The 245,562-nt window shown below is 41.4% G+C and overlaps 2 protein-coding genes across 4 annotated transcripts; both read right to left on the bottom strand.

The window, feature by feature from the left end:
- Window positions 1-4,360: 4,360 nt before the first annotated feature.
- LOC144366088 (uncharacterized) lies at window positions 4,361-8,088 on the bottom strand. The gene is made up of 4 exons (XM_078019447.1): window positions 7,111-8,088; window positions 6,733-6,988; window positions 5,332-5,457; window positions 4,361-4,824 (listed from the first exon to the last, which is right to left on the bottom strand). The coding sequence occupies exons 1-4, from the start codon at window positions 7,135-7,137 to the stop codon at window positions 4,724-4,726; spliced, it is 510 nt and encodes a 169-aa protein (XP_077875573.1). The 5' UTR covers window positions 7,138-8,088; the 3' UTR covers window positions 4,361-4,723.
- A 3,133-nt stretch (window positions 8,089-11,221) lies between these two features.
- Window positions 11,222-211,489, bottom strand: Fyn (FYN proto-oncogene, Src family tyrosine kinase). 3 transcript variants are annotated; one of them, XM_005337419.4, is made up of 14 exons: window positions 211,351-211,489; window positions 186,734-186,773; window positions 126,910-126,979; window positions 66,801-67,058; window positions 62,543-62,639; window positions 55,442-55,540; window positions 52,644-52,747; window positions 51,556-51,705; window positions 48,898-49,062; window positions 45,602-45,781; window positions 43,902-43,978; window positions 43,652-43,805; window positions 23,503-23,634; window positions 11,222-12,413 (listed from the first exon to the last, which is right to left on the bottom strand). In XM_005337419.4, the coding sequence occupies exons 4-14, from the start codon at window positions 67,045-67,047 to the stop codon at window positions 12,205-12,207; spliced, it is 1,614 nt and encodes a 537-aa protein (XP_005337476.1). In that variant the 5' UTR covers window positions 67,048-67,058; window positions 126,910-126,979; window positions 186,734-186,773; window positions 211,351-211,489; the 3' UTR covers window positions 11,222-12,204. The 3 variants fall into 3 exon arrangements, with proteins under 3 accessions (XP_005337476.1, XP_040139160.1, XP_040139159.1); XM_040283226.2 differs by lacking the exon at window positions 48,898-49,062 and adding an exon at window positions 48,331-48,486; XM_040283225.2 differs by lacking the exons at window positions 186,734-186,773; window positions 211,351-211,489 and adding an exon at window positions 161,957-161,975.
- Between the last annotated feature and the right edge of the window lie 34,073 nt (window positions 211,490-245,562).

Below are 245,562 nucleotides of genomic sequence, written 5' to 3'. Positions count from 1 at the left end.
ATGTTTAAATTGGGTCTTGAAAGATGGATGAGCTTAAGAAAAGGAGAGAGGTGGGCTCAGTGGCACATGCCTACAATCCCAGCGGCTCGGGAGGCTGAGACTGGAGGATCAAGAGTTCAAAGCCAGCCTCAACAATGGCAAGGCACTAAACTCAGTGAGACCCTGGCTCTAAATAAAATACAAAATAGGGCCAGGGATGTGGCTCAGTGGCTGAGTGCCACTGGGTTCAATCCCTGGTTACTCCCCCCACGCCTCCCTCCACCCCCCCCCCTAAAAAAAAGGACAGAGAGCAAAGGAACGCCAGAAAGACTGGAATAGGGCAGAGCATGTGTGAGCAGCTGTGGGTCATCTGTGGAGCCAGGGTACAGGGAAGGGGTAATGATGGAGGTGACAGGACCATGAGGCTGTCCAGACAGTGGAGGCAGTCTATAGTGGAATGAAACTTCCTTGAATTAGCTCAAGTGAAAGGATGGTGTACTGAAATGGTTCAGGAATCTCCAAGAAATGGTGCTGAGGCAGCATGATTGACCTGCAGATGTGAGAATGGGGAGAGCAGCTGTTTCCAGTCACTCTTTCTGATGGTCCGGGGTCTCAAGCCACTGTTGATCTCTACAGATTGTATCCTCTGCTCCCCCATGGGGCCAGCACTGGCCTTGACTCAATGTAACCTGGAGGCAAGCTTCAATTCCACAATCTCTTTATTCTTGGTTCCTGCTCAAGGGAGAGCTAGTGGCCAATGGAGCTCTTCCCCTGGTTAGGCCTATAGCCTGGGATATCAGCTCTTCTGGTCACAGAGCAGGGAGGTGTTGCATGTAAAATATGCTGGATTCACCCTATATACAGGACATAGAGTTTGGAGGATTGTAAAGAAAGGGGCATGAGCCAGGCAGACCTTCCATGCACAGGTCTCCTTCCGGTGATGGGGGTCAGTGGGAGACATTTCTTTTCTTTTTTTTTTTTTTTGAGGAAGAGAATGACATAATCAAAGAATAATTGTGGAAGATTTTCTCCCATAATGGAAGGTTAAGACTAAAGAGGAAGGGAAAGTTATCAATACATATCCAACTTCTATTGTGTATCAAGCACCATGCTAGGTACCATATGTATGAACATATTTTTTCTGTTTTAGATTTTCACAAGAGCCCATTTTACTTTTGAGGATACTGACTGAGGCTTAGAGGCTTAGAGAGGTGAAGTAAGTTGCCCAAATTCACTCAGCTAGTAAGTGACAGAAATGTGATTTGAACCTAAAAATCCACCTAGAATTGAAGTCCTTCCCTTCTCACCACGTCCACCAGGAAATCAGTGGGGACCCCCTTCTATAGATGTCTGCAGGTGCCTCATATGCCAGGAGCCCATTGGCCTCTATTTTTTCCTTTTCCTGGGTCTTTAAAAAAAAATCTTTATTAATGGTATCAGCATCTACCCAGTCACCTAAGCACAAATCTCTCTAAATCTCCATTTTCTTGTCTGCAAAATTGGCGTAATAATAGTGGGTCCCTGAGGTGGTTGTTGCAATGAATGAGCTGAGAAGATTCTCCTGAAGCCCTTGCCACTGAGCTTCGTGCTTGAACTAGGGTGGTGGCAGAATCTGTAGATCGATCAGATGTGGGGGACCTACAGGACTATGAGTTGGAGTTTGATTTGTCTAAAGGAGGAGTTGGCAAACTTTCTCTCCAAAGGTCCAGGCAGTTAGTATTTTCAGCATTGAGGGGCATACAGTCTACTGCAGTGGTTCAAGTTGGTCAGTGTTGGGCAAAGCCAGCTATGGACAAGATAGAACCTAAGAGGGATGGCTGTGTTCACAGAAAATTTGATACATTAAAACAAGCTGGTGCCAACTGGGCCCTACGGGTGTCTTGGGCTGACTCCTGGTCTTTGTCCTGCCTCTTCCCATGAAGGTGGGGCTGTGTCTGTTTTGTTCATAGATTTTTCTCCAGGTTCCACATAATGCCTATTACACAGTAGATATTCCATAAATATTTGCTGAAAGAATGATTAAATGAGAGGAAACACAAGAGACTGGAAAAGAACAAAGCTTTGGGGATAACCTTAAGGTATCAGTGTAGGAAATAGAAATCACTCTAGGGTTTTTTTTTTAATATTTATTTTTTAGTTGTAGTTGGACACAGTACCTTTATTTTATTTATTTGTTTTTATGTGGTGCTGAGGATCGAACTCAGGGTCTCGAACGTGCTAGGCGAGTGCTCTACCACTGGGCCACAATCCCAGCCCCACACTAGGGTTTTTAAGCAAAAAGGGATTTGTTGTGAATTATGAACTTGTTGGAAGGGCTAGAAGATAGGACTCAATGGGATGGCTCAATAGGCCTCTTGGGATGACCCAAGAAGTGGTAGACCAATCTGTCAGGAAGCTACCACCTCTGCCACAATGAGGTAGGTAGAACCCAGGAAGCTGCCTTTGGAGCTGTTGACCTTAAAGCAAAATAAGTGACTACTTCTCCTCCTGCCACTAAGTTTTGGGATGGTTTGTTATGTGATAAGAGATCACAAGGATATGCAGGTTAGGCAGAATGAGAAACAGGGAGGGGGACTGATTTGACCTTTGTAACTGCAAAATGAGGCCAGAAAGGTCAGAGGGCCAGCAACAGTGTGTGTTGCTGCTACTCTCACATTTGCCACCCTGTTGGAATGTGAAGCTCAGTTACTGTCACCTCGGCAACTGCAACTGCCTCATGACCCCAGGGAAGTAGGAGACAGGATATCACTGGCTCTTGACCTTGCTTCCCAGCAGGAAATAGCCATGAGAGGCAAGAAATTGTCTCACTTCTGCCTTTCATACTTGGTGCAAGTATGTCTAATTGATGTAGCCTAATTCACAATCATGATCCTCATAGTAAAGGCATCTGGGAAATGTAGTTTTTAGCTGAAGTACAGGGAGGCATCTTAGAAAGATAGGGGGATGGACTCATACCACAACTAGCATATATATTCTGGTGATTGGTGGCTGCAAAACAAGCTATCCCAAATCTTAGTGGCTTAAAACCACAATCATTCATTTTGTTGAGAAATTTGAAATTTGGGCAGGGCTTGGTGGGAGCAGCTTGTCTCTGCTTCTTGAGTCAGCTGAGGCTCATCTGTGGGAACAAGCCCCCGCAGCCATGTGGGAACCCATGTGGATCCCACGTTCCTCACCCACAGCCCCAGCTGAGCCCTGCTCAGCAGCCAGCACTGGCTCAGCAGCTACAGGCCCCAGTCATTGAGAGAGCAAATCCCCAGCCACATCTGAGCTGCTTTAGCTGAGGCTGCACAGAGTAGAGGCGAGCTGTCCCCGATGAGCCCTGCCCACATTATGGAGATGGGAGCAAAATAAATGACTGCTTCTCCTCCTGCCACTAAGTTTTGGGGTCGTTTGTTATTTGGTAAGAGATCACAAGAATATGCAGGTTGTGCTGAATGGGAAACAGGGAGGGGGATAAATGGGGCAGCCAACAAGAAAGGAAGCAGCCAGAGAGGGTTAATGGTTGACCTAAATACAGGCCAAGACCTCCCCCACTGCACCCAGACTTAACAGCTTTCTAACTTCGATGCTTCCTGAAAAATCAACCCAGAGTGGTCTTCTGGGCTGTTGGCCCAGAGAGCAAGTCAAACTTGGGCTAGATGCTGGAAGAGTCTTTTATTATTCTAGGTACTGCTGCCTGGGGACTCCATCTTTTCTAGCAACTGCCCCTAAGCAATTTCTAATTATGAGGGAAAGATTTTAATTTTTATATTGCAAACTGTTATAAAAGACTGACTTGTTGTGGCTGTGATTTTTATGTAGGGCTCCAGGATGGTCCAAGTGCTTTCAAACTACAGGGCTGTCACCTATAGGTGTACCAGTTGTGCACTGCACAATTCTAGGGGAGCACTATTCACATTCGAGTCATTATCCCTTTGCATATTTATTATGGCAATTTTCTGGCAGATGGCAGAAAAGTGTCTTGGGGTAGGGTTGCTTTCTCTATTTGCATAAAGGTGATTTATAGCAAGTGGCAGGAGGTAGAGGCACAAAACTATTATCTGATCAATCTTAGACCAATGGCAGGGGTTGGGGGAGACATGGAAGGAATTGCGGAAGGAGCATTAGGATCAGAGAAGGTTTTGTTTTTGTTTTCAAACCCAAGCAGAAGGGGCACTCAGGAGATAAGAATTGTTGAGATTTATGGGGTTCAAAGTTCAGACTTATCAGGCCAGCCAGGTTACAGAGGAGACAGAATTAAAGTAACGAAGGATGACTACTCAGAGAGGCAGATGATCCGCTACAATTTTGCACTGAAAGGTAGAAATCTAAGGACTGGCTTTAATAAATAAATAATGACCCTTTGAGGAGAGATGAGAATGAAGAAAACAAAGGAATATCTAAGTAAAAATTTTATGATTCTAATGGAAATGGGTACAGGGGTGTGGGGGATGGGAAAAGGAGGCGAGGAGGGACACAGACACTGACCAATGGAGGTGTGTCCCGTGGAAGGGAAGGATATGGCTAGACCAGCGAATTCCCCTCCTCCTCTGACCAGTCTGGTTCAGGAAAATCTACATTCGTCATGAGCAAATGTCGTAATTCATAGCCATAGTGCAGCTTCCAACTGTCAAAGAAGATTACATGATGCCTTTTTATTTCAGATGATTGTAGACTGCAAAACCCTTTACAGTTGGACCGAGTTCTCCATTTTGCATTTGATTTTTTGAAACAGAATCCCAGCCACGCACAGCTTTTTGTTTTATCTGTGGATCTTCCAAGGTCTCCCTTGGCTGTGTGCAGGCTGCTTTTGTTCTCCGCTCGCTGTTTTAAATGTAGCTTTGCTGCATTTCCATTTTCCCCCTATTATTCAAAAACAAGTACTTATTTGAATCAGAGCAGAAAAAAAAATACTGAATAGAATGAAGCATTGCTTTCCTCCTCTCAAACACGGTGAAGTCATGGTTTAGTGATAGCAATGGCAATGATTAATGTTTTGCACTTTCACTTAGAGACCTTCAGGAATGTCTAAACAAATGTTTTCTGAAATGCACAGGTAAGAGGAGGGAGGTAAAGTGGCTCACGAAGGATTGCTGATTACAGTCTGATTTCTCTTCCCCTTCCTAATTATCTCAAAAATTATGCTTTGCTGAACAGTCCTGGAGCTGCAAACTTAAATCAAACTACAGTCCACTGAAGTAGGAAAATTATGCATTTTACATAAATGATGTGGGCAAATTATTATTCAATTTTTAACAGGGTTTTTTTTTTCCCCATTCCTTTCCTGTGCACAATGTAATATGGTTAATTTACCAGAAAGCATTGTTATTCATTCCCTAATTCTCTAGGCAACTGCTGTCATTTGCTTACCATTTCCTTGCTCTTTGGGAATTGACAGACCTTCAGCTCCATTTAGGGAGGTTTGGTTGCCCCAGCCATCTCTAGAGGCTTGGCTACCCTCCTGGTATCTTTCAGTGCTCACCCCTTGGGAGGAATCTAAAAAAATGAAAGGATTCACATACTAGGATTTTAGTTTATGAGTGGCTTAAATGAATCCTTTGGTAAACACACATAAAAAAAAAGATAAAATCTCTTGTGATATTTCCCCACAGTATTACGTGTATGCTTTTCATTAAAAACACTATCTGAGTAATACCCACTTCATTCTCTCTTGCTTCCAATTAGCTAACCATTGATTATTACACAGCAAGCACTTGATCATTAACCAAAGGAAAAAAAATATCCTGAGCAAAACAGCCAGAATACCTTACAACTGCTAGCTTGCACCTTCCTTCATGGGTTTACATATTGCATGATGATTCAAGCAAAATAATAATTGACTTATAAATAGGAGAATGACTCTACTAATTGTTATTTTATTTATTGACTTTTTTGGTACCAAGGATTGAACCCCAGGGTGCTTAATCACTGAGCCACATACCCAGTCCTTTATATATATATATTTTATTTAGAGACAGAGTCTCACTAAATTGCTTAGGGCCTCACTAAGTTGCTGAGGCTTGTTTTGAACTCTGGATCCTCCTGCCTCAACCTCCTAAGCCTCTGAGATTACAGGCGTGCGCCACTGTGCCGGGCACTACTAATTGTTATTAAGAGAGGTAGTGAGGGGTTATTCTGAACATTTTATTCCCATATTCTATAAATATATTTCTTCCAGATGGGACATTAGAGCTAACAACTTGTCTAATACTTTTCTATTGTTGAATGTTGTTATCTACAATATCTTCCATTTTTTAGCCCATAAATCAGAATAAATGATGGTCTTGTGTACTCTTTAACTGGAGAGGAGAGGAGAGGAGGAAGGGGGAGAAAGATTTTTTTTTAAGGTATGGTTCTATTTTTCTTCATTTAAGCCCAATTGCTGATTACCTTCAGTATTTAAAACATCAGGTAGCCCCCAACTGTGGGCTGGGGATCAGAAGGTAACATGTTCAAAGACAAGCATCCTTGGACCCCTATTTTTAAGTATTTGTCTTGAAGACTGAATTCAGGTGCCACTTCTCCCAGGAAGTTGCCCCTGCACTCCCTGTGCTGAGCTAAAGGTTACTCTCATGCTAATTCCTGTGCTTCCATCTATAGAAAGCTCACTGCAGCTGATTTTATGCGTCTCCATCCTCACTGAACTGCCAATGCTCATCACCCGTCTTTGGATTTCTAAGAACTTTCTTTGAATTTCTGCACTAAGCACAGTCTAGTCCACAAGAAGCAGACAATGAAAGTTTAGTGAAGGAAGGCGTGATTAGTCCTTACCTGTGCCTGTGATCATTGCCACCTTCATTCCACTGCCTTGAACAGCCCTGGCAAGGGCTCCTCTCTTTCTGGCTGTGGTTTCTTCCTCCCTATCCAATGTCTCTGTCTCTCCTCCTGCTCCTCCTCCTCGCTGTATCTTGGTTGAGGAGGCTGACTGGACTGGACCTTTACTTTCAGGTGGCTCTGGGTGGTTTTCTTCTTTCTTCCCATCAGCAAATCCTCTATCTTCTGCCCCATTCTCAATCAAGGAGTTGTTCTTTGGTGGGTGAAAAAACGAAATTAGGTAAGAGAATTCCCTATTAATGGGGGCCAATATTACCTTTCCCAGGTACCGTGTCAGTGTATCCACAGGAAGTTTTCACGCACTGTGTGGCTCACCTGAGCTGCAGGAGCTCCTGTGGACATGCAGAGGTGTGCCAGGGATCCTACAGGTCACAGGCTGGGTACATTGTACAACAAGATGATCTGGAAAATAAAATAAATATACATCTTTTGTATAAAGATGAAGATGATATCTTCAGAAATGGAATGTCAAGTTCTTTATAAAATTCCTAAGTTAAAATGAGACCTTGGAAGTACTTTAAGACTATGTACCCCTTGGTGCTATTAACTTTATGCTGCCCCTCGTTTCAAGAGGTATAAATTTATTCCCCTTGGTGTTGAGACAAGTTTTGGGGAAAGGCTTGGGTAGCATCAAGGGTATAGATTGGACGTTCATATCATATCTCAAAGACTGGTGACCACACATTGATAATTGGCAGGTTAGTGCTGAGGGCAGCATGCTGTATTCCCCGTGTTCTTAGCAGATTCTTAGGTAAATGGGTCATTTGAAGGTAAACCATTCATCCATTTGATGGTGGGCATCGTGCCTCTAACCATTTTTCCATCCATCCAACATCTGCCATAAACTCAACACTGTTCTACGTCTAGAATAACGATGGGATGGAGTTGGTAGTTTCTGTTCTTGAGGAGTGCACAATCTGGCAGAGAAAACACATTAAAAAAAAGAACAGAGTTATTAAACACACTGGTGGTATTAAAACGTGAGAATAAGTGTTATAAAGTATTTGAGAGAGGAACATAGTGTTCTGACTGTTGTCACTGATTAGTTCCTGCAATATTGGAAAACTACTAATTTTTATTTACTGCCTCAGAATTTTTTCTTTTCTTTTCTCTTTCTTTCTTTTTTTTTTTTGTGGTGCTGGGGATCAAACTCAGGTCCTCACACATGCTAGGCAAGTTTATACCACTAACCTATATTCCCAGACCTTAATTTAAAAAATAAAGGTATACTTGTCCTCTGTCCCAGCTCTGTGAGATTCTGAATATTTTCTAGGAAAGAATGAGGTATGATTTAGGAGTTTATTATGAAAACTTCCAAGGAATGGTATATATAAATTATAAAGGTCCATTTGGTATTTCAAAGATATTGAAGGTACTATCTTTTTATTATATTCTTCTATGGAATTATAAAGTCTTTTTGAGAATAAATAAAATAAACACACATAATTGGTAATGCTTTAAAAACCTATATCCCACAATATTGCTTTGGAATTTGTTTAAGCTTCCTTTATTTTCCCCTCCAAAATCAAAGCCAGTCTTCTACCTTCTTCTCTCACACTCTATCTTCCTTCCAGCAAATATTTGATTGAATTCCAATCTAATTGAATTCCAACAGTATAATATATATGGTAGGAAAGTCAACAAAAGTCATATAAAGCTATTAAAAATACATTTCAGAAACAAATTCACCAGACTCCATTTTACTCGAATACAACTTGTTAGGTAAATGCCTGCCTGGTCCGGTGAGGTTCTCTTGTCCTGAGTCATGACAAGTACACAGATGACAGTCCTTTTGCAGTGGGCTTCAGTATAATTCTCTGCATTCTGCAGAAAACCTTACCTTCTTTCAAGATTCAGGAAGGAACCATTTCAATTAATATAGTAGAAATTGGCAAAGCCCTCTGGGAAATTGCAGATAAAATTTTATAGTAAAAATGTCACTAGAAAAATCCTCTGCTGCCAAGATTTTAGCCACAAGAGGATTCCTGCCTTCCTTAAAGTGGTTAAACATCCTCTGGTGCTTGCAGGAAATCTTTAGTAGTGCGGCTGTGTTTGAGGGGTCCTGTATATCCTTAGGTTTCCTCATGAAAACGCCTGGGTCCCCACACATGGCATCGTTTGCTCAATCTATGCCCTGATGCCCTAGCATGTGGGACCCTGTGTCTACGAGGGGGCTCTCAAGTTCTCACTGCCAGTCAGTGCACCAAGATCACAGCAGCCTCAGAGGAGGAAGCTGCAGGGAGAACAGGGAGAATAGGAATTCTTTTGTCCCAGTTTACAATGGTCTTCTCCAGCAGGTCTATTATTTGATTAAAAAAAAAAAAGTAAAAAGAAATAGTTTATTAGGAAGCTGCCCTGTCCTGCAGAGCAAAGCCAGATGGCAGATCTCCTGAGAGGCAGAGCAAGAAGTAAGCATTCATTACCAGGTTACTCAAGGCAAAACACGTTTTACCACTGCTTGAAACCAGGGTGATAACTTTTCTTTCTGGAGATTCAGTTTCCTCACTCCAAACTTCTACAACTTCTGGTGAGGGAAAGAGTCTCCCTGGGGGGTATTGGGACTCCCTGGAGGTGACCTCTGGAATCTCTTGAAAGCACAGTATCCCCTTGCAAGCAAAACCCTGAAACATCTCTGATTTCTTCACACTTAAAGCTAATTTTATTTTGCTACCCTGATGTTGGCATTTCATAAGAGTGACCTCGAGTGCACCCAAGTCCTTAGTTTGACTCCATATTAGAGAATCCACAATGAACTCAACTGATGAATTAAAGGCTATAGTTTGGCTTGAACGGACTGCTTTTTCTTAAAGAATCGGTTATCTTTCTTTCTTAAAGAATTAGTTTTTTTTTTCTTAAAAATTTTTTTTTGAATGAGTCAGCACATTAACAAAAATCCTCCAGAGAATATTTGCCAACTCTCCATCCAGGTGGGATGTGAAGATTAAAATGAAGTTATCTTTAAAAATATATAGAATGTATTCATGAACTTCCTGATGTGATTAAAATTGTGTGTAACAAGAGCTTGGAAATTTGATCAATTTAGCAATTGTATTGGTAACAAAAACAATGCTATTAAGTTTGGTTGTCCAAAATGATTTCGTTTTCTTCTTCTTTTTTTAACCCAGTGTTGGAAACCCTTTCTAAATGTAAACGTTATTTCAACAATGACAACAACCAACTGCTTACACGATGACACCATTGACCTTAGAATCACAGGCTCTGGGAGCTGTGGGGTCTGAGAGTAAATCTCATCCTGCCCCTTGCTTGCAAGACAGTCTGTAGCGGGGATGCCAGTAGCCATTCAAGGTCTTGCAGCTGAAGGATGACAGAGCCAAGCCAGGACAGTTAGCCTGGGTCTACCCGCTGCCCCTCCTATCATACCAGGCTGTTTCCTTGATTAACAATTTCATTATGGAAGTGGATGGACACTTGGAAATATGTTTACTGACTCCAGGACAAGAAAAACTCTTCTTGGGGCTGGGGATGTGGCTCAAGCGGTAGCGCGCTCGCCTGGCATGCGTGCGGCCCGGGTTCGATCCCCAGCACCACATACCAACAAAGATGTTGTGTCCGCCGAGAACTAAGAAATAAAAAATGTTGGAAATTCTCTCTCTCTCTCCCTCCTCTCCTCTCACTCTCTCTTTAAAAAAAAAAAAAAAAAAAAAAAAAAAGAAAAACTCTTCTTGTAATTGTCTCTTTCTCCTTATAGAGGGACATGGCAAATTTCAGCTAGAGGAATTATCTAATAAATTAAAATGTTAAGGTATGCCTAGTCTTGTTTTACCATCTTCTGAATGAGGTAGCCTCTGGTCGGGGAAGGGATCTCCAGATGTTCTGAATGTTTCCGTCATTTGGAAATCATTGCACAATGGCTAAATTCACCAGGTGACTACTTACCATCTGGTGTGGGACAGATATGTCACAGAACTACTAGAGTACCTTCCGTGATTTAAACAAATGCACAAAAAAATTTTTTTTCAAATGTAAAATGCTCTCTTTTTAATTACTAAATTAAGAAAGTTAAACAATTTAAAAATGTAAACTCACAAATAAATCATAACAAAAAAGGAATTAAGACTTCAGAGTTGCTACTCAGTATTAAAAACTCAATAGAAATAGGATTTTTGATTTGTTGTTAAACATATGTCATTCAAGGTTGGTACAAACAGCAACTAAAAATGTCATACTTTTTTCTTTTTTTTTTTTTTTGTGCATCCCCATGAAATGTAAAGTAGTGCATAGTTATTTCACTGGAGAACTCTCGGACATATAGTCATTCATTAGCAGTACAGGACATTTAAAACACTTATTTTACAACGGGACATGTACAACCCCCCCACCCTCACCTTCCCCATAAATTTTAGTTGCATGAGAAAGTTTAGTAGGTTGCCGTGACTACAATGCTATGGGTTTTAGATCATTTAAATGTGGTTACAAGATTTATTAAATTAAAAACATTTGAAACATTTCGGCATTCATATTTTTATACAAGAAGGTTGTATGGTATCCATCTTCCAGTTCTCTTGGTAGAATTGGCTGTTGGCTTGCTTAAATATGCTCACTTCTAAAGTTTCAAGAACAAATCACTGTAAGTTGGAGCAAATACTGGTAATAAGAACTTTTGAACTCAGCTTGGGGGGTGGTCCTGAAAAGAGTCAAGGTAACAACCATCTACAGGTACAGTCATGAACCAAAAAAATGCAATCCAAATGAAGAAAGAAAGAAAAAAGAATCATGCTTTGCAAAAGCCAAAAATGAGGCCACTGGTTTTCAGAATAACACCAGTGATTTGATGCAGATTTTGTAGTAAAATCCTCACTCTGGGTCCCACAGCTTTGTGGCCCAGGCTGGCCACGGTCTCCACGTTAGCACCCACATGGTATATGTACAGGGACATATATTATATATTCATATTTATAAAAAAGAAAAAAAACCAAACACCTGTCCTGATTGGTTTTTGTTAAAACATGAAAAAAAATTTTATTGTTTTAGACAAAGAGGCCACTTTTGGAAAATAATACTTTTTTTTTTTTTTTAGTTGAATCAGGTGAAGACAGAGTTAAAATCACATAGGATTTGCATTTTAAAAAAAGGAAAGCACTAGGATTGTTGGCACTGGAGTAACTATTTACACTGAACAGAGGTTTGGGCTTTTACATAACATCGATACAATGCATTTTCCAAAGTCTGAGAAATAACAAGGTTCTGTCTCGTTTGCTTCACAGAGGAGGTTCGGATTTGGGGACAAGTGTCATTAATGAGGGCCATGGAAGTTCATCAGCTTCAAAGTCACATGCAATCTGATCCTGGACGGTTCTTGCTGCTTGGGCAGCTGGCTACGGAATTGAAAGCTAATGGGGAGGGGTGGGGAAGCCTCTGGGACAAGGCCTCTCTCTGTAGAGCCGGCTCTCACAGGTTTTCACCAGGTTGATACTGGGGCTCTGTGGCCGTAAAGTAGTCTTCCAGGAAGCCCTGCAAGTATTCAAAAGTGGGACGTTCTTCGGGGTCCTTTTTCCAGCAGTGGATCATGAGCTCATGCAGAGAGATGGGGCAGTCCTGCGGACAGGGCATCCTGTAGCCGCGCTCCACCTGCTCCAGCACCTCCCGGTTGTTCATGCCTGCAAAGACAAGGGCAGTGAGAGCGGGCGCCTCCTGCGCTCAGGCCCTGACCCCGCGGCCAGAGCTCCCCTTTTTTCTTCTTTGAGCCTGCACGTGGTTAAAACATGGGGAGGGCACCCACCCCAACCAGGAGTCAGATCCTGCCTTCAATGGGATATCATACCACGCAGAAACAACAAAGGAACACAGAACTCACATAGGCAAAAACCCAGACGATGAATCTCAAAAGCATCCTAAGTGAAAGAAGCCAGACACAAAGGGCAGCATACTGTATGCTTTCATTTATGTCAAATTCTAGAAAAGGCAGAACCCTACATGGATAGAAAGCAGATCAGTGGTTGTGGGGGTGGGGGGAAGGGGGATGCCTGCAAAGGGTCAGAGGGAACTCTGGGGTGAGCGAGATGCTCTGTATCAGTGGCCATTACACTTTTCCTGTAAAGGGCCAATGGCAAATGATTTTAGCTCTGCAAGCCGCATAGGATCTCTGTCATCTTCGATTTTGCAACCCTTGAAAAAAGCACAAAGCCAAACCAGTCTGGGAGCCAGATTTGGCCCACAGGATGTAGTCTACCAACTCCTATTCTACAGTGTGTATTTGATGATGGGGCTGTTTGTCGAAACTCATTGAAGTGCATTTTTAAAATTGAATTTGTTTTTGGTACGTAAATTATACTTCTGTTGAGTAGACCAAAAAAAAAAAAAAAACCCATGGAATGAAAGCATACTGCCCTTGTTTTTATAGCATCTGTAAGCCTCGTTTATGAATTTCATAAGTTAGTTTATCTATGTCTGGGCAAAATCTGAGTGCTCCACTGTCTGAGATCTGCCATCATGCCAGTATTGCTGGGCACCATCTGGTCTGGTGGCCCCACAGTGCCCTCTATCATTTGAGACCTTTCTTGACCCTCTAAGGGAGCTGCCTAATGTTGAAAAATCAGGATACGCAGCATTAAAATAAGACACTGAGGGAGATCGCTCGTCCTGTAGATAATGCAGCCTCCCCCATGTTGGGCTTCTTGGCAATACAGGAAATGCCACTCTTAGAGTGAGATAAACGCCATGACCCCTTTCCCAACTACTGCCAGATATCATTCTTCAGTTCTCCCCCCGATGTTTTTTTTTTTTTTTGCTATATCACGTTCTCCTCTCTCTCTGCCAAGACTTTGTATATTTTGGCCATGAGCCTGTGATCTGGAATCTTCTCTAACTTCTGACCCAGTTCATTTTCAAAAGCAAGAATCTGATTTCAAGCCACACAGTAGACTTCTCCCCATACCTCTTAGGGCTATCACCAGCAGGAGAACACAACAGAGGCATACAGCTCCCTTTAGTTCTGGGGGAGAAGGGAACCCATGAGCCAGAAACATCGGCTTGGTCAGAGGTGCCGGGTCCAGGGTACAACCCTATCCCACTGGGTAGGGGGGACATTCAGATTTTTGGATTTGTAGTCAATTCCCTTTGTTGTATTGCTACTTTTGGAGCTTGGTGTATCCTGGTTCCTCCTGGCTGTCAATCATGGCCCTGTCAGTCACCTGTTTGTCCAAACCCTTTTAGGATGTTTCTTATACTCAGTCGTTAAACATTTCTTGGGGTGTTAAAACCCAGATACTATTTCTGCTGTGTTGAAGTGGGCCTTTAATATAAGTGTTGTAAAATGGCCCCGCCCTCCTGTCAGGGCAGCCCCTTGCTTTAGGGAGAGAGCTATAGTGCAAGAGTGTGGGACCTGCCTGGCACCACAACTCCCTTCATACTTCACGCGGCTGTTGAGGGAGAGAGGGCAGCCCTGCAGCTAATTAGCTTAAGTCCTCCTCCAACTGCTGAAAACCCAGGATCTGGGGCGAGGAGCTGGAGGAAAGGGGAGGTGCCTGGAGCTGCTGGGATCTTTCCAGCCAGATGGGGTCAGGGACACAGGCCAGCATTTCCTGATCCATGACTCCAAATCCAACTAGCTCTGAAAACCAGAAAGTTTTTGTAACTTACTTGGCAGCAAAACTCATCTGAACTGGCCACAAAACCTGATGCGAGGCACTTGACTGTTTTCATTTCCTCATATGTACTGCTGCCCCAGACTCTCTGAGGGTGTTATATAATGCACAGTCTCTGCACTGCACTGATTTTCTAAAAAAAAATGTCTGATTCCAAAGCAAGTCTGCTCCCAAGGGTTTAGTTGGGAAGCCTTGGCAAGAGTGACGGCAGCTTCCACATCCCAGGCAGCTAGGAGAATAGGTGTTCTCCAAAGCATTTGCTTTGCTGCATATTTTAGCAGAATCCTTAGTGTCATAATGTTTCAGAAGCCACAGAGCCTCGGCCTACAGGAATTCCCTCTGTCTGCACCCCTGCCAGGAGTCTGCAGGAATGGGAGGAAAGACAGGCAGAAGGCCCGAAGCTCAGATGGGTTGACAGGTGATCCTGGAGGTGGCTACAACACCCCAAAATGCCTCCCGAGGCTTTAATCTGGCACTGAGATTCTCCATCCAAAATGCACTACAGAGTTTAATTAATCACCCTCCCATGGCTCTGTGGAGGTTATGTCAGTAAATGCTTCATTTCACTAAAAAACAAACTACTCAAATGGAAACATTCCCTCCCCCCATTTTTTTTTTAACTCTTAATTCAATCTCTGCCAATGGAAAGTTTAATTGGCCACTTGGGTCAAGCCTATTTTTCCAGTGCTCCATCCAAGACTAGGACATAGCAGATGTGGCAACTTGAATCTCGGCATGTAGCATCTCCTGAGGGAGCTTGCTTCCTGGGCAGCTTCAGCCAGGACTGGGGCTGTAGGTACCTGGTCTGTGCAGGAGGCTGGTGGGGTCATGCCATCAGCTCACGCGCACACTCCTTGCTCTCCTCCTCTCCTGGCTACATTCCTCTCCTCCTCCCACTCCTCCTTTCTCTTCTCAAGCCTTCTTCTCCTCAGGCCCCTCCAAGCATGGGGAGCATATGTAAGCAATTCCATGTACCGGGCCAAGTCAAAGCATACCAGTGACAGCATTGCCAGAAAAGTGGGATATTTGACACTGCACTTGGCTGACAATGACAACTGGAGTGGGACTCGCTCTTTCTAACCACCACTCAGAGGCCAAAAGCCACATGGGCTGACCTGCAACAATCAAGATGTGCCTACTCAGCAAAGCCTGGGCTACTTTTTATTTTATCAATGGTACCTCAATTAAATGGATCATTAATATTTTTTTTTAAATAGTATTCTCTAAGAACTTTGAAAGTCTTGTTTATCTTGATAATTTTAGCAAAATAGGTTTTGTCTTCATACTACTATAAAGATGGGTCTATTTCATTTTTCAAAAGATGGCTTCATATTTTTGATAGAAACTGTTATTTCCTGTCTTTTACCTAATACCTAGGAAGCAAAGGGCAATGGATGGGAAGGGGACCAAAGTGAGCCTGGGCCGTGGGACAGTCAGGAGAGAGGTAGGGAAGAGGGTGCTGGGGAATGTCTTTCCTCTTTTTCAATTTTTAGTAGGAAGAAGGCCAGGGAGAAACAGAAGAGACAAACTCTGAAAACCAGTCACTTTAGGGACACTGTCATCAATAGCTTGGGCCTCTGGGTGTCCTATGGTGGGGATGAAATGGAGGCTATTTTTCAACAGGAGGGGCAGTCCCCACCAGCCAGGGATGCCTGACTGTGGGAAACACCATATTTACAGAGTGCCCGGTGCCATTCTGCTTTCCAGCCTCCTGGTCAGAGAAGAGGCTCAGGGCTGGGCAGCCAGCAAGCACAGAGACCACCGTAGGCCTCTGTCCTAATTCCCTCCTCTGTCCTCCAGCCCCAAGGGAGCAGCCTGCCCCACCTCACTGGAGAGTGGGCCATTTCTGAGGGACACTCATAGGATGTAACTCAACAGGTACTCAGTTCACAGAGAACCTCCACAGTCTGCTGTTCAGGGGTCTGTCTTCAAATCCTCCTCCATAGGAGCCTCCTTGGATTTTAGACCTTCAAACATGGTTGTGCTTGCTCTCAGTTGGTTCACCCCAGAGCACTGAGGCCAAGTGGTCGGCATGCACCTGCTGCCGTTATGATGATGTCATCCTTTCTGAACATTTTACTGGCTTCCTCCAGCAAACTCGAGGATAAGTTTCCAACTTGCATTTTTAAACCCTTACTCTGCACGGCTGCCAAAACCATGGTCTCTCACATGCGTGCATGTGTTCTTTCCCCTTATCTCCTTTTCTGTCATTCTTTTTCTTATAAACATCCCGATTCCTCTTCTTTGAGCTATAGAAGCTTGCCTTTCCCCCCCAGTTTCTTTAGAAAAGGAATAAAAATTGCTTTTATTGACAGAGCGCTGAACGCGCTGTCACTTGTTGACTTCAGACTGCATCTCTGTAGGTTACCTGACTTCCCCTGGCCTCTGTTTCTTCATTTGTCAACCAAACAGCTCAACATTCACAGTGTTTCAACTGTTGGAGAAAAATGTCTTCTAGGAAAGAAGAGCTTTTGGGGCTGGGGTTGTGGCTCAGCGGTAAAGTGCTCGCCTAGCACATGCGAGGCGAGGCCCTGGGTTCTATCCTCAGCACCCCATATAAATCAATAAAATAAAGCTATTGTGTCCACTTACAACTGAAAAATAAATATAAAAAAAAAGAAATAAGAGCTTTTGTGTTTTATAGCTTTCCATTTGTATAGCTTCCCAATATGGACCTTGGAGGGGCTACATCTGCATAATCAAGGGTTTCAACCTTTGAATATTAAAAAAAAAAAGAAAGAAGAGCTTTTGTGTTTTATAGCTTTCCATATTGTATAGCTTCCTAATATGGACCTTGGAGGGGCTACATCTACATAATCAAGGGTTTCAACTGTTTTCTATTCATATTTGCATCTGGATTGGACTATAAGCTGCATGAACCTGGGCTTTTGTGTCATGTGAGTAATTAATCCTTTAACAATGGGAATGATATTCAGGTTATTAGACATCGAATTTCTTTTGCAAACTGAGCTTTCTGTTCCAAGGAAATGACATTATATTGAATTTGAGGGGCATCTTGATTCTCTGCATAAATCCGGTAAAAAGCTCCTTCTGTTTACTGGGCTGTTCAGTGATGCTGCTGCGCTGGTGCCAAGAGGAGCGAGGGCTCAGTGGGTGGTGCTTGCTTAGCATGAGCCTGCTTCGCATGTGCTCCTGTTACCAGATGATCACGTGCTCTGGTTATCTCAGGGCAACAGCCAGGAGGCTTTGGGTTCGGTTTTGGTATGGGATCAAAGTAAACATTTTGGGCAGAGAGATGCCGATCAAAGATTGCAGATGAAAATAAAGGGCTGGTCTTTAGAAGGCACATGATTACTAATTTTGTTTCTCTTTGCCCATCTAACCAGAAAACCTCAGGGCAGCCTTTTAAGTCCACTGTGCTCATCTACACAGAAGGGACTGCTGCAGTTACCATAATACACAAAAGCCATTGAAAGTTGATAATACAGTGTCATAGAGACGTCCTCTGTCATGGAAAGAGAGAAGTGAACAGAGGGTGAGGGTGCCCCTGAGCAAGGCTGGGAACCAGCACAGCTGAGAATGAAGAGCAGTGGAATCTGGGGCTCAGAGCAAAAGTCCCTCCCTGGCTGCCCTCTTCCCATGCAGTCTCCTGTCCTCTCTCCTCTCACTAGACAGAGAAACCTTGGGAAAGTGACAGCATGACCTCTGGGCACCCAGACTCAAGTCCCTCTCTGAGGGGCACTATGAGCTGGAGGGCAAAGCCCCAGGGATTGTGGCCAGGCAGGGAGGGCTGGGCACTGTACCATTGGCTAGCGTTAGAGGTTCAGTCTGCTACCCCATTTGCCTCCCACCCAGGGAGTCAGAACCTCAACACACTTTGTAGGAAATCAGCCCCTGACAACAAGTTGAACACAGGATCTAGTCCAGGGTTCAGGGCTCTCAGGCAGAGGGATGAACAGAGTGGGATTTGTACTTCTTCAAGGAAGGTGCTACTAGTTTCACTAATTTCCCTTACCTCTTCAAATCACTATCAAGTGACTAGATGCATTCAAGAAAGTCAAGCAGCTGTCACTCGCTGAAAGATTTGAAAATGCTTCAAACACATGAATCAATGCGATTTGCTTAAGAGAACATTCCTGCTCTGAGAGATCTGCCAAATATGCAAAGCAGGTGTTCAGTGAAGGGCCAGGGCACAGAATGGCCAGGACATTCTGCCTAGGAGGGTGCAGGGTCAATTTCCCAGAACAACTCTGAGGACAGAGGCTTCTTCGTGGTTGGGAAAACATTATGTGTGAAGACGATGGAACAATTAAAAAGGCCTTGTGGGTTATGGGCCAGGTTTGAAAAGCTTGCTTCAGAAACTTCATAGCTTTCCCCACTGTCTCTCTCATTCGTTCATTTGCTTCTAGAGTCGGCTCTGGGGCAGAGACTGTGCTGTGCGCTGGCAATGCATAAAAGGAGTTCCTTTCCCCTCCAGGAAAGGCAGAGCTACTGGGAAATGCAGACACGTAACAGGTGTTCAGCAGAAACACGCCGGTGTCACATAGAGGGCGACCCGCTTGGTCTGGACAGGCTTCACAAAGGCAGTGGTGTTTGGAGAGGCTTTGAAAGACTCTGGGCAGAAGGGAGACCTGCATGTTCAAAAGAGATCTCTTGGTGTGTCCTGGGGAGCCTGTGAGGGCAGGCGAATGACAAGGGTGAGATCATAAGTTAGATCTTGTCACTCTGCTGCTCAGGAGCCCTCACTGCCCACTGCACATCCGTAAAAGCAGAAATCCTAACAACGACCCCCAGGGGACTCTCGCTGTCTGTGCTTAGCCTCCTTGGCCTTCTGAAGTTGGTTCTGCCATCTTTGTGTTCTTCAGGAGCCAGTCTCCCTTCCCTATGACAGTACCTGGCTTGAGGCTCAAGCTTCCTGTCACCCTTTCCTGACATTGTCTCTACCCTTTCCCATTTTATTTTCTCTCTACCCATCACCACTGGCCAACATTCCATATATTTTAGCTTGTTTTTCTTTATTTATTGTTGCTCTTCTTCAAGAAGCAAGTTCATGAGGGCATGGGTTTTCATGTTGGTTGTTGCAATATTCCTGGTGCCTAGAACTGTACCTGGCATATCGTAGCTGTTCAATAAATATCTGTGGAATCAACGAAGGAGAAGACTTCTGAGATACTATGAAAAACGAAGACTTTGAAGTTTATCTGGAGGGCAAAGGGAAGCCCTGGTGTTTTTAACCAGGAGTGTGAGGTAAATGGATCTGTGTTTTCCAGGATAACAATTCTGCTGGTGACACCTGACAGAATGGTGGTGGTGGAAAGGAGGCAGGGAGGAGAGACTGGAGGCAATAAGTCCCATTAGGAGGTCATAACCCGACATGGGCAGTGGTAGTGAAGGCAGAGAGAAAAAGATTTGAGTGAGGTTTTGAAGGTGAATTCTAGGCTAAAATGCATAACTCTGATGGTATGTATCAACCCCAGAAAACGGCTTTTAATTAAATGTTTTCATTTCTCAGGTACAACAGTCCATCTGCATAAAATCAGGTCTAATCTCGATGCAAAGAATGGTTCAAATCCCTGGATTTCAGAAGATTAAGCTGGACTGCAACTGAGAATGCACCTAGGTCAGGCTGCTGGCAGGGACTGGGTCCAATGGAGCTGTCCTTCAGAACAGGGTCCATCTCTGTCACACTGCCCCCTAGGGTGAGGTGCTGTGCCTTGGCTCACCTCCTCCTTGTCAATCCCAGCATCACATTTCTACATTCTTTCTTTGGTTTCAAGGTTCTCAGTTCATTTTGAAACTGTCCTTCTTTCCTTCCTTTTTATCCATTCCTTCTTAAAAATAGGCTGCCTAACCAACCAGTCCAATGCTTTCCTGGCTGCTGGTCCGTTTGCCCTTCATTTGGCCACGCCTCACGAACTCCATTCTAAGCTCCTTGTCTGATGCTCGTTTCACTAATCACTTGTGTGTTGGCCAAAAAGTCTGAGAAGCTTTTACAAATCTCGCTCATATGCCCACCTCCTCCCCCACCACCTTCATTTTAAACACCAAAGTACCTTTCCTGTGTGATGGGGTGACAGAGACCATCCTTGGCTATGGAAGAACTCAGAAAAATGTACCACTACTTATCATTCTTTAAAAAAGACTTACTTAAAAATATATTCTATCCCACTGAGAAATTACTACATCCAAATACAGAATGGAAGTCCCCAATGGACAGGGACTGGGAGTCTGTCATGGGGCACCACCAACAGGCACCAAGACTCAACTCAGGAGCGTTGAGGAGAGGGGACCCCCTCAGCACACACCACTGAAATGGCCACACCAACAACCAGCAAGAACGTGGAGGAAGGTCTTTCCTTTCATGGTGACAGCTAGATGATGCTTAATGAAACTGTTTCTTGGAACTGTTATCCTTCATTAAGGGAATAATCTCATAATTGCAATCCCTCTCTGGAAGATTCTCCCTCATGAAGAGTTTCCTGTCACACTCAGAAGTCCAATTAAATATGATTACAGTTAAGTTTAACAAAAAAACTAGGAAGACCCACAGCCAGCTAGAAGTATCTTTCCTGGGGACACTTTTCAGAGGCGCTTGGTGATGAAGAGCAGTTCACACACTGTTCCCCACCCCCGACACAGCTCCCTGACCACTGCTGCCAAGAGCCAGGACCTTATATCTCCCTGTGGTACTGTACTAGCCCTCTTCTCAGACTCTTCCTGTGGCTCCTGACCTGGCCCTGCCTCCCAGGTCCTGCTGCTCCCAATGTGCCAGGCTTGGGGACTTTCGGCTCCCTGGATGTGAAGAAGCCCGGCCTGCCTTCCAAGTTCTGGTTCACTGTTCACTTGCCTTTTTCACAAAGCCCTCCCCATCTCTTCTCCACCCCCACTTACACACAGAGATGAGGGTCAGTTATCACAGCCCAGAGTGGACCAGCAGCTGCTCGCAGATGTAGCTGTGCACAACACACTGGGTACAGTTCTCACTTCAGACTCCCTCGCCGGCTTTGGGGGGTTCTCAGTGAAAGGCCCTTCTCAGCATCTCTTGTATGGAAGTTCTTGAAGCAGCTACCCCTGGCTCCGTATGAGAATTAAGGCTTAGAGCACTCAGGGGGTGAGCTCAAGGAGTCCACGCCTTGAGGAGGATTTCCTCTAATAATAAATAAGTCACCCCAAGTAAGGCTGATTTCTTCTGGGATCTCTCTCTGGGTGTTGAGCGTAAGCCCCCTGAGTGCAGGGGCTCCCCGTATTTGCTCACTCTTCTCCCTCTAGCACCTAGATCATTGTCTGAGGCAGGTACTGATCAATATCAGCTGAGAAGGAATGTCTTCTTTGCATTATTTCCCTGGTGAAACAAATGCCTGGCACAGTTCACGCTGAGGGAAGTGATCCTGACTGAATGGATCTAGTCTAAGTTGTAAAATGAGGCTATTTTCTTTATGCTAAAAAGCCAACCTGACAAAAGGCTCCCTTAGAAACACACCTGCCTTCCTTCTCTGAGGGCCCCACCTCCACCCCTTTGTCTTGGCTTCTGTGTGCTACCCCCAGAAACAAAAAGCAGCTTTGTATCACTGAAAAGGAAAGGCTTCACAGAAACGCAAAACAACATTAACCTTTTCCCCTGATTGCATTTAACACACAGGGTGACTATAAACCTGGGGGGATCAGGAAGAAATTAGTTCAAAATGCAGACAATAAAAAAAAAAAAGAGGTGCCTTCACATCTTCAAAATCCTGAGACCAGCACATTTTCCCCCTTGAGAAGCAATTCAAAAGCTCCCATGCTGTGCTCCAGCCCCCTCCAGGGCAGCCCTTTCTTCTGAGCTGGTTGGCTATTCCCGGAGTGTCTGCCCACTTGTGCATGCCGGGAGCAGCAGCCACTGCAGCATCAATAAAACTGACTTCCTCCCGCATTTCCCAATGCCTGGTGCTGGCACTTCAGAGATGGGATTTTGTCAATTTCACATCAGTGCCAACCTGGCTCTTCCTAAGGGGTCTCGAGGCGATACCAACCCAGAAAGAGATCCTCTTTATGTGCATTTCTCTGCGTTCTCTGAAGATGACCAGAAACAATCATACGAAATGAACAAAGGGATTACAAATTAATCGCCTCTCTCCAGCTCCTCTGACTGCAAAGATATGATTACAAACCCAGGATTTGCAAGAGACCTACATTCCTCATTAATCTCCACTATCGTTTCTATCAGAGAGAGAGAGAGAGAGAGAGAGAGAGAGAGAGAGAGAGAGAGAGAGAGAGAGAGTGTGTGTGTGTGTGTGTGTGTGCACTGTGTTTTCCTTTTTTCTTAAGCTCCATTTTTAGGCAGGGAATGAGGGAGAGTTATGTTCTTTCTTCGCTCAGCAGTAACTGAAAAATATGTCCTTAACATTTCAAAAAGCAGATCGTCCCTGCGATATAACCACTAAAGCGTGGAGGTGAAATGGCACGAATGTCCTTTATGTCTCCATCTGTCTAAATTAATGAATTTAAGCATGGATAACCTCAACCCATGGTTTCTTTGGAGAGCACGAATCTGATAATCCAAAAAAATTTCCAGGGTCTAAGAATCTCTAGTTCCTTTGCTTTTGTAAAGAATATTTTGACTGTACAGCAGCAGGCAGTGAATGGCCTCTAAATTGCCTTCTGTGTGCCTCTGCTCTCTGGACATCTGCAGCTCAGGCTTGCTGAGGGGAGAGAGCTCAGGCCTGGCACCTTCCTGCCAGGTTTGCTCCATGGGCCAGTGCTATAGAGTGATCAAAAAGCTGTAGGGGCTTTTCTCCTTCTCTTTCCCAGACATGTCTGCAAACTCCATTTGGGTGGAGGCTTTGCCAGTGACATTTCTGCTCAGGGAGACACAGACACATGCTCCTCCAGACAGAGGAGAGGGTCCACAAACCACCGAGACTGAAGCATTCATTCCAGCTGCTAATTACATTAATTCTGGCACAAGGTCACGGTGGCTGCCTGTCTGTATGCCATGGTGGCTTCCAGCTCTGCTTTCCTCTGGCTAACTACCTATTCATATTCTTTAAACTCCTGCTTGCCAGAAAGCTGAGCATGAAGCTTAGAAAGGCAATTGGGTGCAGTCTTCCCAATGATATCAAAAGGGAACACATCAAAGGCTCATTTCTGAGGGTTCTGGGCTTACCTGGGTATGGCACTCTTCCTTTGGTGACCAGCTCTGTGAGTAAGATTCCAAAAGACCATACATCAGACTTGATCGTGAACCTCCCGTACAAGGCTGCTTCAGGGGCTGTCCACTTAATGGGGAACTTTGCACCTGCAGAAAAAAGATCCGGTTATTGATCAGGTGGAGAGCCCACACTTATTGTAGGGAAGGAAGAAAAAGGGTGTAGAACCTCTATTCAGGGGAGCACGTTGTGAGGTCAGGAAGGAGGTGAAGCAGGAATGATTTGGGACTGAAAAGAGATTCCTGTCAACGAGGCAAGATCTCCATGTGTGGTCTGTGTCTGGATCTGTGACCTTAAGTGAGTCTAATTTTAATTTTTCCCATCAAAGTGTTGGACTTCAAAGTCCCTTAGTACCTCAATAAAGCAGATGTGGGGGTACTGGCTTCTTGAACTTGAACCTATGACTACACTGAATGTAGGTTTGGTCTGGAGTAGGTTTCCTGATTGTGATTTAGGAAACTGATTTATATATTGTTTCTTTTGTTTGGAACTAATGCAGGATTTTAATAAACACACACTTACATGCTACACTCATGAATCCTCTGGTATATAAGATCATAGTTTGGTTTTACAAAATGCACAAACCTCATCAAACCACTATGCTTTTCCCAGGGTGGAGACCATTGGTCACAGCCCGTATGTTGTGTTGAAATAGGCTATATTTCCCCAAGGCTTTCCACACCCACAGCAGAGAAATGATTTGGCTTCTGGCGACTTCCCTCTTTATAAGTTCTTTTTTCCCTCCATCTTTTCTCCCTCTAGCAGTCATTTTTACACCTAGATAGCATTTCTTCTGCATTGTACAATCCCTTTCTTTCCTCCCTCCCTTTCTTCTGTCAGTGGGAGAAAGTACAACTGAATGCTTGTTTTTTGTAAGAGAGGTCTTGCCACCTTGACTTAGGAAACACTGACTTCTTCAGACCAAGGAGCAAATTCATGCAGAAATCATAGACTCATGTCTTTCAAATTTCTCTGATCATTAAAAGAATCCTCTCTCCAAACCAAAAAGGAAGGTGGGCTCCACCCTGCTCTTTATAGTACTAGATGCGTGCTCTGGGAATTCAAATGGGCTCAGCAGCCTGTGTTCTTACACACTGGGCTCAGCAATGAGAAAGCAGCTTCAGATATTTCATTGAACAGACTAAGCGGAAAACAAAAGGAATTTTTTTTTAATCAATGATGTAAACACAATTATATGTTTAATGCATGTTAATCATGTGTAGGAGCCCCTAAAATTATAAAAGACTGATGGAATCAGAAATTTTCATAGTATCTTCCAGGAAAAGTCACTGAGCACAAAGTGGCAAATGATTAAAATTTTAAAATTAGCAAGGTTTTAATACCCAGACCTATGATAAATTACAGCAATTAGATTTTTGTTTTAAATACAGTACATGATAACAACTTTAGCAAATCTATCCTGGCATTTTGTGGCAATATAATTTTCTCCTCCATCTTTTCTATGCAAGTGTGAAATGAAATTTAAAAAAAAATTCTACTATTTCATTATGTGGCATTTCACATTAACAGTGCAGCAGAAAAGTTATTCTATAGTTTTCTTTTGCTTTTGTGCATTGGGTTATTTTTAATTAGCTGTATTTCTCAGACATAATTATTTATATCTTTCCTTAACTGGTAATGGTTCCATATAAGACCTTGTATTCTCTGAATAGCCATTTTATTTTAAAGTTTCTTTCCAAAGCATTCTTCTCACATTACCTATTTTTGAGCATTCTGTTCTTGCAGCTTTGGACTCTGAACCACTGGAATTAATGTGATAGATTTTCTTCAGTGTCGACAGCAGACTTTGCCCTGGACCAAACCTCAGCTGGAGTCCCTTACTTCAGAGAATTAAGGGTATATTAAATTCACTCCTATTTAAACCATCTCTCAAGCCAAATGGCTTGGAAATTGCTGTCTCTGAAATACATGGAACATTCTTCTCCAATATTCAGACAAATCTTGCAAATAAAATGACAAGCAAAAAAGAGCCTTTCTCTTCCTTGACATTGGTAAGGATGTTCGGGGTGTGGAAAGAAAGCAAACTATTTCCAATTGGATAATGTAATTTTGTATTTTCTGAGAGAAGATTTCATAATTTCAGGTTTTGAAAAAAGCCCATACATCATCCAGTTGCACTGGTCGGCTTTATTGTTTTTCATTGTATAATCTACAATAAGGATAATAATGTGTAAATTTTGGGAAAAAAAAGTGAAAACAAAGGTCGTATAATATAATGGATCTTTAATAGGACATCATTTGTGGATATATTCTTTGAATTATGAGTATGAGCTGAAATAAATTTGTTTGCATTAGTTTTCTTTCCAATGCAAATGATACTTTTAGGCCAGGCAAAGTACTTGCAGTGTATCTGGAGGGACAAGAAAACAAAGAATGTCTTTGCTCCGACATTTCCCCTCTTAAAACAGTAGCCTCTTTTGACCAAAACTTTTCTCTAAAGATAACGCATATTTTCTTTTTCAAGGAAAACTAAAATTCAAGCAGTGAAAAGCTATTAATGATTAACTGAGGTTTTGCCTGAAAAGAAATCATGGATACCCACTCTTCCACTCATCTCCTGACCTCTGATTCCCCTTGTCTTGGTTTTTCCTACTTTGTGAGGGTACAAAGCTACTGGCCCTAAATGGGGTCATGTTAACCAGTGGTTTTTGCAAAAGGCCATTCAAGTAGCACAATGTAAAACCCTGGTCTGTGAGAACGGTGCTGCTCAGTTTGTCCAGTACTGGGCCAACACAATCCCCCAGGAGGCCCTGCTGGGGGCTGCAATGTGGTCTTTCCTTGGGTGAAGTTAGAAGAGCTCAGACCCTTGGAGGGAAGGAACTCTTTGGATGTAAACATTGTCTTTGCTTGAAAATAAAGTTCTGCCCTGAGAGTTTTCCACAAATTCTGTGGAAGGCACAAAGTCAGGACCAAAGTGGTCTTCTAAGAAGTATGGAGAAAATGTCAGGATGCATTTTGAAAAATGAAAAGTTACATTACTGTTAACCAGGTGTTATGTAACAAGCTGATTTACACTTCTTTCTGTTTGGGAGCAGGATTCAGATGCCAACACAAAATTTCTCTCCTTTATATTGGGTGAAAACCAGCAAACTATTCAGGTAAATGATCATCCATGTCACTGGTATCTGGAGCTTGGGGGACACTGTAATATTCAGTGTATTTGTTGAATGCCGACACGAATTTCTACTGAATTAATTGAATGGTTTAAGATCCATTTAAATCAACACACAAAGGATATAATATCTATGTATGGACTTGGAAGTATTTTTTCCACCCCATTATTTTCCAGGTAGCACTTGTAAATTCTACCAACCTCCCAGGGTAAACTCATTGCTCAAACCCTACACTTGTCACTGGTGGCCAAGTCCGAGAACTAAAAAGAATGTCTTTGTACTTTAGCCCTTGAACTCCTTGAACAGTATACAGGACTAGTTAGCCTTTGGTTGAATCATTTCCTGTGGTGAGTAAATTTGTTAGTGTTTCAAACAATTTCTTATGCACATCTCAATCCTGTGTCTCTGAATTCTGTTGACATGTGAAATGAGCAGTCAGAAGCTGCGAGTAACAACGTGGATCTTATTCACTCCTGTGGCTTCAGTGACCCCTGGACTCCATGATGCTGGTGTTTGTATCATGGGATGGAACCTCTCTCTTGAGCTCCTGAGCTCCTGACTCAGATGAGCACTCTCCTCCCCAACATCTCCACTGGGATGTCTCCTAAAGCCCCTCAAATATAATATCCAACACTTATCCTCCCCACATTTGGCTTTTTTCTTTTTGTTTCTTCAGTCTTTGTTGCCTTTGAAAACGGCCCAGGTGATGAGACCAGAATCCTGAGGATCATCCTGGAATCTGTTCATGTTTCCATCACTGCACGTGCATGTGTAGAAGGAGCTCAGTAAATCTTTGCTTCATGATCTCTGGCCCCTCCTGCACTGTCACTCTCCATGCTGACTACATTGTTAAATCCTGTCTGGTTGCTATTCTTGAATGTGTCCTTTTCATCATTATTGCCGTGGCTGAGGTCCTCACCACCTGCCTGGCCTCCTGTCACAGCTGTCCAACTGGAACCATGAGTATAATTTGGTCTCTACCTACTTCTCCAGCCTCTTCTTATCCTAGAGTTTCTTCCTCCTGCCTCTCTTTTTATCTCCCCACTCCCACTGGACTTCCTTGACTACTTTTCAAATGCCACAGGATGGTCCGTAGTCCCCACCCTACTGCCACCCTGTCACTAACTCCTGCCCTCCTTTTCTCTTGATCTAAGTGTTACTTGCACAGGGGACCTTTACTTGATCATGAAGACTGGAGCAGGTTTCCTAGCTCTATGATGCCAAAGCAACTTCTTCTTTTTTTTGCAACTTGTTCTTTGTAGCTGTTATTTATTTCTGGTACTAGGAATTGAATACATAGTGCTCAGCCACTAACCTTCATTCCTAGCCCTTCAATTTTATTTGGAGGCAGAGTCTTCCTCAATTGCCCAGGTTAGCCTCAAATTTTCAATCCTCCTGTCTCAACCTCCTGAGTAGTTGGGATTACGGTGCCTGGCTATAACCATGACTATTAAAGTGCAATTAGAAAGTGAATTGCGTAAAGCCTGTTTCTCTTGAGATCCTGTCCTGTTCTTAAGGAATGGAATTGTTATTCTGAATGAGCACTGTGTCTTCAGTACTGAGTCTGGTGCCACCACACAGAAGATACTTGATGACCACACATTGAATGAACAAGCAGCAGGAAGCTGAACAGCCCCTGCCCCAGCCTTCCCTTCCATGCTTCCTTATGGGGCTTATTATCGGTCCCTTGCTCTCTGGTGAGTCCTCTCCTTGTCTTTGGTGACAGTATAAGTGTCACTGTCTGTCACCCTCTGGGTCTAATGGCTGCTGACTACAATGAAAAGCACCTGCTAAACACTGAAGAAATTTAAAAACACCTGAAAACCCTGCATTTTTACTGCCAAATGCAGTGTGCTAGATCCCCTTTGCATCTGAGTTGGTCTGAAGGATGTAGAGGGAGGCCCAGACCTTGCTTTGAGAGAAGCTCATGGGGCTGTAGTAAAAGACAAGGTGGCAAGAGGCCTTGGGGTGCTCACAGCAACAGAAAAAGTTTTTTCTTTTTCTTTCTTTCTTTTTTTTTTGGGGAGGCAGGGAGTACTGGGAATTGAACTCAGGGACACTCGACCACTGAGTCACATCCCCAGCCCTATTTTGTATTTTATTATTTTTTGTATAAAAAAACAGGGTCTCACTGAGTTGCTTAGTGACTTGCTTTTGCTGAGGCTGACTTTGAACTAAAGATCCTCCTGCCTTAGCCTCCTGAGCCATGGGATTACAGGCATGCACCACCACACCTGGCTAGGACAAACCTTTTCTTAAACACTGGAGTGAAAGTGATTGGGCATCAATCATTTCTACCTCTGGGGTTCCATTTGAAATAGGGTTAATAATCTTCATATAAGGGGGATTGTATGTTTATCCAATTATCAGTTTGTCAACAAGAATAACAGCAATAAAACCCCACTATGATAAGCTGCTTGACTCTCTTTCTTCCTTCCCTAAGTATCTCTAGAATTTTCCCCATGTGCTTGGATCTGTGCTTGGTTCACAATGGCAAACACAATCTCTGTCTCTCGGAACTCATAGCTCAGTTTGGGAACAAAATAAAATAAAGATGAGGCTGGGGGTATAGCTCAGAGCTTGCCCGGCATGTATGAGGCCCTGGGTTCCACCTCCAGAACCACAAAGAGGAAAATAAAAAAATAATGAAAGAACAGGAATGGCTATTACATGCTGTAAACTATAATGAATAACACTCACCCACCCTAAGTGTGATGGGGACCACCGAGCTTGTGAGCTGAATGTGATAACACCCTGCCTCATTCTTTCTCTTTGTCTTCAAAATGTGAAAAACAGTACATCACTATCTTGAAATTATTTGTGAAGAGACACAATGTGAAAAGTATTTCGACTTTTCAAAACTCCTGAAAAGCCAGCAACATTTCAAGACCCATGGTTGTGTGTGAGCAAAATAGCCAGTGGATAGATTATGCCTCCACTGTCACCATGTTTGTGTAACTCTGGCTCTTATCACATTTTTTACTATTTTAGCACACTTCTCACACTTAAATAATACCAATCATCTCAGGAACAAAGGAGTAAAACTTTGCATAGCACACTCCAACAGCTGGAAGGCGCCAAAATATATCTATGAGAAACAAACTCATTCTTTCTTCTGAGTTTGTTCTTTCCTGACGTCTTCCTTTCTTTCAAAGTATTTCTGTTGCTTTCACTTTAAACTCTTCTTCTTTCTCTCGCTCTCTAAGAACAAATGTCTTTGAGTTATGGATGTTCTAGATGCTCTTCTCTCCCTTGGAGATACGCTGTCTCTCATGACTGACCCTGCCCACCATTGCTGTGTAAAGGGGATGGGGTATACTACTCACGACTCTCATCCGAAGTCTTGGTTCCTTATTTCCAAATATCTAAGGAACGAAGCCTTTAGGGTGTCGTACCTTTACCTCAAATATGGTGACTGAAAATCTGCATTTCATTTGTTTTGACAAATAATCTTATCCTGTGTAAGATTACACAAGCGATTCCTGTACTGGGTGGAAAATTTCACCAAATGACTGACTTATAAAAGTTAATTCTTACTTGGATATCCTAAGATGCAAATGGACCCCCCTGTTTTTCCCCACAATTCCCTTTCTGGGGTCAGATCACCATTCTTCCAGGCTCCAGGGTGAAAGACGTAAAAGCCAGCTGGAACTTCTTCCTGGCCTGAAATCTCCAGGTTTCATCCCTCACCTAGATATCTTGCTTCTTTTTTTGACAAGTCTCTCATATTTGTCCTTTCCTGTTTAAGCTCACTGAAAAAACTTGATTTGGATCAACCCCTCTGCTAAGCCCTACTTTCATGGTACCCTGAATTCAGCTCACTGTCTTTCCAATTAATCACTTTAAATTGCAGTTTATTATCCCTCCCTCCCCAATCCTATAGGGGTTCCTATATAGTATTAAGTTGAAATCTACCACTTGGTTTCCAAGAACCCACATAGCTTTTCAACTTTGGTTTTTTTTTGCATTCCAAACACAGTTAATCTAGCTTAGTTTGCTTTCCTATAACCTGTTCTCTGCACCTGGCATGATCACACTTGCTTCTTTCACATTACCTTGTTGGAAATGCCCTCCCTCCTTCCATCTGCGTGGCTAAATCTACTCAGCTGAAGTCCTCCCTCCGTCACGAAGTCCTCTGTGATCAGTCCAGCCTTTGCTGGTCTATTTTGTGTTAGGGTGTGCTAGGGCCAATGCTTGTGTTAGTTAGCTTTTGTTGCGATGACCTAACTGCCTGACATAAACAACTTAGAAGAGGAAAGATTTATTTTGGCTCATGGTTTCAGTCCATGCCTGGCTGGATCTATTGCTTTGGGCCTGAGGTGAGGCAGAACATGATGGTAGAAGGGTGTGGTGGTGGAAAGTGGCTCAGCTCATGTATCCAGGAAGGAGAGAAAAGAGGAAAAGTGGGGTGCAGGGCAGTGTGAGGGGGTGGGGAGAGAAAACACACATTCAAGTTGAGTACTCACACACACCTGTGCAAGGGGCCAGGACAAGATATACCCTTCTAGGATATGTCCCTGCCCCCTATGACCTACTTCCTCCAATTGGGCCCCATGGCCTACAGTTTCCATCATCCCCAGCAATGCTGTTGGATATGAATCTCTCAATGAATTAATCCATGGGTAAGGTTAGAGCCCATAATCCAGTCACCTCCTTGAAGGCCCCACCTCCAAACACTACTGCATGGGGAACCAAGCTATTGGGGGACAGTCCAGATCCAAACCATAACAATGCTGTACACAACAGTTTAATGCTTATAACTTCAACTACTGGAATAGTTACACAGATACTGGGTACTCACTAAGTGTCAGGCATGGTGCCAAGAGCCTCACACAGAGGTAGACTCCAGTAACAGCTCTGTTTCACAAATGAGAATCCTGAATATAAAGAAGTGCCAAGGCACATGTGTAAATGGTAGAACTGAAATTTGAAAGCCAGAGCCAGGGTGTTTGACTCGATACAGTATTTCTGTCTTGTCTGTGCCTCCTCCAGGGTTCTCTAATAGTTCTTGCATGTGTTATATTTTATCCCCTTAAAGATTGGAGACCATGTTCTGTGCTCACATTGCTCCATAGTATTGCCAAAGGGTGGTTAAACAACAATAGCCTAATAAATGCTTTAACTGAATAAAGGGTCAACTCAGGTAGCAATGTATCCAACACATTGCTGATGGCCAAAGGAATTATCTTCCTTTACACAGACTTTTTCAAACTAAACACAAAGAGTTACAGCACAGTGGTAATAACAAACTAATCATTTTTTCACTCTTGGAGTTATTAGGAACACAATCATCCTCACCATGCTTTAGGCTTGCTCGACTAATGATCTCAGTTTTTAAATCAAAACAGGATAGGCAGCCAAATGCATGATGTTTGTGTGGCACATCCCGACCCCAGGTCACATTCTGGTTAATGGAGGCCCTCTATGTCGAGTGGCCAGGCAATCTGCTTTTCACTTCTGCCTCAGGTAGAAACAGTTCTGATTACTTCTCATACTTCATGCATCTTCATGAACTAAGATGATGAAAGTGGTTTTTCAAATGCTCAAAAGAAGACCCCAGGTACTTCTGCTCCCAAGTTTCCTCTCTGCACCATGTACATGGGTCAGCGGGAGCCAGGGAGTAAAAGCTGTCAGTGACATTGCAACGAGGCCTGACTGTGGGCTGAGCTGGGATTGAGTGGTCCCTTGCAGAAGGGCCAGCATGGTCATTTAGGAAAGGAGCTTCCGAGTCAGGCAGAACTGGGCCTGCATGCTGGATTTGCTGAGTGACCTTTTACCATCTCCCTAAGTCTCAGTAAGTTGGAGATGGACATCAATCTCATAAGGCTGTGGTGAGAATTACCATAGATGTAAGAGGCTCGGCACAGTGTCTGGGGCCTATTAATATCTAAGTAAATGCCAGCTCTTATTACATCTGGACAATCATGCAAAAGCACCGAGTTGCATTGGCAAATGCCACTGGCAAGGCCAAAGCTCTCCACACTCCAGAGGCAGAAAGAGGATGAAGAAAACCTGACTCACTCATCATCCAACCATGGAGGATTTATAGTGTCCATTAAGTTCCCAGCACAGCATGGGCAATTCTTGGGAACCCCCAGGCAGCTGGGAAACAGAGCTCACTACAAACCTGACAGAAAGCTTAACTGTGTGGCACTAGCTTTAGGAATAAGGCAACTCAGAAAAGAGAGGAAAAAAGAAAAGGAACACAGAATGAGGACTCCAGGACACACAGAAATGAAGCAGCAGGACTCATGGCTTTGCCGGAGACAAGGAGGCTCAGTGCAGGGGCCAGGACAGGCCTGGTAGGACCCAGTTCCCGGTACCAGCTCAGCAGAGAGCTGGACTGTGGTCTTTTGTTTTCTGGTGACCAAGCCAATTCACAACTCTGTCTCAGAGAATATGCCCTCTGGCAAAAAAACTGGGCTACAGTGGAGAAGGTAAAGCCAATGCAGAATGACAGAAGCCAGAACCTCCCTGCAGAGAATACAAGTTGTCCCCAACAGCATTTTCAAGGAGGAAAGGCATTAGCGTCAACAATAGACACTGTCTTTCTGAGCCAAAGAGCCACCCAGAGCCCTCTTTAATTATGAAGCCACAAACTCTGCAAATTATTATATTCAATATTAAATAATGTGCAGTACTCTGACTTTAAAGTTACCCTGGGGGATAAAAGAAATCATGAACCATGCCAGTAACAGGAAGCTGATTACATGGTGTGGGGCAGGGGAGGAGGAGGGCGAGGCGGGACTAGGCCAGGATATCCTGTGAAAGAAACAAAATCAAAGCTGACCTGATCTGGAACTTTGTGGTTTACTCAAACACAACAATGATTTCAAACCCAGGGAAACTTGGCAAAGCACAACTCAGAATTTTCACACTCGGCCGAGGGAATGACTTTCAAATTTCCCAAATGCTTCTGAAGTAATACAACTGCGTGTTTCCAGTTATCTCGGGTGACACATTTTGCTGGAAATTTCTACTTTCAGTCCATAAGAGTTTCATACCATGTTTTTAAAATAAAAACAAATAAAAAGCCAATGGGATTGAGATTGTATTCCATCTGGAATTTCACATATGGGTGGGCAGGAGTTCGGGAAGGAAGGAGATAGGTAGTAAGAAGGAGGGCTGTTCCACAGGGAAGTGGCTGGAGGAAGGACAAGTTCCAAGGGCCAAGAAAGTGCCAAGGAAGGCAAGATCCAAGGGCCAGAAGTTGGACCTGAACATACTGCAAAGACAAGGATTGATTAATGAGGCCAAGAGCCAAAGTCAGGTTGGGAGGAGTTCATGGAAGGACTACTCAGGGTCGGGGAGGCCAGCACCCCAGGGGAACCCAGAGTTGAGCACTGAATAGAAAAAGGGAGGAAGGTCCATTAGTGGGTATTAAGAATAACCCAGGACAACTAAAGGACAGAGGGGAGTCAACTCAGCCAGTGGGGAGATGAGGATGAGGCTGGTCTCTTACGCACTGATCCTGGGCTTTTGCAATGAGGCAAGGACAGCAGGAAGGTGATCTGTACACTCCTTACATGGAAGACCATAGCAAGCAGGGTGTCTAGGGGGAGCCAGAAGAGGACAGGAGGATGCTCTGGACCGCCTGTGTTTCCCCACATGCTCCTCACCATTATGACTAGGACAACTCTCACTGGCTCCACAAAAGTAAAGAGTGAAATGAATGGACACCTAAATCATGGGTATTTGGTCCTTTTACTCTTAAAAAAGAACTCTGAGAACCTCCAAGGAGACTTTCCTTGAAGTGCCAACTGAGCCTGGGAGCTTGATTAAGAGGTTGCCCTGGGTGGTCCTGAGGAAAGAGGAACCCTGCATGCGATTCTGGAACTCCAAGACTCTGAATGATTACAGTTATCCTTCCAGCTTTCCAAGAACCAAAGAGGAAACTGATTCATGGCCCTAAAGGATGGGAACTACTTCTGTGATCTTCAACTGAGAACAAAGGCCAAGAAAGCTGCATGCAGATTGCTGTAACTATCTCTACGCTCCTGTTCTGGGAGATGAAAAGAATTCTCTTAAGTAACAAATGGATCTCAACATAGAATTGATTCCAAGAATCCAGCCAACCCAGCAGGGGCAGTGGGGCTGAGTTAGTCTGATTTCAAGCCATGCTGTGTGGACATACAGCATGGACAGCAGTTAGTTTGGAGACACTGCTGGGAATACAATGGTCATGCTGGGGGGTTTGTTGGGAGTTTGGGTTTTATTTTTCAAATTGTCCCCCAACCTTGCAATCTGGCACCATGTCTATGCCTTTGGGACCTCCACCAGGGAGACTGTCATAATGTATGTGCTGAGCACCTTCCTTTGGTTGGAAGAAACAGAGGCTTCAAGTGTGGGCAGTTTTAGTGTGTACTGCCTGCCCCTGATTATCCAGATGATGCAAATGCAGGGTTCCTTCTGCCAGCAAAGCAAGACAAGGAAGCCAAATGACATTTTTGATGTTTGATGGCAGTCTGCAGTTCCTATTTACACACTTTAAAATCACAGAGGGTGACCATCTGCTTCCTTCTTGACGATTACCAAGAAACGTGGGATGCACAGACCCAGGGCTTGCTCCTGACCATTTATAAACAACCACCACCAACCAGCTCTGGCAGAAAGAGACGTTCACTCGGAACACAAAGCGGGACTGCCCGGGTGGCTGCAGATAAACAGGAGAGGTGATAGGGAAGCGGGGCTCTAGGTGACCTGGCTGGCGTCAGGCCCATCTGTATTCCCTGTGCAGATCCTAAAAGCTACCCCAGGGTGAAAGTAGAAGAAATCGGTCTCCTTCCTTCCCTTAAACATTTTTAATCTTAAAAGAGAGACTGGAGTAGGAAAGGGTGATTTGAAGTCTCTTTTCTTTTCATTGTAATCTGGTTTTCAACATGTCCTTCCTAGGAGGGAAATAGGAATGCTTTCTACGATTCATCTCCATTTTCCTGCCAGTCTGACCTGCACCCCTGACTATCAATCTGGGCCTGAAGCTCTGCGGTGGCTCGGCAGATAAACAAAGCAGTCCCTCCCAGAAATGCCCATAGAAGCCCCGCAGCTTGAAGCGGTGGAATACAAATGAAGGCGATTTCTGCCTGGTGATGGAAGTGTACGAACTCAGGCTCTGGGAGGCTTGATTACAAGCAGTGAGGTTCAGGCATGCAGCCCCCAGGCTGTGGGAGCAGGGGTGAGGGCTGCTGGGGGCCCCTGCCTCTCCCAGATGGCCCTGGGATGATAAACTCCCAACTGGGCACAGGGCGTGGCATGGTCATTTCATGGCGGCTTTTCATGGCTGGAGCTGGGAACAAGCAAGTTTCCTGCTCTGTTCTTAAAACAATGGTTTGCATTGGAAAGGGTTTGCTTTTCATCAAAGGATGGTTTGCTTCTCCAGCATGGAAAGAATTAGATTATGCTCAATAATTAAGAGGGTTCCCCCCCCCCTTTCCCTCCCCTGACTTTTGCAGTTCAGGTCACCGCACACTGTGCAGGAATGGCGATGCTGTTGTTGACAGAGAACAAGAAATTCATGTGCTGAGGAGGGCAGAGGGAGGGCATCTCACGGCGAGATCAGCCTTGATCTGCCACCGGATTACAGGGGCCTCAGAGGTGGCTGATTAATAATTCTGCAGGAGCCCTTGAGCGGGAAAGCTGGTGCTCTGAGTCTAATAATCCCCAGCCGTTGTAATACAAAGGAAGGACAGGAATTAAATTCACAGTTCTGAACTGTGAAATCCAGAATTTGAAAGGAATAGGGATCCACTTCTTCCTGACTGTGTTTGTCAACCTAGTTGCCTGCTTGTTTGTGTTAAATGGCTACTGTGCTTTTTGAATCCAAAATCTGATTATATTTAATTAGTACCGGCATCTGGGATTTCTAATACACAAAGAGTTATTAAAGTAACAAATCTTTCTAAAATATGTTCTCCATGAAAGAATGTGTTAATTTATGCAGTAACAATTTTTTAACATGAAATAATTAACATGAAAACTGTAACAATTATGAATTCTTCGTAGTCTAATTTATATGTGAATTTTCCTCCAGACAATAATCTATTCAATTTAAATCCTCAATACAGGGAGCATTTGAACAGACACATTTTTCTTCTCCCGTTTAATACACAAACCAGCAGTCTTATACAAAGTTCCAAACGCCCCTATTTCTTCAGATATTCTAAAGATCAAAGACTACATTGTCTTGACATTTGCTTTCTCGGCAACGATTCTGTTGCTAATTTGGAACTCCAAAACAACCAACCAACCAAAACCACAGGGCAACTCCATGTTCTGTTCTTCATGATGATTCAAAGGAGGACAGAGGCTTGCAGGGTGGTTCCTATGTATGGGAGGGACTATGATGGGAAGGTCAGGAAATCCAATGCAGTACGTGTTTGTGGGCACATGCCTCTGTGTGTGTGTGTGTGTGTGTGTGTGTGTGTGTGTATGTGTATGTGTGTGTGTTCAGGGTTGCCCGTGACATAAATATGGTTATCAGCATACATAAGATTAATATCGATAATATCATTATTACTATTATCACCAACTGCAACTACTTACTACTCCTTACAACTAACTCAACCTTTGCTTTGTACTATATGTTTTTACATCTATTCCCAGGAAAGCCATCTAACAATTCTATGATCCAGATAATAATTATCATACATTTTTTTCAGAGGAGAAAATGAAGGCTCAGAGAGGTTAAGTAATTTGTCCAAGGTTTTATATAGCAAAATAGCAGCAATAACATTCATATCAAGATAATTTGATTTCATGGGTCACACCCCAACCTGATCCAGCCCTGCCTCTTGGGGTTGGGAGTGGAGTAGGTGTGGGAAGAGCAAAGAGGAGTGAATATCAACAGCTTTTGCTCTAATCCTTACAACTAAATTGAAGGTAACGGACATCAACCCTATTTTACGATGAGAAGGATGAGGCTCAGAGAAACCCGACCTTACACTCTAGGGATATGGCAGAGTCAGTATTTGGGCACAGGCTGTCTAGTTTTAAAGCTTCTGTGCTTGCCCCAAAGACAATCTTGCAGTGTGCAGGGGACAGTGAGTGACCTAACAAACACTCCCTTCTGAAGTTTCTTGCAGCCACAATAGCATTTTATTTCTGGGAAGTGCTGTGTACATTGCCCAGAGAGCCAGAGAACAGGTCAAAGAAGAGTTTAGAGAGGGGATAGTGACTGTGGCTGTTTCCACTGCTGTAAACATTAAGCACCTACTATGTGCTCTGTGCCCACATGGGTATTTTGCTGGACTTTAGACCAAATCACCCCTATAAAGAAGCAGTAAGATTTGCTTTGTGGATAATCAGGATGATTGCTGCCACTGTACTCATGCATGCATATGTGTGTGTGTGTGTGTGTGTGTGTTTGTGTGTGTGTATTGATATGGGAAATGCTGAGAATGCCTGCCTGGCACTCAGAATCGACAAGACTGAAAACAACACAAGCAGCATGGAGGTAGGGATAGGGCTCAATAGAAAAGGAAAATGGGGAGAGAGAAGTTCTGCCCAATGACAATAGCTGAGAAGTGACTCAAAGCTGTGGTTCAGGGTGTGTGGGGGGGTCCCTCAGGATGAGTAAATAATATCAAAGTGGTGACTGATCAGATAGAGACCCATGTGATAAAATTACACCCCCCACCCCTCCACCCCCCCACACTTTTTCTCTTAAAAGATTCTTTTCTATTGATTACTAATAACCCTTCTTTAAATCTTTTTTTTTTTTTTTTTTTTTTTTTAGGAAATGAAGACCTTTTTGAAGGAAAACATGTCAATCACAAAATTAAGGTTATAACAATGATTTTTATGTCTCATAGCACTCACAGAACTTTCCATAGAACGTTAATTGTCACAACAATTATACGAGGCAATTATTTTTGTGATCTCCATTTTACAAATGAGAAAAAATATGGCTCAAAAACCTTAAGTGATTTGCCCAGGGAAACCAGGCTCGGAGGCGACAGAACTGGTGCAAACCCACGACTCCTAACTTTCAACCACTGGCTCCTCAGCATTGGGGAGGGAAGCACAACACTGTGAAGTGGCACAGGTACTGTGTGTCCTGAGTCTGTGAGGCTCCCCTCGGCCTATCCTGAGACTCGTGCTTCCACCCCAGGAGCGGACCCCCAGACAGGAGGGAAAGTGCCCACACCCTGTAGCCCTGTTGAGCGTGGCCCTAGAGGGAAAGGGCCCCCGTGGTCATCCACAGCAGGATGGGTGAGCGACGCCATGTCTGTGGGGAAGCGGGAAGAGATGCTGGGCCACAAGGCAACACGGCTGCATCTCCCAACATAAGGGTGGGAAAGAAGCCAAACGAAAGAGGAACGCCACACGATTCGTGCAGATGGAGTTCGTTTACAGCAAAAGGAAATCTATAGTAGTGGAGGGAAAACAGGCTCCCTCTGGGGGTGGCTACTGCTGCCTGTGGGACTGAGGGGCCTGCTGGGGCACGTCTTTCTTTACGGCTGGTTTCAGGTGTACACACAAGTGAAGATGCACCCAGCTGCAAACTTCAGATTTGTTCCTTGTACTGTATGAATGTTGAGGCTCAAAAAGAACATGAAAGTGTCCATAAAAGCAAGTGATTCTTACACACAAGCCAGGTCTACCTGTACTTGTTAGGTTTAAACAGAGACTAGTCCGCACAGAGCTGCAGGAAAGCCCAGGAGGAAAGAGCAATTCTGTGCAGGGCTTGCCACTGCTTCTCAGCTGCCATGGGAAGGAACTGATGGTGGCCTGAAGTCCTGGGGAGAAGCTTGCTGGTGACCCCAGGGAATGGGCGGAGAGTGAGGGCCACAGCAGGCTCCCCTGTGCCCATGGCCCAGTTGGGGGCTTTGGTTAGCTCTGCAAGGGTTCTGGGAGCTGTGGCAGGGAGGAGGCTGTGAGGACACCCTGCTGACCTCTCTGGGCTTGTATGTGCCACCACAGTCACCTCAAACTCAACACACCCCAAACCAAACTCATCCTCTTTCTCTGAAAGTAAGATCTTCTTCCAACTTGCTCATTTCTGTTGTTGGTCATTACCTTCATTTGACTCCCTGGGAATTATCTGGCTCCTTTTTTCTTTTCTAAATAGTGTTTGAGCCTTTCCAATGTATCTACAGTCCATTTGTTTATTTATTCTGCAGTAATCTAGCCTTGTGTAAAACAAAACAGCATAGTAACAAGTAACATTATTTAGCTCTGTCTTTGTGCTGGGCACTGGGTGAAACACTGTGCATGCATTATTTCATTTAATCTTTGCAAAAATCCATAAAGCAGGTAAGATATATTTCCATTTTACACATAAGCAAATGCACTGTGGGAAAGTTAAACCTGTTCTGTCTGACTTTAAGGCTTTGATGAGTTCCTCTACACATTGGCTAGCTTGACCCTGGGTGGTCTTAGGCATCTTTATTTTATTTTTTTGAGATAGGGTCTTGCTCTCTTTGCTCAAGTGATCCTCTTGCATCAGCCTCCCTAGTAGCTGGAACTATAGGTCTATATAAACCGTGCCTGGCTTCAGCTTCTTTATATCAGCAGCTACTAGCACATTCTTTTTATAGACAGCACCCAATAACAAGACTCCAAATGGACAGAATTTAGCAGAGTTTATGGCTAAAGAAGAACTATCTGCTCCAACTGGGTGAGACATCCAGGTAACTGAGAATATATTTCGTGTTGTTTCTACAATGCTGTCAGTGAAGGACCACCCTCACAGGATAGGCCTGGCCTTGACCTCCTCTCTGACATGGGGCTTCTGCTCACAGTCAGGGGCAGGAAGGGGTGACAGGAGGTAAGGAGCACATGAAAGACTGCATAACAGCTTCAAATTCTAACCACAACATACACTGTGCTGTCATACCTTCGCCTGGGGGTGGGGGTGGGGGTGACAGACATTTCAGTGCACCCTGAGATGGAAAACTCACAACTGTTTTGCAAACAATTGTCATTCGTGGTCTTAAAATATCTGAGTTTGGCACATGTTTCTGAACACTGCCTGCACTCCCATAATCAAGATGTGGCGGGGCTGTGGCCTGCGGGTAACATAAAACCCGACTTGCAAATATTATTAGGCACATGGACCAGCTGTCTGGAGAAGCTGATTAATCCCTGGTAAAAGCTTCAGCATGCAGCACACATGCCATCTGCAGAGCACACCAGCAGATACACACAGGCCCTTTCTGCCTCCTGAAGAGGCCGGGGTAGAGCAGACCGTCAGGAGGAAATTGATAAATAACTGGGTTGTCCCAGTACTGAAAAAAGAAAGTCTCTCCAATCCCCACACACACGCACATTAGAAGGAGCCCCTTAAAAACTTTGCCATAAAATAAAGGGGGGAAGGGACTTACGACTAATCCTTTCCATTTCTACTTTCTATTCTTTTAATCACTGTCTTACGCATAGCTTAAGAGGATGAATGCAGTAAGTCGAGCCCTACTGGCTCTGCCATTTTAATTGCTGTGTGACTTTGCACAAAGGACTTAACCCCTCTGAATCTATTTCTGTTGCTCTGCTCCAGGTTCCTCAGCCTTTCCCTTGCAGTCTGGGCATGGAGGTATTCCCTACATGCCCCTGTTCTTCCTTTCCCTCAGCTGCAGGAGAGCATTTCTTTTGTTCTCTGGAAATCCTGGAGCTTCTCTGGCTTTACTTTTGGCCCCCAGTTCAGTTCTCCAGTTCTTTTGGATTCTTTTTACTTATCTCCTTCTAGAATTTGAAGTTGTTTAGGACAGGAATGAAAGAAGGAAAAAAGTGTTCTAAGTGTTCAGGGAAGGATGGAACCTTCCATTTGGAGATTATGTTAAGGGAATGTGGAACAAAGGGGTTGAGGCTGGGCTTTGTGAAGGACTTCAGAGGGCTGTGAGACAGTGGGGCTGAGGAAGGGCGGGAAGGCATGGGGCAGAGACACGGGAGGAAGGCTGTGGAGTCAAGGCTGAGCGCAGGAGCTCTGGGCCCCCTCCAGAGCAGAGCAGCCTGATGGAAAGGAAGTGGTGAGGGGCGCCAATCACCCAGGGCCACATCCTGAGGAACTTCACCTGGTGGAACGACTCTTGAACTAACTACTCAGGCCCTATCCACAGCACTCTGCCAGCATATATGCTTTCCTGGTCCTGAACCTTCTCATTTTTTGATGGTTTGAAAGTGTTAAACACAAACTGTGGAGTCTAAAGTCTGGTTAAAGGGAAGAAACAGCTCTGGCCTTGGGACTCCATTCAGTCCCAGGAGCCTACCCTTTACTAAACCACGTATCCAGGTCCCCCCGTCCTTCCAGCTGAGGGGCTCACTCAGGACCAGCTCTCAGATGATGGTCGCTCCGAGCATCCCTCAGCTCACCTTACCTAAAAAACATGCCCACATTCCTCTCTGCCCTGCCAGTGCCAATCAAGGCTACGGGTGTCTTTGATGAGAGATACGGCGCACCATCTCTGTGACGCTCACTGTGCGGGCATTTGGCTCCAGGACAAGACCTGCTGCGTGCTGGGGAAATTCAAATAGCTGAGCTATCTGACTCACATGTAACTTAGCATTTGGACAGTCTCTGTACCAGCCAGGGTCTTAGTTTAACATTTTCCCTTATCACTTGAGACTGCTGAAAATTTCCATCCTCAGAGTCAAATAAAGAGAGGAGGAAATTGGCATGAAGAATCAAAAGGAAGCAGGGTGCGGTGGTGCACACCTGTAATCCCAACAGCTCATGAGACTGAGGCAGGAGGATTGTGAATTTGAAGCCAGTTTCAGCAATGTAGCAAGGCTCAGTGAGATCTTGTCTCTAAATAACAATAATAATAATAAAAAAATTGCTGGGGATGTGGCTCAGTGGCTAAGTGCCCCTGAGTTCAATCCCCAGGACCAAAAAAAAAAAAAAAAACAGAAGGAGAAGAAGGAAAGGAAGAACTATGAAATTCAGCAGAAAGCATCACCTTAGTATAACATATTCCAGGCATTGCCCAGCCTTGCACAGAATGACCAGGCTTTGGCTAACGATGGCAATGCAAGCTGCCCCTTCCCCAGTTACAAGCATGATCATCTACACAGGAGCCTTCATCTGATTGCAAATTGTCCACTTAATTCCACACATTTTCCTGGTGTGTGCTTAGGTGAAAATTGGGACAACAGAAAATATCCCTGGGATCTCCTTCCTGGCATCTGGTGCTCTAATAGCACCTGAAATGCTGTCCCACTGATGTGGCTGCTGGTTTGGGATGTATTTTGCTTAAAGGTTGATTTCCATGAATTTTTGCAGGGGGCAGGGGAGGCAAATGATGAAAGAAGATGGGGCTTTTTGAGGGACTATGATGTTACCTTCCATAGTCCCTCCAGCCCTCCTTTCTACCCTTGCTCCATAAGGATTCAGGACTAAGCTCCTTTGACCTCTGGCTTCTGCCTGGGCCTGCAGGGGACCTGAAGCTGGTATTAATGCCCTAGTATCCCTGCTACCTCTCTACCAGGAGGCTCTCTCTCTCTGACCTCTGCTGCCACTTCCTGCCTCTTGCCTCTCAGGCCCTGGCTCTGCTGCTGTTACTAGCTCCAAGGCACCTCACCAGACCTTGTTGGTTTTCCTAAATCCTTCCTTTTCCTTTTTAAAAGACACAATTTTATTAAGTTCTCCACTTTGAGTATGCTTCCTGTTTTCTGCTCAGATTTAGATCGGTTGAGGAATGAGCTATAACTTGACTGACCCCTTGGCTTCCCATAGCCCTCTTTCTCAGAAAGCACAGTCTCCTGGGCTTGGATGCTGTGAGGATGGTGGCATGAACCAGGAAGACCAAAGGAGTGGACATCTACTGACTGAAAAGCAATATCTCCTCCATCTACTGATCCCACTGCAATCTCCCACCAGCAGAGCTATCAAATTCCTGCCAGATCAAAGAGAAAAATAATCCAGTTTGAGGATGACCTTTCAAATATGTTCTGCAGGAAAGGATGGTAAAAAGGAAGGGTTGTGCAGGAAGTGAGTGTTTGTAAAGTTGCAATCAGGAGCCACTGTCATCTGAATGCCCACCTTGTCTCGCTGTGTACTCGTTGTCTTCAATCAACCGGGCCAATCCAAAGTCAGCAATCTTGCAAATTAATCCATTCCCTACTAGAATGTTTGCTGACCGCAGATCTCTGTGGATATAATTCATGCGCTCAATGTAAGCCATTCCTGCAGCAACCTGTGGAACCCAGGAGGAGGCACGTGAGTTACACCACAATGCAATGTACTTACACGTCGCTACATCCACCACAAGAACCAAGTCCCCTGGGCCTACCTGTGCTGCCATGTCCACAAGATTTGGTAATTTCAGAGCTCTTCCTTCACCATCTTTTAAGAAATCAAGTAAACTTCCTATGAACAAAACATAAAACCATTTCAGTTTACACTGAAAGACAGAGTTCTTGATGGAGGGCTGTATTTGGTTTTACTGTAAGTAAATGGCAGTTGATTAGAATGATGCCCTCAAGGGAAAAAAAGTTTATATATATAAACTAGGGTGGAAAAAATTCTATGCATTGAGAAGCAGGTTTTACCTTTTAAAAACAAACAGCAATGATTTGATTTCTAAGGCAACAAAAATGTGATAAAGAAGAAAGGGAACTCAATCTCCCTTAATGTCACAAAGAGGGATACATGAGGAACTGTACCCCTGCATGCTTATACTCCAATCAGCTCTGCACAAAAGAGTGATGTGGGGGAAATGCAGTCCAGCTGAGAAGTCTAAAACCATGGTCCTGGGATCAGCAGCAATGGTATCACCAGGAAAACTTGCTAGAAATGCAAATTCTCAGGACCTGTCCCAGATGTAGCAAATCAGAAATTCTGAACTCTGGGCCTAAAAACCTATGCTGAGATTCACTGGCCTATCTTATGTATAGATTTTAAATCCGGAAAAGAATATATGAGGAACATGGGTGGATCAGGTAGCTCCGCCTAGTGAGATCACAGCTGGCCAAGCCTTAAAGCAGACATCTGAAACAAAATAGCTGGCGCTTCAGAGCTGCTATTGTAACCCAGCCTGGGGAAGCCCAGAATTAACACTAAGGAAGAAATAATCATTTGCAGAAGCTAGAACTCATGATGGCCATCAGTGATTTTTTTTAATGCTTTAATCACAAAGTTATTTACAAAATAACCCTGGATACAAAGGACAAACAATCTGCCAGGAAAAAATTCCAATTGTATTTTAAAAGAAACTACGTGGAAGAGAAAAATTACACTGGTGTCCTCTGTTGTACAATGCATAGCCTTTTATGGCTGTTTCTTGTTTGATTCATCTGTTTTTCCAAAACAAAGTGATCTCTGGCCTTATCCCTAGCAATGCTGGTTTGATTATAAAGACACACACACACACACACACACACACACACACACACACACACACAAAATGGGGGGGTTATGGAGAAAGAGGGGGAATAAAATACATGCCATTTCTTCATCTGTTATTTAAGTGGAGAACTGGGGGAAAAAAATATGTTGAAATGGTGGAAATTAAACTTAGCCCAGATAAGATTTCTAGTTTTTGGGGGTGTGTATGATGCTGGGGATCAAATCCAGATCCTTATGCTTGTGAGGCAAGCACTCTACCAATTGAGCTATATCCTCATCCCCAGATAAGATATTTATCGTTTAGACCTACAAAAAGGAAATTTAACAGAAGCTGCTGCATGCAAAATCACTGTAAATTATCATAGTCTCTACATCACTCCTGATATTAAAGTGAATGCTTTAATTATGGAGAAGAACTTCAATTACTGACATGTGCAACACACAAAAGGCACTGCATTTCACAAAGATTTGGGGGCAAACTTAAGGTTAGTCGGTTTTAAAAATATTTTAAGCACACAACTCGTGTTTCCTGGCCAGAATACTAGATCATGCAAAAATCAGGGAAAAAAACAAAAAAAGGCAGATCCATTTTCCTCTCTAAGACAGCCCCTGGAAGTAACTGGGAGCTGGAGAAGTGTTGCCGACCTTTATTCATATACTCGGTGACGATGTAGATGGGTTCTTCAGACACCACGGCGTACAGCTGGACCAACTTGTCATGCTTCAACTTCTTCATGATCTGCGCTTCCTCAAGGAATGATTCGGGGGACATTGTGCCTGGTTTAAGAGTCTTTATGGCTACTTTTGTGTTTCCATTCCAGGTACCTACAAACATCCCACAATATTAAGTCAAATTCAAAATCCTCTTCTGATGGCAAAAAAAAAAAAAACACCAAAAACAGAGTTTTTGACTAATAGCTACATGCATAAAGTTAGATTTTAAGTTTTTAAAAAAACCTCATTGTTTTTGTGATAAAGTCAATTGCAAGGATTCAGTCAAGTATTTTAACAAAGAAATGAGTTTTTTTTTTTTTTTTTTTTTTTAGTGGCGATGGATATATTAAATTATTTATTTATTTATTTTTATTTTGTTGCATAGTATTTACTTTTTTTTTTCACTTGGGCATATGATTACAAATATATACCAAAGCTCTGGACTCTTGTTTACAGTAATAAAAGTCCAGGGTTTAAAACAGTCTAAGCCATCCAATAGCCATCCTTGAGTTCATAGAGAAACATGGAAAAAAATCTGGTTAAGTTCCATTTTATGGGTGCGCCATTAAAAAAATGTGGTAATACACTGAGGGTGCTTGGAAACTGACTTGAGACAGACTTTTGACTGTCTGCAATAGATGAGCTACTTGACTGAGTCCTGGAACTACTGAGCCAAGCATGCACAAAAGCATTGGCAAGGAGCTGAAGTTCTCCTTGCCAATACTTTCTCAGGTAAGACAAATTCCTCAGGTATACTGATGGTCAGCCACAACAAGAGTGATGGTTTCTATCCAGAATACTAGGGAACTTAAACAGCAGCTAACAAGGAACAGAAATACTTAAGCTTCCCATGTTAAAAACTAGCTGATCCAAGGCCTGGTTATGATTGAGATCCGTTACCTCATCTGTAAAACACAAGTATGGTACTGGATTATCTTTTGAGTGTCTTTCAGCTCCCAAATTAAAAAATAAAACAAAATGCTGGGTTTTATGTGTATTCCATTGTTAGTCCTAAGGCTTTGAAGGGTAATTTTATAAAGGGAAAAGAAAAATCTGCTATTTTAGATTGCTATTCTCTATTGGAAAGACAGGTTTATATTAAGATTTATTTTTGTATTTAATCTATGACTTTAGGATCTAAGAATTCTGTAAATTGGGACAATTCTCCTTATCCTGTTATAAACATGGTTCATATAATTATAACATGAGACTTAAAAAATCTCATAAAATATTTACCAGTAAGTATTAATGGAAAACTTGACAATTTGTAAGTGCTCTTTGAGATTTACATGCTAGCACCCCTAAATTTAAGTAAAGTGAGATCTTCCTCTCTAATAACACCTGGGAAACTACAGATGCATCCATTCCAATTATGATGACATGCTGTTTTATGTTTCATGGGCAAGAAAATCTTAGTGGTCTGAGTACTGACTTATTGTTGATAATTATAAAACTTAAAAATAAAATTTCTTATAGGATCCAATTAGGACCCATAACTCCAATTGTGAATTGGGTATATAAGGGAGAAGATCATATAAATTTGTCTTAGAATAGTTGAGATAGAGTCCAGAGAGAGATGGATACAATAATAAGGGTTCCCAGTGACTTGGAAGAGGGATATATGGATGGATAATAGAAACACACATCTGTTTATGTCCGAGCGTATTTCTACTATTCATCTGTCTATCCAAGTATGTATATCTGTATAGTACTTACTATTTGCCAAGTCTTGTTTTATCTACATTAACTTTTTTTTTTTGTTTTTTTTTTTGGCGAGGCGGTAGTCGGGATTGAAGCCAGGGGTGCTCAACTACGAAGCCACATCCTCAGCCCTTTTTTTATCTTCCTGTCTTAGCTTCCCAAGTCACTGGGATGACAGGTGTGTACCACCAAGCCTGGATGCATTGACTTTTAAAATGCAGATTAAAAAGACCTGAATTGCACATAGCCACAGGTATCTATTTATATCATTTTTAACAGATTCTAAGGAAGGAGGAAGAAGGATTCTCTAATCTTTAATCGTGTTTTACCTATAGTCATTTTTGGATGAGGTGTAAGTACATGGATAAGCAAAACTGCAACTGACCCAAAGGAATTATAAAAGCAATTTCTAGGGTCCAGTGCATTTGGCTTAATCAATGGCAACCAAACAGAAGTAGGCATGTCTACTGAACACATACTATCTGCAAGGGATTTTAAACATATTGCTCCAAGTAATACTCCCAACAATCATACACATGTAGTAGATATCACTCTGATTTTACAGATGAGAAAACTTAGGCTCAAAGATGTTAAATAAGCCCCTTGTTTGTTTTAGTCAGCTCGTCAGGAATCAAACTCAGGCCTTGTAAGTAAAAAAAAAAAAAAAAAAAAAAAATTCTTCCTTTATAGCCATATGTATAATCTTACCTTTCCATTTTTTTAGAAAACCACCACATTTACAGTGTGTTGGTTTCCTGTTCTGCAGGTGTTTAACCACAAGAAGTAGAACAGGTGAGAACTGCAAGGTATCATCATCATGTCCTGAAAATCAGGATGGCCTGTGTCCATCTAGTTATTCACGTTGTCACTGTCCCAGTGACTATATATACGTTTTTGTTCAACACTGTCTTTTCAATGGCTTGAGATACAGCCAAAACAAAATGCACCCTCTGCCTTACCAAGCCATACTTCTGCGAAACACCCCTGACCCAGCTTCGTATCCAGAAACAAGGTGTCACGTGCAACTTCCCAAGCATCTTTAGCCAATCCAGAAGTTTGTGGGGCACAACTCGATGAAATCACAGTTAAGTTAAAACACAAACCATCAGCTTTCTCTACAGGAAAGGGAATTAATAAAGAAAACACAGTCCTTATAATCCATAATCATGCATGCACTAGGAAAGATGGAAGGTGACTTGCCCTTTAGGGCGACATTCAACAAATATTTGCAGCTGGAAATGAAGGGCAAGATATTTTATGCAGGCTGGAACATTTCCTCTACTGTTTATTGGTTTATGAAATGAGGTTCATATAAGAGTACCAATTGAGCCATCTGTCAGCCTCGTCCATTTATTGTCTCTTTTCTAGAAATTCCAGAATCTTGAAGTTAAAATAAATAAAAAAAGGATTCCTTATGAAGAGTAATTCTTTCTTGTCATAAAGTCTTTATTCTCACCTTCCATCTTTGCGGTTTGGGATTTCCCAAACGAGGAAGCTAATAAGAGAGTAATTGAATCTCAGCATACCCATCCATACTTCCCCAAACTGCCCATTTCCCAGTCTCTTGATCAACTGCAGGGATTCTCGAGGGATTTCCCAGACATCTTTGGTTTTGACAGACAGATCAGTAAGCCTTGGCATCCCTTTGTGACAAGGAACTACTAGGCGGCAGCAGAGACCTGCGGCTCTCTCTGATGCAGGAGCAGGGGCAGCGGCAGAGTGGGAGAGAAGAGCAGAACACATGTAACAACAACACGCACAGATGCAAACCCACACTTGCTGTCGCCCAGGGGAGCTTGGACAGGGCTGCTCAGCACAGAACGGCACACACCTTGGAGGATCCAAAGCCACACCGTGAAACATTCTCATTGCAGATAGGACAGGGGACATACTAAATTTGAACTATTCCGTGCCCCCAGGTGTGATATAGTCTACATAGAGATAGAGACAAACTGTTTTGGTCTCTGTACTCACAAGTAAGAAAATCACTGTCAGCCTAAAGTGCTCATAACGTGTCTTCTGGGATCCTGAAAATCCTCTCCCTGATTTCAAAGAGGACATTTAGACTAACGAATGTTGGCATGACCATCTCTTTCCCTCACTAGTATCTAGATTACCTAGGGGACTGGAGGGCTCTCTGGTACGAGTACATTTAAAATCTTAACTTCAGTATGAGATCCTCCCATAGAGGATCTAGCAAGGCTGAAGGCTGCCCCTGGCAGAGGAAAGCATGCCACATGTCCAGAGATTTCAGACTCCATTCTACCAGTCAAATATACTTGCACTGCTTCTATGCTGTTGTTTATTTTTAAAAAACTTTTATAACAGTCTTTTCTGTATAAGTTAGGAGTATGGATTGAAAGGAGAAAGAATGGAAAAACTAACATTCACAGAAACTGAATGATGTGAAAGAGGAGGGAAACAGTAACTATATCACTCAGATGTTACTGGGAGCTCTTTCCTCCCTTCTTTCTTTTTAAAAAGGAAAAACCTTTTAGGATCTAGCAATGTTGAGGGGAAACTGACAAAACACCATGTTAAAAATCAGTCAGGTGAGACGAGGCAGCACAGAATAAGAACTTGGGGAAGGACAAGAACTGTACAGAGCCCCTCCCATCCCCCGGAAGCCTCTCAGATCCAGGAAAAGCAAACATGGTGTTGATTTTTCTCTGAAATCTAACTGTAACTTTCTACTCCTTTCTTTTTGATGGAATCAGGTTCTGAGATATTTAGGCAGGAAATTATTTATGTGTCAATATTTCGAAGGCATTTTATGTGTGAAGAGGAAGGAGAAGAAAAGCCAATATAAAAACAAATCTAACTTGAGATGGATTTTTTTTTCCCTGAGATTAAAAAATGTCTATTGTTCTTCATATCCCTTCTCTCCTTCCAGCTTTATGATGTTATTAAGGTGCCCTTTCCAATACAGTATTTTCAAATGATCCAAACCCTAGGGATCCTGCTGATGTTTCGCTGTAATGAAATATATTTCAGCATTTGAAATCCTTACAACATGCAGGCATTTTGAGTATATCACTTAAGCTCAGGGAGATATTCTGCTCCATTTCTCTCAAATATTTCATTAGAATCCACATAAACCAAGTTAGCCGAGGCCTGAATCAACTAGTACTCCAGGTGTTGTGAATTTTTTAAATTGCTCATTAGTGACCAGGATCAATATATAGATATTTCTTACAGTCATTTTCAAAAGATTGTTATTTCATGCTAAGAAATGTACTTTTCAATGAATGTGCATAGAGCAACAGCAGAGGTCAAATCATACTGTTCTGGAATCATGTCATTGTTGTGAAGAACGATACAAAATGCATACATGGGTCACATAAAAAACTCCAGGGCTCAATGAAATGTAGAGAAGTGCACATAGAGATGTGTAGATAGAGATCTGTACATGTATACCTATATCTATATCAGGTGAATGTACAAAATAGTGGGATCACTCACAAACCAAGGGAAGAAAGCATTTTAACAATTGCACATAAAAGCCACATTCTTGAATAAAATGCACAAGCTGCACACCTAAATACACCTAATAATTAAGAAAGAACAATAAATAAGGAAGAACAAAATAATGATGACACTTGGGTATTAGGACAGAGACTAATGTAATTTTGAAAAGTTCAGTGCAGTGGATGTAATAGGTCTAAGAACTGTGGGTCACGTAAGTACAAACCTAGTTACCCCATTAGGAGCACAGAATTTATGTGCAGGTGTCCCACAGCAGTTCTGAGTGTAAAATGACAGCAGGAACCCAATGCTCCCTGCTGTAGTTCCCATAAAAGTACCCTCCCAGCCACCACGCCCTCTTCTTTTCATAGTTCTAAGTTCCATAATAGAGGGAATGGGAAAAGGTAACTTGCAAGAATTTGAAAATGAAGTTGAACACACAGACAACTTTTAAGATTTAACCTACTACTTCTACTTGGGGAATTAGACTATTACAGAATCTACTGACAGGCATACGCAATCATAATAACAGCTCAAGGATGACAACCCCAGAGCCACTCAGAAACCCTCCTGTAAGGGGTTGGGGAGGAAAACTGGCTCTACCAGTGACTTTGTATACGGTTATCATTCCTTTCCCCTCTCCCACTCTCCCTTTGAGCTCTGCACCTCCCGCTCCCTTAGCTCCTGAATGGTTAGTAGGTAGTTAGAATCAAAGTTACCTGAGTAATGTTGTACAAGCTGCTGAAGTGTTTCAAACTGGGCCCGGGTGGTGATGTAATACCCGCCATTGTCAAGTTTGCGAATTTTATAATGTTTGACATGGTCTCCTTTCATATCATCCCAATCACGGATAGAAAGTGAATAGGCACCTGGCAAATGTGCAAAGAGCAGTGCCAATCATTTGTTTTTTACTTGACTATTGCAATTAATAGTTATTAAGGGAACATACACATATATCCATACACATGACATCTCCACTAAGTAACAGGAGAAAGACAACTTTTGGTGTCCTGCAAATGTCAAAAGATACTAACAAATAAAATGATTTTGCCCTGGAGCCTGGAAGCTTCCTGGATACTTTTCTAACATACTCAATTTGGTATGTAGTTTCATACCGAGCAGACCCCTTAGGCAAGATCAAGAGAAGAACAAGGACTCCCAGCCGAGCCTGCATCCCAGGGATCCTCTCCTATGAGGTATGGTAGAAGACAGGGAAAGTCTGCATAAAACAAACTGAAGGGCTATTTCTCTAGAAGTGAGCTTCAAAGTTCTGCTTCACAGCAGTTGACAGGAACAGATAAGCAGTATCCAAAAGACCAAACCTGAAGGCCACTACTTTTTTCCCCCTTGACCTATCTCCTCTTATGGGTTCTAATGAGTTGTTAAATAATAAAAAGGAAGAGAAGTCCTCAGTTATTAAAAAACAAAAACAAAAATAACAAAAATAAAAAGCAAAAAAAAAAAAACCACAAAGAGGTCAAAAACAACTTGTATGACTGGCACCTGAGGAAAAAAAAATCATAATTCTAAAAAACTTCTGAAACCCTGTGATCTGTGGGCCTGGAGCAAGAAAGCTGCCCAGTGCCTGCTTTCAGGAGGAAGTCTTGATTCTGATCCTCTGTAGTTCTTTTGGAGCGGTCTGCAGTTCTAGGGCCTAGAGGAAAAACTGAAAGCAGGACTCCATTCACAAGGCAGGGAGGATCTGTGCCATTTTAAAATCCTTGTACATTAGAGATAAGCCTTTCATCCCCTCTGACTAATCTGCAGATTTGAAGGACAAGCCAACTTCTTCAACTTGTTATCTTACCTTTGGTGGTTTCGCTCTCGCGGATAAGAAAGGTACCTCTTGGGTTTCCAAAGGACAAAAGCTGTCGCTCAGCATCTTTTCGGCCAAGTTTTCCAAAGTACCACCTTTAAGTGAAATCAAAGGAGAGAACATACTTAATGATGGTCATCTACAAGATGGACAGTGTGGTCTTTATTTCCCTATGAAGCCCCTCACCTGCAATTATACCCTTAGCCTTTCCCCATAATATATTTTTCTAGCTTTATGAAGTTCTCTTTTAATCTATTCCTGATTCTATCTCTACTCCATCTCTTTCACTCTCAAAAAGTCAGCTGTGAATTGTGACTTGTTTTCCTTCCTGCCAGGATGACAGGAACTGGCTTGTGTTAAAACTGCCACCTGCGTGCATGGAAAGAGAAATCTAAGACCTTGCTTTGAAATGGCAACTGCAGGAGATGCTTCCCACGCTCAGTTATGAGACCCTTGATTTTGGAGCATAATTACAACTCCTGGGAAATAACAAAACACAGACTTGGTGTATAGAAAGATTGTTAATCAAGCTTGATTTTATTTTATTTTTTAAAGAAAGTCACTTTGAAAGAATAAAGAATAAAAATGTATGATACTTCCAGTAACTTCCTACCTACAGGAACTCTGAAAAAAATTGTTAAGTCTGCCCCTGATTTAAGATGACTGCTGCCCTTGGACACTCATTTTGATTTTCTCTTCCTATAAAGCAGGTGTGAGGACTTGGATAAGTAGAAAGAAGGAGTCCACGGAACATCTGGTCTGTGATCTGCACAGGTCCCCTTTGGCACAGCTGCAGGGACAGTGACTGCACAGGGAGCATGTCCTTAAAGATGACTTGGTGACGTAGACATTTTAATACTCCCTGGGAACCAATTAATGACACTTCTGTGCCACTTTAGGAGGCACCACCTCAAGGCACGTCAGGACCTCAGTTTCTTGTCTTCTCTCTTCTCCCAGGACTCGCAAGCCCTCGAGCTGCCTGGCAATTAGTTCACATGTCAATGCTAGGTGCTGAAATAGCGGCGGGTGCTTCAAGAACCCAAGGGAGAATTCTGGAGCATTCCACGGGAATCCGTGCGTAGGAATAACTTTTCGAATATTTGACTGTGAAAGGACCCAGTTTTTAAAATGAAGTTTCAGCTCATTATACGTGAACACAGCTATTATGTATTCATTGTCAAATTCTTTTGTGAATGAGAGTGCTTCACTGAAGATAAGACACAGCACATGTGAGTTCCTCAGTGACTTCAGAGGTACCAAAGTGGGTGACAATCCTAGCACTAGTTGGTGTGAAGAATATCACACACCAATTATTTTTGAGAAATGTCTTTCTGAGTTTTTATCAATAACCCAATTAAAATGGTGTGTAAAACAGTGGTCAAAAGGGACTTGTTAGAACAATGGATTGCACCCGAACTGTAGTATTTTGAAATAATGCTAATTAATTGCACATGTAAAACCACAGTTTTTTTTGGTCTAAATTTGTTCTTTAAAAACAAAATGTTAAAAAACCTGACCATTAGAAATATACCTTAAATCTTTAGCCAGTAGGTTCCCAGTTAAATCAAAGTAACGCTACCTTTCAGTAGTCCTTTTTATTCTGAAAAAACACAAAGATGTTTGCAAATCTGCCCTAAAATCAAAATTCAATACAAATACCTTTGTTCACTGATGATGAAATACACTCATTAGAAGAAAAAAAAAAAAAAAAAACCAGCTCAGAACCACTGACTATTTGAGAGTGGAAAACAAAACAGATCTTCTTAGTAGAAGAGATACAAGGGAGTTAAAGCCAAGAGAACGATCCAATTGGGGATTTGGCTAGGGTATAGAATTTAATCCTCCTTGCAGTGCTTAAACAAATCCACGGCAAAATTAAATATCAGAGCCAAAGGTTGGGCTCAGTGACTGACTTTCCTCCACTCCCTTTCTGGTGAGGCAAGTCCCCAAGGTGTTGGGGAGGAGGCCGAGTTCCCTGTGTGAGCAATCATGGCCCCACCTCCCTTCCTTCAGATCAGAAGCTATGGTTGTCACACTGCCACTCTGGCAGGTCTCCCCTTCACAACTGCCTGTTCACCTCCACAGGTCAGGAAAGAACAGTAGTCATCCCTCCTTCCACTGACCTTCAGCCTACTGACCATCTTCCTAAACTGCTACCGTTGGACTATTTAAGCCAAAAATTGTCATCATTTACTATCAGTAACTGGTCATTACTATCAGTGAAAACAATTGAGATCCCAGTCAAAGGAAAGAAATATTTTAAATCCATCATCCTCCCAAGCTATGGGACATACTGTATGTGAGATGCATGGAAGGTATATCTTTTCAGCACTCTTTTAATAGTTCTGATTACATTGAGAAGAAAAAAAAAATCTTGGTTTAATCTTTAATAATTCCTTGTGTCTCCCTGTCCCAGGAAGCAGACTATAGGCCAACATATATTACTGGCAATAATATATGCTGTGGCTAGAATTTTGTCCTATTTTTATGGTTATTTAAAAATCTATGAGTTATAGTGGGTTTTCATTTAGGGGACAGACATAAGGTTTCCTTTCAAAATAGACGTAACCTAAAAAGTGGGCAGGCTTAAAGGAAAAAATTAAGTTAATAATAATACAAGTATTAGGTAGCTATGACAAAAACCAGGGCATAAAGTGTTACCATATTCTCTCAAGGCTTAATCCCTGTGGTGAAGTTCTTCTCCATTCTGCACAAAGTCAATGGCATTTTATTCTGGCAACTCTTTAAAGCAAGTAGTTAAGTGAAATAAAACAAAAACCAAAACATACTCTTCTGCCTGGATAGAGTCAACTGGAGCCACATAGTTGCTGGGAATGTACCCCGTCTCTCCAGTTGTCAAGGAACGGGCTTCCCACCAATCTCCTTCCCTGTGAAGAAAAAAGAGGGAAGTGAATATGTTGCCCATTTCAACATTTTGCAGGTAGACCTGATGATGTAAGAAGCCTATCACCTAGTCCTTGTGTCACCCGCTTTCTCCAGCCTCACTCCTTTTCTCTAAACTCCCACATAGCTCCTACCCTTGAAAGTGTGATAGTTTACCATCTCAATCACCTATAGGTGGAAACCTGTGTTCTCCTGCCTTATTTGTGAATTAAGAAAGCAGGGCTCAGGGGTAAGGGTGAAGCTCAGCTTGTCTAGAGTGCACAAGGCCCTAGGGTTAATCCCCAGCACACAGGCACACACACAAATAAATAAAATGAAAAATAAATATAATAAAAATGAATGTAGGATCTAGTCATGAGACGGCTCTTTTGTGTGTGTGTTGGGGGGCACATTTTGCCTGTGAAGAGACACAGCTGGAGAGAGGGAAGGGAACCCAGCCTCAGCCCACTCTAGAAAAGCATTTCAGCTGCGGATGGTCTGGGGAGGGAAGACTATGAGGAGGTCTCGTCTCTGCTCCATGCGTGCTCTGGATACCTGTCTTGCCCACCCTCTAGGAAATGAGGAGATGCATCTTTCTACACGTAGAATGATCAAGACTGCAATAGAACAGGTCTTCCCCAGGCATTTTCAGTTTTAGGTTATTCCATCAAATATTCACGGTCCTGGGTGGGTGAGGGCTGCTGGACGCAGCCGTGGGCACATGCAGGCAAAGTGCAATACTTCTAGGGAGTGAGATTTTTAGTCATATCAGTTTGTTTCTCACCGTTGCGGGGAACAAACTGATATTCTAGGAGCTCTCAGAGGACATTACTATTAGCTTAGAGTCACCGAGTAAATGAAGCAGTTTAAGTTCATATGCTTAAATTCACACAGGTTTACAGGAGACTAAGAACAGGGATGGAGTGTGTGCCTCTTCCCATCAACAGTAGGTGAGCTGGGTGTGGCCACGCCTGTAATCGCAGTAGCTCAGGAGGCTGAGGTAGGACGATCCCAGGTTCGAGGTCAGCCTGGGTGTCTTAGTGATACCCTGTCTCAAAATAAAAAGTAAAAAGGGATGGGCATGTAGCCCAGTGGTAGAGTGGCCCTGGATTCAATCCCTAGTACTGCAAAATGAATAAACAATGCATGGGTGACAGGCCATGTGTGTGGGCTGCATCTCGGACTGGAAGAGTGTCCCCCCACTAGCCTGCAGTCAAGCAGGTGAGGGTAGAAGGGGGACATGACTGCCTGTGAGTACATCAGACCTCTCAGACTGACCATCAGAGGTCCAGCACCTTCTCTTCATCTTTTTTTGATCCTTGAAGACAGCAAGAGAAACCGTAGGTCTTTTTTTTTTTTTTTTTTTAACTTTTGGCTGGGCTTTGTGTCAAAGCTCTCTTAGGAAAGAACGTGTTTTGGCTTTGAGCTGGGGTAAAGATCTTCCCCAGACTGACTTAGGTAGAAACTAACCAGCCTCCATATTAGACCCGAGTCTTCCTTCAGTGTTCTCTAAAGATGAACCCCTAAGCACAAGCCAAGCCAGGTACAGATGTGGGAAAGTGTTTGCATAAATTATAGAACAGCTCGTGGAAAACCAGGGTGCTGCCAAGGATTTCGAAAACGAATCTTTTAATTAGTTTCTCAATCTCTCTTTTTAAACCCTGTTAAACACATAGATGAATCAAAAGAGGGAGATTGTGGTTCTCACATCCAGAAACTCCTTTAAAGTTATAACCAGCTCATGTCCAGATTTTTATTATGAAATTTTTATACATATCAAAGAATATGTGAACTCACTGCCCAACTGAAGAACTGGAGATTATTACCAAGTGTGTGGACTCTACACCACGCAACTTCTCTGTGTGATGTATCCCTGTCTTTGAATGTATACAGTTATAAGCCTATCACCTAAGAACATATGCAGAAATTTGTTTTCTTCTTTCAATATCGGATGGATAAAGAAATGGCTTCTGGAGATAGTCTTCCTTCTAATATAGTGACAACGTATACTGCTCTGAAATTCCACTAGATGGAGACATTTCATCACAAAAAACAAACAACACCCATCATCCCCGCCCCTGCCACCCCCCCCCCCATTCTTCAACCTGGGAAATGCTCCAAAATGGCGAGGAAAAAATTAAGTGCTTGTAGCACAGGCTTATTTTTCAATACACCACAACTTTCATCAGGTTAGTTCTAATAGTATTAAATTAAGGGGGGAAAAAAGCTAGCATCAATATCAGGGTTATGTGGGAATGTCAATGGGTGCAGGAAGCTAATATATTTCACTGCAAATTGGGAGAAGCCCAGTCTTATTCAGGTGATTTGGCAATAATGAAGTAATTTCCAATTCAGATTCAGCATTAACTATCTCATTTTGGTCTAGGCACCTAAATAGTTTAGAATAGATTAGAATCCAACTATTGGCTCATTTGAAAGCCATATATGAAGAGTTTATGACTTCCTTATGTGACCCCATTAATCTCACAAGGGCTTTCAGTTACTCAGAAGAAAGATACCATCTTTGATTTCTCTGTTTCTAGACCATTAGGGTCACTTTCACCACCATGAGGTGACAAGACTCAATGTATGTGAAACGAGCCTCACATTTTTTATTACGTTTGCTTCATGATTATTCACATTGGGCCCAAAGGGTCTGGTACAGATTCAGTAACGTCTATCAGGAGTTATGTGAATAAATACAATTCACCTACAAATAAATAATATACTCCACAAGTTGCATTTGATTTAGGAGAACAGGATCTCTCACACAGTATTTTTATTTCTTTAATTGGGTTATTTTGGGCAACTGGCATTATTAAAGCTGCATTTCTTTAAACTATTTTTACAGTTCAGTTTTTTTTTTCCAATTTATTCACACTTGGTGAGCTATTCTTTAATGGTTATATTGTTTTGATTCAAATGTATTACTTAAACCTGGTGCTGGCTTCTAACTTTTTATAACAACCCACCAGTTCCTCTGGTTTAAGGATTTATTTAAAAAGTCTATTCCCCAATCCCCAAAGATGCTAACAGGACTTGTCCTAGGATCTGGGAGCCCAGGTACCTTGGAGCCCTGATGGAGTCAGGAATCGGTATTTGCCAACACCAGTCAGTGGGATCTGCCCAGCCATTGAGTATTTTTATTACAAATGCTGGATTCTTTCTAAATTTGGTCATTCCCCATCTTGCTTCCAGAGGACATAATAATTTTATCAAATGTTTGGGCGGGGTGGCTCTAAACCAGGATTTCTTCTGATCACTACATAAAACACTGGCAAAGGGGCCCTAGGCAATGACCACTACTTTACTCTGTGTAAAATATTATACATATTTTAAAGAGTCATTGTTTTGAGATATCGCTGGGCATATCACTGGTCATGAAATGTGAAAAAAGGGAATAAAATGGATGCACTTAAGTATTTTGCTAAATAGGTTCAAGTTCAATAATGTCCCGACACACCACACGGAGCTTTAACAACAGGTCAGTAAAGTGCCCCTGCCCATGGTGGGCAGCAGTGCCTCTGCTTCTGGGCACATCTGCACACACCCATCCTATGGTGTCAAACAAACCTGGGCTGGGAGTGTGGCTCAGTGGTAGAACACCTGCCTAGAGTGAGTGAGACCCTGGGTTCGACCCCCAGTATTGCAGAATCCCTAAATGAAAAAACAAAAACAACATTCCAAACTGTGTGGCCTCCAGTCTCTGCCTCTTGACAGGGCTAGGGAGTGGGAGGTATGGCAGCTGTCCAGGGAGCCTCCCGTCCCTCTTCTGTAAGGGAGGGGCCAGAGGCAGGAGGCCTGCAGGGGAGGAGTGCTCTGGCTGCCTCAGTCAGGGCTTTGTTTTTCCTTCTTGATTTTCTCTTCCCTGTTATTACCCTTGACTCAAACCTTATTTTTCTTTTCCATAACCTTGCAAAAGGGCATTTAAATGGCATGTAGGATGAGGAGTTTCACTAGTAAAAGGGAAAAACATTAAGGGGAGAAAAACCTTTGTAATGGTTTCTTCTAGGAGAACAGGGTCACAGACCAATAGGCCTCTGTAAACATCAAAGGCCATGCATGAAAATCACAAAATACAGACTGGACTCCCCCCCACCCCTTAAATGTTTCTCCAAAATTCAGTTTGATGATACAGTAGATCCTTTCTGGATTAACAAAAGAAGAAGTCGTGGGCTGGGGCTGGGGCTCAGTGGTAGAGTATTTGCCTAGCATGCGTGAGGCACTGGGTTCAATCCCCAGCACCACATAAATATAAACAAATAAAATAAAGGTATTTTAAAAAATTTTAACAAAGAAGAAGTCATGAATTTGACTTTGATAGGGACTGACTTTGCAAGTGCCCTTGTAACTTGATGCAGACCCATGAGCACTGTGGAGAACCCCTGGCCAGCAGAGCTGGGTGTAACTTGGTGCTTCCTGCTACTCCTAGTTCTTACCTTTTAAATTTACAAATAGTTTTAAATTTGTAATCAGTCTTGCCATTTAGGGAATATTGTATAAACTGGGGAGGGGAAGTGGTGCATATTTCAGAATTTAAAGTTAATAGATTTTGACAAGAAGCATTCATCTGAGAATCAAACTAACAATAAAAAATCAGAAACCAGAAGAAATTAAGTCCAAATTCCCTCCTCTTCACCTCTCAGCCAACTTTCTAAACCTTCATGAAACTTGGGTGGTTGAGTTGCCTTTGGTGGGGGTATCTGGGTCCTTCCAGGGTCACACCTGACCTTGTACTCAGGATGTGGCCTCCACCTCCCTCCCAGCCTGGGCTTTGCCACCTAGCAGCTTTCTGCATTTGGGCAGTTCCCTAACCTGGGCCTCCTACTCCTCAGATATCTCAGGATGACGATAACACATACCTCAGACAGTTGTTCTGAAGAATAAATGAGAGCATTTGTAGCTCAGCACATGGCCTGCACATAAGGTGCCTTCAATAAATGGCAGCTGTTTACTATTTTAAACAAATTCCTGTGGCTACAGGAGGAGGTCTTCTGCGGGGGAGGAGGGGCAGGTAATATTCCTGACCTGGGAGCTGGTTACACAGGCATGCTCCACTTGCGAAAATTCAGCAAACTGCATCCTTTTAAGAAATGGCAGTGAAATATAAGAAAAAATGTAGGAAACATAAAATATATTCCTTGAACCATTTTAAGTGTAAAATTATGTGCCAGTGAGCACATTCACCCTGTTGTACAACTATTGACAAGTACATTGTCCATCTGTGTACTTTTCTGCATGTATATCATTAAGTAAAAAACAAACAAATGCATCCACACCTTTGTGAATGATGACAATAATAGTAATTTTTAAAAACCCTGTGGTTGGGCTGGGGATGTGGCTCAAGCCGTAGCGCGCTTGCCTGGCATGAGTGCAGCCCAGGTTCGATCCTCAGCACCACATACAAACAAAGATGTTGTGTCCGCCGAAAAGTGAAAAATAAATATTAAAAAAAAAAACCCTGTGGCTACTGGCTATGTAGACAGTGTCTTCTGATGTCCAGACAAGAGCTATTGGCCTCTCATAGAGGGACTCAGTTCTTGCTGTTGAAAGGTGGCATGTTATTAGTGTATAGTCCTGAGAACTGGGGCACATCTAAGGGAGGGGTGAGTTTTCCCAAGGAGGTCTAAAGGGAGTGTCCAGGTCTAAGGGGAGGTGTGGTGTGAGCATGGCTCCCTCTCACCTCCCCATGCTCATCTTTTGGAAAAGCTGAGGAGCCAGGCTTTAAGTCCTTCTACTACCACAAAATCCAGCTTGCTCAGAAAGCAGAGAAGATGCAAAAGTAACCAGACATGGTGGCATGGGATAAGCTCCTGGTGTACCCACCCCTTGGCCCCCAGGTGGCAATCTTTCCTAACCACTGGAGAGAGCTCATGGGAATACTTGGGGAACCTGGCTTACTGATGAGGGACACCACTATATTCTAAGGAGACTGGAATTTTCTGGAGGGCTCTCATCTGTGCACACTGCCTTGAGCTAATAGAGATAAAATTTAAAAACCCTAGGAAAATGGGACCCATATTTACTCTTGCTTATGGAAGTATTAAGGGTCAAATTTAAGAAGTAAGTGTCACTCTTAACTTTCCTCACTCCCTGCTTAACCACTGTTCCTAGGAGCCACATTTTAAAAGCCTGCCTTGTAGTCATTCACTGAGAGGGTGGAATTGTTGCTTCTTTTGCCTCACAAAGATTTTCATTATGGGGGAACGCCTCCATGGGCCCTACCCATTGGACTGTTTTGCAGTTGTGAAAACAGAAGGAACTTGTTGCTGGCCCTAAGTGAGGGCCCTGCTAGTATGACATCCGAAATGTGTAGAAAATCTCATGATAGAGAGTATGTTATGTGGGTGGCCAAGTCATGTGCCAACCATTTGAGAGAGAAGTGCCAGGGACAGTGGAAGGTAATGCTGCTGCTTCTACAACCTTTTTCTTTTTCTTTTTTTTTTTTCCTACCAGGAATTGAATCCAGGGACACTCAGCCACTAAGCCACACCTCCAGACCTTTTTTTGTATTTTATTTAGAGACAGGGTATTGCTGATTTGCTTAGGGTCTTGCTAAATTGCTAAGGCTGGCTTTGAACTTGCCATCCTCCTGTCTCAGTTTCCCAAGCTGCTGGGGTTATAGATGTGCACTGTGGTGCCTGACCTTCAACCTTTAAACTAAAACCCACACCCCAAACCGTGGACTGTGCTACTCTCGCATCTTCTTGAACATACATGGGAGCTGGTTACACAGGCATGCTCCATTTGTGAAAATTTAGCAAACTGCATGCTTTTAAAAAATGGTGGTGAAATATAAGAAAAAATGTAGGAAATATAAACATAGTGCATTATATAGCATTAAACTGTGCCTTCAGCTCTTTTCTCAAATTACATAGCTTTGAACTAGTGAATTTCTCAGTCATTCTTTTTACCTTTTTTGGCACTTGACAAGGCACAGGCTGCACATGAGAGCCCTTTCCCAATCTGAAAGGCATACATGCTTTCCCCTTTCATCCCCAACTTACGAGCTGTTCAATATTTGAAATTTTTCTCCTTTGTGAAAACTCAGGTCATCTTCTGTCCGTGCTTCATAGTCATAAAGAGCCACAAATAGTGTCACTCCTGATAAAAGAAGGAGAGAGATCATTACACAAGGGGACATTAATGCTAAAAAATTAAGTCTTTGCTCAAATCTCATTCTCAAAATCTACCTTTAGTCAGTCCCAATAATGTGATGAAGTGTTATAATTAATGTGAGAAAACCAGAGGCACAGGATCAAATTTATGCCTTGGTTGTTGTAGGGGATCATTATCTGATGTGACAAAAAACTGGAGCTGGAGGACTTCTCTCTGCATACCTTTGAATGAGCCCTGGGGAAGAGACAGATACTAACATCATGTCCAAGGGCAGCAGCAGCATTATGGTTCAGATGAGCAGGACTCTGCAGCAAGGGCTGGCACTGTTTCTCTCATGCACATTCTCCTCTATTTGGGAGCCCAAGTCAAGTCTGGGTAAACTGGGTCACTCTTTACCATGGCATAATAGTCATGGGTAAACTGGGTCACTCTTTACCATGGCATAATAGTCATGTAGAGTGTAACAGAAAACTCTTTCTGTGGCTTAGGTTCTGTAATGCTCACTCCAATGAGGGGTACACTGCCCTTGGCATCTGCAATTGCTTTTGTAGATTTGAGCTGCCTGGCCCCACTGCTGATACTCCCCACTCTCTCCCTGGCCTCCTCCTTCCTTGCACTCTCCTCTCCTCCCACGGTCTTATAGTACTCACCCATTCTATGTCTTCTCATCTAGAGGCTCCCCAAAGAGGCCCATTCTGCCTTGCAGAAGTTTATTAACAACAGCAAAAATTGTCCAGACTCCCACTGGCCCATGACTTACTTTATACCATAGGCAGAGTTCTAAGGTGGCTCTTAATGGCTCCTGCCACTGGTACTCACTGGCTCTCAATGGCTCCTGCCACAGGTACTCATGCCCTCATGCTATCCCTGTCCCTTGAGTGTGGACTGAACCTACGACTTGCTTCTAACCAAGAGAATGCCCAAAGGTGATGGGATGCCCTTTAAATGATGAGGGTTGAGAAGATGGTGACACCATCTTCCTAGAAGACTCTCTTTCTATATCAGCTTAGACACTTTGATGAAGCCAGGTGCCATGTTGGCAAGACCATGTTGACAAAGAACTGGCTAGCAGCCGGAGAACAGAACCTGCCAATAACCACACACATGAATTCAGAAGCAGATCATTTTCAGGTGAACTGTGGGCTGACTACAGCCTGGCCAGCACACTCTGACTGCAGCTGGGGGGATCCTCAGGCAGGGGGCTCTGGTAAATTATTCCTGGATCCTGATCCACAAGAACCGTGAGATAATGAATGCATATTATGATAAGCTACTAAATTTTGTGATAATTTTACTAAAGAATTGATAACTTAAAACATTTCATTTCTCTGAGACCTGTTTTCTCATTTGGATCTCCACACACTTCAAAGTGCCTGCTATGGCCTGATGGCATATTCCTTGCTCTTTTACCAAGCTGCCATGTTGCTGTGTAGGTAGTTCCAAGGGAACAGATGTGTCCATGAGACTTATAAGAGTCAGAGAGAGTGGAAGGACTTATCTTTCCACCCCATCCCAAGTGAGACTAACTGCTGGAGAGTCGGTACTCAGATGGCCTGACCATATAGAGAAGGGCTTACTGGGCAACTGGTTTCTTTGTTCTGATGACTTTAAAAGGTTAGAAAAGAGAATGGCTTGGGGGCTTTGGATGTAGCTCAGTGGTAAAGTGCTTGCCGAGAAAAGAGAGTGGCTTCAAACAAATATGTGGGTGCCTCTAAGTTCATGCTTATTCTTATTTAATACTCTACTAACAGATTCTCTTTAGTATATATTTAAAAACAGAGCCAAGATCATACTACAGTGATACATGAAGACCCATATTTATAGTAGCACAGTACATAACAGCCAAACTATGGAACCAGCCTAGGTGTCTATCAACGGATGAATGGGTAAAAAAAATGTAGTGTATATACCCACTAGAGCAAAATGAAATTATGTCATTTGCAGGAAAATAGATGAAACTAGAGACAATTATGTTAAGCAAAATAAATCAAATTTAGAAGGTCAGGAGACATATGTTTTCTCATATGCAAAAGTTAGAGAGGAAAGAGAAAAAGAAAGATGGGGGTGGATCTCATGGAAATCAAAGGGAGATCAATGGAGGAAAGAGACCAAGGGGTGGGAGGGCAGGAGGAAGGAGGGAAGTGCTGGGGGTAGATATTGGACAAATTATATTGTTATATTGTGTGCATGTATGACTATGTAACAACAGATCCCATGTACAACTATAATGCAGAAATTAAAACACAAAGGGAAAAACAACAACAACAGACCCAAGCCATTCTGCTGTGTGGAAGCCAAAGAAGGCCCATGGAGATGGACCCTCCCACTCTCTCCTTGCATCAGTTGACAAGTTCTTACTGAGGGTTTTTAATATCCTAGGGACTGAGGAGGGAATTGAAGGAGGTTACTGAGAAATGCTGTTCTTGGCCTTAAGGGACTAAAAGTAGCACTGGGAGAAAGGACTGCACAACCAATTAATACAAGGCAGGAAAATCTGCCACGTCTGGGGATAAGAGATCAGATGGCCTCTTAGACTAAGGTCGTCCCTGACTGCAGTGTACACGTACATATGAGAAGCAAGTAACCCTTTCTTGTGCACTTAATGGTACCTGCAGACCAAGGGGTTCATGTCCAGATTCATAAATGAGTGTTCAGGGATGGTGCCTGTGTTGGCAGAATTAAGTCTGTACTGGCAAAGCACTCATGCTTCTTACAGCAGAGGTGTGTTATGTGTCTTTCTGTCTATGTGTCTGTCTGTCGGTCTGTACATGCTGGGTGCAGTTTTGACTCTTCTTTTCTTCTGCATCCTCAAAAGACTTAGGGCTTTAGACTGCCAGTCCACGACTCTTCCCTTCTTTCTAGAGACTTTCTGGGAAGACAGGAGGGATGGGTGAGTGTACCACACAAGGCTTGAAGGAAAGGGAAAGCTAGAGTCACTGCAGTACAGGGGTGAACATAGATGTTTTTCTGTTGGGCAGAGTATCACATGCTAGTGCAAGAGAAGTAGACACTGTCCAAAGGCTTTGGGTCAGTTGCCCTGAAATAACTACACTACCACATATTGGGTGCAGTGGGGTGGGGTGGGAGAGAAGCCCTGCTAATGCTTTGTTAGTGGAAACTCCCCTGATAAAAAAGCACAATGAGTCATCATATAAGGCAAAGACATCTGCTCCCAGATGAGCTGGGAGATGCTGCATTCTTTTAAACTTCTGTAATAAAACAATTTTGGAACAAATAATGTCATGTATCTAGTTACCATAGTTCATATACTGGGAAAAGATCTGGAAGGCTAAGGATGCATGAGATAACTTACAAATATTTTGGAAAACATATGTTTGAGAATGTGAGCCAGATATTTTACAAAGTATTAGCTAAGTCAGCAAGTACACATGGCAGTATCATATAGCTGTGTGATGTGAAAGACAAAGAAACTTAAGAGAGAGAGAGAGGGTGGGGGAGAAAGAGAGAATTGTCTCTTAAGGATACATAAAGCTTGTCTTTAAAACACACACACACAAACCACAGAATAAAAAATACATGGAAAAACTTGAGGATTGATAATCTCAGTCATACAGAAGATAATGGAAATATCATAGAATTGAGATGAATGATCAAATATCATGCTGCCAAATGACCCCCATCTGCCCAGGAAATGACAGGCAAGCTGGAGATCAGGAAGATGAGGAAGAAAGTGCATCCCACCAGAAGCGGTAGAGGGAGGTGGGAGGAAGTGGATTCATTTCTGGAGAATTCAAGATACACACAGACACACTCCTGGAGTTTCTGATTCCCAAGATCTGGGGTGGTGCTTAGGCAACTGTACTATGAAAAAGCTTCCCTGGCTCTTCTGGGCTAGCCAGGGTTGACAGCCCTTGGCTACAGGGCCTAGAATGCCAAAGCTCACTAACTCACTCATGCAGAATCCTACAGAGCAGCAACATGGGATCCCCCGCCCTCCGGTAATCAGGCACTTTGATGTGTACATCAAGCTTTGGTTTTTTAATAACAGCTCTTAATCTTGTAGAGGGTAGGTGGAAACTGACCTGAGTCTTCAGTGTTAGTCCAATGGAGCTGACTGGGACATGTATGTTCAGTTGCCAAAAGAATTAAGGACAGCTGTCCCTCTCCCTCCCAGTAGGTGCTTACCTGTTCCTCCTCTCGTACGCAAGGTCCCAGTGTGAGACGAAGAGTTCACACCCCCAAAGACAGTGAGTCCTTGGCCTCCGGCTGCGTGGAAGTTGTTATAGTTGGGGATGGAGGTCACGCCGAAGCTGGGGTAGTGCTGAGGAGTGGGGTCTGTGCCATAGCGGTACCCGGAGCTCTGGTTCAGGCTGCCATCCCTCTCCTCTGTCAGTTTTGTTGCTTCTTTATCCTTACATTGCACACAGCCCATTATCTAAATTCCTGGAAAAAAAAAAACAGGAAGGAGATGCATGAACTTGGATGCTCCTTCGTTGCTGGGTTGCTTTAATGCCACAGAGGAATAATTTATCAACCTCGTCCTTGGATATTTTAGGCCTATGGAGGACATGAAGAAAAGCAGTAGCTGGGATTGATGGTGAGCGGGAATCTCAGTCCCTAATTCACAATCTCACTTGTTCCCCATGTCCCCTGGAAGACAGGATCAGCACAGGGATGGTGTTCACCATGTAGCAATCTTCCTCAAATGAGGCCTGCACACCTCAAATTCTGTAATATTACACACAAATGATTCTCATTATGCTTTTCTCAGGTTATCTTTAAAATAATGCATGCTCCATAAACAATTCTAGAATAAAAACTTCCATCATGGCAAAGAAAATTGTAAAGAGGGCCTGGGTGTACTGGAAAAGCCAGAATAGGGTCCCTAAAACTCACCAGACCTCTTCACTCACGGGTACCCATTCTTCAAGCACAAAAGGATATCAAGAATCAAAATGAAGAACTAGTTACTGAATGGGAAATAAAATTGCCAGAACCTAAGAGGCCTAAGATAGCCCTCAGTAATACAATCATTTAAAGCTGCTAATTAACTTTTCAAATTTCCATTAGCTTTTGACATTCTTCAAAAATATTAAAAAAAAAAAACTCACTCCTATGTTCTAGAGCTAGTGGTGAATTAAAAACTTGAGTCACTGTCATCCCACCCGCCTCAAACCCACTTCTCCAAGCATCCCCATCCTAGGAAATGGTACTTCCAAAGACCAGCTTGCTCAAGTCAGAATCTGGAGAAGCATCCTTGTTCCTTTTCCTTCCTCCTTGTTTATTTTCGCTCTTCCTGTCTCACATGCTTCTACTCAAACATGACTAATATTTCAGTTCCTCAAAGATTCCATTCTTTCCCCCCACTTACCTTCAGGCCTCAGAACTCGGCCTTGAACACTCTTTCTCCCTCCTCTTGGATATGCAGGGAATCTTTTATTCCCAGTAAATGCATCACTTCCTCTGCATAACCTTCTCTGACCCCCCCCCCTTCCCCCAGGCTAGGATAGTGTTTTTCCTAAGTGCTCCCATGGCGTCTTGATTTCCCTCATCATGGCACCTATAGTGTGATATTAAAATATGGCCTGATCACTTGTTCCATTGCCCAGTGGACTGCCAGTTCCAGGAAAGCAGGGCCCTGTCCATTCCCCTCATTGCTATATTGCCAGTGCCTGGCACACAGTACATGCTCAATGAATCATAACCAAATAAGTAAAGATTCTGTAGCTCATTATATTTCTCTTTCACTTTTTGCCTCAAGGCCAATCCTTCTTACAGTGACTTATCAGCAGTGTGCCCTACATTTTCTAACTTACTGGCATGTATGTGAGAAGTGAAGAAAATTCCAAAAAATAAAGTAAGGTGGTTAAATGGTCCACTTCAAACTGTAGACAGATGGGTAGGTAGAAATTGCAGTGAATGTCCTTGCGAAAACTCCAAGAAGCAGCCCATTTGGGACCACAGAGTCAAATGAGAAATGCATGACATCATGTGTAATAACATGCAGCCACTGGGGAGGGCAGAGCTGGCACAGGACAGGAAAAAATGGGGGGCTATGAAGTTTTTTTATTTTATCTTGCAAACCAATGTGGGGGCTGCCACATAGGACGGGGAGATTCCCAAGGGCACCATTCTGAGCACTACTGTTCTGCTGGAGCGGGTCACAGAAGCAAATGTTAGATCATTCTGAAGCCCTCGCAAAGTACAAGTTTCAATAAATACTTATTAAATCGAGAGTCAGTTCTTGAGAATGGGAATGTTTGCAAATGAGCCGCCTACTGCTGGAGCTGAGGTCACCAAATCTGGAACATATTTCCTAATAAATCATTTGAGATTAACTTATAGTCTACTGTGTCCAACATGCTTTTTAACTTACGGTAAATGAATGATTTTAACAAGTTTTCAACAGGAAATGCAAAATATCTCCAAGGCATGATTTACTGAAGGCCTTCCATCATTTGTTGTTGATATTGCTTCATCGGACTGATAAATATCTTGCTCACTCTATATTAACTCTTTCATGGTGGAAAGTTGCTTTAAGCTTCTACAAAGACCAGACAGAAACCATTCTTATCGAAAATGCTCCCCCACCCCCAGGGATTTCATTGACCTGTAATTAGAGGGTGTAAACCTGAAGTCCACAATCATATCATCTACATCATGGTTCCCCATCAAGGGACATTTAGGCACTGTCTGGAGATATTTTTGGCTGTCATGATACAGGGTGGAAGGGTAGCACTGGCACTCAGTGGGCAGAGGCTAGGCATGCTGCTAAACATCCTACAATACATAGAACAGTTTCTCACAACAAATCATTACCTGTAACAATCCCTGAATGTGAACAGCATTTAAGGTTGAGAAATCCTGATTTACAGAGAGGAAAGAATTTATACCTACATAGTTGAAATAGTATAATAACCACTTCCCTTACATGCATGTGATTAACATGTAACCCAGAAGGCTTTCCTTTGGAAAATGGAGGCAGTCTAAAAAATTGACATGAAAGGCTCTGATTTTTCTCTGGAAGTTTGTTCACCATGATAGAGAAACAGAACCTAAAACTAATAAGACCTCTTATTACAAACTAGTCTTCCAACTCCAGCCAAATAAAACAAACACTACATCGGAAACCCTGCAGAAAATAGGACCTCACATCTGATCAAACTAAGAAGATAATCTTCCAAAATCCACTGAAAAAAAAAGTAATACATTGTAATAAATGACCGACAGCTTACATATAATTTTATGAAATAATAAAGGGGAAAAATCATCAACCCCTTGAAGGCAGAGATTATTTTGTGGTTTTGTTTCACAGATGTATCCTTAGTGCCCAGAATATTACTGGGCACACAGAAGTAATCAATAAATGTTTGTTTAGTGAATTAAAAAAAAAAACAAAACCTCAACCAAAATAATTTTAGAGAAAACAATCCCCTTTTATACTAGGAATAGCATTTCATGCATCCAAAATTTTGAATTAAGTAATGTTTCTACACTGATCTTGCTTAATCTCATCTTTATTGACACACATGAAGAAACATAAATAAGCCAGTAAAGACAAGCTCAAGTCATTAAAAGTTAATCACAATGAAAATATTTGTATAAGAATTTGTGGTCTTCTTCCTCCCACGTGGGGCGGTCAGACTAACCATTTCCTATGGAAGAGTCGGAGGGAAGTGCTGAGTTGTACTCCACGTGATAAGACTCCTTGCCAATGAGGCAAACTCTGGGCTTTGGGGGTTACAGTAAGGCTTCTGTTATTATGTAAATTATGTGCTGTAGCTTTTATGTCCAATGCTGTTAAGTCCGTTGTCAACACAGAATGTACTAATATGCTGGCTCTAGACCTGTCGATTACTGGGAAACACTGAATAATACCAATCTGGAAATGGGGCCCTAGAGTTTCTCTGAGTAGTAAAATATCACCTAATCTCATGGCTGGAGTCGTCTACATGCTGTCATCCTTAGACAAGTCAGTGGAAGAGCATTTCTATGTGCCTGTAGCCAAGGTATCTCGATTATGGCTATGAGGCCTCTATTCTTCAACCCTTTTTCCAACTGAGGGGCCCTGCTTCTACTATGAAAATAAAATATAAAATCTTCCTTAGTTCTGTGGATCTTTTCCAACAGCCTTATGCAACAAGGGAAGAGTTATCTGACTCAGAATTTAAGGATGGCCATATCCTACTCCCATGAGCATGGCAGACGTTATCAACCAATCACAGCACTTGCTGTAGCTATGTCTTGGTTGGCCTCTACACCCTTCCGAAAGCTCTCTAGGGGTCAGGTGAAACTGATCTGGAGGGTTGGATCTATTTGCTACTATAGGAACAGGGTCTTCTGACCCGAGGTCAGTTGTACACATACTCATTCCTATTGAAGGCCTTAGACTGCAGTCTAGTCTGCCAGATGTACATTAAACACGGATAGCGCTCATATTTCCTAATACATGGATCAAGAGTAATGCCTGTATGCTCCAGTTCCCATGTCGCAGGACTTGTGAGGTCTTAGGTGTATACTTGAGTTGGGTACTAAAAAGGGGAAAAGGCCACTGGCAGTCTTTTGCACAAGCAGAACACCTTCTCTTAAGACACATACACATGTAGGCAGAGGAGTAGCAGGAGGAAACGTGAAACTGACAGGTAACTGTGATTTTGGCAGTGTTAAGTGCTTATGCTCAGAAACCAACCAGATGGGTGTGGAAGAGTGACAGTCCTTAGGATAACTCTCCATCCCGCTCCTGACAGCCCAGGGGATAGAGCAGGCTTTGGAGAATGACGGGCAAAGCAACGCATTGCCAATACTCTAAGGTGGCATGCTCCACGTTCTCATCCTCTAATCCTTTGGTTCTGTTCTATCCCTTTACTGGGAAAGTATTAAAAATGAAAATAAAAGAACAAGGAAAGGGAGTAAATTAAGAACCCAGAAACAAACTCAAGGAAGTGAGATGAGCACCACTGAAAGAAGAATTTAAAGCTGTTGTTGATCAACTGCAGTTTCATTGACTTCTCTGGGAGAAAGGCAAAAGCTGGCAGCTTCCTGAGCAAATACCATTTTCAGTCAGCAACAGTGGCAAGAGTAAAGGATAAGATGTGGCAGAGGCACATCAGAAATCAGCTGACTCCAGGACAGAAGGTTCATGGCAGGGCGCTATTGATCCTTATAAAATTGGTGACATCCACAAGAACTGACCTGGAGTATTTTGCTATATTCTTAGTGGAGAAAGTTAATCCCTGAGAGTTTAGGGAATCTTTCCTGAGTTCTTATGATGTAACTTGTTGGGAGCAGGATATTCAGAGATGGCTGGACACCATGCTGATAGCAAGGAGTTGGGCCCCAGGACCTGCCACTTAAATTTCCAGATTTCCTAGCATCTTTCAATCCTTTGCAATGGGACTTTCCTCCTTTGTAGGACATGGGGCCCCTGATCCTGACAGCCTATAAATGAGTTCAGGCAATGCTGCTTTGTGGGGGGCAGCCAGACAGAAGGGCCAGCTGTGCCTGGGGAAGCTAGAAAGAAAGAAGGTCCACTTGATTACTCTTGACAGCATAAGCACTCCCTGAGTCCTTAAGGCAAAAAAAAAAAAAAAAAAAAAGTGAGGGCTGAGCTCCATGTAGAATTGGTGCTGGGTCCAGCCAATGGCTTCAACTCAACTATGGAAAGATGCGTAATGCAGGGCTCTGTGTGGGGAATCCTCTTTTTGCTGTGAGCTGGAGGGAAGGAAGGCTAAGAGAGTGAGGTGGGAGGCAGAATTCTGAGCTGTCTGCCAAGATTCCTGCCCCTGGTGAGCATGTCCTGTATGATCCCTGAGATTTGTGAATGATGGGAAAGTCACTCCCATGATTAGGTTAGGTAATCTGACACAGTTGACTTTAAATGAGGGAGATTATTCCAGGTGGACAGACCTAATCAGAGGAGCCGTTGAAAGGGACGGCTCTTCCTGGGGATGTAGATTCAAAGTGTGAGAGGCATTCAATGTGAGGGATCTTAGAGATGGAGGGATCATGGGTTACTATACATGTGATGGCCCTAGGAGCTAACAGCTCACAGCTGGCAGAAAGCAAGCAAGGGGTTCTTAGTCCTGTAATCATGAAGATCTGAGTTTGGTCAAGAGCCTGAATTGGTCAATGCTTTATGTGGTTCAACTGTCACGTTGTTACATCTGCACAGTGCCTGGAAATGGACTCTTCCCCAGTGAAGCCTCCAGATGACAAAACAGTGAGCTGGTGCCTTGATTTCAGCCTTGCTGAGCAGAGAACACAGTCATGTCATGCAGAACTGTGAAAGTCAGTGGATATTGTTTTAAGCCACCAAGTCTGTGGTGCTTCGTCAGTAGAAAGTGAATACATATTTAGGTGGGATGGGGCACCATGGAGATGAAGGCTCCAATCTCCACAGTGAAGACATCCACGCAGTGGTCCCTGCAGGCCAGGCTCTGAGCTGTGCACTGGAGCATCTTATCTCATTACATTCTCACAACCCTAAAATACAGGTATTCTTATTTTTCTGCATTATACAAGGGAGGAGCATTTTGGATAATGTGTCTACAGCTAAGTCAGGTGGGGATAGGATGTGAAGCTGGATAGTCTAAGTCCATGGTTGGTACAGAGAACCTCTGTACCAGAGTTGCCTCTTGCATCCTGGTCATTCTGTACAAGGTGTGGGGACATAGGTGGGAGGTGTTGAGAGAAAAACCCATAGGGAAGGACCCTGGGTTCCACAGGACTCATCTTCATATGCAGACTAATAGGGGCCCTGATTTCAGGGACTGGGCCTCAGCCTCCTACTCATACCACACCCACTAGACAGGGTCCTGTGGAGGTGCTCAATTGTGCCAGGTGTAGTGAGTCACCTCCTCCTTGGTGTGGTTTGGCATCTTAATGAGTGTTTGAGCCAATGCTGAAGCAGCCTTCAATTTCCTGACCTTTCCTGGTCATGGCAAGGGTGTTTATATACCCCAAAGGAGTCAGCCTTGATTTTCTTGGTATTAAAAAGCTGTCTTTCTTGGAACACTTAAAATATGATTTGCTTTGCAGACAAAATTTTCTGGAACATATTTACTGCACAAATGGAGATATTCATATAAATGTCCCCATCAAGCACAAAATAACAGATTTCTACTCTTGACTCAAGTCCTGTGAGGCAGAACCCCTCCCTGCAAACACAAGCCCTAAGATAAGCAGTCCCTGAGGTGCGAAGACTGAGGCCAGAGTGATAATATGTACAATGCAGACACTGGCCACATTCAGTAATGGGAAAACAGAGCCCATTTAACAATTAAGTCAAAGCTTTGCTTCAGAAATAATAAGAGGTGAAGTTGGACCCATCTGATCAGTTATGCATGATTTTTCAAAGGCCCTCTGGAGGGTGAATCTTGTCCTGTGCAGCACAGCAAGGGCACCGAGCTAATAGAAATCACTCATAAAACATATTACTTTAAGAAAAAGCCACATTCCTGGAACATAGTATAATTTTGTGGCTCCCCACCTCTGGCTTTTCTTGTTCAAATGGCCTCCAGGCTGAGAAGCAGCAGCTCCTGTCCCTATAACGTGTTCTCCTCTCCCTCCGGTATAGCTTTCCTTTCCCCAGTGCCTGGAAATTCAAAAACACTTAATGAAAGAGAGAGGGAAGCATCAGACCCTGATGGGAGACTTAACACTGCCGTCAAGTGAATGCTGGAACCGATTCCAACCCTAAATGGCCAAAGACGTTTTAACACTAAACTGTGGAAAGGCTCCAAAAGGAGAGTGAGAATATTTTCTTTTTACATTCATTTTGCTTTGAATTTCAGGGTGAAGAATGGAATGAAATGGTGATGGAAATAAGTGTGATATGTTTTAACCCTGTGGGTGCCAAAGAGTTCAGAAGGAATGAGGGCACAGGCTGTGAATTTTTTCGGTTTCCATCTTTCTTTTTAATATTTATTTTTTAGTTTTAGGTGGACATAATATCTTTATTTTATTTTTATGTGGTGCTGAGGATCGAACCCAGAGCCTCAGGCATGCTAAACAAGCATTCTACCACTGAGCCACAACCCCAGCCCCAGGTTTCCATCTTTCTGCCCCTGCAACCTTTTGGGTCCATAAAACACCCTGTAGTTAGTATTTTTAATTTTTATTTTTTTTTTCATTTTGAGATCTATTTCACAAACAATAACAGTTACCCTCTTAAAGTATATAGTCCGGTGGTTTTTAGTACATTTACAAAGGAAGCCCATCATCATTAGTTCTACAACATTTTTATCACCCACCAAAGAAACCTATACCTATTATGAAACTTACGGGACAAATACTCCCTTCAGGAATAATCAGAGAAGCAATGTAGACCAGTGAGATATTGTCTTTCACCTTTAAATCCACAAATAATTTTTCAAAAAGTCTACCCAGTAATGATGGAGGTAGGTAAAGCCTGGAGATTTTGGTAAAACAACTTGGTAATTATCAAAAACCTTAAAACTGAGCATGCTCCTGGAATTGTCAATTGTGCTGAAGAGATACCTCAAAAAATGACAAATGAAGTTCTATGAAATGTTATTTACCATTTGAGAAATTAGAAAACTTGCTAATTGTTTAACAAGAGGGTGGCTAAGCAAACTGTAAGGCATTCCCCTGATGGAAAGTTAAGCAGAAATCACAATTTAGATTTATAGAAAAATGATCAGTAATAATAATAAAAAAAGTCCACTTTCTATTAAGAAGGCTCGCATGATTGCAAATATAAAACAAATGCCTAGAAAACAGTTCAGAGGGAAATATACCAAACTACTAGTGATGTATAGCTAATATATAACGTGACACTGTTCTTTCTTGGCCGTTTTCTTTATTTCTCAGATTGTTAACACTGAAGATGCATCGTTTTCAATAATAAGAATAAGTCATCTTTATTTTTTTTCACAAAAAAGTCCCCCTTTAGTATTGGTTCCTGATTGAATTTATGTGTAAGCTGAAACAACCATACATTGATGATGTATACTTTGTGGGCTGAAAAGTTAAGGAAGTGTGATTGATTCCATAACCTGTTAAGGGGGACCTTCTCCTTCTGGAAGGTGTGAGACTTCTAAGTGTGTTTTCTGGATCTCTTCTCAAGTGGGCAGTAGGGGCAGAGCAGGTAGCAGGTTGTGAGCACACACAGATGAACAGTTGAAAAATCTAATTAAGGACAGAGATAAAGCAAAGCCACATACGAAGGACCCTGCAGGTGCTAAGTGCAGAATCAGAATTTGGGATAACAGAACCAGTAGCGGGGGTGGCTGGATTAGTGGGTTTTTGAGAAGCTTTGGGTCTCAAGTCCTAGGGACCTGGGGGGGGGGGAACACACCCCAATGTCACCAAACTCAGAATGGCAGTGTTCATGCAAGTCAACCTGGAAGCTAAGCAAGGCCTCTCTGTGAGCGAGGTCTGAGCTCTAGGCAATGGCCCAGCTCTAGGAAGGTGCAAGGAGGAAGCAAAGCCCTCTTGCTCTTTGGACTCCAGTTCATGGTAGAGGCAGGGGACCTGTTCTCATGCTTGCTGCCTTTGCCCTTTCCTGCTGGAACATTCAGCTTGGCATTTTGATGCTCTGACTTTTGCCCTAAAACTTGGGGCAACGCCAGCAGGCCAGAGGACAACAAGAGAATGGGTTTCCGTGACCTGCAATTCTTCAGGAACCAAAAAGGTTCGATAGAAACATTTCTTCCTAATGTTGATGTTCAGTCAAGACCTTTTCCACCCTCGTTGTCCCCCTGTTCTCTGAAGACAGCCACAGGAAAACAAAACAAAAACGTGGGCTTCTATTCGTGAACCAGCAAAGAGAGAGGAAAGTCAGCATCACATCTGGGTCACAGAGGCAGAGCCTGGCTTTCTGGGCTGCGCTTGTTTCAGGAACAGTTGTGGCAGAACTGGCCGAGGGCCAGGGATCAGAGTGTCACCTGGCACAACCACAAGCAAACACATTAGCAGAAAGCAGCCATCTGAACAGGCTTCGTGGAGGCCCCCTCCCTGGGAATGCAGAGGGGGAAGCCCAGAAGGTTCCCTCTCCAACCCTGCTCTGATCTCTCCAGTCTCCACAGACGTTCCTTGCCAGAGGACCCCGTATTCTTTCAAACAAAGATGAATTCCTTTTCTTTTTCTTTAAGTCATTTCTAGCCAAGAAGATCAACTCCTTAAAAGCGAAAGATGAATTTTGAATAAGGAAATGTGACTTTCCTTTTCTTTTCTCTCTCTCTCTCTCTCTCTCTCTTTTTTGCCATCAAGCAAAAATGGTGTCACAGAATGGTGTCATGGTCTCCGCGGTTTCCCTTTTCACTGATGGGTTACCTGGTTATAAAGTCAGAGCCCAGTCAAAATCTGAGAACTTGTCATGAAGTCATTTGTTTTGGAACTTGAAGCCATTTTGGGGGGGACCATCTTTTCTTTGAAGAATGACACCCCCCCTATCCTCACGCCCGGCCTCTGTGTCTTTACCTTGGTACTTTATGCAACACCAACAGTCCTGGCATTTGCAACCCTCTAGTGATTCAGAATTTCAAAGCTTTTGGAAGGGTGGTTGGGTGGGAATGCTGATAAATCAGGCAGCAGAGAACACACATGGTCCTCTCTAATGCTGTGGCCTCTTCGTGGGACCCAAGAGCAAAGAGGAACTACTGGCCAGGTCAGTGGATGAGAGGGTGTCTGCCTCAGTGAAGGTTTCCCAAGGGATCCACACCTGGGGAAGACAAGTTGTGCCACCAAGACACAGAGGAAATGAAAGGAGGGAGATAAGGGAGAGGAAGAGAATGTGGAGCCACCGGAAGGCCTCAGTGACACTTTCCCCAGCTGCACACGTGAAACAGCATTTGGGATGACAAACTCGTTACTAGTGTGGGATGAACACTGTTACATGGGATACACCACTTGTTGATGACTTACTTAAAACCTGACTAAAACCCAGTCAGGTTTAAAAAAAAATTTTTTTTTAAATTTAATGAATTCAAAAGAGGGAGCAGATGGTTTATGAATAGCATACATTTTGTAAACACTATTGCTTATAAAACTTACAGAAAAAGCACATGAATGATTTTTTTTAAGGGATGTCTTGCATAATATTTAGACTTGAAAGACAGCACAATCTTCTCCCTTCTTCTAGAAGTTTGTAGGACTCTGGCATCAGACAGGGTTGCCCTGGGCCCGAAACATGAGGGGACACAGCCTTGACAACCTTGAGACCCGAATCCGTATCACTGAAAATAAACTGTGGAGGATGCAGTAGTGAGGAGTGTGGCAGATTGCTTGTTTTCCGACAAAACCCATCCTTGCCCCCTCCACAGCAATGGAGTTTCAGCTGGGCCCGAGGCTGTGCAGCTGAAGACTGCACCTTCAGACTCTCTTGCAACCAGGTGTGGCAATGTCACTAAATCTGGCCAAGTAGTTGTGAATGGATGTGACAAATCCAACTTCTGCATCCTTCAAGTGGGAGTGGGTGTCTTCCATTATCCTTCCCACTTCCTGTGGGCTGGAAAGTGGATGTGGTGCTGGCGAATTGGCTTAAACAGGCCGAGGACGACGACTCTGTTAAGGAATGGTGCCGTCACAGGACAGAAAGGCCCTGGAGGGTCTTGCAGAACACGACTGCTCACGCGCCCTAAAGTGTCAATCTTTGACCCTCACATGAATGCTGCAGGGATGCATATCCTATGTGTTTTGGGGGGGGTTGTGTATATGTGTGTGTGATGGGGTCTTTTTTGTTGTAAGAGGTAGCCTGCACCTTGACACAAGTAGGGCGTGAAAGTCCCAGAGATCAAAGGCTGACTCTGTTGGGTATGGGTCTCTACATCCACCCCCAATTCCCACAGACCTACTTTGACACCAACAGTTAAACCTGGATTAAGGCACATTAGTAGAGTAACAACACTAGTGAATAATAGTACCTGCTGCTCATTGGGAACTTATTTTCTGCTTGGCATTTTCTATAGGGTCTTTCATTTAATCCTCAGAGCAATCTTGCAAGTTTATTTCATAGTTAAGGAAGCTTGGGATCACAGAATTTAAATAACTTGCCTTTACCCAGTCTGAGAGACTGGATCTAAATCCACACCCACTTCAATCATATATTCTCCCTGTTAGACCATGATATCTTTGAGAGGCATGCTCTGCTCCTAGCTATTTTCTATGTCCAAACAGGTTGGTCTGCAAGTATCCAGGGCATATTAGATATAGAATATCAAGCTCCTACTTCAGAGAAGTCCTGGAAGTAGTAGTATCTTGGAGCATGACTGCTGAGTATCTCTGTGGCCTGGAGTATATCCTTGACCCTCTGGAGCCTGTTTCCTCACTAGTTGAACCATGGACTTCAACAAGGAGCTCTCCAACATTCATACCAAGGCCAGCACTCCAGAAGGAGGTAGAGCCCTCGGTGCATATTCAAACAGAACCACCAAGCACAGCAGGCTGGCCCAGCACACCTCTTAGTGTCCTGAAGCTGAACCTTAGGAATCATGAGGAGCCATGCAGACACCTAAGCACATGGTCACGTTTAGTTAAAAATGTTCAAATGCCCCCTGTCATGGCCAGAACCTTGACCATGAGATATGAAACTTTTTTATTTTTTAGTTATAGATGGATACAATCCATTTATCTTATTATTTTATTTATTTATGTGGTGCTGAGAATTGAACCCAGTGCCCGATGCATGCAAGGCAAGAATGCTATCACTGAGCCATAACCTCAGCCCCAAGATATGAGATTTTTAGTGATGTAAGAAGAACTGAACATTGCTATGTCCTATAGTTTTTATTTTATTTTGCACTGTGACTTAAAGTGTTTTTTCTTACTACAGTTTTCAGAAGACTTGACTGTGTCCTCCCTGTTGCTAGAATGGAGAACAACTTGTGATCCTGCTCAACCAGCTGAGGCACTTGTGACAAGTTTTGGTCTTGATCCACCTCCTCCCTCATCACATAGAGGCCCCAACTCTCTCTGGCTGTCACCTAGGGGTTGCTAGCTACAGGGATCTCCTTCTCAGGTGCTGGAGAGGAGGAAGAAAGAAAACAATAACAAGAACAAAGAGTCTTGCCCCCATCCCTCACATAAAAGTTACTCAGAAATCACCATAGTGGGGCTGGGGATATAGCTCAGTTTGTAGAGTGCTTGCCTCACATGCACAAGGCCCTGGGTTCAATGCCCAGCACCACACACACACACACACACACACACACACACACAAAAGAAATCACCATAGTGACAAATCACCCGTTTTCAACTACTTCACTTCCTTTGCGTTTTGTCTCTCTTCACATATCTTTAATTTATATTCAGCCCTGCCTCTAGCCCTTATTCAGCCAATGTATTTCTACCCCCTCTAAGTGACAGGCACTGTGCAAAGGGCTTTTGACATAATATCAAGTAACTATGGCCCCTGCCTTGCTTATGTATACTTAAAAGAGGACAGGCAAGTAAATCAGTGGTTTCAGGACAGGGAGGAGCACAGAGGGGGTTCTAATTCATTCAGATCAGGAATCAAAAAGATGATTGGTCACTGGCCCAGATGGAGAAGTGGCATGCTGCAGGCAGAGGAATAGCAACTCTGAGGGCACATGGAGCAGCATGTGGTCTCCAAGCACAGCAAGTGGTCCTGTGGCTCATTTGATTTCTGTCCATACTTATGGAGTACTCAATGTGCCAAGTATATCACAAGGCTCTGGGTGCTAAGGGTTAAGAAGACAGGTAGGTCTCTGATCTATAGAAGCCTATCTACACTGCTGTGAAAGTGGCTGGAAATGAACCTGAGAAGTACCTAGAAGCCAGATCATAAACAACTAGATATATGTCCTTTCTGCTGAGTACTTACTGTGGAGTCTATAGCTTTGCTATATGAAATATGCAAATCATTTCCTGTGCTCCATCACTAGCCTCATGAGCTGCTTATTATATATTTTTAATATTATCTATCATTGGTGTTATTTTACAGATGGAGGAATTAAGTGTAGGGAGGTCAAGTTATTTGCCTCAGGCCTCAGAGGTAGGCTGAATTGGATTTTAACTCAGACCTGTCTAGAATCTAAGACTTATACTCTTAATCATGTGCTGATATGCTAAAGCATTTGTACGTTACCCATCTGATACTTATCCAGTCTTAAGTGGGAGTGAAACTGGGTCTTGAGAGACACATATTGAAACTGAGGAGGGAGGAGGAGCATGAGGAGCCAGAGCTGCCAAGAGTGGGAGGAGATTCCACCAGGTGGTTGGAGGGAGAAGCATCTGGGTAAGACCGGACTTCCTAAGCTGGACAAACAACTCTATCCATTCTGGCTACCTGTCCATGCATAATTCACACTCATAAATCATCCTCGATGCTAGAAAACAAGTAGCTTTTGTTGAATGTGAGCATTAAGACCTGAAACCTTTTATGTCTGCAGACTATATGAGTTGCATTACTTGAAAGGCCTTGCACAAAAAGAACCCCAGGGTTTTTTGGGCCTGATAGGAGTGGGAGATGGAGGCTTGTGGTGCAGCTGTGTAGGCAGCTGCCTAAACATGAGGAGGACAGATAACAATGGAGATAAGACATCTGCAAGGCAGAACATCAGGGGACATCAGTGCCCACTAAAAAAAAGCACACGGCTAATATCCAACAAAAGACTGAAGTCACAGAGGAGCCTAAAGGAGTGGCTGGGATTAGAGGTACAGATGAGTGTTTCTCCCCCAACTGCAGAGTTTGCTCTGTCGAGTCAAACAGGAACATCTTTACTGTGATGAACACATGGCAATTATACTTCAGTTCTGCATGAAATATGCAGCCTATTTTTCAGCCATGGCAGCTCTATTTACATATATAAGTTCAGTACAGAGGATGGAAACTCTTGCTCATCTACTAGGAAGAGCCATCAATCAGCAGCTCTGTGTAGAAAAAGGCATTTTGTCCCAGTATTGAGCTGAACTGGTCTGTCCCTGAGCACTCATGCTGTGGTCCCATGGAGCTACCTTATAAGACTCCAAGTGATGATGACCCGAGTATGGCTTTGTGCTCTGTGCCAGTCCTCGTTCAATACAACCCAAATTGACTCAGCAAGTAACAATGGTACACACTTGGAATAAACCCAGGCAACAGCTCTGCCATAACTCTTTTTGACAAAGGCTGACTTGACAAGATGATTATCAGCCTGGGATGGAAAAAATGGTCCTGGGCATAGCCAGCCTACATATTCTGAGTGTTCACTATTCCACCAGTTTCATCATTCATCTGGACGTGCGTTCCCCAGATGCACTCCCTTCGAGAAACTTCTATTTCCTAGTCATCTTCCTTCTCTTAAGATTTGCATTTTCTACATAGGCTCCATTGCTAAAATAAAAATATTGCTAAAAATAGTGAATCCGCATAACTCTTATGGAATCGACAGACTATTTATATTAACTTCTGCTTTTTTTGAACCCACTAATCTGTTTTCTGACTTCTTTTCCTTACTATACCTCAACTTTTAAAATTTGTTTCTGTTCTGACACACTTGCTAGTTAAACTTATCTTCCACTCTTTTTGCTATTTCTTTGTTGCTTCAACATTTGGCTCTTTAAGTTAAAATAAAGACCTTAAATTTTTCCTCTTTATTTTGACTATTTATCCATGAGGGGAGGGGAAATAGAATCAACCTGCTGTTATGGCTTGGCTATGAGGTGTCCCCCTCAAATTTCCTGTGTTAATGCAAGAGTGTTTGAAGGTGAAATGATTGGATTAGGGGAGTTGTAACCTAATCAGTCAGTCCTAGTTTGAATAGATTAACTGGGTGTTAACCATAGGCATGGATGGAGCAGGTAGGTCACTGGGGTGTGCCCTTGAAGAGTTCATCTTCCCTGCAACCTCTTCCCCTTGCTCTCTCTGCTTCTTGACTGCCATGAAAGAAGCAGTGTTTCTTCACCATGCCCTTCTACCATGATGTTCTGCCTCACCTTGGGCCCAGAGCAATGGAGTCAGCCACCCATGGACAGAACCTCTGAAACCATGAGCTAAGATAAATTCCTCTAAGTTGTCCTTGTCAGGTATTTTGGTCCCAGTGACTAGAAGCTGATTAACACACATGCCTAGTTCACCAGGGAATACTGTGTACCCTGACGATCTAGAGCGAGGCTCAGCTGTCTGAAGAATCTTCATTTTTCACAGATTCACAGGTGATGCTATGGTATCACCTCACTGTAGGGGTCTGGAATTTAAAGCATATAATGTCAACTCTGTCTTCGAAGCCAGATGCCCCAAAGTCCACGGTTGCAATCACAGGAAAGCTCACTGGGGATGTGTAATGGGGACAGGTACATCCCTGGGGACTGCTGATCCCTCAGTAGAGACACCTGAGGATCTGGAAAAACTCAGCCCAATATTTCTCCGTTCCCTGCTCTTCCTTTTCTGCCTGGACAAGGTTTGGCCTTTGTGTTCCTTCATTCAACCCCACCTCATCTGATGAGGCACTTGGAGTCGCACTGACATCATTCCCTTTTTAACACGAAGCCCTAAATTGCCTGCTCAGACTGGGTACTGCTCTGAATAGGCTATTCCTGCTGCCTTTAATAAACACTTCCAAATGACCATGATTAAGTGACAAAGTGAACCTCTTCCTAAGTCCAGTGAAGGAACTTTCTGTCTTCCTATGTGATGTTCCCCCAGATTTCCCTGCCTCCTGCTCTTTCTGTTCTTGTTCAGGGAAATTTGTGTACGGGTGGCTCCCTGTTAACCTCACACACCTGTACACAATTCAGGCTCCACCCTCTCTCCCTCCCCATCTCTAAGAGAACAAGCGGGGAAGTGCCTGGATTGGCCAGACAGGTTCCCTCTGTTTATCTGTTCCCATAATCCTCCTATTTTGAAACTGAAATATCCTTAAGGCAAAGTGCCGATTACTATGATACGATTGTTCTTTGAGTTTAAAAATATCTTCAAGGTGTCAAAAGCTCTATAGATTCCAATGGGCACCTGAAACCTGCCCTGTCATTCAACACCAGTAATGTACTGAGGGTGGAGACAATTTGTTTTGTTTAAATTATTAACTAAGTGCAGAGTTCTGGCAAGATGCGTGTGTGTGGGTTATGTTGAGAGGAAATGGAGATGATATGATATAAATACAAATGGAGTTTGGAATGGGTTTCAAGGAGGACATGCAGAGCCTGTCTTCCAACAAGCTGGCTCCATTCCCACAGCCTGCCAGGGCTCTGCCTCCAAGGCTGCTGGAGTCCTGCTGAAACTGGCTGATGCCTGCCCAGCTCAGTGTCTTAAGAGAGGCTCTGGCTCTGCCCTCTTCCTCTTCTTTCTCTCCTCTCTCTGCTCTCTGCCTCCTCCTGTCCTCTCTCTGCTCTCTGCCTCTCCTTTGCTTCCCCTTTGGGCAGCCCCCCAATAAAATCTCTTGGTTGTAAAAAAAAAAATAGAGTGGCTCTGGCCAGGTGGTTCATTATTTGAGGGTGGATGTGGGAGAAGAGTAGTAGTGATTTTTCTTCTAATAGTTTTAGCTCTATTCCTTCAGTTTGGAGACAGGTTTCCTTCCATTTTTTTTTCCTCCTCCTTTCTCATTCCCCCAGGGTGACAGAGGAGAGAAAGTCATGATTGAGGGGAAGGGTTTCTATTTTGGGTAGGTGGTTAATGCTGTTCTGACTTCTTCCCTGTATGATGTGAATTATGCCAACTGCAGGAGTCTGCTATCAATTACTGATAGGAAGTGACTGGTACGTGACCATTTTTGACGGAAAACAAAGTGGAAAGAACAACTTTATATGCAGTTTACAGTTAACTGAAAACATCTAGACCATCATCAAGCCACACAATAGGTGTTCAGCAAACTGCACACATTACCAGCTTGTGTACGTGAGGACGGACTCAGGCTGAAGCCTGGGAGATTTTTCTTTTCCATAGCTGGCTTTCTATTCCAAGCACAAATGAGACCCAGTGACTTCCTGGTTACCCAGGAGACAGCCAGTCTGCCATCACAGGCATCCAGCCACCCCACCCAATAATCAGTGTGGACCAGAGATAACATGGACTGTGTTAACTGAGTAGACAGCAAAATGAATTACTGTGATAAAAAGTGCAAAGAAAATGAAGAAGGGAGAAATAAACGGCTCTGCCTAACTTATTTGACTTATATTCAGGAAAGAGTCAACTTTCTTGCAAAAGGAACCCTTACAGTCCTGTGAGACTCACATTTTGTAGTGTGTTAGTTGGAAGGTGGGGAGGGAGGGTTGTTTATCATTTTTGAAGAACAAAGCTTTCAGTGTAACTCTTGGTTTAAAAATCTCAGTCTGAATTACATCATCAAAGGGTCACTGTAACTAAGGCACTAGAATTGGACAGCATTTCTGCATGTAATAAGCTAATTTGCACCTAAATACTGATGTGCTAACATAGACTTTTCAGAATACTACTCTAATGATGGGCAGCACAGAGAAGAACAAATAGATCTCAGGACAGAAAGACTGTATTTAGCTCCATTACTTCCTTAAAAACCATGAAAAGACAGTTTTGAAAACCTTATCATTTAGCATTTTAGGCAGAGTCCTCATGGCCTGGTATGGTACCAAACTGGAAACTCAAAAGGAATAAGGAAAATGTGGGTTTGGGGCAGCCACATTCAGAGTCCTCAGTGATCACTTCTGTGGCCCCATGAAGTGTCCTCGGCCTCTCCCACAACACTGTACCCCCAGGACCAGGATCACCTTATTGCAGGATCTTCTCACGGCAGGATCTCCCCAGTGGAGCTGTTAAATCTAATCAGTTACTAGATGCTGGGACATCTTAGACTTCTTTAAGCAAGGTCACTTGGCTTTCTTGACCTATGCTGAGATCACAGGAAGGGATTCTTCTAGTTAGATTAGACACTGACTCTCTGGCCAGAATTGGACAATACTGCTTTGGGGATTAACAGTTGTGTCAGTCCATTTTTTATTGCTGTGATCAAAATACCTGATAGGAACAACATAGAGGAGTAAAAGTTTATTTTGAGCTCACAGTTTCAGGGGTTCAGTCCATAGTTGGCCAACTCCATTGCTCTGAGGTGGAAGGGCCTGGTGGAGGAAAGCTGCTCAGCTCATGGCAGAAAGAACGAGCAAGCAGCCAGGGACAAGATATAATCCTCCAGGGCATGACGCCAGTGACCTGCTTCCTCCAGTTACGCCCACCTGCCTACAATTATCCTTCAGTAGTCCATTCAAGTTACTAATCCATCAACTGGAGCAATCCATTGATGATGTTGCAGCTCTCATAATCAAATCATTTTGCCACTGTGTATTCCTGAACATGAGCTTTTCGGGGGACACCTTATATCCAGACCCCAAAACAGTGTTCGGACTGTGACTTTTTCTAAGGATAATAGTTCTTACTAACCATCTACCTACTGACCTACATTATTTCTTTGCTGTAAACAGGCTCACTGGATTCAGTTATGGAAAGGAAGAAGCAACAGAGGGAAAATAATTCACTTAGAAGTCTCTGGAGAATCTCCAGCATGTCAATGGGGACTGTGACTCTGTGATGGGACAGGCTACCCTGTCCTTGAACAATGTGAGCTATTACACAGCCCTAGAATGGAGGTCTGCCTATCCAAGGAAAATGGTACCATGATGTCATGAGTGGGAGGCGGTGGCTCCTACGACATAGAATGTTCTGTCTTTGTCTTATCTGCTGAAGAAAGTCTAAAATACTTCCAGTTTCTGGGTGGAGGCTAAGAGCTGGGAGTGAGTGACACATGGAGAAGGAAACCGAGAGAGAGAACTGAAAACCAATTTGGTCACTTGAAGAGCTTTCTCTTTTTGATTCTGACCAACTTCTCTTTTCAGTTAAAAAAAAAAAGTGTTGTGTAACTTTTAGTTCTCCAGTTTTTCTGGGAAGGCACAGAATTAAAGTCTGAGTAGAATGGAGGAAATAACTGGTCACTGTTGGGAACGTGGGAGTAGGTAGTGACTACCACCTACAGTGGACTTGCGGTGAATCTTGTGTAGGAGCCACAAAGACTTCCTACTGACAACCCACAGGCCACTGAGCCTGACCAGGGATGAGGTCAGGGAACAGGAAGACGTTGGAGAGAGCAGACCTGAACACTCCTGCACCCGAAGAACACAGATCTAAGTAAGGCCCATCACCTGTTGCAAATCTGTGTTTTCTAGGGACTTGGGAATGAAGATGATAAAAGAAACATACACAGTGTTAATGTGTAACTAACAGAATAATGATATCATTCTGTACCCAGAATCAGAAAAAACAATCAAACCCAGAACAAATCACAACTTACTGTCTTATTGATTTATGTTTTCTATTTAAAAGTACCAGGGCCAGGACTACAAAGAGGTGACTGAGGAACTTGTTTGGGAGTGAAATTTAAAGGAATATTGCATTAAGATATTAATTATCTTGATTACTAAATTTTGTAGTGTGTCCTTAAATTATGGCCCCCAGAAGAGTGCCTCCCTAGCCCTATTCTGGACTCTGCTTGGTTTAAAAAAAAAAAAAAAAAGTCCATCAGCTAAAGGTGTTAAGTGATTGGAAATGGCCAGTTAAATAATTAGACAAAAATCACCTAATGGATTCAGGAAAGTCTCCAACTATATGCTATTCTTGGGTAAGGATAGTTTCCCCTGATAGAAACTATTCAAAGAAAAGAATAAAAATGTGTACAAATATTTAAAACTCGCTTCACTGCTCTTCATGAAAAGAGATAAACTGGAAATAATCTAGGTACTCACCCACAGAAGATTAACAAAATATGATATTGAACTGATTCCTATACAGCTAATAAAATGATGATGTGGCATATATTCATGATACGCTAATGGGAAATATGCAAGTTACAAAACACTACGTGGAAATATGACTACTTTTCTGGTTTCCCTTCTTGCTCTCTATAATCCATCCTCTACATGACAGAGTGGTCCTTTTTAAAATTACTCTCAGGCTTCAAATGGTTTCCTTATGTATTTGGAATAAATCTAAATCATTTGGCCATCCTGTTCTGGCCCCTGCCTATGTCTCCAGCCCCTCCCCCCTTTTAAAAAATAGTTTTCCCCTTTTTACCTTCTTCCCAGCCATATCAGATTCCTTTCTGCCCTTTAGATATCACTTGAGCGTACTCTAGGGCGCCTGCACCAACTTCTCCTTTTGCCTGAAATATCCTTCCTTAAAATACTCACACAGCTGGTTCCTTCTCATGTCTCATAGCTCAAATATCACCTCCTCAGAAAAGGAGCTTTCCTGGCATCCAATCTCAAGTGGCTACTGCCCTGGCACTCTATTATGTCATTGTTTTATTTACTCCATCGCACTTGGTGCCCTCAGAAATGATCTTATTTGCTTGGTTATTTTCTTGTTTATTATCTACCACCTTCCATGAGAATGAAAGCTCTATTTCATTCTTTGAAATGAAGAATGAAAGAAGAGGCTTTGCCTGACTGTCTACTCACAGTCCACCCAACAGGCCCCAAACCATGCCTGGCATGGAGCCGAGCCGACCCTCAGAGGGTCAAGGCTGAATGGCTATGGTGAGATGTTCAGAGACATACAGAGGATTGTGCATGTGTGTCTTCACCTACAGATAAAGGGCTGGAAGTGGGCAGCATAAAAGTCTCTTTGGATATTTAAATTCTGGATGATTCTAAGTTTCTTCTTATATTCATTTTCTACAACAATAATATATTAACTTTTTTTTTAGAGAGAGAGAGAGAGAGAGAGAGAGAGAGAGAGAGAAAGAAAATTTTTAATATTTATTTTTTAGTTTTCGACAGACACAACATCTTTGTATGTGGTGCTGAGGATCGAACCCGGGCCGCATGCATGCCAGGCAAGTGCGCTACCACTTGAGCCACATCCCCAGCCCCAAACTTTTAAATAATTTTTTCTTTTCTTTTTTCCTTATAGAGTGTTGTCACACTAAGAAAATACTACCATCAGCTGACCCGAGACTAGAACTGAAAGATGCCGGAACTGGAAAAAAATCTCAGAGGATGCTGATTCAATCCCACATCTCCTTTCAGAGGTGAGGAGTTTGAGGAACAGACTGGCAGGGGACGGGATGGTGGTGCTGGAATATGGCTCCTGGCTCTTTAGCAGACCAGCCAAGAAAGTGGCTCAGGGTGACTTTCACTAAGCTAGTGGTTTGCAAACTTTACCCATGTGAGAACCACTTCATATGATTCTCCTGGGAAGACACAGCTTCAGGGCTACATTTCCAGAATGTCTGATTGGGTAGGTCTGAGGTGGAGGCCGAGAACCTGACTTCTGACAAGGTCCTGGATGCTGCAGGTGCAGATAGATGGTCAAGATCACCCCTGGCGATACAAGAGGCATGTTGCTCCTCATGTTTCCCCTGAAAGTGTCTTGTTCTTTGGGTAGGAATGGCAGTGATTCAATTCACATTAAATTCAAGCTGAAGAATTCATAGAAAACCCTAAAAAACCCCCGAACTATTAGGCTCCCTCCCAGATGTTCCTATGGAAAAGGAGATAAGGGATAAAAAAAAATTTTGAGAGCCTACTATAGCCTGGGCATCGTGCTGGATGAGTTTATTTATTTAATCCCTTTTACTATAGAAAATCTAAGTCAGAGAGATTGAAAAGGAACTAAGAACAACAGGAAGCAGCAGAGTCAAGAGTTCAAATTCAAATCTTCTTGCCAATAATGTCCAGGCTTATTCTCCACCCTTCAGAATGGAAAGCTGTTACTGTGACATTGGGAGTTGTAAATCTATGTCCCCAATGAAGAAACAAACACTCCCAAGAAATTTTAATATGATGTCATGCCCTCAAGGATACACCCATATTAACATCCAGCCTTTCTCTGGGGGTGAAGGCCTGGATCATTCAGCTGATATTCAGCAACTTGGGACCCCACAAGTAAAGATGATGTGAGCTAGTGCCTGGCTTATTACTGCCAGTCTTCTTTGAGGTAAGTAGGACAGCAAGATTTTATCATGGATCTCAGCCTGCGACAAAGGAATTTACATGCATTTAATGGGGAAAAGCCTTAATGGGCTCTTTGTAGCTGAACAGAACAACCCCACTTTTCTAAGGAACACAGTTTGAATTTAAAAGCTGAAAATCAAAATAAAGATAGAAACATAATTTCTACCATGTGAAAGTTAAAATAAACTGGGAACTATTTGATGCTCCCTTTCTATTTATTAAAGGAGAAATGAACAAAGGACAGAAGGGATAACTAGGTGACAAGGTCCCTGCACCTACAAACACCCACACAATCAATGAGCTACAATTTGTCCTACACTTTGGTCACACATGACCTTGAGTTTGAGAAAGCTGTGTAAATATTGATATGGCAAAGGGCTTGGTGACATTCTCTAACATTGTAGTTTTGACCAGAATTCCAAATTAAGAACAAAGTTAATTATCAGTGGTTTATTTCAGGAACAAAAACAAAAATATTTTCTCTGTCTGCCTGAATTTCTTCCTTCACTTCATGTTTAATCATCACATGATTTAGTCTAGATACAAAAGAAGCTAAATAAATAAATAAATAGGTGTTACATGAAAATAAAAGAAGTCCATTCTGAGTAACTGTGGCTGTAGCATCACAGGTAGCTCACATGGTCAGTCCCTTCCCACTCTCTCTGCTGAGGGCCTTGCTGCCTCTTCTCTAGGAAGCTCATTTTCTAACCATGATGTTTTAGCTACAAAAACACAGAAGAGATGTTGAAAGGAAGAGAAGTGGGAAGAAGAAATTGGACAGAGTAGATGGGAAAAAAGGAGAAGAGGACCACAGAAATGGGTATCTGAGAGCTGTTAAAATTGGATTCCGTCAGGTACACTGGTGTATGCCTGTAATTCCAGTGGCTTGGGAAGCTGAGGCAGGAGGATTGTGTGAGTTCAAAGCCAGCCTCAGCAATGGTGAGGCCCTAAGCAATTCAGTGAGGCCCTGTCTCAAAAAATAAATAAATAAATAAATAAAAAATAAAAAAGGGCTGGGGATGTGGCTCAGTGGTTAAGTGGCCCTGGTTCAATCCCCTATACCAAAAAAAAAAAAAAAAAAAAAAAAAAAAAAAAGTTGGATTCCCCTCCTGACTTCTCTCAAAACAATTATAAATACATTAAAGTTTTGGAGTGACTGAGCTCTCCTTGATGCAGTCAATCAGTAATGGTAGACCAAATTCACAGCTCTCATTTGCTAATGCTAAAAAGATAGAGCTATCTCACTCCCAGCAAAATGTGCAGGATTTTATTTATTACAGAAAAGAGAAGGTCTGAGAGATCTTGTAGAATGAGCTTCGAGTTAAAGCAGAAGAGTCATCTTTCAGTGAGCTTTTGAGCAAGGCATCTAATGTGGAATGCAGGGCTGGACTGCACACTATGAGCAAGTTCCCTTTTTACTCCCGATTCCTGTCCTTTATGAATACTTGGAGAAGAGCCATCTTGCCTTCCCCAGAGGAATTATACAGCTGCAGCTGCAAATGCAGCTTCAGCAGCCGTTGTCCTACTGTTAAATGTTTGCTTTTAAATATTACACCAGCCTAGCAAAAATAGCTGTCTCGTCTCACACACCCAGCACCAGGGACAAAGCTCCTTATCTGCACTCATGCCCACACCTGTGTCCTGGCAGGGATTTAAGAATGAGGCATTCTCTAATTTCTATCTGAATGGACAGTTGTTTACTCCATACGTTGCAGATATATTTCTGCAGAGGATGGCTGCTCTCGATTCCCACAGATTTCACAGTGGCCTTCAGCCCAGGGTGGTTTATGCAGAAGACCAAAGAAGAGCTACTTGGCAGATAACACTCTCAGAGGGCACTCAGCTGGAAAGATCTGTGTTGGGCTGGAGATGGGAAATGCTTTTCCTGCAATTATTTGATTTTTCCTGGGAGTCTGTTTTTTTGAACATTCTGCTGGGCTGCTGGGAACACAGGAACTCCTAGTCTGGACTCAGCCTTGTCACTAACCAGATGTGTGACTTTGGAAAAATCATCCGGCTTTACCAGACTTTTCTCATTTGCTGGGGGTAGGGGTGAGTTCAGGAATGGGAGGGGTGTGGGATGACAATTATCTCTCCCCTGCTTCGTTCATGGGATTTTTGTGAAGATAAAACTAAGTGGAATATGTGAAGGTGTTTAGAAAATGTAAAAGGCTAAATTTATTGTTAGGTGACATGTGTATTGTTTTTTTTTCCCGTCTCTGGTTGACATTATTAGTGGTATGTTTTCATTTTCTTCTTAGGATGGGGTAGGGATTTCCTCATGCAGAGGAGAGGTAGAGTGTGCAACCCAGGCAAGGAGTATCATCATGCTCTCATTACCACCTGGAAAAATAGAGAGTAGGACCGGAATCTTGTAACACCATCCTAGAAAGTCTGTTTTTGCTAGGGTCACAGAACATTCTGGCTCTTATTCTTCTCATCTTCAGATGCCCCACAAAGAAGGCCACTGTTGCAGTGCAGAATGAGTGAATCCATCCACCTACTCACCTGCGCACCATTTATGGACCAGCATTATGTGTCTCAGCAATGTGCATGGAATACAAAGATGCAGAATGTCATCCCTATTGCTGAAGAGTGGCCAGTGAGAGACAGTGGAAAGGATTTGCCCTGCTCCAGTGTTTTACTCATGTCCATCTATAGAGACACACTCCATGAACTCAGGTGTGAGGCCACTCCCTGGTCTGAGGAAGCTGGGTCAGTTTCTCAGAGAACAGGCATCTGCTATGGGTTGGGTGTGATTTGAGTGACTCCCTAAAGTCCACTGTGATTGAAGATTTGGTCTACTGGGAAGTGGTGGAATGTTGGGATGTGGGCTTAGTGGAAGGTCCTTGGGTAACTGGGGGTATTGTATTGTTCGTTAGTTCTTTTGTGAAGGTTGTTATAAAGCCTGAGTTTGGTACCACCCTGTCCTCTCTGTTGCAGGTTTGGGGTGTAATCACTTGCTTGCTCCTGCCATAGCTATCTGTGCTATGAGATGATGCAGTCAAGGGGAGACCCCTGAGCTAGGGTTGTGACTCAGTGGTAGAGCGCTTGCCTAGTATGTGTGAAGCACCGGGTCCCATCCTCAGCACCACATGAAAATAAATAAAATGAAGGGGATACCCCCATCAAGCCTGTGCTATGCTACTCAGGCTTTGAAATGGGAGATAAATAGACCTCTTTACTTTACAAAAGCAGCCTGTCTCAGGTTATCTTGTTATACTGATGAAAAGCCAACTAGTATAGAATCTGCACCAGGGCCTGTCTCACAGACTGGTGAAGGTGGAGCTGGGGTTGGTTGGAGTGGATGAAGTGCTTCCTAGGCTGCTTATGAAGGTACAGATACAGGAAAGAGCAAAGAGGATCCCAAGGAGCAGCTTTGTTTGCTGTGACAAAACCCCATTGGCTGAATTAAGGCAACTGGAGTTAGGCAGGACCTAAATGTGAAAGAGAGAGCGGCCATTGAGGTTTCTAAGCAAGAGTTACACAGGAGATTTGTATTTTAAAAAAGGATTGCTTAGCCAGAGGTGGTGGCACATGCCTATAATCCCAGTGTCTGGGGAGGCAGAGGCAGAAGGATTGTGAGTTCAAAGCCAGCCTCAGCAATTTAGTGAGGCCCTAAGTAACTTAGTGAGACTCTGTCTCTAAATAAAACATCAAAAAGGGCTGGGGATGTGGCTCAGTGGTTAAGTCCCGTGGATGTAATCCTGGTGGATTAAAAAAAAAAAAGTACTTAATAGGATGGTCTAGAGGGAGAAGGTGAGAGAGAGTAGAAGATTTAAAATTCAAGATTTCCTGAATCTGTACCTTCATAAGCAGCCTAGGTACTTAAAAAAAAAAAAATACTTAATAGGATGGTCTAGAGGGAGAAGTGAGAGAGTAGAAGATTTAAAATTCAAGATAAACATCTGCATTTCTCAGTACAGAACATGGTAAAGAAAGTCCTGGTTTTCAAGCATTTTTTTCCATATTCTGAATTAACATACTAATAATAAATTTTGAATAGTAAGTTTCCCTTGCACGATTTATGAAACAATGGCTTCCCATATAACTCTAGGACAATCTCCTATGAGAAGGAAGACACTCTGTGTTCCTCAAGTGTGAGTGACCTGGTAGCTATCATTGAAGAAAATATTGCAAAAATGAAAGGCAATTTCTAATAATTTGGGGAGGTTCAGCAAGACTTGTGGATTTTTCAGTTCTCTCTTTCCTCCCTCCTTCCCTCTTCTTCTTCTAACTCTGCCCCTTTTCGTTTTCCTTTTGCATCCCGTTCCTCCTCCTTCTCTTCCAAATTTAGGTATAATTTCCATACAGTGCAATGTCTAGTCTTAAGTGCACTATCCAATGAGCTCTGACAAATATTTATACCTGAGTGACCGGAACCCCCATCAAGATATAGAATATTTCATCACCCTAAAAAATCCATCCGTACCTGCCTTGTAATCAGTCTACCCCAGGCAGACAAGTTATGACTTCCATTACAAGCCTGAGATTTCCATCATGGATAAGTTTTCTCTGTACAGAACTTTATAAATGTCATCAAACAACATGTATTCTTCTTTTTTTTTTTTTTGAGTCATTAGGAAAGAGCAAGGAATATCCCAGGGAGCTCCTTATTTCACTCAGCATAACATTTTTGACACTTATGCATGATATTGCACATTCAGTAGCTTATTATTACTGAGCAGAACAGTAGCTTTTATTGCTTTATTCATTATAGAAGTTTTACTGCTTAGCAGTATTTTCTTATATGGATACATCACTATTTGACAGTCTTTTTTATATGAATTATTTGTTTGTACATATATTTAATTGATGCATAATATTTGCACATATTTGGTGCATTATATAACTATATAACAATGGGATTTGTTGTTATATATTTGTACATGCACACAATATAATAATATATTTGGTGGGTTTTTAATAGTTCTCTCTTTTGCTAAACAAAGTATGCAACTATCTGTGCAAAAAAGAAAAGGCGCGGACATGCAAGCTCAGGTGAAGCTGCAACTGTTCTCTTCATTGTCAGGCATTAACTTCACTTTCAGAATCTTCAATCAGCAACAGGGGCTAAAACTCCAGATAAATCAGAACAAGAGAGAGACCACCTTTCATACTGTCTTGGTGCTGTATATCTGGATCCCAGCAGCAGATGAAAAATGGTCTGGAAAAAAAAGATGCCAAATGGGGCTGGGGTTGTGGCTCAGCGGTAGAGCAGTTACCTCGCACATGCGAGGGCCTGGGTTCGATCCTCAGCACCACATAAAAATAAATAAAAAATTAAAGATATTGTGTCCAACTACAATTAAAAAACAAATACTTAAAAAAAAAAGATGCCAACTTATTGAGAATTCAGACAATCTGGGTGAATGGTTAGACAAATAATTTAGATATTTAAATACTCTTTAAAAAATTAAAATGTGCCTACACAGGCTTTTATGGGGCTCAATATTTTATATTCTCTCACTATTGTCTTGTCAAGTAGCACTTTAAAGGGGTCCAGCAGAGAAAGGAAGTCATTAAAAAACATGAAAAAATTCTCAAGTATTCTATAAGAGTTGCACCCGTAAGTGCCAAGTCACTACTTTGTGTAAGTTGACTTGTGTTGCAACCAAGAGATAATACCTGGAAGCTTCGAGGGAAGCTGACTCCAGCTAGCAGGGTTTTCTGGGTAGAGCCAAGAGGCAAGTTAGGGAAAGAAGGAAGTTATTCTTGAAAGTCTTACATTCTAAAAACTCGATTTTCTTACTCTGTAGAATTGTTTAAAGAAGTATCAAAGAAGATCCCAAATGACATTCCCAAAGCATATACTGTCCAGCTGTCCCAATTTATGATGAAAACTAGACATGGATGTGTTCTGACAACTTGAAGCACTTCTTTGGGTTGGTTCTTCCTTCTGACATTGTACACTGACATTCTGACACTGCCTGTGCTTCAAAATGAAATAGTCACGTTGATTCCAACATTCACATTACTATTGGAAGAGATGTTGAGTCATGATGGCATGCTGAAGACAACTGGAAACACACAACTCTCAGCTCCAGGTTGAGTCTGATTTGATTCTAAGAATCGTGTGAATAATGTCCTGACAAAAATCTGGTAGGCTTCCTTTTCATTTTTCAGACTAGATGTACACATTACACATTGGTTCTGTATTTTTCTGAAACAATTTAATATTTGTTAAGTATCAATTATGGGTCAAATATTGTGCTTTTATGCTTCATTCTCACAAGACTCTGAGTCAGGCACTATTATCATTCCAATTTCCAAGACAAGCAAAATAAGACAGTCTCGGCTACTACAGTCAGTCATTCATTACTATTCTGTGTGTTGCTTTTCCCTAGATGGACTGAGGTGGGAGGTTGGGAGACGTGAAAGATGGTGCATGAACAAATAGAAAGCAAAATGACTTTCCTCTTGGATCTATCTCCCCCTTACATATTTTAACGTTACATTCTGTAATTAGGTCAAAATGAGAGATATCACTGTTGAGAGCTACAGCTAAAGTTTAACAATTATTTCTTAGAAGATTGCTAATTAGATTGACTGAGGACACAGGTTTTGGGATATGTATCCATTTTGATAGCAGTTACAGTACAAGACAGCTCATAAATAAAAGCTATTTTGGACATTATCCACAGGAAACAGCTGTAGCTGGAAAGGGAACTTTTGACATTAAGGAAAGGCAGAACTTCATAAAATTAGAGGAAGGCAGAAGTAACATATCACATAGGAACACTATCTTAGCAAGAGCTGGACCATGTTTTCAGTAGATATGCTCATTTGACGGCAATTCATGCTTGGCTTACGTCAACGGATTTTCAGGAGACAAACATGGCGTATTAAGAACAAAAGTTCAAAGAAGTATAAACTAGTTCTCAGAGACATTTATGCTTTCAAGGGGTAGGGACCTGTGGTTTGGTGCACATCTTGGGCCCAATCCACCTTGCAAACCCGCACTGTGTAAATGGTGAGTGAGCACTGACCACTTGTGGCTGGCCCAAACTGAGATGTGATGTAAGTATAGAGCACATGACCAGATTCCAAAGACAGTGTGAACAAAGAATGCAAAACATGTCACTAATAAATTTCAAAATATGATTTCATGCTGAAATGATAATGTTTTGGATCTGTTGTCTTCAATTACATTATTAACACACTTTTACCTGTCTCTTTTTGCTTTTTCAGTGTGGTTACTAGGATATTTAAAACTATCCATGTTGTCTGCATTTGTGGTTTGCATTATATCTATGGGATAGCACTGGTATAGATACTCAGAAACTGAAAAATTTGGCCCAAGTTGAAGATTTGGTGAATTTAATCAAAAGTGGTGAGGCTTCTGCAGTGAAATGTGTTCCTTAGGAGATGAAAAAAAAAATTGATTTCACAGGAGTCAAGCATGCACACTGCAATTCTGTCCTGACCTGTTGGTGACCTCAGGTAAACCACTCACCATTCCTGAGCCTCAGCCTCCACAGTGGTTGGCCCAAATAATTTTTAATGTTTCTCCTAGTACTGATGTTTTAAGTCTATGGAAAATTCCTAAAGGCTGGTAACTTGTGGGTACAGGTGAATTTAAAAAATAAACTGTATCAGGGATTGAAATGGAGCAAACTGTTTTATATGGCATTTATAAACATGTCAAAATGAACCCTACTATTATGTATAACTATAATGCACAAATAAAAACATTAATAAATAAATATAGTAAACAAACTAATATTTGCAGCTACAAATGCTGCCTGCTCATCTCTCCTGTGTGATTGCCCTTTGATTAAGTATTTCTGGCACAACAGCAAGAATTTAATGGTAATAATAATCATGCTTATGATACACAGATTGGGCTACCCTAAAGAAAGGAGATACTCTCAGATCTATAGGTCTATGTACCTGAATAAGTGGGTTTTATGCGACAAAGTTATGCTTATAACATGGAAAATCTCATGAGTGTTTTTGTTTTTGTTTTTGGTGGTGCTGGGGCTGGGGATTGAACCCAGGGCCTTGCACATGAACTCAAAATATTCTACCATATCAGTCCTGTGGAAGGAAAACAGAATCAATTATTGTTTTAGTTCAGGAGCCAGCCTGTTTCTTTTCCTTTTTGAAGCACTTAATTATCTGCTGGAAGTTATTCTGCATGTTCCAAGCAAATTAAACGCTTTTTTTGAAAAATTAAATTGTTCCTGAGTTTCTCCTTTTTTTTTCTTCTTAAAAGGTACAAAACTTAAATTTAGATAACTCAATTATAACTAATAGGGTAAAGTTTTAGCACAATACTAGAAAAATAACGTTCATGTTCCCTTACATATTTTACATAAATGTAGGCTCAAAATCTGAGTGTGAAGCTGGGCACAGTGGCACACGCCTGCAATCCCAGCAGCTTGGGATGTTGAGATAGGAGGATCATGGGTTCAAAGCCAGCCTCAAAAAACAGTGAGATGCTAAGCAACTCAGTGAGACCCTGTCTCTAAATAAAATACAAAATAGGGCTGGGGATGTGGCTCAGTGGGTAGTGCCCCTGAGTTCAATCCCTGGTACAAAAAAAAAAAAAAAAAAAAAAGAATCTGAGTGTGAAAACAGATATGGAATGAAGAGGCTGTAAGGATAGGTGACCCACAGAATGGAAAGCTTGCTTATTATGAAGACCTCCAGAAAAACTGCATGACTTCTCCATGTCTGTAATCTGTCTCTGTTATATCTAGATTAAATCTGGTGTCTTTACTTTCTGACCATACAGTGAAGTGTATACAAGGGCTGTCAATGAATGTGTTCAGAGTGAGGTAGCCCTTGCCTTCATCTACTTAGCTGGCTTTTGTTGTGACCCTCTGCAGCATGGCTAGAATATCATGAATCCTGAGAAGCCCTGACTGTACCAGAGATAACCCAAGAAATAATTGGTGACAAAAGAAGTTTTAGGGATGCAGGTTTCCTCCTCTCTCTTCCTCCCCTCATTTCTTTTCTGTTTTGCTTAATCTACTGATAGCAGGTCAATATCCTTCACATGTTTTTATTAACATTGAAGGCAAGCTGGAAATTTTGACTCAATTACTGGAACAAATGGCCTATGTTTCCATTCTGCCATTCCATACTTTTGGGGAACTTATTTCAGAAAGCAAGGAAGGGAGTTTCAAAGTCACAACACAATGAAGGGATAAACTGGCCACTTCTGGGGTGAGAGTTAGTTAATCCATGAATGAGAGCAGGTCTCTGGGGTCTACTGTGCAAGGTAACTGTTTTGCTTAAAAATGGAAAAAATGTCCCTGCATTTCTTTCTCTTTGCCATTATCTATAGAACCACATTTGAAAACACACACACACACACACACACACACACACACACACACACACACAATAAAACAAATACTAAAAGAAGCAGGTCAAAAAGGGTTTCTACTGACTTTTCTCAAGTTTTATTCCTTTACCATTTTCTTGCTTAACAGTGTTCCTCGCTATTCTACTTTTTTGGGTGTACAAGGGGCAGGATGTCTGCAATATTTAACACTTAGTAATCTGTCAGTTTTCTCTGTGAATTGTTTTCAGCATCTTTGTGTAGCAACAGGAAGGATGTGGGTCCCTTTCAGATTCAAATGAGGCAAATGGGTCCTGGCCTTAGTTCAGGTTGGGGTTGATGGCCTCTTGCTTAATGTTACCCTATAGCCCAGGAACACAACACCAGAGCCGTCCTCTCCAGGTAGGGTAACTGCTTCATCTTGGGGCTTAATCTTCTTTTTTTTTTTCACACATCAGATCCTTAAGCCTACATCTCCGTAAAACAACAACAAAGAATACACAAAAAACCCCCTATGGACACAGTATAACTAGAGCGAACTACTTTATTAAGAGAATTCTGGTTTTTATTGTTGAAACAACCAACATTCACAGATGTTTTAAATTGTGTAGGATGAACTTTTCAAAGTGATAGGATCTCTTTTTAAATTATTTCTGAAGCTTGAAGAATGTGGTAAGAAAAGTCCACCATACCTTTTCCCAAAATATATATTTCTAAGTGTGCAAAACTGAAGAGTGATACTAACAAACAAGTTGGACAAGGAGGTGCATGTCTCTAATCCCTGATATTCTTGGAGCTGAGGTAGCAGGGTCACAAGTTTGAATCTAGCCTGGGCAAATGGGTGAGACACTGACTCAAAATTTTACAGGCTGGGGATGTAGCTCAGTGATATAATGCTTGCCTAGCAAGAAAAAGACCCTGGGGCTGGGGATGTGGCTCAAGCGGTAGTGCGCTCGCCTGGCATGCGTGCGGCCCGGGTTCGATCCTCAGCACCACATACCAACAAAGATGTTGTGTACGCCAAGAACTAAACAAGAAATATTAAAAAAATTCTCTCTCTCTCTTTCCTCTCTCACTCTCTCTTTAAAAAAAAAAAAAAAGAAAGAAAAAGACCCTGGGTTGGAGCCCTGGTACTCTTTATTTTTTTTTAAATAATGTCCCAAACAAACATGAGACTTTTGGTCTAATTTATAAAAACACATGTTTATTACTAATACTTACAAGAAAACACCAAGGCAAATCCATGGAAGAGACTGTGGAGAGGTGTTAAATAAATATTTTAATATTGAATTTGGAAACTGATTCTATCACTAACTCTATTAGACTTAACTTTGTGATGTTAGCAAGTTATTTATCCTCTCTTGAGTCAACTTATCTATCCACCCAATTACCTACCCATCCAGTATGTCCTTATTACCACTAAATGACAGGTCATTGGTAAAATCAAAATATAAATAATCTATCATTCCAGCACTAGGGTGGCTTTTGATAACAGAACCGTACCAATAATTCTAATAAGACAACTGTCACTTGGGAGTTTCAGGGTGCTAACAGAAGCTTAATGAAGGAAGAAATCTCTTCCAATGGAGAGATGAGTTAAGGTTTTGAGGTGAATCATTTTATTTTATGGCTTGAGGGAGGAGCAAGGTGGATGGGGACATTCCTGGCCATAGGATCAGTCAGAGCAAAGACAGGTATCAAGGAGGCATGGGGGACATTTAGGGAAGAGAGATGCATCTATGAGGTGGCATAGGGTCTGAAGAATGAGGCAACTCTTGCTCTAAGCATGCAGACAAGAAAAGAGGAGAGAACTTCATTTGGAGCTTGGAGGGGAGACCCTGAAGAGTTCTGAGCAAGACTGAAGTGGTCTGGCAGCTCCACCCAGGGTGGCCAGTCAAGGGAGCACACTTGGAAGAGGGGTCATGCAGTGAGAATTTTTAGCAGCCCAAGGCCGCGCAAATTAACCTTGATTTAGAGAGGTGATGGTGAGGGTAGGATGGACAGAAAGACAGGGATATTGACTGGTGGAATGGGACCGGAGGACTTAGTTTATCTCTAACATTGTATGTTTGACACATTCTAATATTTGATAATTTAGCAAAACTGAAGGAGACTGTTAACTTGAATATAGGGTTTTGTAAAACAGTTTTGGCTGAAATTCAGTCCCATTTCTATATTTGAAATCTCAGGAATAATTTGGTTTTAAAGAAGAAAAAAAGAGAGTGATCTATGGAAAAATGATCAAGGTGCGATACATGAAAAAATAAGCCATATTTGTGTAATCCTTCTGAAGTGTTTCAGCATCTGGTCTGATCCCTCAAGTAGGATGCTTTCACAGAAGGGTTGTTGATCCTACTATTTTGACAGGAATCAGAGAAATGTGGTTCTTGACAGATTTCAAGCCATGCATCAGTCCCAAAGGCCTCTAATAATACCTTGGGAAATAAGACAGGAAAATATGGGCTAGATACTAGATCAGAACTGAATGATAATATTTAAATAAGGCTGATGGTGAGTCCCTGTCCAACTGGAAAGTGGTTTCTAGGGGCATACAATGGGGCTCTGGGCTCTTCATCCACTTTTCCAACATCTTAGTTGGAAGATACAGAAAACTAGCTTGGTGAAAAGTTCAGATGGAACAAACTTTTGGAGAGATAGGCAATGCTGTAAGTGACGATCTCAAGATACAAAAGCATCCCGAGAGACTGGTATAATAGGCTACAACTGAGAGGACAAAATCAGTAAAGGAAAATGTGAACAAAAGAAGTTATGTAAGTACAGGACGGAGGTGAGGGGAATGTGCATGGTTTAGCAGCAGCATGTGTGAAAAAGTTCTGTGGGGAATTAGCTGAAAGTGATTTCAGTTTGAGTCGATGGTTTAACATAGCTGCTCAGCAGTGTTCTCTAATGATGTATTTACTAAAATGCAGCCTTAGTTCCAGAAACACTGAGAAATGTGGGTCTTTTGATATAAACATGTTGGGCAAAGTGCTTAATATACCCAGCTAGGCTTAACCAAAGAGAGGTTTTGCTGGTCATCATGGAGGCCCTCCTCTTACCAGGCCAAGCTGGCCACGTTCACAGGAAGAACGATGAATGATCCACAAACCAGAGGCTGTATGTGCACACTCTGGAGACCAAACTTTGACTCCTTAAATTGCAATGATAATAACACTCTAGGCACTAAGAGACAGAGACCAGTCAAAGGACAGTATTTCTCTCTATCCCTCATCACATATAATATCTAAGCAATATGAAGACAGAATTCACATTCTGTGTATGAAGACTTTCTGTGCACAGAAGTCTATGAAGTACACATTCTGTGTACTTCAGTCATCTGAGCACTTCTGGGCGCCAGGCTGAGGTTTGCATTCTTATTGGTTGGAGAGGATGAGGAGGATGAGGGGCGGTATGCCCATGACCTACAGCCAACTTCTTGCAAGCACAGTAGGGTACCATTTCCATGGGGAGGGGGTCTTCTGACACCTCTTACTATTTTCTTTAAGTGAACAAACCATTACTTCCAACACAACACTTACCTCATGTTGGCAAATAAAGGCCAAGTTTCTCCTTATTCTCTATGAGAAGCATAGAAAACAAACCAACAGAATTTCTAAATTAAGTTGGATTTTCTTAAAACAGAAAATTTGTTGCTATATGTTGTTCTCCTTCCTCATGCAGAATGTTGCTTATCTTCAGGAAAAAATAAGCACGGATCCTGGTGCACATGTTTAAAAACAACAGGCAAAAGTCAGAGTGTTGTCTTCACTTTTTTTGAGAGAGAAATAGTACGATGAGATTGATTGGTGTTAGCCTCCAAGCAGAATATTTTCTTGTGAGACTCCTTAATAATTATGCAATAAAACATTTCTTAAAACATATTTATGTGTGTGTATGTATGTATAATTTGACAGTCTTGTTTCAAGTCTTGACTACATACAAAATAGAACTTACTCAGAAAAAGAATAATTATAGTGTTGAAAGGACCTGGAATTATGTTGAGAAAACAGACATGAAAACTGAAAATTGTTTTGCTTAGAGAAGAAGACATTTAAGATGTCTTCAAAGAAAAACATAAACAAAAACTGATGGGTTATAATGTAGAAGAATATTTTGTCACAACTCATTTCTAATAATGAGAACATTCTAAAGGTGATCGAGAATATCTCGACACTACAAATGTTCTGGCAGAGTTTGAATGAGTAGATACTGATTGGACCAGATGGGCTTTAGGACTCCTTTAAGCATAAACTGTATGATTTTGATAGCATTTTTTTTTTCTAAAATAGCCCATGGTGTAGAAACTAACAAAGTAATCTGAAAATGAATGCATTGAGACCAGGGCTTCTAAGAAACTGGAGTCTTATTTGCTTAGAAGCCAAAGGAAGAATCCAAGTTCTGAGAAGAGGATAATGCCACAGAAAATGTGTTCCATACACTTCCTGGACAAAGGCTATAACCAGGTATGAAGCAAATCATCAGAATTACAAGGTTAAACTGAAAAACAATGAAAGAGATTAACAACATCTTTCTTAGAGATTGATGGATTAAGAATAGAGAAGATGTGAACAACACAATTGAGATTGAGTTTAATGATCATATTTAGAACTGTCTCCTTAGCCTCCACCATGGAATATAACATTTAAAAAAAAAATCCATGGAACATTTTTTTAAAAGATAGGCCATGAACTGGGTTTCAATAAATTTTGTGGAACTGGTATAAAACAACATTCTGGGGCCACAGGAGACTTTGAGTTAGAAATCCATAACAAAATGATTATTAAAAACTATCATTCATTTGGGAATTTACAATGACACTGCTAATGATTTATGAATCAAAGAAGAAACAATTATGGTAATTACCACAGTTTAACAACTGAGTGATGATAAAAATTTTCCATATTAGAACATGTCAGATTTCCACTAAAGTTGTACACTTAAATCTTATCCTAGAAAGGAAAAAAGATTAAATATTAATGAGTGGATATCCAACTCAAGATATCAGTAAGTAAACAAGAGTAAATTCAAAGAAAGTAGAGAAGTAATAAAAGACAGAAATTAACAAAATCAGAAAACAAAGATACATTAGAGAGGATTAACAAAGGAAAAGCTACTTACTTGAAAAGATTAATATGATAAATTAAAAAAACCGAATAAGAAAAACAGAGGATACCCATAGTATCAGGAATGAGAGGGAGAATATATGAATTCAGCAGAGATTTAAATAAAAGAGTGCACTATGAAAAGCGGTATGCCATCAAGCTTGAAAACTTCAATGACATGAAGAATTTCACAGAAAAGTTGAACTTACTATTGAGGCAAAGAGAAAAACCTGAATAATCTTGTAACCACTAAGGAAATTCATTAAAAATCTATTGATACTTCCACCAAAAGAAATCCAATCAATAATCATCAGATTCAGATGATTTTAGAGAAGAAGCCAGAGGAAAACTATTTTCAGACAAAAACTAACAAAAAACAAACCAATCCCCCCCCCAAAAAAAACCCTCTTGATTTTTTTAAAAATGTTAAAATGTTATTAAACCAAATCCAATAGTCTCTCTCTCTCTCTCTCTCTCTCTATATATATATATATATATATATATATATATATATATATCTCATAACTAATCTGGGTTTTACCAATAATGCAAAAAAAGTGTCATCTTTTTTTGTCAGTACTTGGGATTATATCCAGGGGTTCTTGCATGTTAGGCAAGCACTCTGTCACTAATTTACCTTCCCCAGCCACAAAAATGATTTAACCTCAGAAAACGGATGATAATAATTCTACCATTATCTGATTAAAGAACAAAACAAAACAAAATTCTAGGACTTTTTTCTTTTAACCCAGGATTGAATCCAGGGGTACTTTATCATTGAGCCATATCTCTATCCCTTTTTATTTTTTATTTCAAGGTAGTGTGTCACTAAGTTGCTTAGTGTCTTGCTAAAGAAATCAAAGAAAACTACTTTAAGGTTATAATTTTTCAAAACCAGAAACTTGGGCTGGGGATGTGGCTCAAGTGGTAGCGCACTCACCTGGCATGTGTGAGGCACTGGGTTCGATTCTTAGTACTACATAAAAATAAAGATTTATATATATATATATATATATATATATATATATATATATATATATATATAAACATGCTACTTTAAAAAAACAAAACCAAAACAAACAAACAACAACAAAAAACCCCCAGAAACTCTTAACAAACTAGGATCAAAATGGAACTTCCATAATTTAAGAAAAATCCTATAGTAGGCATCATACACAATGGTGAAATGCCTGCAGCCTTCCTTTAAAAATCAGTAACAAGCCAAAGATATGTGCTATCTTTATTTCTTTTTAACACTGTACTATAGCTCACAGGGATATGAAACAAGAGAAATCAAAGACTAAAAAGGAAGAGCTAAAACTTACAATTATTTATAGATTAAATGATTGGGTACATAGAATCATATAACCCAAAAGAAATATAGATAATATTTTGGAATTGATAAGAGGCTTCAGTTAACTGCCAAGTATTACTTCAATATGGAAAATTGTATTCCTATGCACTGGTAAAAGCTAGATAAAGTAATTTTAAAAAATAGAACACTGTGCTTATTTTTCTTGACCTTCATCTCCTGCTTAACAGGCACCGCACCCAGATAAGTACAGGATGATAAAAAATAATTAAAGAAAACAAGTAACCTAATTATATCACAAAACTCTGAAAGACAGGGACCATGCTTTTGTGGGAGCCTTAAAAGAGTTCTTTCTATTCTGTGGTTCCCATGGAAAAATTCTGCTTTGAAAAAAGGAGGCATTATCAATGGTGCTACCTTGAACTGTGGTGAATCACACTATTACTGGAAACACAGGCAGGAAGTTCTAGGCCTCTGCAAAGCAAACTCTGGCTCAAATGAAAAATAAGGTTGGCACTTTTTCTTCTACTCGGCTTATAATAAAGTCAGCAGTGGCTCTCCAAATTGGCACCCACATCAAGGAGGAAACACTGCTCAAGAAGAGGGCAGAGAGGCAGAGAGAGAGGGGGTTAAGAAAGTTCTCCAACACTTGGTTCGCTCCTCTACATGCAGATAATGTTGAGGTTTCCTTAGAATCTGTTGCAATTTCACGAAATGAAGCACAGGATGACATTTGAATTCTAAGAACTACTTGATCTGGTGGCGACCTCTATACTCCTTTTTTCTGAATTCAGGTATACCCATCAATATAGGGCCAGGCCTGGTCACATTTCTAGTGTACTCATTAGAGAAGTATGCTACAGCACCTACAATAGTCTTCCTCTGAGGGGCTGATTCATTATCATTTCTGATTAAATGATAATACAATGAGATAAAATTGAACTTTCTGTCTTTACTTGAATCTGACTTGGCAATTTACTCAATAAAAATACTATATTATAATGTTGCTTTTAAAAACATGTTAAAAAATAAATAAAACTAATTCATTGGAAACAAACCAAAATAAGCAAAACTAGGAGGCTGACTGACTTTTTGATTGACTTCTTAACTGATTAATTGGTACATTATTATAATGGAACGATATATAGCACTAAAATCATACTGTGAAATAAACTTACATAGATAAAAATATTTAAGTTTATAAAAGGATATAAAACATTAAGTGCAAAATCTTTAAGTTTGCATTGAGAAAAAACATTGAACAAAATAAGTAATATGTGTGATCATCTTTGTATGATGGGATAACAGTTGGCTTTTGTTTTGTCTTTGTGTTTTCTGAATTTCTAAGCACTCTACACTGGGGTTGTGTATTAATGTGGAAATTATTTTAAAAAATCAATCATAATAAAAATACCTAGAGTTTATACAGCAAGAACTTTTAGAAGTCTCTAAACCACTGACAAATGAAGCTCAGTTTCATGGTGAAACAATCAATAAAACCAGGATCTTACTGACAGTTATACTGGAGTTTTTCTTTATTTTTTAATTTTTTGTAGATGGACACAATACTTTTATTTTGTTTATTTATTTTTATGTGGTGTTAAGGATCCAACCCTTTGCCTTATGGGTGCTAGGCAAGTACTCTATCACTGAGCAACAACCCCACCCAGGAGGTTATTATTATTTATTTTTTTAACTCCTATTTTCCAGTGGTATTTGGCCTGGGGTCCACCAGTGCCTTCAGAGGTCAGTGAAATGGTTCAGTGCCATCCTGAGAGGGCACTTACCTCCCTAGTTCACTCTCACACATCAGTGGGGGATGGTGCAGAGCCCAGCCCAGGATCTGGGGCAGTAGGACAGAAAGGAGAATTCTGGGCATGAATAAAAATTCCATATACATCCTTTATTATGTTGTTTCCCTGCTCAACAGCTTTCTCTGTCTCTGAAGTGGAGTTTCCATGCCTTCTACCCCACGGCCCCTGCATCTCCTCCACCAGTCTCCCTCTGCCCCCATACAACCTCCAGCCATGATGGCTGGGTGTCCACACCATTGAATGCATAGCTCTACTGGGTGTCCACCTGCCAGGCCCCTCTTGAGTTTTACCCCTCCTAGAAGCCTCCCTCTCAGCGCCTTGGGCCGACACTGGTCTGCCCCTCTCTCAATTCCTGGGCTTATCCCCTGCAATTCATCATCTGTGGGTGGGGCATTTACATAGTTCACTATTTCTTCTGCATAGCTGGTCTCAGAAGGGTCAGGGCTGTGAATCTTTTGGATTCTCCTCTCACCTTCTCCCACTTCTTATATGGGTCTGCAATGAAGTAGGTTCTCAAAGGTCCAGGAGACAGATCTCTTTCAACATGGAGTAATTTTGGTGGTACTGCAGCATAATTTTATGAACGCTCTTTCCCTTCTAGTTTGTCTGTCTGCATCTCTCCTTCTGTTCATCCCATCCTTAAGAGCAGGGAATGATATTTTTCTTGTTCACTCTTCTCTCTCTCTTTTTCTATAAAGCTTCCTCTGATGTCTTCAACCTTTCTATACCCGCATGAATGGATGGCAAATCCCGAATGCAGACAACCCACAAGGGTGCCTGGTCCTCTTGCCTCTCATTCCCAGGGTCCCAGGCACTCAGGGTGTTGCATCCCCCTGAGGACAGGGGACCTTTTTGTTTTTTCTCTTGTCTTGCTTTCTAGGACTTTGGTGGGCTAGAGTAAATATTCATTTATTTATCCACTCATTCACTTCAATACCTAGTTATTTAGCATCTTCTACATCCCAGGCACCAAATGCCACTTAAAGTTGTATGTCTTGCATCTGCAACTACACTGGAAGATTCCTATGGCAAAGATTGTCTGCTATGATTATTTAATTATCACCAGAGAATCTAACAGTGTCCCCAAAATGTGTTTAGGAAATATTTAACTGACCAAAATGACAGAAAGGAAAGAAATAAAGAGAAGGTTACCCAGTTTTCATTTGATTACTCTCTCCTGTGTGGTTTGATTAGAGACGCAGCAAAATACAAGGAAAAAATCTGCTTCTGGAAGAATGAATGGAGCCTTCATTTTCTTTTTTCTGAACCTTTGTCCAGATCAAATGAGACAGCAATGAATGGGAAAATATTCTTCTAAGTTGCAGAATATTTTACAAACATTCAGTGTCACCATGTCACCATCCTCATGCTGAACATCATGCATACCTCACTATGAAAAGTTGGAGTCAAACAACAGGCCACCATGTCACTCCATTTTGCAAGTTCCTGCAACCGGCAGCAAAATACAGCCAGGAAAAAAAAAAAAAGTCAACACCCTGACAAAACTCAAATGGAAAATAAAAACGAGCAAGAACAGCCACGCATTCAAAGAGCGCAAACCCGCACTATTGCAAAGAGAAACCCTCTAATCGCCTCCCCATCCCTCCCGCTTACTTCCATCTGTTTGCATTTAAGGAAACCCAATTACTGGGCTCCTGGCAGCTGCAGAAAAGAAAGGACATGCATCCCAAGTGTCTGGATGGCTGCTACAGGCAGAAGTCAATGAGGAGGATTGAAGATCACAAGCAGGCTCAACTGCAGAGCCAACAACAAATTTAATGTGTGTTGTGCAAAACCAAGCAAACAATCTCCCCTGGTAGTGAGGCCATGTGAAATAATAATGGAAATCATCCTGGGAGGACGGTGGCAGTAGCCCACGTGGGCAGGAAGGCCGCAGTGGTTTGCAGGGAGCCCAGGCTGCAATCAGGTCTGGTGGAAAAATGACTGGAAATATAGGCATCTGCACTCTTTAGTGTGGTGCAGTAAGTCTCCCTTGGCAAAACAGTCAAATGGCAATCTTAGTTTTACTTATGGTTTGTTTTAGTTTGATGATTTCTCACCTGCTCATCCTACATGAATATCACCAATCCCACACTCTCCCATCTACCCCCAGCGTTCACCCCTTTTCTAGGGACCTATAGCCCATGCTCAGGACCTCCCTGTACCTCCATGATCTGACAGAGACCCCTAAAGAATAACTAGGTAGTGTACATTTAAAAAAGAGATACTTAATAACACAGCATCTTGGAGAACAGACAATCCATTTTCAGATAATGAAAATGTAATGCAGAGATGCAGAAATGAGATGTGTTCACACCACCAGCTGGTGACAGGGATGGGGCCATAATCATCTACATGTCACATATTTGGGGACAAAGGAAAATCGCATTTAGTGGCACTTGATATGAAGCACAGACAAGGCCAGATGTCTTTATATACTTTCTGTGAGTTCAAAATTTAATCATCCTATGAGCTAGAAAGAAGTTAAGCAACTTTCCTAAATCCTAAAGCCTATAGTAGTGAAACTGGGATTCACTAACCAGGTCTGATTACAAAGCATTCTAGCCCATACTGCCTAGAGATCAGAATGAAGGAAGTCGGTGGAGAACTATGTTGCTCTTTGGGGATTTAGTTCTGCTCATGGTACAGTGACAGAACAGTATAATGGTCTGAATATCGGGGTGGTGGTGGGGGGTCACATGACCCCAGGATTCACTTGGAATTTTGGAAGGTAAAACTAGAAATCAGTGGAGAAGGTTGATATTGAAAACTTCTTGGTTTCCTGGTGTGAACATCATTTTTAATGTAATTTGTGGGGACCATGGAGGACTCTGGAGAAGTGTCTTTTGTATCTTCAAGTGGCTCCTTCCTCCAGAGCAGGCTAAAGCCAGAAAGGCAGAGCCTCCCCTGGCCAGAGGCACTTGGCTTCAAACACTGCAAGGTGGGCTGGGTAGTACCAAAGGTGGCCAAGCTTGGGAAGGAGAACACGGGCTGCTGGACACACGGAGGTCTCTGCAGAGATGGGGATGGGTTTGCAGGCTACCTACTTGGGTGTCCTTGTGCTTTCAGCAAGAAAATTCCCTTAAGAATCCAATGAACCCCTCACTAAGCTGAGACTGCTCAGCAGTTACAGGTCAGGCTAGCTCACACCAAAGTAGGACCTGCACTACACCACGGTGTGTTTTTCTCTGTCGTGTAAAAAAGTTTTTGCTTATGCCCTTTCGTGGAAAGAAACAGCTTCAAAATGTAGGCGGTGTGTGTTTACCTCTTGAGTAGGTTTTGAAAAGAAGTCACTAAGGAATCCTACCTAAGGGATCTAAACTGGAATGAGGAATTGCCTCTCATTTTACCTGGCTCTGGTTTTGTACCTGCTGCCAGCAGTGGCAGCAGCAATGAGGATGCTTACTGAGCTGTGGGCACACAGCTGAGGCCCCCCCCCCCAGAGGCTCTGTGTCCACATCAGATCTCTAAGACCTCTTCAGTCCATGTTGATTACTTTCATTTCCAAGTAATCTCTATCCCTGGCTTATGATTTTTAAGGTTAAAATTCAATGAAGTCTCAAATCTGTCTGTTTGGAGCAGGTATCAACAGGATAGATATCTGAAAATAGCTTGTGAATCTTTCTTATCCACTGATGGTGAAGACAAAGTTTGCTTCTATTGGAACTTCACGCACCTCCAACATTTTATTGTGAAAGATTTCGCTTGAAGTTTTAACAGTTTGACATTAAGCATCCCATGTTAGGGAACAGATAGACGTGAGTGGTGAGAACATGAGGTTAAGAGAAGAATTCTATAAAATGGGCCCACTGTACAGATCCCAATATGCTCTCTTTTTTAAGAAGCAATTTACTGCAGCCTGCCTGGCCTAAGTGGACAGGATATGTCACATTCCTCAATAAACTACCTGTAATCTGCAGGAGAAATGCAGGCTGAAATAATGTCGATAAGAGGAACTCAAGTTACCCTGAAGGGTGAGACTTTTTTGATTTTTTCGTATACCAGATTCCAAATTTCAGGGAGATAATATCTATAACCATAAAATCTGTAAGAATTTGTGGTTAAGAATCCAATTAGAACCAGTCAGCATGGGCCAAGGTGACCTAGAGTTGTCATGGTAGTGGGGACTTAACAGTCTGATGTCATCCTGCTGTCAGTCAAAAGTTAAGAAGTACACCTGGGTGGGACTCTCTGGAAACTTCCCTGGGATTCCCAATAAAATTGGAGTGCAGGAGAGGCACATTGTCCCTCTCCTCTCTGATGTGAGCTACTCTGTCCCTTGAGAGTGTCCCCTTCCCCTTTTCCTATCCCTTCAATAAATTTGTTCCTTTTACTCTGAGGGACATGTCAGAGATCGTTCGGACTGGATTACAAGATTCAGGGTTTGAAGGTGGGGTCTTCAGTTTCTTGGAAGGCCTCAGCTCTGTAACACCTATATTCACCATCTGGCTTTTAACATTAATATTCTAATGCGTTTGCCATAGCACATGGCTGTCATCTATATGACAAAGCTTCCAACTACACATTTCTTCTCAGGATCTTTACTCTTCTAAAGTACAGCTCAAGGGGCAAGTATACTTTCTGCCCCTCTGGGTGTGAATACCTGCATGAGCACTCACTAGGCGGGAGACTGGGCAGGTGTGTGATTTTGGAGAGATTTGGTTTTCATGGTGATAAAATGTGGGTACTAGGGCCTAGGGGTGCTATGAGGGTATAGTATGGCAAGGGAAGCACCCGACATAGAATCGACTTGGCATGTGATAGAGCCATGTAACCAGTTTTAGCTCTCAGAAAATGCTCTCTGTTACCTATAAAACAATGAACTAGTAAAAAAGCAACAGCATCATCTAGACCGAGATGAAGCAAGAATGGTAGAGTTCTGATCACTGTTGGAGCTGGGTGAAGGGTGTGTCTAGGGGTTCCTTACACTACATGTTTACATCTATAAATTTGAAATTTTCCATCCTAAAATGATTAAGTGCTTAAAAAGCTAATTGGTCACTAGATTTCATCAAGTGAAAAAAAAAAAGGAATCCTACATTTTTCATACTTAAAAAAATTAAAAGCAGCCCCTGGGGAAGTAATAAGATACGGTGATGCTGGGGTTAAGGGAGCAGGGTTGGGGAGCCCCACATCCTCTCACTCTCACGGGTGTGGGGGTGGGGTGGGGTGGGGAAGAGGAAGGACAAGGCCCGGGTATTTTGTAAAAGCTCCCCAGGTGATTTGGCTTGCTCCTGGGTGAGAACCCTTATATTGGCAGAAAAGTGAGAAACCACACTTTCCAGCATATTAATTGTGAGAATAAATACTTTGCATAATGCAAAGCTTGTGCCTCCAGCTAATTTGCAGGCAGATGACACAGCATGAGGAGACTCTGATTTAGCAGAATAAAAACTATTTGTAACTGAACAGCCTCCCTCTGTTAAGTCAGGGGTGGGTTAACTAAGGACCCAATTAGACTACATTCTCTAACATCACTTATCAACTTGTAGAGCAAAGGGGTTCCTGCAGTGGTTTTCAGAATTAGAGAGAAATTTGCAGGGAAAAAAACCCTGTGGACAATGTTAAACAGAGAAGTAAAAGGAAAGGCTTCATTTCATTCTTTCATAACAAAAGTGTCACCCTCGGTTCTAGTCCCCTAATTCCTTCCCTTCCCTGCTGAGGTGCATTCTCTCATTTCCCTTCACCGGCAGCTGGAGGTAAGGCGGGGGCTGTGATAGAACCACTGGGTGAGACAGCATGTCAGGAGCCCTCTCCTTGGGGGTGGAACACTGTCTTTGTGGGGTGGGATCCCGCGGAGGCAGCTTGATTGGGCAGTCCAAGCCAGGCCACTGCAGGGGAGCAAAGTCATTTGCAATTCTGCAGGCTTTCTGAATAAGGCCAGGAAGGAAGAGGAAAGTTCCTGAAGAAGGGGACCCCTGCACATAGGAGACAGATGCATACCTGAGTATAAACATACACACTCTCAGATCTGGCAGAATTTTTATACACATGTGTTTATGGACTGCAGTGTGCTCCCCCACCCTGCCAATTCATGTCCTGAAGTCCAAACCCCCAATGTGACTGTATTTGGAGACAGGGCCTTTAAAGAGATGATAATGGTTAAATAAGCTCATAGGTGCAGGGCCTTGATCCAATAGGACTGTTGTCCTTAAAAGGAAGAGATAGGAAGAGACATAGGAGTGTGCATATGGAAAAGGATGTGTGAGGACCCGGGGAAAAGGCAAGTCACCTGCGAGCCAAGGAAACAGGTCTCCCCAGAAACCAAACGTGCCAGCACCTTGACCTCGGACTGAGAAAATACATTTCTGTTGTTTAAATGTGCCATTCTCTGGTATTTTGTTGTGGTGGCCTGGGCTGACTAACACACTAAGGGCCTTTTCTTGATAGAAATACTTGCGTGTGTGTTTTAAGCATTTATAATGAGAAAGGCAAGAGTTGGACACATAAGTGAATTCTCTAGCCTCAGAGATGAAGATGAAGTAGCATTTACGACAAGCCTTGGTAGCAGTTGGATTCAGACTCTAAGAGATGAGAGAAAGGAATCCTAGAAGAAGTGAGTGTCTGAAGCCTGCCCAGGGCACAGAGATGGTTTAGTTTTGCTACAGGATTGAATACCAAGCAAGAGTTACATGTTGCAGAGAGAGAGAGAGAGAGAGAGGGAGAGAGGGAGGGAGGGAGGGAGAAGGTGAAAGAAGGAGGGAGAGAGAGGGGGTGGGGAGGGATCTTAAAGTCCTTGAAAGGTTATGGTGTTCATGACATTCTTGGGGGGAGGTGTAAATAGAGTCTTGAAAAGGTTTAAAACAAGGGAATAACAAATCGATATACATGCTAAAAAGGGAAAAGTGAAGAGACCTGATACTAAGCATTTATTAATGCCAGAAATCATGTTAGCCCATTTTTGTTTTAAATTTCTTTCAGTCCTCAAATCGAGTGCTATTTTGGCCATGAGAAAACTGAGATTCACAGAGCGGGAAACAACTTGCCCTTGATCCCACCACTGGTCAGCATGCTGTTCAGCTTCAAGCATGTGACCAGTATCAGATCAAATGCCCAGTCCATCCTACCATTTAAAGCCTCAAGCCAGCTTACATGTCATCATCTCCTTTCTTTCCAATCAGAATGGCTATTTTAAGGAACAAAGCCTGTAATTCAGATTGCTTTTAGGGTTGGGAAGCAGGAAAATTCACTTCAAAAGTATGAAATGCATGGGAACCTCTAGAAATATCATTCAGTTAAACAAAGCAATATGTGAAGACAGGTCCTTGCTTTTCTTTTCTATTACAACATAATAAAAGTCTCAAGGTGAAGATTTTTCCTGTTTTGTGCTATAGGATCGAAGTAGCCAACAATGGTAACTTGAATAGAAAGTTGCAGAAGTGTGTAGGGAGAAATGTGGCTGTAGAAGGGCCACCTGTACTAACTCTGTTACAAGGCAATATTAACAGCCACTCTCAAATAAACTTTGTACTCCTCAAATTCTGCAAGATCACCTATCTTACCTCATTCTCTGTAGACTGGGTAATTAATAAAGCAAAGAGATTTATTTTGCCTTAGTGTTCTAGAAGTCCAAGAGCAGAACACTGGCATCTGCTTAGCCTCATGGTTTCTGGTAAGGGCCTCATAATAGAGGCAAGTGGGGACACAAAAAGAAGTCACATGGTGAGAGAGGAAGCAAGAGCAAGCTGACGAAGCCCAACATGATGATGAACCCATTCCTAGGCGAAGGGACTGAACCTCTCTCCACGACCTAATTACCTCTTGAGGGCCCCAGCTCTCAACATGGCTACTCCGGGGGCCAAGTCTCAACATCAGTTTTGTTAGGAATAAACCATATTCATATCAAAATGGACATCCAGGAAAGCACAATGCTGTTTTCTGTGTCCACAAATGACAGATGCAACAAGGGATGCCAGATCATCAAATCTTCTTGTCTAGTTGCTCTTCTAAAACCTCAGATGCATTGAAGGTGAGGAAGAGTGAAAATTAGGTTAGAAGAACCAATGCTCCTAAAATAGAAAGACCAAATTGTAAGAAAGGAGGAGAAAAAATAATCAAATCATTCCATAGCATGTACCAGCAGAACAACTCACATATTCTTAAATGTACTCTCCTTCAAGGACACTGGCTTTTATAATTTTTCCAGTAGTATTACAGAGGTAACATGGATATTATTTGGAAAATTACATGTAATGACATGTACTCTAAGACATGGGTGTGTCTAACAGTTTGTCAGAGGTGAGACAAAACTGTAGAAAGCATCAATTCAATTCAGCATCCTTACTGTGCCACACACACCTACTATGTGCCAGCACCAGGGCTTGTGCTGGGGCTAGATCTTAGGATAAACAGACTAAATCACATCAGGGGTTGTTGACATTCTCTTAAAAGAAATAAATGGTGTTGTAGAGACATTATTATTATTATTATTATTATTATTATTATTATTATTATTTTAACTTTAAAATCAAATTCTGAAGCCTACTCCTTTGAAAAACTGGCAGCATATGCTTTACTTCTTTCCCTATTCATGCCTCAAGAATCATGTTTCACGGCTTCTCTATCAAGTTTTCTCAATACTGTCAACCACATTCCACTTTCACAAAGGCATTCGGGGTAGAGGTGGGAAGGTGCGCATGTACACTGGTGTGTGTGTGTTTTCCAGGTCTCCTTCTTCTTTGCTTTGTAGCAAAGAAGTGTATTGGACTTTTCACACTGCACCCTGATTGTTGGATATTATTCTTATTGATCAAGTAAACCCCTCGGTACCAAGTCTTGTGTCTCACTACCTGGATTTTCCACCCTGGAATAATGTCGAATGCTTCTCCTTAACTGCTTACTGAGTGAATGGATGGATATTTCAACTCTGAGCTTTATCGTCAGACTACAGAGTATTTGACCGTCAAAATATTCTTCATGGCAATGGGTGTCAAATTTTGGGAAAATTTCAATATATGCATATAAGTAAACTTCAGGACAAGTTGAGTGAGGTTTAATTTACACAGAGTAAAATTTGAAGTTATGATAAGTGGATCCCATTCGAGTAGGTGGTCCTTGCCAGGTCCTGTCCCTTGGTACTCTGGCTGAGTGAGGTGCAGTAGGACCTTGGCACTATGGTTTTTATACCTCCTCAGGTGAGTCTGATAAAAGCCCCAGGTGACAGATCCAGGAGTAGGTGACGTTTTTCCTACTGCATGTCACATTTCCTTTCCTCTCTTCATCTCGGGCCCAGCCATCTCTCTCAGTCCATGATTAGGATCAAAGTGAATCCACATCAAGTCTACTCAGCACTCTCCTTGGAAACAAAACCTTGAAACTCAGACAGTTGGCCAAAGTCAAGTATAATTTCTGGATCTTAAGCAGAAATACAGCTACTAAAATGACACTGTGAAATGAACACAAGATATCCACTCAAGAAAATAAAAATGGCTTAGAATCAGAACAGATAAAAGGATTGTGATTTGGGGGCATCTAAGTGAACGTTGCTTTAGGGAGGTGATGGGGTGAGAGGAGAAAATCATACCTCCAATTGCACTGTTCTGGTACCAAACTCGACCTCACACCCAGAGCTTTCAAATGGTAGATTTCAGGGGATCTGTGAATTATAAGGTTGATATCAAGCCACAGCCTAAAGAACATAGCTCTCAAGAGAATTAGGGAAAATTTACTTATCTTCCAGGGAGAGGGATGGTTTTGTGGTGCCATCCTTCTTTCAATTACTGAAAGACAACACAAAAGTATCATTTCCTCTGTCACTTAACTGAGAATGCTGGAAGATGTAATTAAGAATATGAGATAATCTTTTCCCTATTGAAACCTCAATTCCTACAGATCATGATTTGTATTTGGGTGAAGCCCACCACACAAACGCTGGGAATCTATCACCATTTTTTTGTCATTCCCCACTCCCCCATTGTGATTCTAGTTTAATAATTCAAGTAATGGGATCAGTAGCCAGAGACTTGACATGTAGTGGAATGGAATCCAACCTTTACTAATGTCTTATTCAAAATGAGATGGATTGGGGGGAGTACTGACCAGCACCCCCCTCCAAATTAATCAAAACAGAGGTATGTTTGGTATTCAAAAAGATTAAAATGTATAATGTCTACAAAGTAAGTTAAGAATCTATAGATTAGCATGAGTCTTTTTAAAAGGAATGAACTAGAAAAATCATCTTGGTTTTGAAAAATGCCACTGGGTTACTCCTACGAGAAAGAAAATCATGGAAACTGGCTGTGGGGAAATTTGGAAGGATGCTTTGCACTATCATTTGCAGGCAGTGTGTGTTGGTCTCACCAGCTGCCAGGACTGGAGGGAAACTGCTGAGGGGGCAGATATGGCCAAACCAAACATCTCCCTGTAATTAGAGTTGGCTGGGGGAAAATGGCAAAAGAGGATAGAAATATGTGGCCTCAGATTTGGGGGCGGGTGAGATTGCTGACTAGGTTTCTGAGAGACTTAAATTGAAGAACCTATCTAGGTACGACCTTGGACTCTGTCTTCCCATCTGCTATGCTGCCCAGGGAAGAAGCCAGCATTGAGCACCTGAAACGTGGCTTATCCAAACTGAGATATGCTTTAAGTGCAAAATACACTGGATTTCAAAGACATGACACAAAATACTTCAATACTTTTTATTACTAATTGCATGGCAAAGTAATAATATTTTGAATACATAATGGGTTAATTAAAGTATTTTGTATTACAAATCAATTTCACTGGTTTCTTTTTACTTCCTTTCTACATGGCTCTAGGAAACCTGACCCATGCTCCTTGTCTTCGATTTGCACTGGACATGTGCTGATGTAGACCTTTGTTTCTACGCTTGTTAAAATGTGAGTGGTGGTGGAGATTTGGGTGATAGGAGGTTCAGATGGGAAGAAACACTGGGGTGACATGCCAGGGCAAAATGTTATGGTTACTACTTGTTGCCTGAGACCTTCAGCTTTAGGGAGTGTGAGGAGAAATTCCAAGAGTCTCAAGTTAGTCAGGTCTGTCCTGAGTACCACTCCACCTCTCCATACCTCAGGTGACCAATCTGCAAATGGGAGGGAAGGATCAAATTCTTGTTGAATGCTGGGCACAGTAGCATGCCTGTAATCCCATCGGCACAGGAAATTGAGGCAAGAGGATTGTGAGTTCAAAGCCAGTCTCAGCAATTTACAGAGGCCCTAAGTAACTAATCAAGACTTTGTCTCTAAATAAAATATAAAAAAGGGCTTGGGGATGTTGCTCAGTGGTTAAATGCCCCTGGGTTCAGACCCTGATACTAAATAAATAAATAAATAATAAAGTCTTGCTGAATGAAATAAAATCTGAGAAGCTCTATGTCTGCATTGTTGCCATCACTCCAAATTTGTGTGATTCTCACAAAAACAAGTAGAATGAACCTCATAGCTCTTCGTCTTCAGCCAGGACCCATCCTGAAGAGCCTCACTATTTATCTGTTAGTTGTCCTTCAGCTCCTTTTGTGAGAACAAACTTATGGATTCCCTGGTGGTATGTCAACATAGGTACAGATACACACACAAGGAACAAGTGCAAGATGAATAAAAGAAGCTTCGTGTCCCTCTTAGGGACTCAAGACAATTAAAAAAAAAAAAAAAAAACTCCTGTGAATGATAGAGGAAATGTATTTGTTTTCTACATAAGAAATATCTATGATTTTGCTGTTAATCCAACAATATCACTTCTCAAGCACATTAGTTTCCTAAGCGTAAAAGAAGACAGTAAAAAACAAATTATTATGCCAACAACGCATGATGAATTTCTTTTTTATACAAAGCTTGACTCTAGGCTGCCTCAGCCAGTAGCAGAGCTAGTGGGGAAAACTGGCGACTCAGCTGATGAGCTTTAGAATGTGCAAATTAGTCGCCTACAATAAAAAGCCAGGGTGGGTAATGTACAGATCCAGCCCACTCATCTGAGGTTTAGCAGCACCTGCTCCTTTTTGATGTGGGTGGCTTGTGTTTCTTCAGCCACGCAGCCCCTTCCTGGATGACTCTCTTGTTTAGCAACCTACCCAGTCAGGCAGTCTGAGGCAAGAAACACAGGGTGGGAGGCATAGCCAGATAGAACTGTAGGGAACATGGAAAAAAATGAAAAACCCTGGCTTTGGGACTGACCCATCTGGCTTAATTTTAGTTCCACCACAGGGGCTGAGTGACCTTGGGCAAGTTGCTTCACGAGTCTGAGCAGTTATACGGGAAAAGCTAAAGAAGTTCTACTTGCATCAGGAAACTGTGTGGTACCTGGTGAGTAGTAAGTGCTCTGCTAAAGTTATTTCTTCTTATGCCAAGGGCAAGAAGTAAAAATGTTTGGCATAATCTATTATTATAGCAAACCTCAGCTGACTACCAAGGAAGTGGTAAAAAAAAAAAATTATTGCAAATACATGAAGGCCTAGATCATACACTACAAAAAATTCAGGAAAGGAAAACAAAGAGAAGCAAATATCCGGCATTGTCCTAAAATAATAAGAGATCCAGGCCAAGATTATCCATGTCTACTCAAACCACTGGATGAAGGGGAGGTCAGAACAGGATGTTCACAAAGGACCCTGTATCAGCCTACATGTGGCTTACTAATAACTCAAAGTGGACCTTGACTTGGTTAAGTCTGGTTGCTGTTTTACTGAAGGCTTCAAACTTATCATGGAGGGTGGTGGAACAAGGTGATATCACCTGCCCCATGATGTAATGCATTATCTAGCATAGGGCATCACTTATAAAATATTCATGCCAAAAGATGTGTACCCTCCATCTAATGATAAGACCCTACACAAAATGCTTTCCAGGAAGAGAGGAACAAGTTAAATGACACTATGAAGAAACAAACCCAGAGTGTAGGACATTCTACACCATAACCAGCCTGGACTCTTTGAAAAGTCATTTAAGGGTTGGGGACATAGCTCAGAAGTAAAGCACTTGCCCTCCAAAAAATCCATACAACAACAACAATAGCAACAGCAGCTGTGAAAAGCAAAAACAAAACAAAACAACAAGAACAAAAAAACATTAAAAAAGAAAAAAGCCATACATTGTTTTACAGGATAAAAGAAAAGCTGTCAACCATATGAATCAAATGAATTCAATTAGATACTAGATTTTGGGGTGAGGGACTGAGCTACAAAAGATAGTTTGGGATAGATGGGGAGGTGTGAATATGATATTATATAATATCATGGAATGATTATTAAAATTCCTAGATGTGATAATAGTACATGGTAACTATGTAGAGGTGAAATGTCAAGAAATTGCTGCTTCCAATTGGCTCAGCAAAAATTTATAAAATATGTATGATTTTTATTTAGAATTTTAAGAATGACAAATTTTATGAATGAATGGTAAATTGAGGTAAATGACTTCAGGTATTTGATTTAGACGTCTTCCAACAAGTAGGTTTGAGATTTTTCACAATGAAAAGCCAGGAGAAAAGTGGAAGAGAAAGAAAACAAAAGAAAGTAACACCACCATGCGTGTACATGTACACACACACACACACACACACACGCAGAGAAAAAGGAAAATAAGATCAGATAATATCACCACCTCCCTCTTTGAGAAGACCCTTGACGTTGATATTCAGGTCGGCTTCCTTGCATGTCTTCTCATTCAATATGGTTTTATTTTTTTACCAACTTTAATAAATTTCATGTGCACTCATTCAAACTGACATATCCACTGTCTTGGTTTTTTTGTTGGTTGACATTGAAACCAAATTTTAAGCTTCTGTAGAGACCACTAGGTAGGCATGAAGGCTAAAATAACAAATAAAAAGCTCCTGAAATTGATACCTACATGCCTATCAGAGTGGTTTTAAGCTGGCAAGTCTGGATCAAAGGTGGTGGGTGGACCATACTATTGGATTCTGATATTTTCCAAAGACAGAAGCTCCCTCTCACCTGCCCTGGGCATTGATGGAGGAAGAACAGGTAGAGGGGGCTGGTCAGCCAGGCCACTGAGGTTTCTAGAGTCTGTTCCTGTGTGCAGCATGCTGCGCCTGAGTTCTGTTGCACAGAGCAATGGTGGCATAACCTGCTGAACAGCTACTGAATTCAATTTTTAGAGTTCCCAAAGAGGCAGGACTGTGATGACTTCAACACAGAGAGGGCTAGCTACAAAGGATCCGGATTCAGATAGCGTGGGTGTGCGTCTGGCTCTGCTGCATTAACTGAACAAGCTCAGAGCTGTGTTTCTCAGTGGGTGTGCTGTGGATGCTGCCAGGGACAACTCTTCACAGGGCAGAACTGTCCCAGGCACTGCAGGACCATCCCTGCCTTACTCTCTCTAGGACCAAAGGCTAAGAGTGCCGCCCAGTCCTTGAGAGGAGCATATCCACACACTCCAGAAAGCCCCTTGCCTTACAGGATAAATTCTCATCCTCAGATTTATCTGGTGATAATTTCAGCTCTACCATCTAAGAAGTGTTTGGGGAGGATCAGATGTGCTGCAGCTCTTTATAAACTTAAATCAGCTATACAAATGATATGCTATTCTGCATCCACAAGGCAGCCTGCACTTAAAGGCAGGGCTGTGGGGTGGGCCAACCACCTGGATTCCAGGTGGGACCTATTACAGTCTTGTCAATCTAACCAGACACTAGAATGCATGACAGCTATTTACTCTGAAAATGTTTTCCCGTGATATGTGGGAAATTTTGGCTTGTGAGTGTTGCTACAGATTAAAACCACACCACAGTGTGAATTTTACAGTGAAAGCAGATGGCAAAGACACGGGCTACTGTAGCAGATGAGCAGCATGGCTTCCTCAAAGTGGCTTCGCAGAATCTGGTTTAGGATGTCACCCAAACTGGCCGGGAATGGAAATGATACTTCTCTTGGCGAGCAAGTGATGAGAGGATTGTGGGATGACGTCAGGGATGGGGACTACAAAGTGCCAGAGAAGATGACACCCCAACCTCCTACGATCAGGTCTGATTTTCAGAATAATGTACTTTAGAGACGTCTGTTTTAAACTTTTGAACAATGCTTTGGAAAGGGAATCTTGGCGGTGAGGCAGACTAGCACACCATGGCCTCTGGTGGACTGTAAGCTCTGAGGCTGAGATGGGATAATGGAGCTGGGGTCTTCACAATTTAGTGTCTGAGAACCCCCTGGAGAGTCTACCATCATGAAGACTACCTACTTTGGGTGTCTGTGAACCTGGGGTGGACTGGGGCTATGGAACCCAGGGCTTTACGCGTGCTAAGAGCATGCTCTACCGCTCAGCAGTGCCCCCTCCCCTGGCTGCACTTTAAAACCAGCTGTTTGGGTGATCTGGACACAGAAAGCCACAGATTGCTTCCCTCTAGAGACTTCTCTGGTGGAAGGCAGCCTTCAGCTCTCTTCAGGGTTCACTCTTGCTCTCATTTCATGGCCTTTATAACTCAGAATTTAGGTAAAAGTGCTTCTTTGCTTTTAGGCCTGGGCATCACAGAATCGCTTGTTTTTACTCCCTCTTTCTCTTTGCTCCTCCCCGCCACTGTGTAAAGGAGAAGGTACTTTCATTGTGCTGAGCTGATTTCTCCTGTATCATTCACTTTTAAATGAGGTCTAGGAAATGCTGACCAGACAGGAAGCTCTGACCTCTCCTTTAAGGCTCAAAGCCTCAGGTATTAACAGAGAAATGAAGGAGGCCACAGAAGGCTGGGACCAAGGAGGCAGAATGGGTAAAAGGAACACATCTGGAAGAAAAAGAAGTGAAAGCAGATGCCTACTCCAGGTCAGAAGCCAGCAGGAAGGAGGAGTGAAATGGCCCATGAGGATTATGGGGGTGGGGGTGGGGGCGGTCAGAGGGGCACTGGGCACAGAGTGATGGATGGACAGCTTCTCCACAGATCCAACAGTATTTAGTGCCAACACAGTGTTTTTTATAACCTCACTCAACTCTGTTTACCAATTCAACTTTGGTAAATTCCATCCATTCTTCAAAACAGTCGGCTGATAATGTCAAGTCCCTAAATCTATGGGCTTGGCCATCTGAAATGAGATCTTTTATCCTTCTCTGGCTTTCCAGAATACATGTTCATTGCATTCTTGCAAGAAGAAAGACTACCCATAAAAGAAAAATTGAGGGGCATAAAGTCGAAAGAATATTATACCAAAGCTTTTGGTAAGAAAATATTTATGTCCACAGTACTTGCCACACCCTTTCTGGGAAGATATTACTGGCCTAGAAGCTGGGTTAGTGTATCCCAAAATACACCTCACAAAAAGCACAGTTACCCTCCCAAAATAGGCCCTATAATTAAGTGAAGTCTTTTCAAGTGGATTGTTCTATATCACAACTTGACATATGTTGCTTTAATCTCTCTGCTTCAGCAAATGTAGCCATATTGGGCTACAAAAGCTCTCAGCAACTCACATTTAAGCCAGATTGTGGTGTCACTAGCAAACTGATGCAAATAAACAGTCCTGGGTACCAAAATACTCAATCTCAATCATCTGTAATGAGATCTCTCTGCTCCCTAAGCACATTTTGATCACAACAGAATTGCTACCCTTGATTTAAAAGAACGAACAGCCCAGACTGAAGTACGGTTTCATCTCTGAGGTCACCTGAAGACAAACACATCTGAGCAGGCTGGGGCTGAAATTGAAAGCACGAGACTTCTTTTGTGGAAACGCTGGGCTCATGCTATGTGAGTCTCACTTTTATGTGTAGGGGGACCAGCATTCAGTATGAGCCACTGGAGGCCCATCGTCTGGATTTATTTAGGTCAGTTTTTGCTTGGAGTCAAGGGTAACAGATGAAGTAACTTCTCTGGAGCCCTTTCAGCCTTCTGAATCCTGAACCAATTTGTTTTTTACATATTACATATAATTACATGCGTGTGAAAATATTTAAATTTGTAAAGATTTAAAGAAATGAGTACTTCAGACATTTAAATTTTGTTACTGCTTCTAGTATGAGTTCCTCAAGGTCAGCACTACTGACATTTGGGGTTGGGTCATTCTGTGTGTGTGTTGTGTTGCTGTCCCGAACACTGTAGGGCATTTAGCACACCCTGCCCTCTGGACTCCATTAGCACACCCTCCTTCCCCTCAGTTGGGGCTTGATATTACCAAATGTCTTCTGGGAGGGTGAAACTGACCCCGCTCCTGAATCACTGCTCACTCTCTATTTATGTGTTTATATCTCACCCCCTGGCATGGCCAGGAGAACAAAGGTCTGGGTTTTTCGAGGTGACCACAAGATTTAGTTTTAAGAATCTCAAACCTCCCCTGACTCACAATGAAGAATTGGGATCTGTGACACTCTACCTCCTCTCGAGATTTATAAACAGCACTGCTGGTGTCTCCTACTAAGGGAGCCAGGACCTGGCTTCATTTTAGTCAGAACTAGGATGAGGACGGATTTGCTATCACCTAGCTCCTGGAAGTGACCCTCCCTGCTTTCTGGATATCCATTCTTAGAAGAGGGTTCAACAGAAACCCTCACTGACCCACTGCTAGGTAGTGACTGACAACAGGGGTTAGGATTGGGTATCTGTTAACATCGTCGGCAGAGGCCATGCTTCTGGGCCAGATCCCATCAGGGGTAGCACTTCAAGTGCTGGGCATATGTACAGGAGGGACAGTGCTCTCCTCAAGGAGTTTTGCAGGGCAGGGAAGGATATGAAAGAGTCCTAGAGTGGGGGATGGGAAGTTCAGCCCAGAGAAGAGAAGGTGAATGAGGAAGGAGAATATCTAAATATCTGGAGAGCAGGCATGTGGGAGAGTGAGTGGACTTCCTTAGAAGGTGACTAAGAGCAGAAGATGACTCAATAAACGTTTACAAATTTATCACATCTCTTCCATGTGCTAGGCACTGGGATGACAGAAAGGAGTAAGTCCAATCCCTGTCCCATGGAGCACATATTCGAGTCCTAAAAACTAGATTGTTTTTCTTTCCGTCCATTTTTACCTCGCCTCCTTTCCATCCCTCTCTTTCTTTTTAAAAAGTTGAGATAATTGTCCAGTTGTTTGTCTAACTGCTCATTTTTTTTTCCATTTTAACAATTAAGGTTTAACTTACAGCAAAATTCACCCTTTCTAGTGTGTTCAGTCCTGTGGGTTTTCACAAAAGCATGCAACTGTACACGTACCACTATAATTAAGCTATGGAACACTTTTATCCCCTCCCCGAAAATTTCTCTGAATCCCCTAATTGTTTATTTATTATTTTATTTTCTTATTGAGACAGAACCTTTGTATATCTACATGGGGTTCAGTATAGTGACTTGATCCACGTATGCAATGCGTAATGACCAAATCAAAGTAATAAGCACTTCTATCTCCTCAAATTTTAGTCACCTCTTGGCGACTCTTGTACTCTTCAAGATATTTTGAAATATGTGATAGAGTGTTGTAACCAACAGTTCCCCTACCAGAGTTCAGAAAGGCAGAGTTAATTTCTCCTCTCTGTGTTGGTGCCCTAGCAAGCTGCCTTAAGCAACAGCAAGTTCCTTATCTCTAAGAAAATTTGAATTCCCCTATCAGGAATTTTGTAGAAGAGACTTTTGGTAATTGGGAGGTTGGAGCAGACACTGCCTGAGGCCATGTCCATCTTTTTGATTCCATGAAACTGCAGCAGAGTCACCTATAGACATAGGATCTTCAATATCATCAGTCCATCTGTAGTTATGGGGTAAAGATCTTCATCTCCAAACCAAATACTTCTAGTCAAAACTCAAAATTTTTAGTTCAATAATTGGATCTCTGAGAAGCTACCCAATAAGCATAGGCAAAAAAAATATATATATATATATATAAAATCCAAAGGAAGGTTTAGAAATTAAAGCCTATATATGGTATTTACCATACTTATTAAGGGTACTATCTACCCTTAAGCCCTCTTTCTCTTACTGTTAATGTGTTTCAAAATAACATCAACTCCAAACTCAAATAAAGCTCAAACAATGTGACTTCATTTGCTTGCAAAGGTGGCAGGAAGGGAAGTTCAATTAGCCCAGCCTGTCTAAGAATGGATTGCCAAGATTACAAAAGATGGTAAATGCCACAGAGGTTATGGAATGAATGATGGAAGGGGCTGTGGTGAGCAGCTGTGCGGTGCCCTGTGACATCAAATGGGTGTGACCAACCCATCCCAGCAGCCCTCCTGCTGGAAGATGCCTTTTGGTGGCTTATTGTCAATGACAAATGTCCAGTCTCCAACAAGGCTGGACATGAAAATGACAGCTTTATTGAGCATCTACCATGCCCCGGTACTACCAATCTCATTTTATTCTCACAGCAACTCAATGGGGTAGGTAGCATTGGAGGCCTCTTTTTAAGAAACTCAGAAAAGTTATATAACAACCAGTAGGTGCAGAACTTGAATTTTAACTTAGGTCTCCTGACCTTAAAGACTGTCCTTTTTATTACTACTAGCATGCTCTGGATGGTTTCTGGATTGAACGTTCTTGGTCTCTTGGGCCACTGAACGCCAGTCTGTGGGCAAGCTCACAGGCATGTTGGGTCCTTAAATTCTTTAATTTACCATTCCTCAAGCAGCTAGTGGTCTGCTTCTCTCTCATTTCAACATCTAGGTAATAAGGATTTTTCTGCTTCAGAAACTATTTAATTCTTTTGGTGTACAAGTTGATTATCATGTTATACAGCTGGCTTAGAGCATAAACTAAGCTGTCATGGTGTTCTTTATCCTGTGCCCAGAAGCTTTCCTAAATCGAGACTTGCTGCATTTCAGAAAACCCCATATTGCTTAATAACATTAGCAATAACTACGGGGAAAACACCATACTGTCAGAAAACATCAATTCAGCATTGCATTTAATTATAAAATTCCTTTCTAAGTTTAGTGCAGATTTAGAAGATGCAGAGAACAGGGCAACGACTTTCCTTCATGAGCACCATTTTACAACAGAAGGTACTAGAAATAAATGCAGCATCACTTACCAAAATTTCCGCCAACTATCACAAACTTTATATACACCACATGTCTTCTAAAACAGCAGCAAGACTGATTCTGAAAAACAATACAAATAAATAAATAAATAACCACTCGATAGGCATAATTTAAGTACATTGTCTTTCTGGAAAAGTTGATCTCTTTCCTTTGTTTTGGGCACCCATCAATTTACCAAACTCCTCCTACTGGTTTCCTCTTTGTTTTTCACAGGAAGATGAAACCAATTACCTCAGTACATGCTACAATAAACCTGGATAATGAAATAAATCAGAAACTCTATTCACAAGTAGTTGAAATTGGGGGCTGGGGTTGTGGCTCAGTGGTAGAGCATGTTTGCATAGCATGTGTAAGGCTCTGAGTTCAATCCTCAGTACCATGTAAAAATGGATAAATAAAATAAAGCTATAAAAACCTGAAATTGTTGAATTTTTAACCCCTTAAAATAATCAAAGATAAGAGAACAATGGAAAAAAAATATCTAAAGTGGAACTCATAACAAATTTCAACCAAAGCAATCTTATCCTCCTCAACTGTCCCTTCTTCCCAGCTACCTGAGAGATCCTAAGCAATTTTCCTAACCAATTTTTTTTTTAGATTTCATTTTACTATCCGCAAAAGAGGGATCATTGTACTAACCTCTGAGGGTTGCCATGAGGATTCAATGACATAGATTTACAGACAGAAATGACACTTCAGAAAGGCTTAACACAGCATCTGGCACACTATGAGCACTCAGTAAACAGGCTCAGAACACAGCGTGGCCTTCCTCATGTCTGGTGCGAACCAAGGCCCAAATATGCTACTGGAATTCCACTGCAGCGCTGGGACTGGCTGCTGCTCTCCTTCTCATCACGATACCCCATCTGGTGTGCATCACGCCTTACAGAAACCAGTCCCTGGGCCGCTGGTCCCTCCCTTCCCATCTACCTCTGCAGCTCTGCAAGGCATTCTTGGCAGACACACCTTCTGGCTCCCCTACTAGATTCCTCTTTTTACCTGCATGACACAAGCATGATATCCATGCCTTTTTGGAGACTGAAGTCCAGCAGCTGTCCCCAGCACTCTCAAGCTCATCCCAGTTTGACTCCCACATGTTCCCACCAGACACTGCAGCTCCAGGTACCTGTCCTGCCCTGGGCTTCTAGCTGGCCAGTCCCTTCTCCAAGGGCTGATGGGAGGATGCCCAGCTATTTTCTAAGGCAGGGACGCTTTTTACTTTTTTTGTACCATGACATTCTATAGACATGTTTTTCAAAATAATGTTTTTTAAATGATTGATATTAATACATGAAATGCACAGTATTCAAAAATAAGCTGTGCATTGATTTATAGTTATCAAAATGTTTAACAAAATTGAAATGAGTTTTTTTTCAATTTTTGAATAATTTTCAGAGAAACTCTAATAACTACTGTGATTTTGAAATATCCTTAAACAATAAATGATGTTTCAGGATACTGCAACTGTAATATAATATAAAAATATTCCTAAGTTCTATTTGGAATAGAACTTAGCTAGGGCTGGAAGCTAAGGCTGCTTCCATAATAATAATAGGAAATGTTAGATTTCAGTTAAGGGTTAATGCAAATTATGATTTTTCTTCCCATATAAGTTCAAGACCCCTTAAAATGATCCATGGACTTCATTCTGGTCATCATCTAAAAGGTCTCTCTCTTTACCTTTTCTACCTTGATTTTTCTAATTCGGTATTATCTTAATTCTCTTTTGTTTTTCTTCTTAACACTACCGTGTTATTTGATATATAAATGTACTTCCTCTACTTTACATTTTAAGTTGTAAGCTCTGTAATTTGTAAGAAAAGGCCCTTTTTATTCCATATTTTCAGTCCTCCTGTGGCTAATAATGCCCTGCCCTGTAGCAGGCAGGTGAGGTGTTCACCAGGAATGTCTGAATCAATCAGTGGTTAGGAGTGTAATCCTGTGTGTCCTACATGTGCTTGGCTAATATTAATATTATCTCTTTGGCAATCTATGAGGTCCTACATATATAGGTGAATACTATACTTAAATCATAAATGACTGAGATTAGGAAATGAAATGTTCTTTCTGTTCAGAGAGGGAATGCTTAGTCTGTGCTGTGCTACAGGTACCTGATACATGGGTACCTGTGTGACATAAGATGCTATCCATGCCTTTTTTGGAGACTGGAGTCCAGCAGCTATCCCCAGCTAGCTCAGAGTAGCTGAGGATCTCTTACTCTTCCATAACCTCTACACAGATAAGGAACTGTCAGTGATTCCCACAAGAGGACCCAAGTTGGTGAGGCCAGGTAGAGTTGCCTGACACCCACCAGAGACCAGACCAAGACCCAGTTTTTCTATTAGTTTCACAGATGTGAGCCTGTAGTTGTGGAGCTGATGGAGTGAATAGTAGAAAGGATGAAATTCTATCTCTCCTCCAAGTATCCTTGTGAATGATGCTGTCTTTGCCTATGAGATCAGAGACAGCAGCCACCAGAGTGATTGTCTCAGGAAGTTTTGCTCCATCCTTGGTACCCACTGAGTCTGTGATGGACCAGCCTCAGGATGTTCACAGGACTAGCCTCAGTCTTCTGAGTCTTTTTCCTGAATAGCTGCAGCTTGGGATTCCTGTGTATTTTGTCAATCAACCAATCAATCAAACAAACAACAGAATAATTCTTCCTTTTCAAATGAAGAGAGCATAATGATTTTCTCCACTGAAAACCACTCATCAGGGCATTGTGACCACTTGCTTTGGCAGAAATTCACAATTGGCAGCATCTTTCACTCCAGACATCATGTCAAGTGACTCTTAGGGTGAGTGGGAGTACATACTCCCTCCCCAATAATGACAAAGACTGATGAGCTCAGAGAACAAAGGCTGGCCTTGGCACAGCCTTTTTATACTGAAGGACGTGAAGATGCAATTCATCCGAATTTCTTTTTTTTTTTTTTGAGATATGTGGCATTAATTACCAATAAAAATAACTGATAACAAAGAGGGTGGCATGACTGATCTGTCCTCTGATTCTAGAATTACGATGTATGCATCATCATTGATGAGTAATAACATTTTTATGGGTGCTCCCATACAACAACATGTATCCCGGTGTGCCCTTTTGTTTCTGATACATACCACAGACTGATACATGACGTGTGGCTCCTGGTTTAAAGGTACAATTTTTATTACACACTGGGAATAAGTATCTCTACTACAGTCTCATCTCCGTGGGGTCACTGCCTCCCCCTTTTTCCTAACAGCATTTCTCCAGCCTCAGTGTCTCATGGGTAGGTGACAGCACTCTCAGCTGGGGGATGGGGACTCAATAGTCCACAGTTTTGGAGTATGCCAATCAATGGCATTAGCATCACTCACAAGGTCCTTAAAAATGGCAGTTCCATGGATCCACCCAAACCAACCCAATCACCATCTATCTTACAAGATTCCCCAGGTGATCTGTGTGTACGAGGTTTGAATGGTCCTGATCCAAGGGAAACCCATTCTCTTGCCCGTGATTGGTTCAAGGATAAGCTATTGAGACATGACAAATATTTTACCCGGAGCTTCTCACTTTTTGGGAGAAAGTCCTTGCTCCTGAATTATGTCGATATGATGTCTAGAATATCTATAACTAACTGCTTCAGCTTATGGATAGAGCTGGTCAGAGACAAGAAAAACACAGGGAAACAGAGTGCAGGTTATTGCACTGGTCAACCCTGAGGCCTGTGGTATCTCTGAGTTTCCAAGAAATTTCTTATTGTTCCGGCCTCCTTGAGTTGGGTTTTCAATTATTTGCAGATGGAAAACTTTCAGTTCCCAATAAAGCATGATGAAAGGAATAGAACGCCAAGGCCCTGGGCTCAGCCGCATGCTGAAGAGTCAGATAAGGCAGTGCATGCAGAGACCAGGGCAACAGTTCAGAGACTCAATTTGCTCAGGAAACTGACCCAGTCTTATTTCGGGTCAGTTCTGTCAACCATAGATCTTCTGCACATTTCCCAAAGCCCTCTAAATCTGCTGTTCTCAATGATCAACCAGAGGAAATGCTGATCATGTTCCAAAGTATTTTAACCAGGGGAGCCAACAGTTGTCTTCCCAAGAAGTCACATGGATGTCATTTCCTGCAAGGACAATGGGAGACTAATTGCTGGGCCTCAGCCTCCAATAGGGAAGACAACCTGTGAAATGTGATTACTGCAGGGTAAATAAGGAAGAGCTCAAGGCTCTCAGAAGCCATTTTTGGATCTGCTCCAATTACTTGGGGAAAGGGGGCAGGGGTAGGGGGTGGGAAAGAGCCAGCTGGTCTGGGAAAAAAAAATGCAAGGGGCGGCAGCTAGGATAGCCGCCTGAGCCATTTTTTTTACACATCACTGGTAGTTATTAAAGACCTTTCTGAGGAAACCAAATAGACCAGCTATTATACAAAACCATATGTGGCTTTGGTATAATTTAACTTCATATATAGGAGTGATGTCAAGGAGAACTGAATGTCTAAATGGACATTATCTCTCTGGCGTGTCCTAGCTTCCTAGCCACAGGAGGATATTCTGGGTATGGGCTGAGGTTGGGTTTGATGTGTTGGCTCAGTGAAGAATGTATTTTCTATCAAGGGGTGGCTCGCTGATGGTTTCCACAGAATGTTTCCTCAGGTTCTATCTCCTTAGAGCTCTTTTTCTCTCAAATACTTTCTGCTTTTTCTTTCCTGGTACCGCATACTCCAAAAATCCCAAGTTCCATCCCATGAGATAAGCTTTTACTACAGAGCTAGACCCATCACTCATGCTCCCAGTTCATCTGCTACTCCTAAGAACTTTGAGTTCAGTAATTTGATTTGATCACTGTTCTGTTCCCAATGTCTAGTACAATGGCAGGCACTGGGTAAAAAGTGTCTGTTGAGTGAATACATTCAAGACCCCACTCAGACTCAAGAGAGCCCCTGCTATCATTTCCTACCTAGCCTCTCTGCATCTGGACTCTCCTCTCTGGATCACAATATTGCTCAGGTCCCTGCTAGAATGTCTCTGGTGGGAAGGACTTAGCAGCTCCCCCCACTATATTCCCCAAGTGAGAAACTGAATCCACGGAGGCCTACTCAAGTTTGTACTATTAGTGGATGGCAGAGGCAGGATTTTTAGTTTAGATTCAGTGCTCTAGTGACTAGTGCAAAAACTTCAATGGTCTTTCAGTAGGACCTAGTAAGGCCTGGTATGGAGCAGGCACTCAATAATTACTTGTTGAGTAAATGAATGGGTCTCATACATGTATGAATGAACTTTAGGTTTTCTCAAATGGAACCTTCTCCAAGATAAACACAATAATACCCTGGGATCCAGAATGGAGATGAGAGGAACTTCTCCCTCTTCTTGACTATGAGGAGCAGTAGGAACACTGGACCTTTTTCCCTACAGTGCCTCTGAGCCACCTCCAGGAACCTTGGGGCATGTATGTGGACACTGCTAGAAGACCAAAGATGCAATCAAACTGACATTCTTCAGTTTTGCCCACAAAACCACCCACTATCATTCTAAACTCACTTCATCAGTCTTATCTTTCATTTCTTCTTCCTCTCACACACAGCTTTACCAAAGCACTTGCTTCCCTAGCACCGGTTCCTCTCTAGGCCTTTCCCTACTCTGTTACTTCTCTCTTACATGATCTTACCTCCATCTGCAAGAATGGAGAACCAACCTGTCTCTCAAGTCAACCCTACTATAAATCCCTCCCTGAAGTTCTTGCTCATTTCCTCCAATAAAATTACTCTCACTCTATTTATCCAGACTTTATCACACTACCTGCTCCAAGGAAAACAGCCAACTCTTTGAGGGCAAGAACGTAGTCTAAATTCAACTTTGAATCACTGGGACCTAGCCTGGCCCCATGCCTTGCACAGAGGAAAGACTCTTGTTGCATTGAAATGGCTTGTTTCTTCTCAGTTCACCTTTGTCACCAAATTACGCACATTGTGTAAGTGGCATTCCAAATCTTCCTCTAGTCTCCATAAGCTTGATGATACAGCCAGCACACACCTGCAGATCCCACTTGCTAAGGAGCAGCATAAGTCTTTTGAGTCATATTTTCAAAAGCAAACAATGGGGAGGTGAGAAAGAAGAGTTTCCCTCCCTTCACAGCTCTCCTATGGCCATGGCTGTCCTGTGCAGCAGGAGGTGCACTCTGGGTGGCCTCTGCACACAAATAACAGGAGACTTAAAATACAGTCCTGACTCCTTCCATGCTACAATATTCTCTGCAAGCCTAAAGTCAATTGTCTGAAAAATTAAAGAGCTCCAAATGGTAGGATAATACATTAAACAAGCAAGCACACAAACAAAGCCCAATTGCCAGGGACAAGGGTGGGAACTAGCAACCACAGGGTTCCCTAGGAAACCAAGCCTACTTTCTGACTGGCTGTGGCCTTGCTTCCTCACTGAGGGGGTTAGCAAGATGCCCTGAGAAGTCATGACTGACCCATCTTCCCCTTCTGTCACTTCTGCTGGCTTCACTCCAATAAGCTGGAGGGCTTCAAGCAAGGCTGTGGCTGTTTGCTGGAGTGGAAGTAAACAGCAGAGAGAAGACAGGAGAAGAGAGGAGGAGGAGGATGAGAGAGAAAAGAGCAAGGAGTCACTTTCCCAGTAGAAAGGAATTATTGATCACAGACAAAGAGGGTGGCAAGGTCAAACTACAAAAGCTGGCTGCTCCCTTTCATCAGCTATTTCCAGGACAAGAGGGGGTCGGAGGCTCACAGTAGAGCCAGGCACCACAAAATCAACAAGGAGCTCCTCCTCCATCAGCTGGCAGGGGGGGGGCAAGTGAGGGCTCCCGACATGGCATCCATGGGTCTGTTGTGGGCACATGGGCACAAATGTGTGAGCTGAGTTGTGCATATGGATGGATGGAGGGTAGGAGTAGCACTCACAACACCATAATCTCCATCAACCTCCAGGCAATAGTAATAGTGTTGATATCATTTCATATTATTATTACTACATTGAATCCTGCAGGCCAAGGATACACAGTTTACGTGGGATAGAAAGAAATGAAGTAAATGCCATTGAATCATCAGTTAACAGTCCGGAGGGGGGTAAATTTTGCTTCTGTAAGATTCTCTAGAATGATGTATATATTTATAATAATGGCATCTTTCTTTTTGGTAATGAGTCTCTATCAGGTGGTCATATCACTTATATATCTGGTAAAAGGGAAAATAAAACAAAAGCTCTGTTTTTGTAGTGCACTTGAAATACATTTTACTTGTCCTTTTAAATTAAGCTTTCTCTAGGGATCTGAATTCCAGTCTGGATAGAAATGCTGCTTTGCTATTATGCATGTGCAGCTGCTGGATGTCTCTCCCAACTATACACTACTCCCAGGACACCCAGGAAATGCACTTAGTGTCACAATGCTGCCCTGAGACAGGTTAACAATGGTATTGATGAAGCCCCCAGAGTGCAGGCCGGCTACAATAACAGAATTCCAGAATCTTGGGGGCTGAATGGGATGTGAAGAATACCTAGTCCGACAGGTTTTAAGAAGCTTTTTTGTTTTTTTAGCATCAGAACCTACTTTCTCTCTCTCTCTCTCCCTCCCTCCCCCCCTCACACACACACACACACACACACACACACACACACACTCTTGCACTACCTCCCCCCCTCCTCTCACACACACACACACACACACATACTCTTGCACTTCCAAGGCTTATGCTAAACTCAAATACAGTAGATAGGAGTTTGGTTTAAGGGGGAAAAGACAAATTCTCCCCATGGTAGCCATATACCTGGCCTACTTCTTAGTTCTGGGTAGCCTTAAGGTTCTAAGAACACAGATAATCCCAGACCTAGTCCCCCACCCAATCCAGTACCCAAATCCTGTCCCACCACCTCATGCAGATACCTGTGCACAGACTAAGCATACACTTTCTGAAAAGAAGTAAAAGAAAAAAACATTTTGTTTTCTAACTTCAGTTATTTATGATCTAAATATAATATTCATCTACATACGAAGGACCTCACAGACTGACTGCCAAAGAGAGATGAGATAATATTAATACTAGCCAAGCTTATGTAGGACAAGCAGTGTGTAGGTTCTTAATGCTGCAGTGTTGGTAACTCAATGCCTTCTCTACCAAGAACATATTTTAAAATCCCTGAAGACCCTGTTTTGAACCAAAATGCATTTATGAAGTAATTACTTATTTATTCGTCCAGCTTTGATTTGTAGTCAGTGAGACTTCGGTTTAAATCCTAGTCCTCTTAAGCTTGGTATACTTGGAAAAATTCCTTAATAACATGAATAAATCCAGTAGGACCTTTTCTTCTCTACACTTTTGCTTTTATTTTATTTTATTTTTGGTACCAGGGATTGAACCTAGAGGGGCTTAACCACTGAGCCACACCCCCAGCCTTTTTTTGCATTTTATTTAGAGACAGGATCTAGCTGAGTTGCTTAGGCCTCACTAAGTTGCTGAGACTGGCTTTGAATTTTTGAATCATTTTGCCTAACTCTTCCAAGTCGCTGGGATACAGGTGTGTGCCACCATGCTAGCTGTTTTTCATTTTATCAAAACAAATCTCCTTCAAAATAATAACAAGTTCCTAGGAATAAGTCCATAAATGATATGTAAGACCTTTACACAAAAATCTATAAAACATGAAATGTTAAAAAGACTAAATAAAGGGTTTGCCATGTATATGGAATGGAAGTCTCAATATTTTTAAGATGTCAGTTTTTTGAATCTTCAATTCGATCGCAAAGATAAAAAGCTAGGCTTTTTTATTTTTACTTTCCTGATGGAAATTAACAAGCAAATTCTAAGATTTTTTATGGAAATGCCAAGAAAATTTTGAATGATTAAAACAAGTCAGATATTCTAATTTATTATAGAATAATAGTAAGTAAAAGTAGTATTTATGCAAGGATTGTTAAATAGACCATAGGACAAAATAGAAGATCCAAAACCAGAATTGCAAAGATGGCACTGAGGTTTGATAAATGGTGCTGGGTTCACTGGATGTTGTGGGTTGAATTGTGCTCCCCCAAAAGACGTTGAAGTCCTAACCTCCATGGCCTTTAGAATTTGACCTTATTTGAAAACAAGGTTATTGCAGATTTAAAATGAGGTTATGCTGGATTAGGATGGGCCTGAATCCAGTAAGACTACTGTCCCTAAACAAGGAAATTTAGATACAGAAAGATCCCTGGGGAAGAAAGCCACATGATGATGGAGACGAGTCAGACTGCAAAATAACCAGCCACCCCCAGAAGTGAGGAAGAGACCAGGGAGGATTCTTCCTGGAACCTTTGGAGGGAGCACAGCCATGCTGACTCCTTGATTTTGGATATCCAGCCTTCAGAACTAGGAATCTTCTAGGCCACACAGTCTGTGGTTCTGTTCCAACAGCCCTAGGAAATGAATATATTTCGTATCCAAATAAAAAAAAATCTTAATTTCTACCTTACACCATGCAAAAATCAGTTCCAGATGGGCAATGGAACTAAATGTGAAAACTAAAATAATAAAACTTTAATGACCCGGGTTCGATCCTCAGCACCACATAAAAAAATAAAATGCATTGTGTTGTGTCCATCTACACCAAAAAATAAATATTAAAAAAAGAAGAAAACAACACATAGAATACCTTGATAACTTATAATAGGCCAAGATTCTTGAAAGGATACAGACAAGTGTTGATCATGAAATAAAAATACATTGATCTGGACTACACTAAAATTAAGAATGTCTTCATCCATGACACCAACAGAACAAAAGGTGAGACAAGAGTGGATATGGTAATGGCAATACTTATATCTGACAGCTCCTATGACCCAACAAGGAAAGCAAACAATCCAATAAAGAAATGATAAACAGTCAAGAAGACCAAACAAGAAATGGCCAATAAGCATTAAAAAGTATTCTAGCTTAGTCATAAACTGGCAGCGGGCACAAAAGTTGAGCATACACAGATCCTATGGCCCAGGACCTTGCCACCCTGAAGTCTATCCCATAGAAATATTACATACGCTCATCCACCAACGTGTCCAAGAATGCTCTCAACAGTACTACTAGGAGTATCCCCCAAATGGAAAGACTCAAAAGCCCCCCAACAATACCAGGACTAAATGAATTTGATTTATTATACCATATCATACTATACAGCAGTGAAAATGAATAAACTGTAGCTTATAAGAATGTGAGTTTTATTTACATAAAATTTATAATAAATTAAATCAACCTTGGTTGTTAAAAAAGCATGCTGCTAGGTACCCTGGTGGAAGCTGGGTGGGTAGGGAAAGGAAAAGAATATGAGGGGACTTCTGGTGTTTGAGTGATATTTCTCCACCTGGGATGCTGCTTACAAAGGACTGTTCACCTTATGAAAAATTCATTATCAGTGCTTAACAATTTGTGTACTTTTTTTGTTGTTGTTGTATGAATGCTATACTTCAGTTTTTTTAAAAAAAATCTCAGAAAAGAAAGCTTGGGGTTAATCCAGTGACATCAGAAACAAAACAGAGCTCTTAGAAGTACTGAAAGCAAAAGAGCACAGCAATTTAATTTAAGCAAGATAATTCAAAAATTTGCTGCACTAAAAGCTTAAAAGTGCCATTTCATTAAATTGTGTTTTTTATTCATTTAAGATGACTGTCATGCCAAAGCTATTTTATTATTATATGTTAGGATGGAATGAAGCAGTTTCAAAATAAAATAACCACATCATTTAAATTTTATCTTTCTGGTTTCTTAAAGTGAAGATCTGGATATTTAAGCCCAATCTTTTCTTGAACATCAGAGACAGTTTCCTGGGACTTTGATTTACAGTTTGCAACATCCCTAGAAGGGAAAGCCCTGGGAAAAGGTGTCTTGTCTCTGGCACAGAGCAGACACTTAACAGTTCCCTTCCAGAGATCAGCTCATTCTTGCCTTTGTAGACTTGCTGTGGATAAATGGAGGGTTTCAATTAGACAGTCTGAAATTCAGAAAATGACTCCCAGAACACCATTCCTGCCTTTGTGAATGTCCAGATTCTTCAAATGCCCACTCTGGAATACGCATGCTCAGGAGATCAGGCCAGAGTCCTGGCCTACCACTCACAGAGGCAGGGGGATTCTGTCCTTTGATGTTGGGGACAACTTGACCTCCGTCTTCTGCCAGTCATTCTTCTGATTCTGGTCACACATTATCATTACACACTTATATGACACAGCTGCTCTAGTGGCCACTGAAATGAATCCCTTGGTTAGGAGGTACAGCAGGGTCAGACTGGCTTTCTCAGGTAGCTTTATTTCAGGACCCTCTGGTAAAGGAAATTCACCTGGGCAGTTAGACCAGCAACCTAAGGCGGTAGGCAGCTCCCACAGGGAGCGAGAGAGCGACGCACATAGGGCCTGCATTCTGGGCTGGGAGAGGAACTGTAAAGGACTCTGGAGGATATGAAGTTCCAAAGGAGGAAACCTTACAATCCGCTCACTCGGCCTTGGAATTCAGCTGCTTTCCCACACCGACTGTGAGGGATTCTGGGCCATTCTTTGGTCATTCAATTTCCCTAAACAGTAGCTTCCCAAAGAAGACCCCATCTTGGACTCAAGCTCTGTCTGTTCCTGTACAGAATTTCCAATGCTAACTCTACTCCTAATTGCACCATCTGACAAAGATTATGTGGGTCCTTTAAGAGGATTTTTCCCTTTCCCCAGTTAGAGATCTGTCTAGTAATAAAATAACATTTGCTTTTTAAATGATTTTTATCATAAGTGCCACAAAGATTTTCCTCTAAAAGTACAGATAAATCACAAGAGTCAAATATGATATTCAGTGAAGTCTAAATTCAGACAGAGGAAAGTCACCCAGTTGGGTTTCCTGAGAGCCTTTTAGCTAGATGGCTGAGCTCTGCCATCAAGAGCAGAGGTCACGAAAGAAAGCCTGTGGGTCAGATCTGGCCTGCTGCCTGCTTTTAAATAGCCCATGCATTAAGAATGATTTTTTACATTTTTAAATGGTTAAAAACAAATTAAAAAATATTTTGTGACACATGGAAGTTATATGACATTCAAACTGAGTATCCATAAATGAGGTTTTATTGGCACACAGCCATATCCATTTTTTTAAAGTATTATCGATGGCTGCTTTCATATGATAATAGCAGAATTGTCTCACTAGACTGTGAGGCCGGCAAAGATGAAAATATTTACTATCTGGTCCACCCCAAGCTAAGGTGATTCCTGTGTTTGCAGAAGGCTGTCTACTTTTGTCTTCTTAGTCTCTCTCGTGTGATTTGTGCCTCTGTAGCTGTCTTCTCAGGCCAGACCCTAATGCTGGGGCAGGGTAATACAGGTTGAGTATCACTCAACCTATGGTCTGTAATCAGTTTAGAGGGTTGCAAAGTTCAACATAGTTGGTTGTGCCCAGAATTTTCTGTAATGAAACAAGACAAAAATATCAAAGGTGCTATTGGGGTTGAATTATATCCCCCCACCACCACCACCCTGCCGTATTTGTATGCTGAAGCTCAAACCCCAGTACACCTTAGAATCTGACTATACTTTAAGTTCCCTTAAAAATAGTTTTGAAGAGGAAATGAAATTAAAATGAGGTCATGAGAGTGGGCCCCGATCCAATACAAGTGATGTCCTTGAGTGAGGAGGAAATCTGGACACAGACAACACAAAGGGAAGATCACATGAAGACACAGGGAGGAGAAAGCCACTTGCAGACTAAGGAGAGAATCCTCAGAAGAAACCAACCAAGCCAACACATTGATCTCAGATGTCCAGTGTACACAACTGTGAGGAAATAAATTTCTGTTGTTTAAGTCACCCAGTCTTGATATTTTGCTATGGCTGTCCTAGAAACTAACATAGGCATTCACATAGCATTATTTTATGGGAAAAAAAGAAAACTTTTTCCAATCATGCATGTGTTATGACAGACTTGTAATATAAAAATGTATTAAATTCTGTGTGTCACACCAAAATAAATTGAAGAATACTGTACTGAAGGGAACAACAAATAAATATTTGTTAGCAAAATTACTAAGAAGGATATTCTCACTGAATCCTAAAAAAGAGGAGAGGAAAAGAACACTTGTTGAATATATTAGGTCTTTTTCCCCCTGGTAATGGAGGGTAGGACCCAGGGCCTCACACGTGTTAGGCAAGTGTTCTACCACTGAGCCACATGTTAGCACTTTGCATACAGCATTTCATTTATTCCTGACAGTAATCCTATGTGATGAGCCATGTTTCATGATAAAGAAACTAAACTACAGAGAGGTTAAATAAGTTATTCAAGTGATAGAGCCACTTATATCTGACTCCAAAAGCTTACACTTTATTTCATATCATGAATCAATTTCTACTTCCATGAACCTGAGAATAGGTTGTATTAGACAATGAAAGAAAACATTTATAAGTAATATTTAGTTAATGTTTACCGGATACTTAAAGTGAGCCAGGTTCTGTGCTGGATTTCACATTAATGACCTTGTTCTATCCTTATTCACAACATAAAGAAATAGGTTCAACCCATTTTTCAGCTGAAGAAGTGAATCTAGAAGAAATTCATTAACTTGCCCAAGATTTGAAAGCTAGTGAGTTGCAGACCTATGATTTGAATCCCCACTAGTCTGATATTTGCACTATACCTCCTGCCCACCACAAACTCTTTGAATTGACTGTATTTATTGCCTGAGTATACAACTGTTCAACTAGTAGTCTCTACTTGAAGGAAAAAAATGTATATTTTTTATTCCATACATCCAATAAGTACTAACTATGTGCCAGACCTTCTTCTAGGAGCTGGGGGATACAATGGTGAACAAAACAGAAATCTCCCCATCATGGTGATCACATGGATAAAAAAATGGTTAGTGATGAAACTATATTATGTAGATGAAAATCAGCTCCTGGGTAAGGGTAGTGACAAGTAAGATCCAGGTGTGTTGAAGGGACAGGTCAAAGAAATTGCAGAAATTATAGAAAACAGAGGAAGGTGGTAAGAAATTTCTGGTAATTTTATGTAATATCCCTTGTATTTGGGTTTACCTATCATGTGGTCATGTCTTGTCTCCAAGTAAACCAGAAATTTCTCAATGGCAGAGCCTAGTTTATGTGTTTAAACTAGGTGCTTGATATAGTGTACAGTAGTTTTACTTTACATTTTTAAAAAAGTTGTTTCCAAGAGGAATGTAGAAGTTATTTGGAGCCTATCAGATTAATGGCAAAAGTTGGATAATTCTTGGGAAGTCCCAATAGAACAAGATAGATCTTGCTCCATGGTATCAAAGATACAAACAATGAAATAATCATTTAACTAGAATTATTTTAGTTAAGTCAAATGAGATACAATTATAGTGCTTAAGAAATCAAAATGAGTGCCCAGTTACAAAACCATGAGAGAAAGTTAGACTGTTAAAAGAAAACCAGAACATAAACATGAATTTCAACATGCCTGTGAAAAAGATATTTTTTTCCTAACGATTCTTTGCTTTTAATTTTATTTAGGATTCTTTTTTATATGTAGAAGGCTTACATTTTACTTAGTCAAGTCTATTAATCCTTCCATCGAGATACAATCAGAGGGGGCTTGGGATGTGGCTCAGTGGTAGAGTACTTGCCTAGCATGTACAAGGCTCTGGGTTCAATTACTAGCACCAATAATAATAATAATAAAAGTACAATCAGAGAAGCAAATACTTTGATACCAGAATATTTACCACAGGGTTATTTATAATATTAACTATGAGAATATTTATTTGCATAATAATAAAATGATAAATGGCTAGATTTCTCTGTTCACATAATGGAAAACCTCATAGCTACTATCTAATCACATCAGAAAATTAGCACAACTTAATATTAAATGAAAGACACAAAAATCACAATCACATAACACATATAATATATATGTAAACCCACAAAATAGGGAAAATATATCATGACATTATACTCTCAAGGTGTAACCAAGAGATATTCTTTTTCCTTCTTTATAGCGCATCACATTTTCTACAATGAAAACTTTAAAGTCAGAAAAAGAATACATATATATATTATATATAAAAGAGAAGGTATACCTATGGTACCTCTACTGTGCATCTGTGATTTGCTGAGGACTTGGCCACAGAGGCCTCTGATGACCTTACCATGAGTGGCAAATTCAAGCAATGCTATTTTAAAATACGTGTTTCTAAACTCACTTGCAAAGATCTTTCAAAATAGATTCAACAGTGGCCAAGGGCAGTCATCAGGACAAAATAATAAATTATAATGAGTTCTTTGGCTGCAACAATACAGTCACTTAACAAATATTTACTGAGTATTTGTCATGTTCCAGGCACCTTGTTAGGTACCAGAGGGCCAAATTAGGTCTCTGGGAACAGATGACCCACGGGGCTGACATTGGTTCTATGCTTCTGGACCTCAGCAAGATGCAGCAGAAGGCAGGGCTGGGCAGTGGGGTGGCTCCACCCTCAGTTCACCCTCCCCCCCAGGCTGGGCTTTGGGCTCTGACCCTCTCTGGAAATGTGGCCCTGAGAAAGGCTGGCTTCACCTCTCTGGCTCCAGCTACCTTATTTGTAAAACCAGGATAATCCTGACCCAGTTTGAAGCACTGTGGGGAAGAATAAGTGTAAAGTATTCCAGGCTTGTTTTTAATCTTTCCAGTGCCAGATGGATTCTCCATGTTAATAGGCAGTGCTGCTTCCTTCCTTTGGAAAATGTGTATTTATTCTTTAAGAACAAATAAAGGGTTGGAAATGAGGTTCTGTGATTAAAGGGAGGTTTTATCTTTTTCTTCCACAGAACATCCAGATTCACAGTTACAGAAATGAATATACACCATCACAAGCCCCCCACCCCCCAAAAAAAAGGTATAAAGAGAGTTCAAGGTTTCGAGAAGTTCAGTAACATTTCAAGGGCAAAGCTAGGCAAGAGGCATTAGGGAACTAATTCCATCTCGATCAGCACTGCAAAAATCTATAAAATTAACTCACAGTTTTCCCTTTCTTTCATTTAGGAAAGGTAATTTTTTTAAAAAAGCAACATTTGAAAGCAAGTTTTATAAAACTTACCATTTCTAAGAAGAGATCTAAGGAGCACTGAAAGGATATCAACCATTATGTCCAAATCAGACATTAATGTGCAAATACCTCCTCTTCCCTCCCAGACTGAGCTCATTTTCCAAACATTGGGAACATCAGTACAAATTAATGCCTTGTTCCAGACAGAAGAGGGAGTGGAGAGGGCTGGGGGAGCTCAGAGACCTGAAGATGAGGTGTGCTTGGGAGACCTTCCCCGTTGCTGGCTTTTAAGAGGGGCAAGTGACGGAACAAACACACACCTGTCACAGCTCCAACTCCCAGGGATCCCATCGGATGGAGAAGATTAAGGATATTTTCTAGATACACAAATCTGTTTCTACAATATCTTCAGGTTCTTTGTAGTCCTGCCACAGCTAGGATTGGTAAATGGAATTGTTCAGACAACTTCACAGATACCTGGTCTAGAATCCCCCACCTTATTTTGTGATGGTATGGGAATAACCACCCAGGCCCAAGCCTGTTTACTTGGCTCCGCCTTGTGGGTGGCAATGGATTTGATTCTCATGCTGGGGCTCCTGTGCCTTCTCCACCCACTACACCCTTGTTACTTCTGAGCCTCCCAAATGCTCCAGCCCCCCATCCCCCAGCACGGTTGTGCAGGAGCAGCAGTCACAGCAGCACTCCAACACTGATACCTGATTAAATATGAACAAACCTCACAACTTCTGACCCGGTTGGGGCAGTACTGCATGAATGGCCACAGTGCAGGCTAATGTTCTGAAGGACATGATGAGTGTGTTATGAAAGACTCAGTCAGTGCTCTACTCTTTAAAAGGGAGTTGTAAAAATTATCTTTTAAAATGCTTGTTGATGCCCTGTGGGTATGAGTCACTTTGTGAAGCAGGATCAAAATGGGTCCTCTTATTATGGATTTCTGCCAGCTCTTTGATTCTAAACAACTTTATTAATGTTAATAGGAGTTATGCACACATCAATGAGAAAATAAATTCCTTGGGTTTAGGGGAGCTTCAATTAATGATCTGTAATAAGCTACGTAAAATGCTTTTTAATTTTCTTTCAAGTAATGATATACTACCCTGGAAGAGCTGAAAATTAGGCACAGGTCTCAGCCCAGGGTAGGAAAGGCGGGGGGGGGGGGATGACAAGGCTCTCTGGCTCTTTGGAGCACTGCAAGGAGGTCCTAGTTGTCACTGGTGGGAGTGCGGGTGGAGGTGGGGGGGCATACAAATTGCCGAAGGGAAGACAAATGTGATTAAGGAAGAAGGAAATACACAGAGTGAGATTGACGCAGAAGGAATTTACTATCATCTAAAACAGGGACAACTGCAACCGGGCTTCCCAAGTCTGTCACAGCATTGTTCCATTGCTTCCGAGCATAAGTTAATGCCTCACTGACTTCCAAAAATACCAAGATGAAATGAGGATTTAAGTTGCAAGGATGATGCAGCAGAATTCCTGATGAACAGGTTATTTTGCAGTGGCACAGAGCTTGTCTTCAACTTCTGGAAACCCAGCTTTCAATTTAACCCGCTCCTGCTCAGGCCTGCGATTCTCTCCTCAAGGCTTCTCATGGGAAATGAAATGCCAGATCACTGGTATCCTCTGAGGACAATGAGTGGGACCCGTGGGGGCTGCTGCAAGAGACAAGCATTAAGTGGCAAATGCCTAAATTCCATGATTTGAAAGAGAATAGGTCAAAAATCTCAAAACAGTATGTGTTGTTCCTTACTTAATCTCCTTAAGCTTCCTTACATTTGGTCCTCATGCTTAACAGATAGTAGAAAGAACTCTTTCAACAAATAACAAAATCCCCAACATTAAGGAGTAGACATTCAGTGACAGATGTGAGGAGATGTTTGCACAGAGCTGCTGAGAGCCTAGTTTCACTCCCAAGAGATCTGGAAACACAGCCTGCACCACTGACAATGCTGCAAGTGTTCAAGCAGTCTTCCAACCTCTGGTGGCAGGGGGGACATCCTTTGGCTCAGTGGTCATCTTCTACTTGGCAGATTTGAGAGCACTTTGGGTCTAAAGGGGTTTTGCATTTAAACATTGTAATGTAAGCCATTTCCATTTCAATCAAGGCAGGGCTTTGTGCACTGCACATTTTTTTCAAGGGAGATTTCCATTTTTCCTATAACCCTTGCTTTGTCACCATGAAGCAGAACAAATGGTTAATTCTTAGGACATGTATAGCAGAAAGTGAACAAACATATATAGGGAAAAAATTTGTTGGTTGAGGAAATAATTGATTGGGTAATGCTGGAATTTCAAAATTCAACAAGAACTTCCATACTAGTCACAGACATATCTGGGAATACATTATTCACTTTGAATTATCAGTAGCTGGGAAGTCTCTCCAATGGTCCAGATCACATTAGAAAAACATGAGCCAATTATAGAAAATAGCAAGTGCATCTAAGACTAGGAGATAAATGGTGCCTGTTTTTGGATCCTTCCTCTCATTTTCATTGGTACCAGAGAAACATATAAGTGTTCTGGAGACAATATATCTATGAGTAGCCTTTGAGAAAAGAGCTTTGTTTCTTGCCTGTCATGAATTTGTTGGGTCCAGGAGAAGATCTCTGTGTAACAGGTGACTGAACAGAGTCTCAGATACTGGGCAGGTGACAATGAAGATACCAGAGAAGACACTAAGATAAGGCGCCATCCCAACATTCAAAACGTTTGGGGGTATGTGGCAGATAAGCTTAGTTAGTTGACACATCCCAAGTCAACTAGGAATGTAATATTTAACCACTGACTACTTACCAAGATGGATATAGAGTGCGTCTTGAAGAAACTGGGGCAAAACATCTGGATTTCTCAATCATATATGTTTTTCTTGGCTAGGAAATCATAAAATCTGGTGCCAGAACATGACCAGGATCCAGCTGCAGTTCTGAGAATGATGGAAATCAGCAGGCTTGCTGTTTATCCACTTTTCTCTAGTAAAAAGGACCCACCGGCTTGGGGACTGTTCACAGGCTCCTCCATCTGCCTCAGAACAGCTGCTCCTCACTAGGCTGTTACCAGGGCATGCTGCTTCTTCAATCTGAACACAGTTTCTGGCTAATTGATAATATATTTTTAAATTTCCTAAATCAGAGGCCTGTCAGATATACACATTTATTTGTCTCCTCAAAAAGTATTAATTCACTTTAAACATTTGGGCTTCATTTAAAAGAATTTTTTTTTTTGAACTGTGCTAATTTTATGACTTGACTCTGGAAGTGAGATTTTTCCTTAAAATTTTTTTTTTAATCAAGAGATAACATTAATAAATGTCCAAAAGGGTTTCTTATTCTCAAGCCACTGAGTTGAGTGGTAAATGAGATTTACCTCAAGGTAAGTCATGAGGCCAATCAGATCCTGGTCAGTTTGATTCATCATATGTCCTCAGCTTTTTAGTTTCATATTCTCTAACCTATAAAGAGGAGTCAAGTATGAAAATTATTAAGGTCACTGAAGGAAGTGGCTCACTTCGTAATGTTTTGAGCCAGTGACTCCTGGGGATAGGTAGGGAAAACCACCAAGTTGAGCAATATAAGGACCCTGAACAACATGGTGTCCTTACCTATGGCTTTGACTATCTAATGCTTAAGATTATCACTCCTGAGATATAAAAGAAACAACTTGTCGAGGATACCTTCATTTCTGTAGCCAACAGTGCATATGAAGAAGTAATCTGTTGGAGACAGATGCACACAGAGTTTCAGCTTCCCAAAGAAACCATGATGCGATTATAAGAATATTTTGCTTTCCAAGGAAATACCAGGAAATATCCATCAAGTCGGGAACAGAGCAAACCACATGAAAGGAGAACAAGAAAAGCATCCTCCTTCCGAGAAATAACCTTTTCCCCTCCAAATAGTTTCCCATGTGCTAATTTACCGGGGTGGGGGGGGGGATAAGACAGTGTGAATACAGCCACTGGTTTCACTGACGTGTCTTCTCATTCTCAGATCCACAGTTTATGTTGAAAACTGCTAAAGTAAACCAAACAAACTATAAGAGAACATTTCATTCCTGTGAATTTAAAAGCCAAGAAGAGACATCATGGTCCTGAAAGTACAGAAGGACCATACTTAAGGATTCAGGGACAACAGAGCAAAGTCATGCCTTGGAGAACAGCCACATCTCTGGCCACCAAGAAACTCTCAGCCCTGGAGAAACTGGACAAAAACCTCTTCCTGAGAAGAGCGTCTTCGTTTACTTTCTTGTCTTCTCCACAGGGATCTGGCTGGGGTCTCTGGGAGTTCAAAAAGAATGACTGCTCTATTACATTCCTGTTCCAGACAGGAATGGGATACTACATGGCCAAAATATATATTTTAAAGCCAGAAGGTAGCAAAACTTGAGGCTTCCCTTTCATTCTACCAAGCAGCTAGGTTTGGGAAACAGACATGACGTGCCTTGTATTACATCCAATGCAACGAGGGACCTAACCTTCATGTTTTGTTCCAGCCTTCACTAACCGGATAGAAAACACCCAGCCTCTGGGTAATAAGGGGCTACCCAGGCAGCACTTACACCGCCAGAAACGGAAATGAGGGCCATGACTCATAAGCAGAACATGGCCCTGCCCACATGGTGCTGAAGTGCTGTGTGGAAACTCAGGAGGATTCGATAAGAACGCGCTGTGTCAGCACCACCCTGGAGAAGAACTCTGTGAAGACTTGAGAAACCCTGATTCTGCTCCACGCTTCACTGGCCATTCTTCCTGTGGCTTGAATTGTCACACAGCTCCATCAGTCCTCAGCTTCCTTATAAAACAAAGGCTGGGCCAAGTGATTCCCATGGCCAGCCTTCACTCTAACCCCAGGGTTAACCTCCAGGAGTATCTTGCAACCTTCCTTAGTCCACCTGAAGGGCTTCTCAGAGTGACCTCTACTCAGTCCTGTGCCCTCTCTGCCACCTGACACACCACCTGGCAGTTTGATCCTCCAATGCAACCTCAATGAGTGGTCAAGGGGTAAAAGACTAGCTTTGAATGCTTCTTTCTCACTAACTAAGAGACTGTCCACCACCTTCCCTAGTAGCCTTGGTTTCCCATCACTGAAGTTTCTGCAGAACTGCCAAATGTCAGGGACTCCACCACTGTGAACCCAGTTGCCTCAACCACCAGATAAAATTCAGGATGTTGGGTTAAATTTAAATTTCAGATAAATAATTTGGGATACACTTATATTTAAAAATAATTCAAGGCTGATCTGAAATTCAAATTTAACTGGGCAACCTTTTTTTGTTGTTGTTAAATCTGGAGACCCTGCACATGATAGATGCTGCTGTTTTTGGTGTTGGTACCCTAACCCTAACCCTGTCTCACCTAGCCAGTCTTTATACAGAATCAAACCACCACTCTGACTCCTGGGTCTTAGGAGCAAAGGTCTATGGGGTTCAAGTTCTTTCTTCTTAATCCTCCTCATCCTACCTCTGCCCCTTTCTGCTCCTCCTATTGGGGGTCCCTTCCTCCTCTGATTGTCTATTGACCACCTTTCCAACCACAGGCTCCATACCTTGGCTGATGGAATCAATGCATGACACATGTCACTCATCACTTGATGAGTCATCAACCCGCTCTGAAGCAACTGCCTTTTTTTAAAAGGTCATTTGCAGCCTCAAATTAAAATGATCAAATTACAGGCCTTCTAAAAATTGAAGTGAAAAAAGATGTAGGCTGTGTGAACAAAAGGCCTTGGGGGTGGGGCAGCTGGTACCACTGTGGGAGTTGGCTCTCACTATGGTTCCCTAAAGCATTCCTGCTCCTAAGGAACCTTAGCATCTGCATCTCATTTACATTGTGGAAAACACAAAGCCTGATTCGACTTTCTCCTTTTTGACTGGCTTTGAACCCGCGATCCTCCTGCCTCATCAGTATCCTCTGGGCTGGTTAAATGGATTCTCTGCAGGTCCAGCACTGCTCTCCTGGAAGGACTTGTCCCTCAGACCTTCTATCCAGGGTGATCCTTTCCCTTAATATCTACAACCCATTAGCTAAACGCACTCCACCAAACCACCAAAAGGAAGAGACTTAAAATGAATGAAATGGCAAAGCAGAATAAAATAGTTACTATCTTTCTTAAGCAATTAGTCCTCAGCAGAGTAACCTTCCCTTGAACTTTTGGGAAGACAGAATTGCCCCATGTCCTGGCCCACTACTGAAGGTGAGTTATTACTACGTTGGGACTGTGAAATTCAGTTTTACAATTGTGCACATACTCTGCAGGGTAGCTGGAGACACCAGGGGGTTTGTCCCACTGACTCAGCTGGATACATCTGCCAATTATTTTTATATCTTTGCTCTAAGATTAGGATTTTTTTTTTAAGATAATAATAAAGTGCTAGCGGGGATGGGGAGCATCTGGGAGACAGGGAGTGACACTCTCTGAGAATGTCACATGCCCTAAGAGTTTTACATTCTCATTTAATCCTCCCAATAGTCCAAGGAGAAGGGACCCCTTGGTCCAAGCAGAATTTGAGCCTGTGTCTCTAGGTCACTATGCCCACTGTCTACCATGCCCCATTTGTTCCATCCAGGCTACTGAGCTCTGATTTCCCCTGGGACAGTGCAAGGCTGATGCTTCCCCAGGCGTGCTCACTCACAGATACAGACTACGCATTTCATGGGCCTATAACAAGGGCTCTACTGAAGAGATTTATTTTAACAGAGGACTTATTTATAACTTTTTTTTTGCAAGAAAACAGTGTCCATTATTGAGATAATTACATTTCATATCTTGAGATATACTTTGGTAGTCTACAAGAATGTCTTCTTAGCAGATGATGGTGAGGAACTTCGCAGCAAGGCAGATGCTGACTGGGCTTTGCTCCTGGACAACAGGAAGCAGTATCTTCTCTTCAAAAATCTTGCCAGTGAGCCAGAGGAGTCCCACCCCTCCTGCTATGTATCAGTTCAATGTTATTTACAGGGAGTTGAAAGAGCAATTATTCCCATTTTTCTCAAAGTAACTTTATTTACTTTTTGCGTTATGTTTGTAGAATAATTCTTATTTATAAGGTATTTCTCTTGATCACTCACTCACTCATCCCCAGGTAACATTAACCACATGGCACAAAAAAGCAGGATCTAATGCCCTTAATTAGTTTTTGTTCAGAATGCTAGTCAGAACGCTAGTGATGTCTAGTGACTTACAAGATCAATGGTTGCAAGGACCTTAGAGCCACCTAAGTGGCCCCAAGTCCAGAAGCCCGCATATTCACCACTTCTGCAGGGGATTTTGCCCCTTTCTGCTCCTTCTATTGGGGGTCCCCTCCTCCCCTGATTATCTACTGACCACCTTTCCAACCACAGGCTCCATACCCCCATGTTTAAGAACAATACTGATACAGAACACATTGCTGTTGAATTTGATGTCAGAGGTCAGTCCCTCTGGAACCAGTTAGCTTTGCTGTACCCTCTAGCCGTCAAGGTACCAACAGGAGAGAGGTGTCACCTTCAAATTGTGATAACTCGAGGAAAACTTAACAAAGGGGTATTTACAATGAAATGAGCAGGGGAAAGGAAAACTACAAGGCCTTGAGTGGTCTAGTAATAGGGGGAAGAAGGTACAGGAAGGCTTTTATTACTTACTGAGACCTGAAGGGAGAGGTGAGGGAGCAGACTCCTTTAGTCTGGGACAAAAAGACTGGTGGACAGGACTGCCCTATAGGAGTCACTATGGGTTGCTGCTCATCAGGAAAGACCCCACAGGGAACAAATACCCTGATCTCATTCTCTTCCCTCTCTCCAATTTCTGGGTGAGCCCCTTGCTAAATCCAACTATAAACCATTGAGGTAGAACATGGAAGTTGCTTTGTTGGGGCCCAGAGACTAGTAGAGAAGGGTGGAGAGTATTTGCATGCAGAGGAGTATGGAGAAGACATCTGAGAGAAAACCTAGAAAGAAAATACATCAGGGAGTGTCGAACCCACCATCACCACAGAGAAAGGCATTCCCCCGCACAACTGAGATGTACCACTCCCGCTCAAAGCAACTGAGGCTACAGTTAACTCTGATTTCAAAAGGGCACAATTTTGCCCAGGCAAAGGCGCATTTCAAAGGTAAATTCACAAGTTACTCATCAAATACTTACAGGGCAACTATTCTGTGAAAGAAATAATATTTTGCTTTAGCCATGTAGAAAAGGTCTTGGTGTATTTTAGGTTTAGACTCAATAGGGCTACCACTGAGGAAAGTGTTTTATGAAGCCCCTGCTGCTATTTTTTTTTCTAAAAGAAGCAAAAATAAATACATTATGGAAAAGGAGAATATCTGATTTTGAAGTGGAAAAGTAATAAGCTTCAACTACATGCAGAGACCACAGCACAAGTGACCACTGTTTTCTTTTTAATATGTATGTTTTTCCCGTTAGGTTTTCCCTCCGTCTTAGCAGACAAATGCATAATGTGAGTCCAGGTGGCCTGAAATAAATGGGCTAAGGGATGGACTTATCTTTCAATTTTCATCACACTAACATTAGTTCTACACATCATGTTTGATGGGCATTCTTTACAGTCACCTTCAGTGGGTATCCCATGAGACCTTTCAGTTTCTCTGTATGTGTGTTTCTTCTCACTGGTGTAAGTGAAGGAAGCAGTCTCCCGAGTTCCCTAAATTGGCTGTGTGGCACCTGGTGGCACAGAGAATGGTGTGTGCTTCCACGGATACCTTGGGCGATGTCAGAGGCATTCAGAGGGGGAACTAAATAACCTAAAACCATAATATGAGAGCCTGTGGCTTTTTCAATGCTTTTCACTTTCTTGAACATCAAAGTCTCAGGTGGATGGTGGCATGCCAGGGACACCCCTCTGTAATACTGGCTCCCTCCCTCATCAGAGAGGTATGGATTTAGACTTAGGATCTTCTACAGGCAAGAGCATCTCTTATTTTCACTGACTGGTTTTAATATCTCTCAAATGATATTTTTCCACTTGAGGTGGTCATGCATAGTCTTCTAAAATATCAAATTTAGTAGAAAAAATTCAAGGGAAAAACATAAATTAACACAGGTGGCCCAAGTGGTGTACAAATGACAACAGTCTGGGAAATCTGACGTAATGCTAAGCATACCCCATGAGTCAGAGACATCTAGGTTTTAGTTCTAATTGCCACTGAATAGGCAATAATTACTAATTTTATTGCCTTATAAAGAGACAATTCTTTCATTGAAAGTAGTCGCTCTTATGGTCACAGAGCTGCAGCTCAAAGAAAGTAAAATAATTTGTAATCTGAATCCTCTCTTGTTCATAACATAACAGAGTTGCCTGTGATAAGTGACTAAAATTAATGTCTCAAGATTTATATTAATAGTAGGATGAAAACCAGGGGATCAAAGTTATGAAGGGAGAGGAGAAGAAGCTAAATGCCACTCTCCTTGTTCACTAGCATCAGGACTAACAAGTGGGCCTTTGGTTGTCACTGGAATGTGAAGAGAAAGAGAAAGAGAACCTCTGATTCACATAAGGCCTTCATTGAGAGTATTACAAGGCCATCGGCAGAATTGAATTACAAAAGCAATCTGTCATGGTATGTGAATCCTTTTGATGTTGGTCTGGTAAAAATACTGCATATTCTGTGGTGCTGAGCTGGGAAAACACTTTGAATCGTCACCTACCACGTGAAATGTGAATCTCTGAAATTTTTGTTCAGTTGTTCCATTCTAAGTCACCCCTAAACTCCAAATTTTAACCTCTTAAAAAAATTTACATTCATGCTCATATTCCTGTCACATTAAGATCTCAGGAAACACTAGCTTAACCAATGCATGGTGTCTTTTCTTCTCAAGGTGAGTGTGAAGAAGCCCAGGGACTGGGTGCACTCACACCCACTTCCATGCACACTTGCACACTCTTGCTTGCTCCCCCTCCTCCCAAGTCCAAACCCACCCTGTGGGTAGAGTCAGAAAGGAATGCTGCAGGGGCCCACTCCAGGAAGAGGTGTTTGAAACAGTGCTCTGTCCTCCACGACCCTCATTTATGCTCCTGCTTTGTTAAATCCCACATCTCAGCAGACCTCACTATGGAGCTGGGGGCCCTTTTCCTATACACTGTCTGTTCTGTCTGTTGTTTACTTGTTTAAAAAATATTTCTACAATGCATCCATTGTTTTCCATTCACTATATAATTGCACGATACATTGGCAAGCAACGATTCGTCCATGAACAAAAGTGTGTTTACCAAAGAATAACTGGAGTTGTTTGGCACTGGGAGCAGGCCTTGCCCAGCACCAGCTGATGTATGTTATAAACATGGCTGTCCGTGGCCTTCTGGCCTTGTTGAACACACAAGTAGTCAGTAGTTGATAATCTTAGGCCCTCAGTTTTAGCCACACAAGATAGAGGGATGCTTTTTTTATGATGTATCATTTCTTGAGGCTTATTAAGTTGCAAAATGATAGGAAATAAACTTTGATTTTACTTAAGTCATACAGATTCAAAAGGTTTTAAACCTGTCCTAATAGATAGTAGCTGATCTGGGGAGGTGTTCATAAAACACAGTGTTCAAAACACATGTATTGCCGTTACTGGACAATATGGGTCAAACTGCTTCTGTGCTTTTTAACAGAATTTAGCTTCACAAAGAGACTTGTTTGAGGACAAAAGGAAGACCAGGGCGCCAGGAAACACAGTCTCTCAAAGCACATCTATACTACATATTCTGTGGGTCACTGTTTCACCCTTGTCCCCTTCAAAGGGAATCTGTTCTGCTTATAGCTTAATAGCAGGTCGTGTGAATATAGCTTGCCCACTACAAGATTGGACAGGGGTGAAAAACTGACCCAAGAAAGGCTCACTCCTCTGCTGGATAGGAACCCACAAGTTGTGTAGATTGGCTTAAAAAGAAAAATCAAACCAATCAGATTGCTCTGCCCGGAATTTGGAATTAGAAAATGGAGAGGCTGATACTAGTTAGCTGTGGGTTGCTAAATTAATAATCGACTTGGGTACCATAGGGTCCATTTGGGGGCAAGCAGAGGAAGCTGCTCTGAAGAATGGAGTAGACAGAGGACACAGAGACCATAGATTTAGACTGGGAGAGACAGAGACCTAGACCAGGAGAGTAGGCTCTGTTCTGAATGGCTTTTTGGCTCCCAAGAGGGCTGCTATTTCCTGTTCTTAAATTCTCTGAGATCTCTCCATTTAAGAGTAAACTCTCTTCACCGGAGGCATCTCTAACAGGTCTCTGTTTTTGCAACTGAGAACAAGTTCTAAAGATGTTAATGACCCACAGAGGTTCTATGGGCTGACCTGAGGCACTCATGATTATAGAGAGAATGTCCGCAGTGCTATGAAATAACACTAAGGGGAAGAAGACTTGCAAGTCTTTGGATGACAAAATTAACACCCAAAGGCCATGGCAGTTTGAAAGAATCTAGATGTTATTTGTTAGAGTTACATGTAAAGTCTTTTATGTAGGATTTTAAAAATCATTTGCACAGGGAGAGGATAGGGGTAAGCCAGGCCTGTGGATCAGTATGTCACTATGTCTTGGTTGAACCATATTTGTAGAACTTATCTCTTTCTTCATCAGAAAGATGGGGCTATGCTTGCTCTGTTCACCTAGGAATACTATGGAGAGGCACAAATGAGGAAATGCATGTAGTAACTTTGAAAACAGCAATGCTCCCATATAATATTCCACTTATTACCAGTATGTGATTAAGAAAACTCCCACACTAGTTACCTGAATGGAATATTTTAGTTTCCTTCAATTCCAGGACCCAATGCTCTACCAAAATTGCCTCTCTGATTGAAATATCTGTGTGTGTACACACACACATTTTTAATTTTAGAGAGGAAGAGAGTAAACAGAAATGACTGAATTCATTATCCACAAAGTATTCTGTCCCCCAAAAACATTTCAGATAGAAAATATTTCTGAATTGCTGCTCTGTATAATAAAACTAATAATTATCCATGGAGGGAGACTATTTGAGAAGGAAGAAGAGTATGCACATTAGTTTCCTGGTGAGTGTTGGAGGAAGAGGAGAGTAGTGTTTGGTCCATCTGATGCATGAAGACAGCTGCTGGCTCTCCAGGCAGCATGGCTGATCAGGAAAGCTGCTGCAGTCTGGAGATTGCAGCACAAAGGAAAAAAAACTATGTTCCAGCTCCCAGGGATCATGTCCAAGGATCCTCTTGGCATGTGGGCAGTGCTCAAAACGTATATGGAATTGTGTTGGACTGAACCTGGCCCAGAGGCAGCCTTTTAAAGATTGTCCTACATCCTTGGGTGGAAGTCGGACAGGCGTAGAGCTAAACTGGTTGAAGTGAAAAGCAGAGCAGCTGCTATCAGCACTGTGTCTAAGTGAGCAAGGGGCATCTGGGAGAACAGGGCTGTGACTGGCTGGGCAGGAGAGGAGGGTGCCAGGCCTCTGGGAGGAGGCAGGGCAGATGGTGATGCTTCAGGGGAGTGTAGCAGAAATGCCCACAGCAAAACCCCAGGACTCTTTCATCTAAATGGATGTGTTAATGGCTCCCATGGAGCGGGTATAAGAGGGCTTAGCACATATGCCTTGTCTACTGTACTGGCTGTAAATAACCCATGTGCTTCTCTGTGCCATCTGCTTGGTGTGCACTTTGTGGAACTGTGTGAAGAAAAAAAAAGGGGGGGGGGGACAAATGTCTAGAAGTGCTTAGAAACCAAATATGCTTACACAGCTAAATTATTAAATTATTCCTTTTTTTTTTTTTTATAAGTGAGAGTGGATTGGACAGTAGGAGGCTATACAGCTTCCTAAAGGTCAAAGAGCAATTCCTGGACAAAGAATGAGGCCAGAGACAAGTCTCCTATCATTGGATTTTATCAATCTTGACTTAGTCACACTTAACCATTCTCAGCTACAATTTCTTCATCTATAAATGAGGAGTATGCCACTCACTCTCCTCAGAGTAGTATTTGAAAATTAAATAATGTCTAAAACATGAAATTCTTTATATAAAAGACATTATGAATGTATAAAGTACTTTTATAGAGTCATGTGCCAAGCTTACTTGTGATGGTTGCTCTCATGTGCTCAGTGAGGTTGCTCATGCATTTTTTAGTTCATTATAATTTTATATAAATAACAAATTCATTCATTAAACAACTATTGAGTAAGTATTTACTCGCTTTTTTTTCTAATTTTATCAGAATATGCCTACAAATATAGTTGTGTTGTAAAATCACAGACTTAGAGTGTCCTACATTCACACAGACGCTCTTGTGTGTTGCAAGTAAATTTCCAAATGATATAGTTGGATTTGTGTTCTCAAAAGTTAAATATCTGGTATTTTTCCTCTTCTAGATCTGGGATTTTCTACAACTTAGTGATTCGAAAAAGTTCAACAGAGAACCCAACAACTCCATGAAAACTCTGTAAAACCCAGTATGACCTGGGAAATGAAATGCAACCTTGCAAGAAGAATTCTTCACAAAACATGTTGAAACATGGGATTCCCCAGAAATAACATGGGTTAAATCTTGATCAAATGAATTTTCAGTATTGCTCAATTAGGTTTTATGGCCTTGAACTTTGACTTCTCCAGAATTGCTTAGAAGAAAGGAGAGGTAGTGAGTATAGTGGTTAAGGGTTACTATGCAGGCTGCAGACAGATCTTTGCACTATGAAGAGTAATCAAACTAAGAACTTACATTAACTCTTTCACCTCTCTAGGCCTTCATTTTTATCTTCTTCAAAAGGGAGATAACCGTAACCCCCATCTCACAGGATTTTCAAGAAGCATCAGTAAAGGTCTTAGCACATGGTAAGTTTTCAAGGCATGTCACAGATACCTTCATTGAGTGCTAACAGATCTCATAATCTGCACAGATGTCAGAGTGTCATCAAAGAGGTGGGCCTTGAAACTTGAAAGTGGGTCAAAGATGGGTAGGGAGCCCCTGCTATTTCCAAGTTCCCAGGGATAGAAGTGCCAAGAAACTAGAGGGAAGTGGCTCTTCCTTCCAATCTGTCCCACTGAGACACAAGCTGAAGCAGCACTAGCAAATTTTCTCATCTTGGCCTGGAGTGTTTCCCTGCCATCTTAAGGAGAAAGCATACTGTTTGCGTTAGAGGAGGTTTTTTTGTTTCATGTTTTTTTAAACTAAGAAGAGCATTGAAATAAATTTAGTTTTTCACTTCTTTCAGTAGGTAAGTTTCCATCTTCCCTTTCAATGAAGGGTTGAAAACAATAAAGAATCTGAAATAGAAAAAAAAGTTTATACCAAAAAATTTTATAAATGTAGTATATAAAAATATATACTGTATTGAATGAGAGCTAGAAAATACATACCTAAATTATGAATTTCACCCAGGGATGAGACTATTTTCAAGGAAGAATGCCAAATGCAATAAATATTTTTAAAAATATCTGGTTAATTCAAGCCTTCAAAACAACCTAATACTTGTTCTATAATAAAAATTGGAAGATATCAATAAAGACAATGCTTTTTAAACTAAAATGAATTCACACGAAAGTCCTATTGTAGTGGGGGCAGAAACATAACTGAGGATTTTGTTGTTGGACACAAAGATTCTGTGTTGGACACACAGAAGCTTGAGTGTGAGAATATTTGAGTTCAGAAAATTTCATGAAATATAATTCCTGGACAATCTCATCATGCAAGGTGGGCCACCTGGTGAAGTCACAGCCTTACATGTATGTATGCTTTAAAAAAGAAGGTTTCACAGTTAGGTCTTTTTTGAAGATTGGGTTTTCCTTAAAGTAAATTTGATGAACAAAACCTTAATTTCGACTATTCAGTTAATACAACTGTCTCATGAAATCCTGCTCAGTCACACTGACAGAGACCTAGAAAGCAGAGAAAGGTCCAGAGCAGCAGCCTGTTCAGGAAGTCCACATTGAATGCAAGACCATCTCCAGGGCCCGCTGGGAAGGCAGAGTGTGGACTGGCTCCCAACACAGCCTCCTGTGGTCTGAAAACTCTTTAAACATTTATTTCCCAAGTAACAGAGAAAGCAGTCATATTATTTCTGATGGCATAATAAACAGATTGAAGAATGAATTAGGAGAACTGAAATGTTTTAATTGTCCAAAATATCTTTCAATTACACTTAATCTTCATTCTTACAAAAAAAATTATTACAAATGTGTACACAAGCAAAATTCTTTATTAAACCAGTGTAAAAAAAAAACAAAACTAGATAACTCTCCCTCTCAATGTTTAAGAATGATAGGTATATATTTGCTGAGATGCAAATTGCTGTACAGTTTTAGTATAGTTCCGCTTCTATAAAATAAATATATTGAGAAAAAGGTACTAAAATAAAATATCCCCAAGACCAGACACATTGGTCATTCTTGAATGATGAAATTTCAGTAATGGAGTTATATTCTTCTCTAAGTTCCTCTAATCTGGTTTAAATTTTCTGTAATAATAAATATGGCATTTATTATATTAAATGCCAGGAATATGCAACATGCTTTCTTCATCTCACTGATCCTCTTAGCTTTGCAAGGTGGGTGTTGTTATTCCTGCAGATGTGGAAGCAGAGACCAAGGGGATTAACACTTGAGGGCTGGGGAACCAGAACTCAAGCAAATTTGCCCCCTAACCATTGTGCTACTGCTGAATTTCACATATGGCTGGAGGGGAAACCACATTTTAAAAAAGAGCTAAATGCTACATAACTAGGTGATAAGCTAAATGGAGACAAAAATGCTTCTAGTCATTTACCACTTGAGATTTTTATTAGGTTCTCCCTAAACACCTCTATGATTTTGCTCTATTTTTAAAACTGGCACGTACAAAAGAAAACTAATCAAGACGTAAAAATTTAAACAGGTATTAAACTCAAAGGATAAATCTTACCCATGACACACTACTAGATTTAAATCTCTTGTAATAGTTACCCAATGCTAAATCCAACTTGGTTTAAGGTAGTAAGAACATTTATCCAACATCCTCACGGTAAGGTTTCAGTTACCCGTGATAGGCGACCTCCCATTAATTTCAATCTTAACTTTCAGAAGAAAGTGGAAAAGATCTTCCCCCTTAAGAGGGATAAAATTAAGATAATAGATCATGAAGAGAAATAGACCATCTGGAGGTCACTATTTTTTAGTAGTTAAAACTTCCATTCTAAGCACACTAGAAATCCAAGAACTGTAAGTTAAACATGGGAACATCATTCTTCACCTATCATATTTGCAGAGATGTCAACCAGTAAAAAATATTATCATAAGAGTATTGAAAAACTGGCACCATTTTATACTTTTAGTAGAAAGTGATTAGGCAATAAGTATGGATCCAACATCAAAATGCGCAAACCTGCTGACCAGCCAATTCTCCTAGGAACTCATCCTAAGGAGAAAACGTAAGTATGCAAAGACATATGTTGCAGACATATGTTGATGTTCAATGCATGTTGCTTCTAACAGAGAAACCAATAATATACTAAATATTCCTGGATAGAAAAATTTCCTGCTACTGTATCCCCAGCATTCAGTGAAGTGTCTACTATGTGGTAGGACTAAAAATAAATATTTGATAAATGACTGGCAACATGAATAAATTAATAGGATACAGTTAAACTAATTTAATTTTATACATGAGTATTAAAGTTTTTGATGTAAAAATATATTTAACAACACAGAAAGGAATCCATAATGTTTTATTAAGTGGTCACAACAGAATAAAGACTAATCTGTGTATACAATCCCAATTATATAAAACCACATATGTCTACCTATGTGTGTAGATTTCCAGAGAGACAATATAGGTGGGATTTGGATAACTTTTACATTTTGAATTAAAAACAACAACACTAACTATATATTTTCTACTTGGTTGGGGGAAGTTCTGCCCCACTCATTCAGATGATAACACTCTTAAGTAACAGATTACAATCAGAGGATAAAATTGAAGATAATTTCTTATCCTTGATTTGTTAAATACTGCTATACTGTAAGTTTATCTGTCTGCAAGTTACTTCTATAACATGCCCAGCAGAATAAGCACAAGGCACATCCATTTCAAACAGATGCAGCAGATGACCTGGTAGACATCTCACCAAAAAGAGATTTGGTATTTGCTACTTCACTATTTTAACTTTCTCTGTTCCTAACCCTCTGAACCCACCTTGTTAACTTTCTGGCTGACCCTCATCACCCTAGGATGCTCTCCTGGACTCTGTCCATCCAGGGCATTCATTACTGACTGTCTCTATCTATCTGTCAGCTCCACATACAAAGACTTTAAGTTATCTAGCAAAGAAACACTGCTTTTCTTGAATGCTGGATTGAGTTTAAAAGTAGACAGCCTGTATTAATAACTAATGGTTTCTGGTAATTTTTGCTTTCAATCCAGGAGAAAATATAAACAAATGACAAAGTGTCCCTCTTTGGATTCCAACAAGAGCAATGTGATTCCTCCATTGGGGCACTGTCTGGTTACAACAGTGCTAGGTTGCGATTCTGGCTGGCTTCTGAAAGCAGAAGTCAGGGCCAACAAATGCCACATCTACGCACATGTGCCCTGAAGAATCAGCCAACTGTGAGAATGGAAAAGAGAACACAGATGACCTGATGACCAGCAAGCTTCCTTCTCTGGATGCCATTTATCTGAATTACAGAAATCTGTTGGAATTTATTTCATGCTATGCTGATGCCTGGGTTTACACAAAGAATAAGGTTTCTCCTCTTCCCAAATAGTCCTGCATTGAGAGAAAGGTGGAGGTCTGAGAGAAAAAGAGAACTGCTAGAAGAAAACACACATATCTACCACTCTCTTCTTGGCCATTTTTGGGATGTGCTGAGGATTTTAGCCATATATGTCCAACACACAAAGCAACCTCAGTACTTTAGGAGTGAAGGTGGTTAGCCTCATCTGATCAGGCTGAGTATGGACTTAGTGCTGCCTTGTTTTATTTTATTTTTTTTAAGGCACCTTTTATATGAAGATAACTTTACTGGCATGAGCTCAGAGTTATGTTTCCAGTGGTAGTGATCATTTATAATCACACTTGTTTGATGCAAGCATCATTCATTTGCAAGATGTCTGGCCAGCCTAGCACACTGTGCTACTCAATGCCCATGGACCACCTGACATAGGAACCCAGACCATAGGCCACATCGTGGACCTGTCTCCATCCTTAGCAACAGGGACCTGAGCTTTTGCCTTGCTGTTGCTGTTGCTGACCAGTTTCCTTCTGCAATGTTGTCATGTGCCTCATCTACCCAGAGCTGTCTGCATCTGAGCTACGGGTATTTCCCAAGGGACATAAAACTCAACAAACTGCAAAGTAACAACACAGAGCACGATCTCATGCTGTTGTGCTGTCTCTCCAAGCTGTGGCATCATGACAGCTCCTGGATTTACAAGTAGCACTTAACCCTCACTTTCCCTTTCTGTTACTTCTCTCCCTTGGTCCCTCCACTTCCTTCATTGTTTGACCATGTCCCTGTAGGACCACCACACCTGGACTCTAGCTCTTAAGCTGCACCAGGCTACAAAAAATATTTTTGCAAATTTACCAGCAGCCTCTTAACATCCCTGCTGTCAGCCTCCAAGACTCTCAGCGGCTCCTCTTGCAAGTCTTGGCGAGGTTAGATTATCAAAACCACACCACTCTCTTCATCATTTCAGTTGGAAGCCCCAGGAACTCAATTCTGAGTCAAGTTTCCCTCTCTCCTCCCTCCTTAATCCCCTAGGCAGGCCGCCTCTAGCAATGCTGGAGATTCAGCCTTCAAAAGACTTGCAGTTTTCACCGATGTTTAGATGTTTACTGCAGACGAAAATAAAATACCATTCCCAAAAGGACTCAGTAAACTACAGAGCACTCTACAAATACAAGGAATCAGTATAGGCATTATCATTTCACTTCTGTTCTCTGCTAAAGACATTCAAACTTTTATTCTAACATGTAAATTCTTCTGAAATCTGAATCACTTTAAGCATCCAACTAGATTTCAGCTCATTACTGATAACAGAGCAGTTCCACCTCCCCCACCTTTACCTTATACTCAAATAAAAGTTTGAAATATTATTCCCACACACTCACCCTTGGTGTCTCCTCCAGAGGATCTGGCGATGAGAGAGTTATTAAAGAGTATTTAAAAGTCTCATTTCAACTTGGGAGTGAGAAACTCATCCACCCCGACAAAAACAGCTTAAGGATGAATTCCAAACACCCAAGTGTTATTTTCTTCACCCCACAAACCCCAGAACATTACACGACCATGACACAAGCTTGGATGGCATCCCGCAGCTATCAGATGATAGATGTTTTCTTTGGTTTCCTCTTAAATCAGGGCTATTAAGTGGCATGATACTGAATGACCCTCAGCAATAGACTCAAATTGTATCTGACAAGGCTCACTTCATAAACCTCAACTGTTTTCCTACTGAAGAGACGTTGTATTAAGGAGATTCTGTTTATACAACCAGTGTGCATTTATATTCCCTTTAAAGATAAATGATACTTTTATGAAGAATGAATTGCATACAAACTACTATCTTCCTTGGCAAGATTCCAAAACACAAACTCAGCAACCAGCCACCAACACTTCTCTCAATTGAAACAAGTGACGTACAGGTTTTTCTTTTGAATAGCAGGGTGATCTTAATGGGGAAAGCAAAATTAAAATGTTATTGCTAGGAAATGATCTAAAAAACAGATTAATTTTACCTTATAATAATTATAATAAGCGGAGTGCAGTGGCAAATGCCTGTAACCCAAGCTATTCACAAGGCCGAGGCAGGAGAATCACAAGTTCAAGGTCAGCCTTACAAACTTAGCAAGGCCCTGTCTCAAAAATAAAGGGTAAAAAGGGCTGGGGATACAGCTCAATGGTAGAGTGCCCCTGCTACACACAAGTTCAATGATATCTATATGTTTACTATGAAGCTTAGGACATTTATGCTTGAATTTAAATTATGAATTAATTTAATAGTATACATATAATATAAATTAGAATGATCTAACTTAATGGGCAAATTAAATCCCAACTTTACTCAGTGACAGGCACTTTGATAGGAAAATATGAGAGTCATAGTGATGAAAAATAATAACTGAAGTAGACAGCAGAGGAAGAAAGCAAAAGCAGAGTGAGAGTGAACAGAAGCAGGAGGAAATTCAGAAGAGGGTAGAGTCCTGGGAGCCACGGAGGACAGTGCTGAGAGGCACCAATGCAGCATCAGAGATGGAGGAGGAGGACCTGAGAGAAGGCTTGTTGCATAGGAAGAGAATCCTGTGACTCGGAACGTGGCTGTTTCAGTGGGACAGTAGCAGTGGATAAGACTGCAGCAGCAAGCCTGGTGTGGTGGCACAGGCCTGTTCATCCCGGTGGCTTGGGAAGCTGAGGCAGGAGGATCATAAGTTAGAGGCCAGCCTCAGCAACTTAGCAAGGGCCTCAGCAACTTAGCGAGACCCTGTCTCTAAATGAAAATTTAAAAGGGCTGGGGATGTGGCTCAGTGGTTAAGCGCACACGCACGCACACAGAATGCAGCAGGGTGAAATGGGGCGTGGGAAATGAGCTGCAGGGTCAGATCAAATGCCACAGGATAGGTAAGAAATATGAAGAAAGTGAGCTGGCAGCAAGTGAAACGAGGTCACCCCTTTGTCTCTTTCACATTGCCAATGGTTACAGAAAAACATTTGTCCATTTTACAAAAATCTAAGTATGAATGTGATTGCAAATGGCAACCAACACTTGTGGCCAGAGACTACAGCTGTGGGGACCCGCAAGGAACCAGACAGAGATCTCAGAAACCACTTATGGGGGCAGCTACTAGCAACTTCAGCCCCAGCAATGGCTGCCAGGAGGTTGGCCCAGTGTTACTAGATCATCCTGTTTTTGAAGAGAAGTCATAAATCTGGATCTTTAAAAATATATTAAATATCCAGATTTTTAAATGCTGGCTCAAAAAAATTTCTTTTTAAGTAGGCTAGACAAAATATGTCTGTGGATCACCTCTAAGATTAAGACTTTTTATGATACTGGCATGAAGGAGAAAATGTCAAGTAAAACGCAAGATATACCCCTTCTTTCCTTTTAAAGAATGAGAGCTTTTCACATGTCGCTCTCCCTTATTTTTAAAATACCCAACATCCGAATTAAAGCGGTGCTCCCTCCGCTTCCCTTTAAGGTTTTTTACACACTTGTAAGCTCTGCTGGTAAACATTTAACCCAAACTCTTATATCATGGGAAAGTAACAGACCTCTGCTGTTGCAAGTGTTAAAATATGTGTGGGTGGGAAACACAAATTAACTGGTGATTTTAAAAGGAAACCAGGAGGAAGAACAAAAAATTCTCACAGAAAATATATAAATTTCTGTGAGAAAATATCCCTGCTCACTGTCACATCTGTTTGGCTTTAGTTGTTCTCATTCACTACTCTGGATTTCCCTCTGTATTTATTTAGTTTGGGATTTAACTATTTCTCCCTCTTCTGTTCTCTTATCTCTTCTTCCATTTCTAACTCAAGTTGACTTTCAATTTGTCAGATTTCCTCAGGAAAGACCTTCCCATTTGCCTCTGACTTATATTACAACAACACACCCAGCAATTTCATTAGGATGCTATTTTTAATCAGCTCAGCACTCAGGAACAGAAAGCGAGAAGTATATGGAGTCATCAGCTGGAGATGTAGGACATTCAGAAGTTCAAGAACATCTTTAACAGAAAGATAGTTTGACCAGTATTTCATTTTCTGTGTGTGGTTTTTAAAAACATCTTTACTGCAAACTTTGAACGCCTAAAAAAAACCATCCATTATAACATGTGAGGAAAGTACTTGATAATGACTCATGTGTGATGATAACATCACCAGGTGGGCTGCAGCCATGGGATCTGTCTTAAGCTCATTTCACTTTGCTCTGGTTTTCATAGCTTATTAGAGGGCAATTTGGATGATGGTAAATGAGTGTTTCTTTTTCCAAATGACTTTCTGCCTGAGGCAGCAAATATAATCTCAGGCGCAGAGAAGAGGACTCCTGGAAGACTCCCTCTGTACTCTAAGCTTATCTTTCTTTTTCTTTTCTTTTTTCATTTTCTTTTTGGCATGGCGGATTGAACCCAGAAGGGCTTAACCATTGAGCCACATTCCCAGTCCATTTTAAAATTATATTTATAGACAGAGTCTCGCTGAATTGCTTAGGGCCTTGCTAAGTTGCTGAGGTTGGCTTTGAACTTGCCATCCTCCTGCCTCAGCCTCCTGAACCCCTGGGTTTACAGCCGTGCACCACCGTGCCCAGCCAGGCTTGTCTTTCTACTGAAATGGAGATGAAAACCTTGATAGCGCCTGAGAACCGAAACTTTGAAGCATCTGTTACCACTGAGCTCCTGTGGCTCCCTGTGTCTCTACAGTACAGTTTCTGTCCTAAGCCCCTTGTCTTCAGCTCACGTGCGGTTCAGCTCTAACTCACCTTTTCCTGCTCACTGTCACATCTGTTTGGCTTTAGTTGTTCTCATTCACGACTTTGGATTTCCCTTTGTATTTATTTAGTTTGGGATTTAACTATTTCTCCCTCTTCTGTTCTCTTATCTCTTCTTCCATTTCTAATTCTTTCCCCTCCACCACTGCCCGTCCAAATTAACACTAGGTTTCAGTCAAGGTGTTATCAGGCAGCCACAAAATGCCTCCCTGTATGCTCTTAAGGTTCTTATTTGTATCAAGTTCACAAATTCACACAAGGAAACAATGTATTTGTTGGAAAGCATCTTTATCTTATACTGTGACAAAAAAACTTAAAGTTTCCTGTATTTTTTTTCTATGCATTGCAAACATGACCTCAGATGGCCAGGTCTAACATTAGTGTTTGTAAGAACTGCTAAAAGATTGAAAGAATCACAGTCATCACCTCTCATATGTTGGAACAGCCCTCCAAGATCTTGCTGGAATTTCTCTGAACTGTAAGCAAGTATAAGACAACTCCCCCTGCTTCCAAACCAGAAAAGAATTCCACTCCCCAAGGTTTCAGGGGACTCCCTCCTTTCCATTTAGCTACTATGTTTGCAAGATCTTTGCTGAAAACAGATTTAGCTGGTTTAATACAAACATCAAAAAGAGTTAGTTTCATTATTTAGCATCTGAAATAACATGGAGCCTCTAGAGTTTATGTTATTTAGGAGTAGCATCATTTGGGAGAAAGAGCACAATTTTTATAACTAGACAGACCTGGGCTCAAATCCTAGTATTGTTTTATATGATTTGAGGCAGGTTACTAAACTTCTCTACTTCTGTTTTTTCTATCAGTAAACTGAAGATATCGATACCTACATGCAGGATTTCTGTGAGAATTAAATTATAATAGGTAACATAGAAAAATGTCTAGCACAGTACAGCAATAAGCAATGGTGTGAGAAATAGAAACTAGTGACACATGTTCCCAGGCTTTTTCCTCCCAGCTGCTGAGGTGAGTTCCCACTCTGTCTTCTGGTTCTTCCCTTTACTCTTCTAAAGAAGATCTCAAGCCAGGTCTGCTTGTGATGCAGAATCAGGAGGAAAGTGAGAAAACAAGTGGGCCATGGTTAGGAAAGTCTGGGGAACAGGTATATTGAAATCTTAGCTATCCTCCTTTTGAAAGCTTTCTTTTTTAATGATTTTGTGAGCATGTGGTCTTCACAGCCAACTTTGAACAACTAAAAACTGTTGGACAGCTAAGATTTTGCCACCTTCAGTGGCAATGAGAAATACAAGTAAAGAATTTAGTATTTTGAAATTATTAAAACTAGACTGTACTTTCTTGACACTAAAATCATTACAAGACTAGATACATAAGAGTTAGAGCAAGTATTCTATCAGGTTTGTTTACTATTTAATTATCCAAATGTGGGAGTGTAAGTGTTCTGCAGGCAAGAGCTTGGAATGAGGGTGTGTGTGTGTGTGTGTGTGTGTGTGTGCGCGCGTGTGAAAACAAAATTGTGCTTCCCTCTCCTTGGGTGGGGGGCACTCATGGTCAGAGGCTGGAGCCAGGCCTGGGACCCACTCCTGATTGACTGATTCTTGTGAGTTATTAGCATTTCTGTGTTTCAGTTTCTTCCCTTGTAAAATGGCAGAAGGGGAGGGCTGGATTATTATGGCATACCAGTTGGCCTTTTAAAAGTTGTTTGGAGGTACACCAGCCCCTGGGTCCTCCCAACTATGGCTTCTACTGCTCCTTAAGCAGCAGAAGTAGTGTGGGTGAGTGTGTGTGTGAATGTGTACATACACACAGAGATATGTGTGTATATATGTATGAACACACACATATACACAAATTCTGGAGCTACCCCTGCAAAAAAATCACTAAATCATTAAAAAAAAAAAAAAGCTTTAAAAAAGGATCATCTGCTTTGGTTAACCCCTTTATGTCCAAACTAGAACATACTCAAATCTAAAAAGATGAGTCAATTTCTTTTCCAAAAATATTCCAAAGGAGAGATTTATAACTTCCATATTAACGATGCACTTGATTTTCTCACAGCTCTAAGAATGAAAAAGCTCCTCTTTGCTATGTTTTAAAACTATCCTCCAGCATTCCCCATTCTCCTTACACAATGTTTTGCTTTCACACGGGACATGTCACATTCTGACAGCTACATAATTGAATTGTGTAGTAATGCTTACTGTCCCACATCTCTTCTTCCCAACCAGAATAAGTGATCTTCCTTGTTCACATTCTTATCCCAAGCACCTCACTCCCAGGTACACATATTCCATAAACATTTGCAATTAGAGGTTGAACTCTTTGTTTAATCTTTAGTAAAAATCATAAACCTATGGGGTAAGAAGGGACATTTAAAGATTCTGAGTGGAGTGGCTTGCCTGCAAGGACACAAAGATGTTCCTGAGCCTATACTGGGCTCCTTCCACTTCATTCAGTGTCTCTGTATACAGGGGTGGCCTTGGGGAAAGAAACAGCCTGCGTGGGAGGTGGCCAATGAGAGAGGCCCACTCTGAACTCATTTAAAGCAAGAGAGTTGGAGAGAAGAGGCTGTAACCTTTATTTACTGAACAGTAGAGACTCCTGGAATAATAATAGTTTATGCAGCAGCAGCTTTCATCTAAAGATCTTGGAGAGCTTATGAAATTCTCACCCCACAATGGGAGGTATCATTATCTGCTCTCGGTCAAGTGAGCTAAGAAGCTGGGTGCTCCGTGACCTGATTGCAGGCTGGTTCAAAGACGTCAGGGCTTCTCGTCCTGGCCGTAGTTCTCCTCGTCCTTATCAACATCAAAAACACTGTCATAAAATCACACCTGCTTCCGTCACCACTCCAGTTTGTTCTCTTTTAGGCGTCCCCATAACCACTCAGGCCTGGGCCAACTTTTGAGCCTGTCTACAGAGAAGTGACACTGGGCATTTGGGGTAGTGAACCACATCGTGCCTTCTATCAGTGCCTGGGATTCCTGAGCTAATTCCTAGAGAAGAGCCAACCACAGCAACATGTGAGATACACTTTTTTCCTTAGTTTACTGTCCTTTGACCTGCATACTCTTTCCATCCGTGGAAGACAAAACCACTTGGTTGGAGTTCTGGGCTACCTCAATTACAGTGCTTACAATTGCCCCTCAACTACCTAGGAATTATATTAAGGGCCAATTAGATCCAGTCAACTCAACAAACCCTGTAGGGGACCCTCTTAGAATCTGGCTGGGTGGCCTTCTTCTTTGGAACCAGGGGGCAGTGGATTCTGCAACCTGAATATTCTCCTGGTCGAGCTTTCTCAACCCTGTTGCAGAGATGCAAGGGGTTCCCCTCCTTCACTCCCCTGGACAGTGACAGTGCCAGGCTAGCCAGTGTCCTCAGCACCACAGTGGCCTCCTGTCTCCATGCCTAGTTAATGGCATTATCACCAGCTGAGGAGCTCTTGTTACAATTAGTTGGCAGAATACTCCGTGAGCTTCTTCCTCTTCTGCAATAGCTGGGACTGTGCTGCCAATCTTGCCCTGGGGCTGGGAGCTTCCTGGCCAAACTCCCCAGCCAGTATCCTGACGTTTTTGGTCCCTTGGATCAAGCAGAAATCCTTACTGAGCTCAGGATTTCCCAAAATATTTTCTGAGAAATCTATGATCTGTGAAATATTTGAAGGTATTATGTAGGGGAAAAAAAAATAATTCTGAGACCAAATAAGTTTGTGAAACTTGGGTATAAAAATATGTTAAACACTGGCGGTTCCTCAAAAAATCAGAAATAGAATTACCATAGGATTCAACAATTCTACTTCTGGGTATACACCAAAGAACTGAAAACAGGATTTCCAAGAGGTAGCTATATACCCAGGTTTACAGTAATACTGTTCACAACAGCTAAAAGCTAGAATGGTCTCAAGCATCAATAGAGGAATGGATGAACAAATGTGGTCTATACACAGAATGGAATATTATTCAGCCTTAATAATGAAGGAGATGCTGATATATCCTGCAATGTGGATTAACCTGGAGGATATTATACTGTATAAAATAAGCCAGTTGCAGAAGGACAAATACCATGTGATCCACTTACAGGAAATACCTAGAAAAGTCAAATTTATACAGGAAGTCTAAAGTCTGTTGCCAGGGGCCGGGCAAAAGGTAACAGGGAGGGATGTGGAGTTGCTGTTTAGTGGGAATAGAATTTCAGTTTTGCAAAATGAAGAGAGCTATGGAAACTGATTGTATAGCATTTTGAATATACCTAACACTACTGAACTGTTCATTTAACAATGATTAAGATGGTAAATGCTATGTCGGGTATTTTACCACGACTAAACAATAAACAGTCTTCTTTGCAGCAGGACTTCTCAGAGCCTTTAAATGCTAATGTGCCCTGGGAATCCTCAAGAAGGGGGATATAACAAGCAGCTTTCCCAACTGACCTGGCCACAAAATCCATTTTTCACAGATTGTCTGGTGGGACTGGTGTGCTTTGGAATACACTTGAGAAAATGCTAAAAAAATATGAATCCCTTTTTTTTTTTTCCAGTTACATAAAGGAAGGTAAGATTCCAAAGCCTAAAGCCAGATTTTCAAGATCATTTTAACTCCCCATCATCGTCTGACAGAATAAGGGAGTCCCTTACAGGCTGGATGGTCCTGATCAAGGATTACTTATTCTCTCTGGACCTCTGATCACTCGCCAAATATATAGAATAATGCCTGCTCAATCTAGCTCAGCAGCTTGTGGTAAAAGCAAATCGAACACTTCTGTGAAACAACCTGAAAATACTCAAAGGCTATTTAAAATATAAGATAATTGGTAAGCACTAATCTTATTAAGGTGTAACTTATAACTGACAGCAGACAGGCAGGGGCCCTAAGAGCTCTGCTAAGAGTCACTCTGGTAAGAGCTTCGAGTACTTCTCAGACACCCAGACACCAGTGACAACAGAGACAGAAAGGAGAATAAGAACCACAGATTGAACACCTGCAGAATGGAATAAAGAGAGCCTGGGAGTCAGAAAGCACAGGCTGAGAAGCTGATTTGACTGCTGTCCCACCTTGGACAAGCCAGTTAGCCTCCATGATTTGCAGCTTGCTCAGCCATCAAATGAAATAGTGGGAGGAGATAACCCCAAAGGTCACTTCCAGCTGTATGAGTCTGTGAAATATTAAAACAGAAAAGGCTGGATACTGGCCCAATTCTTTCATCAGACACCTGAGGGCCTACTTGGTCCTGGCTCTGTGCTAGACTCTGAGAATCGGAGAAGAGCAGATGTCTGTCTCTTTACTCCCTATTGAACAAAAGAGGGAGGCACTGGCCTCCACTCTGGCCAGCATCAGATGAGACTGCACCCATGGGGCTGCCAGTGACTTAATTCCTCTCTAGGATTCTCCTAATCCTCCCCTCCCCCAGTTAAAAAAAAAAAAAGGTGTATCCAAAATATCTTTACTGGTGTACTGACTCAATGGAGCCGGGGTGATGGTATGGGAAAGTTGCTAAGTGGACAGAAGGGCAGACTTCCATAAGAATAAAGCTGGTAGTCCTGGGGAACCATCTCATATGGAGTCCAGTGACTTTATACACAGAAAATGTGAGATGCCCAGCCACTGCTGACAATCTGCCCCAAACATCCCCTTAGATGGGCAGAGTGTCAATAGTGCAGAAAGACAGGATAAGAGTTCTTAAAAGGGACATGCAAGGAGCCTGGGGAAACAGCGTCTGGTGGAAATGGGAGTAGGGGAGTTGGTCCCCAGTGGAAGAACAGGCAATTCTGAATCTGCTGCATGTGTTGGCAGAGAACCAGTGAAGATGGCCAAGGAGGCAGTGGGCAAGGTAAGAATGTGACTGTGTGAGGCAGAGTACACACAGGGAAGGCTCAGCTGGAAACCTGTAGAGGACAGTCCTGGAGGTGGGAGACTACCAGGAGCGAGGAGAATGGGATAGTTTAAGGCACAGAGGTTGAAGGCTGGCACAATGGTGCTAACAGACAACAGCAGAGATGAAAGTGGCATCTCTGTTGAAAGAACATGTGATAGAGAGTTGAAAGCATCCTTATTCTAAGTGAACGATACTTTTCTGGGGAGGTCAGGCAGAGGAAGAAGCTTATGACTGCTGTAACCACTGAGGAAATAATGGGATGTGCTGGAAATTGCTGGTAGGGTAAAAGGGATCTCTGTTTCTATTACATTTAGACTGAATTAGTAATGAAGATAACAAATTAAAATGACCTATTTATAGACATGTACACATGGGCATGGGAGGGACCAGGCAAGGGACTGTGTGCAAAACAGAAGGGGCTATTTGTACCATTTGCATTTAGAAAAAGGAGGCATATTTTAGGGCCTTTGAATAGGCGTTCAGGAGGTCCAGAGGTCTTTTAAGGTTGCACTTGGTATCAGAGTTTGGAAGGTTTCTCTCCTATTTGCTTGATAAATCTTCCATGCTAGAGCATATTAAGAATAAGAGTAAAATTGTATTCATTACTGAATTTAAGAACCAGAAAATAGGTCTATTTATCTTGTCAAACTTAAGGTATAAAAACTTCAAAGTCTGTTGCTATTGGCAAACATATTTAATTAAGGCATTTTAAATTTAAAATGTTATAAGTATACTTAAACCCTTGCAAGTATAGATTCCTTGCAAAAAAGTTTAATATGTATGGTTCTTCTGTAACACAAGGGTACCTGGATCTGTTAATACCTGTATTCACATTAGATTCCAAGAACCTGCCAAAAACAGGCGTTGGAGCTACTTTTAACAGTCATGACCTCTCTTCCACCCCCGCCCAAAAGGATGCTCTCAAACAGACTGTGCAGTACTGCCTATAAATGTAACATGCCTGTGTTACTATAAATAAATATTGCACATTCTTCCAACCCATTTAATTACCCTTCACCTAAAGCTGTGCAATTAACAAAACTGTCTGAATTCTGAAAATGGGAAAAGCCCTCCTGTCTGTCTTAGGTAGTTTTACAGTCCTAACAATAGACTTAATGAAGCCTTTTAAAAGAGGGACTATTACATTAAAATGACTGGGGCATGTGAAAATTCATTACGTAGGTCTTCCTACTGTCAGATTAAATGCCTCATCACACCCGAAAAAGAAAGAGGAACAGAGAATAAAATCATAACCTTCTGAGTGAACACCACAGGTCTGAGACCTAATCTGGCCCCCTAAATCACTCAGGACTATGCCCCATGCCCCGACTGCCATGAAGACATGCTCGGTATATCAGGTAGATCAAAAGGTGGCCCCAGGAGTGCTGCTTGCTGGATATAAATTGACATCATAATCCATCCCTGATGAAGGTAAACAACAATTATGCTATCTGATATAAGAGGAAAAAGGGACACAAAAGCAAAGTCTATGTCCTGGGGAATTGTCTGGGACCATCAGGAACTCCTGCTCCCAAGCGACTCCATGGCAGCACCAATTGACAGGACTGTGTAAAATTTATTCCTCCATATTTTATGTTTTCCTGGTACATCTGCACATAATTGTTTAACTTAATTTTCCAGTTGTTAGCTGCTAATATAGAGAAATACACCTGATTTTTGTTTTGCAATTTGTGACTTTACTAAATTCATTTAGTCATTTTTGGTAGATGTGTTACATGTTTCCTAGAATTTGTCTATATAAACTATCTTATTGCCTGTGAACAACCATAGCTTTACTTCTTCCTATCCAGCCTTTATGCCTTTTAATTCTTTTCTATGCTTTCTTTCCTTTTTTTTTTTTTTTAGAGAGAGTGAGAGAGGAGAGAGACAGAGAGAGAGAGAGAGAATTTTTTTAATATTTATTTTTTAGTTCTCGGCGGACACAACATCTTTGTTGGTATGTGGTGCTGAGGATCGAACCCGGGCCGCACGCATGCCAGACGAGCGCGCTACCGCTTGAGCCACATCCCCAGCCCTCTTTCCTTTCTTAAACTGCCCATTTTATCAGCAGATAAGTCCCATTGCTGCGTTCTGGTTTGCCTCATGACAGTTTTAGCTGGTGCAGGGCCACGAGGAACCGTGGCCTTCAGCAGGAAAGGAGCTGATCCCTCCAAGTCATCTGCAGAAGAACAGAGGCCTAATTCAGAGCCTCGAACCTGAAGGGACAAAGATTGACAGCTGATTGATTTTTTTGACTTTAATTCCCTATCCCTCTCAAGATGCTAACACTTAAAAGAAGAATAAGGAAGAGGAGGAGGAGGAGGAGGAGGAGGAGGAGGAGGAGAAGGAGGAAGAGGAGGAGGAAGAGGAGAGAACGAAAGAAAGAAAGAAAGAAAGAAAGAAAGAAAGAAAGAAAGAAAGAAAGAAAGAAAGAAAGAAAGAAAGATAGATCCAATACCCAAAGGAATTACTGAATCTTTGGACTGTGGAGCTAGAAGTAAACCTCTTAATTTATACCACAACTGACATTCAGCATGTCCAGCGACTTGACCGAGGCCAGATAGAGGCAGAGGAAGGGACTGTTAATCTGGATGGCACATGGACTGAGAATGTAGACACTTGGACTCCAGCCCCAGGTAGACAAAGAATGCACTTCTACCTTTAATAGAATAGAGGTCTTAGTCTGGGGAGACCTCAGATACACTGAGTCTGGTCCAAGCAGATGGGATGATATGAGCCTTGTGAACGCAGGCCTGTTTTTCTGAACCTTTGGTAACGAGTGTTCCCTAAATCCAGTGCACGATTAACCAGGGCATCTAGACAATCTCAGAAATTCATTTTCCTCTCCCCATCCCCTGAGTAAACTCTGAAATAAGTAAACCCTGAAATAAGTTAGACACTAGGATCTCACTGAGTATCTCTTGTCCTGTTTAGGACAAACTGCTAAACATAATCATGTCAATATTATCATAGCCTTGAAAGCTCAGTGTAATATTTTAGGGCTCCTGCACAGCCTCTGGGGATTGGCTGATTTGTACCTTTTAAAGAATTTGGCAGAGCCACGAAAATCACTAGCTTCTTTAGCAAACATTTAACATATTTCCTCCCCACTAGACCAAAGAAGTTAATAAGGATGTCCTCAAATCAACAAGCATATTTCTGTCAATCAAATACATGTATTGGAACAGTTGAAACTTTTAGGAAGTTTGGTTCTTCAAATTATCCCTCTTGTCATTCTTAGTCATCAATATCTTCTCTAAAATTACTATCATTTGTCATTGCTAAATCAGAAGTTCCAAGAGGTCATATGTGTTTACTGAGGTCAAAGTTAGACCACAACTGGACAAAATAGAAACCAGACATCATTCATGGCCCTGGCGTGTGTAGTAAAGCCAGAAAGGGGGAGGTTGGGAAGGGTAGGAACAACATACTGGTTACTGCCTTAGGAATATCGCCCCGTTTGACTGCCAATCACCATGAAGGGGTAGACACCTTTCAACTCCTAAGGCAGCCAACTCCACAGTTAAGTAGCTTGCCCAAGGTCAAATAGCTGGTTAATGGTAGGGTAGCAATTTGAATCTAGATTGATCTCTCTTAAGTCCACCCTTTTAATTAAATTTATTGTAAAAGTTATATAACCACATTAACAAACACAGGGAAGAAAATCCCCATCATTTCATAACCTAGATATAACTGTTAGCCGTTGGGTACAGTTTTTATGGAGTTTTGTTTTTCTAGATAGGCATTTTACCTTCAAAATTAAGTTCACATTCCACAGATAGTTTGGTATTCTGTTTTCTTCCTATTTAACAACCTAAACATTTGTCTAACCTATTTAGTAATTTTGATAACCACCGTTTTACTAATAAATGATAGTTTGTGAAGTATCACAGTTTACATAATGAAACCTCAATTGTGGGACACTCAAGATTTTTTCAATTTTTCTTTTCTGGCAAAGCACAAATGTTATTTCCAGAATACGACACTCCCTCCCCACACATGGACTGCCATTGTTGAAAGTTTCAAGTAGACAATCCTAGTCAACAGAATGAAAACCTGTGATTTGAAATACTCTGAAAATGTCACTATCAGTGATCTCTCTGGCTTGGAACCAAATAAATCTGATGAATGTTATTAATGAAGAGTGGCCTAAAAATAACAAGTTAAAAAAAGCTGCTCCTCTGAGTCTTCAGAGACCACGTGCTTTTAATGATTTAATGCTCTACTTTCAGTTTCACAGGAATGCCAACAAAAGAAGTTATCCCTACTAAAATCTACATTAGGAGGAATGGAAATTCTTTGAAAAGAAAACACATCCCCAGCAGCTTTCCATATCAGAGTAGTCAGAACTTAAAAAGGAAGCCAATGTGCTCACCAAGGACTGTGTCATATTTCACTGTTAATTTGCTATTCAGAATGCCCTAGACCTGTTTTTTTCCTTAGGTCAGGTGAATAAATGGGCAACCCCAGAGCAGCTCTGACTTCTCATTAAGTACCCACAAGACAGTGAAAGAGACAGCAACTGTCAAATCTGGTCTAAGTTCACAGAATTTGTTAGACACAAAGGATAGCAGAAAAATCTCTGTGTTTAGGGAAAATTAATCTCCAAAATATTTGTGTGCCTCTTTGTGGATACTTGTTCTGAAAGCCTTATTAGAATCCATGCCACCACCAGTTTGATGTGAAAATAGCACACTTTGATGCCTGGCAGCATCTGCTCTTCAGGGTACTAAAGATTATTACTGATCAGGGAGGACTGAGTGAAAATGGAGAAAACTGAGTACTTCCAAGATATAGTCTGCTCCCTTATGACTATGTGACAAGGTAATCTTTCACTCTTTATGGATGATGATTTAAACTTACACCTTTCTCTTCATTTCCCCAACTTGTTCTACCCCATAGTTTGATAAGGAATCATCAGAAACTAACATCACCTGCATCACAGATTAAAACACAACAGTTCATCTCCATTTTCACCCTAATAAGCCTATTTTCATTGATCACACACACAAAAATGCTAAAGTGATGAATGAATGTGGAAAAATAAAGAACATTACAAGAGAAATAAGAAAAGGCTGATGCAGAGCTGATGAGACACTGTAAAGAATATGTGAAACTCAGCTCCAAGAGGAGAGACACTGTGCTACTGACACTGGGCCAGGCTAAGATGCCACCAGTGGAAAATTCTGAATTCATCAGAAAACAGAAAAACGGAAAGACAAATCTGAAATACCATGCAAACTCCAAAGTGAAATGTGACAAAATCTGAACATGAGGAACTTGCTGTGAGGAAAGAGGAGAAAGGAAGGCCATTGGAGAAAAGCATCTGAGTTGGCCAATTCCTCCATTTTGGGTAGAGAACAGTCTTGATGGTAACAGGGGACATGCTAATATAAGAGGAAGCAGAAATCTGTTTCTTAAGTCTTAATCTGAACTGCAATAGGCAATGGGTAGTCATGACTAAATATCAGGGGTGGAATGATGGCTGTCTAAAATTTATACACCAACAGGCCTCAGACACTGATCTGGGCTTTACTTCCCCAAAGAACATAAAGAACAAGTATATTTCCGACCAAGAAGAAGTGCGTTTTCCTGAACTGATGCATTTTGCACTCTTGGGTCTGAAATGATTGTTTTGGAAGTTTTTTGTGTTTTTCTTTGAAACAACATTATGCAGGATTTGTTTTTTGGGTTTTCTTTTCTTTTTCTTTTTTTAAAAATTTTATTTGTCAGGATTTGTTATTGTAAATAGTACCATCTAGTAAACAGAAGCCTAATTGTATTTTCCTCTTGGCCACTGTAGAAACTGGGTAATAAAAAAAAATTATTTGATTGGCTGATAGTCAATATTAATTAATATCAAATATGAGAAAATATAGCAAATGTTATGGTAACTGTCTTGTTCTACCCGTTCATGGGCCATATATTAAAAAAGTGCTCTTGATATTTAACCCACGAGTCCTCCCCCACCTAAAACTACACTATGGATCACCGGAACAACTTCTAAGTCATTTTCAATACCTCAGGGTTATTCAAGTCTTTCCCTATTGATTATCAAATATATATATATTTTTACAATAAGCAATACTGGGATGCACATCAAGTGCTCTCATTAGAAGAAAAATATATTATTCCTTTTAAGTGATAACAGCGTAATAGGCAAAGTGGCAGTTATTTATGTTTTTAATTACTGTTTTCCCTAGCCCAGAAGACTACCTTGTAGATTACCTTTTCAGACTACTCGAAAGATGGAAAAAAAATCTTCCCCACACAAAGGAATTGTTTGTTTTAAATTACTACAGCAATAAATCTCTGTTAACAGAGCAACAGAAAAAATATGACATGGAAAGGAAACTTTCTTCTGGCCTGTCCTTCCATGGTCTGTCTGAGTCTACCCACAGCAGATGGAAGTTAGGAATCCCTGCCCGGATTGCCTATGGACTACAAAAAGAGTTGGTAAGTGATTATGATTTTCTCCCCTCACTGGCATCTCTTCATCCAACTCCTGTTTGGACTCACCGTGTGTCGGTTTCACGGCTCTCTGTACCCTCCTCTTTAGACACCACAGTGTCGGTTTTATACCTGCTGACCATGTGCTTCTTCCACAGCCAACCTCACGTAGCTCTTCAAAGCCACAGTCAGGACTTCCTGAAGCCCCTGGGTCCACACCCCTTTCCATGACATCACCTGCCTTACGTTTGACTCTGAAACTCTTCTCTTGCAGTCTTATTTGAAGGGACCACGTAAACAGACAAATTGTCTTTTTATCCCCTCTGTTAACACAAGTGATCCACATAGACACTCTTGCTTCCTTTCCTTTCACTCTATACTCTAACTATATTCAGTAGAGGCACATTTCACAAATTAATGAACACCCCTACATCTTCCAGGAAGCAGCTGTGTTCATGTAATAGCAGGGGCTGCTTTTCACAGACCACACATAAGGGCTCTTTAGTAGAGGTGAATCCTTAAAGATTAATACTCCACAACTGAATATAGAATTCTAGCTGCTCCTTAAAAAAAAAAAAAAAAAAATCATCCACTTGCTAGCATGTGGATTTGTTACAGGAAGTGGGGCTCAAGATTTAAACCTACTGACACCATTGAGGACATCCAGTTATTTCAACCCTCAAAGCAGTAGCCAACTTTCCCTCCCCAGGTTACTGCCCATCTCAGGGCATTTTCACAGTACTACTAGAGTGGCAGGTCACAGATGCAGAACACCCTGATGTCAGAAAAGCACTGGATAGTCACTTAAAAACCTATCTGAGGCCATGCACAGGGGTGCATGCCTGCCATGCACAGTGGTGCATGCCTGTAATCTCAGCTGCTCAGGAGGCTGAGGCAGGCAGATCACAAGTTTTAAGTCAGCCTCAGCAACTTAGAGAGGGCCTGAGCAATTTAGCAAGACCCTGTCTCAAAATAAAAACTAAAAAGGGCTGAGGGTGTGGCTTAGTGCTTAAGCACCCCTGGGTTCAATCCCAGTACCCCCAATCCCCTGCAAAACAACAACAACAAAAAACAAAACAAAACAAAACAAAAAAAACCCTATCTGAGCAAGTTTGGAAATTCTGGGCCAAGTGATGATTCAGTTTGGTGGACTTAGAATTGACTAAATGGCCACAGCCAAGGGCACCAACATCACAGAAAAGAAACACTGACCTGAGGTAGGTCCTTGATTCAGGGTTTTGCACATTTCTCCTCAAATAATGTTTTTACCAAGAGGTCCTTAAAGAGTTCACAAATATATTAATTGGAAGAAAGAATAGAGATTTCAGAAAATTTCAATTGGCTAGAATGACAGCTACAGCTGATTCAAACAGACACATACAGTATCAAATAAAACAAACAAACAAACAACAACAACAAAATAAAACAAGAGATAAAATCCTGCTTTTAATTGTTAAAAAAAAACAAAAAAAACCCACATGTGTGTGTAAATGGGTGCACGTGCACATTAGGACAGTATCATCACCTGCCTTGTGCTCTCCAAGCTGCTCAGCTAGGACAACTCACCCTGCTTACAAGCTCTACCAGTGACCCCTCCCCAGACTCTATGCCATGGATAAGACTCAAGGCCATGGATGTTTAGAAGCACATCCATTTTATGACTCTCATTTCGACTAGAGCTTCCTTTTACTCCCTGGGCTCAAGCAACTGTCTTGGGCTCCAGTTCACTGCATTAGTTGACTCTGTAGCTGGTTCTGCTGGACTCAATTCTTTGCATTAGCTTTCTGCCTAGAGTCCCTATATACATACACTTATCACAGCTAGCCCAGGACTTGCTCAGCCAGAATATTCTGCTGTCAAATAACTGTCCATCTAAAAGGCCACCTAGAGAAGAGATTCCCCGGCATTATACCTGCTATGACCATCCAAACTGCCTCCTGTGCACTGCTACTTCTGGGACTACCTCCAGGAGCCTGATCTAGCTCATAAGCTATTCTTCTCTGCACCCTGTCTGGGCTCCATTCTGAATCCCAAATTGTGGCAAGAGGAAAGAGGATGTATTTAAAGCAATTCCTATTTAAGAAGTCCTAAGGATTTCCATCAAACACAAGCTACGTGCAGGCTGAAGATGTGACAGGGTGACTAAGTTAAGGTTTAACCTCGATGTGCGCTGGTACAGCACATACTGATGCAGAGAACATGCACATCTCCTGAGACCTAATAATGACCCCTCGCTCTGCTCTTGTCAAACCATCACTGAAGTGTTGTGTTCATGTCCCAGTGCCATGATTTCCAAGAGGAATGTATCAAGAAGGAAATGCCCAGAAATGACAGCATGCCCGACACTAGCTGAGGTAAGGAAGCTGTAAGAAGCAGGGCTGTTGGGCTAGGAAAGGAGAATTTTCAGGGTGGGGTTTTCAGGTACTGAAAGGATCTCAAAAGAACGATGACCTAGAGGCTTGTTCAAGAGACAGCTTAAGGGTCTGTGGGAACACAGAGAAGAGACAGCTAAATAGGAGTGCAGGTCTTATCTCTGCTCCTGACTGGACTGACCCTGCATCTCCAGACTCAGTTTCCCCCTCAGACTGAGAGGGTATGAGTTCAAAGGTCCCTCCCAGCTCTATGGGCCCATGATTCCTTTTCTTTACATTAATCTCAATAGAAGAAAGAAGACCAGCATGGCCTTCACCTATTCTGAGTCCTGGGAGAAAAGGTCAGTTTTTAGATCATCCAAGAGCCCACTTCCAAGAAAACTAAATTGATAGAAGCAATGTGTGGAACAAGTAGTCACAAACTCTATGTTTCAGCAAATGGAAAAGATAGAAATTCTCAAGTAGAAGGCAAGGTAGAAAGAAGAGGGCCCCTCCAATGACATTCACTTCCTAATCCCTGCAACCTATAGATAATAAATGAATGTGGCAAGACGTAATAAAACTCTGAATCTTGAGAGAAGAGTTTATTCTGGATTATCTAGCAGACCCCCAAACCATCACAGATGTCGCTATGACGGGGAAGCAGGAGGAGATGTGACAGAGACACATGGGGTGAGGACAACGTGAAGGCAGAAGCAGAGACTGGAGCAATGTGGCCACAGTGGAGGAATGGAGGAATGGATTACGCTGAAGCCTCAGAGGTGGCGCAGCTCTGCTGACACCTTGATATTGGACTTCTGCTCTTAAAACTGCAAAGGAAGAAATCTTAGTTGTTTTAAGCCACAAAGCTTGTGGTAATTTGTAACAGCAGCCACAGCAAACTTAAGAGGAGGTTTTCTGCTTAAATAAAATTTTGTTGTGGTCGAAAAGTGGGCAACAGTAACCTTCTTTGAGGGAAAAAGCTTGAATTTTTGTGTTTTTTTAATGCCACACCAATCTCAGAACAAGTACAACTCTGCTTTCAAAAGTTTTTAGGGGCATGTTTTAAGCCATTCTCCATATATTTGATTAATAATCTTTCTTTCACATGTGATTTCAGCAGACAATAAGTCTATGCAAAGCAGATGACCCAATGATGCCACCCTCTACCCAGCAGGCCTGGCTGCAGAAACAAATCACCCACTAACTCCCAGCTACAGAAGAAAGCTCCCTTGTAAAGCAAATGATACAATGTAGGTGAGGCTTGTCTCGATTCTCTGCTGTACCAAGGCCAGTGTCTCTCCCCACTTACTCCTGGCAAGACCCAGCTCTTGTCTCCTGGGATGGTGAATGCTACCAAGATAAAGAATGTAACAAAATGATCCCCAAGCCTGGGAACAGCAGCAGAAAGAGAATGAGTGTCCCATAGGCTTCCACCACTCCTGTTTCCCAAAGACTATCATCCTTGGAAAACCCTCTCACACCGTCAGTGGGGAACATCTCACAGGGCCAGGTCAGGTTCAAAGAGATGATTCTGGACTGGGTTTCTAACTGCTTCTTGAAAAATAACATGATTACTACTTTTAAAGACACAAATAAGGGAGAAAGTCCTTTTAAATTCAATGAAGAAAAAAATTAAAAATGTGTATAAAAAGACCAGCTAAATTACAGGAGGCTAATAATGATTTATTGGTCTTCTGCTCTGCTGAGCATCAATGCAGGACAAAGGAAGAATGTGCCAAGTCTGAGTAGTACTTTGGGATCTGGCCACTTCCTAGAGTCAGTCCTTGGGCAAATCAATTTACTTCTGTCTGGCTTCATCCTCCTCAGTGCAAAATGGTGCAAATGCCTAAGACAACATGACCACTGGTGTTCGTTAACATTTGAGGAATGAATGAATGAACGATTCTGTATCTAGGTCTGAACAATCCACACCAAAATTTTCAGCTCTTTCCTTGAATCACAAGGGTAACATTTTTATCAGTAGCTCTTCCAGCTGTCATTAATATCTGCCTGAATTTATAATGTCTAGAAAGAGGAATCTTTTATTATTTGGGAAAATTTGAATTGGCAGAGGGCATGTTTTTTCTTCTTAGACAGTAGCACTTTTACAATCCAGAGATTTATGTAAAAGAAAAGTTGGTCAGTTATTATGGGTGATGCATAAAAACTATTTTTGGTCCATGACTAAAAATGTTTGTCTTTTGAGTCTAAAACAGAACTCTAAGCATGCTCCTTCCTCCTAAGCTCACTCTCCCTCTTTCCCCAATCCAAAGCCATTCCCTTTTCCTGAACCCAGTGGCTGGGAAAGTGGGCAGTATAAAAAGTGACCCTTACTCAGTGATATATTGAGGTTGAGTCCTTCCATTGCCCAATCACCATCCTATTGGTCAGTCTGGATGTGAGGTTGGGATAGGGGGCATGGAAAATGTATGTGAACCTGGTCTCTTATGGTCCCTGAGCACATACATCAGGAAATCTACAAAACAACCCCCACCTGCTCTCAGGAGCTGCCCTCTCTAGTCGCCACTCATCAGGAGGTACCACAAGTACCCAGTGTCCCTTGCTCCCCATCAGGAGAAGACTAGATAACAAAGGTGGCAGTAGACTGTGTTTAGGCTGTTCTTCCTTCCATATTGTTCCTCTCTCTCTCACACCTCCCTAAAGCAAACAGCACACACTGGCAGGTAGTGCACCCCAAAACCACTCTCCTCCCCCATTCACCCTGGAGACAAATCCTCATGTTAACTTACAGGCAGTATTTTGAAGCTTTTGGACAACCCATAGAAATACTATTAACTTCCTGGCTCCAGGGAATCCTATTTCTCCCACTAAAGGAAAAACTTATATATAGAATTAATTTTCCACCTCTTGCCCAACAGTGTTGGAATCATATATGTGTGGCTTTAAAGCTTAATTCACTTACAGGCTCAAATTTCAAACCCTTAACTGTTTAGAACTAGTTCCTCTCCCCATAAGACTATTAACCCAACTATTAAGAATCTAGGTTATTTTTATCATTTCTCTTAGGACTTCAAACCAAACCACTGCTGAAAAATGGAGCAACCTCCACATATGTTTTATGTGTTCAGATAAACACATTTTGAAGGATTCACTCAGAGGAAAATGAAATATTTCTAAAACAGAAGGTAATTTTTTTCTGTTTGCTTTTCTTTCTGAATGACAGGTTTTGTTTTGGAAGACCTCTATGTCTATCAACTAGGCAGTAGTATTTGTGGCCATATTTGTGGCCTGGATGCAGCTGTCTAAACCCTGCGAACAGTTGGAATGGCGATACAGAAATTCTTGGTTGCACAGAAACTGCAGAAATGACAGGGGACTTTCTCATGGCAGCCACTGAAATACTTTGAATCACACTAAACAAAGGCCATTCTGGATGCATGAAAATCAAACCTCTCTCCTCAGCCTTTTGAGAGTAGCTATGTTATGAACTAGATGTCTTTTTAATCAAACCCATTTAAATCATGATGACTCAATTTCATCAGCTTTTTATACAGAAAAGCACATTTTTGTTCTTCTGACATAATTCGATGATGTATCCTTCAAAATTCAAAAGAATATGGATCTTGCTTTTAGAAGATATACTTTGTACTTTCTATGCAGTGATTTATGGAAACCATACTCAGGACTCAAAAATTCTGGAAGATGCAACACACACACACACACACACACACACACACACACACACATACATACACACACACACAATTAATATTTCCTTTGTGCCCTTAAGGTTTCTCCCTCCTTTATCTCTGAACTCTTTGCTGGCCCAGATTTCTTCATTCTTAAGAATCATCTATTCATTTGCTTGAAACATTGCACTTTTGGAGAGAAAGCTGAGGAGTGACTATCTTATCTCCATATAATGATATTAACAAGCATGTTTTTTTTTTTTTTCTTCACAGATAAAACCCCTAAATGGAGAACGGAAACCATGATTTCCGGGGTGTACAATGAGATTTTTTACTTTGCCACATACCAAGATGGATTTCAGTGGTTCTCATCACCCCTTAATATGGTCACATGTCATTCATTCATGCCTGTGGTCAACATTTTTAGAGGGTCTGCTAGGCTTAGCACAGATAAAGATTCTGACCTGACAAAGCTTAAGTTCAACAGGGAACAGAGCTATGAGGCAGATATTGTACGAATAACTACACAACTTCAACGACGACGACTTTGAAGAAGCACATAGTAATAGGGCGACCACGTTCAGGCTAAGGGGCTGGGGAAATGTCAAGGAAGAGCTCTCTGGACAGGGAAACTCTTTCTCATTACTTACTGGTAAAACTTTTTAGAAGAGGGCACACAAATACATTGTTTCAAACATTATATCAATTCCAAGGGAAGGTGGAGTATGGGAAAGACATCTGGTTAGAACCCTGCTTCAATTGCAAAGCCTCCAGCAACTCACAGTGAGGGACAAGGTTATAATGGGTAAGTGTAACATATACCAAGTACTTAGTTCCATAAACTATAGATATTGAGTAATGTAGAACTGATGCTGATTTACATTTGAGCTTCGCTATGTCAAAATAAAGCTCATTTTCATAGAGTTCTGTCATTACAAAAATGTTCACAATAAGAGGGAACACAAAAATCCATTTAAAAAACAAACACAATGATGTTAGTGATTTTTCTCAATTGGGCTGGCCACCAGGTATCATTTATTATATAACAGAAGCACTCCTATATGAGATTCAAATTGGCAGATACATAAACAGAGACCAAAAAAAAAAAAAAAAATTGGTACATTGTAAAAGAGAGTTGGTACATCGTGCTCAATAGCCTTTTATCAGCATTAGATAAAGATTCTGAATTAGAGCTTTTGAAACAAGGAACGCCCCTAAAATGGTTGGTTAAGTGTTTTTCAGGTCATTAACTGCTTTACTGAGAGGGAGAAGGCAGAGCCCATTAGAGGCAGCTCAAGTTCACTTTTCTTCCCAAGAAACATTTCCCACCCTTTGCCTAGCTTCCCTTATTCTGAGTTCCCTCAGTACTTAGAAATATCCACAGGACAGGGTAAGTCACACTCGTTCCCTCCTTTGCTGGAAACTCATTGCTGCCAGTGTGGCACCAGGAGGTACAGCTGGCGAGACTGCGCCTTCCTGGAGCTCCCACTCCATGGCTGGCTCCATGGCTCCATGGTGCTCTTCAAACTGGCGGCCATTGGCCCTTTTCCCATTTTAGTAGAAGACTCAAGTCAGTAAACAAAAAAATATGTGCATGGTTTGTGCTTCCAAGTTAAAAAGTGAATATTTTTACTTGGACCTGAAAAAGGAACCACTTCCCTGATGAGAAAAATGAGGTTCAGACCTTATTTGCCTAAGGTCTTACAGCAAGTTCACAGAAGTGAAGCAAGGGTTTAACTCCTTCCAATCAGGCCCTCACCCCATTTACTGAGCCCTACTGTTTTCCAGAGTAACCTTCCTGTGGGTGTAGGATTCATTGTGGCTGAGCTGGACAGGGCAGGGCAAGCTGGGCAGCCTTAGTAGCACTAGCTATTTCCTGGACTGTCACTTCCAGGTGCCCCACCCTGCTGTGGGCTTGGGTTATCCCAGGAAGGTCACAGTGCTGATCTCCCATGGGGGAGAGCCTTTGCAATCCCTGACCTCCATGGGCAAAATCTAATTGTACAGCGATTCTGAAAAGGCTTCCTCTGTCTTGTCACGACAAGAGTCTTTCTATTTCCCCAAGTTCCCTCTGGATTGTTTGAGCCGAAAAGTCCATGACTCAAAGTAGAGGATAGGCCACTCTGCAGATGCTGGGAGCCTGCAGGCAGCCAAAGGTCAGGGGTTACTCATGATTATTCTAGAACAATATACTTCCTCATCTTAAAGCTACATTGGCTGCATTCAGAATAGCTGCAGTTCAGGGAGAAGAATATCTCTTGCATTAAAATTCAAAATGAGAAATAACCCCAAATCACTGATGATAAGTGGCAGCCCCTGAGGGTCAGGGAAGAGAGGAATGTAACTCAGAAAGCTGAAAATGATACCCCAGGCCATGTAGCTGGACAGAAAAGGACTCCCCAAGTGGCCACTGAGACCTCTGTCAGGTCAGTCTTTCTAGGGAATCTGAGGAGCCTAGGAGATGAGAGAAGGGCAGGCAGAGATGAGTACACAGTTCATTTACTCATATTCTCATGAGCTTTCTGAACAGCCCCACCCTCGGCCTGAGCTTCCAGAGCCCCTTCTGTGTAGCTCTATCTGATGGCACCATAATTACAAAGTAATTGTCTGTCACATTCATTTTTGACTCAACAGAATCCACTATAGTGTTTAACGCTCAGCAGGTACCAAAAACTGTTAAGCGAATGAATGATCTGTTACACAGTGGTCACAATTTAAAGATATAAATAGGGCAGAGGTAAGCAGTAGCTATCTGAGAGTGCAGGAAAAAATGGCCATAATTGGATGAAAGGGAGGTCCCTTAACCAGTCTGAAGAGAAAGTACCCCTATCCCTCATCAGTCCCAGGGGTCATCAGCCACGGGATAGCTGTTCCATTCTATTTTGGGGATGGAGAGATCTAATTTATAGATAAATATGTTTCCAAAATTAAACAAAGATCTTCTTCCTATTTCATATAACAATTCCATCCTCAACTTCTCAGAAACTTAGGGCCTCAACCGCAACCCCAAGATGAGAGTGAACTTTGTCCTGGGTTGTCACAGGAGATCCTCTCTAACTCACAAAGTATATGTCTTTCGTGTGAAATGTGTCAACTTACTTTTTCCACGTCTAGAGCAGCATCCTGCTTCTTTAAAACACTGTAGAAGGAGGAGAAAAAAAAAAAAAACAAATAGTGAGACATCAAAAGAGAACCAAGCATTCTGCTCCTGTAAACCACCCACAAAGCACCACCAGAGAATTTCCATTTACCCACAAATTTTTTCTCATTCACACAATTGTTGCTAAGTCACAGTTGCCACAAACACCTGCTCGAATCTGCAAAGACCTGGCCCTCTACCACCAAAGGAAGACAGCATGAGATTTTAACTTTCTCGAGCAGGGAATACAAGGAAGAAATTCTCGAGTGTGTACACACACATGCCCATGTGCCTTCTTCAGGGTCTCCATGAGTTATCTATGTTGGGCACATTAAAAACAAGTCTTCCAAGGTCTTACTCGACTTACTCTTGACTTAAATCTCTCTCTAGGGGCCCATATATGCCCCACTTCCTGTGGGTGAACCTTACTGTCAAACCAGCCTTCTTGAGACGGCCTCTGTTTTCCATCAGCTGGGGTTCCTTTCTGCCGGAGGTTTGCCAATCCACCAGATTGAACCAATTTATCCATGGAACTCTAGGCCCAGATTACTTAGAACCTTATGACAGTCTCCTGGCAAGGCTGAGCTTATTCTGAGGATACCCATATCCACTTCACGTCATCTTTAAAGTGCCAGGGGCAGGATGTCAGATTTCCAGTTTGTTCATACACTTTGCCTCAATCTGCCGATATTATGATACATCATTTATCATTTGAAATTTTAGCTGTTTCAATAAAGCCTCAGTATCTAAGGGAAATAATATAAATGGTTGAATGGAGTTATGTTGACAACAATATATGAAGGCAAAGTGTGAAGTAGAACCTGAAATTTTTAAAAAGGCAGAAACAATTTATCCTGTTGTAGTTGAGATGCTTAAGTTTCTTTCAGTATGCTTCTCAGCATTTTTCTTCCTGGTCTATGGTTTTAAACACCCCCATTATAAATTATTATCCCCATCAAAAGCAACCCCCCCCACATACACACACAAGAATTTTTACACTGTTTGAAAAGATGTATAATTAACAGTAACATATTTGTTTAGTTTAATCAAAGATGACTCAGAATGAAGGAAAGAAAAAGTGACCATGGGGAAGAGAATTAGAAACTCATATATTGTTCTCTGAAGATGGGTATTCAAATCATGAACTTGCTGCAGACAAGCAAGAAACCACTATGGAGGTCGGAGGGAGAGAATGTGCTAATCAGCATGCCTCGATAGCCGTACCTTAGCAACCCACCTCTTCTGGCTTCTGAGATATGCTCTCCTGCACTAACCAAGGAGACACCACAATATATGACCTTTCATCTGGCTAGCTCACTGGGGTGCTAGATGCTGCTGTGCTGTACAAAACAGAAATTCTCTTTGTCCAGAAATTTAATTTGCCTCCCTATAACCAGAGAAAAGCAATTCAGCACTGAGAACTTTTCACCAAAGGGAACATATTTACAGTGGAAGTTTGACTTCCCTTCTTGAACATTCTTATATAGGTTAGGAGAGCTGTTGTGATTTATAGGTCATACCAAGAAGTTTTCTGTTTGCAAAGTGAAAGACTCCTTCATCTGCTTCCGAAAAAACACTTGAAGAATCCTTATCCAGGGTAGAAAAGAAACTTGCATATTGCATATCTTATGCATATCACACAATTGCAGCAACTCAGGATGCCGGAGTCTCAATAGCTCTGAAGAAATGAGCCTTTGCTCCACAGCACTTCAGCAACTGGTATCAGTAGGAAAACTGGAAGTCCATTTGGAGCTGCTGGCTCACTACCACACACCGTCTTATTCTCCACACATGTATATAGCACCATCCAATTTATTTTTCAGGCACATTAAACAGATGGAGTAAACTAACAAAGACAATGTACGCATCATCCTGTAGCCATAAACCGAAAGAGGGACTCCATAGCTTTAACATGAACAACTTTCAAGCAAGACTGCTTGAGATATTTTCAGGCACCAGTTCCATTGTTTCAAGGAGGACAAGAACAGATAAAATGAATTTCCTAAAAGTAAAATTTACATGGCAATCCCATTTGGAATGAATAGTGGCACTGGCTTTTAAAAACCACACATACTGCCAGGTATTATGGCGCACACCTGTAATCCCAGCAGCTCAGGAGGATGAGGCAGGAGGATTCTGAGTTCAAAGGAGGATCGTGAATTCAAAGCCAGCCTCAGTAACTTAGGTCCTGAGCAACTTGGCAAGACCCTGTCTCTAAATAAAATATAAGAATGGACTGGGGATGTTACTCAGTGGTTACACAGCACTGGATTTAATCCCCAGCACCAAACAAACAACAATACCGACAACAACAACAAAAACATACCTTTGTTAAGTAAAAGGTATTTCTGAAAAATTGAGAATAAGTTTTAGCTATCAAATGTTTAAGTGAAATAGATACTTTTTATTTAAATGACTCCTTTTAAAAAATCATTTCTTCAAAAAATTGACCAATTATTCTGATTTATCTATATTCTGAGTCTAAGTTTTATGTTTTATATTTCCAAGCCTGAAGGACAGATAGGCTCCTCCAACTCCCTGTGTGAGCACATTTGTGTAGACAGAGCCACGCATATACAGTTATACAGACATTATAAACAGTTGCCTTCCTATTCAACTCTGGGCTTTGGGACATTAGAGCGTTTTTCATGCTTTTATTTTTCCTGCTAAGCATTTTTCGTGCTTTTATTTTTCCTGCTAATGTTTTATTTGGCAAACAATGAACATAACCCAGATACTAGAGTGAAAAGGCTGATCATAAATGCTACAAATGTTTGATCAACTGCAGGAATTGAAGTCAAAGGATAAGACCCTGACCAAAAGTGAATTAATCCCAACTATTTAGAGCAGATCAACCTCCCACTTTGGAGGAAGATATAAGTTCTCTAAAAATAAAACTGGGAAGTCCTCAACTTTGAAATCTCTTCTGACATAGTTATTCTTCCAGCCTCCTTGCTCTCCTAAATACCCACAGCAGATCGCCCCACATACCTTACAAAAGGATGGCTCAGGCAGAGAGAGCAACCAGATGGTGAAAGGAGCACTGGTCACGTGAATGACAGTGAATGACAACCGACTTGGTAGTACTACAGGACAGAGAGGTGGCTAAGTGCATGGCAGTAGGCTGCAGGGGGAAAGGTAGGAAACTGAGACAGAGGTCAGATTGTGACAGATGTTGTAGGCCAGCTGAGAAGTTGCCAGAGGTAGGAGCAAACTTTTGCATGGTACCTCTGTAATTTCAATCTGTGTGTATTGCAATGAGGAGCAGGAAAAGAGACGCAGCCTCCAGCATATGCCTGGCACGGGCTAAGTGCTGTCATTCCAATCTCACCAACCCTGCTGGGTAAGTATAATTTTCTCCTCATCAACCTTCAGTGCCCAGCTCACAATCATCTTTTCACTGTTTTCCTTGCCCACACTTGTGTACAGAATTAGCTTTCCCCTCTGCTGTGTTCTTCCTATACTTTATGTGGGGCCTGTTTCATTGCCTCCCTGTTAGAACTGCTAGCTCTCCAGAGGCCAGGATGGCCCTAACCACTGTGCCCACAACATGCAGGAGCTGGTGAGGAAGGGGTGACAAGTGAAGTGAGTGAAGGGGTGACAAGGGGCAGTGACAGAGTGGCTAATGAGTCTATATTAAATCAAACGGAGCCCATTCCTTCCTGCACTACGAGGTGGTGTTGCTTGTATTGGATGGGTGGAGACCAAGCATATAAATGCAGAGCCTGACCACATCTCACACACAACATGCCCTTAACCAGAAGATGACCACCTTCTTCAAATTCCATCTTGGGCCTTTAGCTTCAAAATAAGTGACAGAGATCAAATCTGGAATTTTTACTTTAATATTAACCAGCAATTCTTGTTATTTTAAAAATGTGATTGAGAAACTGAAATTCAATACATCATGGTCATAATCACATCTCATACATGAATTCAAGATTTAAATCATTGTTCAGGGTTTTGCTTGATTATTGAAAAAATATGGGAGATGGAAAAAAGTGAGATATGCCTTCCTCTTGCCACAGTATATTCTCTGTTCCAAATTCAACCTCTTCTACTACTTACAAAAGATTTAAAATATTCATTGACCTGCCAAAAAACATCTGCACGTTACTGGACACATCTTCGGTCTTCACATAGTTACATCTGAATGGTTTCTTTCTGCTCCAGGGATCACAGCTCTATTCAATCACAACTGAACCGGGAACCTCAGAACTGTACGTGGTGTGATGTCAGTGGCGAATGAGGATAAAATAGCCATTTGATAGCAATTTCCTTATCAAGCCTGTCAACAGGGACAAGTGTTCCTTCGGTTATTCTTAACTTAGGATCCAAAGCACAAAAAAGACCAGGCAGGGCCAGACGCTACTATAATCCCAAAGAAAGCTGAGACACATACAGAGCATACACAGAAGTTTCTCAATGCTCTCTGGTAAAGGGGAGGCCCCTGGCTCTCTGCCTGAAGCCCAGGAACAGGCCCACTTTCACAGTGGGCTCTCCCAGGCCAGTGCAGCTGCAGACAGGCACGCAGTGTGTGGGACCATCCACGTTCAAGGTCACCACAATTGCCTGTGCACCCCACAGCTGGATCAAGCCCCAGAGACAAGGCCCAGCTCAGACAAGGCTCTTTGTTGTGGGACATTTCTCGTTGCCCTGTTTCCCCAGGAAAAAGGCATTTTCCTCTAGCCATTCATCCTGGCCCCAGACTATCTCGCTCTCCAGAGTCCTCCTGCACACAGAAAACTAACGATGTTAGAGATGGTGGCAACTGCAACCTCTTCTCCTGTCTTGCCCCCCAGGTGAAGCAGTAAGTGCATGTTTCAAACAGCAAGGAAAGCAGGGCAGCAACAAGGCCAGCGCAAGATGATGCCACCCCAGGGGCGTCTTTAGCACACTTCCATTCAGGGGAGAGTCTAGTCTGGTAAAAGACAGCAAAGGTGTAGGGGGATACCCTTGTGTGTCCCACACAGGCAGGGCAGCACAGGGCTCAGTCAATGCTGTATGTGCTCTCATTCTTAATGACATAAATATTCACTTTGCCTCCTAAACAGGTAATATTTGCTCATTGAAAACTTACAAGATATGAAACCTAGGTTATGCCAGAGCTTCTCCTTTTTAGCCAGTGTTTCTCTGCACATGTAAAAGTTACATTTATGGCCAGCACCTTTGTCTAGCACAACGTGACGAAAAGCGCACACAGCTTCTGACGGAGGCAACCAGTGCTGTTCACTGCCTCGCCTATTTTAATTAGAAAGGGACAAAATGTAGAATCTACCACCTAAGGATGCCCCTCACCACTGACCTCTAAAGTACTCTTGGGTCCACAGTCAGGGAAGAAGCAGTCGGCTGGGAAAACAAGTTCAATCCCCAGCTTTGCTACTTATGAGTTCTGTGACTGGATGACAAGGGATGCAGCAAGGGTCATATGTCAAAAAAAAAAAACAAAAAACCAGGGGTCAGGGAGGTAATGCTAGCAAAAGCAAAGCAGGGGAGTGGAGGCAGGATGGCTGAAGAGCCCAGCCCGTTTCTAAGAGGACAGTCACATGCTGCCTGAGCAGACTGCTGTCACTACAGAAGGCACGTTCAATTTTGCCAAACCTGCCATTTTTTTTTTCAAGAGAAGCTGGAAACCCCCGGTTTTTATATAAAATGCCCTATTTAAAACTGTGTGTTTACATTTTTAAAATGTGCCATGCAAATCATAATGCCTATGCCTTTTCTGTTGAAGAAACTGATTGCTATCTGCTCCACTCCTGGGGGGTCAATTAGGAACACCAAAGTTTTTATTGTCATAAAAACAAGATAATGCAAATACATTCCAATTCACAAAGAGGGGTGACAAGTTCCTTTTGTTTATTTTTTTAAACCAGGGTTGACGACTACAAGGTTTGGTACTTTGTAGAAATATTGAAAAGTATACTTGAGCACATTAGCTTCTTTTAAAAAAAGAAGAAGAAGAAGAAGAGAGGTAAACTGTAGTAGACTTAGAGAATGGGGATGTGACAACTGGTGATCCCAGATCAAACAGTGGAGTGAAAGGCTGCTTGGAATGACTTCAATTGCTATCAAATGCCATGTGGAGACAGGTAATGTAATAATCCTCTCAAAAAGTGCTGTGGTAAAAGGCAGCAGAGAAGTAGGGTACTAGCCAGAGGAGAGTGGGTGGGGGTGAAGAGAGTATATCATTAAGAGAGATAAAATGACACGTGCATTCATTACATGATTATCACATTAAAGCAAACAGATAAAAAAAAAAAACCCAGGTGCCACCTAAAAAAATTGTGTCAGCAAAATACTAAATAGTGTTGGTGCAGTAAAAATTTTATTAGATGGAATTCAGAAGCTGAGATCCTGTTATTCAGGTTTTTCTAAACAAGAAGTCAGAAAAAGAAAAGGGGTGGGAGAAGAAAAAAATGAAAAATCTTTACTACAACACACACTGCCCCACATTTTACACTGTGCCATTTCTGTATTTGTCCTTTTTAGCCTACTTCTCTCACAGTCTCTCTTTGCTGAAATACATTAGTTGCCATGGAAACGATGTCATAGTGTGTAAAACCATTTACTGTCCTTGGAAAGGCATTCATGATAAAACTGAGCAGTAGCATGTTTTGAAAAGAGAAGCAACAGAAAGCCGTTATGCCAGAACCCGGGGTCTCAAAATCACGACTTCAAAGTAATCCTTTACCACCACCACCCTGTGTCCCTGAGAGCTTTTGCCTTTCAGTTTCCCCCCATTATCCAGAGGCACACCTTACCTAGTTATGTAGGCCAGATGTGTTTAAAACAAAGTCTCTGATCCGATGCTGATGAAAACAATAGACTCCCTATAATTCATGCTTCCTTCCATGCGGTGGGGAGGGGCTAGGAGACTACAGAATCAGAACGGTTGTGTGCATCACAAGACCTCTGCTAATGGAGAAGACCTGGTCCTGGAATTCATTTTGCTCTCTTAACTTCGTGATCAGAGACAGAAATAATATTTGGGACCTTGAGATTTGGACCTGAATTTCCTTAGTCCTAGGAATTAGCAAGACACACCTTCTCTTCAACTCTAAGTAAGTCACATTCTTTCATCAAGTAAACAACCTGAGCAACTCTCTCATGAGCCAGAGTGACAGAGAAAACAGTCAGGTAGCTCTCCCTGGAAGCTTATTATTCAGAAGGGGGCAGCTGGCCAAAGGCAAGGGCACAGAGGGCCCCTTGGGCCACGGTGGAGAACCAGACCTGATTTCAACTGCGATAGGAAGATGCTGAGGGAAGTGATGTAATCTACTTTTAAAAACTCCCTCGGCCATTGTGGGAAGTAGAATCGGATGGGTCAAGAGTAGAGAAGGACAGGGCAGCAAGGTTTCGGGAATAGTGCAGTCCGGATGAAAGAGGAGGACATGCAGCAGATGGAGCAGTGTAGTCTAACTAGGGTGAGTGTGCACCCTCCCTTGTCTGTGACAGTGCTCATCCCCTCCTGCTGCCCCAGCAGTCTGTCAGAGCAAGCATTTGTCCAAGATGTTCCACTTTGTAAACCAAGTATTACTATTAGGTGCATGAAAACACACCAGGAGTGAGTTTTGTAATCTTTACTTCACAGTTGTAGCTTCTGCTATGGTCTTGCATACCCGTGAGACAACTCTATGGCAAAGGGAATTTACCTTAACACGTGATTAAATCTGAAAGATGACTGATGGCCATCCATCTTTTTCCCTGTCCTTTTCCTATCTTGGTGTAACACCTCCTTTTCAATTGCAACACACAGAATGTTCACGGATACAACAAAGAGCACTTGGACGTGAGCAATCTAGAAAAGCTAACTACACCAGTTTGGGCAGTGAGAGAAATATTCTGCATTGCTACTCCCCCTCATTGGCTGTCGCTATGCTGGGACCCATGTCGAGCCTGAGAGGTACAGAACACCAAGTCAGAAGGGTGAAATGGAAGCACAGAATGCTATACATGAAAAGTGTGCATGAAATATTTGCAGGAAATAGACCTGCTAAAGATCTTTCAAGGAATTGTCTGAATGCCCTCATTACAGTGTTTTTCTCATTTATTGAATGGTTATATTATTTTTTTTTGCAATATCTTTTTTTTTTTTTTGGTGATGCTAGGCAAGTCACACCACAGACCCCAATTTTGTTTGTCAAGAAAGTTGATGATACATGTTATTTAGCACAGAATGCTTGTTGATATTGACTAACCACCATGGGAGCCACAGGGGTGTTCCTGACTACATAAACCCCAAGTCACAAATCTGCTAAAGAGGCACCAGCAAATGTTAATAGCTATTGTATTAAGATAGTGCTGATGACAACTTGTTCTTAATTGATTCTGCTCTCCCACCAGGTGTGGTGGTGGTGCATTCCTGTAATCCCAGTGACTCAGGAGGCTGAGGAAGGAGGACTGCAAGTTTGAGGCCTAGCTTCTGCAACTTAGTGAGAGACCCTGTCTCAAAATTTTCAAATAGATAGGTAGATAGATAAATAAATAAATAAATAAAAGGGCTGGGGATTTAGCTCGATGATAAGCACCCCTGGGTTCAATACTCAGTACCACAATAATTGATTTAGATTACTTTTGACAGGGTGTGTGTGTGTCTGTATGTGTGTATGTGTGTGTGTAAAGTATCTGTAATGTATCAGCTTCATTAGCAGAACAAAAAACTTTAAACAACTCAATGATTCCAATGTTATGGTAGAATTATCAGGTATTTTAAACTTTTTCGTAGGATCAAAAGAAAATTTGGAGAAGTTTATTCTGTCACAGGTGAAACAGCTCTGTTATTGTAAACACTGCTGTAAATTGTGCAAAGTTCAGCACAGAAGATGAAATTACTTGTTTTTGCAGTGATGATACATATAAAAATTTTGTGATGCTAAAAATGTTCTTTGGTGCTGGAGTTGTGGCTCAGTGGTAGAGTGCTTGCCTGGCATGTGTGAGGCACTGGGTTTAATTCTTAACACTGCATATAAATAAATGAATAAAATAAAAGTCCATCAACATCTAGAAAAATTTTTTTTAAAAAATAATGTTCTTACTTTTCAAGAAAACTATGGAGCAGAAAATGACTTAGAATTTGGGGTGGCACATGCATAATTCATAACTGCATTCAATCCAGGTAGGTATAGCCTTCCAAACATGAAAGAAAATTGTAGATGTAGAAATTGACAAACTGTATCATATATGCCCAGTTAGAAAAACCGAACCTACAAAATTTTTGTGTCAAAGCCAATGTTCAGCAAAAAATAGCACAGCAGTACATGCCTCCCTTTGCCACCTGTCATCCATCATCACCTGGGTTGTGTTTGAGAACCCACTCTCTGAATTGACCTGGGTGTGCCTTAACACTATGATAGGCAAGTCTTCTGAATTTTGGGTGCATTCTGTTCCAAACCAGTTGGAAATCTTTGATCAAAGCAATGAATGAAGCACCAAAATAGTCTAGCTTTTGAAGACGTTGCAGTTAATTGAAAATAAGGCTTGTGAACAGAAGATGTTGAAATTCATCCCAATGAAAGCAAAGGAAGGAGGAACTGAACACATTAAATGATAAGACTTGAATACTACCCAAGATTTAATTCTGAAATTATACTATGATGTTTTGTAATATCTTGACTCATGGCAATCTTTCGATGGTGCTCCTAGATTTAATTGGATACATTTATGATCTGTAGCAGAATGGGGTGAAATTGAGAAGGCCCATGATTTTATATCATCTACATCTGACAAAACATTCAAAAAGATCATATATCAATTTATTTCCTAAGTTTTGTCTTGTAAAAACATTTGTTGAAGATAAGAATTCTAAATGAGGGGGAAAGACCTGTGAAAATAAGAACAAAATATTTACACATTTCACTCTAAAAAAAAAAATTGTCTGGAAGAGCCCCTACTTAGCAAAATTGCTCTGAGCTTACCAGGGACTTTACATCTGCAGAAAGAGCTATTTTCTCAATTAGAAATACTGTGGTGTACACATAAATGCCAACTGGAAGTATTAACTTCAAATACTAACTATAAACAACTCTGAAGGGATCACAGGCAACTTCATAAGAAAATTAAAAACAATTTATTCTTCACGAAAAGTATCAGTAAAATGCATACTAGAGACAAGGCTACAAAAACCAGGGCGAGTAAATTATGTAGCAAAAAATAATTACTATCTTATGTTTTTGCAAATGCTCAGATAAGTGATACAAAAGACTTTTTATCTCTAATGTGTATAAACATGTTTTTTAAGTTTTAATAATTTTGATTTTAAATAGATTTTGAATAGGAGTATTTCACAGGTCCAAACTATTTTTTTTTAAATCTGCCAGTTCATAAATCAGCACTTTAAAAAATTCTATTATTTTATCTATGCAGGAACACCTCCTGATTTACATTATGGCCCCATTTCCACCTCCCTTGATTACCACTGACAGACAAGGGAAAACATGAGATGTATTTATGTTTTGAGATTTGCTCAGTACCACGGTAATAATCTTCTGGTAGGAAAATATATAAACAGTGTCTCAATAGGCAGTTCCCCACCACACCCCCAACAAAGGAATGCTTTGAAAGCAGGCCTAAAGATTTCCCTTCCAAAATTACTAGGTATTTCCAGGAACAGCAGGTTTTGAAAGACATCTTCTTAAATGTAGCATCATCCTTGTATGAATGTCAGAGAGAGATGAAATGTAATTAAAAAGAGTTTTCCCCCTCTCTCATTTGAGTGTTCTGGTAAGTACGTATGAATTATACTTGGAAATGAATCCTTTCATAAACTGGTGCTTTATTTAGTACTTGGGGATTGAATAAAAACAAAGAGCATTTCCCCTTGTATTTAGGAGCATATTTCTAGTCTTCACCCTGTTACCTTTAAAACAGGAAATGAAGAATTCAGACACAATAAAAATTCTTCTTTGGCCTCTATCATGGCAGGCAGTGAGGTCACTGATAAAGGCCCTGAAACTCTAATGTTTTCCACCCACCTGAGGCCCCCAGGGAACCAAGGTACTTCCTTGCACTGCACTGGGAAGAACTGCCACCTGCAAACAATGGGCAGCCAGAATCCCCACCAATATCCCTGCAATACTCTTTGAAACATCAGGTAGAGAGCTTTGCCCTCCGAGAGGACAGAACTCCTCATGTCCAAAATAAGCTTAATACAGGTATCCTAAACCATGGATTACTCAAAGGAAAAGCATAAGTAAATCTGCCCCCAAACAGATAAAAATATAGCCCAAATGCAGCCCAAATGTGCACTTACTGCGTGAAGACCTGTGAAAGGGTTGAAATGGTTGAATCTCAAAGGTTGAATTCAATTTGATTATGAACACTGTGTTCCTGCTTATGGTAGAAAGACAATCTTGCTATTTCCAGATAATGTATTCTCTTCAGAGTTAAACCTTCAGTTGCTTCGGGCAAGTAGTCAAATTACTCACTTCCAATGCCCCTCAGGGCTGTTCTTTTCCCTTTCCCTTCTCACCCATGGGGAAGATTACTTCCACCAGGCAGTGATGGAGACAGTGTCTGGCTCAAGTGTTGCCCTCCAAGCCCTCAGTGGCCTCTGTGGGACGTGTTGTCCCCCTGTCTTTGTGTGTAGGCTGACTGCTGATGTAGCTGGTCACCACCTCATAAGGGCTCAGCATATCTGTGGCCATGACCCCTGCTGGTCTCCAGTGGTGAGGTCAACATGCTGCCTTCCACGCCCTCTCCATTTTGATCTCTAGCTCTTCAGCATCTCCATGTTCCCCAACCTGACAAGTTGGACTGCTGAGATTTCCCCTACGCCACCACATACAGGCTTTGGGAAACTGAAAGGGGACACTATACTGGGGCCTGCTTCTGCCTAACAAAGCCCCACTGCAGGGTGCACTGCAAGGTGGTTTCCTTCCAGAATTCCTGACAGGATGCAAGGTACAAGTGCCCTCTGCGTTGGGGGCTTCCTTCAGCCTCTTGGAGTTTCTAACATCTCACTTATCTCTCAAGCTGAAGTCCAGGAACTGGGGCATTGGATCTCAGTGACCCACCCATTTCTTCAGTCTAGAATCTCTACAAGTTCCTCCCACTAACTCAGGAAGGGCTTCTCTCCTTCCTGGACAAAGAGAAACTATCCTGCAGCCTCCCTCCTGTTCACAGCTAAGTGTGCAGGACATGCCATCCCCTTCTGCGATCTGGTTCTCTGGAATCCACAAGTCATTTTTTTTTTTCCCCTAACAAAGCCTGCCTCTTAAATGAAGGCAGGGCTAACTGGTCTCTGAAACATGCTTGAAGGGCCTGTTTTGAACTTCAAAAGCTGAACAATGTCTTCTTTGTCCTTGGCCATGTTCTGGTCTCCCCCTGAAGTAATAGAATCTTTAACCTCAATGGGGAAGACTCCCTGGGTGATAAGAATTAGGAGGAAGGGAAAGTAAATTGAATACCAGTTGAAAATATTATTCCCACTAAACCAGCTGCTCATGATGCAAGGTCTGGAAGGTCCAGAACATTCATCCAGGATTTAAAAGCAAGCAAACAAAACAAAACAAAAAAAAGCACCAGCAACAGGCTGACATGTCCTTCTTCCAGAAGGCATTATTTATGCATAAAGAATTCAAGAATGGCTTTCCATTCTTGAATTCTTTACATCTGATATCCTTGATCCATACAGATACTCCCCTGTGGGACTCCTTCCTTCAGGGGCCTTGTTGTCTTTCTCTCTCCTTCTAAACCTGCTGTGTTCACTCAACACATCCCTGAGACCTCAGACCCTTCCTTCCTTATCTGTTCACTCAGTCCTTCCTTACCTTATCTTACACCAGGGCTATTCAGCCTTGATCCCTACTTTCAGCTAATTCAGCTGATGTTTTCTTCAGTCTTTGAGAACATCCTACTCACTTGACTATTTGAGCCAATTCTTCACTCAAGGTCACCACAAGGTCAGATTTTCCATTCCCAAGGGACAAGCATTACCAGTCAAACTCACCAAATTGGGCTAAGGGGAACCATTAAAAACCGGCAAATTCCAGTCAGATCTAAATCCAGAATGTGTTTTATTCTATCTATTAACACCCATCCTATAGTTTAGTGCTTGTTTGAATCTTTAAGCCCCTTCTGTCCATTATGCCAGCTCTCTCTCCTACTTCACCAATACCTCCCTCTCTAGTGGCTCAGGGCAGGGGGCACTGAGAGCTCAGGTGGGTGAGTCGGTGGGGACCACAAAGCAGGGATTTTCTCACGGTGGCTGCTCTGGATCTCAGCTACATGAGATCATTGTTGTGAGGACTAGCCAGGGAGTTTCATCCAAAGAACACAGTACTTCTGTCACAACTGGAGGTATGAGGATCAGGGAAGACAGTGGGGCTTGCCTTAGATGCCCCCTCTAAAACTTTCATGCACTATGCTCTTTCCTATATGGCATGTTGGCTGAGGTACAGCCAGATAACTTTGGGGGCTGCAGTTTTCCAAGTGCCAATCCTCTTTGGATCATATTTCTGAATAAAATAACCAGAACTCATCCTTTTCCCAGGAGCTACTTTTACCCACAGAAGATCTGGTTCTGCTTGATCCACATAGTCTTTATAGATTCTTCCCATGCACCCCTCATGGTCTTTGATAAGTAATTTTCAGCCCCTAAGAAAATTACCTCCAGGAAAAACCTCTTGGTACCTGAAATCAAGAATCTGCTGAATAATGACTACAAAACAGTGGGAAGCTTAGAATCATAATCAACAAGCATTGAATAAGTGCACAACTTAATTTAGTATTACACAGACTTGCCTCTAAAAATGGACAATATTGACAATGACAGGCACAAAAGTATCTGCACGTGAACAAACTGGGTAAATACAGGAAGTAGTGACATTATGTGCCAGCAAAGGGGAAAAGCGCACTTTCGTCAGAGCAGAGTGTGATCTCCTACATTTAAGGCAGAGGATGTGGTGGTGGGGAGGGGGCCAGCAAAGCATTTAAATCATAGACAGTGCTTGGTTAAGCAAGAAAAAACACCCTACCACCGGTTCCCAAAGATTGAAATAGCATTTCAAAAAAGAGGAACACAAGGTACGCTGCCCCCTTCCTTTTGCTGTAGCAGCTGGCCTGCATCCACAGCTGCTCTCCATCCCAGTGCATTGAATCTGGCATGTAGGTGAGGGTCAGGTGGGGGAAGCCAGTAATGAAGAATCCCAGGATGCTGTGTCCAGGTAGCTGAGGCTTAATGAATGCCTGGCAAACATTACCCCTCATGTTGATATGTCTTTTGTTACAGAAATGACTGGGGTAGTCCCTCCCCCAACCATGGAAAACATGTTATAAAGCTTATTTTCTATCATTCTTTTGAAGGATATACAAAGAAAAGGCTGAAGTTGGGCTGCTGTGTCAAATCCTTACTTTGTAGAAAGGACCTTAAGTCTGGGATAGAGCCCTCCGCTGCTGAGGAGATTCTTCAGATCATGCCACAAAGCAAACACAATTAATGCCTAGAGAGAAAGGCAATCCCACGGACAGGCTGTGTTCTGTCTGGCTGAGGGCTCAAGTAAACCATGCTTTGAGAGGTCTAGAAATAGGTGGGTGCATAAAAAGCTAGCACCTGCTTTCTCTTCCTCAATACCAGCAGCCCATTCAGCTATTCTTCTCTCTCCCATCATTCAGTCTTGTACTCTTCTGGTCTCCTCCAGATTTTGAATCATTCTGTATTTTCTCCCTGGTCTCATATATCATTCTGTACTGAATACCTTCCTTTTTTTCTTTTTCTTTTTTGGTTAAAATTGTGTTGGTGAAAGCAGAAGGAAAAGAAGTAACTGCTTTTTTGACTTTTAACAAAATGATTAAGATTCTAAACAAAAGATCTTAAAACACAAATCGTTCCAAGACACAATGGTAGTTCCTAAAATGGTCTAGGACAATGACCCAGCCTAAATCATATAGGAAGTAAATGTGCAGCCACCAGAAAATACAGAAACTCAACATCCAAGCAGATGACACCCTAGCATCCAGATGCCCAGGAAACCAGCTGCACATTCAGGACATGTCTAAGTAACATCTGCTAAGTACCTACCTTGAGAGTGACACTGTACTGCATGCTATAGATGGACAGACAAAAAGGTGGCACAGCAAACAAGATTTGGAACACATGGGGCCAAGAGTCTTCGGTTTCCTGAGAGGGCAAGACCCATACATATGGATTTCTTGAGTCTCGGCTAAATCAATTACTGAGCTTGGGCAAGTCATAAAAATCTTCTGAACCTTGGCTTTCTTGTATCAGAATTTAACTACTAATTTAAGTCATCAGAGACTGAAAGCAATTGAGAGATACAAATGTTTAATGGAAGAGAAGGAGAAAACTGGGATTTCAGCTGAGCCTTGACAAATGAATGGGATTCTAATGGAAATGAAGGATTTGTGGATTCCAGGAAAGGAAAAGAAAAGCCAGAACATTTCTTTCATATTCATGAGATAGCAGGTGTTATCCAGGTTAGTGTGGTGGTAGATGAGGTGAGCCAGGTGTGACTGGGAAGGACACAGAGACTGGGGAAGGCACAGAAGGCCAGGCTCTGGAATCTGGTCTTTCTGCTTCTATTTATTGTGTGGTTAGTAAAGGCAAAAGAATCAGTATGTACATCAGCCAGTACCTCCATTTCAACACGGATCTACGCCTCCACACTCAATCTAGAAAGTATGGGAAAAAGTGAAGCAACTGTTATTTGCAAACCATGGGAGAGGCTGAAGGGCACAACATAACAAGAGAACATCAAGAGAATGAGGATCCCGCAAAGGTGTACAAAGGACAGCCACACAGGGACATTTTTAGGGAGGAGACAACGATAAAAAATAGACAATGTTAGAATGTTACAGTTCACTGTTAACTCAGCTCCAGAGTTTTAGATCTGAAAAACAATGAAGCATGGTGTTTGTATTTCCAGGTTAGAAAATAAACCAGACAATACAAGGTGATACCCTCCAAACTCTGAGAGAGCAACCGGAGAAACCATTAACAGAAATCAGTGCCTTTTCAAGTATCCCAGTGAGTACATATATGCTGGACTATGGGGGAACACGTCACACCATATCTGGACTGGAATTAAAATAAAATTAAAACAAAAATCAAATTTCGCAAGTGACAATATTTGAAGTTGTTATTGCTTCTAAGTAGACCCAACACACGTGGGGAAATGAAAGAATTTGGTGTTTATTTGCCTTTTCAGTAGAGCTTAAACTGGGCAGCATTTCACAGAAATACAGAATCAGTAACGTATTCTGGAGATTAAAAGAAGGCATGGGAAAAGTTCCCTGGGCTTTGTTGTGGGGAAGGAGATCTGGCTCAATTTTAATTTTCCATTAAAGGCCTACTTTTCAATACAAAGCAGATGGAATTCTTATACAACTCCTGAAAAGCCTACTATTTTTGGGTACCTAAAAGATAGAAGCTCTGAAGAAAATGAAAGTGTTTGAATTCCTCAGATAAAATCCCACCAGCACATTCAAAAGGTGCAGGTACTTGCAAATCTTTAAAAGACAAGTTAAGAGGTCCTTCCTGCGACAGGCTCCCTCTGACTCCAGCTAGCTGATGATTTCTGCTTCTCTTCCGCCTGCTCCCACCCTAGTGGCTTCGAACTCCCTATGCCTGCTTCATTCCCTGCCCTCCAGAAGCTGTCGCCTCATGCTTCTGTCCTCCCTGAAAAGATTTTCAAAGTGTTCCACTCTGCCTGCTCCCTCCCCACTGAAATCAGAACAAGGCCTGGGAATTCACATGGCAGAAGATCCTCAGACTCTCATGCACCCCCTGCTCATATCATGAGATAAGACCTGGTTCCCCGTATTCTCCATCTTCCAATCTTCCAGGGTGGATGGAAGAACAAGAGGGCTGGTGTTCACCATGCACAAACAATGAGTTTTAGGATGGGAGCTGCTGGGTACCAATTTGCCCTCACAGTTCACAGGCTCTTTTGAGAGCTGGAACAAATTTAGAGTGAAGAGCTTATGTAGCTTGCTAGCCATGTGGCCCTGACTAAATCAACGTCTATGCTTCAGTTTTCTCCCCCTTTCAATGGGAATAATAATGACAGTCCTCGTGGAATAATGCTGGGTGTTGGCAAATCGACCATATGCAAGATAGAGTTACTGATTTCCAAAGAGCTCACAAATCAGTGTAAAAAGCCAGCACCCCACCCTCCCCAGGCCCCAGCTGACTCCCTCTGCTTTACAAGTCAGGCTGTGATGAGGGGTACCTCAGTGCTCTGTGAGCACAGGCTGAGGAGTGAAGGAAGGGCTTCCCAGCAGCCATGTCTTGAGTGGAGTCACAGTGAGACAGAGGTGACTTTGAATCTCCCATCGAACAACATATAGCTAACTGTGCAAAGAAAGGGCAAGGAGGCAGGGAACAAGACACCCCATTTCAGAGCAAAGCAGGAGAGAAAAGGGTGACACAGGCCTGGCCTCACTCTTTGTGAGCCTCAGTCTCTTTGTGTGACTAATGGGAATAACAATACTATGCCTGCCACAGTTGTAATGATTTAGTAAATTAGTGTATGTCAAGCACTGAACAAAGGCCTTCAGGGTTCAATAAAATGTAAGTGTTGATATTTGTATGGTGTATTCAGGGATGGGCAAGTAGCTGTTATGCTGTGTGTTTCTTGACACCATTAGAGATAGGGGAAAACAAGGCCAGAAACAAGGAGCCCTTCAAAAAGCTTTCTGAACAAAAGTAATCAATAGGCTAAGACTCTCCCTTGATGAACTTTTTTTTCTCCTAACAGCTCACAGTTGATAGGTGCTCAGTATATATTTGCCCAATCCAGCGAGGCGCAGCTTAAGGTCATGGGCTTGCTTGCAAGGGCACAGCATGTGATTAAACTCTGCTTCCAAAGAATAACTAAGAAGACCCAGTGCAGCCTCCCCTTTAGAGCAAGGTGCAGAGCAGGCCACTCAGAAGCAGGCGGAGACGGATGGGAAGTGCTCTCGTCCAAATATTACGACAACTTGGAGTCTCACAAACATTGTTAAAGTTTCATGAGTCAGTAAGCATTATCTTTGCTTCCCACGTTTTTATTAGGCCATAAATCCAGTTCAATTTATATCCTTCTAGGATTACTGCGTTCTAATCAAGTCCAGAGTGTCACTTATTCCTAAATTGTCTATGCTGCATGTCACCCAAGTCCATGTGGAAAATATTGTTCAGACTACTTATGTGTTTTAGTAGCTAAAAATTAGATTTGCTCAATCAGAAACACTAAAAAAAAATAAATGATTATATTCCTCTAAGTAACCAAATCACTTTTTTCACAGCAATCAAGTACATGACAGTCATAATTCATGTTTTTTTTTTTCCTACTCTGTAGTTCATTCTCCCTTTAGAAAGTCAGGATACATTATGAAGTCAATCTCAAGGGACTTAATTGTAAATAGGTTAAAATCTGGTTGTCTGACTAAAACAAAGAAACTCTTTTAAAGGGCTGACTTCAGAGTGCTTTCCTGTTTCTATTCTCAAGAATAAAGAAGACTCAGTATTTCTTAAGAAGACTTACTAAAAATTCTATTTTCAATCATACCACATAAATGAAGTTCCTACCTTCTCGAAAAATTCTTGCTCCAGAACTGACAATCACCCAAATCTTTTTCTAAATTACTCGAAATTTCCTTATATGCACACAAACCATTTTCACCTTCCCTAAAGGATAGATGTGTGTGTGTGTGTGTGTGTGTGTCTGTGTGTACATATGTACATAATTACCACATAAACATATCAAACTTTTCTTTATGGGGACACTATTCGGAGTGCTTTACATTGATTAACTATTGACTCCTCAAAATAGTTCCTGCTCACCATTTTAAAGATAAAGAAAGGTAGGCACAGAGAGAGGAGGTAATTTGGGCCAGCCCACATAGTTGGAAACCTGGGCCCTGCTCCAACTCCATGCTTTTAACCTCATGTCCCACCTGAGCTACAAACTTGATGACTTTGCCACCTTGAACAAGTCACTTGAACTCTCTGTACTTCATTTTTTTCTCACAAGTAAGTCATTTTACATATTGGACTATATGATCTCTAAGATTCTGGGTCCCATGATATATGCTCTTGAAAACCTCTGCAAGAGAGTCCCTCACAATTCTACGTTCTGCAGATTTTGACATGTACTTCTACCTGGGCTGGGAAGTGCCAGGTTTTAAGATTTATACGCTTTCATTCCCCTAATGCTACGCTGCTCAGGCTCAGAAATTGTTGGTGCTAAAGCCAATAGCACTTTTCATTCTGTATCTTGTTATCTCTGCAGCCCTAGATATGAACTCCCCCAGGTCTGTCCAACACTTCGTACCTCTCCCACTCAGGGCCTGTACTCCTCCTGCATTCCTGGGCTCACTCTGGCCCTGTCTGCTCCTTATACTCCATGTACTCTCCCTGGGTGAACTAACCCACATCCATGGCTTCAAGAATCTGTCACTTACTACTAACAAATTTATATTTGAATTCTAGCCCTCTTCCCTTACTCCAGACCCATGTATGCAATGAAGACACCTCCACCTGGAAGTCCAAAGTGTGTGTGATGACATCTTCCCTTTGCACACACCCAGTTTACTGTACTACCTGTTTCCACTATCTCCCCACCTCATTTTCCAAAGACCCCTTTTCTATGCACTTCCAGATCACTCTTTCTCACCCTATCCCCACTTCATCCCTTCCATTTTGACCCTCACCTATAGTTCATCTGAGTTTCTAGTAACTATCCTCCCTGAATCAGTCGGCCTGGCTCTGACCAAAGGCCCACACACTATGGCCAGGTGATACTTTTAAAATCCAAAATAGGTCAAAGTCACATCTCCACTTATAATTCTTGAGTAACACTTATAAGTACTTATTAGAATCTTCTCAATTTCTTCTCCAGCCCTGTATTCTTCCTTTTTCCATCTCTCTACCACCCCATTGGGTCGTGAACTAACTGCAGCATCCCAAAAGGTCTCTGCCTTCACCTTCTGGGTAGTTCTTTCTGGAGCAGTGGCCTTCCCACATTTAACTAACCAACTCCTACTCCCAGATACCTCTTCCTCCAGTCTTTACTGTCTGGTTGCCCCACCTCTTTGCTGTGCATACTCTCTGTGTCCTGTGTATGTACCCCTAGAATCAGCATGTTTAATACTGTCAGAGGCTTCCTCCTTTCTCAGTTGAGCCAGTAGGTAAGTTCCTTGGGGCAGGATCACCACCCACCACTTTTTGCTCCCAAGCACTAGTTCAATGTCTGGCAAATTGTAAATGCAGACAATTCACCAATTCATACATACCTATCTATATAGAAGGACCTCTGCAGAAGGACCTAGCTTAAAATAAAGAAGCACAGAGAGTGAAACTACTTCCAGTATCAACATACTTTGATTTTGCATTTTCAAATTTTATTTTTTGTTTCCCAGATGAATAACAGATGAGGGTCTAAATAGAAGAAAGAAAGGTAGGGATGGATACTTTATTAGATATAAAGTTCTGTTTTCCATCAACCAGAAGTCTCAATTTCCAAAGTATGCTAACCACCCACCTCCCTTGTAAAAAATGTCTTAATTCCTATCATGACTATAAACATATGAAGTATTTTGAACTGCCTAGTGACTTAGTGGAAGGGCTTTGGAACCAAACTAATTGAGCCTGATTTTGACTCTAGCACTTAGTAGCTACATGATCTTTTGGGTTAGTTACTAGTAAGTTACTGAAACTTGCCCATTCGTAAAATGGTAATTATAAGTGAAACCACTTCATATCATTATTGTTAAGATTTGAGCTTAAATAGTACATGACACACAGTAAATTATCAATGTTAGCTAATTATTATTATTATTTTATTATTATTATTATTATTATTATTATTATTATTATTATTATTATCTCTTCTAGTACACATTGAGCTTCTGAAGAGCAAGGACAGCAGGAATATTCATTTCTACAGCCCCATGTCCCCCAATGTCTTACACAAAATAACATACTAGGCTGATGTTTGCAGAACTGATGAATAAAGCAAAGTGTTCACAGCCAAAAACAGAAAGAAAGAGCATCATTAATTATGATCACAGGCATGGGCAGAATTCAGAACTGCTGCAATAGTTTGGAGACCTGTGGAGAACAGGGACTATCCAGAACACTAGCAGGTTTCCCTGTTCCTGGAGATCTGAAAGCTCAAAACTTCCAAGAAATGCACAGGACAGACAGCTGCTGATGAAGGGGCCCAGGTGGAGCTGAAGAGCTGAGCTGGCTGGGCATCTGGCCTTCTCTTTAGAAACTTCCATGTCCCAGTGGTAGAGCAGTTGCCTAGCATGCACAAAGCCCTGAGTTCCACCATCAGCATGGCCCTGGGGCAATGAGTTTTACCTTTCCTATTCTGCTTCATTTCCTCTTAAGGATATGTGATTTCCAAGGATCCCACTAGCCACTATGGAAGTCTATAAAATCACCAGACAAAGATGGAGGCCAAGGAAGGTGCTTCTGGAGTAAAAACCACCACATCAAAGTCAACACAGGAAGTGAAAGATGGACTATATGATAAGAGATTACTGAGTGAGAAGTGGCCCCTTAAAACATGACAAAAAGCAAGGTTTCTGAAATATGATTAAGATGAAAATAACTGAACTTACAAAATCAAAAGAACAAAAGCAAGGATGGGTGTCGGCTCTTAGATTTCCATTTAATTTAATTACCATCAGCCAACAAGCTTCTTGAGGGTAGTGGATATACCTTGTTAAATGGGAGTGTTTGGCAGAGCTGTTCATCAAAAATACATTTCTTGTCCTTTTTTTCTGGACACATGGCTTACCTACATTTCTCAGGGCCCCTTGCAATTAAATTTAGCCATATACATAGCCCTCATGTTTGTAGAAGTGATGTGGGTCATTTGTAGGCCAAGACATTTTACAAGTGGATACATCTCTTCATTCTGTCTTTTGCCCAGTCAGCTAAAACAGGCTACAAAGAAAAGCCATGTAATTGTGCAGCTAAAAGATAGGGGCAAGGGACTCAGAATTGCCAAATGGAAGAAAGCCACCCAATGACCAGAAACACCCATTTTGGACTATTACATAGGCAAGAATAAATGTGCATTGCTTTTGAATGATTATATGTTTGCAGGCCTATTTGTTACAGCTGCTAACATTATCCTAATTAAAACAGGTGTCCATACCAATGATCTAACTCATATTTGTTGATTGTTAAATGAACCACTGATTACCTCCTAATGTAATACTTGGTAGGAAATGAGACAAATGAGATTAGGCTCCTTTTCTCAAGGTACTGACCAAATTAATGGTAGAAACAGCATGACAAACATAATGCCTGCTGCTAATATTTGAAAACAACATGGCTCAAAAAAGAGTTAATGAAGTCTTCAGAGGGAAGATGACATTTGTGACAGACTCCAAAGGTTAAAGAGAATTTTTAGCAAGTCAGATTAGGTTGGAGACTCCAACCTAAGACTCCAACCTGAGAGGAAAGTAGAGTATGCATTTGTTCACATTCAACCTTATCATTAAGTCTCTAACTTGGTCAACAGAGTGCGAGTTTATTGTGCACTGACTTTTCTTTCTGTGTCTGGCATCCAACAAACAAGTCTTTGTTTTTACAGTACCCTCATTAACTCTATTTCTTTTTTTAATGTAAAAAGTTCCACCATAAATGTCCTTAGAAAGCACAGAAGCAAATATTTAATGAATCATAATAACTCTTTTCTGATAAAATTCTTGAAGAACAAACTTGAGACTGTTTTGTTGCTTGCTATAGTCCTGATCTTAGGAATCAACAGGCCCAACGAAAGTTTTGACATTATTGATTAAGCACATGCCACCTGTTTACAAAACAGAACATTAAGCCCAAATTTTTCATTAACACTTCTACTTTAAGAGGTACATCAGATAGTCCAAGGTTCAGCATTCTAAATCTTCTGTTCAGAGCTAAGTGCCCCAAAGCCTCAGATAGTTAAACTACTTCCTCTAAAAGACTGTGAGTTTCTTCAGTTGAAAGCACAGTGCCCATGGGGTAGGGACTGGGGAGAAAGACTGGACAGAAAATGAAAATTATTATAGTTGCGTAGGTGTTAAGAGGAAGAGTGTGGGCATCTGAAGGCTACCATGAAGTAAGCAAGACAGTTTCCATGGTCTTGCAAGTGCCAATTCAATGCAGGTCCTCAGTTACTTAGTTGAATAAAAGAGTAAAACAGCATCATAGGGCAGACCAGATTTCATTTCAAAAGACTCCAGCAAAGAAGCCTTAGACTAGATAGAAGAAACAAGTCAGGTTTCCTCACTCTTGTCAAACACCAATTTAATTCTAATTCAGAAACAAAATTCTTCTGATCCTACACCAATTTACCCTATCCCAACTCTTATAACTATCCTCAAAAGGAGAAGGGGTAAAATGAGGGAGTGGGGAGGTTATCTTAAAAGTAAACTCTCAAAACAGCTGGGATAATTTTCCCCTTAAATCTAAGACACATAGCAGCTGACAGTCTACACTACTGGTCTATGAACACAGCAAAATGCTGCCACCTGCCACCCGGCATCTAGGGGGCCTTTCTTTTTTTGGTAAATGTGACAGGAAAGACTCTGAGAGAAGATCAACTGCTTCCTAGGAAAGAAAGGGAAGCCCTAGGGAAAAGAAACAAGAAGCATGGAGCCGATGATCCTTGGGTACTTTGTGTGTCTCCTGCTATGCACTGAAAGGGCTCTTTGTGTGTTACACACACACACACACACACACACACACACACACGAGTCTCTGTGATTTATTGGGGGAAGGAGAGGCTAGAAGGGTGATTTGATTATGCCTCTTCCCTAAGTGTCCCAGCAAATACCGCCTGGGCCCAAGCTCGGTGGCCTCTTCTGGCCCAGTCCCCCTCTGCCTGTAGCCGCAGAGATAAGAGAGGGGAGGAGACCAAACAAAAACAACCATCGATCTAGGGAAGTGGAGAGGAAATTCAGCGAGTGAGCAGGGAAGGGAGGAGAAAGGAGCTAGAGAGAGCAGCAGGGGTGGGGGACAGAGGAAGAGGAGGGAAGGCTCCGACACAGGGGAAAGGGGAAGGGTGGGTGGGTGGTGGCACAGGAAGAGTGAAGGGGTGGATGGGGGAAGTGCAAGGGAGGTGCCAGAAATAGGCAGTAGGATGCGCTGGGGAAGGCGACGGCCGCCGAGGGAGGAGGCCCAGAGGTGGAGGAGTGGGGCAGGGGTTGGGTGGGGAGGGAAGCAGCACGGGGCATCAATTATTAAGTGATTACATCATCCTTGACATTAAAACAACACACACAGCCCTAGTCCCCACGGGGGGCCCCAAAAGGAGGGCGGGGGCGGAGTCTGGGCCAGCCTCGCCCCCAAGCCAATTCCGATTCCCACCCGGCGCCGGCTAACAGGCGAAGAAATGAGCCCCCATCCCTGCGCTACCTCGGGACCGCACCCCACAAAGGTGTCCTGCGACAGGGCCTCGGGAAGACCCCTAATGCTGCCAACTCTCCCGCAGCCCCGCGCGGTGCCCCAGAGGCGGCAGTGGCGGAGGGACTGCAGCGCGGGGCCCCAGCCGCGGGGGCCGCCCTGTGCGGGGGCGCGGGCGGCCGGGCGTCTCCGCAGCATCCCCGTGGCCTCCAGAGGCGCATCCCGGCAGCTTACCTGTGCGGCGCTCAAGCTCCGAAGCCTATTCACATGGTCCACTCCCCGCCCTCCTTCGGCGCGGCCGAGGCGGGTCCAGTAGCTCCGCAGCGGACCCGGGAGCCGGTGGGCCCTCCGAGATCTCCGAGGGGGCGGCGCCGGGGTGTCCCCGGCCTGGCCGCCGGATCCCTCCCTGGCGTGAGCCGCGGCTTTGTGTGCGCCCGGAGAGTGCTCGGTGCACGGGGAGAAGCGCCGTGCGCCCGGACAGCGGAGGACGCCGGGCTCGGAGCGCAGCCTCGCTTCTGCTCTCGCGGCCGACCGGCGGGCGGGTCTCGGCGGCCTCGGGCTCGCGGCGACCCCTCCTCCTCTCCCGCGGCAGCCCCCTCCCCGCCGGCTCCGCTCCTGACAGATGGCGCAACTGCAACGACGCGCCGCCGCCGCCGCGGCTGCTTGCAGCTACTCTCGCCGATGCTCGGGCCCCTCCAGCTCCCGAGGGGAGCGAGGAGGGGGCGGGGCATGACCTGAGAGTGGCAAGTCGCTCTGCCCTATCAAAGGGCCCCTTGGGAGCTGCGGGCCTCAACCATTGGTGTGTGGGACGGGGGCGGAACGGCCATGGGTGGTGCCGCCGAGTGGGTTGAGCGTTACTGTGGCAGCGGGCATCCTGGCGTGCGTGCAGTGTAGGGTGTGCGAGAGGATGCGAGGCTGGAGGAGGATGTGTGTGTGTGTGTGTGTGTGTGTGTGTGTGTGTGTGTGTGTGTGTGTGTGTGTGTGTTAAGGATTGTGCGGAGTTGTGAGTTAGTGGGATAGGGCAGGAGAAAGAAGGGAGAGCATAAGCTGCAGTTTCTCTTTTGCGGTAGGTTGCAGCTACTACTAAGAATCGGTACTTGCCATTCCCCCCCAAACCATGGGATCCTGCCTCATAAAGGAATATTTTGCCTTTTTTATTTGAAGGTGGTAGGATAAGATGGAAAGGGTTAGAGAGTGGTAATAGCAGTGTATCCTCTAGTGAAACTAAAATTTAAAAAAAAAATTAAAGTGCGGAGCAAAGTAGAACCCTATCACAGAACCTTGGAAAAACTAAAAAGAACCCTGGAACCGTCCAATAAATAACCAGGAGAAAGAGAATTTGAAATTAATATTATTTCATCAGTCTCCTACTTTCCTGAGCACGCATATATATTTCTCTTTGAACAAATATCTGGAGGAAAAATTACTGAAATGAGAGGTCCAGGCAGCCAGTAAGGAACCCCAAATCACAGAGTAGTGGTTTCTTTGTACATTTTCCCTCAAAATCACGTGTAATTGTAGCCATTGGTTGTCATTGGTTTCTTATGACTTTCAAACCCCTTATCCCCCCATATTCATCCTCCCCCCCCATATATATGAACGAGTCTGAGCTTTTGCTCAGATTTTCCTTGATGAAATAATTGCTGGTTTAGTTTACAGTTAGAAGTACATCAGTCTTTATTTCCTATCCAGCTTTTCTATGGCAGGATGTAACTTCATAAAAAGAAACACTTTGGCTTCCTGATTTTCTTTATAGGTAATTCCTGTTTACTGAAAGCTCTACTTCAAGGCATGCTCAGAATCATTCTCCTTAATGATTCTGGCAAAAACCCTACCCTTCACTCTCAGCAAATCTTATGTTAATGTTCTAAGAAATATGAGTGAATCAGCCTTAGCTTCTAAATTCAAAATCCATAATATTACCTTTCCTGCCCACTATTTTTTACTGTAGCTTAAAAACATCAGTCACTTTTGCAAACTTTTTTCCTTCTGTACACAGCACTTTCTTTGAAAAAAAAGTGCAAATATTTATTAAATTATCTCCATTTTGTAGATGATGAAACTAAGAAAATTAGGAGTTTAGTAATTAATTCAATATAATAATGTATGTGATTACTGGGGACTTTCTCCCCTTTCTCCTCAAGCAAAATGGTAAATCAAAGTACATTTAAATTGAGCATCTGGTAATTCATTCCAAAGTCACATGAAATGGAATCATAGCTAGGACTGGTATATTTCCATATAAGAGAATGCCAACTTTGACTACTCAAGAATTGCCTACCTTGGCCAGGCACAGTGGCACACCCCTGTAATCCTAGCAGCTAGGGAGGCTGAGACAGGAGAATCATGAGTTCAAAGTCAGCCTCAGCAATGGTGAGGCACTAAGCAACCTCTGTGACCCTGTCTAAATAAAATATAAAATAGAGCTGGGGATGTAGCTCAGTGGTCAAGTGCCACTGAGTTCAATCCCTGGTACCACAAAAAAAAAAAAATGCTTATCTCAAGAGAAGGGATAGCCTACCATGGCTGTCCTAGGTTTATTTAGATTAGAATGGAGAGACTGTTGCCTACAATAATGGTTGTCAAAATTGAGCATTAAAATTGCCTGAAGAGGCTGTTAAAACACAGACTGCTGAACCACACTGCCAGAGGTTTTGATTTAGTAGATTTGAGATGTGGCTGAATGATTTGCACTTCAAACAAGTTGCCAGGTGGTGTTGCTGCTGGTGGTGTTCTGGGTACCACACCTTGAGAACCACTGATAAAGAACTAGGCTCTCCAGTGCAGTAGCCACTAGGTACAGTGGTTGTTATGTTCATAAAATATACTTCAGTACTCAAAAATTGGCTCATATAAGTTGAAATATGCTGTAAATATAAAACATTCAATTTCAAAGATTTAGCATGGAAAAATGGAAAGTAAAATATTTTTATATTGACTTCATGTTATAAGAGTTATATATATTATGCTAAATAAAATATATTAAAGTTTCATGTCTAATATGTGTAATATACTTAATAAATAAATTAAATTTCACCTGTTTCTCCTCCTCCTCCTCCTCTTCCTCTTCTTTTTCTTTTCTTGTTTTGTGGTTCTGTGGATCAAACTCAGGGCCTTGCTCATGCTAAGCTACTGGTCTAACATAGAGCTGCACTCCCTGCCCTTCTTTTGCTTTTTAAATGTAGCTGGAATAGCATTCAAAATAACATGTGATTTGCGTTATGTTATATTTTTATTGAACAACACTGGTTCAGAGTTCTCTCTGATTTCAGCCCCACAGGGCACATTGATGAGGCAGATCATTTCTCCTTTCTGAACTTTCATGACCACATACATAGAATGGGGGAAATAACAAAATTATCTTGCGTTCTTCCTGTGAAAACTAAATGGACATCGAAGCATTTGATGCACACCTTTCTTCATTTTATAGGTACGCTTTCATATACTCTAAGAAAAATCACTCCTAGATAGAGACCTTGGAGTTTCATGCTCAGTTCAATCTATCCCTTCAAGATATCTGGAGTAGATGGTAAGTTGTTTGGTTGTTTATAATTTCTTCAAGAGGGTCACTTTTTTAGCATCTGCAACTCTAATAGCTTCTTGATCTAATTAGTGGACAAAAAGAAAGACAATATGATTAAAATGACAGCTTAATCAGCTCCCAGGGAGACTTCCTTCTCTGTTTTGTAATCCTCTTCTTACCTTCCTTTTTATCTGCTGCTATTCCTAAGTGTAGCCTTAAGTGGATTTGGCCTCCTTGGGAGGATTTGTTAATGGTCTGAATAAGTGTATAAAGCACTGCAAAAGATTTGGGTCCTATTGCCCATTTTGATCTACTCTGCAGGTCTCCACAGAGAACTTGGTTAAAGATCTAAGACACTGTCCCTGGCCTACCCAAGACAAGTCATGTTGTCCTTTAAAAGCCTCAGTTTTGTTTTCTTATGGGAAGTTTCTGTAATACAATGTAGACATTTCTCTTTCATTTGATTGTTATTGGTTATTTTTTCTACTTCTTTAATTTTTTTTTTTTTTTTTGTGTGTGTGTGTGTGTAGTGCTGGGGATCTAGCCCCAGGCCTCTACCACTGAGGTATTTTCCTGGCCTTTTAAATTTTTTATTTTGAGATGGTCTCACTAAGAAGCTCATGCTGCCCTCAAACTTGTAATCCTCCTGTCTCAGCATCCTGAGTACTTGGAATCACAGGCATGTACTACCACCCCAAATTTCTTCCTTCTGTTCTGGCTTTCTTATTTTGTCTCAGCTGAATTTCCTATTCTCTTGCTTTCAAAGTAATATTTTTCTTATTTTAAATTGTATGAGTTTTATCTTATCATTTTAGTTTTAATCTCAAGTGTCAACTCAACAGCAACACATGGTAAACCTAAGAACCTTTGATATAGAGTTCTTACAAGTGAAGAAAACAAAAATTAGTGCTCCAAGTGAAAAACATGTGCAAAGGAAATGCATCTCTGAATAGCTGATGGATATAATAGCTGAAGGATTCACTTGTTTCCAAAACTATGTAAAGATATAGTATGCTTCAACTGACTAATTGGCTGATGACAAAAGGACGTGGGGAGATGGATGCCTATACCCTAGCAGTTGAGTATGAATTGGTACATTTCTGGAGGGCAATTTAATAATATTTGTGAAAACACTGTAACAAAGTATATACCTTTACCCATCAGTTCTACTTCTGGGAAAGAATGCAATAAATTTGCAAAGATGAAACCACAATGGGAATAATGAGAATATTATTTATCCTAGTGAAACACTGAAACAAGTTCATTACTATAGGCTTTGATGTATAAATTGTATTAGAATGCTACATAGTTGTGAAAATGATGATATTTATTTATTTATATGGATTTTCACCATAAGTTAAGAAAAAAATTAACAATGAATGAGTATTATATTTATTTATGTATGTGTGATAGTGTTTCTACATTTATAGCTCCATAACTTTGAAACTTATCTGTATTTTAAATTTTTCATAGTAAAAATATGCAGGAAGCACATATACAAAATTTATTTATTTTTTCCTCTCCTTTTATTTGGGTACCAGGGATTGAACCCAGGAGCGCTTAACCACTGAACCACATCCCAACATTTTTTTTTGAGACAGAGTCTTGCTATGTTGCTTAGGTCCTCACTGAGTTGCTGGGCTGGCCTCTGACTTATGATCCTCCTAATTCAGCCTCCTGATTTGCTGGGATTATAGACATGAGCCACTGTGCCTAGATTCTTATACTTAACAATTTAACCAAGTTGTCAGACTGTAAGTCAACTTTGTTTTCTTTTTTCTTAATTGTCTCAGCTTTTTTGAATTGTACATTTATTATATGATTAGAGGAACAATAAAAACTGATTTTAAACTTGTTTCTTCTTTTTCTACTTTATTCCCCACCCCCTTTCTTCTCTGCCATTTTCCCCCTCCCTTTTGAAGGAGCATCACCTTGAGGTGGTACCAAGTAGCCAGGGTCAGTGAAGCCTTCTGTTCCTTCAACCCAGTCACCCTTCCAGCTGCTGGTGGATATTTTGTGACTTGAAAGACTGATTTTCAAAAAATAGTTCCCTCTGAGAGCAGGACACAATGGTCTGGCACACCTGATGTACTGTTTAACTCCTGCTTCTGATACCTCATATCTTCAAATCCTTATGTAAAGAGCTATGTAATTTAAAATCTATGACCTTCAGAGCATGGACAATGTGTTTATGGCATAATGGGTCAAAGCTCACCTGGAGTCAGAAGGAGATAGGTCCTGGGAAAACTCAGGTGGGACAGACACCATATCCAATACGCCAACCTGAGCTCAGGAAAGGTGGTATGTGGTGCCCCTGGGAGAGGCTTAGCCAAGCTTTTAAAGCTGAGATTCTAGCTTCTCGAACTTGTTTAATTCTGCCCACACTGGACTGTTGTTCCTCCTGGCCGTCCATAGCTGGGAGGGTGTGTTTCTGCAGCTCCCTTCCCTCTTAAAAAGGTGGAGAGTGGGATGAATAGTCAGGAATGATTATGAACATGGTTTTGGAGCCCAGGTGTACTGGGCCTCTGCTGGCTGCTCTCGGTGTATCAGAGTCAGTGCTGGGCAAGCCAAGCCTACATCCCAACCTGAACACAAGGGTGTTGATTGGAGATGGCCTTTTTGAGTCTTTACCCAACTTACTAAGGGAGGCCTGGATTGTTATCTGGAGAGATTCAAGTGACTGGGAATGGGACTGAGTCAACCTTGGTGATCTATATGTAGCCTCTTCTAATGTATAGAGTTAGCTTCAAATAGACCTCCTTTCTGTAGGAGTGTAGGAAGAGAGGCTTTTCTGTCCTAAAGTGACCTATCCCTTTCATTTACATCCTAAGCAGCCATACCTGTCACCTCTGCTTTCTCACCTCCTCATTCTTCTATATTTTGGGGTTCTACTCTAAGCAGTGATAGTTTTTGAGACTCTGCCTTTAGACTCCCCTGTTTGCAGGAATGAGTTGGTTAGGCCTGATCATTTTTGGTCAAACTGAGCCTGACCTTTTGCCACCCACCCCTGGAAGATACTAGAATCACACGGTGAAGACAGCAGGTGTTTTGGGTGGTCTTTTTGTTGTTGTTGTTGTTGTTGTTGATTATGATTTGTTTGATTTAATAGAGCTCCAATAATTCAGATGTTATAATTCAGATAGTCCTAAAGAAAAAAAAAACTGATATCTCAAATTTTCGCTGAGTGGTCATCATCTGTATGAGACGTGGATCTTATAATATGTAGCTTGCTACCCTCAAGAATTCAAATATACTCTCAGGTTGTCAAGGTTAAAACCAAATGGAAGGAAGAGAAAATTCTTTTATCAGTTAAGGTTCTTGATCACAGGCATTAAAGACTTACTATGTCTCATTCAAGCAGAAATGGGATTTATTGGAAGGTGATTGGGTGACTTGGAGGTAGGCTCAGAGAATAAGCAGCAACCAGGAACTGTACCAGAGGAACATCCAAGAACTGGTTAGAACAAGCCTGCACACTGCCAGAGACTTCTGCTGTTGCCAGGGATAAAACCACTGCATGTTCTTTCTAGTTGTCACTTGTTGAAGACCTAAATTCCTTGATGGCAACACCCACTATGCTGACCATACCATAGCTATGAGCTGGGGTGGGAGAGAGTTGGGAACAGGAGGTAGAAGAGTGGGAGAGGAGTTTTGTTCCTTCATCTTCTGCAGAAAATGATGAATCCTTGCCCTCACCCAACTAAGATAGCAGGACTCTCCAAAAGGAAGAGAAATGAGATCCTGGGCCAGAATTTTTTAAACAACAAATGTCCACTGAAATTGCTCATCTGAACTCGACCAAGTGTTCCAGACTGAGTGTTGCTACTTCTTACACAGGATTTTCTTCCTTTCAGGCATGATTCTCTTCCCTGCCAAGAGGAAGACAGGATAGGTCCCACCCTTATGTTCCCTAAGCAAGGTATACAATATCGGTCTGGACACAGTGTTCAAAGATGTTCAAACAAGTTAAAATGGCCTTTTAACTTTTATTTTATCTATGTTTCCCCAGGGAGGGTTAAATGTCTCTGAGAGTGAATGTCAGGATTTACAACAGCTCTTATAGGGATGTGAAACTTCCTATGAATGGGAAGATTGATAGAATTTTTACCCTTTCTCCCACCCTGAGGGCTAGCATGAGAGGTTCTGTCAGTCTTAGTTTCTTCCTGCTTTTTATACTTCTTCATGTAGGAGACATTCTTTTGGGGTTGCCCAGCTCACAAGGACTCCTTCTTCTTTAGAAATAGTTCCCAATGCTCAGTAGTGACTCCTGAGCCATGTCTGCATGAAGGGACCCTGAAACATACCAGCCCAGTTATAGCCAATTGATCAGTGTTAGGAGCCAAGAATGCATTAATAAGCCTTTGAAAATTGGATCAAAGCTATACAGATCTTTGTGCTTTAAGCAATACCAACTGCTCTACCACACCATCCCCAGATCTCTATGGCTTTACATACAAGATTTACTTCTCTCTCAAGTTACAGACAAACTGGGTTTTGATAGGCAACTGTTCACAAAGTGATCCAGAGGCCCAGGCCCTCTTCAACCAGGATTTCACTGGATTCTGTTCACACAACTGGGAAACAAAGGAAGAGAGGGAGTTGCATGGCAGATTTTGGGGATCAGACTTTAAAGCGACACACATCATTTCTGCTTACATTCTATTGGTCAGAACTAATCACATGGCCACACCTATATGAAATGGAACCTAGAAATGCACCTTGTGAGTTCCTAGGAAGAAGAGGAAATGGTTTGGGTGAGTATCTCCTTATGTGACACATTGGGAGTCAGTAAAACTAAGCAGTACTCAGGGAGACATTAGATATACAATTCACACAGATGCAAAAAACAGTTTACACTTCAATAGATATAAAATATAAAAACAATATAAGTATTAAAATAAATTTAAATAACATCAGCTATTCTCCTCTAAATTTCATTTGGGGTATTGCTTTACTAACTTGGCCAGCATTTTGTTATGTTTAAACCTAGCAGTCCTTATCAAGCAGATTCTAAGAGGGCAAAGACGTTTTTGCCATGAAGCATGTCAGATGGCACCAATTTTAAGTTTGCATCCATTTGTTCATAGTATGTGAAGGGGAAAAACTTCTTTGAGAAATCCTAGATGTAATTTTCATCCCTTAGAAATGTTAAGAGTTTTAATCCTTATGGTTATACTTTGACAATCTTTCAGTATACCTTATTTTTTTGCTCACTCCCCATTTTCTCCAAATTACTGAAGGCAGATTCTAGGTGAGCTGTACTAAAGTGGAGGATGGGGGTAGGGGTGGTGGTGGTGAACCTTCCTATCAGATCCAAAGAAATTAAGTCTGTTTTAAGGCACTATCCAAGTACCTCAATTAATCTAAATACAATCCAAATGCCTCTATTTATTAATAAATATTTAATACATTTCCAATATTTTATGATTACAAAAATGCTGAAATTGTTGTCTATTTTTATATATAATTTTGTTCATGTATAAAAACATATCTGGCCACCTTGAACATAAGAAAAGATGTTATTAGATAGATATGGAAATATCTTATTAAGTCCAAGATGAACTCCCATAGTTATATTTTGTGAAATGTATCTATGTGAAAAAAATATATATATATCCATCCCCACTAGGGTCTGCTTGTCAGAACCAAGAATAAGAGGAGAAAAAACTACCTGAGGTATATGAAATTGGAAAGGGTGGATATGGAATCCCAGATCTCTGTTACATTTTGCAGGTTTAATTTTTCTAGCTTACAAATCAAACTTAAATGCCCTAAATATCTAAAGTCCTAGACAATCTGAGGACTCAGTGCTTCCTCATATCTAAAGTGAAATGAAAATAAAGAAATAAAGCAGCCAGAGAAGTTCTCAAATATACTTTAACTTACTCATGAGCTTATAGAAATTAAGCTCATTTTAAAGCAAGAAAATCAAGTTTACTAAGAATGGTTTACTGAAAAAATCATAATATATTCCATACTGGGGTAAAACTAAAATTTATTTCATCATGCATTTATCATTTTTTTTAAAAAGCTTCCTTTGAATAAACCATGTTCACTAAACTCTTCCTCTTTCTCTCTTTCCCAATAAATAGAGAAACATTCTATTTCTATTCAAATCTGAAATTAGATAAAGACACTCATCTCACCATTAATACTTACCATCGTTCTGAAAATACTAGTAAATTCAATAAGATGATAAGAAGAAACCATATGTAAAAATAATGAAAAAGAGATTCATTTTTTATTATTTTCTGTTAATGCAATTGTCTACTTAAAAGACCAAGAGAATCAATTGAAATACTATTAAAACTAACAAATAAATTCACTGTGAGAGCCAGTTTCCAAAGACACTTAGGTAAGGTTCTAAATACAGTGAGTAAAGTGAAAAATTGTGTAGAGTCAAATCACCTTGAAAATCCTCTCAATAACCCCTGAAATAGTTTGTATCCATTTGTTCATAGTATGTGAAGGGTGGGTGTGTGTGCAACTCTAGATGCTGTGTCTGTACAGATGTTTAAAATATTCAGTAATTTGCTGCAGGTAAGATATATATGTAAAACTCCTTAACAGTTCTAATTTTTGCATGCCAAGAACTTGTGTGAATATGTTGATATATGTATATATCTTCCATAGGAAAAATATCAGTAACTTTCTTACTTATCTAGTTAGAAATTTTTTAAAGTTTATATAATAACTATAAAAAATAAGTAGGGGTTATGTCTTAGTTTGGGTTCCCCTAGAAACTGATCCTGAGACAATGAGTTATTCATTGAAGGGGGATCCCAGATAATCCAGCCTGAAAATGAGGGGAAGGGAAGGAAGTCAACAGAGGGAGAATATAGAGCCACCCAGCGGGGTGCTGTCTGGGATGTACAGTGAGTAGACCTCAGAGTCATTACAACAGAAGCCCAAAGACTCTGGGTGTATACTCACTCTATTAGCCAGGGCTATTCATAGAAACAGAACCCATAAGATAACAATTATATAAATATGAATATATATGTTTACAGGTGTATGTATATAAACATTCATGCAAACACACAAACATATATATGTACCTCTCTCTGTATCTCTCTGCTTTTGTCTCTATCAAAGAAGATGTCAATCACATGAGTTATTATGAGGGACCTGCATTGCAGGTATGAAGGCTGAGGATCTGAGGTCTCTGCAAGCAGGAGACCCAGGAGAGCTGGTCACGAACTTCTCAGAACCTGAGGTTCTCAAGCTGTGAGTCACAGTCAGGAGCAGAAGACTGAAGTCCCAGTTCAAGCAGTCAAGCAGAGAGTGAATGTCCCCTTCCTCTGCCTTTTTGTTCTATTCAGGCCTTCAGTGGATTGGATGATGCCCAGCCACAACCAGGAGAGAAATCTACTTGATTCAATCCACCAATACTAATCTAATGCTAATCTCATCTGGAAGCACCATCACAGACATGTTTAGAAATACTATTTAATTTGGACACCCCATGTCTCAGTTGATTTGACATAAAATCAACCATTATACCCATCCAGGTACCATTGTCCTGGAGAACATAAAGTCCAGATTTCCAGCTTGTCCTGTTGGGAGGCTGAGTGGGCTCCAAGGGTCAGAAAAGATCCCTACAGAGGGGCAGGGATGCATGGTAAGTTGTCCCTGGCAATTAGCTGGAAATGTCAAGAGCATTTGGAGAAGTGGGGACTGGCTGTGCCTACCATGTTAACCTAAAAAGAGTGGAATCTATTTGTAAAAAACCACACACTTTTAGTGAGAATCATAAATTAAAAAGAATTAAATGAAGAGATGGCCCATGTTCCTGGGAGGGAAGACTTAATAATGTTAGAATTTCAATTTCCCCAAATTAAACTATAAATCAAAGGCAATTTCAATTCAAATTCTACTGAGACTTTTTTTTTTCATTTTAAGTTTATCAGGAAGGAACAAATATGAATGAGAAGAGGTAAAATTTTTTCAAACCTTAAGTGTAGATAATGGGTACTGGCCTTACCAGGTAATAAAACTAAGTGTTGGTTCAGAAATAAACACAAGTAAAGGAAACATTTTGAAAATTTCTGGAACACAACCAAATATTTATAATCATGTAATATATATTACATGTATCATTTTTAAAAAGCCAAAAATGAAGGGAATATCAAGTAAATATTACTTAGATAAGTTATGTCTTGTATCAAGTCATATGGCAGAACAAATCCTATATAAATGTAAGATTGAAATGTAAATAAATAAAAATACTGAAGTGCCACAAAGAAGAAAATGATAATGAATTTTTTTTTTTTTTTGGTTCTTAAAATGAGTAAGTCCAGTTTAAGCTTGCTATCTCAGATTGAATTCTAGAAGAAAAAAAGAATAAAGATGAGTACATAAAAGCAAAAACATCTGTAGGCCAAAAACACTGCAAAGGAAACATGAAAAAAAGAAAGTATTAATATAGGTAATATTTAAAGATTACTTACATTTCTTGAAAGTCAACAAGGAAATATTAAAAAAAACCAATAAAATTAAACTAAGTAAAATATTCATTTATCTATTATTCAGCCAAAATTTTTAAGAGCCTGTTACATGGGAGATGTTGTGCTAGTTATTGAATATATGCTAATGAAGTCAGAGAAAGATGATTTAGGGGAGAAAGTGATAAATGGTATCAACACTGTGCTGCCCAAAGATCTGGAGAAAGAATATCAGTAAAAGGACTCTATGATGAGGAAGTGGAGGTCTAGAGTCAACCTCAGTATCAGGGACTGGTTCCAGTCCCTCATGGATACCAAAAATCTGTGTTTACTCAAGTCCCTTATATAAAATGACACAATAATTTCATGTAACCTATTTATGTTCTGCTATATACTTTAAGGCATCTCTCAGTTATTCATAATACCTAATACAATACAGATGCTATGTGAACAGGTGTTATGCTATATTGTTTAAGGAATAATGACAAGGAAAAAAAAAGTCTACACTTTTTGGAATAGATGGCAATTATAAAATGTATTTTTGATCTGTGTCGGTTGACTTTGTGGACATACAAGCCAAGTATGCACCTCTTGAAGAAATGCTGGAATAGGCACATCTCAAGGCAAAAACACTGATGTCTATGAACAAATGACAAAGCATGCCACCTCAATAGTAACTCACGAAAAGCAAGTTAAAGTACAAGAGGCAAATCTTTTTTAAAACCACCAAATCAACAACAGATTGGATGCGTTCAAAGAGAGAGGATGAGCTCTTCCACACACTACACCAAAGGGATTGTAAATTCTCATGACTTTTCTGGAAACTTGGCTTTGTACTAACCATTTCGATTCAGCAATTCATTCTCATGAACACCTCTGAGGAAATCATCATGGATGCGTGCAAAAATGTGGCTGTATTTTTTGCCTTGGTGACATGTAAAATAATGAAATGCTGGAAACAACTGAAACAGCCCAACAATAAGAGACCAGTTAGGTTATAACACAAGGGGTAATCTATTGCTCTCATCTAACAAGAAGTCTAGTGAGAGACAGTTGCTGGCACCGGCTCAGCTTGGTGGGGTCATCAAGATGAGGATCTTTCTGTCCTCTTGCTTTATTTTTCATGGCACCTTGGCTTTTCACCTGAGGACTCACCCCCTGATGGTTACAATATGGCTGCCACCACCATAGACTTTACAACATTCATAGGCCAGAAATGGTGGGTGGGGCGTGGAGGGGAGGGAGGGACCAGGGTGAAAAGGAACTTTCTCCTTTATATTCCTACAGCTTTTTACCCAAAGCAGCATTTCCCAGCTGACTTCCCCTCACATCTTCTTAGAAAGAATGGATCACATGCTCATCTCACCATGGACCAATGGCCACAGCTATCTTTCTTGATATCGAAGGCTCTTAGCTAAAGGGTCGAACAAAATAGGAGATGTGTTAGGTAAGCACTATGGAATCTGCCAGTGTCTCCTTCTCATGACTTCTGAATCAGGGCACCTTCCCCTCTCTCATGATGCCTCTGCTCTGATGTCCATTCTATCGATCCTGACAATTTTCCCACAACATTTCTGACAGAGACCCTGCAGACAGAACCACTGAGTCTGTATTCTGCAGACAAATCTATTCATCAGTTAAGTTAAAGGAAAAAAAAAAAAGGCTGTTCTATCTTCTTTAATTACCTCCAGAGTTCTAAATCTAAACACCAAAAAAGCGAGTAAACCCTGAATGTTTGATGAGTGTTTTGAACTTGCAGCCAAGCCATTACAATTTCAATACACTTGAAGTTTAGTGAAACTTGTATGTTGGTCACATACATCAGGAATATGAATTTGTCTTTGCAACCTTTAAAGAAAAAGCCAGTAAGTTCCAATTATATATTAAAAGCTTTCATATGTTACCCACATTGGAATAAAGAAAAAAAAATAAAACAACTGCTTTTCTTGTGATGTCTTTAGGCAGATTCTTCTTGCAGTCAGTTAAGCTTCTAGTGCTTTCTTTTGAGTTGATAAACAGAAAATAATTACTGAGGATATAGCTATGGTCCAGAAAAGCTGTAGATATCAATATTCTTGGAAAAGCATAGCTGGAACTTTAGACAGATCAGGCAAGACAACTAGAGGAAACACTGGAGTTTTAAAAAATTGACTAGATTACTCTTATATTGTGCAGGATCTGGCTACCTGAAAGGCCCAAAGTACATGAAATTATTTTAGAAATAAAATAATATGAATTACTTTAGCTAGTGCTACATGATATTCGCTCTCACTAGCAAAGTAATGAGGTTGAATCCCACGATTCTTGGTAGGGCCTTGTTAACAAGCCATACATGAATTTAATTATTAATTGACCTGGAATTTCTCCTCTCCCTATCTTTTTCTATCTTAACAGTGCCCAATATCTTAATTTTTTTTTTTTCTAGCATCACAAGCTTGGAGTTCTGCCTACATTTCTGGTAAAACTTTTAAGAGTCAGGATTGCTCCAGGATCTATTCTTTTGAAATCTATTAAGAGGGTTTCCTCTCCGCTCACCCCATGGTGTGTGTTCTTTCATTCTTTGTGTTCCCATAGCTATTTCCACTGTGTCTTTCAAGTCGCACAATGCAGTGATGAGGAGAGGGAAACTGGCTGAGAATTCTGAAGATTGGAAGATTGGGTCCCTGCCAGAAAGTATGAGCCTGCTTCCCTCTTTACTCATCTACTTGCTTGGTTCCCTGAGGACTGGATAAGGCAAAGGCTGGAAAAGATAGGAGGGTTATCTTTTGTCAAGAGAAGCAAGTGAACACATAGGTTTGCGCATTTTGAGCAATATTATTCAGTATGATGAAAGGAAGCTCTCTCACACAGCAGATCCCTGAAAATTAATAGGTATGGAAACAGCAAATTGTTCTGAACATTTTTAAAAAGACTCATTATTATTATTTTACCTGAAACTTTGATTCTTTCTTATTTACTTCCTAGATCCTGGTATCTTCTTCCAAGATAGAAAGGGTCTATCCTCTGGCCTTCAGGAAAGAAGATAGTGGCCTCCTATTTAACTGGATTCTCATGAAAGCCAAGCCAGCAGCAAGATGCTTTCCCCGTGGGGAGGAGGAGCACTCCCCTGGGAATGACTGCTTCTAGAGAGAGGCCCAGAGGGAGTCAGAGAGACCTGTCAGGGGCTTTGCTTTTCAAAGCTGCTCTTGCCTTTTGGGGAGAGAGAGGAGGATCAGAGGGTAGAAGTTCCCACACAGCACTTCCAAACTCTGCTTAGGACTTTATTGCTGCAGAACCAAGACTACAGTATACAATCAGCATGCCCATTTTGCTACTTACCATAGAGAGATAAAAAGAAGCACTAAAGAAAATTCCTTGTTCTGTAATCCCTCGTCTCCTATCCCAAGATTAAAATGTCAGATGTGTCTCTTAAGACAGAGGGACTGTATGATGGTGGCTGTTATGGTTTACATGTAGTGTCCCCCAAAAACTCATGTGTAAGACAATGCAAGAAGGTTCGGAGCAGACACGATTGACTCACAGTCTTAATCCAATCACCAAATCAATCCATGATGGGATTAAATGAATGGTAAGTGAAGGCAGATCTGGGTGTGGCTGGAGGGAGTGGTTCATTGGGGGCGTGGCTATGGGTATATCTTAGTAACTGGCAAGTGTAGACCTTTCTGCTCTCTGATCATCATGTGAGATGCTCCCCTCTGCCATACTCTTCTGCGGTGATATTCATCCTCACCTGGACCCCGGAGGCATGATGCTAGACTTCTATGGACTGAGACCTCTGAAACTGGGAGCCCCTGAATAAACTTTTCCTCCCCTACTTTGTTTGGGTCGTTTAGTCACCACCGCAGAAAAAGCTAACTAAACAGTGGCCACTTAGATGCAGAAGAATTTGGATCTGAACACAGTGTTATAAACATGGATGCATTTGGTTAGATTTATCTTCCTCTTTCTTTTTCTATTCTGGTACTTTCTTGTTTGCTTTTGATTTGTAGTACAGTTTTCCTACAATCAGAAGGAGCTCTGGGCCCTGCCTTCCAGAATGCCATTGTTTTTTTTTTTTGTTTGTTTGTTTGAGTTCCTGAGGTCTCCCTCCCACAGGATTGCATACATCTCAGGTTTCAATGAGATTTCTTCCTTCTGTTTCAATATCTGAATGTAAATTGGAGACTAAAAAGCGTGCTAGTTAGCATGAACAAAGGCTAGGAGAAGTTCATCCCTTTCAATTTAGAGCCCTAGATACAAAGCAAGGCTTAGAGGAAGGGAGCAGGGGAAGATGGATGGAATTCATGGGCACAAATCTCACTTTACAATTAAATATAGAAAACCTGAATGGATATATGGATATTTCTCATGGATGATGAAAGAACATCTGAAGTATTTCTTGATTTTTACAATTGAAGAACTCTGTAGAATTGGTAAATACCTATTTCTTCTGCAAAATCACATAATCATTTATGGGCTCATGAGGAGTTTCCCATTTAAAGGGCTCTAGGAATATTTTTATATAACTCATTGATTTTCCTTTTAAAAAAATCCCTGAAGTCTTTTTTTTATTCTATGCATTCTTCCTTACCATCAAATAGATTTATTTATGATGTTTTCATCTTAAAACAAATAAAGGAAGCCCTCCCACATCTCCTCCAGCCCTCTCTTCTTCCCCTCACAGCTAAGATCCTTCAAAAGGTAGGTATCCCCCAGGTCGTCAGCCCCCTCGATGTGAAATCCTGTGAGCATGCTTTAGGTTTCCTTTTACCTGACCCTGCAGGGTTCTTGGCTGGAACACCCTCCTCCTTGAAATGTTTTTCTCACTGGATTCATGACTTCATTTTCTCCTGTTCCTTCCTGTTCTCTTTTGTGTGCTCTTCAACTTCAAATATTAGCACTTAATATCTGGACTTCAGTTTTTTTCATTCCCTTTGGGATCACATTCATTATTTCGGATATTTCTTAAGTGATTAGTGTGAATACAGTGGCCCTCTGAGCTTATGGTCTAGTGGTAATGACTTGACATACGTGCTAATGACCTCTGAGATTAGCAGTCAAACCCCGATTTTTCTCTTGAGTTCCAGACTCATAGAACCAACACCTCCTGGATACTTTTACTTAATGTGTCTCATAGCCACTAGTATCTCAAAGCCACTACCACAAACTAATATGCTAAAAAATAAAATTGGTGCTGGGATGGTGGTGCATGCTTGTAATCTCAGCTACTCAGGAGGCTGAGACAGGGGAATGATGAGTTCAAGGCCAGCTTTGGCAACTTAGTCAGACTCTGTCTCAAAATAAAATATAGAGTGGGGATGTGGCTCAGTGGTTGAATGGCCCTGGGTTTAATCCCCATTATTGCAACAACAACAACAACAATAAAAACCACAATTGTTCCTTTCTTCATCCCTACCCCAAACACTCTCCTTCTTGAAGGAGACACACATGCTAATGACTTCTTTGAAAGTTGGCGAGTTCTTTTACGCAGTCATCCAAAGTCAGCAACATGGGAGAATTTTGTGGCTATTTTTTCTCCTTTGTGCATCAAATTTGTCACCCAGGTCAGTTGTTCTTTTTGAACATGATTCGAATCTGCCCTCTGTGCTCCCCATCCCCGACATGCCCACCTTAATTCAGACCTTAATTATTTCTTGCATAAGTGGTCTTCCTGCTTCTACATCTACCCTCTTATTTCTTTTCCATATTCCCAAATGCTTGTGACATGCAAGTCCAATCATGTCACTTGTTCATTTAAAAACCTTTGTTTCCTATTGCTTGCTGGACAATATCCAAACTCCTTATTATCGATACACAATACTAAGATTTTTAAGATGCAAAATACTAGGCTCACATAACATTTTACTCTGCCCTTCTCACAAACTTCCATACCAGCCATGTTATTTGTACTGTGCATTTATAAATAAGTACTAGCAAGTTACCTGGACATGAAGGCTGTTTTCAGGCCTTTGGGTCTTTTCATGAGCTCTTCTCTCTTTCTGGGAATGCTTTTCCTTTGCATAACAGTCAAATTTCCACTCTTTTCCCTAAGATAGAGCTTAATGTTTTGTTGACCAGGAAGCTTTCAATAAACTACCAGTGCAGGTGGGAGTTCCCCTGTGAGGTATCCTGTTAAGATCTTGTGTACTCTAGACACTCGGTAAGTGTTTATTGAATGAATTAACTAGTGAAAGCTGACTATGACCTCCTAATTTATTTTAAAATCATAGGCTGGTAATACTAAGAGGGATCTTAATGAGTCCCGAGCCTATAGGGGAAGAAACCAAAGCTAGTAAGTAGATTTTGTGACTCCAATTTTTTTTCTCCTTTTCATGCTTTCTGAAATCTATTTCTATATTTCATAGCTGCTTAAGATGCAATATCTTTGTTATGAAGTTTTACCTAGAGAGGGACCAAAGTTATTTGAGGGCATTAGCACAGTGACTGTGGCAGGAGATCCCAACACTCCCAGGACTCTCCTGGGTTCAGCTCATTAGTGCTCACCTAGGAATGCACAGCATCCCTTGCTGCTGTTTAGCAAGCTGCCTTTCTTTGGTGAGATAGTTATTTTAAAACTAAGCCTCCTTCAAAAGGAGCAGGTAATAAGCTTTTCTCAGGTAAGAATTTGGTTCCTCTTTGTGTGTGTGTGTGTGTGTGTACTATTTTCCTTCTAATCATCATTGTTATCACCTACAGAAGATAACCAATTAGCAAAGAGGTTGCTGACACACTGGAGACCCTCCAAAAAAATGACAATATGGATTAGACAGCATATATTTAAGAAGCAACACAAATAATTTGGCATGCATAGCCTAGAAGAATGGCAGGAAAACAAGGATATGATGATTTATAAATATCTAAGAGCTACTAAAAAGACAAGGAAAAATTATATTGGATACGGTCAAAGTGATTAAGACAGATGAAGGGTGAAATAAGACCAACATATAGGGTCTTGTGGGAAAGACATGCATTATTTTAAATCTAAAAAAACTCAGCTCCTCTGACTTATAATTTTATATTTTTTTTCTAACATCATTTTCAGAAGTGTCCTAATGGCCAGTTCCATTAGGTCTCATAAAAATGCTCTGCCAAACAAATAGATGATAAGTTCTTCGATCCCATAAGTTTAGTTAGTATTTCAAAATATGCTTCCCTGTTCTGTTAGAATGGTGGCACCCAGAAAACTTGCTCTAAGTGAATCTGTTTAACTTTCCTGCCCAGTATTCCTCCAACTTCTATAATTCCGGAACCTTCTTTCACAGAACTCTATTAACATTCTGCGGAACTAGTGCTATGAAACAATTTTGGGAAATGCTGCCCCAAATATTGGGCAAAGAAAGTCTTTCAGAGAGTGAGGCAGAATGCTTGGAATTCATTCCAAGTTGCTCCCTTTCCTTAATCCGATCCAGCATCTTTGCATGTGAAATGCACATTATAATAATAGATCTAACATTATGGCCCCATTTCTATTTTGAGTTGAGGAAAATAGGTTAAAATTTTCTCTTTAAAACATGGCTTTATTTTTTGGTAAAAATAACCACTAGGTCTCCCTGGCAGCATTGCCACCTGTCTCAACAGAGCTCAATGTCAATCAGCTACCGGCAATGCCACGAGTGTTTTCCTCTGGGTGTAGCTCTGTCTTCATCATCTCTGTGATTTCCCTAACAGGGGGGTTGACACACAGTAGACACCCAACTGTCAATGAAGAGGTGGGCGTGCATTATAGATTTGTGTACTACAGTTTCAAAATGGGGACCCAGAATACCTTAGAAAAAAAATTATAGAATTTTATAGGGGAAAACAAACAAATAAACAAACCAGCAAACCAGCAGCCCTGGAAGGAATAAGTGACTTGGCTAATGGTTACCTAGCTACTCAATAAAGCACCTTGACCAGAATCAGCTCCTCTGACTTATAATATTGCATTTTTTTCTAACATGAATAACTTGTGTCTGGAAACTTATTTTTTTAAATCTAAAATTCAAATGAAAGTTGAAAAAAATATATATACATTTTTTTGCTTTTTATTTTCTGAGAACTGGGCTTGAGCTGTGCTAAAGGGAATTGTGCCAAGAAATCAAGGTCTGGGGTTTTCTTTCCCTGGAATGGTGGAATCTGGGCAAGAAAGTAAGCAGTGGTCCCAGTTGGAATCTAAAGCTACCGGGCCCAGGCAATGAAAGAGAGATGAAAGCTGAAATGCAAACATGGCGTGGAGCGGTGCTGTGCCTCCATGTGCCTCATCTTCAGCTCTACTTATTTACACACCCAGATTTGGGAGCAGCGGCACTATCATTAAAAAGTAGATCTAACAGCTCAAGCTATGAAGGCTTGAAAAGATGAGCCACTTGCTTTTCCTTTGTGATTTGACCGAGCTGCTCAGCCTTCATTATTATACACAATTCCAGGGTACAGGAATGGAGAAAAATATCATTTGTGCATAATGGGAACCTACATTCAAAATAAATCAGATACTCCAAGGGTAAATGCTTGCTTAAATTATTTATTAACATTCTAAAAAATTATTTATTTTCAACCTTATATAGGAAGATGCTGTCAAATTAGAAATGCAGTCTCTTAAACTCCTTTGTCATTTTTTTTTTATTACTTTTTTTCTTTTTGAGGCAGTGTTGGGGATAGAATCCAGGGCCTCAAGCATGCTAGGCATGTGCTCTACCACTGAGCCACATCCCCAGGGCCACCCTTTACCATTTTAGGTACAGTAATGATATTTTTAGAGAAGGAGAATTTCATGTCAGAAGATTTTGTAAAGTACTCTTTGAATTCTTTGGTCCATTTACATTTTTTATTATACATTTTTTTTTTGGTGGGGGTGATGGGAATTGAACCCAGGGCCTTGTGCATGCAAGGCAGGCATTCTACCAACTGAGCTATAGCCCCAGCTCCTGCATTTACATTTAAAAAAAATATTTTTTTAGTAGTCAACAGACATTTATTTATTTATTTATTTGTTTATCTGTTTGTTTATTTATTTATTTATGCTTATATGGTGCTGAGGATGGAACCCAATGCCTCACACATGCCAAGCAGGCACTCTACCACTGAGCCCCAGCCCTAGGCCCTGTCCATTTTCATTTGAAGTTATGAAGATACTGGATGGATCATCAGGTCCTTTCCTGGACCCCAGTTTGCCCTCTCGACCTATTCTCATGAATGACAATGTGAACCTCTCATTTGTTTTTTTCTTCTCTGTCATGCCAGCCCATATATTTTCTCTAATATTCAATTTGATAGTAGCACACTGCACTTTCATAATATTTAATTTGGATAATAATAATAGCAATTCTTCCTAACACTAGCACTGTGCTGACCTCAGTGGTCAATATAAATACTTGTTGAAAAGCACTGGATACCTAAAATAGAAGTTCCTTTCCTAGGAATGGGAATCAAATGTGCAAAGAGATCTTCCTACCATTTGTTTGCAGAAATCTGCCATCAAGATTATAAATCAGAGGTCAACACTTTTCCTGGTATAGAGGACTGTTATTTTTCCTAGTCCTTACCCCTGATCCTTGACACTGGCCCACCTGCCAGCCGGGAAAAGGCATTTGGTCCTCACCATTGGAATTAGCAGGACTTGGCTATGGAAACTGGGCCACTTAAATTCTGCATCTAGTATTCCATGCTGCTTTTTCTGCACATTTTCTCAACAGTGTGAGGCTAACTCCTGTCCTTTTTGGTTTCTCCTTGCTCGATAACCCTTTTCATTATTCCAATACCTGATGATATAGATTTAAGTGAAACTGACACATGCAATAGCCCCTTTTTAGGGATGGTATCTTTCCTGCTGAAACAAGGCCTGAGGAAGTATGTGAAGGTAGAGGGCTGCTGGGTTTGGAGGAGAACAGATTTGCCTTGGGCCTGTTTATTTATTACCTACCTTGTGCAAGTCGCTTAACTTTGGGACGCCTCCGTACTTTAGTGAGTTCAGGCACGATTAATTCCACCAGCTCCAAACCAACTCATAGAATTTTCAGGAGAATGACAATAAAGACTAACAGATTTGAATGATGTTTAGAATATTGAAAAGAATTATACAAACGTAGCAGAAATGATTGATTTTACCGCATAGATGTTGGCTGACCGAACTCTTTATAGTTTTAACAAAAAGATCTACTGAATATAATAGTTTCCTGCTGAATGAAACATAGCTTCCAATAACATGCACATTGACATTTTAAAAGGCTATACTTTGGAAAAACAGAAATATGAGTTTGAGTCCCATCTGGGCAACCTGGGGCAGATGATTTAGCACTGGCTTCTTTATATGACTCTCATGGGGATGAAAGGGAATAAGGAATAGAAAACACGAATGGAGATGACTGCAGTTACTCAGTGCCCTTGAACTCGGGGGATGTACGTACATGTCATCTTGCAGAATAGACCTATTCTGCACAAATTCTTATGATGAGTCAATACTTCTTTTAAAGAAGATGCTGGCTCTGCTTGCAGAACCCTTATTGCCTGCTATCAGATTGAGGAGGGTTGGTCTTGGGTCTCACTGAGACTAAGCTACAGTGCATCCCTTCCATACCTGACATAGTAAACTGTGTGATTTTCACTTTACCAGCAAGATACATTTTGTAGTGCAGATTCTTTTTGGAGGTTCAATGATGAATAAATTCTTCCAACACATATAAAAGGCTCAACCAGATTAAGTTAATATCTGAAAGAGAATACTTGGACTTAGGTTCCCTCTACATTTAGAGAATGTAGGGTTCCATTCTTCCTTTCTAATTTAGTCAGAAATGATAGAATCCAAGCGTCAGGGAAGAAGATGCACTTGTTTCAGCTTTGTCATTTTATGGATGACGATGCCTAAAGTGACTTGCTGGCCACTGATTGCCAACTAGCATTGTGAGTTTTAATCACGCTGAGATTCTAAGTAGCTGGGCCATTTCCTCAGCTCGCCCTTCCTTGCCCCCTCCAGAAACTTGTTATACAAAGAAGGATAGGTACACACAGTAAAAAAAATCTCATCAAGTATTGTTTCCTGAAAAAACTTGGATTTTTTTTTTCACAGAAAAGGGTATGCTATTTCCTTAGAGTAAAATGTAAAAACAAAATACCCCACAACATTGTCTGGAGAACTCAGAGCCTACCTCAGGACCCCCATATTAGAGAACAGCTCTTCTCAAATGACTGGAAGTGTCTCTTTCTTTCAGGTGCTTTCAGTCATCTCTGTTTTGATTTCCTAATCATGTGCTTCAGTTTAATCTGATAAACTACTTCAAATCCTTTTGAAAGCGAGCAGGTTGTATATCTTAAATAAATACAATTACTGCAGCCACTATGAGCTTGGCTTTGGGCTCCTGTCATAGACAGTGATCTGTAACCACTCTCCCACACTTTCCTGATGTGGGTTGCAGTGACTGCCTCCTTGAGGTTCCTATAAGCTCTGGCTGCATCCTCTAGACAGCTGCAAATGCACTAGGGAGAGACAGTTTTCCCGATTTCACTTCCCCTAAAGATGGAACAGGTGGGGACAAGCAGTGTGATAATTGGAAATATATTTTATATTCAATTTGATAGACAACTGACCTTCTGTCTTCTTTCAGGAACTAGGATGAAATGTTGCTTGAAGTTATATGAATTATCCCCCATGATAATTATCCCCCCGAGACTATAAATCTCCCCCCACCCAAGTACTCAAACCCAAAACTTTGTTATTGCAAACTTTTCCTTTTCTGTTATGCAATCAGACAACCACTCAACCTGTTGACTTCTACCCTTAATGCCAGTGTTTTCAAGCCTGGAATCATATTAGAATCACCCAAGAGGCTTTTTAAAGGTGATGCCTGGGACTTGCCTCCAGATATTCTGATTCAGTGGCCTGGATGTAAGAGCTGGGCATCAGGGTTGTTTGCTTTTGTTTTAACTCCCCAGGGCATTATAATGTGCAGCCAGGGTTGAGAACCATTTGTCTAAGCCTAGATTTAAATCAAATTTACCTTTGCTACAAAGGCTATCATTTTGTGGGTGCATGGCTTCATCGTGCCTGTCTCGGATAGTGAAATAGCCTCAGAGCTGATTTACCTGCCTCCTGTCCTCTCTGAGCTCTCTGTCACTGTCTCTTTATAACGTTTCATTTTCAAAAATTTTAGCCTCATGTCCCAAAGCATCCCTTCCCATCATATGCAGATCCTCTTACCTGCCAAATAGCAATCACCAACATTTATTAAGGAGTCACTGCATGTCAAGCCCTGTGCTAAACATAAATACAGTATTTCATTTGATCCTCACAGCAATCCAAGAAGTAGGTAGTAGTGCTATCCCCATGTTTCAGAGAGGAGATTGAGATTCCCAGAGGTGAAGTAAATTGCTCAGAGATGGTAGGTGATGGAGGCAGAATTTAAATGCAGATCTACCTGTGCTTAACCAATACAGTGTTTTACCACTTGTCTAAGTTAAAGACAGAAGAATAAACTTGGGTTTATAGACTCTCCTTTCAGAGATCCTACTAAAATATTTGAAAGGATAAAAGAGGTTTAAACTTGCAAGTACAAAGGAAGTAGGAGAGAGGACACTAATCAAAATACTTCAATCATTTCAAAAGACAGAAAAGAGATGGATGAGAGATGTCTTACATAAGTAGATCAAGGATACCATATCTTAGAGGACAAGCTAGGAAGGGGTACCACAAGTCCTATAGAATTCCAGAAGCTCAGGAATTATGATTGAGTACAGTAGTGAGTGAGGGAAGTTGAGTATATGAGGAATAGTCTGCCCACCTTGCTTATAGCCCAGGCATGGGACCCCAGCAGCTGTATAGGTATAATTACCCCCAGGCAGGAGGCAGATCTATTATTTGGGGAAATAAGAGATAAGAGGCTCAGGATTTGGCGATGATATGCACAGCTGTCATCAGGCAGGAGTCGGGCTTAGCACTGTGCGGGGTCTCATTGTAAATTTGCCCATGCAGTGGGAAGACTCCATCCCTCTCCTTCCTGTGCTCCTCCAATGTAGGCAGCCATGCAGACAGTACATTGGAGGAGCCCATGGAGAAATGGAGCAGTTCCTGTGGAAAGATGATTGCATACTAGCATTTTGGAGTTCTCCAAGAGGACTGCTTCTTAACCAATCACCCCAAAGTATATCAGCATGGAAGGGGCTAAAGGAGGGAAGCACTGAATTAGTTCCTTATTGCTGCTATAACAAATTACAATAAACCAAGAGGCTTAAAACCACATAAATGTAGGCTCTTTCAGCTCTGTAGATCAGAAGTTGAACCTATCTCCTGGTCTAACATCCAGGACTTAATAGGGCTGTGACCTTTTCTGGAGACTGGAGGGAAAAGTCATTTCCTTCCCTTTTCCAGCTTCTCAGACCAAGGTCTCCTTTTTCCATGGTCAAAACCAACAATGTTGACGGAATCCTGCTCATACTGCCTCCCCCACCCCTTCTGCCTTTCTACCCCCTCTGAAGGCCTGGGCAATTACATCAAGCCATCTGTGGCCACCCGGGCTACTCTCACCTGAAAGTCAGCTGGATATCAACAGGAACTCCTTCTGCTATCTAGTTCCCCTTGGCTGTAGCACATAACACACTCGTAGATTCTTGGGATAGGAGCATGGATTCTCCAGAAGCCATTATTCTGCATTCCACACTCCCCAACATTAAAAGAGAAGGAACAAAAACAAAAGAAATCCGAGACCTTGCCATAGCCAATAGGCATCTAAGAACAACTAAATGTATTGTGGGACCCTAGATGGAATCCTGGAACAGAACATTAGGTAAAAATTTAGGAAATATGGGTAAAGTATGGGTTCATATTAATGATATATCAATGCAAGTTCATTAATTATGACAAATGTACCACATATTAAGATTTTTAATATTAGTAAATTGTTTATTAATAATTAATAGGGGAAATGGTGTGGCATATGTGTAAAATCTTTTTACATTTTCTGGAAAAATTATTCTAAAATAAAAAGGACTATTTTAAAAAAGGAAAATGAGGTTGGTTTCAGGGTAGGACAACAATGAAGATATATGGGGGAGAGGCTTCTTAATTATAATCTCTAAATTACACTTTAAAAACATGTACATATATTATTCTGACAAAATTAAAATATTAAAAAATGTATTTATATATAGTTTCTCCTCTTTGTTCTGTGTCTTCCTCCTCATCTTTGTCCAGTAAATCTTTCTCAAAACTTTAAGACCCAGGTCAAAGGCCTAAGACTCTGGGAAGTCTAAACCAGTTCCTCCAAGCAAAGTTACCAGCCCCCCACTTTGGGTTACCTGTGCATTTGCATCAGCTGCTATTATAATCATAAACATATCACACTGCATCATTATTAATTGTTCAGTGTCTGTCTCTCCTACTAGGGTGTGAGCACCTTGAGGGTAGAGACTATCTTATTCATCTTTAGGTCCCCAAGGATAATAAAGTGCCTGGCTCATACATACTTTATATATAAACAGATATAAAAAAATGTGGTACATATGTGTAATAAGAATTGTAATGCAAAAAAACCCCCAAAGTACATGTATAAATGCATGAATGGCGGGAACATACTCTATATACAAAGTCATGAAAAACTGTACTCTATATGTGTAATAAGAACTATAATGCATTCCTCTGTTGTGTATTTAAAAAATAAATAAAATCAATAAAACTAAAAATAGGAATATATATGGAGTTAATAACCATGAAAAATGAATCAATGAATCAACAAGTAAATAAATTAATTGGAGGAACAATGCACTGGAAAACCACTGGTTTATTCAGCATTCTTTAGGTCTAAAAAAACTGCACTTAATATTCCTAGTTATCTTGTCTAAATAGAGATCAGATAAAAAAAATTACTGTCTTGAAACACACAGAGGGAAGATAAGCTGGTGCCTAAATATTGGGCTTATCTTCAAAAGAAAAGCATGTCTGAGTTGTATATTAACTAAAATATAAGATAATCATAAAGTACCTACAAGACAACAAGGTAGTGCTGGGGGTGTAGCTTAGTTGTAGAGTACATATAACCCCCTGGGTTTGATCTTCAGCATCAGAAAGTAAGAAAGAACGAAAGAGTTAATGTGTTCACTACAACTGGGAAGAAAATACATATATCATTTTGTCTAATAATAATGATAGGATGAGTTATATGTAGATATAATGATATAAAATATATATTGTTCAATAATATTTCTGTAACATTTTAATGCCCCCCCCTTTTTTCTCTCTCTCTCTCTTTTTTTTTGGACCAGGGGATTGAACCCAGGGGCACTCACCACTGAGACAACATCCCCAACCCTTTAAAATATTTTATTTAGACACAGGGCCTCACTAAGTTGCTGAGGCTGCCTTTGAACTCATGGCCCTTCTGACTCAGCCTCCTGAACTGCTGCGATTATAGGCATGTGCCCAGCTACTCTTGGTTCTTATAGAGTAACATTCATCTAAAATCACCCAAGATGTGCCTGTCTCTGAGCTCACCTTCCCTTCCTGCCTTTGGGCTTCCAGAAGGCCCACCCGGTTCTTTCCTGTCTCAGGAGCCCTGGGCTCATTCCCTATTCCTGGCCTGCTCTTCCCTGCTCTTTGTGTGTCTGCCCTTTGTGTGTCTCAGCTCAAATCCCCGCCTCCTGCAGACAGATCTGCCCTGACCATCTCCTCTGACATAGCAGCACCTCCAGCTTACTCTTTCTTACATCACCCTGGGTTCTTTATTGCATGTATCACCATCGGTAATTATCATGCTTATTTATTTGTTTTTCAGATCTCAGCTTCTAAGTGTGTGTTTGTGTTTTGTCTATCTCTCTGTTAGAAAATAAGCATCACCTCTGCCCCAGATAACTAGTGTGCTCCAGAGTTCAAGTATAAAGACTTGAGAGCTTCTTCACCCTCTGCTGGACCCTTATAAATGGATCAGGGAAAGGGCAGAAGTGAGGAGAGGGGAGCTACTTAGCTCAATATTCTCTCTTAGGTTTCCTGAGTAGTTGGCCTGAGGCAGACAATGTCTAAAGAACCAATAATTAAGATTCACTATTTTCTTCTCTTTGGATATGACCCAGCCTTCACCCAATCCATAACATGTGACCTAATGTGTGATTGGCATGCCCTGAAATTTCAAGGGCTTTTTTTGTGTGCAGTACTAGACTACCTTCCGGTCTTCAAAATGTCTGCTAGTAAGCACTTAACATGGCCTGAAATTTGTTTCTTGCTTTCTGTTTGCTGCCCTGGGATTCCAAGGCCTGTCATTTCTGTGAGCAGCAGGGACAACTTCTAAGCCTGCTTCTTCTAGCAGGAAACACCTTCCAGACATGGGCCCCAGAGACCATGTGTTCCCAGTTGAGCGGAAACCTGTGCATCATTATGCCTTCTAACAATTATTGCTCTTTAACCCTCTCACTCTCATTTGTATTGCCTTAAGAAAAAGAAAAGAAGGAAAGCAACAGAAAGGGAAACGGTTCATAATAAAATTAATAAGATACAAATTTGAGGATTCAGAAGGTGATGCAAACTTACAGCAGTGTCTAGTTGCAGTCAGATTGTTGCATACAGTATGAATGGACACAGGACTTGAAGGATTAAAAACAAATAGCAAATAAACATGAATGATGTTCAGCTTCAAAACCACTTAGAGAAATTCAGATCCAAGTGATTTAGTAATATGGCTATGTACCCAGTAAATTAGAAATGTGGTAGAAATTTAGATTAAATGTGGTAGAAATTTAGATTTGGCAGGGCTGAGGACAAAATAGTTTCCTTGAATGATATAGATTGTTGAACATTAGAGAAACTTCTGGAGAGAATAGTTCACATGGGAACCATCAAATTGGCTTCAGAGCTTGCCCTGATAATTCCATGTTTGAAAAGATATTCTAAAAAAAAAAAAAAAAAATTGGAAGAAAGAAGTTCTTCTTTGCACTAAGATGTTTATAGCTATTCTGTTTATAGTTGAAAACCAACAAAACTGCCTGGACAAAATGGAAATATCTTATATTAGGTAACAGGTAGAATTTGGTATATTTAATATCTTGACATCATGATAGCTATAGGGATTGTGTAGACATATGAGAAGGTGTTTTTTAAAAAGCATTAAAATATAGTGGTGCATGCCTAAGAAATTTAGTGAGACCCCATCTCAAAACAAAACAAAACAACAACAACAAAACAACCCAAAGTTAAATTATAAAGGGTTGGGGATGTAGCTTTGTGGCAAAGTGCCCCCGGGTTCAATCCCCAGTACCAATAAATAAATAAACAAACAAACAAACAAACAAATAAATAAATAAATAAAGCAAGCAAGCAAGCATGGAATTATATAGTGATTGTAGTTCTCCATAGATCTTAAATTGAGTATCAGCAATGGTTATTCACGAAAGTAGAAGGGGAACTATTAGGGAAGGGAAGAGAGTCCAGGGTCTGGGTGGGTTTGGGGGAAAAGAGAAACTAGAGAAGAGGACACCAACAAAGTTATTCATTGCATGAATATTCCTGACTGTAATGTCTATGGTGTATCTTGTACTTTTTATCAAATTAAAATGACTTTCCATTACTTTAGGGAAAAAAAAGTGGTCATAAAAATTTGTACTGGATATTTATAAAAATGGGATAACTTAGTTTTAAAAATGTAATTGTTTTGATATTTTCTTATCTTTTACTGTAATGTTGGCTAAATATATTCTAATTGAAGACTCTAGCAAATAGAATTTTAAAATAAACTCCCTATCCAGGGGTGTGTTGATTTGCCCCCTCTGCATGGTCAGAATGATTAAGTTGTCATGTGCCCCTCTGTGGGGCATGTGTGGTGCTGGAGGGAGAACACACTGCTCCATGCACAGCCAATCCCACAGACATTGAGGAACCAGCAGAGACAGAAAACTGCCCACTTGTATTTCTTCTCTTCTTCTGTCTTAATAACTAGCTCCCAATTTTTAGCAGAACACAGAGTCACATGGAGTAAAGACAGCATTTTCTTCCTTCCTTTGCATGTACATGCAATTAGGTGATAGAGTTCTGGTTAATGATATGAACAGATGTATTTTGAGTAACTTTCGAGAAGTGTTGTAAGGACGGGGGTTTTTTATTTTTATTTTATTTTATTTTTTTCTCTCTTTCTACTTCCAGCTCTCTGGAAACTAGACAGGATGGCTGGAGCTTCAAGAGTTCTCTTGGATCAAGAGATGGATGCTAAATGGAGAGCAGAGTAACAAGATAGAAACCTACTCCCTGAGATACCCTGGAATGCCACTTGAACTCTAACTGCACAACTCCAGAAATTTTACTGAAGTGAGTAAAATCTTGAATGGCCAAACTTCAGTTCATTTGGATTATTTTACTCCCAGAGAAATTGTAACTCAAGTAATAGTAGCTTCCGGCTTACTTAAAAATCTGTAAACTTGTTTCTTAATTAAAAAAAAAAAAAAAGAGTGGGTTAGACTAAATCATCTCCTAGCTTTCTCACTACTTTTACATTTCTTAAAATCTAAAGTGGACATTTTTTATGTGCCAATAAATGATTAAAATAGTTTCCTCAAGATTTAACTAAAACTTTAAAAAGAACATATAACTAGGCATAGGGGATAAAATAATTTATAATTCATCTCCCTACATGCACGTTGTTAATATTTTACATGTATTGTAGTCACTGTTCTATGTGTACATGTCACACCTACTTTTTGTAACTCACTTTCTTATTCACTATACTGTGTACACATTTTCTATTCATTTTTTCTAAAGATCCTTTTCCCTTTTTTACTTGTGTATTTTAATCATACAGAATAATGAGTTACATTGTAACACACTTTGATAACATCCATTTTCTTGTACCTTCACACACCCTGCCCCAGCCCCTTCTTCTCTAATAGTCTCCTTGCTATTTTAATGTCTCTTTTCTTTCTTTCCTAGATTCTGGCATATTTTGTTTCATATTATGATCTTCGGTTCTCCAAAGATCATTTTTAAAGAATTCACTTTATTCCACATCAGGAGTGATGTGTCATATTTAACCAATCGCATAGTTGTGGACATTTAAGAAGTTCTCAAATTTTCTGTTATTGTAAATACTACTGTTATGTATCAATTTTTAGCCTTATCTTTGCATATTACATTTACTTAATGATAAACTTTCTAGGTTCAAAGGTGGTCAGAGTGCACATCATAAGAACTCTGTGCCAATTTCTCTCTTCCATCCTTCCTCACCAATTATAAGGTGCTAAATTCCCTGTACCTTTACTACACATAAACTCTGTCCATTTATTCAAACTTTTGTTTATGTTCCTTAAATTCTTAAAACTGTCAAAATATACATAACAAAATTTGTACCTTTAACTATTTTTAAGTGTACAATTTATTGGCATTAGGAACCATCACAATGTTGGAATTCAGCAACTCATTATTTATGTCCAAAATGTTTCACCATCAAAAACTGAAACTCTGCACCCATTAACAAATAACTCTTCTTTTTTTTTACTCCAACAACCTGTGGTGACCACTGTCATATTTTCTGTTTCTATGAATTTGACTATTCTAAGTATCTCATATGAGTGAACATATGTTCAAACAAACTGTGTTTGTTCATTGTGTTGTGACTGACTTAACTTAAAGTTTTCTGCATGTATCAAAATTTTTTTCCTTTTTAATTTTGAATGTATACATTGTATGTATATATCACATTTTTATTCATTGATCCATCAATGACCACTTGGATTGTATCCCTATTTTGGCTTTTTGCTGTGAATATGAGTGTATAAAAATACCTGTTTGAGTCATTGCTTTTCAATTCTTTTGGGTGTATGGTAATTCTTTTGCTTCATTATATTGTAAGTCTATGTTTAAATTGTTAAGGAGATTCCATACTGTTTCCTTATTTGCACCACTTTACATTTCCATCAATAGCACATAAGAGTTCCAATATCTCTACATCCTGGCCAACAATTATTTTCAATTTTTAAAAATATAGTAACTATCCTAACAGGTGTGGGGTAAGATGCTATTTCATCATGGTTTCAATTTACATTTCCCTAATGTTTAATTATTTGGGAAAGTTTTTATGTGCCTATTGGCCATCTGTGTATCTTCTTTGGAAAAATGTCTATCCACATACTTTGCCTATTTTTATTTGGGTTTTATTGTTGAATTAGAGTAGATATTTGTATATTTTAGATGTTAGCCCCTCATCAGATATATTATTTGTAACTCTTATTATTTCATAGTTGCCTTTTTACTTTGGGGTAAGTCTTTTGATGCATAAAAGTTCTGAATTTTGATCAAGTGCTAACTTATTTTTTCTTCGTTACTTGTGCTTTGATATCATATGCAAGAAATCATTGCAAATCCAATATCATAAAGATTTTCTACATGTATTCTTGTAGAAGTTTTAGTTTTAGCTCTTATGTTTAGGTCTTTGATCTATTTTGAATTTTAGGTTTTTTATTTATAGAGTAAGGTAAAGATCCAGCTTCATTCTATTGCATGTAAATATATCTTAGTTAAATTCTAATTTGGCTATTTTATTCATATAGTTTCTGCATTTTTTAAAAATTAATTTTTTATTCTAATTTGTTATACATGAAAGAAGAATGCATTTCAATTCATAGTACAAATTTTCATATCTCTGGTTATACACAGAGTCACACATTTGTCTCATACATGTACTTAGGGTAATGATGTCCATCTCATTCCACCATCTTTCCTACCCCCATGCCCCCTCCCTTCCCCTCTCTCCCCTTTGCCCTGTCTAAAGTTCTTCCATTCCTCCCATGCTCACCTCCCACTTCCATTATAGATCAACATCCACATATCAGAGAAAACATTTGGCCTTTGGTTTTTTGGGATTGGCTTACTAAGCATGATATTCTACAGCTCCATTCATTTACCTGAAAATGCCATGATTTTATTCTCTTTTAATGCTGAATAATATTTCATTGTGTATATAATACAGTTTCTTTATCCATGCATCTATTAAAGGGCATCTAGTTTGGTTCCACAATTTAGCTATTGTGAATTGTGCTGCTATAAACATTGATGTGTCTGCTTCACTGTTGTATGCTTTTTAAAGTCCTTTGAGTATAAACTGAGGAATAGGATAGCTGGGTCAAATGGTGGTTCCATTCCAAGTTTTCCAAAGTATCTCCATACTGCTTTCCAGATAGGTTGCACCAATTTGCAGTCCCACCAGCAATGTATGAATGTGCTTTTCCCCCACATCCTCACCAACACTTATTGTTGTTTGTATCATTTTTTCCATATATTTACTTTTTATTGAATTTGTTAATGTTACAGAGTTCTTGCACTGCCAAACCATGCCTGAGAATCCAAAGAAGGAAAAGGTATAATGGACAGCCTCATCCACCCATCATACAGTATATTAAAACTTGATTCATATGCATTTTGAGAATTTCACAATCTTTTATAAAATTATAACATGAGATGGAATTTAAGTCTGCTGCAGGTCTTCAAAATTTCCAGTACAGTATGCCATTAAATAAAACCATCTCATATTCATCTCAGTTCATTCCTCAACAACATAACCCAACAAAAGTTTGTGGGAAATACACATACTTTAAGGAAAATATGTGGCTCAGGGTCCAAGAGATTACTTGTTAAGGTTTTTGGCTCCCAGATCATGTCTTCAGTATAACAAAGAATTTTAAAATTCTCCTTTAATCATCCTACCTTCCCGCAACTGGCTCAGCTACTCATCCAAATAAATCAGAAGGCAGGCTGTCCTACCTGCCACCTCAAATACCAACATTATTGCCCAGAAGTGGTAGGCAGGTCCTGTCAGGAGATACTATAGCCCTTCTAGAAGTCCAATTCCTGCACCAACATATTCACCAAGACCAAACTCCTACAGAGAATGGCCCCACACCAGGACAGCTGCCTTCACTCATGTACTTCACACCTGCCAGCAGCAAGCCCACAATTCCTGCCATTGATGAATGGATTTATTACAGAGAAACCCAGGCTCTGCATCAAGTGGTCACACACCACTACAAATATTTCTACTGAATCACAAATATAAAATTAGAAATTGCTAGACTGTCTCATTAGGTAGAAAGAAACATCTCAGTAATCCTGGGGCACATCCACAAGTCCCTTTTAAGAACTAAGTACTAGTGGATAGCTTAAGCTGTAATTATTAAAAACATCAGGGCTATATCACTGTCTTCTGCCCTGCCTTTCCAAATGAACACTATTAGAGACACTCTAAAAGGCTGGTAACAGAGCTAGTGGGGACAATCACTGTATCTTTAGAATGTTTTAATACCTTAAAAATTTGGACACAGGTATGTAAGGAACTCTTATCAACACCCATACAAGATCCACGACACGTAAATGGATTGTGGGTGGTTTTGCTCACATTGCTTGAATCCCTTAGTTTGAGTAGAAACCGCTCTCTCCACAGCAGTGTACTGTACAATTTAGACCTGATTGGAGGCTTTAGCAGCACCTGAAGTAGAGCGTCCAGCATTTGCTGCCCCTTATGTCAAAGGCTATTTGATTCCACTCTGGGGATTGGCAAATTCAGGAGACAT

This window comes from Ictidomys tridecemlineatus, chromosome 8 (genome assembly GCF_052094955.1).
Source record: "Ictidomys tridecemlineatus isolate mIctTri1 chromosome 8, mIctTri1.hap1, whole genome shotgun sequence".
NCBI lineage: Eukaryota > Metazoa > Chordata > Mammalia > Rodentia > Sciuridae > Ictidomys > Ictidomys tridecemlineatus.
Note: the sequence above shows the minus strand (reverse complement) of the source record. Positions and strands in the feature narration are given on the sequence as shown.

Excerpts from the sequence above, each read along its gene's own strand:
- Fyn (XM_005337419.4), bottom strand. The coding sequence starts at position 67,047 with ATGGGCTGTGTGCAATGTAAGGATAAAGAAGCAACAAAACTGACAGAG. Across the intron at positions 62,640-66,800 it reads GCGTACGAGAGGAGGAACAG|GAGTGACACTATTTGTGGCT; the intron begins GTAAGCACCTAC and ends TTCTTTTATCAG. Across the intron at positions 12,414-23,502 it reads AGGAAGAGTGCCATACCCAG|GCATGAACAACCGGGAGGTG; the intron begins GTAAGCCCAGAA and ends TTGTCTTTGCAG.
- LOC144366088 (XM_078019447.1), bottom strand. The coding sequence starts at position 7,137 with ATGTCCACAGGAGCTCCTGCAGCTCAG. Across the intron at positions 6,989-7,110 it reads CAGGAGCTCCTGCAGCTCAG|AACAACTCCTTGATTGAGAA; the intron begins GTGAGCCACACA and ends CACCCACCAAAG. Across the intron at positions 4,825-5,331 it reads TCCCAAAGAGCAAGGAAATG|GGGGAAAATGGAAATGCAGC; the intron begins GTAAGCAAATGA and ends TTTGAATAATAG.